Source organism: Myotis yumanensis, unplaced genomic scaffold (assembly GCF_028538775.1).
Source record: "Myotis yumanensis isolate MYYU_CA2020_CCGP unplaced genomic scaffold, mMyoYum1.0.hap1 SCAF_5, whole genome shotgun sequence".
Classification (NCBI taxonomy): Eukaryota; Metazoa; Chordata; class Mammalia; order Chiroptera; family Vespertilionidae; genus Myotis; species Myotis yumanensis.
In genome coordinates, this window is record NW_027223756.1 from 75,579,736 (window position 1) to 75,864,595 (window position 284,860).

A 284,860-nucleotide genomic window follows, 5' to 3' on the forward strand; every position below is an offset into this window, starting at 1 on the left:
CTGCCTGGCTAGAGGCTACTGTGCTGGCCACTCCAGGCCCTGACTGCATGCAGCTCTCACTGGCCAGCAATGCTGGGATGGGAGGGCGGGGTCCTAGCCTGGGAAGCCCAGGGACAGGGCCTGGTCTCAAGTACCCGGATGAGCTGGAGAATCGGGCCATCGCGTGTTGGGCTGCGAGGGACACTCACCTCTCTGATCTCCTCCACGGATGTATGTATATGTAATAAATCTTCATCTGTATGTATATGTGTAAGTCTTTTTTGGTAAATTTTAGTGGGATTTTTTTCTTTTTTGGTAAATTTGTATGCAAATACGTCATTTTCTCCTGTTAATCTATCTCAGATCAATTTGATTTTGAGTCCAGCCAGAAGAATTTAGAAGGGTAGAAGGAGCCCGGCCGGAGTGGCTCAGTGGTTGAGCATCAACCTATGAACCAGGAGGTCATAGTTTGATTCCCGGTCAGGGCACAGGCCCAAGTTGCAGGCTCCATCCCCAATAAGGGGTGTGCAGGAGGCAGCCAATCAATGATTCTCTCTCATCATTGATGTTTCTATCTCTTTCTCCCTCTCCCTTCCTCTCTGAAATCAATAAAAATATATTTAAATAAAATAAAATAAAAGGCACATATGCCATAATTGCCAAAAAAAAAAAGAAAAGAAGGGTAGAAGGAAAATTATTTTTCCTTGGCCCACAACACCAAGCTGCCCACCGCTATAGGGAGACAGAAAAGGATGCTGGTGGCTACAGCACAGAGGCCAAGGGCAAGGGACTCTCTGCCCAGGATGGTCCTCTACCAGAGGTCTCCCCTCCCCAGTCAGTCTTCAGGGCAGATGGACAGGGGCTCCTCATCCATGCTCTGCTGATTAACTCCGTGACCCTGTCGACAGAAGAAATATCCGAACCTGCAGAGAATTTTTGTGAGTTGATTAGAGCCAAGCTGACAACATCCCAGGGAGCGAGGTCTCAAATGCTCCCAGTAACAGTTCTGCAGTTCATTCTCTGCATTTGAAATGAGGAGGGACTGCAAGGGGGTTGGGGGGAGCAAGGTAGGAATGGGATTACAGGATAGTTAACATTCTGTGCTCTCGTGAGGGTGGTTATTGCAAAGGTGCACGGAGCAATGGGCAGGGCTTGCTTCAGGCAACGGTAAACCTTTCACTAAAGAAGTTATATGCCTGGGGCGTAGCTGCCCACCATGACCTGCCCTGTTGGGAATTTATGATCACATCACCCTGTGAGGCTGCTTTCCACATGTGAGAAATGCTCACCTGTCCGAATTCAAATAACGGACTTGGAGGCAGAAGTGTGGCAAAAAATGAGACTTTTACTACGTTCTTGCAAGAGCGGGTGTCCAGTTGAACAGGCGCACACGGAGCAGCGGTCACAGGCTATGAATCCCTAGGCAGTGAGAGTCCCTCCTCCGGTTCATTGGCTGAGAACTATGGGGTTAATAGTTTCCTCATATGTCGCCTGGGTCTTTTTCTTTTGTTTTTAATGGCCCAACTGTCTCTTATTGGGCCATTTAAGAAAAGGAGGGCAGGCCCAACCGGTTTGGCTCAGTGGATGGAGCGTTGGCCTGCAGACTGAAGGGTCCCAGGTTTGATTCCGTCAAGGGCACATCCCCAGTGGGGAGTGTGCAGGAGGCGGCTGATTGATGTTTCTAACTCTCTATCCCTCTCCCTTTCTCTCTGTGAAAAATCAATAAAATATATTTTAAAAGAAAAGGGGGGGGGGGCGCTGAGGCCTTTTCTAGTTGTCTCCACCTCCCCCTGTCTAGTTGAGGCAGGTGCGAGGTGTTTTGTCCTGGGCACCTGGGGGTTTCCCCTGTGATGCTGGCTCATGTACACAGTTCTTTGTTCTTATACCCTCTCCCCTCCCCCCTGCATGCTGTTTGCCCTGGGGAAATTCAGTAACGTTTCCGTTAAAAGTTGACTATGCTGAAGATCGATCACAGAGGCCTATTTCCTACACATAGAACCCCCCTTTTTGGGTCCACAAACCCGAGTTTCCTCCTCAGTAGGGTGAGGGCACTTTTGCCTAATTCTCCGGGTTAGAAGCATGAGCCTCACAGGAACACAATTAGAGCCTGAAGGGGCGGCGGGCTCTTCCATCTGCCCTGCTGCGAGCTTGCCTGGCAGGAGCCGCGGGACACTATTGCCTGCAGCGCCATCCCTCAGCTCAGTGCCTGGCACGGAGCCCCTGCCCGATGTAGTTTGTGTGACAAATTAATAAGCCGCTGGGCATCGGGGCTTATCAGACCCCTGAAGCCAAGACCAGGTGTCCAGTGGGAACGGGAGCAGCAGCTCTGGAGTTTCGGAGGAAGAGAGGCCAGGCTGGAGGCGTGGCTCTGGGGTCGGATACGCACATGTGAGGTCCTGGAACAGGGTGGGGGAAGGGGGTCAGAGTCACACCTGTCCCCAAACCAGGCTTTCCACTGAGCTGCCAAGTGTATGTGTTCATGTGAGCACAGAAATGCATCCTCCAACGCAAATGCACTAGGAGTGAAGCAGAGCAGGAGTGAGGCGGGAGCCGGGGTGGGGGTGGGGTGGTGACCACGAGCTCCCCACAGGGAACCCCAGCTAGTGGACAGCAGTGCTCAGAGGCAGCTCAGTCCCAGAGAGGGGCGTCCCAGAGTCGGCTGAGGGATCTGTGGAGCTCCAGGCCAGAGAGCAGAGCCGACTTTGGGGAAGGGTTGCGTTATGAGCCGAATTGGGTGCCGCCCAAGTTCATCAGAAGGCGACTGCCTTTGGCAATAGGGCCTTTGGAGAGGCAATAAGTCAAAATGAGGGCGTTGGGTGGGTCCTAATCCACTGTGACTGGTGTCCCAGTAAGAGATCAGGACACAGACCTGTGAGGGCACAGGAGGAAGGCAGCCACCGGCACGCCAAGGACAGGCCTCAGGAGAAACCGGCCCTGCGAGCACTTGATGCCGGACCTCCAGCCTCCAGACTGTGAGAAAATAGATCTGTGTTGTTGAAGCCCCCTGGTCTGTGGCAGCCCCAGCTGACAATACACCATGTCTGTCAGCCCCTGGGGGGAGGGGGACCTCCACCAGAGCCTTTGGGAGAGAGAAGAGCAAGGCTGGGCCTCCTTCCTCTGGGCCTGTCTCCCTTGGGCTAAGGCAGGAGGCAGGGCCTGTGCAGCCGCTCCATCGCCCCGCCCGAAGGAAGAGAGCTCAGAGCCCCCTTCCCTCCTCCCCGCAGAACTGGACTTTCTGCCTATGAAAGGCCGGGCTTGGTGGGGGAGGCCTTGGGGCTGAGGGAGGAGAAATCACCTGTCAGGCTGACCACTGTCCCTTCCCTGAAGCCCTGGAAGGGGGTCCTGGGGCTGTGGCCAGGAGGTGGGAGAGCATCAAACCTGGGGGCGTTGGGGGGCGGGGGCGGGACAGGAAGGGAAGGGAGTCCCGAGGGACAGCCTAGTGTCATCCCAAATAACTTGTTTTCCACCCACCTGCAAGCCCTGTCCCTACCACCTCAGGCAAAGTGTGTCCTGCTCGCATCCACAAATGCCCCTTTGGACCACAGTCAGACCCAAGTTTTCTCCTTTTGCTGAACGCAGTCTGCCCTGGGGCATCACAGAAGCCGGTGCCATGGCGTGGGTGGGCCTGGGAAGGGACCCTCCTCCCTCCTCTGCTGAGAGCCCCGGAGCCTGGAGCCGGACCAGGTTCTCCTTCTTGACCCTGAACATTTGCCCTTTGAGGGGACGCTTCCTCGCCTGCCCCGAGCCAATCACATCAATTTTATAAATTGCCTTTATTGAAGAAAATAAAATTACACGGAAATATACAAATCAGCAAAAGCGATGTGTATCCGTTCATTCAATCTCCGTTGCCATCAGCCGTGGTCGAGGGCGATGGTTTATTGCTTATTTCTTCTTGTCTGAAGGGCTCAGCTTGTCCAATAATTGCTGAGTCTTAACTTTTTTTCTGCACAGTTGTTGGCAAGGGAAATTAATGCTACTATTTCGATGGTCACTGAAGCTTGTGTTTTGATCTCTTCCCTGCCCGCACTTGCGAATCAGTGAGAATGAACTCCAAGTACAATTTGTACGTGGTAACTCAACCCATCTTTGAAACAAGAGGAATCTAATGATTTCTGACCTGCAGATCTTACTTCCTTGTCCCACTCAGCCAGCTCATTCTCTTTAAAATATGACGAGGGCAGCCGGGTAGCTCAATGGGTTAGAGCGCCGACCCCATAAGCCAAGGTTGTGGGTTTGATCTCCCAGTCAGGGTCAGGGCACATACAAGAAGCAACCAATCGCCCTAGCTGGTTTGGCTCACTGGATAGAGCGCTGGCCTGGGGACTGAAGAGTCCCAGGATCGGTTCCGGTCAAGGGCATGTACCTTGGTTGCAGGCACATCCCCAGTGGGGGGTGTGCAGGAGGCAGCTGATCGATGCTTCTCTCTCATCGATGTTTCTGACTCTCTGTCCCTCTCCCTTCCTCTCTGTAAAAAATCAATAAAATATATTAAAAAAAAAAAAAGAAGCAACCAATGAATGCATAGCTAAGTAGAACAACAAATGAATGTTCCTCTCTCTAAGATAAAATAAATAAAAGGAAATCTGACATAGGGCATAAAGTTCATTCAACATAGGACACAAAGTGGGAGGGCACTGTGGGGGTTCAGGATGAGTTACCCCAAGATGTGCCTGAGTGGTGTGTGGATTGTTCTGAGCTCTTTGGGCTCAAAAGAAACTTCTGCCCCTCCCCCTTACCTACCTAGAACTTGAATTAGGGGCTTTGCCTAGAGTTAGAGATGATCAGAGATAACGTTTTATGACCTATCTGTACAGCAGAGCAAACCTCTAATTACTGATCATCTGCTCTTCTAATCGTCCTTCAGTGACCTTCCTCCCCTCTGAAGCCCCAAGGTCAATGTTAGCTTGGGATGTCTTACAGGAGAAGAAACATCATCGGTGTTCTTTCAAAAACAGGTAATAGCCTCAAAACCCTTGTATGGTAAATATGACATGTATTTACGTAAACTGACAAAATGATTCCACTCAGACCTTAGAAACATGAAAGCTTGAACATCTACAGTGATTGTAAATACTCCAGCTGTGTTATTAAAGTAACTATTGCATTTGTGTTTCGTGCAGCAGAAACCCATTGATGTACATTGCAGTTTATCCCGTGAATCCCAACGAAGATTCATAGATGTGTGGGACCTGTTTACCATCTCTTTCTGAGTGCACATCAGCAGATACGCCCAAGGTCTTAATGGGAGACCCACCAATGCTCGGAACAGTGAAAAAGTCACACAGTTGGCCATCCATCTCCCCCAGCACGACATCAAAGTCAAGACTAGGAACTAACTCATTTTCCCATCTATTCGTTTATGCTTTCATTTTCTCATTTATTCAAACATTTAATGAGCATCTCCAAAATGCCAGGCTGTGCTGGGTTAGGATCAAGGATGAACCACCTCAACAGGTAGTCCCTGGTCCCGAGGGCCCTACAGTCTAAAAGGGGAGGCAATGAGCAATTGGGTGCAGCAGCCAGCACTGGGGAGAAACGTCCACAATCGCTGAGATCAGAAAATATTTGGTCACGTGTGGCAGGAACAGCAAAGTGTATTTCCCAGCCAAGTTTTGTTGCAAAAACCTTTGAGCTTCTGACCTACATATTTCACCACTGTTTGCTTTTCATTTGTGTTCCTGGTATTATTGGTGTGAACAAAGTAAACACTGGCTTGGAGTCGCTTCAAGGCCTGAAACTGTGGGTTCATTACACCCAAGAGGGACACACATAGCTTCCGGTCCCATCTATTCTAACAGACTCACTTTTAGAAGACGTTTCTCCTGGAAACCTTGGGCACTGCTAATTGGCAGCCACTATGTGTGGGGGAACCTGTAAGAGATCTGGGCTCCCTCTGGGGAGCTCCGTGACCCCACTGGTGTGTGGGTATAAGAGAGAATATGGCTCTGCCATTCCCCTCAGCAGAGGTGAATACATTTGTTACTTATGCCTTTTGTAGTCATGACATAAAAGTAGCACTTTATAACTACGTCAATTGGAACGCACTCTCAGCAAGCTGTACTTAAAATGGCATCTGAAAATCGTCCCTGTCCCCTTTCCCGCACAATTGCAGCGGTGGCATGTGTCCGGGGGCCCCAAAGCAGGGGAAACACAACTCCGACATTCCTAGTGTTCTCTTGAATAACCTACAGACTTTCTCCAGTCTAGCATCCTATTTATGGCCTCAGTGTTGTATGGCTGGTGATGTTTTTGTTGCAATGCTATGGGCTTGACTCACTTGATCCTGATCTGTCCGAAGAGTAGCATCTCTGGGGCATTTTTGATGGTTTACGGGGATTGCTGGGTCGAATATTTGGAACTGAGATAATCGGGGCCAACAAGTTTGCTTATTGGTGCTTCTTGTAATGAAGGATGTTCTGAGATTCCACTCTCCTCTCTTCCAACTGCTCCCTTACAATTAAGTCTGGACACATTATTTTAAACAATGTCAGTAAAATAATGTTACCTGGCTTGTGCAGTCATTCCCCAGGTCACGTATTTGCCTTTTAAACGAGCACTTTCATTCTCCGATACAAAAGGAACGAGGTGGTGGTGGTGTAGCTGGAAATGTAAAGCCCTCACAGGCCTTGTCCTAACGTAGAGACCTTAGCGCTCATACTTCTGTAGCACCTCCTCGGGGCCAGGCACCATTCCAGGGCCTTGCATATAGTAACTCATTTAGTACTCACAGCCACCTGTGAGCTTGGTACAGTTAGTGTCCCCTTTCATAGGTGAGGGAATTGAGGTACAGGAAACCTTTCTCGAGGTCACACAGTGGTAGGAGGCAGACCAGGAGCCTGATCTAGATCATCTGACTCCAGACTTAGAAAGCAGATTTTGTTGTTGTTAATCCTCACCCAAGGCTATTTTTTCCATTGACTTTTTTTTTTTTTTTTTTTTTTTTTTTTTTTTTTTTTTTTTTTAGAGAGTGGAAGGGAAGGAGGGAGGGGAAGAGCATGCCATCGATGTGAGAGAGACACATTGATTGGTTGCCTCCTGCACACGGGGTGGGTATCGAGCCTGCAACCCAGGTACGTGCCCTTGAGTGGGAATTGAACCCATGACCCTTCAGTTCATGGGCCCATGCTCTAACCACTGCCAGGGCCAGAAAGGAGATTTTTGACAGAAGGAGCTCAGCCTTTGGAACCAGACAGCGTGCGTCTGAATCTAGGCTCTGCCTCTAACTAGCCAAGGGACCTTGGGCAAGTTATTCGAACCTTAATTTCCCACTCTGTGAGATGGGAAGCACAGAGGTGGTGTATGCAAGGCTCCAGGCACACAGGTACTTAATGACAGCTGAGACCACTCCTGACCTTCCCCTTGCTTTCTATACACACAAGGACACACATATCCTTTTGGCCTGGTTACTTTATACTCAGCATGATTCATAATTCAGCTTAGGGAGACCACCACCCCAGCTTTCCCTGCAGAAAGCGCAGCCAGGGCGGTGTGCAGCCCCCTGGGAGCACGCCATGCTGGGGGCAGGGAGAAAGGGCTCATGGCCCAGCTGGGGCCTCGGCGGGGGAGATGCAGGTGGGGACACTGCAGGCTAAAGGACCCATTCGCTCAGGTGGTGGTCGAGGAGAGTCAGTGTGGTGTGTGCAGGGACTCCGTTCGGGGGTGCTGGGGGGCCCTTAGGAATAGGGGAGTGAATGGTGGGGTCTGATGGGGGGGGGGAGAACGGCCAAGCAGGGCATGAGCTTTCTGTGGGAGCAGCGGGGAGGCCCTGCAACGTTCAGATCAGATCCTGTATGGAGACCAGTCAGGAGGCTGCCGTGGCAGGACTGGGCGGGAGACGGGGCTTGAAGCAGGGTGGGCAGGCGACGTGGCTTCCAGATGAGGCCAGTGGGACATTCTTAGAGCAACTCCTCCTCCTCCTTCCAAACGCAGCGGAATCAAAGTTGTTTAGCTTTATTGAGCAAAAGAGTTCCAATCTCTGTGGAAAGGCTTCAGAATTACCTGCTGATTTTGCTGCAAAACTATGGATTAGTCAAAGAGAAATCACCCCCTGGCCACCACCTTTGTCCCCTCACAGAACACAAATCATCCTTAGAGATCAAGTGATGCATTTGTGCCCAGAGAATTAATAGCCTTTCCCTGTGTCTAAAATTACGTCTAATTTTACTCACTTCCCTTAAAGAAAATCACCCTTCAGAACCAGGCTGCTGGTTCTGAGAGACGTGGGTAAGGCCCATCTTGGTGCCAAGAGCAGCAGCCCAGCAGAGGAGGGGCTGGCACAGGTCACCCCCTAAAGCTTCGAGACCACTGGCGGGTCCCTGGCATCAGTTTCCAGCCACTGCACGAGGATCCGATTCAACTCGGCGGGCCTGGGAAGGGAATGAAGGACGATTCGTACCCATCTGGACCCGCTCACCTCACACGAGGTGAACAGCTAGCCCAGGAAGGCCTTTACTAAAGGTGAATAGGAAGTCCCGATGTCCCCCGTCCTGGGACCCCCAACTCCTTACTTCTCCATCTGTGTCCAGTGTCCACAATCCTTAATGTGTCCCCTTTTGAGGTGGGGGATCTGGAAGAAAACACCAGCCAGAAAAGTAAATGGCAGAGTGCCCGTGGGTCTGGTTTCAGGTTAGTGCAACGTGTAAGGGGGCCCCTGTGAGGAGGCACCTTCCCCTCTGCTCCCCTTAGGCCAGCCCCGCCCTGAAAAACTGCGTGTTTAGGAAGGAATAATTATTGAGCAACTACGGTGTCCTGGGTGCTCTACATACATTGTCTTATTAAAGCATACCCACAATCCTGTGCGGTAATGGGAAAGCTCAGAGAGGTTAGGGAACCTGCCCAAGGCCACACAGCGTGGCTGAGCTGATATTCAAATCCAGGGCTGACTTGTTCTCATCACAACTGTCTCCCTTCAGAACCATTCGTTCTCAGCCCTTTCACTGCCTACAAGATGCTTGCTTGTTGCTGGCTCTCGCCATGCAGACGCAACTGCAGCCACTTCCCGGCTGTCTCGCTGGAGGTCTGCACGCAGGGCTGTTTGGCTTCCCCTCTGGAACCTGGGCTCCCACAGTGGGTCACTGCAGCCAGCACCCGGGACCGAGAGGGGGCAGCAGGCAGCAGCTGGGACACGGGTTTCTTCCTGACACAGCCTTGAACCCTGACCTCGTGTGGGAAAGGCTGGGGAAAATGCCCTTTTCCTCTCAGAAGCGTAATACACCCCAGCGAGGTTAGAGTCCGTTACAGGGGGCTTTAAAGGACCAGCTGAAGATCTTGAATTTCTACAGAAACCTTCGAGGGTTAGGACCCGTGGGCTCACAGCTTTCCGCAGCACCTTGGCCCGATCCATAGCCCACACGGCGGCCGCATCCCACGCGCACCCTCCCCGCTGGGCCTGATGCTGCTGACAAAGCCACAGGCAACTGGGGATGGGCCGCTCTCAGCTGGCCAGCCCCCGGCCACCCCACTGCAGGCCTCCCCAGTCACTACCAGCCTCCACACTAACAGAGGGAGCTTTCGATCCCATCACTCCCCTCCGGTGGCTCTCAGGCCCGTGGCCCACACAGCTCAGCCGGGCCCAGAGGGCTCAGCAAGATCCTCCGGCCTCATGGAGCTCCTGCCGTTCTCCGAGCAAGCACGCTCCTCGCCTCAACACGCTGTCTCGCCCGGGTTCTCTCTCTCTGCCTGGGCTGAGTTCGGGATTAACCACAGGACAGCGACTGCCTATAGGGCAGGGTTCGTATCTTACTCATCTTAACCTTCTCAGCATCTAACACGGTCCCAACACATTTAAGGGCACAGCACAGGTCCATGAAATGAATGAGTGAATGAATGAGAGACTGAATCCGTGCAAGGAAAAGGAAGCATAAGGCACGGATGTTGCTCCCAAGAGGTGACAGTGAGGCTCCTGAGGAAGCCCCCGTCCAGCAAGTGGTTCAGGAGAATGTCCCCCTCTGCCCTCAGCCGCCTCTTTCCTTGGGGACACCTGCCCTCTCCCTCCAGGAAGCACCGAGGGCCCAGGCAGCACCGCCCTCACCCAGTCCTCCATATGCTTGGACATCTCAGGAACAAGCACTAGGTCCTTCTCTGCAGTTACCATCAGGGCCGGAATCAGGATCTGGGGAGAGATGACAGGAGGTGGCGACAGCCAGAAAAGGAAAAGATGTCCCCTTCTTGCACCTTCCAGGTTAGGTCTTCCCTCCTCTGCTTCATTTTCATGCTCTGCGGCTTCCCCACTATTAACATCCGCCGGGAGGCCCAGCAGCTGCCGTGGCCCTGGCTCTGTCTCACGCGCTTGACCTGAAGGAGGCATCATTCCTACTGGAGATCTAGGAGAGGGATGTGAGACGGTAGAAAATATATACACTGGTCTCTGCCTCCGGGTTCCGGCACAGAGCTCCTGAAACACCTGGACATTTTTTATTATTATTGATTTCAGAGAGGAAGGGAGAGGGAGAGGCAGAAAGAAACATCAATGGTGAGAGAATCATTGATCGGCTGCCTCCTGCACACCCCACTCTGGGAATTGAGCCCACAACCCGGGCCTGTGCCCTGACCGGGAATCGAACCGTGACCTCCTGGGTCATAGGTCAATTCTCAACCACGGAGCCACGCTGGCCGGGCTTCTCTGGACATTTCTAAGTGACAGGAGCACTAGGAGCATCTAATACTTGTCTCTGACCCCGTCCCTGACACGGGGCTCCTAAAACCCTTATAAATTCCCAAGTGCTAAGACCTCGAGGAGCATCTTTTGTTCTAAAGAGGCAACTCTGGGTGTTTCCTGGATGGGGGCTGGTCACCAGAAACCAAGCCATGATTAGAAGTTTTATGTTTTCAGCCCCCCTTCCCCCGTGTCTGTCTGTCAGTCTGTCTGTCTGTCTCTCTCTCTCCCTCCCTCCCTCCTCTAGAGGGGGGAGAGGGACTGGAATGGGGTGAACAATTGATCATTCCCACACGAGGAAGCTCCATAAAAATCGCAGTAGCATGGAGTTTGGAGCATGTCCACACGGGGGAACTCACCCATGGACCCGGGAGGGTGGCACTCGGCTCCCCGGGCACAGAGGCTCCAGCGCTCACACCCTCCCAGGCCTCGCCCTTGTATTTCTCCAGGCGGCTGCGCACCTGTGTCCTGTCTCTCCTCCTTTACTGAGCGTGTAGGGGCAAGTAAGAGGCTCCCCGAGTTCTGTGAGCCACTCTAGCAGACAGTGGTCGAACCGAGGAGGGGTGGTGGGAGCCTCAGGTCTATAGCTGGTCAGAAGCACAGGTGACAACTGGACTTACAATTGGTGTCTGAAGTATGTGTGTGTGTGGGGGGGGGCAGTATTGGAGGCCTGAACCCTTAACCTGTGGGAGCTGACACTACCTCAGGTAGGTAGTGCTAGAATTTAGTAGTTAAAGTGTAGGACACAGAGATACTGCAGAGAATTGCCTGCTGGGGGACAAACCCTCACACATTTCATGACCAGAAGTGAAATGTTTTGTGTGAATGTAAAGGTTCAGGAGAAGACTGAGTTTTCTAATACAGATGAACTTAACAGTGCAGTGACCAACACGGGCTTGTGTGTGTGTGCACGTGTGTGCGTGCGTGTGTGTGTGTGTGTGTGTGTGTAAGAATGTGTGGACTGGCCCACTCTGTGGGATGGGACAAGAAAGGAAGAAATGCCCTTGCATGGAGATCGATATTCCTTTTCTTTGAGCTAAATGGATGCTTCAAAGGGGCAGCCAAGACTCTAGAGCAGTGGTTCTCAACCTTCCTAATGCCATGACCCTTTAATACAGTTCCTCATGTTGTGGTGACCCTCAATTTCATTGTTACAAACTGAACATAATTAAAGCATAGTGATTAATCACAAAAACATTATGTAATTATATATGTGTTTTCCGATGGTCTTAGGCGACCCCTGTGAAAGGGGCGTTTGACCCCCAATGGCGTCACGACCCACAGGTCGAGAACCGCTGCTCTGGAGAGTGAACGGGCCAGACACAACTGTTACCAACAAGACATTAGAGGCAGCAAGATGACTTCTCTTTTATCCACTGATAAATGGGGCCTGGAGAGGCCATGAAAGCCTCCATTTATTCTCTTTGTTCTCACTCTGCCATAATCATGTTCAAACAGCTCCAGTTTGTCCCTGATTAAGAAATCTGCACTATTTTTTTTACCCACCGCACCCCGTCCTCCAAATGAGAGCATGAACAGGAGACACGCAAACACGCTTTTGGTGCTGAAAGTCATCCGGGAGGCCGCGGTGGGCTGGGCAAGCTCTAGAATGCTCCAAGTCAAAATGTACACTGGTGGTGGGGGCACGGAGGAGGTGGGAGAGGAGGGAGATCTGAAAGGTGGCTGCAGAAGAAGGGAATTCCCAACTGAAGCACCATCAGGGTTCGCCTTCCAGAATCTTTGACATTATGTCCATCCACACTTGGAGAGATTTTGCCCATCAAACTGCGGCTTTATAATTTCTGTCAATCACAGAGTAGAGTGATGACAAGGAGCATTAATTGAACTACTGCTATGTGCTAGGCACTGTTCTAAGCATTTTATGTGCATTAGCCCATGTTATCGTTACATGTTAGCGCCGTTGTTGTCATTCCCAGATTACAGACGCGTCAACGAAGAACACACTGGTTAAGAGTGTGGCCAAGGCCACACGGGGATCAGATCCCAGGCCAAATTTCTGTCCAGCCCACTCTTAACCACTGCCTTCTATGCTGTGCTGCCTCCAGACCAACCCGTGTCGTCGAGACCTCGTCTGTTTTATCCGTTTGGTAAATCCGCGGCCTAGCACAGTGCCTGACACATAGAGGGCGTTCACAGTCGAGAGAGTCAACAAGACAACCGGGCTCCCAAGTGAGCGAGGACCTTGAAAACGCAATCACCCTTAGGTTTTGAATGTTTTGAATGTAACCTGGGGGCCCCATTACTCCCATCTCAGACCCAGAGATTGGGAACCATCTTCTGCTGGACAAACGAGGAAACAGAGCCACAGACTGACTTGGTCACATGATAAGGCCGAGATGAAGCCCTGCCTCTCTGAGAACACCTAGTGCTCTGTCAGCGAACCCTTTGGGAGTCACCCTGGACCATCTGCTGCCCTGAGCTGGGGCACCACCAGGAGACCTGGGCCTCCCAGACTGAAGCTGCAGTCAGCCAGCCAGACCCCTGCTCTGTCCCTAACACCACCCATTCCAAGAGAAGCGTCAGCAGAAGAGGCCCCAAGGGAAAACCTGGAGGAGGCACTTCCGAAGCCCAGAGGAAAAGGACAGAAAGGAGGAAGCCCGCAGGTCCCTCGGTCCACCCCCAGCTCTGACCCAGGGCAATGGGAAGCTGGAAGCCGGGGTGGGGGTGGGCGCATGGGGGAGGGAGCCACACTAACCCAGCACTCACCTTCCGTCCTGTGCCTTTGCAGCCCCACTTCCAGTTCCTGTCTATGTTTCGATACCAGTTTAGGGAACCCCTGGGGGGCAGATCAGGGAATAAAGAGAGGAAAGCGTTTAGTCCATGACTGTGCTGCGGACCCACCAGGCACCAGTCTCCCAGGGAGAGCCAAGCTTCTGGGGGAAAGAGGACCGAGCCCAGCACAACGGTGCCTGAGTGCCAGGCCTGGGGACACGTGGGGTTCGCGGAGAGGGTCTGTGGAGAGGGCTGTCACACGGAGCCGGCCCCACAGGACTCCCCATGTCATTCCAAGGCTGTCACGTAAGAGGTGGGAGCTTGTTTAGCACCCTCACCATCCAGAGGCCACTCCCCTGCCCTGGGGAACCCCTGGAGAAGGGACTTCAGGGGGTGCTGCAGAGGTGTCTCCTCGGGGACAGGCAGGGCGGCTCTGGGGCTGGACCTAGAACCCTCTGCCAGTCCTCGGGCCTAGTCAGGGTTGGTGCTCTCGGGTCTCACAGCTCCAGGCCCTGGGAATACCTTGGACACGCCACATACCCTTTTGGGACTTTTCATTTTCCCTCCCGAACAAGGAGGGGGTGAGGCCACATTATCTCTCTGCTCCCTTCCAGAGCAAATCTGTCCTCAAATCTGAGACTCTTAAATGGTCTCAGCCTCAAAAGAAGAAGAAAAAAAAAAGCTTAGGGAAGAGTTGTGGGTTGTGGTGGTGCAAGAGATTCTGAGGCTAAAGGGTGGGGGCCACAGGCGTTCCCAGCCACGGCTACAGTATAGAGGACTCCTGGGCAGGGCTGGCCAAGGCAGTGTCCATGGCTTGGCTCTTTCTGAGTCCTCGGGTTGGAGTAAAGGATGGAAGTGTAGAGAGAGGCACGAGGGAGAGAAGAAGGATGGACATGTGGTGAACTGCAACATCCTTGAAGAAACCAGGAGCTTCAAAGATTTACAACGTGTAAATATTGAGAGGGCTATGCAGGAAAGGGGCCGTTGGAGCAATGCCTTGTGGTTCCAGAGCAGAGGCCCAGACCATCAATGTGAATGCAGGTCTGAGCCAAGGGAATGAGGTTGGACACCTGCTACAACGTAGAGACCCCTGAGAGCACCAGCCGAGCGAGAGAAGCCAGGCACAGAGGCACACGCACAGAGGTACTGCATTTATGTGAAATGCTCGAAGTAGGCAAATCCATGGAGATGGAGGGCAGATAGGGATGGCCTAGGACTAGGGGGTCGAGGGGAAGTGGGGGAGAGCTGACTGCTCAAGGAAATGGCGTTTCTTTTTGGAGCGATGTGGTGATGACCGCGAATGTGCTAAAACCACTACAGAGGGTGGATTCTATATGGTATGTGAGCCAGCGCTCAACAAAGCTGTTTAAAAAGAGAGAGAGGTCTCCAGTCCCCCTAAAAATGTATGCAGTTTTTGAGTGTCGGTGTTTTTCTGAAGAAAGAAGTCAGAGCTGTCATTTGATTCTCACAGGGGTCGTGACTGAAAAAAAGGTTAAAAGCATCTGCTCTGAGGGGGCCCAGAAGGTAGAGGGAGGTGAGCCATCCCAAACCAGAGCCGGCGGTGAGCCTCCCACCACTGGAGGCAGGGAAGCAGGGGCAGCCAGGTCTCCACGGGCCGTGGGGCCGGAACCGGGCCTGTCCTGCACCCTGAGCACAGCAGCCCCGCGTGCTGACCAGCCTCTCCTGTGTTCTGGGCAACACTCCGTGTACCTGAAACCGGACTTCTTGAACTGCTGCACGTAGAAGCAGATGTCCTCCTCGGTCACAATCCTGCTGAGGCTGGGCTCTTTCGGGGCTTTCACAAAGAGTCCTCCTGCAAAAAGCCACTTGTTCCCGATCCCACGCCCTCGGCCAGGGGTCCCAGCAGCGAGTGCCGGCCTTCGCAATGGAGGCTGACCTCCTAACTGCCTCCCGCCTCTCTTGGCGCCCCTTCATTCATCCTCTCTTATCCACAGGAAGCCCCTTTCCTCTCCGTCAGAGAAGTCATTGTTGCCTCTGTCATTCTAGAACCCAAGAGTGTCACACCCAGGCCTCCGCTTCTGGGACACACACGAGGACTGACCACCCCCCTCCTGTCCTCCCAAAACTACACCTCTGTCCCAGGATGACACCTGTCTTCGGCCCTGCCAGCCCTCCAGCTCTCCCTCTCCCCTAGACGAAGCCTTTCCTCCCTAGCTTAACGAATCCCATCCCTCTTCAGATAACTCCACGGAGAGTCTTGGAATGTTCACCAGTGCCTGCTCTGATTGTCCTCGGAGCCTGGAAAACCGTCGGCCAGGGCACAGGCGTGCTGTTGCCCTCGGCACACTCATGCCCGCCCCCCCCGCCCCAGTGTCCTCGGTGTGGAATCTCATTTGTTTTCAGGGGTGTACACTGTGTCCTGGCAGTTCCCCGCCCTGGGGGTGGGGGGTGGGGTCAACCCCGTGATGCTGACGGACAGCCCAGGGACCACCGCCGTTTCACGGGGGACAGCCCCGGGGGGCTCCCCAGGCTCAGCTGGGAGTTTTGGAGGCACAGGAGCTGGGGGATGGATGCAGCCTTCTGTGAGCTCCATCGCAGGGCTATGTGAGCAGGTGCCTCTGTGATGAAGCACTTGAGCCTCCCTGGAGGCCGGAGCTCCTAGCTCCCTGCTGTCTCGGGGCTGGGGTGAGAGCCCCTCCTGCCCCCCTCCCTGCGTTCCTGCCGTCCGTCTGCCTCCCCTTGGACTCCCCGACTCTGCTGCCTGTGTTTGGATTTCTGTCCCTGCCTCACCAAGTGTGAGCTCAAACCGTCTGCAGAGCAAAGGAATGCAGAGTGACAGAGTGACCGAGAAAAGGAATGGAGGGGGGAGGCGAGAGGGAAGGGAGACGTGGTCTTGACCAGTGAGAGGCGTATGGCCTTTAGGGTCAGAGGAGTTTAAGCCCAGCCTGGCCACTTGGACAAGTGCCTGAGCTTCATTGTCCTCATGTGTAGAATACAGATAATAATGGGATTTTTAAGGGTGTCATGAGGATTATAAATAATGTATCTAAAGAGGGCCAGGCCAGCATTTGCTGCACATAGTAGGTGCACAAACAAGTAGTAGTGTCCTCATTATCAATAAAAATACAAGTGAATAATGGTAAGGCCAGAGTGTTGGGGCAAAGGTAAGGTCTGTGGGTACAGTGCTGGATCTCGGAGCCATGGATGAACTCCAGTCTGTTCTTCACTCTGACTCCTCACTTGTTTCCAACCCAGGAGGGAGGACAAGGGTGGAAATGTGGCAGAACTGGAATGACAGGACTCGGGGCTGGGATGGAGGAGAGGACAGTGGACTATGACAGGCGAGACCTGGCTTGGGATCTAGCCCGACTCTCCCTCTGCCTGCACCAGGTGACCCTGCAGATGTCAGTTCCTATCTAGGGTCTCGGTCCTTGTCAGTAGAGGCTGGGATTGCCCCGACAAGCTCTAAGAGTCCTCCAAGCTCTTACTGTTTAAGATCTTGAATCCAAAGGTCCCTGAAGGAAAGGAACCTGAGGTCCCGTGATCAGCCCAGGGCTAAGGGGAGTGTTAGTCACCTGTGGGAACCCTATGTTAAGCCAGTCCTAGTTCAGAGCTGGCAGGTGGCTGTTTCTGCTCATAGAGTCAGATGGAGAAATGCTCATTCAATGCTCAGCTGGCTTCTGCCATGGCCCTCCTGATTCCCTTCCCTTCTAAGAACACTTCTTACCTCTTTCACAGACGCCGTACAGATTGTACAGAGCCTGTAAGAAGAAAAGTTGGAGATTATGTCATGGGTAAAGTAAAGAAAATATGCTGGAACAGTCACTTACTGTGCCATCAGACTAGTACAAACATGCTAAACTCCCGAGAGGTAGGCAAGTCCTCAGGGGTCACAGCAGAAATAGCTAACAATCAAAGCTCTGGGCCCAGGCTGCCCGCCCTCCCCCCCCCCCCCCCCCCCCCCCCGCCACTTGCAGGTCTTGGTGATATTATAAGAACTTGATTATATCAACCAATGGGAATAGAGATGAGACCTTAGGTCTATGGCAGATGGGAAGTTAACGATAAGACCCTCCACAGTAAATCTGTGGTCCCACCCATCATAACAGAGAGATGTCAAAGGAGTTGGTCCATTCAGTTTGGAACTAAGAGGAAACCAAAAAATGTTCACCCAGAAATTCATAGCTACGAGCCTGCCTTCACAAGTGCTTGGGTTTGAATTTACACTCTCTCCATGATCTGGAAATCCCCAAGATGCAAAATCAACAGCAACCACAACAAAGTGAGGCTGGGCTAGTAATACCACCAGGATGTCTGACAGAAGCAGCCAGTGCTAAAACACAAGAGGGCCATTTCCTCAATCCCAGCTGAAGCCTACTGGCACAGATTCAGTGCTGCTTGAAGATGAGCTCACAAACCAAAATTACAAAACTCCCTCTCTTCTCTATCCCACCCCCCTCCTGAAAATCCCATTGCAAGAGACAGTAAACATAGCAAATAGTGAATCTACATTAATAAAAGAAAAAGATGCAAATTGACCATCACTTTGCTAAGCCCACCAGCCAATCAGGAGTGAGTATGCAAATTAACCCGACAAAGATGGCAGGTTAATCTGCATACGCAGGCACCGAGCGGCCAGGGGCGGGGCAGGAACATCCCCGGGACCCAGGTGCTCTGAGCCAGTGTGCGCACAAGCGGCCAGAGGCAGGGTGGGAACGTCCCCCGCAGCGAGCGAGCAGACAGCAGAGCCCTGCTTGCCCCTGGCCGTGACAGCAAGGGGCAAGCAGTCCCCTGCAGGGCCCTCACAGTGAGCAGACACTAAGGCCCTGCTTGCCCCTGTGGCAGCGAGCCAGAAGGGCAAGCAAGCTCCCACCGAGAGCAGCAAAGGGCAAGCAGGCCCCCACAGAGAGCAGACACCAGAGCCTGTGGTGGCATCAAGCAGGCGGGTCCGCAGAGAGCAGAGAACCACGGGGAGCAGGCCTAAGCCATCAGTATGACATCCCCTGAGGGCTTCCAGATTGGAGAGGGTGCAGGTCGGGCTGAGGGACCCACCCCCCATGCACGAATTTCATGCACTGGGCCCCTAGTATCAACTAATAGAACTTGCGAGAGAGAGGGAGAGAATGAAAATGAGTATGCTTAAAATTATTAAAAACATGCCGAAGCCGGTTTGGCTCAGTGGATAGAGCGTCGGCCTGTGGACTGAAGGGTCCCAGGTTCGATTCCGGTCAAGGGCATGTACCTGGGTTGCGGGCACATCCCCAGTAGCGGGTGTGCAGGAGGCAGCTGATCGATGTTTCTCGCTCATCGATGTTTCTAACTCTCTATCTCTCTCCCTTCCTCTCTGTAAAAAAATCAATAAAAATATATATATAAAAAAATTATTAAAAACATAAAAGAAACTGAAAAACAAGAACAGAACAATAGATCAGAGTGATTTGAAAAGGAGCCAAATAAAACTTTCATAAATTTCAAAAAATGATCATTGAAAGAAAAAGCAAAAAACACACAAAACTTCAAAGATGGGTTAACCTGCAGATTAAACACCACGAAAAAAAAACAATAATAGGGTAGATCAGAGGCATGTTTCGCATAAACAATGACAGGAGCCTCTAAAAGAAAAAAAAATTGTCAACCTAGAATTCCATATTCAAACTATTCTTCAAGATTGAAAGCAAAAAAGACATTTTCTGGCCAAAAACATTATGAGTTTACTACTAACAGACTGGAAAGAACTAACTACAAAAGAAAGTCCTTCAGAAAGAAGCAATTGAACTCAATATAAAAGAGTGAGATGCTAGAAGTGGTCAGCACAGAAAGTGGCAAACATGGGAAAGGCTAAGCAGGCACTGACTCTATGAGGGTAGGTGGAGGGTATGGAAATAAACCATTATAAGCAACTGTGGTTGTTCATGAAAAGCGTTGAAACAGCAATTAATTTGGGGCTTTGATAAACAATTATGCATGTTGATAAAAATGGTATAATTTCTCCATAGTCACTATTATAATCATTCTTTGATTTCAGTTTCAAAGCTTTACTGGTGTGTGGCAGTGCGGATGTGACCTTCCCCCATTAGTGTGACCGGTAGAGTGAGGATCCCACTCACCCTGACTACAGAAATCAAAGGGAAGAAGGCCAGCTTGCTCATTCCCACGCTCCAGTCCCCACCCCATCTTCCAAGGGAGGCCATCCAGAGACCTTTGCACCTCTGCAGCTCCCCCTTCTGGCTACCTATCCCCCTTCTACCCTCCCACCCCTGTACCCCTCACCTCATCATGTGCTCTGAAAATGAGTTTGAAAGTCCGACACAGGTCCTCTTCCAGTTCAGCCTCAGCCACTCCCTAAGACAAAGTGTAAAGGAAGTCAGCTGTCTCTGAGGCATGAATCCACCAGGGCCACCGGTCAGAAATAATAGAGCTCCTTCCTCCACACAGTCGCTGGGGGACCAGTGTTATGGGAAGAAACTAAGGCAGAGCATGGCAGTGCGTCTTAGTCCATTCCAGCTGCTATAACAGAACCACAAATTGTGTAGTTTACAAACACAGATACTTATTTAGTCTGGAGGCTGGGACGCCCAAGACCAAGGCCCCAGCAGACTCAGTGTCTGGTGAGAGCCCACTTCCTGGTTCAGAGATGGCATCTTCTCACTGTGTGCTCACGTGGTGGAAGGGGGAGGGGACTATCTGGGGTTTCTTTTTATATGGGCACTAATCCCTGTATGAGGGCTCTGCCCTCGAGACCCAGTCATCTCCCAAAGGGTCCACCTCCTATTAACATCACATAAGGATTAGGATTTCAAGATAGGAATTTGTGGTGGGGAGAGGGTGGGGAGTGGACACAAACATTCAGTCTATAGCAAAGTGCCAATCTATTTTTATCTCCTCCTTTCCAAATGCTCACCTCAACACACCCAGGCAACAACTAAACCGGGTTGCAGAATGTTTTCTAAACGGGTGCCCTGCTTTCCCACCTCCTTGATTTAAAATATTGTAGCCTCCACCAAGAACACCTACCTCCCTCAGTTTGGCCTTCAAGAAGCCTTCAACATCTGTCCCAAACACTGCCTCCTCCATGAAGTCCTGTCTTCCCCCATCACAATAAAATAACTCTGTCCTTCTCGGTTCCCACAGAGCCTTTGCTGTGTCTCCTCAGAGCCCCCTGAGCGCAGGGAAGCATCCACTCATCTTCTTCCCGGGACCATCTGTGACTGGTCCTGGGTAGAGGCTGACGGTATGTATGTCCCTCTCCTAGGAATGTTCCCAGAGAGGAGGGTCCCATAAGCCAGGCAATAGGCACTGCAGTGGCCAGCACCCTCCGTCCCTGCTCCCTGCAAGAGTTCCTTCTCCACTGCACGGTTTGTTCTGCATATTGCAGATCATGAGGGCTCTGGGTCCACGGGACACCAGCACCACAGCAAAGGACACATTTGTCATCCGGCGGTGCTGGGTCTGCAGTTTATGATTTTATGAGGAAAGTGATGCTGTCGCGTTAATTACAATCCCCTTACATCTGTAAGATTCAATTATGATGGAGAATCAATCTGCTGTGTGATGAATGCCGAGGCAAGAAACAGCCACGGGAGAAAGTACATTTGAAGTGATCGATGAAAGCCCCGGTCAGCCCTGTCGCCACGAGTCATCACTCTTATTTATTGAGAGCAGCCCCATCCCAGAAACCACTGCTGCTCAGGAGCCCAGGGGTGTATGTCAGTGTGTGGAGGCATCGTCACAGGCCAGAGAGGTCTGGGCGGGGCTTTGGCCCTCAAATGGTCCTTCGAGAGCGAACAGATGCCAAAAGGGTCAATAGAAAATCCAGGGAGCTCCCACAAAGCATGTGCGTGGGCAGCCTTTGTGCCTCAGCAGCCAAGATCACAGTCTCTGTCTCCTGGGGGAGATGGGAGCCTCCCTCTAATCAGTGGGCCGGGGCAGCAGCTCTGCTTCATGTTCCGTCTACCTTGATAATAGCTGGAATTTCTGTGAAACCCGGGGCCGAGTTCTCCCAAAGCACGCCAGAAAACAGGGCTGGGGTGGTTGTCTCTGGGGTTAAGGATGCCAGTGGATAGAGGCACCTGATGCCTGGGCAAGAAGAGAAAACTATTCCTTATTCCCTGCAGCCTGGCCAGGCAGACGAGAGAGAGGAGTCAGGCCTCAGAGAGGCCGTAGCACCCCAAGTCACTCTGACGCCACACTCGCTGGTCACACGGCACTGAGGTGGGAAGGCCATCTCGAGGAGGAAGACCCTCAGGTTGAGGTGTGACCTTGTTCGAAGGCGGATTATAAATGGCCAGGCTGGAAGCGAGAACTCCAGACTCTAAGCCCCTCAGTATTTGGTTCTTTTCACTATAACATAACACCACCCATTGAAGAAAACAAAAATGAAATGCCGCAAGTGTCTTCTGTGAATGGCACAAAAACAAAACCATAATAAAGACTGTGAGGAAGGCAGCTCACGGCTCCTCAGTTGAGGACGGGTGAAATGAATCATGGTCCATCTGAAAAGGAATGAGGTAAATCTATAGGTACTGATAGGAAAACCTGTCTAAGATCTATTGAATAAAAAAAGCAGAATGATTCAATTTATACTAAAAATTATGTATGCACTCATGTGCGCGCACACACACACACACACACACACACACACGCTTACTTAAAAGCATATTTTTTTAAATGGGTAACACCAAACCATTCATAGTAGCTAGTTCTAGATGAGTGAAGGGGGATTTGATTTTTTATTTTACACAACTCAGTACTTTTTTTAAAGCTCATTTTTTGTCTTTGCTACCTCCTCATCCATCTTCCTTTTCTTACTAATACAAATGCAAAGCCTATATTATCCCTTCTTTGCCAAGCAAAGAAAAACACACCTTTTAGTATTAGTTTCCACCAGACTTGGCAAATTCTCAGGGCAAGATAGTAAACATGTGGGCTAAGGGTTCAAAGAGCTGGGGGTGGGGCTGGATCTAAACCCAGAGTTTGTCTAAGCCACACCCCGCAGTGCTCAGCAAACTGAAGCGAGGGAGGGGGGGGGCGGGCTTGGGGAGGGGGAGGGCTGGGGGAGGGCGGGGCTGTGTCATATTTAACTTATTGGCCTGAATTCAGCTTACATTTGCAGCTATAACTTGTTTGAAAACCATCCAATGAGACCATCCTTTTTCCGATGAGGAAACCGAGGGCCAGAGATAGGAAGGGACTTGCTCCATCACTGAGTAGGTAGCAGACATGCAGGCAGAACCAGGTGCATGGTTTCTCCTTAAGACCCTGCTCTGTGCTTACCCTGACCATGCCAGCAGGATTCCTGGGCTCCTGGCAGTGGCCAGGTCACTGATTTGAATATCCACCATTTCCCTGACAAGAGGCTTTGTTCTTAAGAATAAAACCATCCCCACACTCTTCCTGCAGAATTTAAACCCAGTTGCTGTAACAGAACAATAGAGGTACTGATTTTTTTTCACAATGACTGTATCAACCTTCGAAACCACACACTCTCCCACTAGGACTGCGATGATTTAGTATCTTTCCCCTGAGGTCACTTTTTCAATGAGGACTTTTCGCCTATCCTGGTTTGCTCCTCCCCGCTCTTCTGGGACACACAGACACAATCAGTCCTAGGTCCCTCCCAGCGTGGCATAAGGGGAGGCACGTGGGCTCTGAAGTCAAGCAAGACCAGGTCAATATCCTGACCCAGTCATGTACCTAGTATCAGCCAGTTAGTAAGCCTGTCAGAGTCTCTGCTTGCTCAGCTGAAAGGCCGGGAAAGATGCCACAGGGTTGCTGTGGGCACAACTAACTGCATCCAGCACTCAAAAAAGCTGTAGCTGCAACCCCACTGTCCATGATGGAAGAATGAAGTAACAAATGTCGCATACAGTAGGCCAGTGATGGCGCACCTTTTGAGCTCAGCGTGTCAGCATTCTGAAAAACCCTACTTAACTCTGGTGCCGTGTCACATATAGAAATTTTTTGATATTTGCAACCATAGTAAAACAAAGACTTATATTTGTGATATTTACTTTATATATTTAAATGCCATTTAACAAAGAAAAATCAACCAAAAAAATGAGTTTGCATGTCACCTCTGACATGTGTCATAGGTGCGCCATCACTGCAGTAGGCTATCATTGTCTTAAAGAGAAAGGAAATTCTGACACGTGCTACAGTGTGAATGAACCCTGAGGACATAATGCTAAGTGAAATAAGCCAGACACAGAAGGACAAACATTGTATGAGTCCACTTAGAGGAGTAAAATTCACAAAGGCAGGAAGCAGAATGGGAGCTGTCAGAGTTTGGGGGGAGGAGTGAGTGGGGAGTTAATGTTTAACGGGGACAGAGTTTCAGTTCTGCAAGATGAAGAGAGTTCTGGAGAGGATGGAGGTGATGGTTGCATAACAATGTGAATGCGCTTAATGCCACTGAACTGTACACTTAAAATGCTAAATTTGATGTTATGTGTATTTTAAACTTAAAAAATAATAAAGATAACTTTAATGAGCTAAATCCCACTGATCAATACTCTAAATGAAGTTTGATCAAAACACAATACACAGTGAAACTACTACTTCCTTTTTTCTATCTCCTGTAATTACACAAATACAGCTTTTTACCAGTATAAAGCAGTATTTCTCAAAGTGTAGTCAGAAGAAACCTTGGGGAACCCTGAAGCCCTTTGAGGGCACATAATAAAAGATGCATAAATATTCGCTAGATGAAATAATGAATATTAATTCTTCACAAGTAATACCAGTTAAGGCATTTCTGACCTTTGAACATGTTTGTAATGCTCAATCCCTCACACACATTACAGGGCACCTTTGTTTCACAGCAGCTAGGAGTCTCCTTACAAATATTCAGTCCAAAGGATGAAAAAGAGAGAAAAAAAAAAAAAAGAGGTAGAAGAGAAAAAAGTAGACACGAAACCCCACACACCCTTTCTCTCCCTCTGGATTCTCCACATGGGGAACCCCACTGGTGGGGCCAGAGTGTTGAGGGCCTGTTGTAACCTATACACAGGCCTTGGGGCCGGGCTAGGGGAGGAGGTGCAAGGGTGAGAAGTGACAAAGGTGCATGGGAGATTCGAGGCGGTGAAGAGACCTGTGGGGTGGGGTGCTCTGGGAGGGGAGCTCTGGGCACACAGAGGGCAGGGGGAGGGGGTTGGGCTCTTGTGGTGGGAGCCAAGCAGAGCCAGAGATTAAAAATGGGTCAAATAAGAAGTGAGAAGGACCCAAACCCAGCTTCCTAATTTAGTGTGGGACTCTGTCCCCTCCTCAATTCCCAGAGGCTAAGGAGCTGCCACTCAAGAACTAAGATCCACCGTTTGCTTCCCTCCCCCTCACCAGATGCTTCCCCGGTGTGAGCTGTATCAGGGGAAGCAAACACCCGGGAAAGGGCGACAAGCAGAACATCACACCTTAGGCTGGCCTCCGATTTCTAGTCCAGCTGAAAGGATTTTCACGGGCCACCTGTGATGGGGTGATGAACCTCCACTACTGCTGACATCAACTACAACTTGGGGCTCCTTTCCAGGCTTTGCACAAGGTACCTACCTTCTTCCAGTCCCACTCATAGATCGCATTCCAAATATGCCCGTTTCTCACAGTCCCCACCCTTCCCCCACACTGTCCCCCTCCTGTTGTTATCTTCCTATTTCTTTCACAAGGGACACTGTCTCTTCTTCCCTTTACCCACCTGTTATGGGCTGAACTGTGTCTCCCCGAAGTTCCTATGAAGTCCTGACCCCTAGTAGCTCAGAATGTAATGGTATTGGGAGATGGGGTCTGAGACAGGTGCCCTTATAAGAGGAAATGTGGACACAGAGACACCCACACAGAGGATATACCATGTGAGGACACATGGAGAAGGGGGCCATCTACAAAGGAGGGGGCTTCAGAAGAAACCAACCATGTAGACACCATGATCTTGGACTTCTGGCCTCCAGAACTGAGTGATAACAAATTTTGTTGTCTAAGCCACCCAGTCCACAGTACGTTGCTATGGCAGCCCTAACTGACTACTATGCCATCTAATCATACCCATCCTTCAAGAGCAAGGCGACTTCAAACTAATTAAGGTCATTTTGACTCCATTCAAACGTATGGAAGCTGGCTCTTCCCACACCCTGGGCTGTGGCTTGGGAGGGCCCTGGCTTCAGTGGAGGATGTGATACTTTGAGCGTCTTTTCATGATGTTGCTGGACGCATCTGGCATCTTGCTGAATGGGTCACGTTAGTGCTCGAATAAAAACTTCTTCTTTCGAGGCACCATCTCTTAGGGAAAAGTTACTCACTGAATCAAAACTGGGATGGTTATTGCCTGGCCAGCATGGTTCAGTGGTTGAGCATCAACCTATGAACCAGGAGGTCACAGTTTGATTCTGGATCAGGGCACATGCCCAGGTTGCAGGCTTGATCCCCAGAGTGGGGTGTGCAGGAGGCAGTCAATCAATGATTCACTCTCATCATTGACATTTCTAACTATCTCTCCTGTCCTCTCAGAAATCAATATATATATATATATATATATATATATATATATATATATATGCATAAGTGACCATTATGACTGAATAATCTGTTGACTAGTCTCTATGACATGCACTGACCACCATGGGGCAGACGCTCAATGCAGGAGCTGCCCACTGATGGTAGCGGGATCACCACTCAGCCAGAAGCTGGGCTCACGGCTGGTGAGAGCAGCAGCAGCAGCGAGAGCCTCTCCTGGGTTAGCAGCAGCGCTACCAAGTGGTGGCACCAGGCAGAGCGGGCCGGGATGAGCTCGGGGCCTGGCCCTGGCTCAGGCTCCTCCCTGGCCACCTGCTGCTTGGCCCACTGCTACATCCCCTGAGGGGTTCCCGATTTCGAGAGGGCACAGGCCAGGCTGGGGCCCCCACACTCTCACCCCCATGCACAAATCCGTGCACCGGGCTGCCGGAGTCCATTCTTCACTAGCTGAGTTTAGACAGAGACCCCCCAAAAGCTAGTAGCCCTTGAAAGTCCTAGCAAAGGTCAGGGCTGTGCACCACCCAGTTAATTAAGACACCACCCAGTTAATCTTGCTAAAGCATCATCCCCACCTTAGTTCACTTAATTCCTTAGATACTTGTGTAGATCCTTGTTGATTATTGTTGATCAGATACTCTGCCTATTCCTGGAAATTATCTGCTGATCTGTGTGTCATTGAAACCTCCTTACCCTAAAGGCTACCCCGACCTCAATAAAAGATCGGAGTGGCCTGAGCTTAGGTGGAAGTCCCTCTCCTTGAGTTGGACTTGCCCGCCTGGTCCCCCGATATTGCAAAATTATCTTGTGTCTTTCTCTCTCATTTGTTGTGCGGCTCCTCTTTCAGATACCGAACCCTACTCCACGCAGAACGTGGAGGGAGTCTTACTCAACACCGGGCCTCTAGTATATTATAAAAACACACACAATAAAACTGGGTTGGTTGTGACCTTTGCTATAAATAGTATGACCTTCAAGTATTAGAAGGTCAAGAGCTGGGTGAGAGATGTGGGGAAACGCTCTGTGCTCTTGATTAATGAATTTGATCCACTCTTCTCTCTTTACAGTGTTAAAGAAAATTCTTTTATCCTTTCTGGAATTACCTGGATGTAGCTGGACATTGGGGTCCAGAATCCACAAATGAATGGCTAGCAGGTGCCCCCACAGCTGAGGTCAGCTGTGGGGTTAGGGAGGCAGATGATGCTGGCTCACGTTGCTGCTCTCAGTGAATCCCCGTGAAATGTGGCCGTGACACCCCATCACACATATCACCCAAGCTCCAAGGGGCATCCTGGGTGTTGTGGCACATGGGGTGACACCTAGCAACCCCTCCACATCTCCCAAAGCACACAAAGGGTCAGTGCAGGGCTTTTAGGCTCTGCTGCTCCCTGTGATCACAAACCTTACTCTTCAAGAAGCCGAGGCCAGGAGCTGTCACCAACATGAAATGGGTTCTACCCCCATCTCAGACAGAGGACTAAGAAGGAACAGCTCCAAACTAGTGCTCAGCTCCCACTCCACAGTTTTGAAGAAGCAGGAGAACCTGGTGTGCTGTCAGCCCCACCACTGTCCCCCTCACCAACCCAAATACACACACACACACACACACACACACACACAAGTGCCATCACCTGGAAAGGACCAGTTGAGCTCTGGAGTCAGTTTCACCTGAGCCCATTTGTACAAAATTTCTGACTAAAGCCACAGAAAATTAAAGGGGACAGAGATACATCAAGCCAATGGGGAGGGGAAAGAAAGGGGAAAGAAGAACAATACCTTGCTGGGGTCATTGATCCCAGGGCCCCAAACTTACCGGTTCTTGGAAATAGAGCTGGTAACTAAAAACAGGTTTGGCTTTGAGTATGTCCATCGGGGACACATTGGGGTTTGCTGGTATGAAGGGAGTATTCAAACTTGCCACTGCCCTGTGGAAAGAAGAGGCACCAAGACGTAGACCCTGTAAGACGATAGTCTGTAAGGACCTTACACATCAAGCCAAAGCTCAAAGCGGGAAAGCGATGTGCACAAGCTCTCACACCGTCAGTGTGTGGGGAAATGGGATCTGCACTCAGATTTCTTGAATCCCAGCCCAGTGTTTCCCCTCCCCACCCCACCCCACCTCACCCCCGTTAAACTGCAGTATTTCTCACTTGCCTTAGATGAAGACAGACAGAGCACACACACAACTACATCTAGTGTATCAACCTTGACCAGAATATGTGAACACTGCAATTTCTCCCTAATTTTTAGCATTTTTTCCCTTCCTTCCTTCCTTCACTCACTGTGTCTCTCCTGTGTTGAGTGTAATTCCATGCTATATACTAGGGGAGAAAAAAATATAAAATCAGTATTCAAGGAGCTTATTATAACTTCATAAGGAAAACTAGACAAATACACCCATGGCTTTATTATGAGATAGACTGTGAGATAAGCGTGAGAACAGCACAAAATGCCGTGGGCTCTCAGGATAAAACATTTCTGGATCTGGGTGTCATGGAAGACCTGGTGCGAATCTGAACTTGGCATCTAACCCAGTAGGTAGAGAAACTTTTTGGTGAGTCCAATGGTTAAGAACTGAGCTCTTATTTTGCCTTTGAATGAGGAAGAGGACAGAGAGAGAAGCTAAAGAGATCAGAAAAGCAAGAGTGTGAACAAATTATAAATATTTTAGGAAATGTTTGCTTTTTCTTAGTCTTTGATCCCACTCTACCATTTGAGCTGGGGTTGAGCTGAACCTAGTTCTCCTGTGTTTCCGTTCTTATAAACTTAGCCAAATAAAAAGGAACTAGATTCGTTAGGGAAACCAGGTGGCCGGTAAGGATAATGTTTATTGAACCTGCTAAGATTCCAGGCTGAAACAGGAGGTCGGACAAATTTTAATTTTGGTTGCCAGCTCAAAAGGAGTGTGGCTGCAAAAAACCACCCGCCTCTCTGGGTTCGAAACCCACCATCTGAAAGCTCCTGCTGCAGCTCTGAAATGCCATTCTAAGGACAATCGGGAATGACATGACGATGATCATGAAATGCCTTTCTAACCTGACATCTGTGCAGCACGTTGCAGGTTGTGTAGTCAGGTTGCCGCTTTGTGGTTGAGGACACAAGGCCTAACGAAGTGACTTGTCACACAGCCAATTCAGGGCAAAACTGGAAGCCACATTTTCTGACTCCCTGTCCAGGACTGACGTCTCTCCTGATGCTTAATTCTATAAGCCCAACACCCCTGCTGCCTTCCCGCTCCCCTCAGGGTCTACCATCCTTCTCCCGCATGCCCACTGAGTACTGTCCCTGAATTATCTGTCCCACCACCAGTAACTGGGACAGGCCTCACTTTCTAAGACATTAGCTCATTAAGCCCTCCTTGTTAATGTGTCAATGGGCATGAAGGAGCTAAGGTGCTACCTTCCCAGATAACCTATTTGTTTTCCAGACATTTTCTGGGGTTTGAGACTCAAGGAAGGATTCTAATGGGAATTCACCCCAGTGTTACCCAAATTCTCATTGCTCATGGCCTAATTACCTCACTCTCTCAGGGTAGAAGAGAGCCATGCTCCACACCAGCATGCCACCCCAGTCGTGGCCAATGAACACCGCTTGGAGGATGCCCTAGCAAAGGATAAAGAAGGGAGGTGAATGTGGGCAGGTTTCCGGGGTGAGGTGCTGAGAGCCCAAGGCCTTGTGCTCTCCCCTGAGCCCAACCCTCAGATGCAATTCTCTCATTCACTTCCTAGGGATCCCTCCACTGATCACGCCATGGAAGGTCATTATAGCATCAGGCCTGGGGCGGCCACACTGGGCCGTGTCCACTGAGATGTCCCAGGCGTACTCAAAAGTTCCAGTGCCAATTCTGTAGGACTGAGAATCTGCAGAGGTCAGGGACCATGACATTTTGGCCTCATTTACTAGTGCCTGGAATCCTGCCTGGGAGTGGTACTGAAACTCATTAGTCATATCAGATTCTTCCCTTGACTCTCACACCGATTAACAAGTGATAAATCCCACTGCGTTGAGGGTCTCTTAGCTGCCCCTCCCGTTTTCATTTCTCACCATGGCGTAACTGAGGATGGCAGGAGGCTGTCACTGAGTTATTATCTCAGGAATAGTACGTGTGCTCTGCAAAAGCATATTTGCAGGTCACCCTTGTTGATTTGTTTTGAGTTTGACATTCCAAATAATGTTAACTGAAGGCATTTGATTTTAGACATTTCAAAAGAAATGTAAGTTTTAAAAAGTTGTGAAACATTAGCCTATAGCAGTGGTTCTCAACCTTCTTAATGCCACGACCCTTTAATATAGTTCCTCATGTTGTGGTGACCCCCAACCATAAAATTATTTTCGTTGCTACTTCATAACTATAATTTTACTACTGTTATGAATCGTAATGTAAATATCTGATATGCAGGATGTATTTTCATTGTTACAAATTGAACATAATTAAAGCATAGTGATTAATCACAAAAACAATATGTAATTATATGTGTTTTCCGATGATCTTAGGCGACCCCTGTGAAAGGGTCGTTTGACCCCCAAAGGGGTCGCGACCCACAGGTTGAGAACCGCTGCCATATTGAGTCACGGAATCTCTCCAGTCTGCTTTTCCAAAGCTGGAGAAGCTTATCAACTGATGAATTCAGTAGTACACAAAGGTTAAAGTCCCTTAGAGCAACCCCCAAACAATAAGGGATGTGAGGCAGTGGATGAATGCCCAATCTTTTCTATCCTCAAGCACGACAACTCTGTGGTGCATTCTACATGCATCTTTAGAGAGTTCTTAGCAAAACTAACTCCCGATTGTTTATAGTGGTAATGAGTTCATTAATACCTCTTGATTGTCTTTCTTTCCTAACTTGCCTCACTTTTCCCATCCCCTCACTTTTGTTTTCTGAAATTGTCTCTCAACAAACTAACTGTACTCAAGTCCTTATCTTAGGTCACCTTTGAGAGAAAAACTAAAATATATGATAAAATAAATTTGGAAAATCTTCATTTAACTGTAGTTAAATATGTTTTCTTTGTTACAGGAATTTAAGAGTTTTAATATGCTAATGGTGATCATGGCTTTTCAAGAGGGGATAAAGAAACTCGGGCTTCCCAAACTTGAACTGTAAACTTGTATCCCAAGGCAACTTGCAGAACTCCCTGAAACTCATGTTAGGGATGCTTGATCTAAAGTTTTTGCAACTTCTCTTATTTTAAAAAACACACAAGATATTTTATTGATTTTTTAGCATGAAAGGGAGAAAGAGAGAGAGAGAGAGAGAGAGAGATTGATTGATTGATTGATGTGGGAGTGAAACATCAATCAACTGCCTCCTGCACACCCCCAACCAGGGATTGAACCCGCAACAGGGGCATGTGCCCTGACAGGGAATTGAACCATCAACCTTTAGGTGCATAGGATGATTCCCAACCAACTGAGCCACACCAGCCAGGGCCAACTTCTCTTATATTTGAATAAGAAAAATATATATTTAAAATATTAAAGGTGCTTAAGAGTAGATAGGGGAGTGAAAAGGATTTTAAAATGTATCAAAATACAAGTACCACATTTTGTACCACCACCAAGAAAAAATGGCTACAGTGCTGATATTTAACCCCAAGATATCCAGTGGCAGGTCGGAAGAGGGGAAATTAAATGGCTTAGACAGTCCATGGGGAACTTCCTGCAACTTCCATTGGAAGATGGAACAATGTGCTCCTTAGTTGAAAAGAGCAAACTCCTCTCACCACACCACCCACCTCTCCCCTCTAATTACTGTGCTGGATGGTGAAATTAAACCCAGCAGGTAGGCAGCTCCTATACAGATTTCTGGAGCTATCTCATGCTCTGGTTAATTGTGTCAGCCTGCAGAGGCTGATTAGCATAGTTAATCTTATCTTGTGATTACCCTGAGGAGGAAGTTCTGAATGCCCAGGTGGGATGTGGTGAATGAGTGTGTCTATCTCCAAGTGACAAAGAAGCACAGGATGGAGAAGTTTGAGAACCAGAGCTAGAGTCATTTGGGGGAGCTTGGAACTAGGCTTCCTGGGATAGGAGAAAAGAGCAGAGGAGGGGCAATTTGCACAGGTCAAGGCTCATGGGCCAGGATGTGCCCACACATCTGTATACAGCTGTGGAGTTCCATATCTCCTCTCTTTGCTAGGGGCTCCCTGAGAACCAGGTCTTTGTCTTCTGTATTTCTCTCATCACTTAGTTCAGTGATGGACCTCCTGTTAGTTTTGGGCAGAGTAAGATATCTACACTAATAAAAGAGAAACATGGTAATTGGCGTACGACCGCTACCCTTCCCATTGGCTAATCAGCGTATCCTTATGCAAATTAACTGTCAGCCAAGATGGCGGCCGGCAGCCAGGCAGCTGGAAGCGAACATGAGGCTTGCTTGCTGCAGTGACGGAGGACTCCAACGTTCCCCACCTGTGCTGCCGGCCTCTGAGCTGGCAGTTTGAAACATTCTAACAAATATAGGCTGGGATCTCAGAGCTGAAGTTATACATTGTTTCGATTATAGAACCGAAACAAACCAGATATGAAGCCTCAGAGCTAGAGCCAGAGCTAAAGCTGGCCCAGAATAAAATAAAAAAAAGGAGCGGTTGGGAGCTTCAATCAACAACCGTCAACCTGAAAGCAGCCCTCAGCCCCTCACCCAGACTGGCCAGGCACCCCAGTGGGGACCCCCACCCTGAAGGGTGTGTGACCAGCTGCAAACAGCCATCATCCCCTCATCCAGACTGGCCAGGCACCCCAGAGGGGACCCCCACCCTGATCCAGGACACCCTTCAGGGCAAACCAGCAGGCCCCCAGGCCTCTATCCTATATAGTAAAAGGGTAATATGCCTCCCAGCACCGGGATCAGCATGACAGGGGGCAGCGCCCAAACCCCCTGATCGCCCTGCGGCTCTGTGTGTGACAGGGGGCGGGGCCACAACCTCCCTATCCGCCCTGCTCTGTTCGTGACAGGGGAAGGCGCCCCAACCCAGCCCCCCCCCCACGGGCCCTGCTCTGTGTGTGACAGTGGCTTCGCCCCAACACCCTGATTGGCCCTGCTCTGTGGGTGATAGAGGGAGGCGCCCCACCCCCACCCCCACGGGCCCTGCTCTGTATGTGACAGGGTAGAGCCATAACCTCCCCATTGGCCCTGCCTTGTGAGTGACAGGGGGGAGCTCCTCAACCCCCTGATTGGCCCTGCTCTGTGCGTGACAGGGTACGGAGCCCCAACCCCCCTGATGGGCCCTGCTCTGTGCGTGACAGGGGGCAGTGCCCCAACCCCCTGATGGTCCCTGCTCTGTGAGTGACAGGGGGGAGCGCCCCAACCCCCTGATTGGCCCTGCTCTGTGCGTGACAGGGGGTGGCGCCGCAACCTTCCCATCGACCCTGCCTTGAGTGTGACAGGGAGCGGTGCCCCAACCCCCCAATCGGCCCTACCCTGAGCGTGACTGAGGGTGGCATCGAAACCTCCCGATCCGCCCTGCTCTGTGCATGACGGGGCGGCACCTCAAACTCCCCAATCAGCCCTGCTCTGAGCCCGACCAGGGGCTGCACCTAGGGATTGGGCCTGCCCTCTGCCACCTGGGAGCAGGCCTAAGCCAGCAGGTCGTTATCTCCCGAGGGGTCCCAGACTGCGAGAGAGCACAGGCCGGGCTGAGGGCCCCCCCCCCTTCCCAACCCCCGAGTGCACAAATTTTTGTGCACTGGGCCTCTAGTCTATAATAATAAAAGGGTAAGATGCTAATTAGACCAGACAGCCGGACAACCTTCTAGATATCCTTCTGGATGACTTTCCAGATGAAGCCGGGGCTGTGAGAGCCAGGGCTGTGAGGGCCGAGCCCCTTGCATGAATTTAGTGCATTGAGCCTCTAGTTTAAGATAAGATGGGAAAAGCAAATAGAAGAGAAGAATAGGATGGAATCAGATGGAGAAATGAAAGTACTATATTAGAAAAGATAGAGGAAGATAGATGGTTAGGGAGACAGATGGTTAAGTAGATGGAAAGATGGACTGGTGTGTGGCACCTACCATGTGCCAGCCTCTGTGCTACAAAATGGCTCCCAAATGCTTTATATAGAGCATCTTGTTCAATCATCACAACCCACGACACCCATTGGCTCTCAGCTTAAAGGTGCATAAGAATCACTAATAATACTTTTTAAAATGAAAATTGCATGTAAAGAGATTTTAGTTTTATAATCTTCTCATAGGAGCTAGGAAACTACATCATTAATAAGTAGCCAGGTGGTTTCCATGAAGTTGGTCCTAGGACCCCACCTTGAGAAATGCCATTTACTGAATAAATGAATGAATGGATGGTTGGATGAATAAATAAACATACCCTTTGAGGCAGTTATTCTAGGAATCATTTGGAAAGGTAGAGACCAAGGAGCAGAGCAAGTGAGTACTTGTTCATCTCTCACTGTTAGTAATTGAGGGCATTTGTATCTGCCCTCCCTACTGTAGGAGACATTTAGAGAAGGTTATACAAGCGACTGTCCATGCTCTTCAACGCATTTTCTTAGAGTAGAAAATGGCAGAGGCTCAAGGTGAATGTATCCAATTTGAAGAATTTCTACCCTTACTCATTCAACCAATATTTTAAGCACACACTCCATGCCAGCCATAGAGGTTGTACTAATGAACAAAAACAACAACAAAAGGACAGCCTTTTTGGAGTTTAAAGTCTAGAACAGATAGACATTAATAATCTCGCAAATACAACCTTATAAACTGCTCCAAATATTTTTTTATAAATGCCCTGTTTATGGTGTTAACAGAAGCTAAGAGTCAGGGAAGGGTTCTTATTTGCATTGTTGTCTTAAGTATGAGTCTGACGGGGAGGGGGGGAGGATGGAGGTACAAAGATAAAGAGGATAATACTGGAAAAAACAACTGTCAATCAGGAATTCTATACCCATTGATAATACCTTTCAGAAATAAAGGTGAAATAAAGGACTTTTCAGACACAGAATCCAAACAATTCAGTAGAGGCAGATTAGTTACTGGAAGACATGTTAAAAGAATTTCTTCAGGCAGAAGAATAATAATTTTAAATGAAAACCCAGGGCTACATGAAAGAAAATGGTAACTACATGGTATATAATGATTTTGTCTTATATTTTATATTTCTTTAAGACATAATTGACTGACTAAAGCAAAAATAATACTCATAAAGATGTGTTATGAGGAAATCATTATGCCCATTTTAGAGACAGAAAACTAAGATTATTACAATCATTGGGGAGCTTGTTAAAATTCAGATTTATATCAAATAGATCTGAGGTGGGTGTCTAAGATTGTGCATTTCTATCAAACTCCCAGGCAATGCCAATGCTGCTGCTCAATGAACTATATTTTGACCAGTATATATCATAACGCAAATTTTGATAAATGTACACTCCTTGTACTAGGCTTGAGGCTAATAGGTCTCATGGGATACTCCCAGCAGGACTATGCTTTATTTGTACAACTCAACTCAAAAGCAAGAAGATCATAACAATTAACAACCTGTGCACCCAACTAGTAAAAGAGATAAATATGTCCAAGTTCTTTACCTTGGATTTCCAGGCCATCCATAAGTTACCTCTACCTTCCTTTATGTTTTTTATACTATGTGGTTCCACCCAGAATGGGGTGAGGGTTGGAAGTGCCATTTACATTTCTTTTTATTTTTAATTTAAATAATTTTTTCAATTACAATTGACATACAATAAAGTTTATATTAGTTTCGAGTGCACAACAGAGTGTAGAATAAACTCTCAAGACATGAATTGCTTGCTTTTTGGAGTACTGGGGGAAATCAACTTTCTTCATCCCTTTTGTCTTTATAGGAGTTGTTCTTTCTCCCTGCATGCTCTTTGTCTTCCACTGAGATGTTCATCTCAGATTTACTCATTCTACAAGGTCCAGTTAGTTCAGGCTCTTTCTCTAAGAAGTCTTCCAAGTACCCCAACCACAATGAACTGTGCTCTCCTCCATTGCATGCCATGGCTACTTATATTAACACTAGAGGCCCAGTGCACAAAATACATGCATGGTAGGGTCCCTAGAGGCTGCCAGCTGCTAGCCAGGGGCCTCCCTTTGTTCTGCGCTGACCCCTGATGGTTAGTGCACATCATAGCGAGAGATTAAACTCCCAGTTAGTCGAACTCCCAAGGGACACTTTGCATATTAGGCATTTATATATAAAGATCATTATCGTACAGCATACTTTATATTGGAGCCATGGGCGTTACATTATCTTTCCCTATTATATGTTGAACTCTTGGAGATAATGACCCTTGTCTTGTCTGTTTTTAAACCCTTTTCCCTATAGTACTTAATACAGAGACATACCCTAATGAATACTTGCTTAATTAGTTAATTATGGAGAAAATGTATTAGTGTCTAGAGAAAAACTTACCATCTCCTTTTGAAAACAAAACTTAAGAAATAATTTGAGAAAAACACAAGACCAAAACTAATAAAAAATAACTGTCATATACTGAGAGATTATTAAATTCCAGGTACTGTGCTAAGCATGTTTCACACATTGTCATTGAATCCTCATAAAAACTCTGAGACTAGACGTTACTTCTATTTGTAGAAGAGCAAACTGAGACTTAAAAAAGACAAATGACTTATCCAAGGTCACTGGTTCTGAAACGTAGATGTACCTCATAGTGCCTGGGGAGTTTTAATAAATATTGATTGATGCCTTAACCCCATCCCCAAATATTATGACTTCATTGGTCTGGGGTGGGGTTTGGATATCAGAGTTTTTAGGATCCCCTGATCCTAAAATGCACCATTTCTATTTCCTGGATTAACTTGATAATCCTCATGAACCCTTATCCCAAGGGATGGCGGGTAAAACCCAAATTCAGTTTAATCACGTTAACTCCAGCTGAGGTGATATTTCAATGCCTTAAGGTCACTCAGCCTTTTTCTCTCCAGTGTTTCCAATGTCTTCCCTCTCTCCTCACAGCCACTGCCCAGGCCCTTCCACCGAATCCTGGATTCTCTGGTCCCTTGCTGCCTGGTTCCTGGAACCTTGCTTGGCAGACAACCTGAAGGCCAGTGACTGGTGAACTTGACATCAGTGTTCTCTCACTCCAGACAGGGCCCGTGGTATGTCTCTCCCTGCTCCTCCACAAGCTACACTTCCCTCTGGGGGTGATCCCTCCCTTTCAGCTTCAGGCCAGGTGGCCCACCCTGCAGCACTCCACCATGCATCACTTTGCCTCCAGAAGAGCAGCCCTTAAGGCAGTGATGGCGAACCTTTTGAGCTCGGAGTGTCAGCATTTTGAAAAACCCTAACTTAACTCTGGTGCCATGTCACATATAGAAATTTTTTGATATTTGCAACCATAGTAAAACAAAGACTTATATTTTTGATATTTATTTTACATATTTAAATGCCATTTAACAAAGAAAAACCAACCAAAAAAATGAGTTCGCGTGTCACCTCTGACACGCGTGTCATAGGTTCGCCATCACTGCTTTAAGGCAAGCTCCCTGGCCATTCTCAGCTAACATCCAGGTCCCTTAAGAATTTTTTTTTAAATCTAGCTTTTTCCAGACCCCACAAGAGCCAATTTACATTTATTTTTATTTTTATATACGATATTATCTCAGAGTAGCTCTTCCCCTAACCACAGCAGGCCTATGACTTGGCTCAGAAGTAGCCACTCCTCTTGGATCCTAAGTAAGAAGCAGGAAAAGAAAAACCCTCTTCTGTTTTCATTTTCCTCCTAAATCTACCTAAAAGCTTTCCTCTTTCTGCACTTTAGCCCAGAGAGGCTGATAAAGATACATGGGTTTTGCCACCTTCGTCATTGAGCTGCTAACTTGTTCTTCCCACCCCACCTGCGACAGCAGGACCGGCCCTCAGAGACCTCTTCCTCTCTCACATTGACATTCCCTACTCTGCACCCTTCTCCTTCCCATGGTGGCATCTTTCTTCCCTCGTACTCTAGGACTTGAGCAGAAGAACATGATTTTCCACAAAAAGAAGAAAAAACATCTCTTTAACATTTTCAAAATATTACCCTCATTACATGAGTAAATCAAGATGGAAGTGGTGAGTATCTAATCTAATAATAGTCAGACAGGGGAATTGACCCTACCTTCGCTACGCCTCCCATTAGCTAATCAACGAGATATGCAAATTAACCGCCAACAAAGATGGCGGTTAGTTTGCATATGTAGGTGCGAAGCGGAGCAGCTAAGGTGCTGAAGGCGGCTCCGGCCAGAGCAAAGGCCTGGGTGCCGGGTGCTGGATGAAAACCGGTGCCAGCAGCCAGGGGAAGGGAAGGCCTATTGCACGAATCTTTTCATGCAACAGGCCTCTAGTTAAGAATAGAATAAATGGGGTAGAAGTGGCAGAAAACAATAAAAAGTTTCTTAAAATAGTGAACACATTCAGGGCATAGTGAACCCTCAATTTTTTAAAAAAAGTATTGTAGTTGCAACATTAATTGTGGCATTGTGATGGGTAATTCCACTGTTAACTGTGGTAATCGACAGGATGTGAGAAGATGGATAAGTCTGTTCACAGCCCAGCTGGCGACGGGGTACGGCTTGACTGGTGTTGACCTCAAGCAGTATTTCCAAATATGAATGTCATTGCCAAAATTCACAGTCCACCTTCCAAATCTGCACCACATACCAAGTGTTCACAAATTGTATGTCTGTGGCCACAGCCGTCTTTGTTTCTATTAGCTGTAATACCCACTCATGGCAATGCTGCAACTTTAAAACCAGCAATATCGCATTTATATCAGCCACTGACATGCCATCAAGGTGAGGGAGACCAGAAATGGCAGGGCCACATGAGCCATGGAGATGGCCACATAAGCAAGCCCCAGAGGGACCTGGAAACCAGGGTTATGCTAGTGGCAGGAGTCACCACGGGATCAACTTAGACAAATGCCACCCAGGTAACTTGGCAAGGTTAGTATGAGGCATTACCACTTCAAGGGGAATGAAAACTTCTGTCCACTGTCAACCTCAATAAACTATGGACCTTGGTCAGCGAGCAGATACAGGTACATCAGTGGTTCTCAATCTTCCTACTGCCATGACCCTTTAATACAGTTCCTCATGTTGTGGTAACCCCCTACCATAAAATTATTTTCATTGCTACTTCATAACTGTAATTTTGCTACTGTTATGAATCGTAATGTAAATATCTGATATGCAGGATGTATTTTCATTGTTACAAATTGAACATAATTAAAGCATAGTGATTAATCACAAAAACAATATGTAATTATATATGAGTTTTCTGATGGTCTTAGGCGACCCCTGTGAAAGGGTCGTTTGACCCCCAAAGGGGTTTTGACCCACAGGTTGAGAACCATTGGCCAATAGGATATTTTCCAAACTTCTTTACTCAAACAAACAGAGATATCCTATTCCCTGGTAGATCCTTTTCATGAAACAAAAAAACAAAATAAACTCATCTCTGCCTTGGTAACTTCTTCTGGTCAGCCACCCACCTCCCACTGTCCCAAAGTGTGCCTTTCCTTACTCTGCTCGAGGGCTCCAAAAGCTAACACCTTGAAAGGCTTACATCTTGTATTAATTGCCCAGACCCAAACAGAATTCTCCAAAGAGATCATTTCAAAATTATTACTTACCAACTTATCTAGGAAGGTTACCATGTCCTAAGAAAGAAAACACAACACAAAATCAGAAATTGTATCCACCCACCTCAGCCACTTCCAGATTAGAATTACTGTGTCAGCCTTTGTTTTGGACTGAATTTTATCTCCCTAAAATTCATAGGTTGAAGCCCTAACCCTTGGTACCTCCGAATGCAACTGTATCTGAAGATGGGGTCATTAAAAAAGGTGATGAAAGTTAAAATGAGGTCATTAGGGTGAGCCCTAATCCGGTGACTGGTGTCCTTATAAGAAGAGGAGAGTTAGCTCTATCAGTGTGGCTCCGTTGGTTGAGCGTCGCCCCATTCAATGAGAGGTCACCAGGTCAATTCCCCATCAGGGCACATCCCTGGGATGCAGGCTCGATCCCCAGTAGGGGTTATGTAGGAGGCAGCCAATAGATGTCTCACTGATGTTTCTCTCTCTCTCCCTCCCTTCCTTTCTCTCAAAAAAACACATTTAAAAAAAAGAAGAGGAGATTTGGACATAGATACACACAGAGGAAAAACCATGTAAAGACACAGGGAGAAGATGGCCATCTTCAAGCCTCATCTAGAAGCCTCAAAAAAACCATGCTGACACCTTGATCTCAGACTTCTAGCCTCCGGAATGGCAAGAGAATAAATTGCTGTTGCTTTAGCCACTCAGTCTGCAGTACTTTGTTATGGCAGCCCGAGCGAACTAACACAACGTTCAATCATTTCACTGGCTTTTGAGTTATCTCCCTTCCCTTTCCAGCATCCTCTCAGAAGTGGCAGAGTGGGGGAGGCAAAGACTTAGAAATTGAGGAAAGAAAAACAACCCTAGCTGGAATTAAGCTTTTACCCATGCTCCCTTATGAGATGCAAAGGCTGCATGAGGGGCTGAATTGGGGGGAGCTCCACAGGAGTAGTGACTCTGAGATGGTGGCTTTTTATAATTTGAGTGTAATCAGCATTATTGCCAGTTTTCTGTTTCTTCCCCTTGACCCCTCCAGCCTTTGCTTTTGTTCTAAGAAGGTCTGCCCCTTTCTCCCCCTGCAAGCTCGGAGGTGAGGGTCCCCCTCCCCCATGGTGCTTCTGGCCATCTTAGAATAGGAATGCCATTACGGTCACCAATCCATATAATAATCCTTAGGTCTGGCCACCAATATCTTTTACCAAAATATAGCGATTTTTAAAATTCCCAGTATGGAAAGACAATCTGGTGGAGTGGCTAAGAGGAAGGATGGGGGAGCTATTGTAGGGTTCAAACCTGGCTCTACTGGCTGTTGACCTCAGGCAATGACTTTCCCTCCCTGTGACTCAGTTTCCTCTTCTATACAGCAAACATTGGCTATCATTTTGAAATGTTATCTCAACTTTCAGTAAGAATTTACACCTAAATTCTGTGAAATGATGTTTCCCTGGGATTTAAATGAGTACCCACATTTCTGTCTTATAACAGTAAAAATTCCAGGATGAAAAAGATATTACAGATATTATCCAAAGACTCTTCTTACCTTGCATAATATTTCCAAGGAATATTCTTCTATTTCTGCAATTAAAAAAAAATACATATATATGTATCTACTCTAATAAAAGAGAAACATGCAAATTGACCGCACCTCCGTTACACCCAAGCCACGCCCACCAGCCAATCAGAGCAACTATATGCAAATTAACCCAACCAAGATGGCAGCCAGTAGCCACAGAGCTAGAGCAAGCAGGAGGCTTGGTTGCCCTGGCGATGGAGGAAGCCAAGCTTCCCGCCTGTCCTGGCCGGCTGTGGCCTCCGCTCAAAGCAACAAAATTTCAATTATAGAAGATAAATAAATCCCAGATACCTGCTTCCAGCCAGCCTCCAATGGGAGCTTGTGTGGCTGGGGGCCGTGGCGAGCCTGCAAACAGCCATCAGCCACTCACCCAGGCTGGCCACACCATCATGGGGTGAGGGTCCCACTGGGGGCTTGGTCAGCCTGAAAACAGCCATCAGACCCTAATCCAGGCTGGCCAGGCACCCCAGTGGGGACCCCCACCCTGAAGGGGCTGTGGCCAGCCTGAAAACAGCCATCAGCCCCTCACCCAGGCTGGACAGGCACCCCAGTGGGGACCCCCACCCTGAAGGGGCTGTGGCCAGCCTGCAAACAGCCATCAGCCCCTCACCCAGGCTGGCCACACCATCATGGGGTGAGGGTCCCTGCTGGGGAGCTTGGACAGCCTGCAAACAGCAATCAGCCACTCACCCAGACTGGCCACACCCTAGTAGGGTGAGGGTCCCCACTGGGGGGCTTGGCCAGCCTGCAAACAGCCATCAGCCCCTCACCAGACTGGCCAGGCACCCCAGCAGGACCCCCCACCCTGAAGGGGCTGTGGGAAACCTGCAAACAGCCATCAGCCCCTCACCCAGGTTGGCTACACCCTCATGGAATGAGGGTCCCCGCTGGGGAACTTGGCCAGCCTGCAAACAGCCATCAGCCCCTCACCCAGGCTGGCCAGGCACCCCAGCAGGACCCCCACCCTTATCTGGGATACCTTCAGGGAAAACCAGCCAGCCCCCACCCATGCACCAGGCCTCTAGCCTATATAATAAAAGGGTAATATGCAAATTGACCCTAACAGCAGAACGACTGGGAATGACTGGTCACTATGACACACACTGACGCTCAATGCAGGAGCTGCCCCCTGGTGGTCAGTGCGCTCCCACAGGGGGAGCTCTGCTCAGCCACAAGCCAGGCTGACGGCTGCCATTACAGCGGTGGTGGTGGGAGCCTCTCCTGCCTCCTCAGCAGAGCTAAGGATGTCCGACTGTAGCTTGCTTAGGCCTGCTCCCCGCTGGTAGGTGGACATTGCCCGAGGGCTCCCGGGCTGCCAGAGGGATGTCTGACTGCCAGCTTAGGCCCAATCCCCCAGGGAGCAGGCCTAAGCCAGCAGGTGGACATCCCCCGAGGGGTACCAGACTGTGAGAGGGCACAGGCGGGGCTGAGGGACCGCCCCCCCATCCCCCAGTGCACAAATTTTTGTACACCAGGCCTCTAGTTTATATATATAATTTGCATGATTAAAAATTACCAACAAACTAAAAGGGCCTGTTTGCCAAAAATAAATAAATAAATAAATAAATCTATCTTATTAAATTCTTAGATTGAAGCAGTCTACTTGCTTACTTTTGTTTTTGTTGCCTGTGCTTTTGGTGTCACATCCATGAAATCATTACCGAGAAGCTTTTCCCCTATCTTTTCTGCTAGAAGGTTTAGTTTCAAGTCTTACTTTTAAATTTTATTCCATTTTGAGTTGAATTTTTAAAATATATATTTTTATTGATTTCAGAGAGGAAGGGAGAAGGAGAGAGATAGAAATATCAATGATGAGAGAGAATCATTGATCAGCTGCCTCCTGCATGCTCCACACTGGGATGTGCCCTGACCAAAATCGAACTGTGACTTCCTGGTTCATAGGTTGATGCTCAACTACTGAGCAATGCTGGCCAGGTGAGTTGATTTTTTTTTGTAAGGTAAGGTGTAAGATAAGAGTCCAACTTCATTATTTTATATGTGAATATTTTGTTTTCCCAACGCTATTTGTTGAGAAGACTATCCTTTCCCTATTGCGTGTTCTTGGCACTCTTGTTGAAGAGCAGTTGGCCGTATATGGGTGGCTTTATTTCTGGGCTCTATATTCTGTTCCATTGGTCTGTGTATCTGTCTTTATGCCAGTACCATATTGTTTTGATTACTGTAGATTTAATATATTTTTAACTCAGGATGTGTGAGTCCCCCAGTTTTGTTCTCTCTGATTGATTTGACTATTGGTCTTTTGTGGAGCCACATGAATTGCAGAATTGTGTTTTCATTTTCTGTAAAAAATGCTATAGAGATTGCATTGAGTCTGTAGATTGTTTTGAGTAGTATGAGTATTTTAACAATATTAGCAATTCCAGAAAGGAAAAAGAAAAAGGAAGAAAAGTTACCAAATAAATGATTCAAAAAATTTCCAAGAACTGAAAGATAAATGTATCCAGCAAAGTATATGAAAAAAAACCTATATCATAGCACAATATCAGACCATTTTAGAATAAACAGATAAAGAAAAGACCATTGCACATTCTACATCCCCACCAACCAGCAGGAGACACCCTCAGGACACAGGCTATTGGGCTTCTCATATTCATCCAGAGTAGGAGGAGCAGGGACATCTTGGACCCGAACCGCATAGACAGAGGACACTGCAGGATGGGGAGGCACAAAGTCAGGCACCCTTAAAGGGCTGCCTGCTCTGACCTGGGACCAGAGGAAGACAGAGCAGTGGAGAGCTTGAACAGTCAGAAGGCATGACCAACAGCTAACCCACCATCAGGAGCAGATGAGTCTCCATAGCCTTTCATGTCCATAGCTAGTACCCGGAAACCCGCCTGGACCAGAGCTGGGATCTAGAAAACAAACAACTCAGGTACATACAGGGTAGTCTTATAGTGTTTGGCTGACACTCCCTCTTTGCTTCCTCTATCCCCATGGTCTTGTAAATGGCTCAATCCAAAGTGCCACCTGACATTACCAGGTATCTCCATGGAGCTGGATAGAGCCCACCTGGATAGGGCTGCCATGGACCACTGGTGGTAGGGTTTGTGCACTGCATCTAATGCTGCATCTAAGGGAGCACCTTTCCTAACAAAGACCTTGTATATTTCTATAATCATTACAAAGACTTCCGGGAGATGGCATAAAGTGTCTTGAAGAAGTCTGCTTTTTCTTCTTTACTCTGCAAAGGTGGCATATGGACTAACACAGCTCCGAGGTCTGGAGCAATCTCCAGCCCCAACATTTCTGCGGTATCACAGCCATACTTGGGCAACAATGCTCCACTGTAAAGTTTCGCTTCTTAATGACATTCGGGCTGGGGCACACCATTAGGCTTTCTCCTTGCCTCACCTGACTGGGGTACCTTTACCCAGTTTTCCTTACCTGGTACCTCCAAGAGAACCAGCTCTCAGGAAATCCATGGCAGAGGCACACAGCAGGGCCAGAGCCCAGCTCCACGAAATGCAGATGCACCCCGGGCTGTGGAAGAGAGAGGTGAGCAGGAAGTCACCACACCACCAGGCCAGCCAGAACCAGACCCCCCTTCTGCAGACTATCCAGGCCATTTCAGCATATATCCAGATCTTGTTTGGACAAGATTTCTAAGCCTAAGATCCCAATGCTGAAAGTTGTCTGAAAAGGGACAACTCGCCAAACTGTGCAATAAAAGCAGGTGGCTTTCACTGTAACTTATATAAGAAGCTTGAAAAGAAGATTATAATGTTGGGGGAGAAAAAAACCCAAAACCAAAAGAACTTTGCATCTTCCTTTAAAGGCCCTTATACTATTGGAGTTTCTGGTGTGGTTTGTCATGTTTTCAATATTTAAAACTGGGGATCAGTTTTGTGCAGAGTGTAATATTCATGCTAACATGCAGAATACCAGGATTATTTGGTTAAAAGCTGTTTGTATCTTGAATATGAATTTTTTTTCAAGTTTCCTACAAACTCCTAGTCCTTTCCGGGCTACATGGGTGTGGCAGCGGCTGCTAGGGCTCAATATCGGTGCCCTTCTCCTGGCACATGGTGGCATTTTCCAGCTCTCCCCCCACTTCTTTGCAGTGGGTATGGCCATGTGACTGAGTTCTGGCCAATGGCATATGAGCGAAAGAAATGTGTGCTACATCCAAGCCCTCCCGTGCTTGGTCCTTCCTCTCTTTTTCTGTCTGAACCTGAATGGATTGGGCCTTGAGGAAGGTGGAACCAGCAGAAGGAAGGGCCTGGGTGCTTGAATAACTGCGTGGAGAGAGCCCACTCCTCACCACACTGGACTGTGCTGTACAAGAAGCAGACCTGGTATTCAGCCACCGAAAGCTGGGTTGTTTGGGACAGTGCTAGGCCTCCTCTGACTAGCACAGTGGGGTCTAACCAACCAAAGCAATTCAAAATATAGTCAAAATATAGCCTATCTTTCCCAAATGTACATATCTCCAACTTATTAATGGAAATGAATGAGAAAAATAATCTTCACATTATAGAAATTCATTCTGGACAATTCCATTTAGCTGCATCCCAGATTTCTCCAAGCCGGTGTTCCAAACTGGAAGTTTGGGTCACGATTTCCAACAAGCTATTTTGCTCAAGAAAACATTAGGCTGACTTTTCATAAACCCTTTCTTGAACTACAATCTTTTATTAAGAATATGTTCCACTGCACTAGACTGGTAGCTCAGTTAGTTAGAGCATTGTCCTGATATACCAAGGTTGTGGGTTGTGGTCAGGGCATGTATAAGAATCAACCAATGAATGCATAAATAAGTGGAACAACAAATCAATGTTTCTCTCTCTCCCTCTCTCAAATCCTATATAATAAAAGGGTAATATGCAAACTGACTGAAGTGGAATGAATACCTACAGCCCCTTGCCCTGGCCAGCCCCGCCCCGGAGCGGGCACCCCCACCCTGATCAGGGGCGGGGCTGGCAGGCAAACCACCCACAACCCCTTACCCCAGCTGGCTTGCCCCCCGATGGCCTCCATCGGGCTGGGCCTGGTGGACCCCACCAGTGCATGAATTTGTGCACCCAGCCTCTAGCCAATAAATAAAAATTAAAAAAAGAATATGTTCCACAGTCTTGCCTTTAGTACTTGGTAAAGGGAGGGAATTTAACTTTAAACTCCATAATCCTTATATTGAAAAATGTTATAGTGCTGATGTCCACTCAAATGATCCTCATCAGCCTCTGTTCTAAATGGATCCTAACTAAAGGCCCATTTTGCTGCTTTGTATTTGATTCTGCTGAGTAGCTCAGCAAAAGTGCTTTCCCATCCTTTAAATGACATGTTAACAAAATTGCCTTAAAGCTGGAAAACGGGAAAGATCTATTACAATCCAGTTTGGGTTGCATTAGCATCCAGGGAGATGCACACAACAGCACCCCCTGCGCCTGGGCTCAGCTGGGGTTCCCCAGTTCTTGAGTCTGGGTGGTGGCAGGGGCAGTAAAGCAATTCTGAACACCCTTCTTCAAGGCAAAATGAGGAATCTATTGCCAGTGGTGGGATATGCATCAAGAGGATGACAAGAATAAGCCTGTCCATGGGGTTGAAGACACAAGGTTACAGCCCAGACCCCAGGCCCAGGCAATGAGCCCCTCACTCTTCATCAATATAGAGATGAGGTCTGAAGGGACCTTATGAAATGTTCATAGGAGGGGCTACACTGACTCTGACCCGTAGCTTCCAGTACTACTTTCTTACACTCAACTCCTACTCATCCTGTAATGCCCACTTTACCATGTCAGCTGCACCCCTCTGCCCGCATTTATGACTGCTGCTTGCATATGGTCCGTGTCTTCTATTGATTTTTGAGAAATTATTCTTGTGGGAGATATGATTTCCCTATAAACAATGGCTAGTCACTACCCTTGATATTGAACAAATGTCTCTGTGAGTCATTTTAGGAGACCCAGTTAGAGTACTCAGCTGACGGAGGGAGAGTGCTCACTTACCTTGATTGGTACATAACCATGGCTCACGTCATTTGGATGGCATGGGATTGGGAGAGGGGCTGCGACTTCTGTTTTGAGAAGCTGAAAGTAGAAGGTACACAGTGAGAGGTACAGTGAGAGAGGTGTCTTCTGCTTCCTTCCATGAGGGGTTCTCAGAGTGAGTTTCCAAAACTCCAGCGAGCTCACCTCCCACAGCCTCCATCAGGGACTGACCAACCCATCCTCCTCTCCTGCGGCACCACCATCTCATTATAAAGCTGTGAACACTGAGATTCAGAGCGATAAGAAATGTACCTAAATTTGCCACCTGAGAAAATGCCAAAGCCAGGATTCAGACAGCCTCTGTTTGATTAGAGCACAACTGGACGTCATTTCTTCTCCTTCCTTTCAGTTCCGTGGAGGCCCCTGGCTGAGTTCTGACCGATGAAATGCAGACAGAAGAGTATGGCCTGTCGGCCTAGCCCATGAAAATCCCCACCTGATCCTCTACGTCCCCTTTTCCTGATTTCCCAGTTGAGTTTCCGATGTGAACTCGGAAACCACAGATGGAAGATGGTGGGTCCTCCATCAACCAGATCCTTGAATAGCTGGGCAAAGCCAAGTCCCTGGCTGCCATCAACTGCTTTTACATAAGCAAGAAATAAATACCACTTGCTCTAAAACACTGAGATGTTGGGCTTTAGTATAATTCTTCTCTAGGGCAGTTCCTCAGGGGGTCACCCAAGCTCATGTTGAATACCGCCAGGAACACAGATTTCCCAGAACACCAGTCGTACCACCATGGTATGGCTCTATGGCTCTGTTGAAGGGTTTCTCCTCCAACTCAGCCAAAACAAAACTCTCTGTGCCTTTGTTGGTCTGCTAGGGTTGCCATAACAATGGACCATAGACTGGGTGACTGAATCAACAGAAATTTATTTTCTCACTATTTTCAAAGCTAGAAATCCTAAATCAAGGTGTTGGCAGGGTTGGTTCCTCCTGAGGCCTCTCTTCTTAGCTTGTAGATGGCTACCTGCTTGCTGTGTCCTCATGGCCTTCCCTCTGTGTGTGTCTGTCCTAATTTCCTCTTCTTATAAGGATAAGAGCCATATTGGATTAGGGTCCATCCTAATGACCTCATTTCACCTTAATTCGTTCTTTAAAGACCCCATCTATGGCTGGTGTGACTCCATTGGTTGAGAATCATCCCATGCACCAAAAGGTTATCGGTTCAATTCCCACACAGGACACATCCCCAGGTTGTGGGCTTGATCCCCAGTGTGGGGCATGCAGGAGGCAGCTGATCGAGATTTCTTTCACATTGATGTCTCTCTCTCTCCCCCCTCCTTTCTTCTCTCTATAAAATAATTAAAAAAAACAATGGAAATAAACATATTTAAAGGCTCCATCTATAAGTACAGTCACATTTTGAGGTTCTGGGGCTTAGGGTTTCAACATATGGATACAATTCAGCTGATAGTCTTCTGCCTGCACACTACTTTCTGTCCTCTGGAGTCCTAGGGGTTCAGATAACCCATCTTTTTACAGTATTCAGGTAAATTCCTGAACAAAGTGTTCTTGGGGTTTCTATAACTTACTGGTGTCAGTTTCCTGGAGACAGATGACAAGGGACGATGAGCACATGTACGTGAATGGAGCAGCATGTTAGTGACTTCTGCTGCTCAATTTCTCATCTTTAGTCCCAAAGGTGCAACCTGAGGAAGAAGCACTCCACGGCCATGCAGTATTCTCACCTCTAAAATGGGGGAAATAAACTGTGGAATCCACCTCCCTTTTAAACATGGGAGAGTCTGCATAGGTGTCCTCAGAGCAGGACACAGGGTGAGCCCTCCACCTCTGTGGTGTCTAGAGAGGACCTGGGGTATGGCAGTGGGGATGGGGCAGGGGGTGGGCAGTGTGGTGCCCTCTGATGGCAATGAGCCTTGTCTGGCCAGAGGAGCCAAGACATGGACCACTGTGGCCCGTGTTCCTTGGGGACCTTCTTTTGATGTGTTCCCAGCTTCCTAGGTCACTCACCAGTGATACCCCACTGCTTCCACGGTGGAAAGGGTGGGGGTTCCTACTCTAATGGTTCTCCCATGTGTTTGTACAATTTACAGGCCTGTTCATGACTGAGTCCCACAGCCTTCCTGAGAGATAAGAGGCATGTCTCTGTTCAGAAGGGACTGATTTCCATTTTTCCTTGTATCTTCCCCACCCCTCTAAGGAGAAAATGGGTGAGACACGCCTTCCTTTCCCAATTTTACAAAACAGGAATCTGTGGCTCAGATGTGATGAGGGGGCAAACCTCGTAAATGGGACAAACAGGTGGATGCTCTGTCCCAAGTCTGGGCGCTTTCTGCTCTGCTGGGTGAGACTTCCAGGCTTGTAGAAGGACTCAATATGCTTGTGCCAGATGTTTTAAAGTTATGAAGTCATTAGCTATACATTTTTATTTATTTGTTAAAGACAAAAAGGCAATTGTTCTGAGCTAAATTGTGTCTCCTTCTGTTGAAATCTTAACCCTCAGGGCCTCAGAATATGACTGTATTTGGGGAGAAGGTCTTTAAAGAGGTGATTAAGGTTAAATGAGGTCCCTGGGTGGACCCAGGGGAGCAAGAATCCCATTTAACTGGTGTCCTTATAAGTAGAGAAGATTAGGACACACACAGGGGAAGACCGTGTGAAGACACAGCAAGAGAGCAGCCATCCACAAGCCCAGGAGAGAGGCCTCAGAAGAAACCAACCTGCCAACACCTCAGTCTTGGACTTGCAGCCTCCTAGCGAGACTGTTTGAGAAACCCAGTCTGTGCTGCTTTGTGGTAGCCCGAGGAAATGACACAATTCCCTTTAAGAAAATGGTTGTGACGCCTTTGAAATCCATCTAGCACAATCAAGTGTATGGGCTCCCTCCTCCCTCCTCTCCCATTACACTGACAACCCTGAGCAAAGCACCGCATTATGCTAAAAGTTTGTGTAACTGTCACTCCTGGACTTGGTGGGATGGTCCTCAGCTTTGGCAGAGCAGGCTAATGGCCAGGTAGCCCCCAGAGGGTGATTAAGGACATCCTGTACTTAGTGTGAGAGACAGATTTTACATAAAAGCCTTCCTTCAGACTGCCATGAGGGCGTAAACCAGGAGGAACCAAACAACTACACCCGAGTGCCAGCGGTATGACCTGGCACACAAGGTAAGGGCTGGGTTCCCTACCCCCACTGGGGCAGACCTAGCAGCTAGATTTTCAATATTTACTCTAAAGAGTAAAACGGAGTGGCTTTGAAAGCCCCACTCTTGTCTTGGTTCCCCTGACTCTGACTAGTACAAATTCTTGCTCTCAGAGCATCGCTTCTCTGTCCATTGACTGCAGAGAAAGCAACAAGGTGTTCTTCAAGGACTCCATGATGCTTGCACAATGGGTAATGAACTTCCACCCAGGAGGGCTACCTGGGAACCATATCTGGAGCAATGAACTGCCACCACAATGGTTCTCCTCTGACTTGTTTTGTCTCATGTAACTAAACAGAGACAAGAAACAGGATATCCCACTCAGCACAGATGTGCAGTTACCTGCACCCCGGTGACTTTCTCCAGCTCTTGCAGGGCCATGTCACTGTTGTGGACGAGGATGGTGACCATTCCTAAATCACAGGCTGGCTTCAGATTGGCCCCGATGTCATCCAAGAAAACAACCTGAATCCAAATAGCATAGACACTAGCATCACTTCAACCAAAGTGAACTTCATGCATGAGAGACAACACCAAAATAAATACATTAATTTGTAAATAATGACTATCCTATATAATAAAGAAGCAATATGCAAATTGACCCTCATGCCATAACGCCGTCACAAGATGGCGGTGCGCACAGCGGGGGCAGGGCTGGCAGCCGCTCCACGCGGCCCAGAGGCAGGGCATTGGGGTGGCACTCCAGGACTCGGGGCCATCCCATGGCGCGCCAGCCACGTGGGGTGGGACTCCGGGACTTGGGCAGTCGCATGGTGCAGGGGGCAGGGGTCTCGCGCAATTTCGCACAACAGGTCACTAGTTTTACAATAATGAGATAAAGAATGATTTTTCTCTCCATGTAACTTTACTCTTAAAATTAAAAACATTTAATTACAGAAGAATCACATAAACACAGAGATATATGTGTTCCCACATACACCTACTGAGTTCAGCCTGAATTCTGAAGCTGTGAGAAGATTAAGGAAGAATATAAACTATCAAAATGACATTAAAATTCATCTAGAAAGATCAACACATATGAATCGACAAAAAAGTATGTCTGGAAAAGAACTGTAATACATGCAGATAAGAAAACAAAGCTATAAAAGGTTAAAAAGTAGAGTTTGATACTAATAAAGAAATGAACCAAAAAATAATAATCAATGAGATAGAAGAGAGTCTAGGAATAGACTCAAATACAAATTACAGTTTAGCATCTAATAAAAGTGTCATGTCTAATCGATGAAGAAAAAGATTATTTAAAGATTATTTAGCTACTAGAGGCCCAGTGCACAACATTTGTGCACTGGGTGGGGTGGGTCCCTTAGCCCAGCCTGCACCCTCTCACAGTCTGGGACCCCTCAGGGGATGTCTTTAGCGCTGCCCTGGAGGCAGAAGCAAGAGAGGCTCCTGCCACTGCCGATGTGCTCGCCAGCCATGGGCCGGGCTTCTGGTTGAACGGCGCTCCCCTGTGAGGGAGCTCCTGCATTGAACATCTGTCCTCTGGTGGTCAGTGCATGTCATAGCGACTCTTTGTTCCTCTGTTTAGTCAATTTGCATAATAGCCTTTTATTATATAGGATTTTACCAGTTTGAGGGGAAAAGTAGATACTCCATATCTTACTTCAAAATAAGTTTTGAATGGATCAAAAGTTTAAATTTTAATAAAAATAAAGGAGTAAGAGGTTCTTAGAACAGTAGAAGAAAGCATGGGTGCATTTATTTATAATCTTGGATTAGAGCAAGCCTGGACTTGTAAGCAGCTCCTTCAACCCCAAAGCCCTAAATGAAAATACATTTACTTATATGCATACAAAAATTTAGAGCATTGTTATAATGCTTAACCCAGGGACTGAGGAAAGCAGAAGCAAAGTTTTAGAGAAAGACCTTCCTGGTTTCATTGAGCCTGATAAGGATTCCCAATGATGGAGCTCAGGGTTTCATTGGATCAGGTGTGGGTGAGGTGGGGCCAATAAGAAAGAGTCAGAAATGTCAGGGAAAGGAATTTAATCTTAGTCCAATCACCTTTTTGAAAATTAGAGTAGGGGAATATAATGCAAAAAGTATTTTAGAATAGGTCAGAATTAAGGGGTGCAGGGGTACTTGGAAGACTGTTGCAATATTGGAGCCCATTCCTGTTCACCCTTTGGTGGGGTGACCCTGACTAGCCTGTGGCTTTGGGAAAATCTCTCAGGGTTGACCTGTTTTTACAGGTAAACTGAGGCAGCTGTTCTAGAAGTTTTCAACAATACTTATTTTGATCAAGGTCCTATAAAAGTCACAGAGAGGGGTCAGATGCTTATCTTTGGTAGAATTTTCTAGAAAAGATGGGTAAAAAAGTCCTTTAGAAGACCTGGCCCGAGAGAAGTGGAACCTGCCACTGGACCTACAACCTTCCTGCCAGGCCCCAGATAACCCCAACCTGCTCACTCCTCCTCCATTTTTCTTTTTGGCAATATCTCTAGAACATTCTTTCTCAGTGAAAGGAAGCATCTACTATGTACCTCATTGGGGCTGGCCTTCAAGGTGTCCAACATAAACTTGTAGATCTGAGGATCAGGCTTGGCCATTCCAATCCGACATGACTCTATCAGGAAGTCAAAGTGTGGTCTCAGTTCATACATCAGCTGGGCCAGGCTGCTCCTCTGGGTGCTGTCATCCAGCCAGTTGTTGGTGAGGATGCAGGTTGTAAACCCTGAGCAAGAAGTCACCAGTGAATGGACCAGCTATAGAACTTTGTTCCAAGAAGCTCTGCCTGGAGCCAAGTAGGGTTCTACTCACTTACATCAATCTTCTGACACTGGGAAAGTATCATCTTCACCCTTAAGCACCTCCTGACACGGGGACACGAGAGTGAACCCACTGTGTATATTAAGGGCTTTCAGAAGCCCAAATGGAGATGCTGCATCTGCCTCTGGACTGTCCCTCCAGTACACCTTCTAGTCTGTGTTACTGCAAACTCTGCTCTACTACATTTCAAAACACCTGCTTTGGCTTTCAGAGACTGATTCCCATTTCAAAATGTAAACAGACAGCAGTGCCCCCGGGCTTTCTCTGCCTAACCAGATGGAGCAAGAACCCCGAGATACTGGAGACGAGACACAGCTGAGTTGATGGTGTGACACTTCCCACATGATATGAGTGAGAAATATGGGGTGGCTTAGCCACAGTCAGGCAAGTCTACTGATAAGTGGGTGGAATGATTTCAAATACGCTCATGAAGATTTGGGCTCTGACATTAAATAAATCACCATTGAATGAACATGATCTCATGTCTTAGACCAGTGGTCGGCAAACTTATTAGTCATCAGAGCCAAATATCAACAGTACAACGATGGAAATTTCTTTTTAGAGCCAAATTTTTTAAACTTAAACTATATAGGTAGGTACATTGTTATTAACTTAATTAGGGTACTCCTAAGGCTCAGGAAGAGCCACACTCAAGGGGCCAAAGAGCCGCGTGTGGCTCTCGAGCCGCAGTTTGCCGACCATGGTCTTAGACCATTTGACACCATCTGAATCCAGGTCACCAACTCATAGCTCATCCTGTGACAACCAGAGGTTGAAAAAAATATCACAGTTGTTTAAAAGGCCTTATATCATCACTGTGATAAGAGGTTGGGCCATTCAGGTCATTACTAATGTCACCAGAGGGAGAGAATTTTGCTCACAAGGCAGTCTCTGGCAAAAGTTGCTTTATTAAATTCAATTCTTTCATTTTCCCAGCCATTCTGATAGTGCTGCTTTTTGCCATTTGGTATAACTTACTTTGGGACTATGTTTTAAGGACAGTTTTCCATCAAGGCCCAGATGATTTGTGACCTCAAAACACATTTAGATGTACCCTCTACCAGGGGTTCTGGTGTGGTTGGGTCAGAAAATGGCCAGTATTAGATCCTTACCCTTCTTTCTGAGAGCGAGAACCGCCTGAAGCATGGGTTGGTTGATCTTCCTTGCTGAAATGGCCTTGCCAAAGATCTGACTAACAGAGAAATTCTCAGGGAGGCTGATTCCAGAATCTTCGGCGTGTTTCTTATAGTCTTCTTCCATGAGTGACACCCACTGTAAAAGTAAATTGTCCAGGGACTGTCAGTTGGTACAATCACTTGGAAAAGCTTTTGGCAGCACTTACTAAATCTGAATATGCATTCCTTGTGATTCAGCAACTTCACTCCTGGACACGTACATTGCAGGAAATGGAAATGTCTACATGTGTTCACTAAAACATGTACAAAAATGTTCGTGGCAGCATTACTCCTAAGAGCCCCACACTGGAAAATACTCAAATGCCCCTCTATGGGCTGAATTGTGCCCCCTCCCCTTTAAATTCTTGTTGAAGTTGTAATCCCCAGGACCTCAGAATGTGACTGTCCTTGGAAACAGGGTCTGTAAAGAGGTGATTAGGGTAAAATGAGGTCATGGTGTGGCTCTAATCCAATCTGACTGGTGTCCTTATAAAAACAGGAGATCAGAAAACAGATACACACAGAGGACGGGCTGTGAGGACACAGGGCACAGATGGCCATCTAATGCCAAGGAGAGAGGCCTCAGAAGAAACGAACCCTGTGGATACCTTGATCTGGGCTACTGGCCTCCAGAGCTATACTATACATAGTCTTCCAACCCTTTCCTCCCATTCTTTCTAGAACATACTCTAATCAAACATTCACCTCCACATTCCAGAAACTTGTCTCATCAAGGTTACCAATGACCTTGTTGTGTTGCTATATCTAATGGGAACTCAATGTTAGATATTTTCATTTTACTTGACCTATTAGCTGCATTTGACACAGTTGATAACACTCTTCATTTAAAACTTGATAACCTGCCATGGATGGGTGGGTCAGTTGGTTAGAGCATCATCCTAATATGCCAAGGTTGTAGGTTCAATTCTTGGTCAGGGCACATACAAGAATCAACCAATGAATGTATAAATAAGTGGTACAACAAATTGATGTTTATCTCTCTTCCTCTCCTCCTCCCTTCCTCGCTCCCTGCAAATCAAATAAAAATTTTAAAAAGTAAATAAACTTGATGACCTCTTGGCTTTTAGGACTCCACACTCTCTTGATTTTCTTCTTTAATGGAGATGCATTATCCATCTCTGATTGCTGGGTCCTTCTCACCAATCTGACCTTTAACATCAGAGTACTCAGGACTCTGTGGCTCCTTCCATTTATGCTCTCTTTCTCCATGATCATATTAAGTCCAATGGTATGGAAAATACCATCTACCCGATGTAAAATACCATCTACCTGATGTACCTGAATATATATATATGTATATATATATATATATATATATATATATATATATATATATATTCATTCAACCTGGACCTCTTCCTTGGACTCTGAGTTTGTATATCCAGCTGCCTATTCCACATCTATTTGGATATCAATGAACATTTAAAATTAAAATATCCCAAATTGAGTACCTGGTTTCCCAACCCCCACAGCCATCATCCCTCTTCCATTTAAGAGCAAACCATACTTCCACTTTGCTTTGGCCAGAAACCTGAGTCATCCTTAACTTCTCTCTCATGCCTCTCATTCAATCCATCAGGAAAACCTGTTGAATCTACCATCAAAATAGTCCCAGAATTTGACCACTTTTTACCACTTCTACCAATATACCTTAGTTTAAGCCACCATTATCTTTCTCTTGGATTTTCTAATAGCTTCCATAAGTAGTCTTTGTACAGTAATCTTGGCCTTCTTGATCTATTCATATAATAGCCAGAGGAGGTTTTAAAAATATACGTCAGCTAACATCACTTTGCTGGTCAAATTCTCTCAATGCCTTTCCATCTCACTCAGGGGAAAAGAAGAAGAAGAAGAAAAAAGAAGCAGAATGGAAAAAGAGATTGAAGTATATTCATACAATGGAATATCATACGGCAAAGAGAATAAAACTATCTACAACTTCATATTTACAGTTTTCATTAATATAATCTTGAGGGAAAAGAGCCAGATAAAAAAGAGTGTGCCTACATGATTCCATTTACATGAAGTACAAAATAAGCAGAAATAATCTATAAGGTTAGAGTCCAGATGGTAGTCTTAGAGGGCTAAGTGTGGTAACTGGTGCTGATAATGCTTTATTTATTTATTTTTAATAGTTTTTATTGATTCTAGAGAGAGAGGGAGAGGGATAGAGAAACATTGGTGAGAGAGAGAGAAACATTGATCGGCTGCCTCTTGCATGCCCCCTACTGGGGATCAAGCTCAAAACCCAGGCATGTGCTCTGACCAGGAATTGAACCATTGACCTCTCATTGCATGGGACAACACTCAACCAACTGAGCCACACCAGCCTGGGGCTAATGTTTTATTTCTTTCCTGGGTGCTGGTGACAAGGGTGTATTAATTTTATGAAAACTCATCAAGCCATATACCTTCTGTACTTTTTATTTGTACAATATACATAAAAGTTAAAAGATGAATTCATTCCTAAGGTATCTCTACTAATAAAAGGATAATATGCTAATTAGACCAGGAGTCCTTCCGGACAAAGCTATGGTGGCGGGGCCAAGGCAGAGGCAGTTAGGGGAAATCAGGCCAGGAGGGGAGGGCAGTTGGGGGCGAGCAGGCCAGCAGGGGGGGACAGTTGGGGGCGAGCAGGCTGGCAGGGGGGGCAGTTGGGGGCAATCAGGCTAGTAGGGCGGGGCAGTTAGGGGTGAGCAGGCAAGCAGGGGGGGGCAGTTGGGGGTGAGCAGGCCAGCAGGGGGGCAGTTGGGGGTGATCAGGCCAGCAAGGGGGGGCAGTTGGGGGCGAGAAGGCTGGCAGGGAGGCAGTTTGAGGCAAGCAGGCTGGCAGGCAGAGTGGTTAGGGGTGATCAGGCAGGCAGACAGGTGAGTGGTTAGGAGCCAGCGGTCCCAGATTTCGAGAGGGATGTCCCAGATTGCAGAGAGTGCAGGCCAGTCTGAGGGACACCCCCCCACACACGAATTTCGTGTACCAGGCCACTAGTCTATATATATATATAAAAGCCTAAGTGACCGTTACGACTGAATGACTGGAACGACAGGTTGACCAGTCACTATGATGCACACTGACCACCAGGGGTCAGACACTCAATGCAGGAGCTGCCCCCGGTGGTCAGTGTGCTCCCATAGGGGGAGCGCTGCTCAGCCAGAAGCCAGGCTCATGGCTGGCCAGCACAGCTGCAGCGGTGGGAGCCTCTCCCGACTCCATAGCCTCTCCCAACTCCGCAGCAGAGCAGCAGGCACAGTGGGTCAGGATGAACGCAAGCAGCATAGTGCCAGCTCAGGCTCCTCCCTGGCCGCCTGCCACTTGGTGCACTGCTACACCCCTTGGGGGATGTCTGACTGCCGGTTTAGGCCCGGCCTGTGAGGATCGAGCCTAAACCGGCAGTTGGACATCCCCAAGGATCCTAGATTAAGAGAGAGCACAGGCGAGGCTGAGGGAACCCCGCCCCAATACACGAATCTGTGCACTGAGCCTCTAGTGACTTTTTAAAAGACAAATGGAACCTAAGTAGCCTTTATCATAGTATAACTGGTTTTTCAGACCACTTCCTCTAACTTATTCAAGTTTCCTAGAAACTACACACAGGCTAAAGAAGACTAAATGGGTGTAGGATTTTCACTACAATTACTAGAAACTCTCTCTAATTTCTATGTTTATTGAAAATATATAATACTTCTTTCTTTCTTTACTTTCCAACAGTATTAACTGCAGCTTTTTTATTGATTCAAGCTTAGTAACATTTATTCCCAATATCATTCCAGTTTTCATTCACTAGTTGCCACAATGTGTGTGTGTGTGTGTGTGTGTGTGTGTGTGTGTGTAAAAGAGAGAGAAAGAGAGAGAGAGAGAGAGACAGAGAGAGAGAGAGAGAGAGAGTTTTAAAGTGCAATTCATTATACTCCACACACTAAGATCACATTTGCCTTCACAGAAAAAGTGGGTTCTTGCTTCCTATTACAGTAAGCTCCAAGTTCTCTGGCTGACCTATAAGTGGCTGTAAGTCATAAAAAAATTTTTAAATATAGATGGTTTTATCTGTGTATTTATAGAGTAGATTCTCAATAGCCTTTCTTCTTTGAGGCACTAATAGAGAATTCAAATGGTTTTCAATCCTGATTACATTGTTAAAAAATAACTGAGGTTGTAATAACAGTCATAACTATTATTTTTTGAGCACTTACTCTGCACCAGGCACTATGCTAAGCACTTTTCAAGCTTAATAACAACCTGTGAAATTGATAGTATTATCACTCTCATCTTATAGGTGGCAAAACTGAGACTGTGAGAGGTTTAAGCAAGTTGCTGAGGTCACTCAGTCTATAAGGGGGAACTATGGTTCAAATCCTGATCTCTGACCCCACAGTCCACACATTATATAGTTATTAGTTAACAACCCTCCCCAGTGGCAACATCTGAAAATAGCTACTCCAATGATCACCACTATAAAAAATAAACAGAAAATAATGTGGGTTGGCAAAGACATGAAAAAATTGGAACCTTTGTGCACTGTTGGGGGAGAATGTAAAATGGTGCAGCAGCTATGGAAAACAGCATGGTGATTCCTCAAAAATTAAAAATGGAACTATCATATGATCCAGCAGTTTCATTTTTGTATATATACCCAGAAAAAAATTGACATCAAGGTCTCAAACAGATATATTAATACACCCATGTTTATAGCAGCATTATTCACAATAACACAAAGGTGGAAGCAACCCAATTGTCCATCAACGGATGAATGAGTAAACTAAATGTGGTATATATATTAAAAGACAAATGGAACCTAATTAGCATTTATCACAGTATAATTCCCTCCTATGAGGTAGCACATCATGTCCCCTGCTATACCACAGATGAACCCTGAAGACATTATGCTAAATGAAATAAACTAGTTACACAAAGACAAATATTGCATGACTCCAAAAACATAAGGCACCTGCAGTAGCTAAATACATAAAAAGAGAAAGTTCAGTAGCAGTTACAGGGTGAGGAGAGAGAAAAAGAAAGCTATTGTTTAATGGGTATAGAATTTCAATTTTGCAAGATAAAGAGTTCTGGAGATGGATGGTATGCAATATGACTACACTAACACCACTGAACTGTATACTTAAATATAATCAAGTTGGTAGATTTTATGGTATGTATATTTTACCACAATTTTTTTTTAAAAAGCTACTTTGGCTATTGTAACTCCCTGGAACAGACCTTGAAAAGTTTGAAAATTCCCCATTCATTGAGGTATGTCTCTCTGCTTGGCCCCAAAAGACAATAACCTAGTCTAAAATGTCCCTTTTGTGTGTCTCTGGGTGTCGGAGTCCATTGTCTTCACTAGCTGAGTTTAGACAGAGACCCCCCAAAAGCTGGTAGCCCTTGAAAGTCCTAGCAAAGGTCAGGGCTGTGTACCACCCAGTTAATTAAGACACCACCCAGTTAATCTAGCTAAAGCATCACCCCCACCTTAGTTCACTTAATTCCTTAGATACTTGTGTAGATCCTTGTTGATTATTGTTGATCAGATACTCTGCCCATTCCTGGAAATCATCTACTGATGAGCTAATCAGATACTTTGTCTATTCCTGGAAATTATCTGCTGATCTGTGTGTCATTGAAACCTCCTTACCCTAAAGACTACCCTGACCTCAATAAAAGATCAGAGTGTCCTGAGCTTAGGTGGAAGTCCCTCTCCTTGAGTTGGACTTGCCCGCCTGATCCCCCGATATTGCAAAATTATCTCGTGTCTTTCTTTCTCATTTGTGTGTGGCCCCTCTTTCAGATACTGAACCCTACTCCATGCAGGACGTGGAAGGAGTCCTACGCGACACTGGGCTTCCAGCCCGTCTTGTGAGTTAAAGGCATAAGGGTTACATGGGTAAAGCAGACACGGCTTTGCCCTCAGAGGGGCATGGTCGATGCGGGAGATGGGCACGTAGGCACTGAATGCCTTCTCAAGGGTGTCCCTTACCTGGGAAAACATGATCTCTCCCCTCATGAGACGGAAACTGGAACTATCCGGGTCTCCTTTCTTGAAAACTTCATTGAGAAAGCCTCTGAAAGACACATGTCATAAATGTCCAAGGACTTCATCACATTGGCAAATGGGAACAGACACTATTTAGATCTGTGGTAGGCAGTTAGACAGACATGAGCAAAGCAAGGATGATGCTGGAGCTGAAATACACCTGATGCCTACATGTATTTACTGAGGGTCAGAACCTCAATGTCCTGGGGGCTTAATGCTTAAGGGCTATTCTCTGGCCCCCCTGTTCATTCCCTCTCTAGGTGGTGGTGGGGGGGGGGGGGGGGGTCCTAACCCACATGACTAGCAACATGCCAGGGGAGGAAAGGTCTAAGGAGGTTCCGAACACGTGACCAGCAATATGAAAGGTCAGGGGGTCTAAACCTCATGACCAGCCATATGCTAGGGGAGGAAAGGCTACCCTGAGGGCAAAGTCCTGATTTTCCCAGTTTTTCCCATTGCTAGGCACCTGGGGCTTTCCACCCTGGTGACCTTCTGTACATGGTTGTTGTCCTTGCTCTGCTCATGTCTGTCTAACTGCCCATCACAATGTAGATGTAATGAACAGTATGGTTAAGAGTTGCTAAAAGAGACAAACCTTAAAACTCCTCATCAAAAGAAAATAGTTATAAATAAAATGCTGATTTTAGTTTTCAATAGAATTGGAAATTTAGCAATCATGTTTTGTTGTAGTAAAACATACATGACATAAAACTGACCATTTTAACCACTTTAAAAAAGTATATATTTTTTTTATTGATTTCAGAGAGGAAGAGAAAGGGAAATATCAATGAGGAGAGAGAATCATTGATCAGCTGCCTCCTGCATGACCCCAGTAGGGTCCAGCCCACAACCCGACCATGTGATGTGACTGGGAATTGAACTTGACATCCTAGTTCATAGGTCGATGCTCAACCACTGAGCCACACTGTCCAGGCACAGTTTAACCACTTTTAAGTGTACAGCTCTGACACTAAGTAATACATCCGCATTGTTGTGCAACCATCACCACCATCCATCTCCAGAACTTTTTCATCTTCACATCTTTGCCAACCTGAAACTCTGTACACATACATTAAACCATAACTCTCCATTCCCTCTCCAGTAATAATTTTAAATCAGATTACATTGCATATATTTCGAAACCTCCTCAGGCTCCCACAAATCATTAACCTATACATGAAATGCAATCTCACACTATTGACTACAATAATCTGTTAGTGACTTTCACACAACTGAACAATTGAAACTTACCATTATATCTAAAACTCATTACCTATCTCCCAAAGGGATTCTTAACATATTGAATCCATACATTCATAGCTGATAATGTACTGGGGAGAGCAGATGAAAGCAGCAGATCTGTCCTATGATAAACTGAAGGCAAAGTAATTTGCCGCCCCTGGGGAGTGTTTTGGTAAGAGTGAGTGGGGGAGGCTGCAAAGAAGGAAGCTAAACAGACCTGGGTGTGGCAGTGTGGGGCAGAAGGCAAGTGTTGTTTCCACCCCAACTGGCCAACAACAGGGGAGTGTACTGCAATTCAATGCCGCCAAGAGTCAGCACAGGCCTGTGGACTAAAAGGGGCCACATACTAAACCTGACAAGCTCAGGGGAGGCCTGGGTCGTGGCCTTACAAACTCAGACACCTAAAATAGCCACAAAGGATGGTCTGAAATTTAAAACTTTTTAACCAAAAGCAGTGCATGGTCTATATGACAAACCTACAGCCAACATCATACTCAATGGGAAAACACTAAAAGCATTTTCCTTAAGGTCAGAAACAAGACAAGGATGTTTGCTTTCACCACTCTTCCCACTGGAAGTCCTAGCCACAGAGATCAGACATGAAGAAGAAATAAAAAGGCATCCAAATTGGAATGGAGGAAGTAAAACTGTAATTATTCACAAATGATCTAATATTATACATAGAAAACCCTAAAGACTCCAAAAAAAAACCCAACAACACCCTGTTATATATAATAAATAAATTCGCAAAGTAGCAGGATACAAAATTAACACCTGGAAATCAATGGCATTTTTATACACCAATAATGAACCCTCAGAAAGAGAAACTAAAAAAAAAATCCCATTTACCATTGCAACAACAACAATAAAAAATATCGAGGAATAAAGTTAACCAAGGAGGTAAAAGACCTGTACTCGGAAAACTATAGAACATTGAAAAGGGAAATAGAGGAAGACACAAAAAAGTGGAAATGTACCATGTTCATAGATAAGAAAAATTAACATAACTAAAATGTCCAAACTACCCAGAACAATCTACAGATTCAACACAAACCCTATTAAAATACCACTGGCATATTTCACAGATCTACAACAAATACTCCAAAAATTTATGTGGAACCAAAAAGAACCTGAATAGCAATCTTGAGAAAGAAGAACAAAGATGGAGGGATCACAATACCAGATAGCAAACTATATTACAAAGCTATTGTAATCAAAACAGCTTGGTATTGGCACAAGAACAGGCATATAGGTCAATGGAACAGAACAGAGACCCCAGAAATCAACCCAAGCCATTATGCTCCATTAATATTTGACAGAGGAGGCAAGAGCATACAATGGAGTAAAGACAGTTTCTTCAATAAATGATGTTGGGAAAATTGGACAGGTACATGCAAAAAAAATGAAACCAGACCCATGGTCGGCAAACCGCAGCTCGCGAGCCACATGCGGCTCTTTGGCCCCTTGAGTGTGGCTCTTCCACAAAATACCACATGCGGGCGCGCACGTACAGTATGATTGAAACTTCGTGGCCCATGTGCAGAAGTCAGTATTTTATGGAAGAGCCGGTATTTTGTGGAAGAGCCACACTCAAGGGGCCAAAGAGCCGCATGTGGCTCGCAAGCCGTGGTTTGCTGAGCCGCAGTTTGCCAACCACTGAACTAGACCATCAACTTAAGCCATATACAAGAATAATCTCAAAATGGATAAAAGACTTTAATGTAAGTTGTGAAGCCATAAAAATCCTAAAAGAAAAGCATAAGCAGTAAAATCTCAAACATCTCATGTAGCAGTATTTACACAGACACAATGCCTAGGCAAGGGAAACAAGTGAAAAAATTAACAAATGGGACTACATCAAACTAAAAAAGCTTCTGCACAGCAAAAGAAACTATCAACAAAATGAAAAGGAAACCTACGGTATGGGAAAACATATTCATCAATGATACATCTGATAAGGGTTTAATTTCCAAACAATACAAAGAACTGATACACATCAACACCAGGAAGACAAACAATCCAATTTAAAAATGGGCAAAGGACCTAACTGGACATTTCTCCAAAGAGGACATACAGATGGCCAATAGACACATAAAAAAAATGCTCAAAGTCAATAATCATCAGAGAGATGCAAATTAAAACTGCAGGTTATCACTTCACAGCTGCCAGAATGGCTACCATCAATAAATCAACAAACAGCAGTGCAGGCAAGGATGTGGAGAAAAGGGAATCCTAATACACTGTTGGTGGAATGAAGATTGGTGCAGCCACTATAGAAAACAGGATGTAGGTTCCTCAAAAATTTTTAAATGGAGCTGCAATTTGACCCAGAGATCCCACTTCTGGGAATATATATTAAGAAACCCCCCAAAAAAACAATCAGAAAGAATATATACACTCCTATGTTCATTGCAGTGTTATTTATAATAGCCAAGATTTGAAAGCAGCCCAAGTGCCCATCAGTAGATGAGTGGATAAAAAACCTGTGGCGCATTCACACATTGGAATACTGTGAAGCTGTAAAAAAAAAAAAAGGATTTCTTACTCTTTGAGACAACATGGATGGACCTGGAGAGTACTATGCTAAGTGAAATAAGCCAGTTAGAGAAAGACAAATATCACATGATCTCATTTATAAGTGGAACCTAAAGAACAAACGAAACTGATGAACAAAATAGGTCCAGAGGTATGGATGCGTGGAACAGAATAACAGATCTGAGTGTGCGTGTGTGTGTGTGTGTGTGTGTGTGTGCACGCGCATGTGGTGTTGGGGGCAGGAAGAGATTAACCAAAAATCATATATGCATATATAAGCATAGCCCATGGACACAGACAATAGCAAGGGGAAGGCCTGGGGAATTGAGGGGGCAAAAAGGGAGAAAATGGGAGACGTCTGTAATAATGTCAACAATAGAAATTTTTTTAAAAAGCAGTTCGTGGCAGGTAGTCATGTCCTAGCTAGAATCTTCCCTAACAGAATCTTCACCTTAATTGAGCCTATTGTCTTTTTACATCACCATAACACACGTTTGGAATGTAGGGTAACTTCCCTTTATCCGGACCACACCCCGCCCAACCACAAATCCTCTCATTGTTATTGTTTTCGTGTTAATTGTTAATTATGTAAGAGAAGTATGTGTCTATCATTTTACTTTTTATCTAATCGCAGCAGCTGCTTTCTTCCTCCCCACCCTCCATCCTCTCCACTTTGCTTTCTCCCGCCTCCCTGATCTCTCACCAATGGATTTCATGTAACCCCCTTACGCCTCCTCTTTGGGTTGTAATATATAAAATAAGGTGCAAAACTGCCATTCTCTGGAGTATTTTCCCAATCCATTGAGATTTTGCTTCCTGGCAATTTTTTATCAGTTTGGCTCAAAAAAAAACTCACAAAAAATTCTTTATAGGTTTGAATGTTTCTTACACTGACATTTACTTGGCGTAAGGTGGCAGGATTCTGAAGACCACCCCGTGGACCCAGACCAGGTGCTGGTATCCAGCAAGGGGTCTATTGTGCCCCCCACAAGCTCATCGTTTTGCATTGAGTGGACTTGGGTGAGTTTCACTTGGAATTCCAGGCCTCCCTATTTTAAGGTAAGCGGCCTTAATTTTATTCCAGCTACATTTTTACTATTTTTTAAATCTACCTTTATTGTTGAAAATATTACAGATGTCCCTTCCTCTCCCTCCCCCCCGCCATTGACCTCTTCCACCCAACTCCCACTCCCCACCCCCACCCCACCCCAACTTCCCTCTGAGATTCCTCAGTTTGTTCCATGCTTCCATGTCTCTGGACCTATTTTGTTTATCAGTTTATTTTGTTCATTAGATTCCACATATTAGTGAGGTCATGTGATATGTGTCTTTCTCTAACTGGCTTATTTTGCTTAGCATAATACTCTTCAAGTCCATCCATGCTGTCTCAGAGTAAGAGATCCTTCTTTTTTACAGCTGCATAGTATTCCATTGTGTGGATACACCACAGCTTTTTTATCCACTCATCTACTGATGGGCTCTTGGGCTGTTTCTAGATCTTAGCTATTATAAATAATGCTGCTATGAACATAAGGGTGCATACATTCTTTCTGATTGGTGTTTCCAGCTTCTTAGGATATATTCCCAGGAGTGGGATCACTGGGTCAAACGGCAGTTCCATTTTAAATTTTTTGAGGAACTGCCATACTGTTTTCTATAGTGGCTGCACCAGTCTGCATTCCCACCAGCAGTGTACGAGGGTTCCCTTTTCTCTGCATCCTCGTTAGAACTTGTTTGTTGACTTATTTTTTTCTTTATTAAGGTATTACAAATGTGTTCTTATCCCTCCATTGTCCCCTCATCCACCCAGTTCTGCCCTCACCCTCACTCCTGTTGTCTGTGTCCATCGCTTAGACTTATTAATAGTAGCCATTCTGGCAGGTATGAGGTGATACCTCATTGCAGTTTTAATTTGCATCCCTCTGATGATTAGTGACTTTGAGCATTTTTTCATATGTCTCTTGGTCATTTGTATGTCCTCTTTGGAGAAGTGTCCATTTAGGTCCTCTGACCATTTTTTAATTGGATTGTTTATCTTTTGTTAAGCTGTATGAGTTATTTATATATTCTGGAAATTAACCTCTTATCAGATGTATCACTGGCAAATATTTTCTCCCATGCAATGGGATCCCTTTCCATTTTGTTGATGGTTTCTTTTACTGTGCAGAAGCTTTTTAGTTTGATGTAGTCCTATTTATTTTCTCCTGTTTCCCTTGCCCTCGGAGATGTACTGGCAAACATATTGCTACAAGAGATGTCTGAGATTTTGCTGCCTATGGTTTCTTCTAAAATTTTTATGGTTTCAGGACTTTTATCCATTTTGAGTTTATTCTTGTGTATGGTCTTTCTTTGTGTTTTTTGTTTTTGTTTTTTTTGCATGTACCTGTCCAATTTTCCTAACACCATTTATTAAAGAGACTGTCTTTACTCCATTGTATGCTCTTGCCTCCTTTGTCAAATATTGAGCATACGACCATTATACTCGATAGCTTGGGTCAGTTTCTGGGGTCTCTGTTCCATTCCATTGGTCTATATGCCTGTTCTTGTGCCAATACCAGGCTGTTTTGATTACAACGGCTTTGTAGCACAATTTTATATTCCGTATTTTGATCCCTCTTACTTGGTTCTTCTTTCTCGAGATTATGGCGGCTATTCGGAGTCTTTTTAGTTCCATATAAATTTTTGAAGTATTTGTTGTAGATATGTGAAATATGCTATTGGTATGTTAATAAGGATTGTGTTGAACCTATAGATTGCTATAGATTTGGGTAGTTTGGACATTTTAATGATGTTAATTCTTCCAACCCATGAACACAGTATATTCTTCCATTTGAATCTTCCTGTATTTATTTTTTCAAGGTCCTGTAGCTTTCCAAGTACCTCCTTGATTAAGTTTATTCCCAGGTATCTTATTATTATTACTTGTAGCCCATTGTGCAATATCGCACAAGCGCAGTAGGTGGCCTGCTGCTTCCATGGGAGCCGGCGCTGCTGGGAGCAGTGCTGCTTCCACAGGAGCGGGGAGGGAGCTGCGCTGCTTCCTGACGTCTCCTCTCTGGCCCTGTGCTCAGCCTTGGAGGCTGTGGGCCGGCCCCCTCTCCCTGTTCCTGTCCGCCCCAAGTTGGGGGTGGGGGGGGTGGGGGGTTGGTCCGAGCTGGGCCGTGGCGGCTTGCCAGCCCCCTGTCTCTGTCTCCACTTCAGGCCTCACCTGCATGGGGAAACCTCCTCCTGTCTGGTCGTGACCCGTTACAGGCGTCTGGGCCTAATTTGCAATATATATATATATAAATTTTTTTGCAATGGTAAATAGCATTATTTTTTACCTTCTCTTTCTGAGGGTTAATTATTGGTGTATAAAAATGCCATCAATTTCTGGGTGTTAATTTTGTATGCTGCTACTTTGCAGAATTCATTTATTAAATCTAGTAGTTTTTTTGTTGGAGTCCACAGAGTTTTCTAAAATCCTCGAGATGGAACTAAGGTTAAGGTTGACAGAACCTAGGCTAATGCCAGACTGGAGGAAGAAATGGGTGGCTAGTTTTTAACTTTGGCTTTTCAATTGCAATTGCTTTCTGAGAGTCTGAAGTACAGACTCTACAAATCTCAAAACAGAACTGAAATTAACAAGGGAAATTGTGCCTTCAAGGCCAGAAACTCCCTAAAACCAGCCCTCATTAATACTTCTGGAGAGGTAGGAAGCCTTTATTTGCAAGTACTTTACAGAAATGGGGAGATTTAACTAGAAATCATATCTTATACATAAAAAGAGTAGGGAACCTTTTTTCTATCAAGGGCCACTTGGATATTTATAACATCATTCACGGGCCATACAAAATTATCAACTTAAAAATGAGCTGCTGGAGAGAATCGAAGATGGCGGCATAGGTAAACACCGGAGACTGCCGCCGTGGACAACCACTTCAAAAATACAACTAAAAGTCGGAACGGACATCAACCAGAACCACGGGAAGGCTGGCTGAGGAGAGTCTCTTCAACTAGAAGCAAAAACAACAGCATTCCGACGCTCAGCGGAGGCGCAGTGTGGAAAATTTAAAGGTACGGCGGGGCGGTGGTGAGGGTGCGCGCGCAAAGCGGGCTGGCGGCTGAGGGCGCGATTGTCGTTTTCAATCAGGAGCGAGTCTCAGACTCTGGGCTACAGATCCGGGCGAGTCTCTAGGGACCCAGACTCAAACGGGAGAAGCGGGACTGTCTGGCTACGGCCCCTCCGAGGTTTGCAGCGATTGCTGGGACAGAGAGGCAGAGCCCCTGGGGACGGACTGAGAGCGGACTGAGAGCGGCCATAGCGGCTCCCTCCCCCCCGCCCTGTTGAGCCCGCCCCGCCCAAACCCTGCGCGCAGCCATTTGCCGATCGCCTCAGGCAAGGGCTGGACTAGCGCCTCCCCTGAGGACTGAAGTTTTCCCACAGCTGATTTCCACAGCCAGTCGGCCTGGTGGTCAAATCCCTCTAGTGTTAACTACAACAATTAAGGCTTGGCTAGAACAAGACTGCGCACGGAGACCACAAGGGGGTGCACCAAGAAAGCATAAAAGATGCGGAGACAAAAAAACATGACAGAAATGGAGGATATGGAGCTAAGAATCGCAATTTTGAGGGCTTGCCATAAATTTGTGCAGAGCCTCACGAAAACTAATGAGACCCTCGATGCTACGATAAAGAAATTAGAAAGTAAGCATACACGGACTGAAATAAAGAATATTATACCCAATAGCAGACCAGAGGAGCACAAGAATCAAACCAAAGATTCGACAAAAAACACCCAATTGGAAAAGCAAAATGAAAAAAGAATCCGAAAGTGTGAAGATAGTGTAAGGAGCCTCTGGGACAGCTTTAAGCGGACTAATATCAGAGTCATTGGAGTGCCAGGAGATGAGAGACAGCAAGATATTGAAAACCTATTTCAAGAAATAATGGCAGAAAACTTCCCCCACCTGGAGAAAGAAATGGACTTACAGGTCCAAGAAGCGCAGAGAACCCCAAACAAAAGGAATCCAAAGAGGACCACACCAAGACACATCATCATTAAAATGCCAAGAGCAAAAGACAAAGAGAAAATCTTAAAAGCAGCAAGAGAAAGAGGCTCAATTACCTACAAGGGAATACCCATACGACTGTCAGCTGATTTCTCAACAGAAACTTTGCAGGCCAGAAGGGAATGGCAAGAAATATTCAAAGTGATGAATACCAAGAACCTACAACCAAGATTACTTTATCCAGCAAAGCTATCATTCAGAATTGAAGGTCAGATAAAGAGCTTCACAGATAAGGAAAAACTAAAGGAGTTCATCACCGCCAAACCAGTATTATATGAAATGCTGAAAGGTATCCTTTAAGAAGAGGAAGAAGAAGAAAAAGGTAAAGATACAAATTATGAACAACAAATATGCATCTATCAACAAATGAATCTAAGAATCAAGTGAATAAATAACCTGATGTACAGAATGAACTGGTGACTATAATGAATCAGGGACATAGAAAGGGAATGGACTGACTATTCTTGGGGGAAAAGGGGTGTGGGAGATGTGGGAAGTGACTGGACAAAAATCATGCACCTATGGATGAACTCAGTGGGTGGGGAGTGAGGGTGGAGGGTGGGGTGGGAGCTGGAAGGAGGGGAGTTATGGGGGGAAAAAAGAGGAACAAATGTAATAATCTGAACAATAAAGATTTAAAAAAAAAAAAAATGAGCTGCTGACCCTAGCTGGTTTTGCTCAGTGGATAGAGCGTCAACATGTGGACTGTGGGATCCCGGGTTCGATTCTGGTCAGGAGCGCATGCCTGGGGTTGCGGGCTCGATCCCCAGTGGGAGGCGTGCAGAAGGCAACCGATCAATGATTCTCTCTCATCATTAATGTTTCTGTCTCTCTCTCCCTCTCCTTTCCTCTCTGAAATCAATACAAAATATATATATATTTTAAAAATAAGCTGCTATATTTGGTCAAACGTTTAATTAACTCACCCCTAATGCCTTGGCAGGGCCAGACCAAATGATTTCACGGGTCTTATACAACCTGTGGGCCAGACATTCCCCACCCCCGAGTTAAAATGACTAAAATGCAGTTTTCTTTGGACACCTAAATTAATTTTCTCACCTGCAAAATTAGAAAAATGCTGGCTCTAAAATTAAACTGAATGGCCCTGGCCAGTTTCCTCAGTGGTTAGAGCTTTGGCCCGTGGACAAAGGGTCACGGGTTTAAATCCTGGTCAAGGGGCAAATATTTCAGTTGCAAGTTCAATCCCCAGCCCTGGTTGGGTCCATTTGGGAGGCAACCAGTCAATGTGTCTCTCTCACAAAGATGTTTCTCTCTCTCTTCCCTCTCCCTCTTTCCTCCCTCCATTCAAATCTCTCTCTAAAGATCAATGAAAAAAATACCCTCAAGTGAGGATTAAAATAATAATAATAGTAATAATAATAATAATAATTAAACGGAGTGAATGGGAAACATATCTTGATTGGGAAATTAGAAACTTCTAGGAGGAGCGTGGATAAATTCTTTTTTTTTCTTTAAAAAAAGGAAGAAAATAAATTAATAAGAAATTTTAGAAACTGTCTCTGAACTAAAAAAGGCTTCTGAAGCTAATACCCCATTATCCCCTTCTACAGCTCCTCCACTATACTTGCTCTCTGAGCTCCCTTGTCCTGACTTGCACTCCCTCTCCCTTTTTCCTTCCCCTTCTCTCTCTATCTCCTCCACTACCACTCCCTATGGACCTAAGGCAGTGGTTCTCAACCTTCTGGCCCTTTAAATACAGTTCCTCATGTTGTGACCCAACCATAAAATTATTTTCGTTGCTACTTCATAACTGTAATGTTGCTACTGTTATGAATCATAATGTGAATATCTGATATGCAGGATGGTCTTAGGCGACCCCTGTGAAAGGGTTGTTCGACCACCAAAGGGGTCACCACCCACAGGTTGAGAACCGCTGAGTCCTAAGGGAACATAAAAATAGGAATTCAGACAAGGATAGCCCAAGGATTCTAGCAGCTCCCTTTGAAGAATAGCTGGTCTCGGGCAGAGAGAAACCAGAAATTGTTCCCCTATTTTCTCCGGGACCCTGATGGGTTCGCAGAGAAATCTGATTAAACTGTTAGAACATGTAACCCTGGCCATTCTAACCTATACTAGTTGATATACCTACTGGTTTCTGGGAGCAAAGGCCACTGAATTACTAAGTAAGGTTCACAGGAAAGCTCCTGCAGAGGTCTGTCCACCTTGAAAACCATAGGAAACTGGCATGGGATTTAGAAAAACACACAAAAACAGAAGCAATCAGAGGGCTCCTCTGAGGACTATGACCAGGCATTTCCCCTTCTCTTTACTAACAGTTTAGGAGAAATTAAAATTACTATAAAAAAAAGAGGAGAAATTACTAAAGCCCTTGAAATACTGGAGCTACTTTATCTGTTCTTGACCACACCTAACTAAGCCAGAGGAAAGCTTCTGTGCACTTTATAGGGAGATCTAATCATACTAACTGGGAAAATAATGATTTCAAAGCAAACCTCCCTTCACAAGAGGAACTGAACGTTCATTACAGGATGTTCCAATGCAACTTCAGGCCTTTTCCAATCACCAATATCCTTTATGCACAAACTGGAATTAAGCCCAGTACAGAAGATTACTTTTTAAAAGTGGCTTATAATTCCATGCACAAGCCCCGGTAGTTCTCCTATCCTTCCAGTAAAGAAACCAAATGGAAAAAGGTGGAGATTCGTATGAGCTCTCAGAGCTAAAAATAAGATAGTTATTCCCAGATATCCTGTGGTTCCAAATCCATATACCTTATTATCAGCCATTTCTGGAGATTGCCAATATTTTTTAGTAACAGATTTATGTAGTGCCTTTTTCAGTATTCCAGTAGAAAAAGACAGTTAACACCTCTTTACTTTCACCTGGGAAGACTACAAGTTTACCTGAATAGTAATGCCCCAGGGATATACAAAGAGTGCTACTGCGGACAAAAGGGGCCACCTGCTAACCTGACAAGCTCATGGCAGTCTTGCAAACTCAGAGACCTAAAGTAGCCACAAAGGATGGTTTGAAATTAAACTTTAACTAAAAGCAGTTATGGTGGGTAGTTACAGTGGTATCTACACTGACAAGGTCAACCTTTACCCTGAGCCTATCTGTCTTTTTTTTTTTTTTTTTTTAATATATTTTACTGATCTTTTACAGAGAGGAAGGGAGAGAGACAGAGAGCCAGAAACATCAACGAGAGAGAAACATCAATCAGCCGCCTCCTGCACATCTACCGGGGATGTGCCCGCAACCCAGGTACATGCCCCTGACCGGAATCGAACCTGGGACCTTTCAGTCCGCAGGCCGACGCTCTATCCACTGAGCCAAACTGGTTTAGGCCTATCTGTCTTTTTCCATCTATAATAACATTAGAGGCCCAATGCATGAATTTGTGCACAGGTGGGGGGTCCCTTGGGGTGGCCTGCGGAGATCGGGCCACAGCTTGTGCCCCCAGCCTCGCAGCCCCACCTGGCATCCCGCCATGGCCTGGCACTGCCCCCTCACCTGCTCCACCAACCTGCCTGCTGGGTGATCTACAACAGCCTTGGCCTGGTTCTACCTGTTCACCTGCTCCACCATCCCACTGCGGTCCCGCTCTCGTTGGGGCCCATCGGGGCTGGCAGCTCCTCCACTGTCACCCACTGCCAGCACTGTGTAGCCAATGCCCGCCATGTTCCACACCGCCCCTGGTGGTCAGTACACGTCATAGCGAGCGGTCAAACTCTTGGTCAAATGACAGCCTGAGGGGACAATTTGCATATTAGGCTTTTATAATATAGGATACCCTTGAAATGTCTGGGTAACTTGTAATTTCCCTTTTTTTGGGTGCCAGGACAGATAACACAAATCATCATGTTAATTGTTCCTGCACCAACCTAAGTATGTGTCTATCATTTTGCTTTTTATCTAATTCCAGGGGTTCCCCCCCACCCCCTACTTTGCTTTCTCCCACTTCTCTAGTCTATCACCAATGGATTTCATGTAACTCACCTACATCCCTTCCTTTGATTGCAATGTATAAATACAGATGTAACCTGCCATTCTCTGGAGCATTATTTCAGTTTTTCGAGGTTCTGCTTCCTGGCAATTGTCAACAGATTGGCTCCAATAAACTCACAAAAATTCTTTACAGGTTTGAATGGTTTTTTTTACGTTAACACTATCTATTGTCTTAGATACTAAAATCTAATTTAAATGATGTTAAATTTCCTAGAGCATCCATTCTCATCCAAAGCGTGGATGATTTAGTTTTATGCTCTAGAAAATTACTAGACTCCCCAAAGGACACAATTTACTTATTACAACAGCTAGCTATAAAGGGACATGGTTCTGACTCAGTCTATCTCAGGCAAAATACTTCAGTTATCTAATATCCAAAAATGGGCTGCTAATTAACCCTGAGGAACCGTATCTTGTCCTCTTCTGCAAACAAGAAAGTAGCTTAGAGGATTCCTGGGTTTGACTAAGTATTGTCATAATTGGGTCCCAAATTTTTCATGAATGGCCCTGCCTCTGTATATCTTATTAAAAACAAACTGACCTGATCTAATTCAGTGGCACCCAGAAAATAAACAAGCTTAATAATCTCTAAAGAATTATCTAAAACTTCCACTCTGGACACCTTAATTATAAACTTTCTAACTTTTTAAGGTATTTCTTTCATTACTACATATAAAAACTATAGCGATCATAGACCTACAGGCTATAATAGTCATCAACTAGACTCAGTAGCCAAAGGGCTCCCTCCCTGCACGACAGCCATTTATGCTGTAGACATATTATGCAAACAAACGCAAAAGATAGTCATGGGCTCTCCTTTATGTTCCCCATTATGTTAAATCTCCACTGAATTCTCATCACATTTTACATTTCTGTCAGCCAACTGGCTCTGCCTTCTGCACCTAATCATTTCAACTTCATGTAACAGTCTTAACCCAGCAACATTGCTACTTTCTTTACAGGATAAAGACATCCGCAATGGCATTTTGCTTACCAACCACCTTATTTCTAGCAATGGTTTATAGGAAACTCCTTAATAATGCTGACTTAATTTGGTTTCCAGATGGAAAAGATAAGCAGGAATGTTACCAGGCTGGATATGCAATAACTTCCATGGTGGACATCATTAAAGGTTCTTATTTACCTGAATAAAATCTGTCCAAAAGCCTAATTGTTCTAACTCAGGCTTATCCAGTGGCCAAAGATCAAATAGTCAATGTTTACACTGACAGTAGCTATGGAAAACAGGTTGCAAAATTGTTAGAGGCCATAGAGAAATTAAAATAGTTGGCAATTATCAAAATTCCAGGACTTCTAAAGCTGCCACCATGAAAGCAAAAGGAAATTATTTAGCTGATGCTGCAGCTAGATTTGTTTTACCATTACAAAGGGAAATGGACAGATTCCATATAACCAAGCTTTTATGGCTCTCAGAGGCAACCCTAAGCTTGTACTGTCTATAAACCAGAAAAACGTACACAGATGATGGAAAGAAACATTCCAATAATGGGTGAATGGATTTGCCTGTCCGTCGCCAACATTTGGGTGGCAGGCAGCCTAATTGTTGAGGTAAAAAACAAACAGAAACAACGTTAGCCATATCTGAGCAAATCCATTTAATTTATTTCAACTATTCCTTCCTAAATTAGTAAGTTTGATAAAAGTTATTGAATATCTAGGTATTTTGAAATAACATGAAAAACTGAGACGCTGACTGTTAGACAAGTCTTAAGTTCGCCTGCTTTGGTTTTTATTGAAGAAAGGCTGTAGAGTGGAATTGGTGCTGTTGATGAATGTCTTGTGCTTTATTGGAGGTGTGTTTCTTGAAAGTGAGTGTAATTGCCAACAGAGGAACCCATTTCTAAAGGTTATGCAATATGTTCATAAAAGTCAATCTAGGAAATACTGACTGCTTACTTCGTGGTTATCATTGGAAACTGAGGTTTCTAATAGTTAAAAACTCAAGTAAGTTGGAAAGAAATTACCAGTATATCCTATATAATAAAAGCCTAATATTCAAATTGTCCCCTCAATCAGGAGTTTGACGGGGTTTGACTGCTCCCTATGATATGCACTGATCACCAGGGGGCGGTGCGGAACATGGCGGGCAACCAGGACACATGCTGCAACCTCTCCCCAGCTACCTGGGGGCGGGGATGATGGGGATGGAGGTGTGGTGAGAATGCAGAGTGTCCGCTGAGCTCGCTCTCACTCTCCCTGTTACCCTCCCCCCGGGACACGAGGGCTCACACACCGGGGAAGCCCCCCCACCCCAACCCCCCCACGCTCAGGTGCCAGGCGCCCACCAGAAGCCCACCCTGTACCCATGCACGGCCTCTTCCGGGTGAGCCTGGCCGCAGCCGCCAAGAGTACAGGGGCTGGTTGGGCTCCCCATGGGTTCGCACAGGAGCCAGTCTGTGAGGCTGGCCGGCTGGGAGAGAGCGTGCTGCCCGCCCAGCTTCCGTGTGGCACCGCTGGGCAGCCCAGAGGCCCACACTGAGCCCCAGCCTGTGACGTCCAGTCACACTCACCGCATCTCTACGTGGGGACTCGGGTGCCATGACTCAGGTGGAGGGGGGTGGGTGAGAGTCTGGGGGCCCAGGTACTGCCCAGGGCCCAGAGGTCAGCTGGGACCCGCCCTTCCACGCCAGACGCTCACACTTAGATCGAGCCAGGCCTAGGGACCGCACCCATGGACGAATTTCGTGTACCAGGCCCCTAGTAATTTTAATAATAGAAGATATAAAGTATAGAAATGCATTTTCAAGGGAAAAGGAAGAAAGTGAGTTATCCTTGTATTACATGTATAGGATTTATGTGATATGAGTGGTGCATTTTCTGCTTCCAAATGGTATAACTAGGAGGTAATATTTTATTAGCCTAAAAAGATTAAAATACTTATATAAATTAAGCAGGATTCTGTGGGCTGAACAAAGTACTTAATATTAAAACCAGTTTAAATTTAATGAATGTCTTTTAAAGTTATTACCACAAAACATGTGTTTGTTTTACTCAGGTTTTCAAAAAAGGCTTATGTTATGGTCTTTTGGTGAAGTCTGACAGCCTTTCAAATTTAAATTTTAAGAGACTTTTTAAACCAAGAGATGACTTTGGGGTATTCCAATGGGGCCTGGAATACCTCAAGGATTTATTCTCTCTCCTTATAAAAGAAAAGTTTTCAAACTAATTAGGCATACTTAATATGCTTGAAATTACATGGGAAGTTTTGCCAAATAGTAACTATGCTCTATATGTACACATCCATTTTTTATTACAACAGATGTTCTAGAAATTTCAACCTGCCCTAGGGAGGAACTTGCAAAAATTCAGAACCAAATTCAAACAGGGAGCTCTCAGGTGTAGCAAGAGTCAGGCAAGCCAAGAGTAATGGTTCCTTGTGGGGGCATCCCACAGTAGTACTCTGGGTGTTTGGGGTCCACACATTGGGAATTTATGAATTGCTTCCAATGTTCAAGGCACACTTCTGATAAGCCAGGAATAGCGTTTTTAAAGTCTTGCATATTATTTGTTCTCTACATATTGAAATTGTGCATTGAATCTAAACAATATGGGCTTTATATTGTTCTTTTTGTTTTTTGTTAATCCTCACCTGAAAATATTTTTCCATTAATTTTTAGAGAGAGTAGAAGGGGGAGAGACAGAAACAGAGAAACATCCATATGAGAGAGACACATCAATTGGTTGCCTCCTGCATGTGAGTTTGCAACCAAAGTACATGCCCTTGACCGAAATAGAACCCAGGACCCTTCCGTCTGCAGCCAAAGGTCTATATCCACTGAGCCAAACCAGCGAGGGCTTTCTAACATTCTTTTATGTCATTTTACAGTGATTATTATTTACCAAGAGACTGTCTTGGAATGTTATATCTTACAGAAAAGCAAAGTTGTTGTTTTTTTAATCAACTGTAATATATAAGCATTGTGTGATCAAGTTCACCTCTTTGGTAAGCCTGTTTCCACATCTGCGAAAGTGAGGGTTGCTCCAGATTTCCCAACATAATTTGGCTTGGTGTGTTTGCAGACACTAGTCTTTTAGAAATCTTTATAAGAATAGCAGGTTAGCCCTACATGGTTTGGCTCAGTGGAAAGAGCGTTGGCCTGCGGACTGAAGGGTCCCGGGTTCGATTCCGGTCAAGGGCACATGCCCGGGTTTCGGGCTCGATACCCAGTGCGGGGAGGGGGGGGGGGGCGTGCAGGAGGCAGCCGATCAATGATTCTCTCTCATCATTGATGTTTCTGTCTCTCTCTTCCTCTCCATTCCTCTCTGAAATCAATAAAAAAAATATATTTTTTAAAAAAAAGAATAGCAGGTTAAAAGGCCCTGTTGGTCTTTGGCATCACAAGAATCAAGAATTCCTTAGATGGAGCAGAACTCTCAAAGTTTCTACCCTACTCCTTGTTCTTGCCAGTAGTTTAGAATTTACTCTTCTTTGGGTGTTGCCAAGGTGATCTTTCTTTTTTACCTTTTAAAATAAATATGCTTTCCTTTCCTCTGGCTGTAGGAGCAACCTATGTTCATAAGTAGGAAAACTGGAAAATACAAAGAAAGTAGACAAATGAAGGAAATCATTCATAATCCCACCTGGGATTAATAAACCCAAAGATATTTGGGGATATGTCTTCCAAACATTTTTCTACATGTAGCTTTTTCCCCATAGTTGAGACCACATTGCATAAGTAGTTTGACATTTCGGTGGGTCTGTCCTTTTCACTTATTACACCTAACACGTATTTTCCAATGTCACTGAAATATTATTCTGAAAGACAGGGTTAGTGGTGCTGCGTACTAGTTTGCCATTTCCCGAGGATTAGGTTTTGAAGCTGTTTCTCTAGTTTGCTATTATCGGTAAAACTGCAGGGCACGGAACCTTTTTCTCTTGGAAACCTCAGGGCAGTTTCTAAGATCCACTCCATCGCACAGAATCAGGCGGACAGCAGGCAGCTCCGCGAGTAATTCCTCTCTCTTCAGGAACAGCTTTCTGCCTCTAGCGGGCAATTCTGGAGTCCTTGGAGAGGTTTAATTTCTTAACATTGGGAAGACACTGTATCTACTTACACGTACTGGTTTAGAGCTGAGTAATTGTTTTAACCTCCTTTCGCGGGGCTCTCAATCGACAGCGCTCTGAACGGAGGGCTGGAAATCCCGAACGGCAACTTCTAAGCCGGATTCCCGCCCCCCACGGCGCCCGGTGCCCTTACCTGGGCAATGCCAACTCCTCCTCGGCGCGGCTGAGGCCGCTCGCGACCGATGGCAGCGCCAGGACCCCGTCCAAGTCGAACACGACCGCATGCAACGCCATGGCACCCGAGCCTCAGCCTCCCCTGGGACACTCAGCGCTGCAGAAAGTGTGGACGCGTCTGGGCTGCAGACCGCGGGTTACTCCCAGATCCAGTCCCCCCTGGTCCTCTGCCCCAGCCCCGCCCAGCGCCCTCCGCCCCACCTCTGCCCTGGGATTGGCCAGGCCCTCTCATCCTGCGCCCCGCCCCCTGCCCCAGCCCCGTCCAGGCGCCCACCTCTGCCCCACCTCTGCCCTGGGATTGGCCAGGCCCTCTCATCCTGCGCCCCGCCCCCTGCCCCAGCCCCGTCCAGGCGCCCACCTCTGCCCCACCTCTGCCCTGGGATTGGCCAGGCCCTCTCATCCTGCGCCCCGCCCCCCTGCCCCAGCCCCGCCCAGGCACCCGTCTCCGCCCGCCCCTGCCCTGGGATTGGCCAGACCCTCTCATCCTGCGTCCCTCCCCCTGCTCCAGCCCCGTCCAGGCGCCCACCTCTGCCCTGGGATTGGTCAGCCCCTCGCCCCGCCGCCCGATGGCTCCGGGCTCGCTCCCTGACCGGGTCCCGCCGGGGTCGCGTCCCACTGAGGGCTCCTTGCAGTACCCACGCCCTCACGGACTCGGTTTCCACCGCTTCCAGGCACCCGGAGCCGGGGCTAGAATTGCACTTCCGGATGAAACACCTGTCGCCTAAAATTAAAGCCCAAAATACCCCCGCGCTCCCACAGTAACTCCTTGAAAAGGGGGACTCAGACTCTGGAACGTGCGGACCGCTTAATGCGAACTTGGCAGAGTCTCACCATCTGGGCAGCGCTAGAGAGAAGGGAGGCCTGAGGAAGAGCCTGGGCCACGCCCAGACGGTGTGTGTGTGTGTGTGTGTGTGTGTGTGCGCGCGCGCGCGCGCGCGCGCGCGCCCTTATAGGCCCAGGGACCATCCCTCCTCCCCTGTCACCATTATCTCTTCTACTGAATCGCATTCCCGTACCAACCGGACTGAATGTTTGTGCCCGCCCCGCCCCCCCCCCCCCCCCCCCCCCCCCCGCTTTCTATGTTGGAGCCCTAATCCCAGTTGGGCTGATATTTGGAGACGGGCCATTTATTTATTACATTTACTACATTTCTTTCTCACAGTTCTGGAGTCTGGGAAGTCCGAGATCCAGGTGCTGGCCAGAAAGGTTTCGTTCTGGGGCCTCTTCTCTTCGCATGGACCAGGTAAGTGGCCACCATTTCACTGTGGGCTCATATGACCTCTTGGTGAACCAACAGGCAAGACAGCAAGTTCTCTGGTGACTCTTCTTGTAAGAACACCAGTTCCCTCTGGAGGAATCTACCCTTAAGCCCTCACTTTACACTACTTGCAAACACCCTCGCCTGAAGGTAAGCCAACTCCCTTCATTAGCACACACCAGGTAAGCCAACTCCCTTCATTGCCCATCCCAACCATCCTCCGTGCAGGGTTAGGTCCCCATGTGCCCAGAAAGTAGGTTCCAGGGACAAACTTGGGAGGAGACACAAAAACACCCCAAAGTCCTCATTTATGTCCATGATCTGATAAACATGCATGGATTCTTAAGGTGTGGCCCAAGGGAAGAAAGTTGAAATGAGATCTGGTGAGTGATGGGGATGTGCTTCTGAGAGATTTTGGTTTAGTCCACAAGTTTGAACAGCTGTGGGGGGCGGGAGGGGGGAAGGTGTATTAGTCAGGATCCTCCAGGAGATAGATATATATATGATGATGAGGTTTCTTTTAGGAATTGGCTCACAGGGCTATAGAGGTTGAGAAGTTCCCTGATCTGCTGTCTACAAGCTCGGGAGCCAGGAAAGACAGTAGAACCAGGAAAGACTTGCTCAGAGCCAAAGGCCTGAGAATTTGGGGTGGGAGTCAATGCCGTAAGCCTTGGTCTGAGACCAAAAGCCTGGGAAGCAGGAGCACAGGTGTCCAAAGGCAGAGAAAATGGAGGTTCCAGCCCAAGCAGAAGGAGTGAATTCATCCTGCCTACACCATTTTGCTTGCTCTATTCAGGCCCCCCCACCCCCCAAATTGGATGGTGCCCACCTCACTGGCAAGGAAGTTCTTCTTTACTCAGTCTACTGATTCAAATGGTAACCTCTTCCAGAGTCACTCCCACAGACTCACCTAGAAAGAATGTGGTTTTTGTTTTTTCCCCAGCTATCTGGGCATCCTTAAAACCAGTCAAGTTGACATGTAAAATGAACCATCACAGGGTGGTACTAACAGTCTGTTCCATTTGTGGTCTGTGCAAAATTGACAATAAGTATAGCACAATGGAAGACTTGGGGAAGTAAAGGTGTTTTAAATGTATGACCTGCTACTTTCATCCTCATATGAGAGAACTCATGAGATACTCCCTCCTCCAAGGCCTTGGAAAATACAGCGGTGTGGGAAGACTATCATCTTGATTACTTATGGGGGGGGGGGGGGGTGCGTGGTATGGGAAGGGGTTTGGACTGAGATTTGAGTTAAGGAAACTTCTCAGTACACGATACATCTTCATCAGTCTTGGGAGGAAGAGCCAAGTGGGAGCCTCTATGATAAAATAATAAATAAAATCAATACCATGTTTTTGGGGAGTCACAAGGATTAGGAACACCCTCATATGCTGGAGGCCAATTCCAGCAGATCATAAATGCAAGAAGTTCATCAAAAGGTTGGTAGACCTTGAGCCTTCAGCAAGGGCTGAAGATACATATTATTGCCTACTGGAATGGCCGAAAGCAATTCCCCCAAACCTGGATTTACATAAATGATTGCTTGCTGCCAGACAGCTGAGGGCATTTTAATCTACATGTTGTTGCCTCCTGCTGGCCAAACAGCTGAACAGCTGAAGGCAGGCCCACAAACTGACAATGCCTACTGTATACTAAACCTTACCTTTGGTATGTATATCTACTTTGCTATAGGGCAAAATGTGGGAATAAAAAGAGCCCTGGGTCCGGAGATAAAGAGAAATTAGCTACTATAGCTAAGCTTCCTCTGGCTCCCCCATGGATTACAAATTTATATTATATTTCTAGTCTATTAATTTACACGTAGCACCCTATCCAGATTCCTGAACCCTTCCAGATGCTGGGAAAGACCCCTGGCATTACTCATAGACCAGAACGATGCAGAGATGGCAATTTTGGTTACCACCACTCTACCTAAGATGGAAGGGTCTTTGTAGAATGTCAGTGGATTGTTGTAAACTGAAGTCAGTGACTCCAATGACAGATGCTGATCCCAATGTGATCCCTATTGCTGCCATCACCAAATGCCCACCTCCCCAGCAGCAGTGACAAACCCTGAGCTCCAGATAAGGTCCCTGAGGCTCAAATTATTCCTCTGGTGGCAAGCTGATTACATGGAACTCCTTCCATGATAGAGGGGGTAGCAACTTGTCTTACCTAATAATAGACAAACATGCAAATTGACCATACCTTCGCTATGCCCAAGCCACACTCACCAGCCATGCCCACCAACCGATCCAGAGATATGCACATCAACCCAACAAAGATGGCGGAGGATAGAGCCAGGATACTTATGTTGCAGCCACAGCTACCATGCAAGCATCCCGGCTCTGGCAGCTCCAGGCCTATTGGAGACATCGAAGTCAGGGGAGACAGAGAAGTCCGGCTCCAGCGCCTGAGGCTGGCTGCGGCCTGAGAGACGAAGAAGCCACCTACCCCATGATCCCAGTCTTCAGCCAGGAAGTCCGGAGAAGCTGCCTGCCCCATGTCCTCAGGAAGACTGAGAAGCCGGGCCCCAGCGCCTGAGGCTGGCTGCAGCCTAGGAGACAAAGAAGCCGCCTGCCCTGTGATCCCAGGCTGCAGCTGACCAGAGAAGCTGCCCACACTGCATCACAGGGAACACGGAGAAGCCGCCCACCTGCGGTCCAGGTGCCAGCGCCTGCGGCTGGCTGCGGCCCAGGAGACGGACAAGCCACCTGCCCGGAGGTCCCAGGCTGCAGCCACCCGGAGAAGCTGCCAGCCCTGTGATCCAGGGCACCAGCACCTGTGGCCCGGGAAATAGGTTCCCTCTTCTCCTACTGCAGTCATTACTTCAATATTCCCCTTCTGAATTTCTCTCCTGTGCCGCAACCCAACTCCACTTTTCATCGGAAGGATACAGAACAGAGCAGTGTTGAAAGCTTACATTTCTAAGCCGGTAAGATTGGTACTTAAACATATAAATGGAAAACTAGAGTCCTTAAGGTAACAAAGGCTACAAAGGACAGGGACAGCGCATGACCTATTATATCCAGCAATCCATATGGGGACTGAAAACTTTGCAATGATGACAATTAGTGAAGATATGAATCAACTAACATAGTTGATAGGGACAATTCTTCCATCTTTGAAAATATCTACATCAAATCTGTTTAAATAGATTTTCATCTGCATAATCTAACACATTCTGACAAGACTACCACCACCAATGTGGTCAGTGTTGTGCTGATAAATGTTTAACAACTGGCTCTCAATCAAAAAAACAAAACCCTGATTTATACTGTCGGCCAATTTCTGTGGCATAAATTCTCCATCCAAGGCTGATTTCAGCTGCTAATGTGATGCCACTAAATGCAGAGCTGAGGAGAAACATGCAGTAATACACTATTATATTCCACCAGAAAGACCCAAAAGATATAAATAATGTCAAGAGTCAGAACAGTAAAGTGTAGTAAATAATAGAGGAGTGATGAATTTAGAGTATATATTTTCTTTGGTTTTAAAGCAATTTATTCACTTTTAAGATTATATGATTTAATTTTTAATAATGAACATGTTTAACAACCAGCTTACAAAATTCCTGAAAATTTGTGAGCCAGTAAGAGCAGGCTCTAGCACAATACTGAGTGGAGTGTAATGGTTAAATGCCAAGGCTCATGGATTTGAAATGAGACTCAGCCACTTTTGGGTTTTACTGGTCAAGTTACCTGATCTCTCTATACCTCAGTGTTCTCATCTGTGTCATTATAGTACCTACTGTATAGAGTTGTTGCAAAGATAAAATGAAATCTGTGTATGACATAGCACAGTACCTGAAACAATAATTCACTCAATTTGTTATAAACTGTTACTGCCTCAAAAGGTTGTTGACAAAATTACTCATGCTGAAAGAATGAAATTTTATTGATGAGAAAAATGCCTTATTTTGCGATATACATGGAGACAGTCAATTTTACTTCCTAGGCAGTAGATGGTAATCTACTACTAGAAACTGCAAAGGGAAAAATGACCTCAATCAACATGACTGATGCAATGTATTATTAGCTGGATCATAAAGCAGAGAGGATGCCATACATTCTGGGATACATCTGCAGTAAGAGGCTTCACCTCAGGTATTAATTCTGATCAACTGAGCATCAGACTTAAGATGAATGGTGAGAAGGATTCTGAGGCTGCTTCTAGACTTAGCAGGAATGGAACTGTAATACATAAGCAACAGTTACTATGGTTAATGATGGCAAGAAAAAACACACCATGATCTAATCTAATAAAAGAGAAACATGCAAATCCCCCGAGGGCTCCCAGGCTGCCAGAGGGATGTCTGACTGCCGGGGAGTGGGCCTAAACCAGCAGGTGGTCATCCCCTGAGGGGTCCCAGACTGCAAGAGGGCACAGGCCGTGCTGAGGGACCCTCCCCGAGTGCACAAATTTTTGTGCACCGGGCCTCTAGTATACAGTGGGGCCTTGACTTATGAGTGTCCCGACTAACGAGTTTTTTGAGACACGAGCCATCTCTCGGCTGATTTTTTGCTTTGAGTTTCGAGCTAAAATTTGGGTTACGAGCCAGCTTCAGATACCCCACTGCTAGTTGGCACAGCGAACGTCACAGTGAAAGCCACAACATCAGCCCAGCATCACGTGTCTCACTCGTTCACTGTAAGCGGTTAGCTCTTAGTTGAAGCATCAGTGTTGTGCTCACATTTGTGCTTGCAGTTATTTTGCAAAACTTCGTTTTTTCAACCATGAATCTTAAGAAAGTAAGTGCGAAGGACAGTGCTGAGAAGAAGAAGCAGATGATGTGCATTGAATTAAAGAAAGAAATTGTCGAAAAACATGATCAAGGTGTGTGTGTAATTGACTTGGCGAAGCAGTACGAGCGTAGCACTTCTACGATCTGCACCATACTGAAGCAGAAGGAGTCGATACAGGCTACAACTCCAGCCAAGGGCATTAAAATAATTTCTAAACAGCGGACATCTATCCATGAAAATATGGAGAAGCTGCTAATGGTGTGGTTAACGGAGAAGCAGCTCGCAGGAGATACCGTGACGAAGGCTATAATCTGCGAGAAGGCACGAGCTATTTACGCTGATTTGCTGCAGCAGACCCCAGGCACTTCAATGGATGAGGCATCGGGCCAGCCGTTTAAAGCCAGTCGGGGCTGGTTCGAAAATTTTAAAAAGAGGACTGGCATTCACTCCATTGTCAGACATGGTGAGGCAGCGAGCGTGGATATAAAGGAAGGTGACATCAACGACCTCATCGAGGAGCACTCCGAGGAACTGACAACGCAGGAGCTAAAGGAGCTACAGATGCAGCAGCACACGGAGGTTTTGCAGGAAATAGATGACACGGAGGAGGAGGAGGAGGTTATCTCTATAAGTGAGATAAAGGAAATGTTGGGAATGTGGGAGAAACTTTCAAACTTTATTCAAAAGAAACACCCAGAAAAAATTGCAACTGGGCGTGCGATGGAGCTATTTAATGACACTTGCCTAACTCATTTCAGAAATATTCTGAAAGGGAGGATGAAACAGATCTTATTGGACAGGTTTTTATCGAAAACTCCTGTAGATGAAAGTGATGAAAGCGTGGCGAAAAGGGCAAAAATCAGCAAATAAGATTCAGTTATTCAGTTATTCAGTTCAGCCTTTCTCCTCCAACTCCATCAGCATCTTTAAGTCGTTTGATCTCCAAGGTAAATGCTGTACATTAAACTTAATAAAACAAGTTTATTGCACTACATTCTATTGTTCAGTATTGTGTTTTTATACAATATTCATTATTTTTAAATACATTTTTCTTATTTAAAAACATTTAACAAAACAATTGCGGTGTTTTTTGGGTGTCTGGAACGGATTAATGGCATTTCAATTCATTGTAATGGTGAAAATTGATTTGACATACGAGTGATTTAAGTTACGAGCTCCGTCACGGAACTAATTAAACTCATAAGTCAAGGCCCCACTGTATATATATATACTGAGTAGCCAGATTATTATGACCTCCCCATCAGTACTTCGTTGGGCCACCTTTTGCCTTCAGTACTGTGGTGATTCTTCTTGGCATTGACTCCACAAGATGCTGAAAGATGATGCGAGGAACCTGACACCATGCCTGATGAATAGCACTGTCCAGTTCTGTGAGATTTGATGGTTGTGGAACGAGCTGCCTGATGGCCTTTTTAACTTCATCCCACAAATGCTCAATTGGATTGAGATCTGGTGATAGTGGGGGCCACCTAAGCAAGGTAAAGTCTCCCTCATGTCCTTGAAACCACTCCTGCACAATACAAGCACCATGGCATGGCGCATTGTCTTGTTGGAAGAAGCCAACTCCATTGGGATATGCCATCAACATGATAGGATGAACTTGATCAGCAACGATACTTAGGTATGTTGTGCTATTCAGATGTTGTTCCACACAAATTAAAGGGCCCAAATCATGCCAGGAAAACATGCCCCAAACCATAACACTGCCCCCACCAGCTTGAATGGTTGTACTCAAGCATGTGGGGTGCGTGCTTTCATGCTGTTTCCGCCAAATTCTCACTCTGCCATCTGCATGATGCAACTGGAAACGTGGTTCATTGGACCATATGACTATTTTCCAATGCTCGACTGTCCAATCCTTGTGTCCCTGTGTGAATTGGAGATGTTTTATCTTGGTAACGGCAGACAGCAAAGGTGTTCGAACAGGCCTTTGGCTTCCATATCCCATACGATGCATTGTACGGCTAATTTGCCTACAAACGTCAGGTGGTCATAATAATCTGGCCACTCAGTGTATATGCTACATCTTCATTCAGTCATCTGCCGGTTGACACTTGGGCTGCTTCCACCTTTTGGCCGTTGTGAATAATGCTGCTATGAATATGGGTATGCAAATACCTCTCTGAGTCTCTGCTTTTAGTTCTTCTGAGGATATGCCCCAAAATGGAATTGCTAGGTCATGTGCTAATCCCATTTTTAATTTTTTGAGGAACCACCATACTGTTTTTCATAGTAGCTGTACCAATTTATATCCCCACCCACAATGCAGAGGGTTTCAATCTCTCTGCATCGTCACCCACACTTGTGATTTTGTGTGGGTGCTTTGTAACAGTCACCCTAACGGGTATCTGGGCATCTCACTGTGGTTTTGTTTTCATTTCCCTGATACTTTGTGGCGTTGAGCATCTTTTCGTGTGCCTATTGGCCATTGTATATCTTCTTTGGAGAAATGTCTATTCAAGTTCCTTGCCCATTTCTGAATCAGGTTGTTTGGTTTTTGGTTGTTGAGTTGTAGGACTTCTTTATACATTGTGGCTATTAATCCCTTATAAGATAGATGATTTGCAAATATTTTCTCCCACACTTTTTAATCAATGAAAACTAGCTTCCTTTAGGACCGAGCCTCTGCTTTTCATGCAGTTCCTCACTGTGTTCCATGACATTAGTGCCAAGACGGAAGGGCAGGATGTGTCCACTCGCATTGGGGACCCCTTGGGACTATTTGGTTTGTGTCACAATTTGGAAGACAGAAACAATTCTTGGTTTATGCAACTCAATGTAGGAAAATTCCAGAGAAAGCCCAACACAGTGCTCCTAGTTGGCCTTTGAATGGATGAAGGCGTGGCATGGGGTCACTGCCTCCGTCACTTCTCCTGGATGCAGAGGGAGAGAGTGGAGAGCTGTGAGGCAGGGGCGAGCTTAGACGGAGCTGTGGGGGAGGAAGGAACGTTGCTCTGCTCTCTAGGCTCTCTCGGCTGGTCCAATAGTCAAATAGACATGAGACAGGTTAGCAAGAGAAAATAACCAAGTTTAACATATGCACACGTAAGGGAACTCTGCACACATGAGACAGAGACCCCACACGCATGAGAGGTTCCAAGACAGAAAGGGAACATGGGTGTATAAGACATCCCAAGCTAACGATGACCTTGGGGCTTCAGAGGGGAGGAAGGTCACTGGAGGACGATTAGAAGAGCAGATGATCAGTAACTAGAGGTTTGCTCTGCCATACAGATAGATCATAAAACATTATCTCTGATCATCTCTAACTCTAGGCAAAGCCCCTAATTCAAGTTCTAGGTAGGTAAGGGGGAGGGGCAGAAGTTTCTTTTGAGCCCAAAGAGCTCAGAACAATCCACACACCACTCAGGCACATCTTGGGGTAACTTGTCCTGAATCCCCCACAGTGCCCTCCCACTTTGTGTCCTATGTTGAATGAACTTTATGCCCTATGTCAGATTTCCTTTTATTTATTTTATCTTAGAGGGAAAGAGGAACATTGATTTGTTGTTCTACTTAGTTATACATTCATTGGTTGCTTCCTGTATGTACCCTGACCCTGACTGGGAGATCAAATCCACAACCTTGGCTTATGGGGACGACGCTCTAACCCACTGAGCTACCCAGCCAGGGCTGCCCTCGTCTTTTATAGAATAGGTGCTGCTTCTGGAGAATGGGTGGAGGGAGAAGCTGTAAAGACTACCTCTAACTTAATGATCTTTTACAACAATGAGAGCTGTTTCTGCCTCTATTTCTTTCTTTACTTTGTTAATTGGTGTTATTTCCTCCCCTCCCCATGCCCTTATAGGCAGCATGCTCTTGATAAACCTCACAATTTACTCCGTAGGAAACACACTTTCAAGGTGACAATGTGCCAGGAGTGGAGCAAGAATGGGCATTGCCCAGAGAGGCTAGAACGAAGCTGGCGGAGTCACTGATGAGGCTGACGGGTTAGGATGGGCACTTTTATTTCTGTGAGGCCCGGTTGCCTTGTGTTGGTGTTCTGACTGCGTTTTCTTAGATCCCGTATTTGCCTGTTTGGCATCCATTGCTCACAGAGCCAAGCGAACGGCGAAGGTTGTTTATGTCTCCCCTGTGACGCGGCTTTTATGGGCATACAAAAATTACATTACAAATCCTCCAACCAATCCTGATCAACATCCCCAGCCACCTCCTTTGTCTCTCTCATACACACACACACACACACACACACACACACACCAAACCAATATTTGCTCTGTACTAAATCACCCCAGGACCAGGGAGCGATCATCTTAATGCGCACAGCTTGCCAACATTATTTAAACTATCCATTCCTAAGCAGCTTACCCTGTTCTCCGTGTCTCTCCTACAGAAACTCTGATAAATGCTCTGGGCCCTGCTTTCTTCTTTGCCCTTTCTGCCCTTGGCTGGCCCTGGTGCTTCCCCATGTGAGCCTGGAGAGTGTACCATGACTCCTGCTTCTAGGGACCGGTGACAATAATTTTTTCATGGCAATCATTCTGCCGTCTGCATGTCTCACCACACTTGATTAAACCAATTCTGGGCCCAGATTTTAGAACAGTAAAGTGTCAGCATTTTTTTCGAAGTGTAATGATGAAAACTTGGGTATGCCTGGATTTTAGGAACCACAGTGTTAGGTTTGGAGGCGCTTCCCGGCATTTAAATTCTTTTAAATATCTTGGGAATGTCCCCACCATGAAGGTTCCACATAGAAGCTCAAAACACCAGATCCTGCTTCCTCCGCCTTCCTTCCATCTAACTCATGGGCACATGACTAACCAGATGCGTCTGTCCTGGCCTTTGCACAGGGAACCAGTGACACGAGAAAGTAGGAAGAGAGGGGAATTAGTCTGGCAGCAGTGTAGCAGTGGCAGCAGGAATGGCTGGTTCCCAGGCACAGCAGCGACAGCAGCACCAGCGACAGTACAGGCTTTGCATCCGGGTCTGCGGCCGCAGGGTCCCCCGGGCAGGTGGTGGTCGTGATTTTGGTTCCAGTCTGGCTGATGTTTCCCTACTCTCACCTGTGCCCCAAGCAGGTTCTCCAGATTTCTGTTTCGGTGAACTGCCCATTATCCTTGGATAAAGTCATTTGCTGCTTAAAAGTAAATCACTAGGCTTTTATTGCTCATAATCAAGAACCCTGCTTGATACAATCTATGATTATTTTCCTTCTTTCCTCATTTCTGTCTCTTTTCCTTATTTCCTTCCTTCCTTCCTCCTGTCTTCCTGCCTTTCTCTCTGGAGAATGTATGTATTAAATACTTATATAATTTTAAATATATATATACACACACACACACTATATGTATATCTATCTATCTATCTATCTATCTATATCTCTCTATCTATATAGATATAGATATAGATATAGATATAGATATAGATAGATATGTTGATATATATATCAAGATGAAAGTAAACATGATGAAATACTAACATTTGCTAATTATGGGTCATGGGAATATGGGTATTTTTATCATTATTTTTATTTTAAGTACTTAAATTTTCTCAAAAGATAATATTAGCAATCACATACACATGTGTAAATGTATGCAGAGAGGGTGCTATTCCACTATTCTAAGCCTTTTATTCATACTAACCCATTGACTCCTCATAACAAACATCCTCCTGTTACATATGAGGGAAATGGGGCACCGAAAGCTTAAGAGACCTGCCCCAAATCACAGAGCTTTGAAGGAGCAGAGCCGGAAACCAATCCCTGGCTGTCATGTCCGAGGCTGCCCTTTGCTTTAACAAATTAAGGGATGAAATAGCAAGTAGCTTAGGGGGAGGCAGAAGTCAAAGAGTGTTTTCAGGATGGAAGATGAACTTACTCATGGGCTGAGGGGGCGGAAGAAGCAGGAGGGGGAGGTGAAGACCTGAGGACACCTGGGGACAGTTAATAGATGGGGCACTATCAAGACCGCAGGTGCTAGCTTTGCCTGCACGGGAGGAGGAGCAGACCCCTGGTTTGATGCTAGAAGGAAGGTTGCCAGAGGTCTGTTGGCGGTTCGGAGGAGGATGACCTTGCTTCTCTGAGAAATGGAAGGCAAGGTCACCAGCCAGGAGGCTGAGAGGTGGCAGGCCAACTGGGTAGTAGCAGGAGAGACCTGGTGTTCCCACAGGAGGCCAGCTGGGGGAGACGGGGCTCCAGGGGAGAAGGGCAAGGAGAGAACTGTAGGCTGGCTGTCCAGCAACTCTATCCTCTTTTACTCAAAACTATACTGCTCTGTGGACCCACAGACCCAGGACTCAGGAGATTCCCCACCCGAGGGTGGGTCAGGGCCCAGGCAGTGATCCAGGAGCATGGGGTCCTTCGGAGCAAAGAGCAAAGCATCCTAGTAACTGGACAAGGGAAAGCAAATCTGTTGTCTGTCCCCACTGGACACAGACTGAATAGTCACAGGCTCCGCCTCCTCCCCTCCAGAGAGGGTGTGTGTGTGTGTGTGTGTGAGAGAGAGAGAGAGAGAGAGAGAGAGAGAGAGAGAGAAAGGGGATGAGAGCATGAGTGTGTGTGCTTGCCAAGCCAGCATCCCTCCTGCGGACGGGTTTGCCTTTTACCTGCAGAAGCCTTTGTGTGGAGCTCTCCACGCCCTCTCAGTAGCACCTGCCTGAGGCTTCCCTGGCTGCCAGGGCTGGGAGCCCCGGGCAGACCGACCTGTCTGCAGAACTTGTCCTGCCCTCCCCGGGAGGCCAGCCGCACTCTCAGAGTCAGGTCTTCCTCGTCAGCCTCTGAGTGACCACGAAATGAAGGCACCCAGCTCTGCTCTGCACCTGCCTCTCTGCTTTGGGGGACTTTTGTCAGCTGACCAGGATCTCCAAGCCAGGCCGGTTCTCTGCATTCTTTGAATGGCCGGTCTTCTTCTGTGGCCACAGGTAAGAAAGGTGCCCCCATGGCTTGTGTTGGGAACGTTGTGGGTGTGGGGACCTTGTGGGGGTGAGGTCAAAGGGATATTACCAGATTAACAGCTTCTGGGTACTTAGGAGGGGGCATGTCAGAATGCTGGAAGTGACCTGCTCCTAGAAAAATTGTAGTCTTCTGGTTGTCCCCACCGGGGCTGTTCAGAGCGTAGTGACAGTCAGCCCCTCCCACTGGGAAGGGGAGCTAGCTTCAGGAGTTATCGCTTTACTATATACTATATTCAATCTGCTTCGATGTCATTATTACTCCTATTCCTTCTTTTGTCGTGTATTGATTCATTCAGTAACTACTCTGTGTCCTTTAATAATGAGTATTCACTGACTTGGAAGGTAACAAGTTCTTCATTGCTGGAATTTTTCTGAGGCTAGAATTAGGAGCGCATTTCTAGGTCAGCTGGTGTGGTGATCCAGATGACCTCTAAGATTCACTCAACCTTGAGATGTTAAGCTTCTGCGATTGCTCAGTTTCTTGAGCAGAGCAATCATACAAACTACCAATATGCCCCCCCTCACCCCCACCCTCACCCCCACCCCCAAGCACCTTTGGTGAAATTACTTGGGGAAAAAACATTATCATTTTCTTTAATTAAGGGGCTTTCTTCAAAGTATTGCTGGTTGCGGGGAATTGAGACTCCCGTGCTAGAGTGGGTGGGGTGCTAATGGCAGGGAGGGGCTGATGGGATCTGAGCAGGCTTTCTGGGGAAGTTGGTGCTTGTGAAAAGAATAGAACGTGGCCTGGTGGGTGAGAGGTTGTAAACCAGCTGCAGTAGGAAGATAGACAAAGAAGCAAGCCCAAGACACCTTGACTTCAGTGGGTCCAGGATTCAAGAGGTGGGTGAGAGAGGCTGCGATGAGTTGGGGTGGTTGTGAGGGTGGTCTCTACACCCTCTTACATCAGCAGCAATACAAGCTCAGTGGGGATGTTAGTGCCTGAGCCCTTTATGCAATGTTTTTGTGTTGATTTCTCTGCGCACTCCATTCACCCAGACCCACTTTACAAACAGGGACATCACCCCACAGCCACCTCTCCCGTAAGCCTGCCAATCCCGCCACTTCCAGGATCAAAGGGTTTAGGGCTCCTTCTCTTTTAATATCTTTCTAATAGGAGGTAGAAGGTCACTCTAATTACAGTCAATTACCTGGAACAATTTCTCCTTTGGTTTCCAGTGACAAATTAATGAAATTATCATAGTGTGCTAATTACAAGGGATGCAAATTTGAGTCATCTTGCAGGGATAGGTCTTCTAGAGTCTATTGAATCTCATTTGCACATTCTTCCAGTGGGTCCTGGATACCTCTCTTTGGATCTTGATATGATGCAATTTTAGCATGCCTGGATTTCTGTTTTTCCTTCCTACTCTCACTAATGAGGTGGGGAGGAAACAGTTGTTTTATTTAGTGCATTTGATTGGAAGGAGGAGTGAGTGAAGTTGCACATAGAAGGACCTCCTACAACCTTGGATTTAGGTGAGTCTGGCTTTGGAGTGGGGTACCTTTCCCTTCTCACCACCTGCCCACTGCAGACTTCTGTTCTGATAGTGGTTTAGCAATGACAGTCCTAGTGCCTGACCTGTAGAAAACATGCAAGTACTGGCCCAGGTGCTCACACGATTGCCCTCCTGGTTGGTGTCACTGCGTAGTGCTTTACTGCATTATACTTTAGACGCAAATCAGTCAATACTTCTGAACATCAGTATTTTTAAAATTTATATAAAAGGAATAATAATATATCTTCCCCATGCCCTCTCGGGGTGATGTGATGCCTAAGAAAGGGCACAAAAGTGCCTTGCACACCTTGAAGTTGCACAAATGCAAAGAGTTCTTAGGAAGATCTTCTAGGAGTTGCCAGCCAAGGGGACCCTAGAATCTTCTCTCCTTGTGCTCGCCCAGCCCTGTTTTCTTACAACTAACCGAAAGCAAAGCAGGGACTCTTCGAGCATGTGTGACTGTAGCGCTGAACGACTGAATTTTAAAACTCCTCTTTATTTTAACAGCAAATAAAACTTCTAGATGGTGGTGCTAGTAGAGGTCAGGTGGTCAGGTAGTCACTGATGTCCCCAGGTAAGTTCAGAGGGGATGGGATACATCCTCTGGGACAGAGGATGGTGGAGAGAGAGGGAACCGGAAAGGGAGCTCTGTGGTTGTCAGGTTCGAACTGAGTGAGGAGAGCGGAGGAGAAAACTTCCCTTGCTCTGAAGTTTTCCCTGGGTGTTGATGAGATTTAGTCTTTGGTGGCGACACTAGAAACTTTTTAAAAATCTTTTTTATTGCCCTAACCGGTTTGGCTCCATGGATAGAGCGTCGGCCTGTGGACTCAAAGGTCCCAGGTTCGATTCCAGTCAAGGGCATGTACCTTGGTTGCAGGCACATCCCCAGTGGGGAGTGTGCAGGAGGCGGCTGATCGATGTTTCTCTCTCATCGATGTTTCTAACTCTCTATCCCTCTCCCTTCCTCTCTGTAAAAAAAATCAATAAAATATATATTTTTTAAAAATCTTTTTTATTATTATTATTGATTTCAGAGAAGAAGAGAGAGGGAGAGAGAGATAGAAACATCAATGATGAGAGAGAATCATTGATCGGCTGCCTCCTGCACACCCCACACTGGGGATTGAGCTGCAACCGGGGCAAGTGCCCTGACTGGGAATTGAACTGTGACCTCCTGGTTGATAGGTCGATGCTCAACCACTGAACCATGCTGGCTGGGCTGACACCAGAATCTTTAAATTCAACTCAACTCACTCAACTCAAGCATCTCTCAGATGCTTACACAGAATCAGAATCAGACTCAGGGAAGAACTTCCCAATAGGAGGAGATGTAAAAAGCCAGGAAGGAAGGCCTCTGGGAACGTGGGCCTCTCAGCATGGCTGTGAAACCAGTGGGACTAACTGAACAAAGTCATGCCTCAAAGCAGGTGTGGGTGAGCAGATGAGGTTCTAGAATTTTCCTGCTTTCTACTCTTCTCTGCAGTGTTCTCATCAGGACCACCCACGCTCAGTTCTCTGTCCCCAATGCCTGGAACATTGTTGGTCCCGTAACAGTAGCAGGAGTGGAAAGATGAATGATTGAAGAAAAGAATGAGTCATTGGATTATCGGAACAAGTGTTCCATCGTCTTGTTCTCTAAACTAAGCCCTAAGTCTTGGCCTCCTTCAGACTCTCCAGTCTTTATCCAGCTGGCACACATGGTCAACAGACGGTGCCATGGGGTTTTTTGTGCCCTGATAACCATGGAGCACTGGGTCCCTGACCCAACCCTCTGCAGCTGCCAGGAGCTTTGTGGGCACGATCCCACCTGCTCGCTGCCCCCATCTGGAGAGGTGGTCAGGGCAGAGAGTGTGCCATCCTTCTCTTCTAGATCAGACAAAATGCCAGCGGGTCGAGCGCCCTGCACAAGGCTGCTCAGCAGGTGGTGGGGCCAAGACTTACAAACTCCTCTCCTGCAGGGAGGGCAGGAGGGTGGGGTGACAGGTTGAGGAGAAATGAAGCACCAGTGATGGGACCCCTACTCCAAGAGTTGGGACTAAATGGCCTGGGGGCATGAGAATGAGCCAGATGGAACGGGTTTTATGACTCCATTAATAAGAATTCTGATCCCCACCTGAACTCGGTGGTGACACTATTAAAGGACCTCCAGCCGTATCCTTTTTTTTTTTTCTTTTTAAATTGCAGTAAAATATAGATAATATAAAATTTACCATTAGTGACATTTGGTACATTCACAATGTTGTACAAGTTGTCACCCCTATCTAGTTCCAGAACATTCTCATCATCCTAAAAGGAAACCCTGGTGCCCACTATTTGTATTGAGAGTCAGATGATATACTGAGGACCTGGCCAGAGCCTAACACATCGATATGAACAAGATATGCCTGAATGTAAGACAACCCCAGCCTCCCAATGAGGAAAGTTTTGTTTTTTTTAAAACACTAACTTGAATATGTAAACTTTTTAGGGTAATATTCATATATTTTCCAGTGACACATGTTTTCATTCACACACTATATAAAATAATACATTCACTTATAAACACGGCTCTCCCCCAACTCTCCACATTCGCTCACATCTTTGACATCAGTGTCCTCCTTATAACCAGAAGCACTTTTTGAACCAGCTGCCTGCAACCTGGTTTATAGTATCGTCTCCACAGTGCAAACAGAGTTGGCTATTTCTTATCATTCCAGAAGATGTTTAAGCATTTTTTTTAAATAACAGCTTCTTTGAGACATAACTCACGTACCATAAAATTCATGTTTAAAATGTACAATTTGGTGAATTTTAGTATATTCACCGAGTTGTGCAATCATCATCTCTATGTAATTGCAGAACATTTTCATTTCCCCAAAAGAAACCTGCACCATTTGCAATCACTCCCTTTTCTCCCTTTCCCCCAAACCTGGCAATCACTAATCTGCTTTCTGTCCCCATAGATTTAGTATTCTGGATATTTCATATACATGTATCATATAATATATAGCTTTTATAGTATCATATAATATATGGTGTCTTTCACTTTGCATAATGTTTTCAAGGTTCATTCATGCTGTAGCATGTGTCAGCAACTCATCCTTTTTATGACTGCATAGTATTCCATCTTGTGGATGTACCATGTTTTGTTGATCCAGCCCTCAGCTGATTGGCATTTGGGTACTTCCACCATTTGACTAGCATAAATAGCACCAAAATTCTTCTTTTGGCCTCCCTTTTCAGTATGTTTATCTTCATTTTATTTTATTTTCTAAATATATTTTTATTGATTTCAGAAAAGAAGGGAGAGGGAGAGAGAGATAGAAACATCAGTGATAAGAGAGAATCATTGATTGGCTGCCTCCTGCACAGCCCCCATTGGGGATCGAGCCTGCAACCCTGGGCATGTGCTCTGACTGGGAACGGAACCTTGACCTCCTGGTTCAAGGTCGACACTCAACCATGAGGTACACTGCCTGGGCTGTTTATCCTCATTTTACACATGCAACACTGGGACCAGAAAAATGGGGACTTTGGGGTCATCTTGTGGCCTCCTCTGTCCAGTGAGTCCAGGCTTAACTTAGGGCAGAATAGCTGGTTGACCCTGAGAAAGGGAAAGATGCTGGTCCTCAAACCAAGGAGAGCCTGAGAGCCGTGGTCGGCAAACTGCGGCTCGCGAGCCACATGCGGCTCTTTGGCCCCTTGAGTGTGGCTCTTCCACAAAATACCATGTGCGGGCGTGCACGTACAGTGCGATTGAAACTTCATGGCCCATGTGCAGAAGTTGATATTTTGTGGAAGAGCCACACTCAAGGGGCCAAAGAGCTGCATGTGGCTCATGAGCCGCAGTTTGCCAAGCCGAAGTTTGCCGACCACTGCCTGAGAGCCCTCCCCTCCTGTGAGGCCTGGTCCTTACCTTTCACATCTGTGTGGAGTGTGAGGAGCAAAGGCACATCTGTATCAAGGATGCGTGTCCCTAAGACCCTCTCTTGTGCTTGCTCAGGTTTGGTGGTGAGAGAGCCGCGTGGAATCCAGCGGGCGCTCCACCAAGTCAGCAACTTGAGGCCCTGCTGGGGAAGCAGTCGAGGTTCAAGCCACAGCAGAGACCTGGCCTGCCCTCCTCCTGAGGTCCAGGGGCAGCCAGACCTCTCCTCTGAAGCCATGGGCCCCTCCCATCCTGCACTCCCACCCCTGGCCAAGCTTGGCCTGTGGTGGCTCCTTCTGACCCCAGCAGGTGAGTAAGTGTCATCACTGAAACATCATGTCACACCTGCAAGCTCACAGGCTGTGGAGGAAACTCCTGAGTGGGCTCATGGCAAGTCTGCAGGGGACTTCAAGTAGCTCGGTCCACAGTGAGGGGCAGGGCGAGCACAGGTCAGACACTGGCAGCTGCGGCACCCGGGACCTCCCCGGCTCCAGTGTCCCTCATCTGTAAGTGCCAATCGCGCTGTGAACCTCCCAGGTCGACTGTAAGGATCCTGTGAAATGAGAGATTGTGACTAGCACCTGGAACACAGTCACGCTCAATGCATGGCGACTGCTGCTATTGATGCGCTTCTCTGGGTTTTAGCCTCCACTTGCTCAGGCAGCAGAACCCTAAGAGGTGAAGCTGTTCGCAGAACAGACACGGAGAGTCCCATCAGACAAGTTTGGGACACTTTTCCCCAGCTCCTCAGTTCTGGGCTGAATCTCTTCTCTGGGTCTGACTTCTTCCTCACTCCTCCGCTTTGACACCCCTCCTCAACACTCATTCCCATGCCTTCGTGGAGAACAGTCAAAGAGCAACTGACACTTCTTGAGTTCCAACCATGTGCTGGTTGTTAAGTTCAAACGCACATGACCCTATTCAATCCTCAATAGTGTTGTGAGATAGGTTCTGGAGAGCCTCCCCACTTTACAGATGAGGAAACTGAGGCTCAGTGAGGCTGAGTGGCTCTGATTTGGTGGGAGAGGGAGTTGGGCACCCACCACCTTGGACTCCTGGAGACCCCACTCTTCCTTCCTGTCCCACAGCGTCGGCGCCGCGAGCCCCCCACACCCAAGCCGAGGATCGCCTGTTCAAACACCTCTTCAGGGCTTACAACCGCTGGGCACGGCCAGTGCCCCACACCTCGGACGTGGTCATCGTGCGTTTCGGGCTGTCCATAGCCCAGCTCATCGATGTGGTATGCCTGTCCCACCGCCCTGTGAGCCCTAGGGATCAGCCCCCAGAGCACAGGCCCCTTTGCTGGGGTCGTCCCTCCCTCCTCAGCTCCAGCGCCTGTCCCTCTGCACCCCCAGCCCACCTCATCAGAGCTCCCCTTCCTCCCAGCCCTGGGGCCCCTCCTGGGAGGACACTGAGTCAGCAGTGGGTTTTTATTTTTATTTTTTTAAATATATTTTATTGATTTTTTACAGAGAAGAAGGGAAAGGGATAGAGAGTTAGAAACATCGATGAGAGAGAAGCATTGATCAGCTGCCTCCTGCACACCTCCTACTGGGGATGTGCCCGCAACCAAGGTACATGCCCTTAACCGGAATTGAACCTGGGACCCTTCAGTCCACAGGCCGACGCTCTATCCACTGAGCCAAACTGGTTAGGGCTAGCAGTGGGTTTCTAGATGCTTGGCTCATTCCGCTGGACACAAGCCCAGAGGACCCAAGTGGCCTGTGTGGTCCTGAAGAGTCTGCGTAAGGGGTACAGTGTCAGGAGGGGTGTTGGCCCTGCGGGGCTTGCTGTATCATGTAAGACGGCCTTCTGGAGAGGGAGGGGCTGGAGTCAGCCCGCCCCAGGCCCCCCTGTCTTCTGGGGCTGGTTCTGCCGCTCTAACTTCTCTCCTCCTCTCTCCCGCTGCCTCCCGGCCAGGATGAGAAGAACCAGATGATGACCACCAACGTCTGGCTTAAGCAGGTGAGGGCCTCTCCGGGGGGAGGCAGGAGCAGGGGCCATGCTCTTCCTCTGCCGGCCAGCTTCCTCTCCTCCCCGGGTCCCTCCCCAGGGTCATGCATTTGTGTGCACGTTACAGGACTATTCCTGGAGGGAAAACGGCATCATGCAGGGGGCCTTTTTCAACACGGCGCTGTTCTAGTGCAAATGCACGAAAGCAAAAGGGCCCGTGGACCGGGAGGCAGGGGGCAAGCCCCGGTGCTGCCAGCAAAGTTGCCTTTCTAGATGGTAGTGGTTATTGTTTTGATTATGATAAGCCCCCGTGAGGCGAAGGACAGGCTTGCGTGTCCATGCCAGTCATTCTCTGTTGGGAGTGGTTGTTCCTTTTAGGTCCAGAAGGGACACGGGAAACCCTCCGGGAAGTAGGACCCTACCACTTGGGAGTGTTTTCATTGCTGGGATAGTCATTGATTGAGCATCTACCAGGGGCCGGGTGTTAGCAATGCAGGTGTTGTCCTTGGCTTCCTGGACCTTCCAGGGGCATTACACCAATAAACACGCACAGCCGCCTGTAATTAGCATGTGTGACGGGGCCATAGAGGAGACTTCAGAGAGTAAATAATACTCACCTGGTTTGGGGGAGAAAAACAGGTTCACTTGGACCGGCTGGTGTAAGGCCTGCTGGGACTCCTAGGGGGCGCTCTGGCGCACAGTTTGAACTCCCCTCTCCTAGCTGTATATTCTGGCAGGTTTTTACCTCTCTGCTCCTCAGTTGCCTTATCTGTGAAATGGAGAAACACTCCCACCTTTTGGCATTCCCTGCCCGGGTGCAAAAAACTGTAAATTGTGATGCATTAACAAATGTTACTGCAAATGAGTGAGGTCCTCCCCACCCCCTCCACTAAGTCGTCCCGCTAGGGCGTAGCAGAACGAAGACGCCTAGAAGCGGGACTAGGGTGCCTTGTGTGCCCCGGACTCTGGACATGAGAGCTGGGGCAAAGCGAGAGATTGGCCATGTCCGACCAGACTCCTGACTCCCAGCCCCGAGCCCTGCCTGCTCCGTGCGGCTGGGTGACGAGCTCTGGTCAGAGCTCCTGAATCCGGCTGCTGGGGTGTCCCCGGGCTGCCCCGGGTTTGCCCCGAGACCCCCTCCCCGGCAGCACCAGGCGCCCTGACTCCCCTCCCCACGCACAGGAGTGGAGCGACCACAAGCTGCGCTGGAACCCGGCCGAGTTCGGCAACATCACATCCCTCCGAGTCCCTTCGGAGATGATCTGGATCCCGGACATTGTCCTCTACAACAAGTAGGAAGCCGCTGGGGTCTCGGGAGGGCCCCTGGGAGCCCCCCACCCCCCTCACCCCACCCCCGGGAGGAGTGTCTGGGTTGGACTTGGGCAGCGCGCCCCCTTGTGTCTCACCTCTATGTCTTTCTCTGAAGTCCTGTTCTGCTATTACTACCTCCTACTCCCACCTTTTCTCTTGATGCCTTTTATTTCTTTCATTTTGTTCTCTTCCCCATACACCCGAGTTTATTGAGCACCTGTTATGTATCAGTGCTTGGTGCTGTGCGAGTGGGATACAGATTTTCCAACACTATTATTTGAAAAACATGGCTGGTGCGGGCTGTGAAAACAATGCCTAAGGCTGGGATTTTGCAGGATGGCAGTGTTGCTAGAACAGGTAAGCAGCGGCTGGGGTACCACCCTCAAAGGCAGCAAGCTCACTTGGCATGGGTATTTTTAAAAATCGTATCACTTATATAGTTGCCTTGTATTCAAGACCAAAAAGGACCAGTCTTTGAGCATAATGACTAGAAGCCAATAAAAGGCAGGATGGTCTCTAGAGAGCCAGGCAACAGAGGAGGGGAAGGAGAAATGGTGTTTGCTCGCAGGTAGTTCTTCATTTAGAAGTCTAGCGTTTAAAATTAAAAGGTCTTTGGCATTATGTTCATCTGAAATGTTGTCTAAAGTGGGGCTCTAAGGAAATCCTGGGGATATGAGTAGACATGAAAAATGGTCCTGTGGTCAAATAATTCTGGATAACACTGCAGCCGTTGACCCTCCCGGTCCTCTGGGAAATGTCACTACACAATAGCATTTCAATGTTAGAAGCTGTGCAGCCAAAAAACCAATTCAGCCCAGCATCTCCCAATTCATTTGACCCAAATTTGGAAAAGCCATTTTTAAAACAACAAGACAAAGGGAAAAGATAGACTTTCGGAGTTTGGGTGCCTCCGGCTGGGTCAGAGGGGGAGCCACAAGGGTTCCCTCTCAGTGGAGCCATTTCTGTAAACTGTCAGCATGGGTTACTGGGAGGTCAACACCGCAGGTGCCCAGGGCCTGCTGCTGCCACCAGAATCACGGGCACCTCACCCCATTTCTCTGTGTCCTGAAGCCAAGATCCACCTACTTTCAGCTTCCTTTGTTTCTGGCACAAGTCAGAAGCAAAGTCCTTAGCATCCCAGATGCCCTGGAGTTGTAGGATGGCCAGTCAGGCTTTGGCCAGTGTTACTTGAATGTAACAGGTGATTCTTACGACAGGACAAAACTGCAAACCAAATTCTTATATTTGAAGAAGGTTGTCCTCCACCCTATCACCCCATTCCAGGTTTACAGGAAGATCAAAGACATCGCCCTCTCCTTCCTCAAAACAGGGCGCATGCGGCCATCTAGTGGTGATTATGTGTGATGACACAATGCCTTTAAAAAAATTTTTTTTTTAACTTTTGCCCGATCTGGGATTCTCTTTCAACGTTTCCAGCGTTTTCTTTAAAAATATATTTTTTATTGATTTCAGACAGGAAGGGAAAGAGAGATAGAAATATCAATGATGAGAGAGAATAATTGATCAGCTGTCTCCTGCATGCCCCACACTATTGGCTCAAGCCTGCAATCCCGGTATGTGCCCTGACAGGGAATCGGACTGCGACCTCCTGGTTCATAGGCAACATTCAGCCACTGAGCCACGCCACTAGCTGGGCCAGCGTTTTCTTTAAAAGGTTCCCGTTTTCTAATCTCTAGCTTGGAATGACTCCATGGGAAAGAAGTCTCTTCCTGCATGTTCTGGTTCTCCTGCCTTTAGGATTGACCTTGAGAATTATTAAAGACTAAAGGCCCAGTGCACAAAATTCATGTATTGGTAGGGTACCTAGTGGCTGCTGGCTGCTAGCAGGGTACTCCCTCCCTTCTACCTGCCCCCTGGTCGAACTCCCGGTGGAGGGAATAATTTGCATACTACGCTTTTATTATGGAGGACTAGGGAGCAGAACACTGCGTCATCTCCTAGAGGGAATCAGGGGTTCAGGCACCCACACCCAGTGTGCCCAGAACCCCTGTTGCCCTTAGATGCCTAGCTCCATGACACAGCAGGCCCTGCCCCTCTAATCCAGGCACACCCCATGAATTTTGTGCTTCCTCTCCTGTTCCTTGTTCTGGAGGATGCTCTGCTGGGACCTTCTCCACCTCATCTCCCCACCAAGTCCTATCATCAGTCAAGGCCTTGCTCAAGAGGCAATTTTCATGGTGACCCTGCTCGCTCCAGCCAGAAGTGCTCGCTCCAGCCAGAAGCGAGTCCCCCCCAACAGTTCTCGAGGAGAGCTCAGACAGCCCTCAGAGCGCTGCTGTCAGACTGCCTCCCTTGGGTGGTGGGTGTTTGGGGCTGTGTCCTATTTCCTCCTGCTTCCTTCAGGGCAGGCTGAGTCTCACACTGTGTCCCCCTAGTGGATGAGGCTGGCTCAGAAATGCACAGTAAATGGATGGCATCAAGGCATTACCTTCCTTTACTAGCAAAGATGTTGGTCCTCTTCTCAGCAAGGTACTAAGGATCCCAGGTGGACAAGACGTGACCCCCAGTGGAGGGCCTTACCATTTGCTGGGGGGGAGAAAATGCACTCATAAATAATCACTTTAAACTAGTAAATAAATACAAACAGAAAAATCAAGCTACACTACCCCATAAACACATAATATATATATATGATCTATAGGACAATCAAATATTATATATATATATATATATATATATATATATATATATATATATATTAGAGGCCCGATGCACAAAATTCATGCAAGAGTAGGCCCTCGCAGCCCCTCGCAGCCCCGGCTTCGTCTGGACAGTCATTCTGCTGTTCAGTCTAATTAGCATACTAGCTCTTTATTATATAGGATCTAACATCAGAATGTGAATAGTGGCTGTTTTTGACATTCTTGGAATTTCATATTCTTCAATATTTCTGCTTTGTAATGTAAAAAAATGGTGCTTGAAAAGACAACTGCAGTAGCTATAAATGGCCGTGTGCTTGGGGAGTCTCACACACTGGCTTAAAACCCAATAACTTGGTCAAGTCTGGCTTTGTGGTCGAGGTCCCCCTGCTGCAGCCTGGTTTGGCAGGTGGGGTGTGCCAGGCCCTCCAACTCCTCTCTCCTCCTCAGTGCAGATGGGGAGTTTGTGGTGAACCACATGACCAAGGCCCACCTCTTCTCCACGGGCACCGTGCACTGGGTGCCCCCGGCCATCTACAAGAGCTCCTGCAGCATCGACGTCACCTTCTTCCCCTTCGACCAGCAGAACTGCAAGATGAAGTTCGGCTCCTGGTCGTACGACAAGGCCAAGATCGACCTGCAGCCGATGGAGCAGACGGTGGACCTGAAGGACTACTGGGAGAGTGGCGAGTGGGCCATCGTCAACGCCACGGGCACCTACAACACCAAGAAGTACGACTGCTGCGCCGAGATCTACCCCGACGTCACCTACTACTTCGTCATCCGGCGCCTGCCCCTCTTCTACACCATCAACCTCATCATCCCCTGCCTGCTCATCTCCTTCCTGACCGTGCTGGTCTTCTACCTGCCCTCCGACTGCGGGGAAAAGATCACCCTGTGCATTTCCGTGCTGCTCTCGCTCACTGTCTTCCTCCTGCTCATCACCGAGATCATCCCCTCCACCTCCCTGGTCATCCCGCTCATCGGCGAATACCTGCTCTTCACCATGATCTTCGTCACCCTGTCCATCGTCATCACGGTCTTCGTCCTCAATGTCCACCACCGCTCCCCCCGCACCCACAATATGCCCCACTGGGTGCGGGGGGCCTTTCTCAGCCGTGTGTCCCGGTGGCTACTGATGAAACGGCCTCTGCCACCCTTGGAGCTCCATGGCTCCCCAGATCTGAAGCTCGACCCCCCCTATTACTGGCTGGAGACCAACCTGGATGTGCAGGAGAGGGAGGAGGAGGAGGAAGAGGAGGAGGAGGAGGAGGAGGAGGAGGAGGAGGAGGAGGAGGAGGAGAGATGGGTGCCACCCCCCTCCACGGGTGTCCTCTACAGCCATGGTGGTCTGCACCAAAGGCTCTCCGGTCCCAAGGCGAAGGCTCCCTTGCAGAAGGGCGGGCTCCTGCTGTCACTTCGCATGCAGAAGGCACTGGAAGGCGTGCACTATATTGCTGAGCACCTGCGGTCTGAGGACGCTGACTCTTCGGTGAGTTGGGGCTGGGCCCCTCCCCTGGGTGACGCTATCAGCCTAGAAGGGCATCGCCTCACCCCAGGGTGTTGGGTGGGCAAACCAGTCTCCTTCATGGGAGGACCCATCTCCTGCAGTCATGGCCTCGGGAGTAGAAATAGTGATGGAGAATGTCTAGTTGGCAGCTCTTAAGACATGAATTGGCAGGCGGCAGACCAAGCCTGACTGGGAGACAGCGAGATGGAGGGAGGGATCGCAGGTGCAGAGCTTCTCACGCCACTGCGGCATTTCTCACCATTACCCCGTGGGGGTGGGGGGTGGGGGGCAGAGGGAGTACCATCCAGAGAGACCATACATCAGGCTGCTGCCTTCCTCCTTTGTCCCGATGTCTCCCTCCTCCTCCTCGTTTGCGGGCCCTGGGCATTTTGTAAGCTTCACTGTTCACCAGGTGGGCTCCCCCACTGGCCTCTGCCATGTCCGGCATTATCAGGTGAGCCAGCCACTGCCCAGGATCACAGAATTCTTAACAACCCAGGGAAGGGTGAAAGGCCGGGAGGCTATCATTGGGTGGCCTTGTGGAGTCAATAAGAAACATTCATCATGATCTAATCTGGGAGCAGCTAGGAGTTCAGACCCACTCACCTGCCCTGTGAGCCCAAATTCCACAAAGCCCCCCACTCCTCCACCCCCTACTCCCCCAACCTTCCCTGGGCGGCACCTCCCCTCCCTTCCCCCTCTCCACCTCCTGGGTGGGTGGGTGAGTGGGGGCCGGGGGAGCAAAGTGGGGCAGCGAGTCTTCCCCACTTTTGTAAGTACCGGGTGGTGTGTTTAAACCACTGTCAGCCCCTGGGTGGGCCCAGAACCTGCTTGTCCCCTCCAGCCTCTCTCACCTGGGCCTTGGGAGCCTCGGGAGAGCTCTGGGCTATGTCAAGGGCAGGACAGGGCAGGAATCACTTAGGGAAATATTGCTTGAGTCTTGAGACAACCCTACTCCACACTCCCCCCCATTTTAGCTTCTCAAGGACTCAGTGAGGGCCCCTGGCCCCGGTGCCATTTTTTTGACAGGGGCTGGGCCTGAGAGGGACCCACCCCTTTCCAAGGCCGGGGCCTGTCACTGAGTGCGCCCCCCCTGCAGGTGAAGGAAGACTGGAAGTACGTGGCCATGGTCATTGACAGGATCTTCCTCTGGCTGTTCGTCATCGTCTGCATCCTGGGGACCGTGGGACTCTTTCTCCCCCCGCTCCTGGCTGGAATGATCTGACTTCACATCCCTGGCTTCCGCCCAAAGGTGGCCCTGCTGCCGGTGTTTGCTGCTGCCTCTAGAGTCCACCTTTGGAGTCCACACCCCGTGACTGCCGGTGCCTCTCCGTGGAGTCCGGACGCTGGCCCCGCCATCGAAGACTTCCTGGCCCCACTCACCCGGCAGATACACTCTGTGCTGAGAAGCTCCTGGGCCCAGAGCCCTGGTGGGATGCAGAGGGGCAGGAATGGAGGCAGCTGCTCTGCAGAAGGTGATGCCGAGGTGCTGACCATGTGACGCGCAGGAGAGTCCCCGAAGGAGCTCTACAGACACTGAGTGACAGGAGGGCCGAGCAGGGGGAGCCGATGGCAGGGGTGGGGGCGGGGCCAGGCGAAGAGGAACAGAACACAGACCTCAAAGGAGGCGTCATTGGGAAGGGGGGGGGGGAGAAGGCGCCGCGGGGGGCACACGGGCTGTGAGCAGCGTTTTGGATTCTGGAATGAGCCTGAAGTGTCGGGGCAGCCGGGCTGCGGTTGGTTCCAGTATGGGGAGAGTGGCTGGCGGTTGGGAAGGTGGGTTGGGGTGTCTGAACCAGGTAGAGAAAGGGGTTCAGAGTCTGAGACTGCAGACCTGACAGTAGAGCAGCGAAGGCTTTCCGGAAGGGAGGAGGGGAGGCAGGGCAGGGGAGTGGAAATGCAGGGCAACCCTTGGCAGAGGGAGGAGGGCGCATGGTTGGATGCGGTACTGGGCCAGCCCACCCAGCTCCGGTGAGCCCTGAGACATGCCCTCGCCTTTAGCCTTCCCCTCCACCCCATCCCCTGAAAACCGGCTCAGCACCAGCTGCCCCAGGAGGTTGAGAGGCCCTCTGTACAGGGGCACCATCTGCCACTCGAGTGGACAAACCACAAGGCCATCCCAAGCCATTCCAGCCACATCAAGCCTACAGCTTGCTCCCTCCCTCCCTCCCTCCCTCCACAGGGCAAGCAGTGGTTGGTCGGCACTGAGAAGGGGCTGAGGGGAGTGAGTGGGTTACTTCGAACCTGAGACTGCTGTGTAAATGCAAACACGTGGGACCAGGATCCCTTCCCTGCCCAGCATGCCCTCCCCGTCCTTCCCAAAGCCCCACGGCGTGTCTGACCGGCTCTGAGCTGCCCTGTGCAGTCTGTTCTTGAACTTGGAATCCAGCAGTCCATGGCCTGGCTGCGGTGACCAGGCCCCACCCCTGCCCCATCCAGACCCACTTCCCCAGCAGCAAAAAGATGTGGGCACTGGGTTCTTGGGTCGGTGTGGGGACCCCAGGTGGAGAGCCGAGCAGAGGGAGCCTCCACTTTCCCTTCGGCCTTTGGGGTCCTCTCCTTCCGAAGTCTCCCCTTGCCTCCCCCTGACAGACCACGTGGGAACCCAAGACACCTCAGGCCCAGCCTCTGCCCCTCAGTTCTCACCCAAGACCCCCACTCGGTGGCCCATTTTGATTTCTGACACCCCCCCCCCCCCTTCAATGCACACAGCCCCGCCTCCCCTCCCTCCTGGCTCTCCCAGCCTGGATCTCCTGGTGCCCTGATGTTCCCTTACATTAATCCATCTCTCATCCATCTTGCATGTGAATAAAGCGATCAAATAAAATGAAAGCCCCTGTTCATTGAGCTGTGGGACCCTGTGTCAGCATCCCCAGGACCCCCAGAACCTCCCCCAGAGCCCTGGTTGTGGGGATGCCCGCTGCGAGAGTGCCATTCCTCACGTGCCTGTGTGGGGGCTGCCCTGGGTCCCCCCTGGGAAATGTCCCTTTGGTCAGGTGCAGGGGCACAGGGGCTGGGGCTCATGTCTGACCCTCCTGCCTGGGTGTCACCGGGCGCCCCTCGGTTGAGCCCAGGCATCAGCCCTTGATCTCTGCCCAACTGAGCACAATCCGTGTCTTCGAGGGAGGGCTGTGGTTTGAGGTCTGTGTTTCCCCACTGAGAGCAGGTCAAACCAACAAAGCAATCAAACCACAAAGCAAATAGTACAATTTAATTCATCCACAAGTCAAATAGAAAGAACGGAAAGGGTGTTCTGCACAAACACGAGGGAGGAGGAGGGAGGAAGCTGGTGAGGAAGAGGAAAGAGAGGGGGGAATAAGAAAAGAGGAAGGAAGGAGGAGGAGGCAAAATAAGGAAAGAAAGAGAAAAGTGGGCGTGAGGAAGAGAGTGGCTTGTGGTCCAAGTCCTGTTTGGCTCCACTCCCCTTCTCCTCGACACTTGGCGTGTTGGCCACACAGCGTCCTGTGCCCAGCCTCCCACTAGCTTGTTGCTGGACTGTGTCCCAGGCCCCCCTCCAGGGGTGCATGGCTGTCCGTCCAGACCAGACTCACATTAAATAAATTCCAATATACACTGTACAAGAAAGCCAGGTCCATCCCTCATCTCACCGACCATCCACTCGGCCAAAGAAAGCCCCTCTCGGGCCCCTCTGCAGCGGGGGGCGGGGGGGGGGGGGACTTCCGTGGGCAGAAGAGGAAGCAGGAATAGCTTGGTTTCCCACATGGCCTGCTATGTCCATGCATAAAGCCATCATGGCCACTAGGGGCATCAGTGGGACCCCCAGCAGGCCCGGCAGGTAGGAGAAGGGAGTGGCCAGTGGCAGCCGTGCTCCCTCTGAGCCCTCGTAGTCACCCCCTGGCTTCTACAGCCCTGAGTCCCCTCTGTCCAGCTGCAGCCTGAGCAGCACAGTCTGGGTGTCGGGTGGGGAGAGGGGGTCGTGCAGAGTGGCAAGGGAAGGACTCCTCTCGGCCTTCCCCCTGAGAAGACCCACGTGGCCGAAGGCAGGGCAGGGCCGGGGGCAAGGGAGGTACACGACAGGCGGGGCGAAGACGCAGGCGGGCGGCCCACCCTCCGTCACTCTGCGGGCGGGTGAGCCAGGTTGGCCAGAATCTTGGCCTGGTCCACGGCATCGAGCAGGTTCTTGGCGTCCACGGCCAGGGTGTGGGAGGCTGTGAGCATCTGCCGCTTGCACTCCTCGCTCAGGGAGGTCACGGCGTTTTGCTGGGCCAGTCGCATCTTATTGATGAGCTCCGCCAGGTCCTTGTTGAGCAGTTTCTGGGTCCCTTCAATCTGTGGGAGGAGTGCACAGGAGAGGCTGGGAGCCTAAGCCATGCACGTGTGCACCTGGGTGTTGCCAGCTTCCCCCCGAGGCCTACGTGATGGTGGTGAAGGTGAGCGCCAGGGGCAGAACTGGGACCAGGACGGTGGAGGCTGCTCAACCAAGTCAGACCCAGGCCAGGGCCGAGCAAGGCCCTGTACGGGCCGGAGCCCAGTCACCAAGGACTGACATTGTAGACACCCTAGACCCCAGCCCACCCCATGCCAGCCCCGTCTGAACCAACCCCACAGGCCCTCCTCTTATCACAGCATCCTCTCGTGCTGGCCCAACGTTCGAGCCGATGGTTGAGGTCAAGTGCATTCATCCATTTGTGAGCTGCCTGTCATCAAATCAAGAGCTCTGGGCCTGTGGATGGAGCTGTAGGGTTTGTTTACGGGCATGTGCCCGGTGCTTAGCACAGTTCTGAGCACAAGCTCGGCACTCAAGTGTTTATCGGGTGAGATGAGTGACTGGGTCATCATGCCCAGGGTAAGATGCTCTCCTGTCAGACCGCACAGCCCGGCCTGCTCCTCTGTGGGCTGCTGCAGCCACCCAGAGGGAGGCTGGGAACCCCCGCCCCCACCGTGCTGTCTTGAGCAGCACAGACTGGGGGCTCCGGTGGTCACCTGTGCCACGTCACTGACCACAGGGAGAGACCACATCAAACCGCAGCCCGGCAGGGGCCGTGGGCTTCCTCAGGGTCTACATCTGGTTTCCAGGCAGTCAAATGTCAGAGCACTGACTGTGCTTCCTATGGCTGCGATGATGGAGTACCGCAACCCTGGTGGCTTAAAGCCACACAGACTAGACTATCCTCCACCGTTCCGGAGGGCGGGAATCTGGACCAGGTCAAAGCTGAGGTGATGGCTGGGCCGCGGGCCGCGCTCCTGCAGGCTCCGGGGAGACTCTGCCCCTGCCTGTCCCGCTTGGCCTGTGCCTCCTTCCAGCCAAATCTGAAATCACTTCCACCTCGGTTCTGTCATCCCCCCTCCTTCCCTGACTCTCACAAGAACTCTGTGCCCAGCTCCCTCATAAATGGACCCTGTGACTACGTTGTAATCAGTGCAATCTCCCCACCTCAAGGTCCTTAACTTATCCCATCTGCGAAGTCCCCTTTGCCATGGAAGGTAACCGGGTCCCGGGTTCTGGGGACCAGGACAGGGAGCGATTTGAGGAGCCATTATTCTGCCCACACAGGCCCCATCTCCACGAAGAGCACCAAACCTCCTATGTCAGTTTTCGGTGATTGTTTCTCACTTAAATAGAGAAAATTAGATTCAATGTCCAACAAAAGCACCCTTCACTGCTATTTCCATAACACGCTCACCTTCACTCTAGTAGGCAGGGGACTAGATCAAGGACCGCAGGAGGGGCAAAAGGGAAGGTGTGTCCTCCTTCGTGTCCTCACACTTTAAGATGTCACTGCAGCTACCTGAGACCTAAACTGGGAAACCGGCCCCAGGAAGCCGTCCAGGGCCCCGGGTGCCCACTCAGCGCCCCCGTGGAACAGGCTCAGACACGCTGTGCAGGGCCCCGGCTGCAGGGGAGGCAGGCAGAAGTGAGGCTGCCCAGGTGGCCTGTGTGCCCCCCGGTGTGAACCACAGCTGGGGAAGGGGGAGACAACGGGGAGCCGGAGGCACTGTCCGAGACAAGGACACTCACCTCCGTCCGTGACGATGCCGGCAAGGAAGGCAGGATACTGTCCACGCTCCCGATCAGCTTCCGCAGGGTCAAGCCCACGTTCTGGGAGAGAAAGGGCAGGGCGGCTGTCACCTTCCTCGTGTTGAGAACGCCATGCTTCCCTTGGGAGAGCACTCCTGATCGGCAGCTGCCTTCTCAGGCTTCCTGGGACTAAGTGGGCTCTGACCACCTTGAGCTAATGGGGCTCTTCCCGGGTAAAGACACCTGCGGGGCAGACCAGGGAGCTCCGCCCTTGCCCCTCCCCCAGGGCTGGGATGAGCAGCCTCCACGGCCCTGGTCCCTGGTCCCGGTCCCGGTTCTGCCCCTGGCGCTCACCTTCACCACCATCACGTAGGCCTCGGGGGGCAGCTGGCAGAGCTTATTCTTGAGGTCCAGCACAGCCTGCACCAGATCCATGACATTGTCGTACACCATGTCGTCGGTCCGATCCAGGTTGGCTGTGGGCTGGATAGACTGTGGGGGTGTCTCGAGTCAGGGGGATGCTACCATTCTTTCCTGGGCAGGCACTCGAGGTGCCGGCTCAGCCACCCGCCCGGTTTGAGAAGACTCTTCCCCCAAATAGCAGTGCCCTGTCCTGGGAGTGCACCCCTCCCTTCTGCTTCCAGACAGTGGTTCTCACATTAGACTCGGCCGGGAGCCTTACAGAATCCTGGTGGCCAGCTCCACACCAGGCCAACTGAGCATCACCGGCATGGAGGCCGGTGGGGCGGGCAGGTAGGTGGGTTCAAAAGCCCCTCGGTGATTCTAATGGACAGACACGGCTGAGAACCACTGCTCCCGAGTGAGGAAGGCAGCGCCCAGCCCAGGCTGCTGCAAGAACATGGGGGTGCTGAACGCCAAGGGGGCGTGGACCAGGGAGGAAGGGGTCCCCACCTCCTGCTCCCAGGGCAGGACCCATGAGCTGTCCTTCGGGTTGGGGAGGAGACACGGGAGAAAGGAGAGTGGTTTTCCCCTTGCTTTTCCATGGATTAGCTGTGTGGCCTTAGGCAAGGCGCTTCCCTTCCCTGGGCCTCAGCTAGATCAGGAGGACACTGGACTAGAGTATTTCCGGGGGCCTCTGAAATCTTTGCAGTCTTAAGTCTTGGGGAGCCCTGATTCAAAATCATTACCAGCATTGACAGAGCCAACACATACCTGTGCACCCAGCCTCGGTGGCTTCTGTGGGGGGCCCGTGAACTCCGCTGCAAAAGGAGGGAGAGTTCTCAGCACCCTGGCCCTTCCCTTTGTACCTGAGGAGGGGGCCATTCCCCTCTCCTCTACCACCAGGGGATCTGGAGAAATGAAACTCTAGTTCCAGAGGATGGCCCTCCTGGAGTCCGGGACAAGTACAGTTGTCCACTTACAGAGAGAAAAAGCCAAGTCGCAGCAGAGATGGCGTGACTGAGGATGCGCCAGCCCCTGCGAGCCTGTGCGGCGGCCCTGAGAACAGCACACACTCTGGCCTCGACAACCACGAGGAACAAGCTTCGCTCTGTGAAGGCAGCAGGTGGCTGCGGAGTCCCCCGCCTGGTGCCGCAGCAGCTAACGGGGTTGGTGTGTGCGAATTCCCGGTGCTCCGCTTTGAGCATTTGTGGAGTCAGGGCAGTGAAACAGCAGAAGAGCCACACTCTTTATGCCCCGTGGTGAGAAGCAAAGACACACTGAGCCCGGCGGAGCTGCTGGGAGAGCCAGCCGCCGAGCGGAAGTCACGAGACCTGGCTGTGTGACCCGGGGCAGCTCACTTACACCCTCTGGGCCTTAATTTTCATCTGTCAAATAAGGGGGTTGCTCAGAAGGGTTTTTGGAGCCAGACTGCCCGGGCTCATGTCTGCGCTGTGCTAATCACTAGGTGTGCGACTTTGGTAAGTTCCTTAACCTGCCTGTGCCTTGGTTTCGTGGCCTTTGTACAACGGGCGTAATAATAACTTGTCTTATCTCAGCGCTGCTGTGAGATGAAACAAGTTGACATCTGTCAGCGACTCTGGCCTGTGTTTGGATGGTATGTAGTTCTCTGTGACTGTTGTCATCGTCGTAACTGTCACTGTCGTCCTCACCACCAGCCCCACCTGTCTAGGATGATGAAGATGAGCCTGTCCTGCTGCTGGCTCCTCCCCCTGCCCCCACTTCAGCAGAGGCCTTTGGGGAGACCCGAGGGCTCGGCCACCCTCGTCCTCCCTTTCATCCCGCAGGCCCAGGGAAGGTGAGCATCATCGGAGAGAGCCAGCGGAACTGCCTCCTTTTCCTAACGAGGAGCCTCCTACAGAATGACTGACTGCGGGGCAGGAAGAGAGAACCATCACCTCCTCCAAATAACTGTGAGGAGATGAACTGGAAAGAGGACGAAGGACCCAGGGTCAGAGAGAGACCCACTGGGCAGGGGGACATGGGTGACAGACGGAATGGGAGGGTAGATATCAACTCTAAGACCCAAGCTCTCTGACACTCTGAGTAAAAGCAAGGCAGACATTTCTTAAAACTGCAAGTACACTCTGCTGCTCTCTACAGGGGCAACGAGCAAGGACGGCGGCTCAACACGAGATGTCAAGTGGGAACTCCCACCAAGAGGAAGGGCACCAATACTCACTGTAGCCGGCCTCCTTCTCTGGGGTCTGGAAGGAAGGAGAGCGAACACGTCACTAACATGGCTCTGGGGACCACCCACTTCCCGCCTTGACCTGCTCCCCGCCCCCCTCCGCTGTATTTAGAGCAACGGTTCTCAACCTGTGGGTCGTGAACAATGAAAATACATCCTGTGTATCAGATATTTACATTACGATTCATAACAGTAGCAAAATTACAGTTATGAAGTAGCAACGAAAATAATTTTATGGTTGGGGGTCACCACAACACGAGGAACTGTATGAAAGGGTCTCGGCATTAGGAAGGTTGAGAACCACTGATTTAGAGGTTTAGAGATCATAGCCATGGGCGGGGCAAGCTCCGGGGAGCTAATGACCAAAAGTGACCTGGAGGTGTGTCCCTCCTTCCTAAGAGGCTGGGGGGACTGTGGATGTAGATCCAGTGAGAGTTCAGGAAGGGGTCCTCGTGGAGGCCAGAGGAGGGAGAAGAGACTCGCTCCCAAGGCGAGAGGCAGAAGGGAAGCGATGAGTGGGCCCCGGGCCTGGAGCTGGGGCCCTGCTGCCCATGAGCACCTCCCAGGCCTTCACTCTAAGCAGAGGCCTCTCCCGGTGACTTACCAACGGGGACTTGTCGTTCATGTGAACCATGGGGTCCTGCAGAGGAAGAAACCAAAGCAAAGCACTTAGAATTCCAGAACTAGAAACCCCGGGGGTGCAGGGGGGCACTCACTCCGGTCAGCTGGGGCGGCAGAGGAGACACAAAAGGACATGATGGCATGGACGCCGCTCCCATGCAAGCGCTGTTCCCACACTGTCTCCAGCAGCACTGCCCCCCGACGGCCCGGCCCGCGGCTGCTCACCAAGGACTTCTCCTCCCGCCTCAGCCACTGGTAATCTTCCACCATCTGCTTCTGCTGCTTGTCCAGGATCTGCCGCATCTTGGCCCGCTCAGCCTCCCACAGCTGCTGGGCCTCTTCTCGGCTGCTGGGGCGGATGAAGTCCTCCTCCTGGGAGGACAGCGGGGGGAGAGGAGAGGACACAATGAGCCTAGTACCCAGACCTAGAGGAGGGACAGTCCTCTGATGAACCTTGTGCAGCCACAGACTTAGCCTCACCACTGCTCTTTTTTTTGTAAGGTTACTTTTAAATTCACAGTCATATAGGCAGGCTGTTATTATTGGGTCACAGTCAGTCCCAGCCACACACATGCCTGTGTTGCAATGGAATGCCAAACCCGGAACACGCGTTAACATGCATTGTATTCAAATGATTACATGATCTGTGAAGGCAATTTTATTTTCGAATTACTGCCCTCGTGTTATTCTTCTCAGCTGGTATTTTTCAGGGTCGCTGTCACTTAGTAAATTTAGAAGTGAAAGCCAGCCCCCTGGAAAGCCCTGGGCACTTCTCTCCACCCAAGCACCCCTGAGGCAGGTCTGGAAGCTCCCAGGAGCACTGGGCTGCCTTTAGCCCCACCGTGGGGCGGGGCCTGAGGGAAGGAGCTCCTGACCAGGCACCCGTTGATCAAGTCTTTCTGTAAAAACATACTTTTTATCAAGATAATAGTTTGGATTGTTTAACCAAAGGTTAAAGGAAATGCATAAGCTAAGAGATAATGTGAAGAACAAAATTTAAAGAAACAGAAATGTAGAGATATGCAATCCATACCTCCTAGCTTTATTAATTCAACCCTTGTTTTAACTCGTTTAGGAGACTTTGGACCTGTTCATAGTTTTACCTATTTTCCCAAAAAGAAGGTGTTGCGTGTTTTCTTTTTACTTGCTTTACTCTCAATCTTCCCCAGGGTTCATTTATATAATCATCTGCCCAGTCCCTTCAAAGTATTTTGGTGTTACTTATTTTCTGCTGCACGTCTTACACCTGGGTCCCTGAGTGCTATTGCATCAAGCCCAGGATGGCTTTGCCAGGGGCAGAACCTCCCTATGACATCCAGGCCAGCAGGCCCCTCAGCTCCTTTCCTTTGAAGGGTCCAGTTTACATACAAGTCACTTGCATAAAATGCTAAAAATCGTTCTCTATCTACTCTAGCAAGCCATAGACTCTGCCAAATCTCTAGAAATATTTTCCTCACTGAACTCTCTAAAACACACTTGAATATAATAAGACAGTTATATTGGAACGTTTTTCCTAGTGCTCCTTCAGCTCCAATTACTGCTCTCAATTTCTAACAATATTTCTTCCCGCAACTTTGATTTCTTGGTAAAATATTCTCTGTTCATTTTTCTATTCAACAACTATTTATTAAGAAACTTCTATGTGGCAGGCATAGGGATGGGTGCTGGGAGGGCAGCAATGGTATAATGCTAAGTAACAATAGCTAGACCATTTTTCCCAACTTCAGCACTATTGACATTTGGGCCAGATAGTTCTTTACTAGGGGAAGACTTCCGGTACGTTGTAGGACGCCTAGCCACAACTCCATCCGATAGCACCTCCCCAGTTGTAACAAAAATGCCCCCGGGCACCACCAACTGTGGCAAAATCAGCCTCAGCTGAGAGCTACTGGGTTAGACTTTAAGAAAACAAATTTCAGAACATGGGAGCATTTTATAATCATAGAATTAATAAAAATCAATAAGATTTATTTCTCAGAGGACACTGCTCCAAAGGAGAGAATTTTAAGGTTATAAATATTCCCAGTTAAATATTAACACCTGCTAACACAATGTATAGTTACCCAGGCTACTGACAAAGAGCGACAAGCAAGGAGACAAGTGTCAAACATTTGAATATAGTTAGGAACCCCCAGGTATAAGAAAAATGTGAAGACTGCGGATTGAATTTGTCCCTAGAGATAATACTGGTAGGAGGAGTTAGCAGAGTCAAGTAAACACCCTATAATCTGTAAGAAAGTGCCTACCACTCTAATGTCTCGCATGCCGCAGGCCTGATTGGTGTCTTACAAAACATTTTTTTTAAATATATTTCATTGATTTTTTACAGAGAGGAAGGGAGAGAGATAGAGAGTTAGAAACATCGATGAGAGAGAAACATTGATCAGCTGCCTCCTGCACACCTCCTACTGGGGATGTGCCCACAACCCAGGTACATGCCCTTGATCGGAATCGAACCTGGGACCCTTCAGTCCGCAGGCTGACGCTCTATCCACTGAGCCAAACCGGTTTTGGCAGTCTTACAAAACATTTTAAGGTACATTCCAAGATTTGTCCCTATGTCTTCCCATTTCATAATCAAATTCAAGGAGAAAATAAGATTATTTAAAAAATTGAATCTCTTTGGGGCTTACTTGTCTGAAATGTACTTCAGAGATTCTTTTCAGGCACTAAATACATACATTGTTGGTCACTCTTAAAAGGAATCAGGTCCTTGTGGTGTTTTAAAATGTCTCCACAGGCTGTGAACATTCCAGAATTTGCCCCCCCCCCCCCCCCCCGCCCCTTATTTCTACCCCTACATGCATTCTTCCTCCAGTCTAGCCAAACAGCTCCTGTACTTCCCCTATGGTTTCCCATCTCTCAGTCTTGGCTCCTACTGATACCTCTGCCTCTCTCATGCCCCCTCATCCCAGTTTCTTCCTGTCCAAATCTCACCCACCCTTCCAGGCCCAGCAACACAAAGAAGCTTCACAGAGCCGTTCTCCTCTCTGAACTCTCACTGCACCTTTTGCTGTGTCTCTGTGTGCCACTCGCAGCTCTCTGGCTGGCAGTACAGGTAGGTGCGCACCTGGCCTGCTTCTTCAGGCCAACTGTCAGCTCACTGAAGGCAGAACCGCCTGGACCTCCCTTCAGCACCTAGGGCAGCTCCCTGCAAAGCATTCCTGCACAAGGTATGGTTTATTGAACTGTATTGTTATTTTAAACTTCAACCGAGAGACTGCTGCCATTCTGCTGTGGCACCCCACAGATTCCCAGATAAGCCGGGCAATAGTAGAAAAATTGTTTTTTATGCGAAAACCATCTCCGATTTCTGTTAAATGCTTGCAAATGCTTTGCAGGGAGCCGATTATACCTTTTCAGCAGTCCACCAGGATGAGGCTTTATCCGTGTTTCCGTTGTAACCCATAAAATGGAGTTTATATTTTTAACCTCTTTTGGTTTATTTTAAGAGACGTTCATTATGTTCTTTTAGGCAGACTTTCCTTATGGAGAGTCCTTCTAAACCCCTGACACAAAAGGTCTTTTTTTCCTGCTGCACAGCCTGTCTTTATGGAAGTGAACAAAGCCCTCATGGGGACGCAGGGGTTGGACAAAGGCAATGCCGCCCCTCACGCGCGCAGAACAGCTTCTTTCTAAAAGGTCACATTGTAAAGCAGAACTCACTAAAACTCAATTAATTACGAATAAAGAGTCGAGGGCAGGAGGGTGGAGGAACTGCACACTGCTTAAATTATAGAGCACACCGCAGAACGCAGTTTTATTGTCGTTAAGTATGTGCTAAGACACAAATTGTTTAAATTATAAATGGGGAAATGTATTCCACAATAGATCTAGATGCCTAGCGTTCTAAGTTATATTACTCATATGAAAAAATTTTACTAAAGTAAAAATAATGGCACAGAACATATTGACATACGTACTTTCCTACATTTTCTAAATCGATTGGAACAATCATGTAATTTTTCTAAAAAAAAAATTTAGAGTCACGTCTACTGAACGTGAAATGTCATGCATATATAAACAGAGTTAGAGCTAAAATAATAAGGGCTTCGATCTGTTTGGTCACAGAGCAGGACCCAGTTTAGTAAAATATAGTAAATGTGGATGGCAGCCACTGGGGCTATTCGTATTGAAGGAAAAATGGGCGGTGATAAGCAACAAGTGGGCAAGCGAAGGTGCCTTTATTTATTTATTTTTGGACAAGCCTTGACAATCAGGCGCTAACCCATGAGGTACTCAGGGCCTCATGGTGGCAGTTACAACAAAGAAGTGACTGGAGCGGGAGTCGTAGCCCCTCACCAGCTCCCAAGCTCCTTCCCAAACACCAGCAACTTTTGCAAAAGCAACAGGAATGGAAGCCACAAGGAAGCCTTTCCTTTGCCTGAAGAGAGACTGACAACCAAGGCCACCAGGCAGGAAGGGCCGAGCCGAACAGAACCTCCAGGACCTCTTATCCTTTGGCACCAACGGGCTTGGTTGTCCTCTACCCACAAGACTCCTCACTACACCCAGGGCTCAGGAGGGGGCGGGAGCTTTTGCATCATTTGCCACAACCCCAGAGCATGGACGGGGCAGGTCCAGGTCCAGCTGGTGTCCTCGGGGCAGAGCCTGGCCTGGCCCCCAGCCTCCGATGTGTTTGCAACGGAGAGAGAGAGAGAGAGCCACCGAGCCCCTCCTTTGGTGTCCTGACCGGTGCATGGAAGCATGGAGGGCACCTCCTGAGCTGAGGTTCTGGGGTTCCCAGTGTCCCAGGCACCTCCCCTCCATCAGCCTCCTCCGTCCGGGCTGGGACCCAGCATGCAGAGCCCTCTTACCCGCATGCTGTGGCGCTTGAAGACATTGTGCCGGTGGAGAGGTGGGGTGTGCAGCGAGTTTACGGGAGATGGGTACTCCATAGGGCTGGTGAGCGTAGGTGAGCTGGCACACAGACCCTCGGGGACCTATTCAGGAGAAGCAGAGAAGCACGGGCACGAGGACAAGGCAAGAGGGGAAACAATTAGCGGCTACACACTCAGCACAAAGAAACGACACATGAGCACCATGGGAGAGGCGGGGCCTGCTCTCCGGGAGCCCATAAAAAGTGTGACATGGGCGATTCCTCGGCCCCGTTTGGAAGACATGGTGGAGCGACAGACACAGCTCTTGGCTGGGAGTCAGCACTGGCACTGGGACCTCCCATTCATCTCACAGCCCTCCGTCAGGCTCTGCACGTGATGGGTCCTCACGTGCTACTGACCGATGGAGTACATGTCTCCTCCTTCAGGGTTCTTGAGAGAAGAGCTATATTTCATAGTCACGTGACATACTGACACGGAATTAGCCCACCGGTGTGTATTTAATCACTACTTTAAACATCACTACAGGTAACTTTCTTTTTAGCGACATTGCTTCTATCTTTTGCATCGAGAATTTTCTTCAAATGAACAGGATTTATGTTGGCTCTCGGTTGGGCTTGCTCTGGCACTAGGCAGTGACTGAGCTGAGGGATGTGAGAGAGGAAAAGAGAGGGGCCCGGGCTCCTGTGACCGACATTCGAGAGAGAGACACACACAGGACAGAGACACTGAGACGGGGACCTGCAGCTTGGGAAGCTTCCGTGGTTGGTCATGACAGAAGTGGCAGGGAAGCCAGGAAGGAACCCTTCTCTCTCTTCAATGGCCACCTTGGTTCTGGCCAGAACCTCTACGGGGAGCCCCAGGGAGCAACTCTATTTTGGGGGGAACATCAACGGCCCCCAACTGCCTGAGACTCCTTCTCAGAAGGCTGTGCTCAGGGTAGGAGGGCAGGGAGGCTTCGGGCATGAAGAATAGTTGTAGGCAGGATAAGCAGCAGCAGCAAACACTGTGGACAGGTGCCCTGGGCTTCAGGCACGGCTTGGCTGAGGACAGCCTGGAGGAATTGCATTTTGATTCCTTTGATCTCTGGGTGCTATTCCTTTCTGGTACTGAAGCTGGCCTCCTCCGTTACCTGAGCAGTTGGTTACTGCTCCTCAAAAGCACATGAAGAGACTTTCAGGAAGGACCAAGATGAGACATGGCCCCGAGCTTTCCCGGGCCTCTGGTCATGTTTACCTGGAATTGCAGGTTGGGTGCCAGCAGGTTGGTCTGTGGAGGGGGCCTGTACTTGGGCCGGCTGGGCTGGAGAGAGAACGCAGAGAGAAGTCAGTCCCCGTCTCTCCCTGGGTGAGCACCGCTCACTAAGGGGAGCGTCGGTCAGAGACAGGTCGGGCTTGTTCGGAATGAAAAGGATGAGGGACAACGTTCTCCCTTATGGAGCGCCCATTGCATGCTGAGTGGGCGGGTACAGAGAGGCGAGCCTCTCTGTCCTCCTGGGGGCACCGCTAACTGGAGGGGTTACTGGTCTCTGTGCGTGTAGCTTCTCTGGGTGTGGGAGCACCTCCCGAACAGCAGTGGAGGCCACAGACATCAGGGGTAGGAGGCCACAGGGGCTCAGGCACTCACAGCAGCTTCATGGAGGAGACAGAAACTGAGCTGAGCCCTGACTCAGGGAAGGGGAAAGGCATACCAGGCAACGGGCTCTGCTATGGACTGAACATTGGTGTCCCCACCAAATCCCTATGTTGCAGCCCTACTCCCCCCTCCCCCCCCCCCCCCCCCCCCCCCAGTGTGATAGTATTTGAAGACAGAACCTTTGGGAAGAAAGGGTTAGATGAGGTCATGAGGTAGGGCCCTGGGGTGGGATTCGTGTCCTTATACTACTAAGAAGAGACACCAGCATTCTCGCTCTGTCTGCCCTGTGAGGACCCAGCGAGAAGTTGGCTGTCTGCCAGTCTGGAAGACTCCTCAACAGACACTGGATCTGCCGGCACCTGGATCTTGGACTTCCCAGCCTCCACAAATGCCTGCTGTTTAAGTCACCTGGCCTACGGAGTTCTGTTACGGCAGCTCGAGCTGCCTAACACAGGCACCATCCTTCACCCAATGGTGTGGCGGCAGGGCACTGGCTCCTGCGCCCACAGATGTCACGGAGGGTATGGACATGAAGGCTGCACCTACGGGGCCCAGGGATACCCCTCATCCATGTGCCCTCACGGGGATCTAATTTGTCCCTAAAAAATGCTAGAAATAAAAGTGCTCGAGCCTCTCAAGGGAAGTGTTTCCAGGGTGACTCCCTGCCCCAGTTGCCCGCAGGCTTGGCTAACTTGCTGTCTCAGATCCCACCTGCCAGGGCACCGATGGGGCAGGGGCCAAGTTCAGTGCTGAGGGACGGTTGGGTTGAGGGGCTGGGAGAATTGCAGGGGCACCTCCTCTCTGTGCTGTGACAGAGGGGTGATATGGTCAGGCCAGGAGTGGCTAGATGAGGACCCAACTCTGCTGAGATTCAGGGGCCCGAGGAGACCAGGCCTTGGCTTACCTTGGGCGGGGGGTCCTGGAAGACTATGGGCTCCAAGATTTTGGGAGGTCGGTAACGAGCGTTCCTCTCCTGCTCTATAGCAAGGTCCTTCTCCATCTGATAAACGTCACTGCCAAGGGGTCAGGTCAGATAGGAGAGAGAAACAAGGTCAAAGGTGCTCCTGGGGCTCCTGTCTGCACCCCACCAAAGCCTGGAGGGCCCAGAGGATGACACCGGGTCCCATTTCCAACTCCTCTGCAGCGTGGGCTAGGGAGGCCCCTCTGAGACAGGCTGGAAGATGGGTCCTGAGCTTGCGTCCACACTGAGGCTGGGAGGATGGCAGGGACAGGTCCGCGGTGGGAAAAGTCCTTGGAGAGACAGTCCCAGCCCAACGGGACAGTGGAAGTGTGTCTCCAGCCCACCTCCCTGGGCCTCTTGCCCTCCTGTGCCTGCTATGGGCACGGATCCCCTAGGCAGATTTCTGATGTCCCAGCCAATGTCAGGACCAAGGCCTGGTTCTACATCTCCCTTTTTCCATGAAACGTTCCATCAGCACATTCCTGGTGTGTGCTGATGGGAAAGGGCTGTGGGTCACTCCCATCTTGGCTACATGCGTGCTTCCTGCCTTTCTCACCCCGTCCAGTGGTTTCCAACCTGGGAATCACAGACCCCAGAGGATTCTGGGATAGTTGCAGGATCCATGAATCCACATGCTCACGTGTGTACCTCACACACATTGTCTGCAGACCGAGTATTATATGTGATTGAAGTAAATGTCTAGGCCCAAGACAGAGTCGCTCTGGAGTGCCACACCAGGAGACCACAACTCAGATCGATTTTGTGTCCCTCTAAGTGCTCTGTGAGACCAGAAATGCAGCATAGCTAGTCAGCCAGTCCCCACACACTCAGACAGCTCTGGGCTCTATACTTCCTTCCTTGTTCCCTACTCATGTTCTGCTTTTCTCTTCCTCGCTCCTTATTCCTTATCCTGTTAAAGTTTCCTGTTTTCTGCCCCATTTCGCAATTCTCTGACCCTTGGGAATGGAGACTGCCTGCTTCATGGAGTATTAAGTAACCTGTAAATTTGTGCCACCTAAATTGTCTTCTTTAATCATTTTAACAGCACTACTGAATAGACAATAGTTGATATTGTGTTTTCAGATTTATATGTGTTACATTGTGTGTAATAAAAAATTAATCATACAGTTCGCTGCATTTTGTCAATCAACAGATTGTTTTAACAGTCTAAAAGTGTAACTGACATTGTATGGAGGAATTCTCAAAAGGGTCCTTCTTACTCCAGAAGATTGGGAAATGCTCATTAAATCCTTTCTTAACTCTAATGGCCGACTGCCAGCTGGGGTTTGGGGGAGGTATCCTGGGGTCACTGGGGTCTTTGGGTATCCTTCAGACCACACCAGAAAAGTCATCTCCTCGCTCCATCCATGATGGGGGGCTGACCCAGTGCCTGAGGGGCATGCTTCAGGGCCCAGGGAGAGGCACCCCGTCACAGCTCCCCCTGGTTCGTAAGACCCAGAATGAAGAGCCCCCCACCAACTCAGCACCCCAGAGCTCCTGTTTTCTCAAGTTACATCTTTCAAATACTTTTCTCTTGGAATCCTTTGGTTTCCCAAATCTCTCTTATAAGGGGACAAGAGATGAGTCTAGAATGAATGGGAGAGTCAATAAAGGGACAGACAGGATCAGAACGGCCTTTTAAGCTGAGGTCTTGCCATTGGTTGCTGCCCCTGCCCCTACAAACAGTCATTCCCAGTGCCCCTGCCTGGGCCTTCCCAGCGTCCCACCCAGGGTGCCTCCCAAAGGCAGTTTCCAGGGGCTATTCTTGCCCTAAAAATAAGCCAGCATCTTAACTACAGGATCTGAAGTTGCATTATTCACATCAACTAAGAACTAGATTCCCTAAAGCAGGAGTCAGCAAACACCACCCGCAGGCCAGTCTGGCCACCACCTATTTTCGTAAGGCCCCAAACTAAGAACGGTTTATATGTGTTTTAATGATTGAAAAAAGAAAAAATATTTCATGTCACCGGAAAATTATATGAAACTCACATTTCAGCGTCCACACATAAAGTCTCATTGAAACCCAGCTACATGCATTCATCACATACTGCCCACGGCTGTTTTAAGCTGCAAGGGCAGAGCTGAGCAGTCCCAGCAGAGACTGCATGGCCTAAAAAGCCCCAAATATTTACCATCTGGCCCCTTACAGGAAAAGTCTGCCTTGAAAGATGCCAAAGTCAGATCACCCGAGGAGGAGGCTGTCAGGCCGGCCACCAAGGAAACAGGGGACCTTCTAAAATGGACTCCAGTAGCACCCCTCACCAGGGACCCCCCAGTCCCGGGGAATGATGGCATCTGAGAAGGATCAGACCCTTAGACCACTGATGCTCCATTCAGAAGGGAGAGGTGACCCCTGGGTCACTGTCTTCACAGTCAAAACTGACTCTCCTGCCTGGCCAGTGTAGCTCAGTGGGTGAGCATCAACTCATGAACCAAGAGGTCCCTGGTTCAATTCCCAGTCAGAGCACATGCCTGGGCTGCAGACTCCATCCCCAGTAGGGGGCGTGCAGGAGGCAGCTGATGGATGTTTCTCATTGATGTTTCCATCTCTCTATCCCTCTCCCTTCCTCTCTCTCTAAAAAATCAATAAGAACATATTTTAAACACACACACACACACTCCCTGCAATCTGGGAGGAACAAAGGTTCTGAGCTTCTGCAGGGTGGATCAGCTAATTCCACTTGGACACGTGGCTCTGTGTAGGCCAGAGGGGCGGCCCCCGAGCTAGTCCCAGCCCCACCTGTCACTGCCTGGGAGAGTCACCAGCTCTGAGCCTGATCCTCTCATGCCCAGGGTGGGAACAAGGACACCTCCTGTTCAGGGAAGTACATTATAAACCTCTAAGTGCTGCTGCAGGGAAGCCCGGCTCCCTCGGGGCCCCGTGCCCATGGCCCCCACCCCTGCTCCATGCTCACCTGAGGCTGCACACCAGCTCGTTGAAGCGGGGCCGCTCACTGGGGTCGTAGTCCCAGCAGCGGGTCATGAGGGTGTAGAGGACAGGGGGGCAGAGGTCGGGCTTGGGCAGCCGGTCGCCCTTCTCAAGCACCCCGATGACATCCTTGTTCTCCAGCCAGAAGAAGGGCTGCTTGCCAAAGCTCAGGATCTCCCACATGCACACGGCTGTGAGCAGGAGGACAGGGGTCAGGGCCCATGCGGAGTGTGAGGGGGGCCTCACCCTTGGAGAGGTCAGTCCAGCCACTCCAGGAACAACCAGAGGAATCTGCTCTGGGTCCCTGCAGGGAGGAGCTCCCGTGTTCCCTCGCCTCCCCCTTGAGCATCCCTGGAGTTTTGTTCACCATGGTGGTCGCCGAGGGACCAGCCACCTGCATCTGTAAGTGAACTAAGGTCCCCTCTCTAGGTCCCCTCCACATGCAGCTATGGGGTTCTGTGGGGTAGGGTGGGGAAGTCCAAGGCAGGTTGGGGGACCACTGGTGCCTTCTCTCAGGAAGGAGGGAAGCCTCCACCACAAAGCTGGGGGTTGAAACCCAAACTTGCTGCCTATGTGATCGAGGGGAAGGCCCGGACCTTCCGGGCCTCAGCTTCCTTCTGCGGAAACTGGGAGGAAGAATAATGAGATCGTGGGGAACCAAGAGGGGTCACCTACGAGGCTGTGTGCTCTGCAGGGGGCTGTCTGTCACTGGCCTTTGTCCTCGCCTCTCCCTGCACCTCCTTCTCAGAACAAACTCAGAGTTTGCCTTTGAGGATCCCCCCATGGTGTCCCCACACATGTCCTGGGGCTGGTTGGTGCAGGACACGCTCGGCCCAGGAACCTCCTCCAGGAAGATTAGCCAACACTCCCTGGCCGGTCCTCCGCCCATATCCCCCCCCCCCCCCCCCCCCTGACCCACCACTGCCTCTCACTTCTCACACTTCCCAGGGGCCGCAGCCAAACAGAACCCTGCAGCCCAGCAGTGGGGGCCCAGCCCCTGCTCTAGGCACCTCCTCTTGGCCTGGTCACAGAGGCGAGAATCGAAACCCGTTTCCACATCCTCCTTGAAACTCAACTCACCAAACATCCAGACATCACTGGCCGTGGTGAAGCGGCGAAAGTTAATGGACTCAGGCGACATCCACTTGATGGGTAGACGAGTCACAGAGGCTGGGGGTGGGCGTGGAGGTTTCAGGAGATATTTAGGGAAGAAAGATCCAGAATTATCCAAAAACATAGCCTATTCTCTGGAGACCCAAGGACCTACAGACCCTGGACCAAGCTGTGTTTTCTGGGGCTGGGGCTTCAGCGACCCCTCAGGGCAAAGCAGAGGCGGGGCCGCGCTCACCTTTGTAGTAGTCCTCCTCCTCTATGTACCGCGACAGGCCGAAGTCCCCCAGCTTCACACACTCCGCGGAGGCCACCAGGATGTTCCGGACGGCGATGTCCCTGGAGGAAGGATATGAAGACAAGGTGGTTCAGAATGCCCCAGACAGACAGACAGACAGACAGACGCAGATGAACAGAGAGACAAAGGACAGTGCTGGCCAAGGATCACAGTCGGGCAGCTTGTGTCGTCAGCCCTTCCCTGACCCACCTTGTTGCAGCCCAGCCCAGGTGGGAGCTGGGGTGGCCCTCCAACCCCCATCATGCACCCGGCCCTCTGCCACCTCCTTTCATCTCACCGCTGAGCTTCAACCCCCATCATCCTTTCTCACGTGTCTCCAATGTGAGGCCTGTTTCAGGTTCCCAGAACTTGCTCCCTCCCTATGTTCTCCTGCCCTGGTGACTCTATTGTCCCCTCTGCCAGCGATGCTGTCACCTGCTGATTCTCCCAGAAGGAACCCTGACAACTTTCCTGGTCCCAGTTATGCTCTCCTCCTTCTGCGGGACTGTGTGGGCTTTCGCTGTGGCTCAGAGCAGCAGCAGCTCGTGGCTAACTTCCTCGGAGCTCGGAGAGGCAGGACAGCCCAGGGCCGCATGCACGGAGCCCGGTATAGAGACCCTCGGAGCCCCCGGCTCGGCCCAGGGAGCGGGGGGAACTGCCCAGCAGGTAACCGGTAGGGAAGGAGTCGGCCTCACTCCAGAGCTGGGCTCTCACCTCCCTGCATCACTTCGAACCCCAGACTGGCCTGTCTGCTTGCTGCTCACAGGCAGGCTCTCTGCCTGTCATTGGCCTTTATCCCTGAAAAGGTGTCACACAAAGGAAACAGATCTGTCCTCCCTCCACCTTCCCCCCACAACTGTTTCTGTCTCACGTTTTACCCTAATGCCGGGAGGTAAGCTCCACAAGAAAGGGATTTTTGTCTGTTTGTTTGTTTGTTTTTTGTCATATATTTTTATTGATTTCAGAGAGGAAGGGAGAAGGAGAGAGAGAAACATCAATGATGAAAGAGGATCATTGATTGGCTGCCTTCTGCACGCTCCACACTGGGGATGGAGCTGGCAACCCGGGCATGTGTCCTGACTGGGAATTGAACCGTGACCTCCTGGTTCATAGGTCAACACTCAACCACTGAGCCATGCCAACCAGGCTGTCTTGATTATGATTTTATCCCAGGGCCTAGGACAGCGCCTGGAAGCACAGGGTGAGAATTCCATAATATTTGTTGAATGACTGGATGCGTGAATGAATGACTGAATGTTTATATCCCCCAGCACTGCTTTGCCTAATATCACTCCCAAGGCCACATCGCTGACCTCAGTGGTGCTGGATGGAAGAATTCACCCTTATACCTTGTGCTCTGAGAGCACCCCTTCTGTTTCCTCGAGGGGATCAGGAAAGGTGGTAGGGACCTCCTTTCAGGGAGTCAGGAGGAGAAGGGGCCGGCTTCACAGACAGAGAGAGGACTGGACATGGCAGGCTGGAGTTGCCAGGCAGCATCAGCCACTCTGGCTGGAAGGGCCCAGACCACAGGATCTTCCGAGCGCTGCCCTAGCTCAGTGCCTCCTGGCAGGGCCCTGTGCCACCGAATGGGCCCGAGGGAGGAGAGTGAGCAGGAAGAGATTTCCCGGAACCCACAGGGAAGCAGGCTGAACGCACTGAGTCACAATCAGACATCTAGGGCTTCAGATTCACCCGGAAGAACATCCTGTGAGGTACACATGCCCGTTTCCACTCCTCAGGTGAGGAAACAGGTTCACAGCAGGTGCTCACGTTGTCCCATTAGATGGGACCGGAGCTGGGGCTTCCACTCTGGTCTGTGTGACACCCAGACCTGCTTTACCCAGGATCGGATGGAGGGGCCCGGCTTCCCCCAGCCGCACCTGTGGACACAGTTGATGCTCTCCAGGTAGGCCATGGCCTTGCAAATCTGCAGCGAGTACAGGACGAGAGTGAGCACCTTCAGGGAGTTCTTGTGTCGCTCCAGGTAGTGGCCCAGCTGTCGGAAGGAGGAAGGTGCCATCAAGACTTGGGCATGGCCTCAACATGAGCCAGGGAGCCCCACCGCAGGCAGGGGGAGCGGGGAGGGGAAGGCCAACCCAGGCTGGCAAGAGGGTCCAGGAATTCCCCCTACAAATGGTACAAATGGTCCCTGGGTTGTTTCAGCTGAAGACAGACACTGGGAGTCAAGGGCCCCTCCTAAACGCACGCCGCCCTGCTCAGCTGTGGCCCAGCCCCCACCACAAGGTCCCCCACAGCCACCTCCAGCTCACCTCCCCGTGGGGATACAATTCCATCACGATCCAGGTGGGCTCCTCTTCGATGATGCCTATCAGCTTCACAATGTGCGGGTGGTCCAGGTTCTTCATGATCACTGCAATGGGGGTGAGAGGGGCGGGCCGGAGGGATCTGAAGTCCGGGGTGAGAACCGTGCTTTCTGCCCCAGCTGGGAGAGACGGGGAGGGACAGCCGTCCTCCCGTGTGGGCCCCAGCACTGCTCACACCACCCCTCCCCGCATTCCAGGCCCCTCTCCTGTCTTGGAGGTCTGTGTCACCTCGGGGGTGTTCTCCAGCCCATGGGGGTTGTGTCCCTCCTCGGGGGACACCTACCTGCCTCACTCATGAACTTCTCCTTGTTGTCCTGCGTGCAGTCTTTCTTGCAGGTCTTCACGGCGACATTGATTTTCTCCCCTTTCTGCAGTGAGAGCGAGCTCAGGGCCCCTCGGTCCAGCCGAGTGCCCCAAGGTAAGTGTCCCTTCCCGGTGTCACCATCGTCTTCCCAGCCAAGGGATGGCAGGGGACGTCTGGCCTCTGTGTCTCTGCATAGCACATCCCCCTCCCCCCGCCCCCTTTCTTCCTCTTCTCGCCCCTTCTCCTCTCTTCTCTGCCCGTCCTCTCCTCCCCCCTCCCCTCTCTTTCTTCTTGACCAGGACGTGTTGGGACTGGAAAGACTTTCTAGACCAGGTAGCTCAAGCCCCTGGCTGTGCAGAGGAGGAAACTGAGGCTAAGGGGGCAGAGATCTGCCTGAGTTTGGAAGGCGTTTGTGGAGCACCTGTAAGGCCATCATCAGACACGGCATCCGGGTCTCTTTCCCTCTTTATTGTTAGTTTTCACATTTTTCCTGCCCCTTGCCTTCAGCTCTGCCTTTTCCCCAGGCCTAACACAACCACCCACCTTGTCCCGCCCCGTCCGTGGCCTCCCCACCGACTCCTGCCTCAGATCCGCCTTCCTTCTCTCAGAACTGCGTGTTGTCATGCCTCCGGGTTTGTCTTCTCCCACCCAGAGCCAGTGGCCCCGCTCCTGGTGCTGCCTCTATTTGGATCCCTGGCATCGCTCTCCTGCTTGGCAATGGCTCTTGTTTCCCTTACTCCCTGGGTATTTCATAAATACTGTAAATGCCAAGTGCATGAGGACCTACACATCGTGACCGCCACCTCCAGCCCCGGACGATTCGCCCTCCTCATCCTCCTCCTACAGAACATGGAACGAGAGTGTCAGGGATGAGTCGGAACTCACGTGATTCGTGTAGGCACCTTCGTAGACCTCCCCAAAAAAGCCTTCCCCGAGGATACGGTTCAGAACCACATTTTCCCGGGCGATGCCATACTGTGAGCCTGCACGTGTGGAGGGAGAAAGCAGAGACCCAGGATTCAGAAACCACGGACACCCGGGAATCTGAGTGTCCACAGGCCGCAATGCCAGGCCCTGCTCAGGTGTAACCAGACCCCTGGTCACACCTCAGCCAAGAACCAGGGGCTGGGCTGGGCTGGCCTGGGGAAGGGGCTCTAGTATGTTCTATTGGTTCAGACCCAGGGAAGAGCCATCACTCTATCCGCTCTGAAAGCTGGTCCCATGTCACACTCTTGGGCTCTCCACAGGCACATGAAGGGCAATAATGTGGGGATAAAAGAATGATCTTGGTTTTTAAATCAAAGGTGCCTCGCTCAGGGTGTCCCTGTCTGAGTCATACAGGGGAGAGGACAAAGAAAGAAGTCCCCCCAGGGTGTCACATGTGTCCCCATAATGTCACTTCACAGGGCCCTGGCTGCGGCCAAGGTGGTGGGTCAAGGGCCTACCTCCTGTCCTTCGCAGAGTCTCGTCAGGAATCTCGGAGTAAATGTCTGATTCTGCAATGACAGGAGAAGAATATCCCATGGGCAAGATGCCCTCCGAGGGCACCACCGGGAACCAGGTGTGTGGCTCCCACGTCAGGCCACAAGAAACCAAGGGTGACGTCGGTGGGAGGGACAAGAGGAGAAGCCGGGTGAGAACCACGCACTGGTGGTTGGTTAGAATGGCCAGGAGCCCAGGGTACCTCGCTGGAGTCCCTGCTTGCTACTGCCCCGTTGCATTATTCAGAACAAGTTGGTTAGCCTCCCTTAATCTCAGTTTCCTTTTTTGTAAACCGAATCTTTCTGGGGAATGTCCTAAAGATCAAATGAAAGAATATCGGCTATGTATTTAACACTGTTATGGATTGAATGTTTGTGATCATCGCTCCCCCAACCTCCTATGTTGAAGCCCTGAACCACCCAGTGTGATGGTAGTTGGAGGTGGGGCCTTTGGGTGATTCGGTTTCGATGAGGTCATGAGGGTGGAGCCCGATGATGGGAATAGCGCCCTGCTGAGAAGAGGAAGAGACCAGAGCTCTCTAGGTGAGGACACAGAGAGAAGGCGGCCGTCTGCAAACCAGGAAGAGAGTGCTCACAGGGCGTGACCCTGCCGGCACCGTGACCTTGGACTGAGCTGACCCAGACAGGCATGGTGCCACATACTATCTATTCAAAACATGTCAGCTAGTGTGACTGATGATATTTAGGACATCATAGGGGAAGTTCATTTTACTGTAAGTTTGAGGGAATCCTTGACAATGTCACAAGAGCAGGCAGAAGAGAGGCTCTGGGTGCAGGAATGAGCACACAGGCAGGCTTACCTATGCTGCAGCTTTCGGAGAGGCGGGGCCGCTGCGCCTCCAGGCTTCTGTAGGAGGAGAGGAGAGGGCAGGAGCCAAGTGAGCTCAGAGCCTGGCAGTGGTCCCCTGGGCGGCCCACCCTCTCCCACCTTCCGCCTGGAGGGCCCGCTGCACTGTGCCCACTGCCTGCCTGGGGAACCAGCCTGGCTCTGATGGCAATAACCCGGGAGCATGGCCCAGGCTGCCAGGGGGCAGGAGGGAAGGGGCAGCAGCAATAGCCCCTAGGATTAGATGCCAGGTGGCATTAGAACATAGAAATATCCCTGCAAGAATTTACTGGGAGAAATTTACTGGCAAAAAAAAAAATAATGATCGCCACTGTGAAATGCTGGGGTCCCAGCGTTCTCCGCTGGGGCCCAGACACCACGGGCTGTTCTGCCTTCTCCCGGGAAGACAGGCTGAGTGCAGGGCCTGTTCCCTGCCATCTGCTTGTACTCACAGCACGGGGATCTGGGGCAGGCTGGTCCGCTTCTCACCATCTGGGAAGAGGGAGGAAGAAAGGAGCTGGAGTCAGGGACACAGGGCCCTGGGTGACGGCTGACCTCACTGCTCCTGTGAGCCCACACGAGGGAGACCCCTCTCCCCAACTCTGTGCTCTCTGACAGTCGGAGTGGAAGATGGATAGCCTTTGGCCTGAATTGGAATCCTCTCTGTTGAAATTATTAGGCTTCCTCCTACTACCATCCACAAGCTCCAGCCCAGACCCCTGCTTCCTGATCCCATTCCAAAGCAGAGACGCAAGAGGGACCAGCCAGGTTCTAGCAACAGCTTCCATCTTCCTGGGGCTACCAGCGCCTTCCTCCCGAAGCTGGGCTCCAGGCCGCCACTGTCCAGTGGGCCAGGGCCTGAAGCTTGGGACCCAGAATGGGACAACAGGCAACATCCCGCGGGGCTGGGTGAGCACTTCCACACACTATCCAAGCCACTCAGTCACATATTGGTCAGTGGCTTAGCTTCCCCTGCTGGGGGGGTGGGGGGGGTGGGGTTGGGAGAGACGCAGCCTGGCTCAGCCGTGCGGTCATCTGCCCACGGGGCCAGTTTGCCTCTAAGTGGAAACGCACCTTTCTTGGGATGAATGATGAGAGAGGCTTTGTGCTCCCCCTGCAGCCGGCAGTAACCGTCTATGAGGTCAGCCATGTTCTCGGCTTCTGCCAGAGAGGAGGTTTTGATGGACAAGGACTGCAGAGAAGAGACCAGCTAAGCATGAGACCCCAGAGCCTTGGCTGGAGTCTATCTCACAGGGAAAGAGAAGAAACTGCATACTCCTGCCATCCATTCCCTGCCGGAACCCATCCGTGCCTCTCCTGGGGCTGGGCTTGCATTCCCTAGAGCCACCAGGGGGCGCTCTTGTCATCCCTCCCAACTGATTGCCTTAACTCTAGGAAGGCCAGTTCCAGGTCTGCCTTATTTTGGTCTCACCTTGTGCCTGGTCAGTACAAAATATGCAAGAGCATAAACAGAATGGGGAGCAGCGGGGAGTGGGGCAGGGGATAGATGAATGAGAGGAGAGATAGAAATCTGTTTTCGGTCTGAGGTCTCTCTGATTCTCCCACCCACAAAAACCCTGGGTCCTTGAGGTCTTGATTCTGCATCATTGTTCACTTGTTCAAAGTTAGGCCACTGATTAGTGCCTTGATTTCTGGTCACCTTTACCCCTCACCCTTCACCCCCCAAAATAAACTCAGCTTTATCTTGACACTTTTTTAAACAGCTTTGTTTCTTGAGATATCTTCCTTCTAAAGTGTCATCATCCCGGTACCTTATCCAAGAACTAGGTGCAGTTTTCTTAACAAGATCTCAGGAGCCAGAGAATCCCCGGCTTTCTGACACCTGCACAGGAATACCCAACTCGCAGTTGTACCCCCTTGTTTCAGAGCTTCCAGGTTCCCAGAGATGCTCACCTGGGGGGCGCCTTCGATGTCCAACTGCAATACTGCCTCGCCCTCCTCCAGCAGGAGGCACCTGATGGACTTGATCTGCTTGAACTCAGCTAGGCAGGTGGGCTGTGGGAAAGGATTAGGGGCTGGGGTTGGGGGCTTCAGACCATCTCACTCCTGGGATCAGGCCATGGAAATTGGTTAGTATGGTGGGGGAGGGGAAGGGGCACAAGGAAAAGTGGGAGCTGGGAGTATATCTCAGGAGGATGAAGAGAGAATCAAAGACTATTGAGCCTGTAAGGATCATCTAGTCTAAGCCCCATGGTTTGCAGACGAGAACATGGGTTTGGAGAGAGCCAGGACTTGCCCGCGGTCAAATGCCAAATTGGTGGTAGAGCCAGGACTGAACCCAGGTCTTCTGATTCTCAAGGGAGTGATGGCCCCATCTTTCCATTGAAAGAACAACACTTGTATCTGAGCCAGAAAAGCAGTAAGAGTTTCCTTCCCTCTGCTCTGCATCCCCAAGCCATCCTGCTCTCCCAGTCTCTATGCAGGAGACAATCTCAGGGGGGAAAAGAACCGGCAGCCCCATGCTGTTATGCCAAACACTCTCCCTGCAGCTGCTCATACCAAGGACCTCTGCTCTCAGCAGAGGGGCAGGAAGAATGGACGGGGCAGGCCAGGGTAGGAGGCAGCAGACAGGGCAGACAGCACAGCCTGGGGCTGGGTGGGGCGTGGCCCCAGTCTCTCTCTACCTTTGCATCTTGACTTGTCATCTGGCGGATGCCTTTAGGGCCGATGACCAGGTCCACAGTGATGTTCCATCCTTGCTGGAATAAAAGGAGAGAGGGACTTGCTGCTCAAACCCTGCCCTGCTCCTATTTGAGAACTTTGAAAAGGCCCACTAAACTGGGTTCAGACTACCACCTCCTGGGCTCTCCACTCCAAACCCCCGCCATACTGATTATCCTCCTCCCAAAACCCTGCCCACCTCCCAGGGCGGGAGCCAAGATTTCCCTTTCCTGGTGCAAGTCGATTAATGGTAGTTGCATTTTAGGGCAGGTCAGTACAAGCAAAGCAAAGCCCCTTCCCAGCCCCCCTGGATGGCCTCCTGGCTCCCTTTCCCGAGAGGCCTGGAATTCAGGTGGAGGAGAGAATTACAATGAGTTCACAGCGATAGGTCTCCTGGTCGATGTGGGCAAAGCCGGCCAGGGTGTTGAAGAACTTCATGACGCACTCCTCCTCCCTGAGCGAGGCGTACTGCTGGAAAGTCTGCTGGATCATCTTCCGGAACTGCTTGGGCTGGGGGAGATGGCAGGGGTGAGCAGGCTCCTCCAGGCTCTGATTCCTTCCCTAGGGATCTCACTGCTGAGAGCCTGCCTGCTGCGGTAAGACAGTCCCCAGGCCTCTGCCAGGAGAGCAGTGGCGATCTCTTACCTAGAGCACAGGCCTGTTGTCTCAAGGGAGGCTCACCACAGCCCTGGGAGGGAGGCAGGGGAAGCAGTGACCCAGTGATCAGGCCACACAGCTAACTGGCCTCTGATGTGGAATTAGAGCCAGGAGTCCTGAGCACCAGCCATGGAAAGAGCCCACTGGATGCATTTGTGGTCTTATGTCCAAATGGCCCAAGATGGCACAGACACCCTGGCTGTATCCCCAAGTATCCCAGCCCGATGCCTTTAGCTCTAGTCCTGGGGACCAGCACAAAGTGGGTCTTTCTGGGCTTCTTGCCCACTTACCTTTAAACTCTCCTGCATCTGCTTTGGGAAAAACAGGTCGAGCCCTACTTCCTTCCTAAAAGAAGAAGAAACGCATCATTTGACACCCCTCTCCTTCAACCAGGATTCTGGCCAATCAGGAGAGGTGAGAGGGCTCAAGGGCTGGGGAGATGGGTCCTGCCTGGCTCTGGTCTGGGGGTGAGTGAAGTAGGGGTGAGTAGGAAAAGTAGGGCAGCAAGAAAGGAGGAGAGGCAGGGGCCAGTCTCCAGACTTACTCCAGGAGCTCGAAGTTGGACTTTTTGTCAAGTGCATTGTGCGGCATGTCCTTGAAGAACCGCCTGGAGAAAGAGAGAAGTCATGGAGAAGCTGATGGCTGGAGAACAAAGCCACCAGAGCCTGGTTGCCCAGTCCCCTTCCCCTGCCGCATGTGAGAACCACTGGGAGGGAGAAGATTAGGAGAGTAAAAAAACTGATACTTAGAAAACCATGAAGAAAAGGGAAAAAAACCACAAACCTCATTCCTAGAAAACACATTTATTCATTTTTTAATATATATTCTTTCCCATTAAGTGTATGTCTTGATGGAGATTTCAATGTATTATTGAGTTTAGCAATTGTTTAAGTAGAGACCAAATAGCCAATGTCCCCACTTGAGTCTCCTTCATTCTCTGCCTGGATCACCATGTCTAGTAATTTTTACTGCTGCAGACATTGTCACACTTTTAATCCCACATTAGAGTGACTCAGTGTTCCTTGAGCCAGCTGTCTTTGTACACATCTGAGAACAGTTTGTGCTGATACTATAAGCAGAGAGAGAGGCAAGTAACGACATTCAAAAGATATGAATTTAGACAATTCACTATGATTGGAAAATAGTAATTATGTCCTCATCTCACACTTTATTTAAACATTTATTCTAGATGGATTAAAGGGATAGATATAACAATAAAATCGTTTTAAAACTACAAGAAAATCTAGGAAAATATTCCCAAATCATGGAATTGGGAAGAACATCTAAATCATGAAATCATAAAAGATATCCCCAATTAAAACACATGAGCTGGCTTTGCAGGAAGAGCCTATGGCCACCATATTGCTTATTAGTGACACTTCACAGGTGTGCTCTGAGGTTTTCTATGAATGCAGCAGGCAAGCAGGCAACACTATTTTGGTACATTTTCTAAAGCTTCCAGTATAAAGAACAGTTTACCAGGCTGAACAAAGGCATGAGGAGAGTAAGCCAGACAGAGGGGATGTATTACTCACTAAGGGGGTGAGAGCTGCTTCCAAGTCCCAGACACAGTGGCCTCTCAGTGTCATTCCTGGCTTATAATAATTGTTGAATGAATGAGTGAATGAGCATTGATACTGGGGGTGGATAACAAAATTTTGAGGACTAGAATATTATTTACTAAGCCTTAGTAAAACAAAAGTTGGGGTTGGCTAAATGCAAGGGTAAACAAACTTTGAAATGAACACTGAGGAATTAAAACATATGAAAGTAATAGCAATTTTAGAATGATTAAGGAGGTGGCAAATGGAAAAATGTTTCATTAGGAAAAAGGTAACTCGGGTTTTTACCGAGGTCATCCCAATCTCTTAAAATCCAACTCACTCCCTATATCATTGATTGCCTTTCTCTCTTGCCCTGAAGATCAGTTGTGTTATTTTTGACAAAGGAACCCAATCACTCAAGTGTGCCATATTCTGTGTGTCTCTAACATTTGAAAACCACTGGGATGTCGGGGGGAACCAGTCACCACTGCTAATCAGATGTACTGCTTTTCCAGAGATTGAGCTTCACAATATTCTGGGTTGAACCCCATCTCAGCTGCTGCCAGTGAGCACCCACTTATCCCCAACCTGCCCAACTGCCATCACTGAATGAGGACGCACCTGCTAGGAGGGCCCTCCAGTGCCTGGCTGGTTCTCCCCAACCCAGGTCTGCCATTTTAACTGGCTAACACACCAGGTGGACAGAGCGCCTATGGCCAGGCACAGGTCCGTAACCCAGCTAATGAGAGCAGCCAAGAGTAAGGCCAATTTCTTAGAGTGTCATTCAAAGTCGTCACCAATCATCCCCAACTTACCTCCCACACTCATCTCCCATTATCCTCCAGTCTGTTCTTTTCCTTCCATTGGTCCCTGAGCCCGGAATGCACACTCCCCTGCTTAAAACGCCCCCTTATCTACTGATGGGAATCTCTCTCCTCCTTCCTGGAGCAGTTCAGATTCCCTCTTCCTGATGCCCTACGGCAGGATTCATGGCTCCTATAGGCACATCTGTTTGACACATATTTCATCCTGCCTTCTATTATGACCAATTGTAGACACATCTATCACCTCCAAAACACTGTAAATTTGAGGACCTCTTAGATAATTCACTAATTTCATACATATTTATTGGTACCTACATGAGGTGGGGACATAGTGGTGAACACAGATTAGAAAACCCAACATTTGAATATTTCCCAGAATCTCACCTAAGGCTCAAAGAAACATTACCGAGTCACAGAGAGATGGAAGAAGCAGGCACCCTGGAGGCAAAAGCAGTGGCAGCCAAAGGAAGGTGGGGACTCCAGCCAGAGAGGACCAGCCGGGCAGGCAAGCAGGGCAGGCAAGCACCTCAGGGCCTGACCCTTTGTCAGCCACCACTGCCCCCTCCCAGTTCTCACATATCCACTCTTACTTCCCACCCTGGAGGAAAGTCAGCTGGCCAGGAGCCCAGCACAGGACAGAAGGCATGGGCCCCCTCCACGGAGAGGCCTAGAGGCCACATACCTGAGCTCCAGACAGCCCAGCTGCAGGGCCATGCCCTCGCTGACCTTGCTGGCGTAGCGTTGCATGTAGTCATTCCGGAGCTGGCGGGGAGAGAAGACGAGGCTGAGACTCCCACCCTCATTCCCTGTGTCCCTAAGCCAGTGATGGCGAACCTTTTGAGCTCGGCGTGTCAGCATTTTGAAAACCCAAACTTAACTCTGGTGCCGTGTCACATACAGAAATTTTTTGATATTTGCAACCATAGTAAAACAAAGACTTATATTTTTTATATTTATTTTATATATTTAAATGCCATTTAACAAAGAAAAATCAACCAAAAAATGAGTTCGCGTGTCACCTCTGACACGCGTGTCATAGGTTCGCCATCACTGCCCTAAGCAGAGGCCCCAGGATGCCTTAAACACAACCCTGCCTGTCTCTCTCACATGCCCGCCAGGCACAAATGCATAGCAGGAGATCAAGAGCAGAAGGGGGACGCTCACCCTTCGCTCTGCCCCTGCCTCCCTCCAGAACCCTGAGCAGTGCTGACCAAGCCTCCACAGGCTGAGGTCTTCGGGGGTTTTTTGAAGTGTTTTAGACATGTTCCCATTGGCTCCGTGAGGCAGGAAGTTCCAATTCCCCTCCCCCACTCCTCACTTTGGAGATATGAAAACTGGGATTTGGGGGAGGAGTCAGTAATTTTTCCAAAGCCTTGTTGGTAAGAAGTGACAGGTGTCGTCCACGGTACAAGAAAAGTCTGGCGTGGTCTCCAGCAAACCAGGAGAGAGATATAGGAGGGAGCTAAGATCAGGCAGAATATAACAATGGCAACTGACGTTTACTTGGCATTCACTCTGCGTTAGGTCTTGTGTTAGGAACTTTACATGCACCATAGTTGGTGTGTTGGAAAGCCAGTTATTAAATGTTTTGAAATTTTGCAAGCTGATATCACATCGGTAGCTTGAAACAGGCATATTTACACCATGGAAATCGGCAAGTTCTATGTTTTGTTTTGTTTTGTTTTTCTTCAGAGAACTGGTTTACCAGCCCATTGTTAATAATATCATTTGGTCCTCAATGAGGGGGGGGGCGGGGGGAGAGGGGTACCAGCTTAGAAAATGGCAGAGCTGGATGAGGAACCAGGTGTGTCAGATGGCAGACCTGCTCTGCCTGCTTCACCAGCCAGGTCTCCCGGGCAGTAATTAGCCATTAGGAAAGCCCAAGAGGAGCCGTGAGTGTCTGGGGTGGGGTTAGCTGGCACTTAATTAGCTGTGGGAGACGCCGAATGAGACAGCTGACCAGGGGCCAAGGAATGCCCCCAAGAGAAATTTCCTGGACTGGGACCTCCAAGGCTGTGTCCTCCCATCTCCTAGGAGAGCCTGGCTAATACTTGGCATTTAAGGTGTAATAGGACCCTGGGCACAGGAGTTATTTTTTACCTGTTGGTAAAAATAAAGCAGCGTGGTCTTGTCTTCCTTCAGGCTCTCCATGAAGTCCTCTGGTAAGTAGCGGATTTGAAGGTCATACCTGGGACAGGACATTAAGACCCCCTTGTATTTAAAGGAGGAGTAGGGCTGGCCAAAGCAGATGCAACTTCACCCACCACATGTGGTTCCTGGCCACCCATGTAGGACTTTCGTTGGGTAGAGGACCACAGAGGACAGACGGGTGGCCAATAGGTGCTGACTCCCCACACTTCATCTTTATGGCCACCAATTTCCTTGGACCAGCCATTGGCCTGGCTCACCCTTCTCCCAGAACTCTCTTCCTCCTTCTCCACAGCACCAACGGCATCCTGCCTGGGGGTGTTTCTAGGTACCTGCCTTGAATGGGGATGTGTTGAGTCCATGCTAAGCTTTGGCAAGGACATGCATTGGACGCTGCAGGGGGACTAAGCCTAAAACGTCACTCAGATGCTCTAGAAGACTCTCAGAGGTTGGGAAATGCTCCAAGGAAGCACCTCCAGGGCCTCCCCACTCCACACTCATCTCCCCCCATTCGAGAGCCTAGGGGTCCTCTCCTACCTCCACTCGGCTTCCACGTGTAGATACTCATACTTGTCCTGCACCTCACCCACTGTCATCTGCGGGTGCAGCCAATGGATCTCGTCTGACTTCATGTGCTTCAGCCTCAGCCCATAGCACTCAGCCAGCTGGATGTTGGGCCCGATCCGCCCGCTCAGCAGGATGGAGGCAATGACCTCCTGCGGAGGAGAAGACAGGGGCATGACTCAGAGGTGCCTCCTTCCAGGCTCCCACAGTCCTCATGCAGCCCCGGAGGCATGTTTCTCTAGGGTGAGGTTCCGGCTTAATGTTTTATCCATCTGTGATTCTCTAGCACTTAGTGTAAGGCCTGGTCCACAGTGAGCTCTATGTGATGAATGAACAAACTGGCAAAATGAGGCAGAGACGGAGGAACTAAGAGGAGAGAGCAGAAGCGAAGGAGAAATTGCAGCGAGGCAAAGAGCACGAATTCTGTGCTTCTGCATTTCACTCCAACCAAACAATAATGACCAAGCAACCACCATGTAAAAAGCACGCTTTGAGTGGTTTCCAATCTAGTCGGCATTGCTCGGGGTCTGCAGTAGGCACTTCTAGGCACTTTGCATACATTGCTTCATTAAATCCATACAATACAGGAAAGTGGGTGTTACATCCCCCATGTGGCTGATGAGGAAACTGATGAGGCCACACAGCCCATGGAATTAAGCTGGGATTTTTAACCCTGGTCCACTGGACTCTAAGGATTTCAACTAGACCAAGCTGCTCTGTGGGATGGTGGGCTGGACAAGAGAGAAGGACAGGACTCACGTTAAGGGATTACGTGGCACAGTCCCCACACAAGAAGCATGGCCACAAGAAATGGAGTGTTGATAAGAAACGAGGTGCCCTCCTTATTCCTACTTTCTTGACCAGAAGTCAGGCTGCCCGACATCCTGATGCCATAGCTTCCTGGCCTAGAGCCAGAGCTGGACTAAGAGGAGGACAATTAGGCAGCTGCCTGGAAGCCCATCTACAAGGCTGTGCCTAGTTCTGAATCACATGGGCTCCAGTTTAACTCAAGTTCCTCATGTGGTTCCATACATAACTGGAGAACCCAGCCTACTCCTGGTGGAGCAGAGAGGACCCCCAAAGGCAACGTTTAAAACTCTCTGGCAATGATTTATCTCTGTTGAATATCTTTGCAATGTGTATGCCACCAAGCCTACATACAACCATTTATAACACAGAGAAAATAATAGCACCTATTTTGAATGGTTTTTTAAGGATTAAATTAGATAAAAGTCCTTAGGACAGAATCTGACATGAGGTAAACACTAAGAAAAATGCTAGCACTATTTCTATATAGCAATCCAGTATAGATTCGGATGCTTTTGTAAAAACAAAGAAAGATTGGGAAAACAAAAGAAAACTCTGGTTTCTTCTCCTTCACCTTTTTTATCTCTTTCTTTTTCCTTCTCTTGGAGGTGGTGGGATGGCCAAAGGTCAAAGCAGTGAGACTGAGGGGTTGGTAGTGGCTGCAAAGTCAGAATCAGAGCAAAGGAGGGGGTGGAGCAGGGTGGAGATGGATGGAGTGGTTAGGTGATTGGTTACATACAGGAGGATTGAGCAAAGGACTAAATATATTGAGGATAATGGGAGATGGGTTTCTTTCTGTTGGAGAAAGTACTTGAAATATGGAGAGGGGAAGGTGAGAGAGAACCATTGGGGAAAGAAAGAGAGAGAGAGAGAGAGAGAGAGAGAGAGAGAACATGAGTGCTTTACTTTTGAAAGAACCTAAGATCAATGATGTCCTGATTGTCATTTGTATACCAAACACTGCATCTTAGTTTCCAAATATCCTTCTCCACTAAAAAGATCCAGGGCTCCTGGAAGAAATGGCTGATTCCAGGGCTAGGGCAAATAAAGTACCTGATGATCCTGGAATATCTTTTTGTGCTAGAAAAAAAGGGAAGAGATTGGAGAATGCTGGGGCTGTATAACAAGGAAACAGAATCTAAAGCTTAAAGGGGCTGGCACTGGCCAAATCTGGGACAACCTACGCTTTAGAATATTCAAGATAGGAAGGAATAGATTACACCCCACTGAATAAAACGGAATCTGAGATAGATAGATAGATAGATAGATAGATAGATAGATAGATAAACAAACAAATAAATAAATGAAAAGGAAATGTTTTCCTTACAGTAGAATGCCAACTAGTAAATGTAGAAGGGATGGAAATAGAAAATCGCCATTTGGCAATAAATAGTGTTGGTTGGTTTGGGCATGATTCATCAATGGATGATACAGTTGGAGAGTTGAGGTCTGATGATAAATAGGATAGTGACATGATCTTAGCGTATCTTCCTTCAGACACTAATCATATACCAAGGAAAACCTGGCTGACACAAAAGCTCATCAACGCTAACATCATCATCAGTAGACAGGTAAACAGAACGTCTCTCCCCTTGATCCAAGAACACTTAACTATTTCTGAGATATTTCTGCCCAAAGTTCATGTCTGAGCCTAGTCATGACACCCAGGGTGAGGGGGTCTTCTCAGAGGTAAATAGAATAAAAGGCCTGTACTCTTTCAGACTTAGGAACTCTTTCAGATTGGAGAAGACCAAAGAGGTTGGACAACTAAATGCATTGTATATTCCTGGACCCGAGGGGCTAGCTGGAACCCTTAAGTTTGTATCAAATTTGTCAGAAGTGTGGGTGGCCTGGGAACCCTGGGATCTGAGACTGGGGTCTGACAAGGGGTGTCTTCTAGGGGACTGTGCCCTCAACCTGTGAAGTCGGTGCTAGCTCCAGAATTGCACTGTGAAGTGCACCAATCCTTCAGGTGCACCTGGACAGCAACCAGGTTAACCATCACAGGTGACAGAAAGAGAACTCACTTACGAGTCACACAAATCCTGTCTAACCCCAGTTCTGACACTTTCTTCTAACAGGATGACAAACTCCCTGAGCCACAGCCCCCTTCCTGCTGTCTCTACCCTTGTCTTGTGACGTTGCAGAATGATTCCTTCATGCAAACCATCAGCGATGATCTATGACATTCTCACTCTGCAAAGCATTGTTAGGAGCCCAGTGCCCACACAGAGCCCTCCCCTCAGGAGCTTCTGTTTAGTGGTGAGGCAAGAGAAAGTAGCTTAAATTGAGGACGTCCCAGAGTGAGGTAGGGAATCAGTTTTTTAAAAAATATTGTAATTGATTTTAGTGAGAGAGGAAGGGAGAGGGTGAGAGAAAGAAACATCGATGTGAGAAACAGAAATTGGTTGCCTACCCTAAGCACCCTGACTGAAGATCGAACCCACAACCCAGGCATGTGTCCGACCTGGAATGGAACCGGCAACCCTTCAGTGCATGGGACAACGCTCAACAAACTGAGCCACACTGGCCAGGGCGGGAATCAGTTTAAATGAAGAAAAATTTGAGGTCTGACATGATCTCATTGTGGAGGCTTTTAGATCAGTCCTTCTTCCCTCATCCTTTACTGCCAATTCCCAAATATTCACACAGCTCCTCAAGCAAATGGTGGGAGCACCAAAATCAGCCCTCTACCCACAGCTCAGATTGCCGTTAATGAGTTAATATTTCCTTCTCTACTAGAGGCCTGGTGCACAAAAATTCATGCACTGGAGTGGGGGGGGTCCCCTCAGCCCAGCCTCTGCCCTCTCGCAGTCTGGGAGCCCTCAGGGGATGTCCAACTGACTGCTTAGGCCCACTCGCCCTACCCCCACCGCTGCTGCCGGCCTCCTCTGTGGGAGGCAACCAGGCAGGCTGATCAGGGGATGGCACCAGCACTGGCCAGTGGCCGGCCCTGCCCCACCATCACCCCTCTGCTGCCACCGCCCCTGTTGCCATCCCCTCCCTCTGCCCACTGGCACGTGCCTTGGCTGGCCTGGTGCCACCTGCTTGCCAGCCCTGCCCCCAGCCAACCGGTAGTTCTGCCATTCAGTCAATTTGCATATTATGCTTTTATTACATAGGATTAATAAATCACTTTAAAAAACAACAGTATAAGATGTCTACCTATTTACTAAATTGCCATATGTAACATGATAGGGAAAAATAAAAAGCTGTCTTACTTTTATCAGTTGCCACTTAGATAAAACCAGGATTCTTTTTTGCTACAGGAAAACCTTTACTTCTGCTCATAAGAGAGCTATTGAAAAGCAGGCCCTCAGTTTGCCTGTGGCTCACAGCGACTGGTGCTTTATTGCAAACAGTGGGATTTCTATGGCTTTCCTTCCTGCTTGGTTAACATTGATTTATTGTCTTTATCAAGTAGTGTGAAGACCCCAAACTGCCTTTGCCTCTCTCCCTCTTCTCTGGCATTTCCTCTTTTAGGTCAGAAACAAAGAAGGATTGTATGCTTATCCCCATACCCATGGTAATTTCTCCCCTACCCTCCAAAAAAGGTCACCCAAGCAATTAGTTACTCAATCTACTTTCTCTTCCTTTATTGGTACTTAGCCACATTTTCCCTGGTCAGAAATTAATTTTTGTATATAGCATGAGGAATGGATTAAAATTAATTTGTTTTTATAAAGATGTCTAACATTAGGTGACTATATGCGTGGGGCTGTTTCTCACCTCTTTTTCTGTTCCTTTAACCTAATAGTCTATCCTTATAGCTCAGCCACATTTTATAACTTCTTTAGTAATCGCTATAGTCTCATTATTTTCTTAGGTCCACCCTTTTATTTAAACAAAATACCATCCAGGCTATGTGGCTCAGTGGTTGAGTGTCGACCCATGAACCAAGAGGTCAGGGTTCGATTCCCTGTCAAGGCACATGGTCAGGTTGTGGGCTCAATCCCCAGTGCGGGGTGTGCAGGAATAGCTGGTCGATGATGTTTCTCTCTCATCAATGTTTCTATCTCTCCTCTCCCTTCCTCTCTCTCTCTCTCTAAAAATCAATAAAATAAAAAACCTAATTTTTTTTTATTCTTGAGCTTATAAAATATATTTCATGTTAGTGGCTGAGTTTTTAGAAATATCATAACTGAGACCCCCTCCTCCCACCTTCCATTAGAATTGACCTCACCTTTACTAATGTCACACCTCTTACTGGGGGCAGCCTGCATCCAGTGCCTGGTCACCAATTCAGGGGTGTAAAGGCCCTGTCCGTTCATCCCAATTTAGGACAGCTCTGCTGGGCCATCCCAGCTTCAGAGCATCACAGCCCAACTTCTCCCTCTGCCCATCCTGCGTGCCTCACTCCCCCAGGTGAGTTTCACCAGAGTATTCATAACACGCTTCATACATGCAAACAGGTCTGCTTTCCTGGGACCCCATCTGAGGCACAGGCCTTCAAATGGCTTTCAGGCTTAATTTAACTCCTTACTTTTTGCTATGAAGTCAAAATGCTCCTCTTTTTAGAAATGATTGAATTTAAAATTTTAATAAATCAAAGCCTTCATTTCAAAAAGCCTTGCCTGAATTCTATTTTAAAAGGTGTCACATTGAGATTGAGGGCATTTTCGAACAGGTGACTTTTTGTCAAAAATCCTCATTGGCTCCTCATTTTCTCCATGCTAGGGTAAGATCCAAACTCTTTAGCATGAGGCATAAAAGGCCCTTTGGAAGTTTCCTCCATGTGCTCTTTCCAGTCTCAGCTCCCACTCCCATCCACGCTGTGTTCGAAGTTCCAGCCTCCCAGAATTCCTCTCTTTCTCATCCAAGCACAGCGTGCTCTTCAGGCCTGGAGGACCCCTGGCTCCCTGCTCCCTCCCGTCCTCTCGTCCAGGTGGGCTTCCAGTTATCCTTTAAACCCCAACCAGCACTGTGAGGTCCTCTGGGAAGCCCTCCCTGACTCAGCTTAAAGGGTTTGTTTCCTCCTCAGAATACCCAAAGACCTTTGCACACACATCTAGTAAGATACCATTTTTTAAACTGATTTTTAGAGAGAGAGAAAGGGAGAGGGATAGAGAGATAGAAACACCTATGAGAGAGAAACATCATTGATCAGCTGCCTTCTTCACGCCCCACATCGGGGATCGAGCCTGCAACCCAAGCATGTGCCCTGACTGGGAATAGAACCATGACCTCTTGGTTCCTGGGCCGATGCTCAACCAATGAGCCACACCAGCCAGGCTAGTAGAAAAAAAGACATGTTGAAGTCCTAATAGCCAGGATCTTACAATGTGACCATATTTGGAAATACAGTCTTTACAGACTAATCAAATTACAATGAGGTCATTGGGGTAGTTCCAATCCAATATGACTGATGTCCTTATAAAAAGGGGACAATTGAGCATAGAGGGAGACATGCACAGAGGAGAATGTCAGGGGAAGATGGAGGACTTGAGTACTGTGTCTACAAACCAGGACTGCTGAAGATTGCCAGCAAGCCACCAGCAGCTCGTAAGAGGTAAGGAAGTATCCCTCTCTTAAGGCAGCGGTTCTCAACCTGTGGGCCGCGACCCCTTTGGCGGTCGAACGACCCTTTCACAGGGGTTGCCTAAGACCATCCTGCATATCAGATATTTACATTACGATTCATAACAGTAGCAACATTACAGTTATGAAGTAGCAACGAAAATAATTTTATGGTTGGGGGTCACAACATGAGGAACTGTATTTAAAGGGCCAGAAGGTTGAGAACCACTGTAGGGTTTCAGAGGGAGCATGGCCTTGCTGATGCCTTGATCTTGGACTTCTAGTCTCCAGCTTCAGAGCATCCCAGCCCAACTTCTGTTGTTTCGAGTCACCTCATTTGTGGTACTTTGTTATGGCAGCCCTAAGAAACTAATATAGACATTAACCAATTAGAACTAAGACTATTGGCCATATTTGTCTTCCTAACCTTTCAAATCAAGGTCAGAAGCCAAGCCTTACATACGATATCATGCCCAATTCCAAGCCTAGGCCTGGCACAAGGAAAGCCCTCAACTATTTGAGGAAATGAATAGTGGCCAGCTCCCTGCATCACAAACTGGGGTTTTGAAGGATAGTGAGCTACCATCCAAAATGTTCAAGAGATCAGGAGTATGGTGATTGACACCGCCACAGGCTTTGGAGTCTACAGAACCTGGGCACCTGACCTCCATTTCCCCATCTGTAAAATGGGGAAAACACCCTTTCAGTCATGGGAGTATGGGTGGGATTAGATCACATGTGGTATAAATAAAAAGAGCAGATATTAAATTATAAGCATGTGACACTGGCCCCCTCCACCTTCTAAGGCGATTTCTGTGCACCACTCAACTCTTGGACATCTTGTTTGTATTATAATAAACGGGATCTATAGGATATGAAATCATATACAAAGTATGGCAGTGATAGAAGCAGAAACAAACTATTCCAGAATGAAATATATCAAAATGTGAACAGTGTTGTCTTGGGTTAGTGCAATTATGTACATGTAGATTTTTATTCTCCCAGGTTTCCTGTGTTTGAACTTTTGTATATAATGTAATAGGAGAATGGCCTCAGAGTCCGAAACTGTTTCATCTCTGATGTGCTTTGTGACTTTGGGCAAATTAACTTCTCTGATTGGTCATTTGTAAAATGTAAAAATATTCCTCTTTCATAGGGTTCTTTTGATGATTAAATGAGATGATGATACCAGTTAGGAACTTAGCATAGGGCTCTGCACAGAGTAGTGCTAAAGAAAATGTATTATTATTATCGAATGAGCATGTATTCACTTTATATATTGTTGGATTTGATTTGCTCATATTTTATTAAGGATTTTTGCACATATGTTCATGAGCAATATTGGTCTGTAGTATACTGTGCATATATTCATTTTATAATTGTAAAAAATCTCTTCAAAAATAAATGTTTAAGTTTAGCTATGATAAGCTTGGTTTCACAGATTAGGCATGAAAAATTCATAGTGAAATAATAGGAGCAGACGTCATCTTCCAACGTGAGACAAATGCCATAGCTTATGCCTACGTGCTTGGCTCATGTGCTAGCAAGTGGGGACCTCACATCCTACTGATAAGCTCAGTTTTTAAAAGGTGAATAAATTCCCTGAAAAATATACAACTCTAAAATAAAAATGCTGACTAGACAGTAAATGTCACAGGGCCAGAGAGCAAAAGAATAGCCAAAATTCACCCAGGTCTTAATGAAAGCTAAGCTGAACAGATATTTTGCCTTCTAGAGACTACAAGATCAGATGTAAAAGCAGACCTTACTGGCATAGCCCAAAAATAAAATCTAGCCCTGGCTGGTGTTTGTCAATGGTTAGAGTGTCAGCCCATGCACCAAAGGGTTGCAGGTTCAATTTCAGGTCAAGGGCACAAACCTGGGTTGCAGGTTCAGTCCCCAGCCCTGGGCATGGCACATGTGGGAGGCAACCAATCAATGTGTCTTTCTCACAACAATGTTTCTCTCTCCCCCTCTTCCCTTCCACTCTCTCTAAAGATCAATGGAAAAAATATCCATTAGTGAGGATTAACAAAAATAATAATATTAATTAAAAATAAAATCTACAACTATATAGATACTCAAATGTTCAAATGTTTATTAAGCTCATAAAACTTAAACTGGGCCCTAACTGGTTTGATTCAATGGATAGAGCATCAGACTGTGGACTGAAGGGTCCCAGGTTCGATTCTGGTCAAGGGCATGTACCTTGGTTGTGGGCACATCCTCAGTAGGGTGTGTGCAGGAGGCAGCTGAATCAGTGTTTCTCTCTCATCAATGTTTCTAACTTTCTATCCCTCTCTATCCCTTCCTCTCTGTAAAATATCAATAAAATATATTTTAAAAACAAAAACAAACTTAGACTGGAATTTTAGAGCCTTAAGTAAATTTAGAGATCACTTAAATTGACTGTTTTTAAACAAAGAAACTGAGACCTAAGGAGGTCAGATGACTTACTCAAGGACATACAAGGAATTCTATTTTAAACCAGCTGAAATTTTATTAACCCTCCTATACTTTATCACTTATGATTGCTAATCTTCCCTCTGGTTAACTTCCTACTTGGTCTTTATATCAAGTGATGTAGGAGATTACTGGTCTCATTTGAGTACTCTCTAGGCATCACTTCATTCATTCATTCTACAAATATCTCCTGCATATCTCCTGGGTTAGGCTCTATGTAGGCACTGGGGATACAGTGGTGAATAAGACAGGAGGCCACTTCTGCTTTGAGACAGACAAGTGCTAGAATGATGACAATGGGAGTGCTATGGCACCACCTCCAACCACGCAATGCCCATCTACAGACTTTCTCTTCCCTTCGGCCCATCCAGCCCTCTTCTGTCACCATTTCATAGATCCTTCCAGACTCACTGCCTTGTGAGTTCTCAGACTCTAAAACAATGACCTTATACTCTAGAGCTCTCCACCATCCAGGATTGCTGATAATCCTTTCCCAGAGAGCGTGAGCTAGTGGGTGTCCTGCAGGCAGAGGTGGAGCAGCAATGGGTCCCAGCACCCCTGAGATTCTGATTCAGTGAATTTGGGATGGGATTGCCAAGTAACTGGTATTTTAAAAACTCTTCCATGACCCAGATCATCTGCCTCATCTGGGAACCCTGATGTAACAGTTACAGAAACCCACCTGCCTGCCCTACTCACAGCATCTCTTGGGCATTTGCTGCCACAGACCCAAGCTACCACCCCCAGAACATACCAGGTCATTCAGAAATTCTTTCTTCTCCACTGGAATTTGGACTTGAGATATGGAATTCTAGCCAGCCTCGTTTGGCTTTATAACTAGAATCCATCCACCGATTCATTCATGCAGCATTAAATAATTATCCATTAATGAATTCCAGATTAGGGGATCAAAGGCAAAGTCCTTCTCTTATGGTGCTTATTTTCTATCAGGGGATGGGTTAAACAGTAAAAAAAATAGCATAATAATATCTCAGGTTCAGATAAGTGCTAACAAGACACACAAAGAAGGTCAAGGCACCAGAAAGACAGGGGGCTGCTATTTTACATGAGGTGGCCAGCAAAGACCTCTCTGAGAAGGTGGCATTTGTATAGATCCCCAGAGGAAGTAAGGAGAAGAGAAGTGGCCTTGTAGGGAAAGAGTCGTCCAGGCAAAGGGATCAGACAACATAGAAGCCCCAAGGTAGGCATTTAGGAGGCCCCAGTGTGCTTGGTGTTTTTAAGCAGCTGTGAAGAGGCCAGTGGGGCTGGGGAGGAGAGGGCATGGAGGGAAGTGAGGGGAGAAAGCTAGGCCAGGCTTGTTTTCTGTAAAGGGCCAGGTAGAAATACTTTAGGCGTTGTGGGCCATATGGCTATGTCACAACTACCCAGCTCTGCTGTTGTAGCTTAATAGCAGGCCTAGACAATATGTAAACAAGTGAGTAATTTATCCCTTAGGTGTGTTGAGAACCCAGAACTTGTCTAGCTATTGTACTTGGTTCCTAGGGCTGAGGTAACAATAAAACTTTTAATTTTTCCAATAAAACTTTATTGGCAACAACAGGTGGTGGGCCATATTTAGCCTGCAGGCCATTGCTTGCTGACCTCTGTTGTAGACCACAGTGAGGACTTTGGATTTTATTTTGAGTGAGACGGGACCATTGGAGAGTTTAAAGTAAAGCAGTGATGTGATCTAAGCTATACCTCAAATATATCCCTCTAACTGACCTGTGTTTTGAAAATCACCATAGCTGCTACCTGTAGAATGAACCACAGGGGGATAAGGGGAGAAGCAGTTGGGAAGCGATAGGTAAGAGATGCTAATGGCCTGGACCAGGGTAGAGGCCATGGAGATGGTGAGAAGAAAGTGGTTAGAATCCAGATATGTTTTGATGGCAGGGTTGACAGGATTTCCTGATGGATTGAATACAGAATGTGAGAGGAAAAAGAATCCAAGAATGACTCTGAGGTCTGTACCCCGAGACACAATTCACTGAGAGAACAGAGATGGTAAGAATGGCCTGGCAACTGAGAATCCCGAGCAGCAGTGGGGAAAAGAGACTTTCATCAGCCTGTGCTCTGTGGTCATTTCCCAGTACAATCTTGAGCTTCAGTGAGGGTGTACAGAGGTGTGCAAATTGCTTGCTCACCTGCATACTGTATACACAGGTCTGTCTACAGCTGAATGGGGGTACCAGCGACACACACTGTGATCCTGATGGCTGAGGTGGGCTGCATGGTGGAACCTAAAAGATATGCCCATGCCCTAACCCAGGGGTGGGGAACTTTTTTGGATATTTGGATATATATGACATCATTCACGGGCCATACAAAATTACCAACTTAAAAATTAGCCTGCTATATTTAGTCAAATATTTAATTAATCCAAACCTAATACCTTGACAGGGCCAGACCAAGTGATTTTGCAGGCCTTAGATGGCCCACGGGCCAGACGTTCCCACCACTGCCTTAACCCATGGAACCTGTGATGTGAACTCATTAGGAAAAAGAGTCTTTGCAAATATAATTAAGTTAAAGATCTCAAGATGAGATCATTCTGGACTGTCTGGGTGGCTCCTAAATCCAATGACGTGTCCTTATGAAAGACACACAGAGAGAAGAGGAGGCGATGTGAAGACAGAGGCAGCCATAAACCAAGGAAGCAGGAGCCACTGGGAGCTGGAGGAGGCAAAGGGGATTCCTCCCATGGAGCCTTGGAGGTGGCATAGTCCTGCCAACCTCTCAAGATTGGGCTTCCAGCCTCCAGAACTGTGAGAGAATGTGTTCCTGTTATTTTAGGCCACCTGTTTGTTGGTCATTTGTTACCTAAGCCCTAGGAACCAAGTACAATAGCTAGACAAGTTCTGGGTTCTCAACACACCTAAGGAATAATTTTTTAAAAAGTGATGGATGAACAAAATAGTAAAAGTTAGCATCACTAATCCCACGCTGAAAGCATTCATGTTGATGTGATAAAAGACTCTATCTAACCAGAACATTCAGCAAGGCAACTGCCAGACTAAAAATATAAATGTAAGCACGGGCACCTGACTGCTAATTTGTCGATGTAATGAATGCGGTCATGCAGAAAAAGAGAGGCCCGGAACTCTGCGTGTGCCTCGGGCTCCCATCTGCAGACGTCTGTGGGTAAGTGCGCTGGCCTGTGAGCACACTCAGGAAACGGGGAGGGGGTGCAGCAAGGAGAGGGTCCTTGTGAATGCACCTCTTTTTGTATCACTGTGAGTGTCTCTGTGGTATCAGTTTGTGGTTTCCTGGCTGAACCCTTTCTTCTCAGGTTTTCAGAGACTATTCTGACATATGGGGGGCTGGCCTGGGCTGGCTTCATTTATTCTCTTTAGGGTGACCTTTCTTTTAGAAACGATAACTTCCCAGGACAGGGAATCATGCCTTCCTCCCCTCTGGCACCTCAACCTAGTGGTCTTACTCCTAGTGGCATCTGAAGGAGGGCAGCAGGTTTGTTCTGGAAACACAGAACCTGAGCGGATGCACTGTGGGCTGGAGGCTGCTCTTCTGACCACATGGGGCGGTTGGCTGGGTGTCTTAGCTCCAGCTGCTACAACACAATACCAGAGACTGGGTGGCCTAAATGACAAGCATTTATTTCTCATCGTCCTAGAGGCTGTGAGGTCCCACCTCAAGGTGCTGGCAGATTTGGTTTTTGGTGAGGGCTCTCTTCTCATTTGTAGATGGCAGCCTTCTTGCTGTGTCCTCACATGGCGGGGAGAGCGCTCTCATCTCTTCACCTTCTTTCAAGGACACTAATCCCATCATGGGAGCCCTCAAGACCTCATCCAAACCTAATCACCTCCCACAGGCCCCACCTCCTAATACCATCACATTGGGGCTTCCACATAGGAATTGGGGGTGGGAGACACAAACATCCAGCCCATCACACCCCGTGTCTGGTTAAGGGATAGATTTAAACAATAAACTAAATGGGATGATTTTCTAATGAGTATAGGGCAGAATGGGCCACAATATCTGAAATCTGCTTCTCTGGGAATGATCTGGAATGTGCTGTGTGACCTGGATTTACTAGGGAGGGCAGTGAGTACAAGTGTGTGCAGAACAGGCTACATTTGGGACTGGACTCTGCCCTCCTTACACATCAGGCAAGTGACACCCACCAGACACCCCTGGACACCCCTGTAGCCTGGGGTCCTTGTTTTGAGGGGAGGGGACACAACTGGACCTGGCGGGAAGGGCACGGGATGTCTCAGTCATCCCCTCCCGGGAATGTAAATGGATTCTGAGTGGGGTGATGCTTCAAGACAAAATGAGGGTGAATGTGGCTTTCCAGCATGAAAGAGGCTGGCTGAGGAACAGGGTCTAGGATGTGGGGGTCCTGCCTGCACCCTGGGAACCACACCATATCACAGACAAGTGCCTGCTTTTCTGCTTAAGATCCTCCTTGTGCGACACAGATGATCCGATGATGGACAGAGATGGGCCCATGCAGAGAATGGGTCAGCTGGGGTTAGCCAGAGAGAGAAAGCACCATGAGCCAGCAAGTCAGTGTGAGGCAGAGAAAGGAGCAAATATGGCACTTAGAAGTAGGTGACCATATAATTTATCCCCAGAATCATGAAGCTCTTGAGATTGGCAGGGGCACTGTTAACAGTCATCCCTAGACAGTGCATGTAAACTAAGACTGTCCAAGACAAACCAGGACACATGGTCAACCTACCCAACACACCCTAGAATAGAGTAAGTGAAGAGGAAAGAGAAAGGAGAAGAGTGTGGGTAGAGAGCATGGGGGCAGAGAGAGAGAGAATATGAAAGAGAGGCTGTAAGAGTCAGAGAGATGCCCTGTGTGGGCACGTCTGGGTGGCACTCCGCTGGTTGTTTACAAAGTGTTATCTTAAACCCTTTCCCAGACAAGCAAATTAGCATGTGAGAGAAATATATAGTGCTAGAGCCTCCACTTGCTACAGAGATTCTGAGCTCCCAAACAAACACAGTTTCCAATGAATATCAAACAAAAGGGGAAATGAAAAATCAAGAAGAGACAGATTTAGCACGTTGCTTAATTCTCTTCAACACCTGTCCTAAGGACAAGGGCCAGCGCTTATTCACCCAGCTTTTTAACAACACAGAGAAAGCATCATGAGGCTATTGTATTTGCATAGAAAAAAGTGGAGAATAAAAGAAACACATGAATTCAGCAAGTATGCACGGAGTGACTATGATTTGGAAATGTGCTACCAATGGACCATGCCAAGGTGGTTCTTGATTGCTTCTATTTCATCAGACACAGCGAGGTGGGATTGCCGGAACTTCAAGAGTGTTCATATGGAAGGACTTGGCAAGCTTGAAAGGGCTGGCAGCGTTTTGAGCATGAGGAGATGGTAAAAGAAGATATGTAGCTGAAAGTAGAAAGTTCCGTCAAAGAACAAAGCCCGGCTAGGGAAGGAAAGCGCAAGAAGAGGGCAGGAAGCAGGGGTGGGAGGGGCCCCTCTAGGAGGAGAGCCTCAGGCGGGGAAGCTGGGTATGGACCTATAGGCCTGTGGCAGCGTCCACAATTAGCCCTTGAATAGCAAAGCTGTTCCTCGACTTTGGGCTGAGCTCTTCTGTACTCTCTCCTCTCACAGAACCTCTTTCTTCCTGTCAGAGTACTTGCCTCCACTTGTTGTAAAGGTTCATTCATCAGTGTGAGTCACTGTCAGGCTCACCTTTGGCCTGGACGCTCCATGAAAGCAACGAGTGCATCTGTGTTTGGGGGTATGTCATAACAAGCATGGTGCCGGTACACGGGGCACTCAACACATACTTGTGAAATGAATGATGATATTATTCAGGACTCTTTCATAAATGATCTCACCCACAGCCATGGCTTCAACCACTCTGCCGAGGCTGACAACACTCAAATGCCTATCTCTAGCCCAGTTCTTTCCTCGAGAATCATGGATCAAAGAGTCTACTCAGCATTTTCACATGAAAATGTTAGAGCATCTCAATGGCACTGACAGGTCCGAAACTGAACTTGTGAACGCCACACTCCCCCGTTAGTTTCTCCTCAAGTGTTCTTCATTTTAGGAAGTGGGGCCCTGTCCACCTGTACCAGGGCTTCCAGGCTTGACACCTCCTTCTTCGTCATTCCTGTATCTCTTGTCCATCAGCAAAACCTTTCATTCCCACCTCCTGAATTATCTGCATTACAATCACTTCTCTCCATACACCATGGTGGCTAAGAGTGCACACTCTGGAGGTGGGTTAACTGGCTTTGAAAATAGGTCCCTCCACTTAACTAGCAACTTGCTTAACTCCTCTGGACCTTATTTCCTTGTATACAAAATGGAGATAATAATAACAGTATGTGCTTCATAGGGGTTTTTTGAGAAGTCAGTAGGATAATGCATAAGCTGTGCTTTCAAAAGTGCTAGCTGCTATCATCACCACCATCACCTTGACCTTTGGCATCAGCATTACCATCACCACCATCATCATCACCATCATCATCACCATCATCATCATGATGATGGTGACCTTTTGAGTGTCTGACACTACTAACTACTCTTTCCTCAAATTTTCTTCTACCTTTATCTCCCCTGCTTGTCACCACCACCACCACCACCACCACCAACAACAACACCATCACAAACATCATTATCACCATCATTATCATCAACATTACCATCACCATAGCTATATCCCAATCTAAGATACCATCATCTGAATTACTGCAATACCACCTAACATCTCCCCACATCCATTCTTGCCTTCTTCCAATCTATTTGCCACTATGTGACCCAAGTTATCTTTTGAAAATGCAATCCGGCATCATTCATATGCTTAAACAATATCAGTGACTTCCCACAAGAGATGGGGTAAAATCCAAAATCGTGAATGTGGTTTAAATAGCCAATCTTGGCCATTCTTTAGCCTCAGACCTGCCCTGTGCCTTACCACTTCAGGACCTTCTGCTGGTAAAACTCTGAAATGTTGCTTATACTCCTTATCTCTCTGACTGCACAATGCCTTCTGCCCCCATCTCTCCACTGAAGATGTCTAGCAAAAAGTCATTATTGAACTTGTTACTGAGTCGAATAAACTTATTTTTAGCCTTATCTGATTTGACCTTTTGAGTGTCTGACACTACTAAGCACTCTTTCCTCAAATTTTCTTCTACCTTTGTCTCCCCTGTCCGTTCTTTTGTTTATTTTTATCTTTCTCTGGATGATTTATCTTTTTCCTTCACCTGTTCCTCCTTCTCTACCAGCCTCTAAGAAGTGATTTCCCAAGGTTTCCTCATTGAAACTCTTTTTCTCTTGCTCTACTCATTCTCTGTGGGTGATTCTATCCATTCACATGGTATCCGTTGCTTAATGACTCTTGAATCTTCAACTGTAGGTCCTTCCTCCATCCTAAGCTCCAGGTCCACTTTCCTCCATGAGGGTGTTTTTAATAAACACAACACATGTTAAAGCTGAAATCTCAGAACACCCTTTCTCTGTTAGCTCAATGAATGGTACCATCACCCATTCAGTTGCCTAAGCAAAAGCTTGAGTCACCCAGTCTCCTATCTTTATCTCCCTCCCTACATCTAGTTAATCATCAAATTCTGTTGATTCTGCCTCCTTGGATGTACTCAGATGTATTGACTTGTCTCTGTTCCCAATACCACTCCCGTAGTTCAAGCCCTCCTCATTTCCCACCAGCACTGTGGCCACAGCTTCCTAGCCCAATTCCCTTTCCTCTCTCCTGCCTTTTTTGTACTGCTATCAAAGTTTAGGGAAAAGAGCTTCCTAAATGATTTTTTCCAGAGAACTAGTGGCCCAACTTTTAACAGAAGGGGTTCTTAGGCCATTAAGAAATGGCTTAAGAAAACAGCCCCTCTGTGGTCCTTTCTTAGTGATCCACTATGCATATCAGCATATTTAATGCTCTGATAAGTCTTCTTGCAAAGAAATCTGTTCAGAATTGTTTAATCAAGCATCTCTCAAACTTCTTTGACCATAAAACTCCTTTTCCAGGACACATTTCCTAATATCTTGCAGGATACTATGGATTATTCAAAGCACAAATCTGATCATCTTACTTCTCTATTTGAAAATATGACAGGTAAGTGGATAAACACCAAAAGAAACTCTTGGAGATTCCTGAGCAGGGTAACGACCTAATAGCCACACAATCAATAACTTCCAATGATCGAGCTCACTTATCATCTCTAATCCTTACAACAAGATTACCTGTGGGCACAATCCCCAATGCGGAAACCGAAGCCAGATTGGTTAGGTGTTGGGTCTAAGGCCATAAAAACAATAAATAGAAAGCAGTATTTGGCTCAAGGTCTAGGTGGCTTTAAAACCATGGCTACTTGTAATAAATAGGTGATATTTTGCCTGCAGGATTGGAAACAGGAAAAACAAGAAGGCTTGGACATAAATTCCTAGAAGGCCCACATCTTTCTTTGTTTTCCATCTCTTTTCTCATAACCCTTGATAGTGCCTCGGGTGCTAGCCATTCTGCTTAAACTTGGGTCTCATTGCCCAGCAAGACATCAGGCAGCTCCAGGAAAGCCTCTCTCCTGCTTAAAAACTGTGTGTTTCTTCCTGGTGCCTGAACAAGTCCACATTCCTCAGCCTGATATCCCACACCCTTTCTTATCTGCCGTCAACATTTCATTTCTGATCCTGACTTTATACACTTTTCTGAATATAAGCCATGCTCCAGCCAAACAGAACTACTCACTGTTTAGCAGCCTCTCTGCCTTTGTTCTTGCTGTTCCCGCCTCGTGGAAAGCCTTCTGCTCTCCACAGAGCTGGCTTCCAATCTGCCTATCCTTCCGGTCTCTTTGCACTAACTCCACAGAACACATTCTGGTCTGGACCATCCAGATGCTCTCTGGTTTTCAGTAGAAAGTCAGGAATGTGCCCCCAGATTTGGAGGTCAGGTTAACTTCTGGAAATTACACCAGCAGAACCCACAGTGGATGGCATAAGCTATCTATAAAGACGACACACCCAAAGGGAGGCTCAAGAAGGAGAGAGTTAAGGAGATACGAAAACACCCTTCTGGAAGAAGGTGTCCAGGGCTTACTTGAAGGATACAGTTGTACCTACGTATCCGGAACCATGAGATGAGCAAATAAGGCCCTAATCCAATCGGTTACAGGAAACAGAGGGAGTAACCAAACCATAATCAATTGTAATAACTGGCCAAGGCAGTGACCTAATCAATTACATTCTGCTCTGGTGTGTTGAAGCATAGCGTGTGCTGTAATAGATGGAAGGCAGCCAAACAGACAGATGTGCAGAGGTTCTGTGCTGCCAGCACCAATCCGAAGAGACACTCACTGAGTTTGGGGGATGCTGACTTTTAGGACAGGAGAAGGATTGGTAAGGAGAGGATTGGAGAGGATTCATCCAGACCTGGTTAGTTTTCCCAAAAGTCCCCTGCTGCCTTTGTTCAAGGAAACAACCTTTTGAGAACCAATTCAGCTTTCTTTCGCAATCGTCAGAAAGGAATATTCTGGGCAGTAAAAAGGGATGTCCTCATTGTATCTACCTCATGAGGTCATTGGGAAGATTCAGTGAGATGATGCTTGTAGAGGAATTGATCCAGGCCGTACATGGTAATTGTCCAATAAATGTAGGCATTTCAATCAATCACTGTATTGTAACTCTGTTTCTGATGACAAGTTCTTATACGTGTGGCTGAGCTGAACTGGTTTCCTGGTGCCCAGGTGTCCTCATGACGGTGGGCACCTGGACTTGCAAAACAGATTCCGTGGCCCAGGATGAGAATGAGCCAATCATTGGAAGTATTGCCTCAGAAAGGGTCTGCCACCACTCACCTGTTCTAGGGCATCTCTAGTTCATTAACATCCTCTAAATGCCCCCACCAGCTCCTGATCTGAGCACCCAGCACATGTCTTGTACCATTTTTGTTCTATTTTCAATTCTATCACTTGTGTATCTCTCTGATTCCAACTCCATCAGAGTGTAAACTTTGGGAGGGTGGGGGCTCTTATATCTCTTGCAGAAACTCAAATATCATATACACTGAGTGGCCAGATTATTATGACCGGCCAGATTATTATGACCACCCCATCAGTATTTCATTGACACTTCCAAAAATACTGAATATTGAAAATTTCCTAAGCAAATATTCTCAAGGTTTTTTTTATTATTATTATTTGCATAACTAATTCACTTCCTTGTACTGATGGGGTGGTCATAATAATCTGGCTGGTCATAATAATCTGGCCACTCAGTGTATATTTAATGAGTTGAATCAAAGACCAAGCAAATGATCTGGGGTTCTAACGAAAGCTATAAAACCCGTTCCCCAGGCTACTAGTGAGGTAGGTTGCAGACCCCTGGAGAGGAGCCTGGCTCTGCAGGCTGAGAACTTCTCCCTTGGTGCCCCCAGCCCAGGGTGGCTACCGGGGACCCTGCTAGGCTGAAGGAGGGCCACTCAGCTGCTCTGAAGGACAGGGAGAGACAGACAAATGGACGGAGCAGGCACCGCCGGCCACACTCACCCGGATCTCGGTCTGCACAGTGCATTTAACCAGTTTGAAGTTCTTCCCAGGGTTGAAGCTGTTGCTATAGAAGCAGACCTTGAGGATCCGCACGTCTTCCTTTTCCACATCTACTGGCATCACCACCATGGGCTCTGGGGGGCCTTCCGGCCGACATAGCGTGCCCACCTTCACTCGGCTCAGGGGCTGGGACACCCCAGACATCCTCTCAGACAGCAGCTAGGACCAGCACATCGCAATCCTGCGGAGACAGCAGAGAGACAGCCCTGAAGCGAGTCGTGTAGGTCCACATGCCTCACCCCCCAGGGACAGCACCCGAGGAGCTGAGACCCACGCAAACAACACCTTTTCCCAGTCCCAGAAACCTCCCTTAAAGGCACTGGGGGAAGCTGAAACACAAAGCATCCGTTTGCATAAACATCCGGGTACCATTTAAAACCCAGACCTGGAACTCCCAGGCCGTGTGCACTCTCTTCTAGAAGTCCCCTCTCCCCACTCCTTTTCTCTTCCCACACTGGATCCTAGACAAGGGGCCCACACGTTGCAAACGAAGCTGTGAGAGGAGGCGGCCACCGCATGGTTCCAAGGCACAGCTGAGCAGAAAAAGCAAAGAGGACAGTGGAAAATAGCAGGAGAGAGGCAGGGACACGGGGGGGGGGGGGGGGGGGGGGGGGGATGAGAAGAAACAGTATTGGAGAATGGGTGGCCTGGAGGGCACTGGAACGGAGAAGGCAGGAAAGGACCCAGGTGGGTGGCCAGGCTGTCAGCTGATGGCTTTGTCTGCCTCCATCCGAAGCCACCACCAGCCCGAACTTTCTGGGCAGGAGGCCTCAGTCCCACAGGAACTCACATACAGCACATTGTTCACTGCAGGCAGGAGAACTCAAGGGGAACAGCACTCCAGCAGCCCAATCTGGGAGGGAGCTGGGCTGGGCCCCTAGAGGACCTGCCCAGTTCTGATGACAGTGGGGTTGACACTTAAATAGACAATAAGAATCCTAGGGACCTTTAGTTCACCCTGAATCTCAGCAAAAGTGGTCCTTTGGAGCCAGCACAGCACTGTTGGGTTGACCCCCCACTGGTCCGAAGCAAGAGTGCCCGAAGGAAACAATGGAAGTTCCAGCTGCAGATCAGTGGTATCAACCTTAGCTCTGCCTTAGGATCCCCCGCAAAGGTTGTAAGAAAGCCTAAAGCCAGGCCCTATGCTCAGAGATGGCCACTGAGCTGGTGGGTGGGGAGGCCCGGAATTGGTATTTTTAAGTTTCCAAGGATTTTTCTAACATTCAGCCTGGGTTGGGAACCACTGTTCTAAACGAAGCTTTGGTCTCTTTCTGAGCCCATACTTACAGAGAGATATCTCCCTTCTAACAAAAGACTGGGGGTGGGGGGGAACACTTAGGGGGACATTCCTAGACCAGAAGAAGTTGGGAATTGGCAATGTTAAAATACAAATGCGTGTCCAGCCGGTGTGGCTCAGTGGTTGTGGCTCTATGAACCAGGAGGTCATGGTTCGATTCCCAGTCAGGGCACATGCCCTGGTTTGCAGGCTCGGTCCCCAGTGGAGGGTGTGCAGGAGGCAGCCGGTCAATGATCCTCTCTCATCATTGATGTTTCTATCTCTCTCTCCCTCTCCCTTCCTCTCTGAAATCACTAAAAATATTTTTTTAAAGAGATGAGTACATTTGAAAATGTTACTTGAAACCTATATGATCTTATTTTTAAAAAATACAAATGCGGAATCAAATATATTGGAAGCGGAAGTAAAATCTGTGTTCATTCATTTACACTGTACTGGGCACTAGCAAGGAAGATGCACACACACACACACACACACACACACAGTCATTCGCTTCAGAGAGTCATTCTTCTGAAAAAACCCACTGTGTCTTGGGAGACAGAAACAGATGAGGGAAGGGGCAGGCAGACAATGGGCAGAGCGCCAGCCTGAGTCCACAGGGCAACCAGAATTTGAGACAAGACAGATGGAGAAAAGAATCTTCAGTCTGTTTTATTTTAGAGACTAATATGAATGTGCTAGAAGTATCCATGCATTTTTCAACAAATATCTTCTAAGCATACCCTGTGAGCCAATACTCTGCTGGGTAAGTGGCCTGTGCCTAAGCTTCCCCAGACCCTCAGTAAGGACTCCAGAGGAAGTGCCTTGAGAGGAAACCCACTAGGAGTGGCGAGTGTGTGACAGGGAGGGGAAGAGAGCCAAGGGAGGGTTATCGATTGAGCTACCATCACTTGGGCAACCACAGAGTAATTCCACAGAGCTAGCTCCTCCTCCTGCCAGGAAGGGAAGGATCTGGGCATTTACACACCACTTTTTTTTTTTCCTATTTATTGGGGTGATATTGGTTAATAAGAGGAAATGGGTTTCAGGTGTGCAATTCTATAATACATCATCTGTACATTGTATTGTGTGTTCACCACCCCAGGTCAAGTCCTCTTCTATCATCACCAATCCCCTCTATACCCTCTTCAACCTCCCCCCGCCTCCTTTCTCTCTTGTAATCACCATGCTGTTGTCTGTGTCTGTGAGTTGTAAGGGGGTTTGGGGGAGGGAGGTTTGTTGTTGTTTTTGCTTAATCCTCTCACCCTTCTCACCCAGCTCCCAATCCCCCTCCCCGCTGACAGCTGTCAATCCGTTCTCTGTCTATGAGCCTGTTTCCATTTTGTTTGTTAGTGTGTTTTGTTCATTAGATTCCACATATGAGTGAAGTCATATGATATTTGTCTTTCTCTGACTGGCTTATTTTGCTTAGCATAATGCTCTCCAGGTCCATCCATGCTGTTACAAAAGGTAAGATTTCCTTCTTTTTTACAGCCGAGTAGTATTCTATGGTATAAATGTACCACAGCTTTTTTTATCCACTCATCTACTGATGGGCACTTGAGATCCTTCCAAATCTTGACTATTGTAAATAATGCTGCAATGAACATAGGGGCATCAGAATGGCTGTCATCAACAAATCAACAAACAACAGTGTTGGTGAGGATGTGGCGAAAAGGGCACCCTCATGTACTGCTGGTGGGCATGCAAATTGGTGCAGCCGCTGTGGAAAGCAGTATGGAGTTACCTCCAAAAATTAAAAATGGAACTGCTTTATGACCCAGTGATTCCACTTCTGGGAAGTGATCCAAAGAAACTGAAAACACTCATTTGAAAGAATATGCACATACCACTCCTTAGTCATCATTCCCAGTATTTCAGCCCGTTCTGCACAAGGTCAGTGGGCTCCGGAGACAAAGGAAGCCCTCAGGCATAAAGATGCAGACACTGGCGCAGAGAAGTAAGCAGGAGAATGCAGCAGTGACAAGGCCCAAGGGGCTCTCAGAGGGAATAATGACAGATCTGCTAGAGGATGTGAAATTGACTCAAAAATGTGTTGTCCCTGAAGAGCATACACTCCAGACATAGAGGTAAACAGACACAATAAACACACAGGTAAGTAAATAACCCACAGAGATTCGGGATCTGCTGTGTCACCTGAGCCAGGGGCCCCAAGACCCCTGGCTTCTGTTTGTTTAAATTAATTTTCAGGCGGGGGCTTCATGAAGCAGTTTTGTGACGCAGGTATCTGGGGCAGGAAGAAAATGGAATGGCGTATGGTCTCTGTCCCCAGGGACTAGATCCTACTCATGGCAGCCAGAGGGCCTGCGTCCCAAAGGTCACGTGGAAACCAGGGGCATAATCGGTGCTGTCACGTTGGCTGGTGGGACATGGACTTCGAGCTGGAGAGAACGGTATATTAGTATCCATGCCTGCAGGTTATACCACGCGGCTTCTGGGCATCCACCGTGAAGAGGATGGAGGAAGTGCCTTTCGGGACACGTCCCCCTGGCCCAGGCAGCATTTTCAACCAACTGGTGCTAGTGCCAGTGAGCCAATGAGAAGACCCTCCAGGGGTTCCCTGAAACACTGGAGAAGAGTACGAGAGAGAACAGTTGAGTAAAATTAATGAGATCTGGCCGGTGTGATCTAAGAAACTCCATTTGCACACATTATGTGCGTCGTTTTCTGAAGAGAAGAGTGAAGGAGATGAGCCCTCTGAGAGGCAGAGCACAGGAGCAGGGACAGAGCAGGGGAGTAGAAACCGGGGCCTGGGACAGAGGCCAGGGCGAAGTCTGGGTGGAGAGGGGGTAGACAGGAATAAGACCACGCCCACCCCCAGGGCTTTTAACCCTGTGCAGCTACAGCCAACGGTACAATGAAATGTGGCCCTTATAAACGTGAGGAACCAAGACGAGGTAAACATGTAAAAAGGATGTGGAGCAACAGGAACTCTCATTCATGGCTGGTGCAAACTCTGGAAGAGAATTGTGCGGTTTCTTACAAAACTAAGTATACTCTTACCATACCATCCAGCGACCATGCTCCTTGGTATTGACCCAAAGGAGCTGGAAACTTATGTCCACACAAAATCTGCACATGGCTTTATTCATAGTAATTGCCAAAACTTAGAAGCAACCAAGATGTCCTTCCGCAGGTGAAGGGATTAATAAACTGTGGTACAACCAGACAAGGGAATATAATTCAGTGCTTAAAAATATGCTCTATGAAGCCATAAAAAAGGCATGAAGAACAGTAAATGTACATTACTAAGTAAAAGAAGCCAATCTGAAAAGGCGACATACTGTATGATGCTAACTGTATGACATTCTGGAAAAGGCAAATCTACAGAGACAATAAAAACATCAGTGGTTGCCAGGGTTTGGGGGAAGGAGGGATAAATAAGGAAAGCACAGAATTTTCTAGGCACCGAAAACACTCTGTATGATACTAGAACGTTGGATACGTGTCATTACACATTCGCCCAACTCAGAATATACAGCATCAAGAGTACAATCCTAATGTAAACTATGGACTTTGGCTGACTATGCTGTGTCAATATAGGTAGGTTCATATTGTAACAAAAGCACCACTCTGGTGGAGGACGTTAAAGGTCGGGGAGGCTGTGCGGGTATGGGGGCAAGGGCTATGGAGGAAATCTCTGTACCTTCCTTTCAATTTTGCTGTGACCCTAAAACTATTCTTTCAAAGAGTTTATTAAGAAAAAATTAAAGCTGAGAAACCACAACCTGACTGGGCAGTGTCTAGCCCACGCAGGAGTCAACCCCCACCCCAGCCCTGACCAAAGAGAAATGCCCATATTGTATACCTTTTTTTAAAATATGTATGTGTGTTTTATTTATTTAAGAGAGATTGGGGTCAGGGATTAAGCTTGCAACCCAAGCATATGCCCTGACCAGGAGTCAATCTGATAACCTCTTCGTTCATGGGTTGATGCTCAACAACTGAGCCACACCGGCTGGGTGCTCATATTGTGTATCTGGCCGAGCGCAGCCTGCTGTGTTGGCCATCACCACCATGCCTGCAGGACATTGGTATCTCATCCTCATCAGTTTCCTCTGACCCTTGGTTCAGGAGCCATCATTCACAGTGGTCAACATGGCTCCAGTTTAAATATTTTAGCCAAGTCATTTCAGTCGCCCAGGATCTACCTATACCTTCAGCCCAATGTGGGCTCCAGTCTGCCTTTAGTCCTGTGCAGTAGTAACCTGTCTATTTCCAAAATAATTACAATTTTAAAACTTTAAAAGAAACGTAAGTGCTTTGCACAATAATCCTGGGAGATGGGCAGAGAGGATCATGCCCTCTTACAGATGAAAAAACATACTCAAGAAAGTTTAACCCATCTGGCCCAGGATTCACACTTCTTGAATAGCACACTTGGATCCCAAAGCAGATTAAAATCCAAGTTCAAAGTTTTCCCCTCTTTCCTATCTGTCTTTGAAGAAAGTAGTATCTCTTGATACTACTGAGGCTGGCACAAACTTTAGCAAGAAGAAATTGATCATCCTGGCACTAAATATCCCCAGTCCATGACGAATCCCTTCTTGGCTTAGAGAGCATTACCCCTTCTCAAGTTAGGCCTTAGTTGTGTGATCACAAAATCCTCTGACTCTCAACTTGTGACCCAAAAGCCTTGCCCCTCTCCCCAGCCTGGCAACCCCTGCTCCCTGCATCCTGGCCGGCCCCAGGCCCTGTGAGCAGTGTGGGAGAGAATGTCCTGCCACACTAGCGAAAGAAAACCCTGGCTCTGAGCCATCGTGGGCTCCAACTCGCCTCCCAACCACCAGATCTGCCTAAGTCAAAGTCAAAGAATAACAAACACAAGGAAATGGGCTCAAATTAAAACAGGAAAAGTTTTGATTGGCTATAAGAACGCCTTGGCCCAAACCTGCAAAGGGTGCTAAGAAAGGTTGTAAAATCTCTGAAGTCCTCAGGAAGAAAATTAATGACACTCTTCCTGAATGGCAAGACATTCACCTGTCTGAGCGAGGGGGGACGAGAGCAGAATTTCATTCCCTTCAGACTCTCTGGTTTGTATCCAGGGCTGTGTTCCCGGCATGGGAAGATGTCAGGGTTACAGGGGTCAGTATCCCAAAAAAGTACAACCTTGCACTTGAAGACATTGATGGGTCATGTTACACCTTACTGAACACATTCTGTGTGCCAGGGGTGTATGTAAGTCATCTCCAGTCTCTAGAAAAGATCTGTAGGGTTAGTAATGTTAGCCTCAGACCTTAAGAGAGACAACTGAGGCCTCACAAGGTGACTGTCCAGATCGCACCTCTAGTAAGTGGCAGAGACTTAAGGCCACTAAGTTGCCTAACTCTGAAGTCCTTCACGAGTAATGTCCCAGACTGGTGTGGCGCTGCAGCCCTGAGGACACGAGTTTTAAACCCAGGTTTGACGAGTCAGATGACATCATGCCACCCATGACATCATGCCACCTTTCTAACTAACTGTCCCCTTTTCATGCCCCCTTAAAGCTGGACAATGCATTTTACCCTCAGGACTCTCAGCATCTGCTCTCACATCTGGTCTCCCAAGAGGCCAAGCTTCAATGTCAATTGCCAAAGACCAGAGGGCTGGTGTCATGGCTCTCCTGCCATCATGCTTTGGAGTTAGTACCCAGCTCTGCCACTGATTGGTTCTGATGGGTCAGAGTTCCCAAACAGCAGTAGTAGGTAGATGGTATTTGCCTTTAATGATATTTTCCATGTCCATGGAAAAATGGAAAAAGTAAGGACACTGTAGAAAATTCATCATAAAGTTCAATGTATTCCATTTGAAGAGAAGTCTTTTATTCTAATACTAGAGGCCCAGTGCATGAAATTCGTGCACAGGTAAGATCCCTAGGCCTGGCTGGCAATCAGGGCCAATTGGGGCCTTCCAGCTGCCGGCCAGAGGCTTTCTTCATTCTGCGCTGCCCCCTGGTGGTCAGCACACATCATAGCAAGCGCTTGAACTCCCCAGTCTCTGGTCGAACTCCTGAGTAGACACTTTGCATATTAGCCTTTTATATAGAGAGATGTCTTCCCACCTTGTTTGGGGTTTCCAATGCTCATTCAATTATGAAATGATGATAGTCTTTGGAAATTGACAGGGAAGCTTGGCCTTTCAGGGAACCAGACATGAGAAGAGATACTGGGCGCTTGAGGCTAAAATGCTTTATTTCCAGGATTGAAAGTTCTCCCACTTCTCAGTTAGTTATGTGACCTGGACAAGGTCACCTTGCAAGGCCTCAGTTTCTTCTCTTGAGGAATGAGGCTACTAATACCCATCCTACAGAATTTTCTGGAGAATCAGAGATTACTGATGTCAACTCCCTGGCACATGTATTTTTTAAATGCCTGTGACTTGGCAAAAAAATAAAAATAAATAAAATAATCAGAAACCCAAAACTAGTCCCCACTTGTAAAAAATTGAGCTGGCCTGGTAAGTGCAGAACAGGTGGCTGTGGCAGCCCCTTTTGTCCCCAGTGCTCTGAGGCTGCTTTCCATCAGCACCCGCTTCCTCCATCCACCTGCCCACCTAAAAAGATCACCCCTACCTCCTACTCTTTACCCACACACAGTGCCACCGTCTGTCCTGAGAACACCACAGAAGTGTAGAAGGAAGCCTCACAGCAACTTCAAAACACCAGCCCTTTGAGTCTCACAGAAGCCAGAATGTCACAAGACACACTTTATTTCCACTCCGTCTCTGAGTCACTTCCTCTTGCCATTTCCACATCAACAAAATGGGGAACACATACAGGCCTTTCCTCTGCAAAGGCCTGCTGAGAACAGCCACTTAACTACTTGGCAGGGACCTTGCAGCTGGGCAAGCTGGGCCCGCCTAGCTCCTTGCAGCGCCCCCCTCCCCAGCTCAAGCCCTTTCAGCCCCCAGTTCCCAGGGGTCAGCATCCTGCTTGTTCCAGGGCTGTGCAAGTCATCATTTGGCTAATCCCTTCTCCTCCTCTCCAAGCATCCCTCCCCATTACCTTACAAAGGAAGGAACCACAAAGGTTGTGATTATTGTCAGCTATAATTCAATGTCATTCAAAAACATTTATTGAGACTCGCACACTCCCAGCCCGCCACCTCCGCACACATTACCCACTCAGGATCATTCTCTTGCCAGTACCTGCCGACCCGGAGGCCAGCTGACCTGGGGCTGGCTTTCACGGGGCAGGAGGGGAGACACCGGGATGCATTACTTGTTTTTCCTTGTTAATGGCACCTCTGTTCTCCTCACTAGTTCAAGGATTGTGATCCCTGTTGCTGAGTAGAGTTTTCTTACTTCCTATGTGACCTGTGGCCTCCACTGCTTCTCCAACCCTTCAAAAAACCACTCACCTTACTCCTCATTTGCCAGTTGATGAGTGATTTTGGCTGGCCTGTTTTTCTCCCTCCTTTCTTCTTTCTCCCTTCCTCAGTCATCCCCCGTCTCTTCTCTCCCTCCTCCTTCCTTCCTTCTCTCCTGCCTTCTTTCTGTTCTTGCTTTTCTTCTTCTCCCCTCCCCCTCTTTCCACCTTCCTCCTTTCCTCCATACCACCCCTGCCCCTGCCTTCCATGGCCAAAGTGGGGGGTGGGAGGGAAGGCATGCCAGCCGCTGAACATACAAAGATAAACAGAAGAGGGTCCCTGTCTACCAGAGACTCATAGTCCAGTGAAGAGGAAAAAGATGAAAATAAAACAGCCAGAGCAGGATATGGGCTGGTAGGGGTCTAAGCTCGGTGCCAGAAGAGAGCTTGCAGGGGCCCTAGGAACTCAGGAAAAGTTGACCCAGCAAGGTGCGGAAACCAAATGACCTGATGCAGGACTGCCCAGGACGGTGATAAGGGGCTGTTGGGAAATGAGATGAGAGGATGGCAACATGCTAAAGAATTTAAACTTTACCTTGTGGAGAAGCAGATTTTCATTTAAAAAATATAATTCTGGCCATAGGCGAAAGCACAGCCATGAGCTAGGAGGCAGCAGAGCAATTGGAGTGAGGCCATGGTATGTTTCACAACTGACAACCCAGGGGAATTATGACTTGAGTTGTAGCTTTTGCCAATTTCTCTGGTGCAAATGCTTCCATTATTGCTAATTTCAAGATGGACTCATTGAAAGAGACTTGGGGAGAAATGGGTGCTGCCAGTATGTGAGAGCTATGCACACCACTACCTGAACAGTGAGAGACCCGGGAGGCCAGATTTCAGAATCACTTGCCTCAGGCCTGCCTCTGGCCCTATGTCACCTGGTCCCTGCAGTGGCATCACCACCACACTTCAAAACAGCAAGATACAAGGTGCACGGAAGCATGGAATTTAAGATGTGTTCCTCCCTCCAAGGATCTTCTGTGACTACCCAATCTCCTAAAAGTGGTAATTTTTAAAAACACACTCCTTGTCATCTTTGACCCCAAACTAAGTTTTTCTCCAACTTCTCCACCTCAAGTCATGGTCTCAAACATTTCCTTTGCTCCCAGCCTTCAACTCCAGTGAATCTCATGCCCTCCCTGCGTGCATTCCAGTGTTGACTGTTGAGCAGGGAAATTTGATATCATGATGAGTCAACACTTCAGTTGGGTATTGACGGAGTTCTTCCCCATCTTCCCAAGCGGTCAATGAAGAGGCCAGATGACGAAGAGGTGTATTCTTAACTGGTCAAATGATTCCTCTCCACCACTGCTAATCAAGTGCCCGTAGTAAGCTGAGGACTGACTGCTGTTTTAATTGGCCTTGTTCACACCTTTCAATTTGGCATTAAGGAGTTTGTGGTTATAGGACTTGAAGCACCAAGTTGAGCACAGGATTAGGAGAGATGGTGACTTTCAGACAAACCACAAAGAATTCCCTAGAGGAGAGAAACCAAGATGACGGCATAGGTAAACACCTGAGATTGCTGCCTCGCACAACCACTTCAAAAATACAACTAAAAGACAAAATGGACAGCATCCAAAACCACAGGAAGGCTGGCGAGTGGAAATTCTACAACTAGAAGGAAAGAGAAAAGCACAGTGAGACTCAGAGGAGGTGCAGAAGTAAAGTGCAGAGGTACAGAGGCGTGCGGAAAGGGCTGGCAACAGAGGACACGGTTGTCTTTTTCAAATGGGAGGGAGACCCAAGCTCCCGACGGCCCTGACTCCAGTTCCGGGCGAGTCTCTGGGGACCCAGACTCATACAGGGAGAAACTGCACTGTCTGGCAGCGGGCAGAACTCGAGGGCGGCTTTCTCTCAGAGGTGCTTGCAGTGATTACCCCTGGCCACTGAGACCTGGGACCTTTTAGGGCAGGGCTGAGGATCAGCCATAGCTGTTTGCTCCACCCTGTTGATTCCCTGAGACCCCGCCCCACCCAAACTGTGCACAGAGGCTTTTGCATATGAATGACCTGGCCCTTGGCAATCTAAAATTACCTAACAAACTGCAGCTGGGTCAGAGAGACCCAGATCATCCAAAAGAAGGCTCAAGGCCCCACAGCAGACTGCATTGCTTCACAGCTGGGCCTCATCTGGGCACCTCCAAACCCCAAACAAAGAAGAGGAATCTGCAGATCTCTTCATAGCTCCTGCTAGGTAGCCTCAGGCAGAGGCTAAATTAGCACCTCCTTAGAGATCCAAGAGCCAGTGTACCCAGTGGTCAGAGTGGGACCATCCAGATTACAACTCCTCAGATCCATAAGGGACACTCTCAGGGGGCAGACTCAGTGAGCACCAAAGCCTCACTGAAGCAAGTCTTGCCCCATAAGGGTGTCTCCAGCACAGAAGTTCTCCCACCATAGACACAGCTGAATCTCACAGCCAATTGGCCTGGAGTTTAATTCCTCCCAGTGATACCAACTACAATCAAGGCTTAACTACAACAAGACTGTGCACACAGCCCACAAAGGGGTGCACCAAGAGTGTCCACCTCAGGCAATTGGGGAGGCTGAGCCACTGGGCCCTATAGGACACCTAGCACAGAAAACCACTTTATCAACACAGGAAAGCAGCCAAAATGCTGAGACAAAGAAACAGGACACAAATGACAGAAATGGAGGAAAGCAAACTACTAGATATAGAGTTCAAAACCACAGTTTTAAGGTTTTTCAAGAATTTTTTAGAAACCACTGATAAATTTAGTAAGACCCTCAATAAGTCTAGTGAGACCGCCAATAAATTTAGTAAGACCCTCAATAAGTCTAGTGAGACCCTCGAGGATATGAAAAAGGACCAACTAGAAATTAAGCATACACTGACTGAAATAAAGAATATTATACAGAGATCCAACAGCAGACTAAAGGATCACAAGAATCAAGTCAAAGATTTGAAGTACGAAGAAGTAAAAAACACCCAACTGGAAAAGCAAAAAGAAAAAATAATCCAAAAATATGAAGCTAGTGTAAGGACACTCTGGGACAACTTCAAGCATACCAACATCCGAATTATGGGGGTGCCAGAAGAAGGGAGAGAGCAAGATATTGAAAACCTATTTGGAGAAATAATGACAGAAAACTTCCCCTACCTGGTGAAAGAAATAGACTTACAAGTCCAGGAAGCACAAAGAACCCCAAACAAAAAAAAAAAAATCCAAAGAGGACCACACCAAGACACATCATAATTGAAATGCCAAGAGCAAAAGACAAAGAGAGAATCTTAAAAGCAGCAAGAGAAAAACAGCTAGTTACCTACAAGGGAGTACCCATACGATTGTCAGCTGATTTCTCAACAGAAACTATGCAAGCCAGAAGGGAGTGGCAAGAAATATTCAAAGTGATGAATAGCAAGAACCTACAACCAAGATTACTCTACCCAGCAAAACTATCATTCAGAATTGAAGGTCAGATAAAGAGCTTCACAGATAAGACAAAGCTAAAGGAGTTCATCACCACCAAACCAGTATTATACAAAATGCTGAAAGGTATTCTTTAAGAAGAGGAAGAAGAAGAAAAAGGTAAAGATAAAAATTATGAACAACAAATACGTATCTATCAAGTGAATCTAAAAATCAAGTGAATAAAAAATACAATGAACAGAATAAACTGGTGAATATAATAGAATCAGGGGCATAGAAAGGGAGTTGACTGACAATTCTCTGAGGGAAAGGGGTGTGGGTGTTCGGGAAGAGACTGGACAAAAATCGTACACCTATGAATGAGGACAGTGGGGATGGGGGGCAAGGGCAGAGGGTGGGGTGGGAACTGGGTGGAGGGGAACTATGGGAAGAAAAAAAGAGGAACAACTGTAATAATCTGAACAATAAAGATTTTTTTTTTTTAAAGAATTCCCTAAATCTACACAGGCTGGCAACACAGGTCAAGTGTTACAAAATGCAATTTGCAAAGTGGGATAAATGTGAAGTTCCTCATGCAGATTTAAAAACAAAATCTTCCCCAGTCTGGGACAAGGAAGATGTGGTTTAGCAATGACATGGATTTTAAAAATGGGGCTTAAGCTAACTGTGAACTCATGGTTAGTCACTGTGATGTGGCTGCCAAAGAAGCCCATGCAGTGTTGGGGTTCCCAGCATGTCTTCAAAATAAGGGCGGTGATTTCCCCCAAGGCTCTGCATGGACATGACCACAGCTGCGCACTGCCCGTCCGGGGCCCCGCAGATGGAGAGACTGTGTTCTAGGGTGAGGACATTCAGAGCCCTCTGTGGCTGGAGACTTTGTCACATGATGCAGATCCTAAAAACTAAAGGGAAAGGGAAGTGATGACGGGATTGCTGGTCTTAAACAGCGGTAGGGCTGCCATGCAAAAGATAGACACAACTTCTTCATCCACGTCAAAGTTAAAGAAAGAAAGAAAGTACAACAGATAGGAGGGAAGCGGGTCTCTGTGTTTGCAAACCACACGCTGTCACTTTCCAGAGTGCTGGCCCCCTGGCAACCTTGCTGATGTCTTCCAAGGCAGAAGTCACTGCCGTTGGGAGGATGAGGAAAGGTGCCTGAGCCGCTTGCCTAGGGTCACCTTGGTGAAGTGGCGAAGGCAGGACCAGGACTCAGATTTCCCATCGGAGCCCAACAGCCCAGGTCCCATCAGGAAGCCCGCCGCTCTGGGCTTCATGTTCACACATCAAGGCTATTCCTGTGCCAAACGGGATGGCTCAGAACCCTGCTTTCCTGATGTGGCCCCAGGAATTCTGCTCAAACAGAATCTAACACATAGGCGCATCAGTTTCTAGCCATGCAGCACTAAAAGGAATACCAGCTTTTTGATATAGTAATACATAGAACAATGATGGCGACATAGAATTTTTTAAGTCATATTTTATGATACATTTAATAAACAGAAAAAAGTGACAATAAAAAATACGCTCAAGTCGTGTGTTTGTTTGTTTTTTTCAACCAAAATGTACAAACCCACGTCTAACGGTGCAGGTGCTGTCCCCTCATCGGTTCCCACCCGGAAAACAGCTAAACCGTCCTCTGAGCAAGCTTCTCCACCTGCCAAGCCCCAATCTGCTCCTCTCTGCAAAGCCGGGAAACGCTACAAATCTGCTTTGTGTAAACAGATATCAAAACCATTAAACACGACGATGTCCCCCATCTGTACACTGCGGCACTCAGCTTTCATTTTCATGCGAATTGGATAAAACAGCAATTTAGATGCCCCATCAAACAAACAGGATGCCACCTGTGTGTGAAAAGACTTGGAAAAATTAAAAATAGATGGAAAACTCCTCAGCAGTTAAAAATGCTAAGGAAAACAACTTTGAGGCACCAGTACAAGACTACCAAACAAGCCAAGTTACAGAGAAAAACAAGATCTTATGGTTACGGGCTTGAAGTGGTACAATGGCCAGTGGACTCAGAACTGGCTTTCTGAAGAGCAAGCTAGTTAAGTCTATAACAACTCACATGTGTTGATCTGGTCGCCCAACTTTGGGAAAGGCCCCCACACATATGCAAAGGGGTGGGCATGGATCATTTGCACAGAGATGTTCCTAGCTGTACTATTTTTGTTATTGTTGTTCATCCTCACCTGAGGATATTTTTTCCATTGATTTTTTTTTCTTTTTTAGAGAGAGTGGAAAGAGTGGGAAGGGAGGAGGTAGAGAGAGGGAGAAATATCGATGTGAGAGAGACACATCGATTGGTTGCCTCCTGAACATGCTCCTGGTGGGGCCAAGGACTGAACCTGTATCCCAGGTACATGCCCTTGACCAAGAATTGAACCCTCGACCCTTCAGTGTGCAGGCCAATGCTTTGACCACTTAGCAACACTGGCTAGGGCATAGCTGTACTATTTATGATAAGTCCCATGGCTTCTTCACCCTAACAGCCGCCATGTGTCCATATAGATATTGACAAAGATCCTCTCACCCACATACATACTATTTATGAAATCAGAACAAAATGCTCAGGAGCCATTCTCGCAATCTTAATAATAAAAGGCTAATATGCAAATGGTCGTTAAGTTAAGCTCGATCAGCAGGAGGCTTCGTCCCCTGCCTGGCGGGGCCTGACTGGGACCTGAGGCTGCATCCCCTGCCCAGCAGGGCTTGACAAGGGTGGGGCCGGCCAGGTCTAGGTCTTGCCCAATGGGGGTGGGGCCAGCCGGGTCTGGGTCTCATGCGATTTCGAGGCACACGTGGGTGGGCGGGGACTTGACTCTGGGTCCCATGGCACGCCCGAGACTCTAACAGGAGGGAGATTTTCATATACATTTTACTAATTTTCTTTCATCTCTGACACTTCTATTATAGAGAAAGGGCAAATAGCAATATTAAAATATTTCCTCTAATTAATTCCCTTTTAATGTGCACGAATTTTGTGTACCAGGCCATTAGTATTGAATAATAAACTCTATGATAACAATATGAGCTGTGGTAACACATAAAAATATTTATATAAAAAATGCTCAATGACAGGATAGGGAGTTAACATATTGATTATAACTACAGATACATAAAAATTCATCTATATTTAAAATTACATACAGTTAAAAATCTTAAGTTCTTTTACTGTTCTATTGACTAAATATATATTTTTTAAAAAATAAGTGCTTCCACGAGGATAGCAGTGAGCCCTCTTTCTGTCATCTGCCTCTAGCTCTTCCGCAGACACAGTCTTACTTTCTGGATTCTCCATGTAGCCCAGAGACTAGCCAGTCCTCTTACCCCAAAGCTAGACTAGAGAGAAGATATGATCCTAAAATCTAGATTTCTGAATTCTCCCCAAAATCAAGATTAGAGTGAATAGGATAGAATGATATTGAAATAAAGTCTGCCAAGAGAACCCTGGAACTACAGAAAGTTACCCTCAACTCTGGGCCATCTTCCAAGAGAACAGTGACTGGCAACACCTCTGGTGGGGGGAGAAGGGGGGTTTTGCCCCACTGTCACTTGATTCCCCCTCATCTCTGAGCACCTGTCCTCCTCCTGCCTCCCTCCCCTCCTGTGTGCCTGTCAAAGGGCTCACAGCAGCTAACACATAGCACTTCCCTAGACCAACCCTGGGCCAGCCCTTCACATGCACGATGAGCCCATTCGATCCCAATAACAAATCTGCAGGTAGGAACTGTTATCACCCTGAGGCAACCGAGGCTGAGCAAAGAGACTTCCCATAGCACGTAAAGAGCAGACCCGTGATTCCAGCAAAGTCTGAGGGGGCTACTGGTGTGGTCTTGACCTCTATACACTGTTATAATCTAGAGCCCGGGACTACCCGTGAAAAGAGGACTTGGCCCATAGACACTCCAGGGTAATGTCCCCTGGGCTCTGGAGGCTCATGGAGAGAAGAGAAGAGTGGACTGTTGGACCTGAAGCATCACCCCAAACAGCACTCGGTCCTTGACAGCCGCCATGTGTCCATATAGATATTGACAAAGATCCTCTCCTCGACCAAACTGCAATCAGACTTCTCTGAATCCTTTGCTGGACTAGACCCAAACCTCAGCTTGTCTCTGTCCTTTAGTAAGAATCCTGCTCAGTGGGTTCCGCCGGGATTCTCCCACTTGCCATAGCGAAGTACACTCCTATCTGATCAAATGTCTCACCCACACACATACCGGCCCAGCCCCTGGGGGATAATTGATCACTGTTGCCTGTCCTCAGCAAGAATCTGGTTAGGTCAATTTAGAAAAGGTTAGCCAACTGTCTTAGTAAGTCTTCATCCACTCACCCCACCCTGCTCCTGGGCTATAATCCTCACTTTCCCTTGTTTTATTTCAACTCTCCCGTGCTGCAAAGCCCACGGTAGTCCCCCGCATGAAGTCTGCTTTACTGTTTTTTAACAAGTGTCTGAGTAAATTTTCTTTAACAGTATCTACATATGTATATGCACATATCTCAAGCTGTAGTCCCACACTAGTGAAAGGAGACCTCTGGAGCTGGGGCCCAGCCATCTGGATTTTTAAATATCCTCCAGGTATTTCTAATACACACCCAGGGTGGGGGGAGAACAGCTGGGTTAGCCCTCGTCTCACTGGGCACTGAGTTTCAGAGAGACACTGTAATGTGAGGACTCTCAGCTGGAACTAGGCTTCCCCCTCTCCACCCCTTTGCCCCTCCCCCTTGCCCCCTCCCCCCTCCCCCCCTCCCCCCCATCACTCCCCCCCACCCCCTTAGTGGTGATCAGCAAATACTGGGTGTAGTGACCCCTCTCAGTGAGTTTCCGTTTTTAAATGCAGGACCTTCCTGGGTATTTCCGAGGCTCTGATTTCAGAGCACAGTAGTGGTTTCTGTTTTAATTTTTTGTTATTACCCAAGCCCATTATGGGGAACTAGAAAGAACAGAAACAGGTGGTTTCAGTTACTCACAGCTCAGAAAATTGGAAAATTGGGGGGAACTCTGGTTGTTTACACCTCCAGCCATGGTAGTTCCAAGGTAGGGTAACCCTAAGTACAGTGGCAAGGAATTCCCCAGCTCCGTGCTCTTCTCACAATCTTCCCAACCATAACTCGAGCTGCTATAGGATTTTTTTTTTCTTCCCTGGTTAGAAAAACAGAATAAAATACAAAGGGAAAACCCAACCCAAAATTTCCTGAGCCTGAAAGGTAGCAAAATTAGTTATTCTTTGAAAAGAGCTTTGGAAGAGAAAGAGCTCATGGACCCAACGTCGGGCAGACAAACTCAGAGTCAGGCGGCCAGGCGAGGCCAGGGCAGAGCTGACCCCTAGGGTCCCCGGGGAGTCACAACTTGAGTAGGAGGCCCTGAGAATAGGAGTTTATGGGCAGATAGCTCAGCAATGTGTCATGGAAAGAAAGAAAGAAAAGGAAGGAAGGAAGGAAGGAAGGAAGGAAGGAAGGAAGGAAGGAAGGAAAGAAGGGTGTGTAATTCTGTCTTTCTCACCCAGATACAGAATTTCCATCATAAATTAATTCCTGTTTGTCCTAAAGGTAATTGAGCCCAGCCATCATGGCTCAGGAGGTCATGGTTCAATTCCTGATCAGGGCACATGTCTAGGTTGCAGGCTCAATCCCCAGTAGGGGGCATGCAGGAGGCAGCCGATCAATGATTCTCATCATCGATGTTTCTATTTCTCCCTCTCTCTCTAAAATCAATAAAAATAAAAAAACAATATTTTTTAAAGGTAATTGATCAGGAGACTACTTAAGCACGTGCAATTAAAGTATTATGAAAACTCCAAGGATTATATGCATATTTGCTATACAAATATGCTCCCATGGTTACAACTGGGTTGTATGCAAAAAAAGGAAACACAAAATTCAGACAATTGTAGTAGAGGTAAAGTTTTCCTTTTTTTTTTTTGAATTTTGATAAGTTTATTTTTAGCTATTTAACATTCAAAATGATAAAGCTTGGTCAGCCACAATGATTTATTTTTTTTAATTTCTTTATTGGTTAAGGTATTACAAATGTGTCCTCATCCCCCCATTAACCCCCAACACCCCCTCCCCCACTCATGTTTAAAGTTTTCCTTTTGATGGGTCTGGTTTCCATGATAAATACTTCTCAAGAGTCACTTTAGCCACCTCGATAAATACATTTGACCCAAGACTGAGAAGCCAGGACCCCACTACCTACTTCCAGCCCCCAGCAGCCAAGTAGGGAAGGAAGAGGCGAATCAGAGTCCTGGGCTTTAGTTCTATAAAAATCATGAATGCAGCTCCCCCATGTCGGATATAAGGCTATGTTTAACCTAACGGTCTTTGGCCCCTTTTTCCTTTACCTCTTCTCTCATTGAGGTTTCTGAAGACACAGGAAGTCTGAAAAGAACTAAGAGCAACCCACTTCTCCACAGCTTCACCGCAGACAGGCTGGGGGGAGAGAGAGCGTGGCAGAGCCCAGAAAGGGCCCGGCGACAGTGGAGAGGCTGAGGGGACCTGTGCTGGTGGGCCCTCCCTGCACAGTGGGGTGAGCCAGGAGGGCCCAGCAGAAATGGGTGAGAAGGCAGTGTGGGGGGATGTCCATGTCCAGGTCTTCACGGGCCCCCAGAGAAGCAGTTCTAGCTGTGACTCCTCCTTCTGTGGACCGAGAATGTTCTCGTTACCTCATGTGCGCAAACTAAAGCTAGAGCATTTACATTCTTCTGAATCACATCCAACTTCAAAGCCAGGAAGGGGCTTAGATAACTTGGCCAAGTCACCTCACCTGTCCAGACCCCAGTTTCCTCATCTAAAACATGAGGGGATCAAGTGAGAGGAACATGTTTCTAACAAAGTCTTTAGCATGAATATCTCAAATTTAAAAGTGATAGCCTGGATCCTGAGGTGGCTTAATTCAGTGTTTGGCTGAAAATGCTTCCAAGGTTTGCAGAACTCCCCCCGACAATTTAAAAAAAACAAACAAACAACAACAACAACAAAAAACACCTTTCAGTGGCTCTCAATTTCAGGTTAAAGCCACTGGACCAGATTAGATTCTCCCCAAAGTGCTCTCTTAGATTTGAAATTCTGGGAGCTAAAATCATTAGCCACCAGGAGAGACCCTGGGTTCTTGAGGGAGAAATGAGGGTTCTGAGGTGGGGAAAGGTGAGAGATGGAGACGTAGTTAGGAAGGAAAGAGAAAGGATATAGGATACTGATAAGGCAGACAACATAACTACTAAGATAGAAAGTCACAGGTGATGAGAACCAGAGCTGAAGGGACTTAGAAATGATCTGTTTTTACCTCCTTTGTTTTACAGATGAAAACACTGAGGTCAGAGACATAAGGTGGAAATCTTCACTATGGGGAGCCGAGCAGGACCTGCGATGGCCCCCAACCACAGAACTAAGGACCTGGGTCCCTGTCAGGAGGCCCGTCTCCCCCAACGCAAATCCCCTGGTACCTGCTGGAGTCCATGGACTAACTGTGATGCCAGCCAGCTACAGAGTCAAACAGAGGAGGAAGCCTCTGTCTTCTAGAACCTTCCATGCCTGCATCCAACACTCCCTGGTCTTTACCGCCCCCTGCCCCCCGTGGACTGGCCTATTGGGAGAGGCTTCTTCCGGCCTGAGCCAGTGTGCCCGCCTTCCCCTGAGAGAGCGTCTACATGTTCATGGCGCTCTAAAGCAGATACACTTTCCCATTCCACACGCAGTCACAAGTGACAGATTCACAAAGCTGGCCCTTCTCCTGCCTCCGCTCTCTGGAGGTGGTGCTGGCCCCTTTAGAAGGGAGAGGACATGGGCTCAGAAAGGCACAGAACATCCCATACCAGGACCACCAGCCGCTCATACACATTTTAATGTCAACTTCACGAAGCCCTTAGAAATTATTACAGACAAGCTATGCTGACACCAGTGATGACACCAGAGGCCACGCAGCCTCCCAGCAGTGGCACTGGGAGGGCAGTCTAGACTTGTCTGCCCAGAGCCTGCCCTGAAACTCCCAGCTCTCTGGGTCTAGACTTAGGGTCGTAGGATTTTAGAGTTTCGTGGGCCTTGAAGGTCATACACCCCTGGACCTTCTCCCACCGCCTTGCAGGCACAGCTGTGGCTCCTGCTCAGGGCTCAGTCCGAACTCTGGCCCCTGCTCAGCCTTGAGCTGAGGTGGCAACCACACCCGCCTTGGTCCCCGCAGCACTGGCTGCGCAGATTAACCTCCCACTCTCGGGTTCTATTCTGGGCTGTCGACATCGCCATCACGTCGCCATCATTTGTCAAGCGCCTGATTGAACATGGCTGTGGGCCAGGTGAGCGGAATAAAGAACCCAGAACATGGGCTTCCCTGCTTTCTGCTGCGGCCCACGGCCCTTTTGGGAACAAACAGGTCATGTGAACAGAATACTGAACCAGACGTGGATGGGCACAGTACACTCAGTAGATACACAGCTGGGCTCACAACAGCGGGGAGCAGGGCTCAGTGCATAACTGGGGGGTAGAGAGGCCACCGTGGGAGACGCGTGCAGAACAGAGGGAAGGACACAGCCCAGGAGGTCGGGTTAGTGGCTTCCTATGTTGAAGCCCTCTCCCCGGGACCTCAGCATGAGACTGGGTTTGGAGATGGGGCCTTTAAAGCAGCGATTGAGGTAAAATGAGGCCGTTCGGGTGGACCCTAAGCCAATCTGGCTGGTGTCCTTAGAAGAAGAGAAATTTGGACAGACAGAGAGATACCAGCTGCATGAAGAGAAAAGATCATGTGAGGACACAGCAAGAAGGCAGCCATCTGTGAACAAAAAGAGGCCTCAGAAGAAACCAACCCTCCCCACGCCTTGATCTTCGACTTCCAGCCTCGAGAACTGTGAGGAACACAGTGGGGCCTTGACTTACGAGTGTCCCGACTAACGAGTTTTTTGAGATACCAGCTGTCTCTCGGCAGATTTTTTGCATTGAGTTGATAGAGTAATTTGAGTTAACGAGCTCCTTAACGAGGTCGGTCTCAGAACGAATTAAACTCGTAAGTCAAGGCCCCACTGTACATGTCCGCTGTCTGAGGCTCCCGGGCTGCGGCATTTTGTTTCGGTAGCTCGGGCAGACTGTCACAGGCAGGAGAGCTGGGTTCTCTGGTTTCCACCCCTTCCCTGCCTAGTAGCTGTGGCCTTAAGAACTCATTTTTGCTCCCTAGTCCTTCCCCCACTGCTTCTGTGGTGAGGTGCTAATGAATCACCCACGTGGACCGGCCCAAATGACCAGAACATTGTACGCTGTAGCGCTGGAGTGGGTCCCTGGGATGCCACAGTCTGGTGGTTTTCAGTCTGGTGAGTACCCTTCAGGGGAAGAGTATTACAAATACAGGGGGCCTGCCCTGAGATTCTCAATCAGAACGAGCAGGTGGGGCAAAGGGGACAGAAATCTTTATTTTGACAAGAAAGGTGATACACAGCAGGTTGGGAATGACTGGATCACAGTGGGTCAGGCTGATCCCAGGGAGAGAAATAAGCCAGACCCATGGTGCAGGGCAAAGCTGGGACCTGCGTAAGGTCTTCTTCTCCCGGCTGCATCCAGCTCTAAGACCTGGGTTCTACGTTTTCCTTGTGTGTCCAGGGCAGAGGAGGGAAAGTCAGGAGAGATGTCCAGGCAGGGTCTGCACGTCTGACCCCCTACCTACTGCCCCGGGAACCCTGGAGGCTGCAGGTAGAGGCCTCCTAGGTCGTGTCATCCTATTATAAACTCTAATGGCTGAAGACCCCATGCCTGCTACCTCCAGTCCCTTCTAACTACATGAATGACCAAGAGAGCACCGGGTTCCAGGCCCTGCTCTGCAACTTACCCTGAGCTTTTGACCAATTCGGTTTCGCTCTCTGGTGCCACCATCCTCTCTGTAGAAAGAGGAAGGAAGTCTGGACCCTGGGTCACCTCTGGCTTGAATGTGCTATCTGATCACAGCAGCTCAGGGCCAGAAAGATAACAGAGAGCACCCTGTCCTGTGCTCTCCCCCTGGCGAATGTGGAGAAACCATCAGGTATGTGGTCAGGTCTTGTAATAACCATGTTTTCTAGTTTCTGTGTTTGCTGCTTTGACCTCTGGGCCTTGCTGACTCTGGACTGTTCCTCCCAGTTCGCACCCAGTTGTCGAGAGGATGCCTTTCATATGCACACCCGCCAGCCCAGGGCTGCCCCACCGTCTCCTCCTTTATCTGCCTTCACATTCTAGACCACCATTCTCCTGCCCTGATCACCCCAGGGCCACCAGATACCAGACAACTAGGAACAGGCTCTGTACTGCCCCCACTTCTCCCATCCTCCCCCCACCGCCCCCACCCATTAAAATGATCCAAACTAGCCTATCTTCACTTAAGCCTGTTTACCCTGTCTCACCTGTTCCTTCCCAAGAAAACCACATTAAAGTCTCTTCCCCACATTTCTCCCTCACTCCCTCACTCCCTCCGCCTCCTGATTACCTGGTGCTCCCCCATGTGGCCCTGCATAGTGTCCCATGCCTCCTGTTTCTAGGGACCTGTGAGTGTCAACTACTTCCTTCATGACAGCCATCTCCGAGTCTGCATGGCTTACCATACCTGCTTAAAATAAATTCTAGGTCCCCTCGAACAGACCTGCCATGGCCCGAACCGCTGGGCCTGCGTGCAACCCCTCCGCTCTACCTGTATTTTCACTGTGTACCACACATGTAACAGGTTTGGAACTCCTGATCCTGTCTACCTTTAGTCTAATAATCAAATTCCCGCTCTATCCCCTGCTGCCTCCTCAGCCGTGGGGCCTTACTGCCTTATGCCCCAGGCCTCTGCTCCTAAGGCACTGTCATTGCTGGGAAAGTCTGCATGATGCTCACCGCAGACCTGCCTTCTCACAGCTGTCTCCCTGGTTGGACGCCTGCCCTCTGGGGACATTCAGAATTGGTTCAATCCCACTTCAATATGACATCCCTTCAGCTTTTTAAAAGCAGCTCTTGGTAACCTAAGAGTCATTTCTTCTCCGTCTAAGCACCCCCAGTTCCTTCATTGTGCCTCATAAGTCAAGAGTCATGTTTTTCATGAGTCTGTGGCTAGAGGTTTTCATCCAAAGACCCATGCCTGAGGGTCAAGCTTGAAGGAGAAGAAAAGACACTCTGACCTGCAAAGATGCCTGGTCTCCGTGCAGCCACTTCTAAGATTTCATGAGATTTTGAATGTGAAATCTCTAATATTTAATATATTTTCATTGATTTCAGAGAGGAAGGAAGAGAGAGAGAGAGAAACATCAATGATGAGAGAGAATCATCTATCGGCTACCTCCTGCATGCCCCACACTGGGGATCAAGCCCACAACCCGGACGTGTGCCCTGACCGGGAATTGAACCAGGACCTACTGGTTCATAGGTTGATGCTGAACCCCTGAGCCACACTAGCTGGGCTGAACGCTTTCATTTTTAAGTGTTGGCACAAACCTACAAAGCATAGTGTAAACTAACAAAAACAAATCTTTGGGTTGGACTGAGCCCCAGGACAACTACTTTGCATCCTGTCCTGGCCTCAGCCAGGGTTACCCTCCTCATCAGGACAGGGTAGTCACCCCAAGGGCTTTCTCAGCTACAGCATCCTCCAACCATGATACCCTGTGCTGGTTAATTTTATATGTCAACCTGACTAGGCCAGGGGTGCCCAGATATTAGGTCAGAGATTATGCTGGGTGTCTCTGTAAGGGTGTTTTGGGGTGAGCTTAACATTTGAATCAGTAGACTGAGTAAAGCAGATTGCCCTTCCCAGTGTGGAAGGGCCTCATCCAATCAGGTGAAGACCTAATAGAACAAAAAGGCAGACCTTCTCTGGAACAAGGAAGAATCCTTCCTGACTGATGGCCTTTGAAGTAGGACATTGACTTTTTCCTGCCTTTCAAACTCAAACTCAAGTCTCAAACCTGCCAGCCTTCATGCTAGAGCTATGCCTTTGCTTCTTCTGGTCTCCAGCTTGCCTACTACAGATCTTGGGAACTGTCAGCCTCCCTAAACATGTAAGCCAATTCCTTATAATAAATTCCCTTATACATATACACACATATATGTATCATATATTTAGCATATATGTGCATATATATGTGACATATGCATACATATCCTATTGGTTCTGTTTCTTTAGAAAACCTTGCTTAATGTGCTCTCCTTAACCAAAGGAGAACTATAAATCTGAAGAAGAGGCTAAACATTTTATAGAGTAGAAACACCTTTTCTGGTTCTCTGCTCTGGTTCTCTCCTTTATCATAACACACAAGTATCACCAAGACAGGTGTCATGTAAGTCCTTCCCACAACAGTATGCTCGTGCCTGGACTAGGGCATGGCTAGGAGGAAACGCTCAATACATTATATGTTGAATTACTGCAGGGGTCCTCAGACTTTTTAAACAGGGGGCCCAGTTCACTGTCCCTCAGACAGTTGGAGGGCCGGACTATAGTTTAAAAAAAAAACTATGAACAAATTCCTATGCACACTGCACATATCTTATTTTGAAGTAAAAAAACAAATGTTTTCAGCGGGCCTCATGTGGCCCGCGGGCCGTAGTTTGAGGACCCCTGAATTAAGGAATAGATACTGTTAATTCAAAATAGATACTGTTAATATCCCCATATTACAAATGAGGAAATTGACTCTCAGAGACATTTCAATAACCTGCCCAAGGTCACAGGGCTAAGAAATGGTGGAACTGAGACACAACTTCAAGTGCCCTTGAATTCAGAAGCCACATTCCTGATCCTCTGTCCTCTCCCAGGGTGCCTGGAAGAGCCAGGCTGTCTCCAGTGCCTGACCTTGACATTCACACCTTCAACTCTCAGCCATGCAGGTGCTCAGAGTCTGGGTCCTTCACAGCTCAGTGCCCCGCCCCCACCCCCCACCCCCCCAGCAACAGCTCTGCTACTGGTTGGCCCACTGAGGTTTCTAAAGACTAATTTCAGAGTCTAATCACAGTTTCGTCCTTAAAAATAAAACTAAAGCAAGAAAGGAAACCCAGGGCAGTGGCCTTGTCTTGTCCCCTTTTCTCAGAGCTGCTTCAAGCAACGGAGGAGACTGGCCGGTCCAATGCCCAGGCTGAGACCAGACCATAGAGCCGTTGAGGTGAGGCTGACCACGTTGGCCCTGCGTAGGAAGAAGGTTTTGAGGAAATGCAACACAATTTCTAGAAACGACCATTTCCTTCTCTCTGCCTCTGTAACCCCATGTGGGTCAAGCCGCACAGCAGCCTGCAGATGCAGGCCTGGTGGCGGGTGTTAGGTAGAGCTCACAAGAGGAGACTGCAGCCAGCACTTGAAAGAGCCAGGAGATGGGAAAGGACAAAGGAGTAAGGGAAGGGGTCCCCATAGACCAGAAAGAGGCTGCACAACCACTGATGCGCTGTCAGACCCACTTCAGGTAGAAGGCACAACAAGGGATGATGGGTAACTAGGTCTTAAATGTGGCCACATACACAAGTCTCTTCATTCTCTCCTTACTGACTAGACCCTCCAACCTCCAGGTAACCAGAAAGTGTCCCCGATCGCCTTCAGTCCATAAATACACCGGGTACCCCACATCTGCTGTGTCCCAAACAACAGTCTGATTTTTCTTCCTGTCCCTGCAGGGGCAAGCTCCCATTTCAATGATTTCAGAACAACACAGACATTCGGATAATGACATAGAAAGGTATGAGGAAAACTTCACGGTCAAGATGTCACAGCTCCCACCTTAACCCGCAGGAGCACCGCCTATCCCCAGTGGGGACCTCAGTTGCTTCATCTAAGCATGAAGGGCTGGACCAGCTCTTACATTCTTTAGTTTACGTCGTGAATATATGAACTCCTGTGTAACTTGACATTGCGTTCTTTGCAGGCCCTGGTGTCCCCATGCCTAGCAAGGGCCTGGCCGTAGCAGGGCCCATACAAGCCTGGGAGGGGAGCCTGTAATTGTAAGAGGGGTAGAAGGAGAGCTCCAGGGCAGGGAGCGAGGTGGAAGGGGTCTGAGGGCAAAGAGACCTTTAAGAAGAGGGAAGTAGAGATTGGAAAACATTGGGGAGAGGGAAGGCATTAAGAGGAGATGCTATGCCTTTCTGCTTTTATCCCAATATCACAGCTCTGTTTATTCTGAGAAGCAACCAGCTGCAGCTCCAAAATAGATATGCTGAGAAACGCCTCTAATGACAGAGAAATCTGTGGAAGCCAAGGTTAGAACAGCCCTTTTCAAGGGACGGGAGCAGGCAAGAGCCTGGAAGGGAGCCACTCCTGGGTGCTCTTTCCACTCTCGCCCTGCTGGCCCCTTCTTCCTCCCAGCCTAAGGCAGTAGTACTTCTTTCTGGAGTCTCCAGGGCCCAGTGCTGAGCATCTACAGAGCAGAGCATGGCCAAGCGGTCACTCGCAGGCCCTAGTGAGAGTGGTCAGCTCTTCCCTGACAGGGGATCCCATGGCCAGGCGTGACAAATGTCTTTCTTCTTCCTATACCTGAATATCCTTCCCCACAAGCTTTTCTACGTGCAGGAGAGAGAATGAGACAACCCAAGAGGGGTTAAGCATGCTGTATTACGAGTTTGTGTGCCTACATGCAGGCACAAAGAAACATTGCACGAGATGGAGTCAAATGGGCAAGAAAGACCTTATCCAAGACTATTGCAACCCTGCAGCACCCCCTCCTCTCCGCACACACAGACCCACACACACAAACACCCCAGAGCCGAAGCCCCTGACCTGGCAGGATCCTCTCCCAGCCTCTGTGCTATGTGCTCAGAAGTTTCAAACGGGACTTCTTGCCTCCCTCAGGGATACAGACTTGGTCACAAGCAATTTGCATATTGCAAAGGGGACCTTGCACAGGAACCCTGCTCAGGAACTTCCTCCCCGAGTGGGAGGTTAGATAGTGAGGGGGAAATGCAGGTTAGAAGTCTCCCCGCCCAGACGCCTGCTCTGATCCTGGCCTCGAATGGACTCTGCAGGACTTTCGGCAGACCCTGGCCTGGCCAGCTGACAGGCTTCCTCAACCTGACTAAGCTGAGGCTGGCCTAGCACCACAAGACCCTGGGCGCACAAATCTAGAAGCTGGATGTTGCCTGGAGAGACCGTGAGGTTTACGTATGAAACCGACTAGGTCAGCATAAAACCTATGGAGCTGGGAAGGAGGACAGGGGGGAATTAGGCCAAAGCCTTGAAAGAAGTAGACAGCCTCCCCTGGGGGAAGGTGACCCGCACCAGCAGAACACCTGGAATGGCGCCTCAGTCCGTTTGGGCGGCTATAAGGAAATACCACAGACTGGGGGGCTTATAAATAACAGAAATGTGTTTCTCACAGCTTGAGTCGGAAGTTAGAGAGCAGGGTGATCACCGAGATCACCGACCTAGTCAGGGGAGGGCCCCGTCCTAGGTGAGAAGTTCCTCAGTGTGTCCTCACTCGGTGAAAGGGGAGAGGGAGCTCCCTAAAGTCTCTCTCCTAAGGACACGGATCCCACTCATGAGGGCTCCACCCTCACAACCTAATCACCTCCCAAGGGCCCCACCTCCTAATACCATCACCTTGGGGGTTCAGTTTCAACTTGCATTTGTGGGGAGACACATTCAGACCGTAGCAGACGGTGGCGAGACGGAGGATGGGAGATTTGGTAGAATGTCACCCTGAGACTCAAGGTCCTAGCCAGGATTTGCTTCTCCGGGCTTCACATTTCCTGTCAAGCACAGGAAGTGGAATACCAGGTGGGTCATCGTCCTGTTTGAACTAGAAGCTGAGAAGCTTCCTTGGAACCTGAGAGTAAAGAAGAGATGTGGGGAGGGGGTGTGGCCAGGGACGACGGCCAGAGGTCTCATATATCTGTGGCGGTGTCCATGGGAAACACTAGAAAACAATAAGGGATCACTGGTATTGTTTGAAGTCCTCTTCTCAGGACTAAGTCTGAGGTCCCTCATTGCCTTAGCTCACACCTGAACCCTCCAAGGGCCCCTTCTTCGGCCTTTGACAGGAAGGTAAATGCCTAGCCACTAGCCCATAGTCACCAGGGGCCTCTCGGCCTCCCTGGTTTTCAGATGTGTGCTCTTGCCTTCTAGGTGGAGCACAGATTCTGAGTAACAATAACTTCAAAATAATAAGCATATACTGGGTAATTTTTTTAATATATCTTGTTGATTTTTTTACAGAGAGGAAGAGAGAGGGATAGAGATTTAGAAACATTGATGAGAAAGAAACATCGATCAGCTGCCTCCTGCACACCTCCTACTGGGGATGTGCCCGCAACCAAGGTACATGCCCTTGACCAGAATCAAACCTGGGACCATCCACAGGCCAATGCTCTATCCACTCAGCCAAACCCGTTAGGGTTCTACTGGGTATTTTTATGTGCCGGTTAGACATACAGATATGCCCCACTTTTCAAAAGTCTGTGTTATGCCACTTGGCTTTCACAAAAGACCCACATTAGTACCTGCTCTCACTCACCGGAAGAAATCCCAGGAGGATGTTCACGTTTGCGAAAACAGCACTCAGCATTGGTTTTGCCGTGAGCCATTAAGGAGGCAGCAGGCACCCCAAACATCCAGAGGGGCCCTGCCCAGCTTTCTACAGGCTGCGTATTTATCCCCTCATTCCTGCCTGTAATATAGGTGAGAGTTATTTTCCCTTTTATGTGTTATTTGGTATGAATTGGTAGGTTATTTTGGGGGGACTGGGAATGCTCAAGATTTTTCTTCATATAAATTAATGGCAATTGCTTCTTCATTTACACCACTTCTGTTTACAAAGGGTTTCGATAGGCATGCTCTACTTTCGGATAAGCCGAGGAAACCTGCATTAACGTGCTTCTCAAAACAAAGCAAAGAGGTGGGTGCTATTATTCTCCTGCCATGCTACACTGGGGAAACAGAGGCAATGGGCAGTTAAAGTAACTTTCCCCGTGTCATGGAGCTAGGAAATGGCAGATCTGTCTTCTCTTTCCTGACAGGACACCACACCATGTCTCCAGGACACACACGGGACTTTGTCCCCGTGCGGAGGAAAGCAGCCGGGACTTCGGCAGGTCCCTGTTCCTGCTAAATCGTTTCTTTTCCCATGGAAAGCAAGTGCTGCTTTGTGCCAAGGTTAAGTTTTGTGCTTGTGCAGCCGTTTTCCTGGGGCCCCCTCTGCCCTCCCTCAGCCTGGGGCTGTGATGACAATCAACTCCACAACATCGCAGAGTCCACACCAAGTGGGCGGACAGGAGAGAGAATACAAAGGAAGCAAACTGTGATGCAGTAACTTATAACCAAGTTGGGCAGACAGACGTGTCCACAGACTAATTCCATGGCTAAGTGTGGTGCTACCAGAGAGGCACAAATCAAATTATACCCGGGGGGCAACCAAAGAGAAAGGGGTTAACTTCACTTGACTGTGAAGGGCAGCCTCCAAGCTGGGCCTTCAGGGATGGGTAAGTTTGTAAACAAAGGAGGTGGGCATGGAAGGTTGTCAGCAAAACTTAGAATGAATGTGGGAAAGACAGCAGAAAAGTGAAGGCTGGGTAAGGATTCAATCAAAGCGCCACGGGTAAGACAGATGTGCAAGGAAAAACCCTGGGGCAGCAATCTGGTGGCTGACGCAATGATTTAGGCAAGAATTACAGTCTCACCCAGAATGGGGGGCAACAATAAGGCCTGGATAAAGGAAGATTTCTAGAACCCACAGGAATTGGTAGCCAATTGGAGGAGGAGCCCAAGTCATCTACAATCTTCGACAGAACGTGGGACCACGGTCAGGCTATTCACCAAGCCAGAGGTTGAGAAGGTTGGGCTGGAAAGTTCTGTCTGGGACTGGAGCCATCCATAGGTGGGTAGAAAAAATGGGAGGGCTGATCATGCTTTCGTAATAATAGCTCAAGAATTCAGGGGCCCACTGAGACGGCCCCTATGAGGCTGAGACGGCCCCTGTGAGGCTGGGACGGCCCCTGTGAGGCTGAGATGGCCCCTGTGAGACTGAGACGACCCCTGGGAAGCTGAGAAAAATACCACATGAACTCACTCATTTATGGATAATAAGGACCATTATAGACTGATGAACAAAAATGGATACAGAGGCAGAGCAGCATTGAGCAGACTGTCAAACTACAGTGGGAACCCTGGGGAGGGTTGTGGGGGTGGGAGGGTGGGTAGGCGATCAACCAAAGGACTTGTATGCATGCATATGAGAATAACCAATGGACACAAGACACTGGGGGGTGGGGGAAGCCGGAGGAATGTCAAGAGGGGGAAAAAGGAGACATGTGTAATACTCTTTGTAATACTTTAAGAAATAAAAAAAAAGAAGTACAACTTGGTAGTTGTAGAATGTAAAGTGCAGCATAGGGAATATAGTCAATAATAATGTAATAACTTTGGTGTCAGATGGGTAATAGATTTATTAGGCTGATAACTTAATAAGTTATATAATGTCTAATCACTTGGTTGTACACCTGAAACTAATATAATATTGTGTGTCAACTGTAATTCAAAATAAATTCTTTAAAGTAAAAAAAAAAAGAAAAAGAAAAAGAATTCAGGGGCCCAATTCTGTTTGGTCCCTGTGACACGGAACACAATGTCTCCCATCCCCATACCCTAAGGTCTGCCTATCTCTGGCTACTTTATGCAGAACCCACATCCAGTTTCATCTCTGTCAAAGCTTTCCTTCCCATCCTTCAATAAGATGAACGCTTGCTCTGTATCAGGCACATCTTGCTTATTGTAAATATGTTAGGCTCACCGCTTTGGACCACAGGATTCTCGAAAGCTGGAATAGTAGCTTATACATTTCCTCCCAGTTGCATTTAGCACAGGAACTGGGATATATGAAGCAGGCCCTCATTCATCTAGGAGTACGGAATGGAATGGCCCCAGCCAGTTCCCTGGGGTACATGTTCTGCAGCTGCATGGGGCCCCCTCCTTGCACGCCCGTGGTTGTCCCTCACAGCTCCTGGTGAAGGAGCTAACAGCATAGCTCTGTCCCTTACTAGTTGTGTCCCAGACACAGTTCCAACTATTCTGAGCCTCGGTTTCCTCCTCTGGGCAATGGGACAATAATGCAGCTATTTCAAAGCTGCCACAAGGATTCCACTCGAGGCTGCACGCAGGATGCCTGGACATGCACACAGGCACTCCACAAACGGCATCGGGAACAGGAGGGTAGAGTCCAGGTCTAATCTTAGCCCTGCAGTGGCCTGAGTATTTCCTTACTTCCTCATCGGCAGCACAAGGCAGAATAATCTTGGCCCACAGGACCGGGGGGTGGGTGAGATGACCAGTAGGAATTCACAGAAACAGGCAACAGAAATGCTTAGTGACTGTACCAGCTCTGCACGTGGCAGACATTTCTGGGGTTTCTGCTAAGAGTCGGCACACAGCCCACCCCAGGCTCAGCCACAGGCCAGACCAGCATCTCCATCTTGCTCAAGGAAGGAGGCCTGTGATGAGAAAGGTAGAGATGGGTTCCAAGAACCTTGTAGAGTTGGAGGAAAGGGCAGAGCTAAACCTGAATCAGAGACACGGAGGCTTATAGCGGGAAGAGCTGTCAGAGATCATGCAGTCCAAACTTCAGGCTGCTGCAGGAGTTCCCTCCTGGCTACCTGCTGCTGGAATTCTTCTAGTGATAAGGAACCCACTATCCCAAAATTCTAGCAGCCTGTTCCGTTGCTCAGCCCTCTGACGATAAGAAGGCCTTCTTCTATATTTAACCCAATTACACTTTTCTGTAAACTCCCAGATCTGGACATACACAGAGCAGAACTCATTTCACTTCCCCTAACCTCCTTTCAGTATTAGAAAACAGCTCACCTGCTCCTCCAGGCTTCTCCAGTCTACACTGCTTCAAGTCCTTCAAAGAGTCTCGCGATCTTCAGCTCCTTCACCTCCCCAGATAGATACTCCCAGGAAACTCCTTCCTAGCGCAAGATGAGGCCCTCAGCGCTGGGTCCCAGACCGCACAAGTCCCATGGCCGATAGAAGGCGCTGGCCCTTCTCCGGGTCCCTACCCCAGCAAGGGGATTTTCCCAGGCCCAGTGGCATAGCTGCACTTTTTCCCATTTTCTATACCATGAGGGGGGCAGGAGTGGCTTCTGTCCTTGGAAGACCTGACTCAGGAACCAATGTCACAAGAATTCCCAGCCGACTCTGGCCACGTGGGTTCAGTAGGTCTCTCTTGACACAAAGCAGTGAGACAATGCTGGCAGAGCAGTTCTGACCATGCCAACACTTACTCAGGGAAGCTTATTTCCACGCAGTGGTTTTGAATTTCCCGTGGAGAATGGCTCTGTGCCTGCACGCTGACTCCCTCGTCCTGGTCTAAGAGAGAAGCACTCACCAGGTGCGCCAGAGATGGACCTGTGAGGCTAGGTCCCTCCTGCACAATCACGGGCTCTGCATCACCCCGCTAGCCTCCCTAGGGGGGGTCAGGATGCTCCCCAGGGGCTTCCCGCAAAGCCAAAGGGTCCCAGAGAAGTAGGGAGGGGACAGGTGAGGGGAGAGTGGAGCAGTTCTGGGGACGGCAGTGGGGTGGGGGACAGGGGTGCAGGTGGCAGAAAACAAGATGAAACAGACTGTCCCTGCTTGTCCCAAACATCTCTCAGTGAAAACACAGAAAGTCTCCTGCAGGTGAGCAGTTCACCCAAACAATAAGCCCTTATCAGGACTTAGTATGCCATGGCCTCGAGGGCCAACCCTTTCAGCCCTTTCTATCAGCCTAGACCCGTCCTAGCAGGGACACTGAGAGTCTGGGTCTCCCCAGCAGAAGGAAATGACACATACCTGCCAAGCTGAGAGGGAGCCTCTGGGAGAGACACGCCCAGGAAGTGAAGAGAAGAGAACAGGTTGTCCCAGAGGAGTGGGGAAAGGGGCGGAGGGAAGGACCCGGCCCTAGGCAGTGCAGGCTCCTGGCAGTGCAGGCTCCTGGCAGTGCCACCAGCGCAAACTTTTCAACTCTGCGGGCCCTGCCTCTGGGGTTACAAACTGGGTCAGCAAATGACAGGAGGCTCCGGCCAGACCTGGTTTCGAACAGGCCTGCCAGGGACCGGTCAGCGATCTGTGTCCATAAAAGGAAATTCCAGAGGGAGGCCAGGGCCGTCCCTTCCCACCACCCGACCCAGGCAGGTTAATAAACACCCAGTGGGTGCACACTCAGCTCCTCGCTTCATGACGCAGAGATTGAATTCTCTTGGCACAACTGGGCAGAGCTGACTGCACAGATGGATTTGAGGATGAGAAACATTCCTGAGGGAACATGTTGGATCATCCGGGTTATCAGTGACAGGAAGTGGGGGCGGACAGGTGGGCAGGGAGGCTGCTCCAAAGCCCGGAGCATCGACAGGCCCAGGGGACTGTTGCTCATTGGGAACCCCGGAAAGGCAGGGCAGCTGGGGCCTCAGCAGCACCCCATCTCCCCTGGAGGCTATGTTGGATGCCAGAGATAGAAGGGACCCTCCCATCCTAACCGGTTTGGCTCAGTGGATAGAGCGTCGGTCTGTAGACTCAAGGGTCCCAGGTTCGATTCCAGTCAAGGGCATGTACCTTGGTTGCGGGCACATCCCCAGGAGTGGGTGTGCAGGAGGCAGCTGATCCATGTTTCTCTCATCGATGTTTCTAACTCTATCCCTCTCCCTTCCTCTCTCTAAAAAATCAATAACATATATTTTTTTAAAAAAAGAAGGGTTCCTCCAGCTCCCTTAGCGTAACTTCCACATTTTACATAGAAGGGGCCTGGCTCCCATGCGCTCTGACCCGTGTCCCAGCAGGAAGCTGGAGGGAGAGCTGGACCATGGCTCTCCCAGCCCAGGGCTCTTTCCTTTAAGAAACTGACTCTTCCCCATCCTTCCCTTCATCCCCCCATTGGCTATTTGAATGACCAAAATGTTTTAGTTAGAGAATAATCAAGGGTCCCTTTTCCTGGTTGTCATCTGGAAGGAGAATAAATCCCCAACTCTAGGCCCAGAGGGCAAAGGAAATACAGTTCTGACTTTTCTTCTCCATCCTGCTAGTCAAAATACACCAGGGCCATGTTTTGTAGACAAGTTTTTCACATCCCTTTTTTTTTTTTTTCTTTTTTTTAGTTTACAGCATAAATGGCATTATTTGGGGGTAGTGCACAACATTTTAGGGCATCGTGCCAGGGGAAGTCCCGCCCCTGCCACCCACCCCCACCCCTGTTGTGTTTAATCACCCAGGGCTCCTGCTACCTGACTGGGGAGAAAGTTAGCAGCCAAATCAGACAGACCTTGCACAGTGAAGGGGAGGGAGAGAAGGAGGAGGGCCCTGGCGACAGCCCCGCCCTTGCAGTTAAAGCCCCCTGAGGCTATCCTCTGGCCTCCACGACATCTGGGCGTCTCCTTTCCTGACCGCTGGCCAGGTCAGGCCCCTCTTAGAGCATCCATGCCCTAGAATGGGTGCCTTTCGTTAGCTGGCTTTGCCGGAGTTACACATTCACATTACTCCTTACACTCCTTCATTCAAGCCTGTCTCCCTCCTTGGGTGTTCAGTGCTGGGACATTTGCTGACTGAAAGAATGAAAGTGAGCTTCCACCTGTGTAAGAATGTGACAGTCATTGTGAGAGGTTGACCCTAACATAGACCAGGCCCATTCCACGCCTGCGTAGCAATGCCGGATAAACTGAATCCCAAAAGTGTCAGCCACACTCAAGACAAAGGAAAATGTTTTCAGGTATCAGAAACAGAGGGGACTCACATTCAGATCGGTGAGTGGAGCCAAAGCTATGAGGTGTGGGAGCCGGTTATATTTATGCAGGTGGTGTCATCGGCTTCAGATCCTTGGGAGTCAGGGGCTGAGCACAGAATAGATAGCACACTGCTCACCAGGCCACCGAGGTGAGGAAGCTTGACCTCTGCCTGTGGCCCAGTTAAAAAAGAAAGAAAGAAAGAAGAAAGAAAGGAAGGAAGGAAGGAAGGAAGGAAGGAAGGAAGGAAGGAAGGAAGTTAAAAGAAAGTCTGGGCCATTCTACATATGTGCAGTGGAAATTTAGTCCAGTAATTAAATAAAAACAAATCCAGAAATGGTGACAAGTGATTCAAACAGAGGAAAAGCAAAACTTGAGGATGTTTTCACAATCAAATCCATGGGAACCCCCACCCTTCACAGATATACACACATAATTCAAAATTACAAACCACACCGACAATCAATATTGGAGAAAGCTCCAATGTTGATGCCATTCATAGATTAGAAAATCAAGAACTGGATTTTATAGAATGATTCGAGGCTATGTAATGTATATCTGAAGTACATTTAGTTTAATAAAATAAAAATATTTTTGACACATTTAATCAAATGTAAATATATTCAAATTATATTTAATTTAATCAAATATAAATATATTTCAACTAGGGTGGAGAGAGGTATGAGAAGTCGAAGATAATTCTAAGAGCCAAACTGGGGAGGGAAGTATTGAAAAGCTGGTAACACTAACACAGGAGTGGACAATCCCTTAGGAGATGGAAGGAGAAAGATTTGAGTCAAAGTGTCATAAAGTCCTTCCACTTTGGGAAGGAGGAGGAGGATATTGACTAAACTGAGATTTTCAAGCAATGTGTTAAAAATAAGCAGAACCATTAAAATAATAGAACTGTGCCTGACTGACATGTCTCAGTGGTTGAGCATCAACCTATGAACCAGGAGGTCACGGTTGGATTCCTGGTCAGGGTACATGCCCAGGTTGAGGGCTTGATCCCCAGCATAGGGTGTGCAGGAGATAGCCAAGCAATGATTCTCTCTCATCATTGATGTTTTTGTCTCTCTCTCCATCTCCCTCCCTCTGAAATCAACACAAATACATTTTTAAAAATAATAGAATTGTAATACGTAAGTTCTAAATCAAGAGGGTGAATAAGGAAGAAATAAAAGAAACACAACCAACCCAATGAAAGGCAATGAGGTGGGAGAAAGACGAGGTAAATCATGAAAAATATAAAATAATATCATAGAAATGTACTAACTATATGACATCTTAATAAATGGTTTAAAGCTTAAATTGCCAGTTAAAGGACAAAGACCTTTAGATTCAATTTTTTTAAAAAAATTCAACTATTTATAGTTTATAAGAAACAAATCTAAAACATTAAGACATAGGAAAGTTGAAAATAGGGGGTAGAAACATATAAATATAAACCAGACAATTACTAAATGACAGTTGATATAGATACATAAACTAACAAACAAGCTAGATTTGCAGAAATGGAGTTTAAAATGTGATTGAGGAACAGAGATTTTAACAAGGCAAATTTCACCAAGAAGATACCATAATAAACACACCAAACACAGAGAATTGAAAATAGAAAGGAAAAATGAACAGAAATACAAAAAGAAATTGTTCTGACCCAACTTCATTTGGCCTGTGCTCTACAGAACTGTGCGGACGCCCCTGCATTTAATTTACCTGAACCCACAACGCTGAGCTTTGTCTACAGCCCAGGGCTGCCCCAGTGGTGTCCCGAGTCCACCCCTTATAAGCGATCGGCATAGAAGGTGAGCGGAGAGGGAGAACAGTGAGAACTAATGTGAAAAACGGAACACCTGCGCAGCTTAAGACACTGTGCTCAACACTTACGCAACCTCACAGAAATCCAAAAAGTTGGATTAATAACCCCAATTTACAGAGAAGAAACCAAAATTCAAAGATATCAAGTGACTTTTCAGAGGTCACAAGACTGGTGAGCAAGAGAGCTTAAATTCAGACTTGATAACGCTTGCTGCTCTAGACGGAATGTGTGTAACCCCCCAAAATTCCTATGTGAAGTCTTAACCCAAAGGTGATGGTTTTAGGAGGCAAAATCTTTGGCAGGTGATTAAGTCAGGAAGGTGGAGCCCTCACGAATGGGCTAATGCCCCGGAGAGATCCCTTGCCCCTTTCATCACCAAGTGAGGACACAGAAAACAAACCAAAACAAAAACAAAAAAAACTGTCTGTGAACCAGAAAGCAAGTCCTCATCAGACACCGAACCTGCCAGTGCCTTGATCTTGGACTTCCCAGGGTCCAGAACTGTTGTTTAAGACACCCAGTCTGTGGTATCCATTCTGCTGTAGCAGCCTGAACAAAGACACCTGCTCGAATAAATGAATGAATTCAGAGAGTGCCTCGATGCCTTTTCCATTATGCCAGAGCACCTACTCGCTATAGCTCCCACTCTTAGCTCTCTGTCTCTTCACTTCACCAACATCTCCCCTCCAGCAAAGGTTTCTCCTCCCTCTTGTCTGTGTACAGGCCGTTTCTACTTCCTCGTCTAGAGTGGGTGAAGGAGAGAGAGAAGAAAGCCAGGCTCTTACAGCATGTCCAGGGTGACTCACAAACACAGCCAATCTCCTTCCAGGCTGGTGGTTGGGAAACAATGCTCCTGACAGTTGTTAAGGAAGAGGGCAAGCACAGGAGATTTAGGAGGAAATCAATTGCTGGTATCACCCCCCTGTCCTATGTGACCGTGAGCAGACATCTAAGAAGTGATGGGGGAGCCGTGGGGTATGTAAACACCCACTGAAATGGACCTAGAACTATTAGAGTGGTGAAAAATTTCTGGGCACAGAAGTGCCATCAGGCAGAGGAATTTTAGTCTGTGGCTATTTTTTTTTAATTTTATTTTGAAATAATTATAGACTCACAGGAAGTTGCAAAAATAGCACAGAGTCTCGTGTACCCTGACCCATCTTCCCCTAATGGTGACATCTTGTAGTGTAATAGCAAAACCAGGAAACTGACATTGGTATAGTGCTGTGGTGAGACAAGAAACCTAATTCCATTTTCAGCATATTTTTTTATGGATATGTGGGGGGCGGCGGGGGCGGGGGTTCTATGCAATCTTGTCCCATGTATATGATCGTGTAAGTACTCTACAGATGAGATACAGAGCTGTTCTATCTCCTTATAGTCATACCTGCCTCCTCATTTCTGCAACTATAGTCATGCGCCACATAACAATATTTTAGTCAATGACAGACCACATATATGACGGTGATCCCATAAGATTACAATAAGCTAAAAAAAACTTCTATTGCCTAGAGATGTCATAGCTTTAATGGCATGTAGTGCAATGCATTCCTCATGTTTGTGGTGGCACTGGTGCAAACAAACCTACTACTCTGCCAGTCATATAAAAGTATAGCACATGTGCCCTAACCGGTTTGGCTCAGTGGATAGAGCATCACCCTGCAAACTGAAGGGTCCCAGGTTCGATTCCGGTCAAGGGCATGTACCTTGGTTGCGGGCACATCCCCAGTAGGAGGTATGAAGGAGGCAGCTGATCGATGTTTCTCTCTCTATCCCTCTCCCTTCCTCTCTGTAAAAAATCAATAAAATATATTTTTTTAAAAGTATAGCACATGCAATTATGTACAGTACATAATACTTGATAATGATAATTAAGGACTATATTACAGGTTTATGTGTCTACTATGCTATTTCCATTTTTTCAGAGTGTACTCTTTCTACTTATAAAAACTATGCTGCATATTGCCTGCAGCAGCCTCAAACGTCTCATGTTTACCGTGTCTCTTGGTTGCATCATTTTCTCTTGTGCTTGATTTAATTTCATGTTTTGTAAAGTATCATGCTGCACAGGCTTGTAGCCCAGGAGCAATAGGCTATCCCGTACAGCCTGGGTGTGCGGTAGGTTTTACCATCTAGAGTTGGGTAAGTGCACCCTACGGTGTTCACACAATGATGAAATCACCTAACAACGCACTTCTCAGAATGTATTCCCATCATGACTATACTAATTTGTCCCCTACTCTATAGTTTTGTCCCTTTAAGAATGGAATCATCCAGTCAATGGATGATTGCCAGACCTTTTGAGACAGACTCGTTTTCATAACACATAATGCCCTCAAGATCTATCCAGGTTATTGCATGTGTCAATAGTCCATTCCTTTCCATTGCTGAGTAGTACTTTATGGCATGGCTACACCAGTCACCCACTGAAGGATACCTAGGATGTTTCCAGTTTTTGTTCTGTAGCTCTTTAACAAGAGGGCTGCTAGTCCTGCTTCAGGCTGCAGAGCCTTCTGCATTGCTGGTGAGCAGCCAGCATCTACCTTCACTTTCAGGACTATGCATGCACAGCCAGGGAAATGACTGCACTCCATGGACTGGCTTTTCAGTTGCAGCTCATTCCTGATGATCCTTCAAGTTTTAAGTGGAACATCACCTTTTCTGAAGTCTTTGTGTTGATAACCATCTCTCTGGCCAGGCTCCTGCAGCTCCCATAACCCCATGTGTTCTTGGTCTCTATATCCTCGGCTCAGGTCCCAGCATGCTCAACATTTTTTGTGGAGGCAGTAGATTGACAACATTTTCTAACACAGGCGATCTCCACCTGTGATTTAACACATTCTAGAAGCAACATCTTGAAGGGAGATGGTCATCTTCCAGCGGGCCATGTTTTCTTACTTGAACAATATGTTGTGACCGAAGTAAAGATGAGACCACCAGTAGAGGCCTCCAAGGCTTTGCTATTATAGATAATAGTGTAATGAATATCTGAATAGATAAGTACATCTCTGTGTATCTGATTGTTTCATTGGGCAAGTCCTAGAAGGGGAACGACTGAGTCAGAAGCATAAACTCTTGAATCTCTTAGTACATGTTGCCAAGTTGCTTTCCAGAAAAGTAGTTATTATATTAGTTTTCTGCTGTTGCTGTACCAAATTAGCACAAACTTCGTGGCTTAAAATGACACAAGCTTGTCTTACTGATTGAGAGGTCAGAAGTCCCAAAATTAAGGTGCCTTCAGGGTCATCTTCTCTCTGGAGTCTCTAAGGAAGAATCCTTTTCTTTGTTTTTTTACAGCTTCCAGAACCTGTGCACTCCTTGGCTCATGGTCCCTTCTTCCATCTTCAAAGACACCAGAGAAGCATCTTCAACTCTCTCTCTAACTTCTGCTTCTGTTGTTACATTTCCTTCTGTCCTCGCCTTCACTGACCCTCCTATCTCACGCTTACAAGGACTCTTGTGCTAACATTAGGTCCATCCCCATAATCCAGGACAATCTCCCCACCGCAAGATTCTTGATCTTATCGCACCTGCAGTCTCTTCTGCAATGTAAAGTAACATCCTCCCGGGTTGTTGGATTAGGATGTGGACATCTCCGGAAGGCCATTATTAGGTATTCACTCAGATTGAAACATTAAGACTCCCTTTGAAAAAGGGCAAAGTATAGTCTGAAGAGTTAAAAGGCAGAATCAAAAATACACCCTGGCCGGTTTTGCTCAGTGATTAGAGCACAGGCCAGGGACTGAAGGGTCTCGGGTTCGATTCCCGGGCAAGGGCACGTGCCTTGGTTGCAGGTTTCCCAGCCCCAGTAGGAGTGCATGCGGGAGCCAACCAATGGATGTGTCTCTCTCACATAAATGTTTCTCTCTCTCTACCCATTCCCTCCCTCCCTTCTATCTCTCCTCCCTACCTACCACTCTCTCTAGAAATCAATGGAAAAAATATCCTCGGGTAAGGATTAAAAAAAATAACACACACACAAAAAAACACCATTCACTCAAGATGGAAGAGCAAGGTTGTTTTTCAGTTTCAGACAGATGCAGTATAATAACAAACCAGGGACAATTCTGTGGGAAGACTGTCACTAATACTGACATTGCATTCAAGCTCAGGAAAGATAGAACACCCTGTAATCATGTGGCTTGGTCTTTTCAATCTTATAAGCAGGTCAACACGACCAGGAAGACAAGCTCAGTTATCTCTTTTCTATAATAACAACTAGAGGCCCGGTACATGAAAATCGTGCACTCAGGGGTTGGGGGGTCCCTCAGCCCGGCCTGCACTCTTTCATAGTCTGGGAGCCCTCAGGCAATGTCTGACTGAATGCCTAGCACTGCCGTGGAGGCGGGAGAGGCTCCTGCCACTGCCACTGGGCTCGCCAGCAGTGAGCCTGGCTCAGGGCTTCTGGCTGAGCTGCTCTCCCCCTGTGGGAGCGCAGTGACCACCACGGGGTACCTCCTGCATTGAGCATCTGCCCCTGGTGGTCAGTGCGTGTCATAGCAACCGGTCGTTCCGCTGTTCGATTGATTTGCATATTAGCCTTTTATTATATACTAGAGGCCCGGTGCACAAAAATTTGTGCACTGGCGGGGAAGGGGGTGTCCCTCAGCCCCACTTGTGCCCTCTCACAGTCTGGGACCCCTCAGGAGATAACCACCTGCTGGCTCAGGCCCGCTCCCCGGGTGGCAGGTGGCAGGCCTGCCCCACCTTCCCAGGTCATGTACAGGGCAGGGCCAATCAGGGGGTTGGGGCGCCGCCCCCAGTCGAGCACAGGGCAGGGCCAATCAGAGGGTTGGGGCCCCACCCCAGGTCGCACACGGGACGCCCAGATGGGCCGGCGGATTGCTGCTGCCCCACCTGGCCGCCCCGGGTCCAGTTGCACACAGGACCCCCCCTCCCACCCAGGATCACAGATAGTAGGCCCGGATGGCAGCAGGGCAGGCGGAATGGTGCTGTCCTGCCCTGCCTGCAGTATGCAAATTAGCCCCCATCTTTGTTGGCAGTTAGTTTGCATATCATGCTGATTAGCCTATGGGAGGTGTAGCGAAGGTATGGTCAATTACCATGTTTGTCTATTATTAGATAGGAAGATTGTCAAACAACCTAGCAGTATAGAAATGATTTATTGATGTATGATTCATGACCTTGCTGCCTGTTCTTTCTGCGAAGTTTTATATAGTTCTTAGCGATAACATAATTATACACTGCCAATTCCCAAGCACTTTAGATGTCACCATTTCTCTTCCTTTCTCAAATTTAACAGCCCTCTCAACAGATATACATACCTGCTAGCCACAGATCACAAACTGCTACATGATCATAGCTTACACATTCATTGCAGGGGACCACAATTGTCTTGTGTGCTTGTAACACCTCCTCCCCTTTCAGAGAAATTTCACTCACAGTCTTTGCTGAGAAGTAGTCCTCCTCCCATGGCAACTGGCTAGTTCTAGTGGAAGCCGCCATTGTGAGACCATCTCTGTTACCTCCTCCTTGTGGTCTGGGCCAGAGGTGGTGATGCATTACTCAAACTGGGGCAAACATGGCTCCCACTGTCCTGGCTGGGTGACTGGTCCAGAACACATGATCTTAGCTAAACCAATCAGAGTTCTTCTTTGGCATTTTAAAAACTTCAGCTTAGGGAAAGAAGCTTTGCCTTGGATGCCATTAGCAGCTATGTCCTCTGCCTTTTACAGAAGTTGTCCTGAAAGAAGCTGACATGCAGAGAGAGGCAGAGGGGTAGACACAGAGACACCCGGCCATGTCTGAGGTCCTAAAGGCAGTCATCCCTGAGGTCAGCTGCTTCCCAAATCTTCCCTTAGTTTGGGTTTATAGCCATCAAATCCCTTTTCTGGGGTGCCTGTCATCTGCAGCTATAGGAGTACTGACCAGGACACTGACAGGTGTGTGGCACGTTCCTTTTCTCACTTCATCCTCAAGGATAGGCTTGTGTCTGCTGGCGCTGCATTCCTCCTCCTCTTGGGAAATGACTTCCAAAGCTACCCTTGGTCAGGTTCAGTGACTGATAGAGCCAAATGGGTTGGCACTCCCAGCCTATTCCTCCTCAAGCAGCTGGACCGTGGGAAATCAAACCCTGAACGCAGCATCCCCTTAGAACAACCCAAACACTAAAGTGTCTCATTGGTTTCAGGACTGGTCTTAGTCTGATCTACCATTACAGGTAGAATGAGGATGTATTGTGGTGACCAAAGAGAGTGTGTGTGTGTATGTGTATATGTATATGTATGTGTATGTGTATGTGTATGTGTATGTGAGAGAGAGAGAGAGAGAGAGAGAGAATTCAAATGTGAACAAATGCATTAGGGACTTTGCTTCCTCATACTCAGAAGTCAACAGGTACAATTAGGCCAAGATGGGCCCTTCCTAGCCCATGAGAAGGAAGGAAAAGGAGGAAGAAAAATCCTACAGCAGATGGGCAAGCAGCAGGCACTCCATCCCAAATGTCCTGGCAAACAACACTACCTTCTTAGACAGGGCATGGCATCCCCCAAACTAAAGGTGACTCACTGGCTTCATGTGGTAGCCCCATTGCCTTTATCTTGGGCATCTGACAGGATGCAGCCTCCAACATTAACAGCCCCACTGATGCATAGCTCATGGCAAATTTGTGCTGTAGATCTCTGGGCCTCTTGCATGGTGGGTGCTACAGAAATAGTCTTGGCATGAAATCCCCTTTGCTCCTGAGCCTGGATCAGCAGCCCCATGTCCTCATCTCTCTATCCCCTTGCGGTGGCTGTGGCTTCGGTGGCTTAGGGCAAGGAGACCCCATGCTTCTTGTTTAATGCTGTTTGTTATTCTGTTAGAGAAAGTGCTGGGACATTTTACTGTTGCCTTGAGTTCAAAATAAAGTGCCTCCAAATAAACTGAAGCTCCTACCTTGACTCTTGCAGTCAAAACAAGTTCACAAGTGTGGGCTGGCCCCGATGACCGGCCTCCATGCACATTAAGAATATAATGTTCTTGCTCTAACAAGCATTTACCAGAGGAGAGGTGATTGGGAGGTTTTCCTGTCTTTTGTTTTCATTGCTCGCAGGAACACATTTTGACCTTGACTTGGCCTTTTGGGTATCACGCATATGCTGGAGACTACAAATTTTATAGATGAGTAGGTGGGTGGAAAAAACACTTGGCAGTTTCTCAAGGTAAGTGAACAGCACTTTTTTTTTTAATGGGGAGGTGGGGAGACACCATCCGTATTAATTGATGTTTTGAAAGCTGGGAAGGGTGGAAGATCTCGGTGCTCAGACGAGCAGAAGGGAGCTTGGTCAGCTGGGGAGATGAGAGGCAGCGGGACCTGCGAGGCCCCTGAGCGCGCCCCCTGAGTCAGGCATGCCGGGCACAGCAGAGCGTAGGGGAAGTGGAGCCCAAACAGCAGGCTGAGTCATATTTACTGAAGAGACCATGGAACAAAAGCTGAAGACAGGAGCCTGTGCGGGGGATGGCATTCACAGTGCTCTTCCCGCCCATTAGCTGTGTTCCTCTTCCCTAAATTGATGGGCTACGTGGGATGTGGGTTCAGGAAACCAAACACAGGTTCCATTTTCCCGTCATCTTTCCGAGGGCGGTTTTAACCCTGTAGAACCAGGTGTGCGTGGAGGGATTTGCTTTCAACCGACATTTAATTTTTAACATTTCCCCGTAGAAAAAGCCTATGTTTTATTCAGAGGGAAATGTGTATCAAATTATCCTGGAAATTGTAAGCCCAGTTCTAGTCTCAGATGGACCCTCCACCCCTCCGCCCGCACCCTTGAGACAAGCAGAGGAATGAAAGTCAACAGATTTGGGGGCGAGGCAAGTTCTGCAACCAGGTTGCTACAGGACCTTAGGCAAGTCATTTTCCCATGTTGTTTTTTGTTGTTTTTTCTTTGTATTTGTATTTGAAAAGTAAAAGAAACAACCTAGAAACTAACAATCACCCACATTTCCACAATCCCCAACTGACCACTGTTAACATGTTGGAGACTATTTTCTTATTTGTTAGTAAAAGGGTTGTACTGGGTGATTGTCAACATTTAACATCCTCTGATTCTATAATTATTCCATGGGTCCAGTCAAAACGTAAATACATCTGCCTCCCACTGCTCCCCGACCCTCTACCCCCCCACCCCCCACCCCCGCCGCCAAGTAACTGTATTCTTAGTGGTTCTGTGGTTAACCATTGACACTTGTACCTGACCTTTCGCAACTTTATTATAAAGCAGGAGCTCCCAACTTTTTAACAGAAGGCCCTAGTCATCTTTCCCCTGAAGCCATGGGATTAGAGGGAAGTTGGCACCAAGTCCCTGAGTGAAGTTGCACCCTCCTTCTAAGTCAAGCCAGAGCTTTGAGAGCGGCTGGCAGCACCCATCTTTCCTGTTGGGATCCTCTTTATAAAAAGAGACGCTATAATTGCCTGGAGGGAAATCTCACCAAAGAGAATGCAAATGTCTCGGAATGTTTGTTCGTCCTTGGCCAGACTCCCAATCTTCAAGATTTCAATAACATCCAAATTCTATTTGTTGGTCATGCTTTTATGTAAATGACTGATATCACATACTTTGAGATCTCTTGTCTCAAGTATCCTCCATTTGCAAATTCAGCTCTTTTTTCAGGCCACTACTAAACACATAACCACCACGGACGTACTGGTGACATGAACGTCACACACCTACACCAGTGACTGCTCCCCTGGTACTTCTATCACCCTGAGGGCATGATCTGACTCATTTGTTTTCCTTATTGAAAGGACTGAGCTCTATACATTCCTAAGCCAGAACTAGAAGAAGCCTCTAAAATATTTCTGGGTAAGGTTTTGTTGAGGTGATAACCAGCCATCTTGGTCATGGGACCCCAGGGAGTAGAGAGTGGAAATATTGATGCAAATTATTCTCATAGACAAACACCGTGTGTGAAGAAGGCCTCCTTTTGTCCTTTGAGGCCTTCGGAGGGCAACTGTCATCTCGCAGTGTGCTTACAATGTTAGAACTTGAGGGGGCTTGAGACATGCTGGAATCTAATCCCTTCATTTTACAAGGTGGAGAGAATGGGGCCCAGTTTGTCCAAGAAAACTTGTATCTCTAAATTTGTAAAACACCTTGATGTGTGTAAAGGATACTGACACACATTATTATCTCCTTAGAGCTTGACAGCAACTCTGTGCATTAGACCAGTCAGGTGTTCTTAGCTACATTTCACAGGTGCACTAAAGGAACCTCAGGGCTGGTAAGTGCAGGACCCAAGGTCAGAGGTACTGAGTGGTAGACCTCGAGCTCCCCCTCTGCCTCCCTGCCCAGTCATGACATGCACTGCCTCCGAGAATCCAACCAGAAGTCTAGATTTTGCTTGAGGAAGAGCAGGTGCCAAAGGAAGAATAAAGAGGTAGAGATGGAAGAAGAGGATGGGACTGGAGTTTTCCAACTGTATGCTGTGAATTTTGTTGGGTCCCTTCTATTTGTGAGTTTAGATATTTGTCATAATAGCCTAGTGAGGCAAATAGTCCAATCCCCTTGTAAAACAAAGACTTAGAGAAGTTAGAGAAACTTGACCTTAGTCACATCGTCAAGACAACGAAAAAGAGGATCTGGAATTGAAATATATGTTTTCAGACTCCAGACCCTCTCGCCTTCTCTACTGTTGCATGCTAGACACACCTAGGAATTCTGAGTCACAACGATCCGGTTTCTAATCAGGACACCAACAGAGAACAGGAGGGGGGCTTCAGATGCCACGTGTGTGGCATTCGGCCCAGGGGTCTGAGACTGGGATGTGAGGAATGTAAGGGACAGAGACAGGGGAGAGACATGGACGATCGGAGCAGCTAGTGGCTGTCCAGCAGCATGGAGAAGCATCTGAAAGGCAGAGGAACCAGGGGCTGGAAGCACAGAGGGCTGCAGTAAGGAGGAGTGGGGCAGGGCAGTGCCAGATCGTTGCGGAACAACCTCCAAATGGAAAAGACTGCAGGAAACGCGGTGGCTGGGGGTAGGGCTGGGGGGATGTTGGCTTGGTGCAGGGCAGGGCTGCGTGGGAGCAGAGAGGATTCTGCAAGCGGCCCTTTTCCATCACAGGCATCCTGAGAACAAGTGCAAGCAGAGAGATCCGGCCCTTCAAGAACCACCTACCCAGCCGCCCCCACAAAGACATTACCCAATGCCAAGTAAAAGCAAAGCAACAACCAATTTGGGCCCGTGGGGGATGAGCCACTCTCTCTGGAGCATAATGCTGGCCACCTCTGACAGCTACCTTCCTCTAGCGGCAGAGAGGAGCCAGGGAACTGTTTGTATTGTCTGCTGTGTTCCAGGGACAGTGCTAGGAGGTGCTATCACACTTCCCTTACTGGTTGCTAAGCAACTGCATTAAGATGATCTACAAGGCTGAGGCGCTGGGAGGTGTGTGTGTGTGTTGGAGTGTGTGCATGCTGGGGAGGAACTGCAGAGCCGAGTGGAAAGAAAAGTGGGCTCTGTTGATGTTGCTTTGACTGAGGGGGCTTGGCAGGTGACGTTGAGGAGGGAACATGGATGGCAATATTCCTGAATCGTGGGGAACCAATTAAGAAATGCTTGAGTGTTCACAGCATAGAAAGAGCACCACATTCTATGTAAACTGCCCCCCCAAGAATAGTATCTCAGAGTAGAAGGAGAAGCACCTGTGGTGGGTGAAACTTGAGGTCTTTCTAGGCCCAGGTTGCCGGAGCGGGATGCTGTGGAAGCAGCAGAATGGGCTGGTTCGGGAGGGAGGGAATTCTCCATCTTTGTGGGTCTAAACAGACTGGACAATCAGTTGGCGTGAGAGCTTCTTGGGAGACTGGCCTGGAAGGAGAAGTAGGGGAGGCAGGGCAAGAGGCAGGGGAACAAAGGCATCAGAAGTAAAAATAAAGGAAATGTTCTAAGAAGACAAGGTAAAACCAGCCTAACTGGACAAAGGTAAGGTAGAATGTTAGGAGCAGAATCGTATCTCCCCAAATTCCTGTGTGGAAGTACGGAGCCCCAGTACGGCAGAATGTGACTGTTTGGAGATAGGGACGTTAGTGAGGTAATGGAGGTAAAATACGGCCATTAGGGTGGGCCCTAATCCGATCTGACTGATGTCCCTATAAGATGAGAAAATTAGGACAAGGACATAAGCAGAGGGAAGGCCCTGTGAGGGCACAGGAAGAAGACAGGCATCTACAAACCAAGGAGAGAGGCCTCAGAAGAAACCAACTTTGCTGACATTTTAATCTTGGCCTTCCAGCCTCCAGAATTGTGAGGAAATAGATGTCTTTTGTTTAAGCCACCCAGCCGATGGCATTTGTCATGCAGCCTGGGCTGGCTAATGCAAGCACGATTAGTAGTAAGAAGTAAGGCTGGGAGAGCAGACCAGACAGGAACTGCAGAAGAGTCCTGGGACCATGAAAGCCAGGCTGAGGAACTCAAACATAAAAGGAGCTGCAGATGGACTTTTACTCCGTAAGTTTAATTAACAGAAAATTTCCAAACAAAAGGCGCATTTGGAGAGGGGAAAGATAGGAGCCCACAGTGACAAAGGCTGGGCACCATCAGCTAAGAGGTCTTGTTTCTTGTGGAGTTACGTGTGCTGCTGGCCATGACATTTTAAGATGGTGACAAAATCATATATGCAGAATTGGAGAGCCAGAAAGGGAGGCATCTGAAACCCATGTCATGCAAGGAAGGGGTGGGGGCAACTCTGTCTGTTAAGCCTGGGTCAGAGAATAATGGGTAGGTGGTCCCTATCTTTGAGTGCTGTCATATTGAGAAATAGTCATTATTCTGGGCTGTTGCTGGGGGCAGCTGCAACAGATGTGTTTTAGAGAGTTCAGTTCTGTGAAAGTAAGAACCTTCTAGCAATAGGAACCTTCCAATAAGGATGAGTTCTCTGGAGAGACATTCTCCACAGGTGCTGCTCAAGGGAAAGACCTTTCTCCAAGAGATGATTAGACTAGATGACTCTGCAGTCTACCACTCCTTCCCCCAAATAATTCTTGTTCAATGGGGGCGTTTCTGGTCCATTACGATTCTCCACTTTTCTGTGATCAAAGAAAACTCTCCATCACTTTGCCCGTTACTCACAGCAACATGCGAGCAGAAAGCAAGTAGTTCTATGAGAACAGAGTAAAGATTAGAATTCACAGAATCCCTTTCTTGAGCTCTTTCTTCCTCGTCCATAAATGGGAAATGGAAACTCCAAGAGGGCAAAATGCCTATAACAAACACCATGGTCTTGAGTGACCAGACCGGTAGCTGAATGAGGTTCTCCATAACTTCACAACCACAGTGAATGGGTGTTTTTTTTAAAGATACATGGAGAATTTACTGTAGGCCAGACACTGCCTAAGCCACCAGATAGGGCTGAGAGTGGATTTAAAAATGGGTAAGATGGCCCTAGCCGGTGTTGCTCAGTAGTTAGAAGATCAGCCTGTGCACCAAAGGGTCCTGGGTTTGATTCTCAGTCAAGGGTTTGTACCTGAGTTGCAGGTCTCATCCCCGGCCCTAGTCAATGTGCATGCCAGAGGCAACCAATCAATGTCTGCCTGTCTCTCTGTCTGTCTCTCTCTCTTTCTCTCACTTCCTTCCTTCCACTCTCTCTAAAGAGCAATGGGAAAAAATGTCCTCAGGTGGTGAGGATTAACCAAAAAAAAAAAAAATTAGGCAAGATGGTCTTACAGGACTCACTGAGAGTCCGAAGGAGGACGTGCCCATTGTCACCAAGGCCGTGTGCTGGAAGCGCAGTGAGAACAGGGCCAGCCATTCTGACTACAGGCAAGAGGCTATCAGGAAGGCCCCACAGAGGTGGTGCAGCAAAAGCTGGGGAGGATTTCAAAGGGTAAATAAAAAGAGAGAGGAAGTATTAGGCATTGTGGGGCATTTGGGTAGAAGAAATAGCTCTCCTGGCAAAGGTATGAGACATGAATACCACTTTGGGGAATGAGGCGTGTGGACACCTTTGGGACCGCGTGTCAAAAGGCCAGTCACTTTGTAGCCAGAGGCCTGAGCCTCTCCTGCTTCTCACAGTTCCCAGGACAGCCCAGAGCCCTCCGGGTGACCTCCGGCGCCATGAGATCCTGGTCTCCTTCATGGCTGAGGTATGTACATTTTTGCCTGACTCATCTTCCCGTGTGTCAGCCCTGTCACAGGTTTTGTTTATTTTGCACACCTGAATCAACCATGTGTAATTTGTCTACTTCTCAAACTTTCTGATGGGTCACAAAGTCCCATTGCCAGAAAGCCAGGTCTGCAGTCTGGGGAAAGCAACCGCTCCCTTCACAAGCAGTAAAACCCAGCCCTGGCTCAGTTTGCCTTTGCTCAGGAATGGGCATCTGTTCCCACAGACCCTTCTCCAAGCCCCTAAAACCCTCAGGCAGAGCAGCAGCTCCCACCTCCACCACGCCGCCCACCACTCGGGCTCACGCCGATGTCACCATGCGCAGTCCTGCCCTGAGGATGGAGCATTTTTGTTTGAGCATGAGTAAAGGTGATGAGGTTCTATTCCCTTGGGAGAGGGTTACAGAATTCCTCCAGGAAGAATTTGTTTAGAAATATTAGAAGGTGTATTTGTTTAGAAATATTCAAGCTATTTATTGAATAGTTGTATTCCTCCCAAATTCATGTGGACACCCTCAGCCTCAAAGTGATGGTATTAGGAGGTGAGGCCTTTGGGAGGTGACTAGGTCATGAGGGATTTGTGTCCTTATAAAAGAGGCCCCAGAGAGACCCCTGGCCCCTCCCACCATGTGAGGACCCAGGGAAAAGCTGTCTATGAACCAGGAAGCAGGTCCCCACCAGACAATGAATCTGTCAGGGCCTTGACCTTGGACTTCCAGCCTACAGGACTGAGAAATGAATGTTGTTTATAAGCCACCCAGTCCACGGTATTTTGTTATAGCAGCCCAAACAGACAAAGGTAATTCTCCACCAAATCAATGCAGTTCGATGAGGTTCAGGGAGCCTGGGCTGGTGTCATTTGCTCTGGAAAAGGAAAGGAAGGAGGAGGGGAAGGAGAGCAGAAAAAGAGGCAAATGCTGCAGGGCCTGACCCTCTCCAGAACACTCTTCCTCCTCCCTCCAATTCTTCAGTAAAACCACAAAATCAAACGTCCTGTGTGTTTGGGTTTCTTGGGGTAACTGGTGAATGCACTGAGCTCTAATGCCCTGGGGTGATAAGACTGAACAAGATCTGGCAGCAGAGAGGTGGCCGGAAGCACAAGGAAGTGTCTAGATCGGGCAGAGATCCTGGGGCAGGACCTTGGGTTGCCACAGGCTATGGAGCTGGAGTGTCTGCCAAGTGTGATAGACAAGGGGGCAGAGGCCCAGGTGGCATTTCAGTTACACACAGATTTCTGTGTTCTAATAGTGTGCACCATTGATAAAAACTATTGTTAAACGTATTGAGTACTTACGTGAAATGCACCAATGCTAAGTGCTTTATACACATAAATAGGTTATCAATTTTTAATCTTTGCACTATCTCTTTAAGGAAAGCGCCACCGTTATCACCATTAGGCACGCAGGGAAGCGGGAAGCAGAGGACTGGAGGGGTTAAGAATGTGCTTGAGGCCACATCTCCAGGAAATAAGGAGCCACACCTTGAGGCTGAGGGCTTGCTCCTAACCATTATGAGCACTGCAGGCTGATGGAGCGTGAGTTGTTTGTGTGAAGGCGGATGTTCCCTTGCCTCCACTGGGAGACTGGATTGCTCCATATTTAAAGGAGCAATAATATCAGGCCCAAGCTTGTGCTGAGAGGGGAGGGGACGGAGTGGGGCGATGGTACACAAAGAAATGAGCTCACAGGCTCGCCATTTTCCTAAAAAGTGAAAGATGGGCTCAAGAGCTGAGTCTAGGAATCCTTTTTCCAAACTTAGGGCATGTTTCTCTTTTTTCTTCCTTTAACCAGGAGACTCAGAGGAACAGGGAAGAAAAGAAAAAAATAGGAAAAAGCCCTGAGTCAGGGGACAAGTTTCATGAATAAGGTAGAGGTGGATGGAGAAGATAAGCACATTCTGTGGGTCCTCCCCGCAACCCCCAACCCCGTGACCTTGGCATTAAGCAGCTGTAAATAGACAGCAAAGGGCAGTAGTTCCCAGAAATGTGTCTGGGTCACTCAGGCTTCTGTGATTCGTGTGGGTCCTCAAGCCAGGGGACACCAGGGGCTTCACGTGAAAGGAATGAGGTAAGAACTAAAGGACAAGTCTTGGGGAGAGGAACCATGTTTGGAAGTTGAAGTGTTGAAGAGGGCAGAACGAGGGCTTGGCTATTTGTCATCTGAGAACCGGAAGGTGCAGATCTGGAGGAAGTGCGGGAATGAGCAAAAAAAAGAGAGAAGGCTCCATCACGTAATGAGATTCCTGAGGCGGACATGGATGCCAAAGGCAGCACAGGGGGTTTTTTTTGCCCGAGGAAAACATTCTTAATTTGGCTCTGGGGGTGGTAGTTCCCTGAGTGATTACAGATTAGAAACCACATTATTTTCAAGGCCGATGAGCCCATTGACAACTCTGGCACCCAGCCACGCCATCTCATGGACGGGTGCAGCCAACACCTTCTCTTCTCCGCCTCCTTGGCCTTTGCGGGTACATTTCAAGGACTCGGGGCCAGTAAGGGCCAAAGTAAACAAATAGGTCTTGGCTTGTTTTGGTTTGATTTTCAAACCTTCGCGGTGATTAGGTGGACACTGATGGAACACCTCCCTCAATAGCCACTGAGGCCAGACACAGGCACCGTGACTGGGACCTCCGAGAGGGATAGTCTAACTGGAAGAGACAGTGTTATGGACTGAATGTTGGTTTCCCTCCAAAATCCAAATGTTGAAGCGCTGACCACTGTGACTATATCTAGAGATGGGGCCTTTATGGAAGCAATTAAGGTTAAATGACGTCATCAGGGTGGGCCCTGATCTGATAGATTTAGTGTCCTTATAAGAAAAGGAGCCCTAACCGGTTTGGCTCAGTGGATAGAGCATCAGCCTGCGAACTGAAGGGTCCCAGGTTCGATTCCGGTCAAGGGCATGTACCTTGGTTGTGGGCACATCCCCAGTAGGGGGTGTGCAGGAGGCAACTGATCGATGTTTCTCTCGCATCGATGTTTCTAACTCTCTAGCCCTCTCCCTTCCTCTCTGTAAAAAAATCAATAAAATATATTTAAAAAGAAAATCAGTTTTTAAAAGAATAGAAAAGGAAGAATGACTAGAGCATGCACCCCTGCCCCCCGCCCCGTCTTGTGCACACGCACCAAGGCAAGGCCATGAGAGGACACGGCATGCAGACAAGGCCAAGGTCCACAAGCCATGCAGACAGCCCTCACCAGAAACTGACATGCTGACCCTGCTCTCAGACTTGCAGCCTCCAGAGCTGCGAGAAAATAAGCCTGCTGCTTCCTCTGCACGCTCCATGGCATTTTGTTACGGTGGCAGTGCTAAGACAGAGGGCACCGTAACCAGCAGTAACATTAGGCAGAAGGGAAGTCCTGCCAGAGTCAGGAAGAGGGTTGAAGGAGCAGACAGGATGGGAGATGAAAGCAGACTGAGGTGCTGGGGGAAGGGCAGCTGGAGTTGCCATTAGGGTTCAGGCCTAGAGGGGTCTGAGAGGTAGGGATGTAGGAAGCCTGGGAGAGGCCGTCCTGATGGAGGGAAGACCATGGACAAAGACCAGAAGCAGGGAAAGTCCACCAGGCCCTCCAGGGGCCTTGGGCAGATGAAAGGTGGGGCTCATGGCAGAGCCCATGGAGACATGGTAGGTGTTTCAACCAGGGTGGGCATCAAAGCCATGTGTGGAGTATTAGGAACAAAACAAAGCAAAACCAGAAAAGGACGACATGGCTGCCTGGGTCTGACTGCAGACTCACCCCTAAGAACCGAACCGGCTCTGCAGCAGTGGTTCTCAAAGTGTGGCTCCTGGGCCAGCAGAATTCACATCACCTGCAAAACTGTCCGAAATGCAGATTCTCGGGCTGCTCCCTAGAGGGAACTTTGGAGCCAGAGCCGGTAACCTGTGTGCCGGTGGCCCTGGCCTTCGAGGAGCTACACGGAGGGTCCAGGCTGCTTCCGCTCAGAATGTTCTCCAAAGTGTGTCCCCCCTGGGATCAGGGAGTCCTCTGCCCACGGGTGTCTTTTAGCAGCTGATCAAATGTTGTGTCTCTTGTTCTCATGTAAACCCTTCTGGTGCGCCTCATTTCCACAGCTGTCGGAGACCATGTCTAAATTCGTACTTTTTCCTCAGATCCTTTCCCTAAAACCTCAGATCTGAACGAGTGTTGGCTGAGCGCAAGGTTCACATCCTGACTTGTGTGAGAACATGATTGGGAGGCAAAGGGGCACAAGACAAGGTCCCCGCCTCCCACCATCCTGTTCAGCAAGGCACGTACTTGTGAAAAATAATTTTATCTCAAGATAACATGAGCCTGGCAGAAACGGCTGGGGCGGCCAAGAGCTCCGGGGCGGGGGGGGGGGGGGGGGGGGGCGGGGGGGGGGGGGGAGGCGGGCGGGTGCCAGGAAGGAGGAATGTGAGCTTCCATCCATCCGTCCCATGTCCGGTCTCTTTGCCTCCACCAGAGTCCTCCAGGCCCGAATACCCTATCCGCTCCGTAACTCCAGGGGACACCCTATTCCTGCTGTGGGGGTGAAAATCGATGCCTGTCTGGGCCCTTGTTTTCCAGGTGGGTGTCTTCTTCATGGATTCCTGATTCCTGTACCCAAAGCACCATCTCACCCTCTGCGCTTCCCCGCCGGAGGTCGGTTCTTGCTCATCGGGACAAGCCCCCTCTGTTCCCTCTGTGTCATTACCCTCTGCACACAGATGTGAAGGGGCAGACAGCAGGAAGTGGGCTCCTCCTCCAGGCCAGCCCTTGCCACCACCCTCTTGCCAGCCAGCAGTGTGGGTCGCTGACACCCACGTTCCAGACCATAGGCATGGCCCTGCTGGCAGCCTGTGCCCAAGTCTGGGGGTCTCTGATCCAAAGCCTGCTCTGTGTTTGGCATAAGAGCTGCTCTGACCCAGGGCCAGAGGCCTCTTTTCCATAACAAAAATCTGACTCCCCTCCCTGCTTAAAAGGTCCTATAGCAACATCTCCTACCCGTACGCTTAGCCTATGTATCCTATAGCTTCCTGTTGTTAGAGAATGACGCCCAATGCCAAGAGGCCAGGACAAAGGGCGACACCTCGGTCCTGCTGGATTCAGCCGTCCTGAGCTGTTCACAGCTTCCCAAACAGGCTATCCTCTTCGGTGCCTTCTTACCTTTCAATATGCTGTGCTCTCCACCTGGAAGAGCATCTCCCCGCCCATTCTCGGCCTGGCGCACTCCTATCGGTTCTTCACAACCCTTCCCAGAATCACCTCATTTGTGAAGCCTTTTTGGCCGCCCCTTGGTAAGGTTGGTAGATCTGGCCTTCGTGCCTCTGGTATTTGACCATCCTCTTGCAACACATCTGGTTTTATTGTGACTGCTCATCCTGCTCCGTCACCTCAAGGATGGTCCATCTTGTTCACATGTGTACCTCAGAGCCTAGCACAGCACCTGGCCCGGAGTAGGTGCTACATAATGCAGAGCTGGGCCTCCGGTTCACCACATCAGAGCCACTGATCCCATATCCTCAGAATAAGGAACAGGACTTCGAGGAGGAAGACTGTCAACTGTCCTTCCTCACAGAGGGTTATAAACCAAGGGAAACACCCACCTGGGGGACAGTTTAGACTCAGTGTGGCCATGGCACAGAAGGAAAGACTAGCAATCGCTGAGATCCCATCTAGGAATGGACTAAAATGCTATGGAAGGGACCCTAACCCTAACCCTAACCCTGATACACACAGACCTGCAGCCCTAACTTTCTTTACCAACCACCATTGGTAACAGAAGGAGTTAGGCCTTGTCCACATGTCCTTCCTCTGTCCCTTCCTCCCTCACCTCAACCCTAGCCACACACATTCCAGAGTAAATGTCACAGGAGCCTGGCCTATGGCTGCCATGAAGGTCTTTCTAAAGAGCGGTGTCATCTGTCACTAATCCCCCTCCAGGGTCTGTGCCTGAAAAGCCACCTCTAGCCCTAACCGGTTTGGCTCAGTGGATAGAGCGTCGGCCTGCAGACTGGAGGGTCCCAGGTTCGATTCCGGTCAGGGGCATGTACCTTGGTTGCGGGCACATCCCCAGTAGGAGGTGTGCAGGAGGCAGCTGATCGATGTTTCTCTCTCATCGATGTTTCTGACTCTCTATCCCTCTCCCTTCCTCTTTGTAAAAAATCAATAAAATATATATATTTTTAAAAAGCCACCTCTACAACTTTCACCAAGTCTCTGTCACCTCATGTGTCTGGCCACAGCTTCCATTTTTGTTCCTCTGCCTGCCATTCTTTCTCTTTTCTTTCCTCGCTCTACCCCAATATCCAGAACCCTATTCTCCAGTTCACGTGTGTCTTCTTAAGAGAAGACCAGAGGGGAAGACGGGGAGGGGCAGTGTCTGTGTGGAATCTGTTGGTGAATCACTAGTGAGTGTTGTTTGTGAGATGGATGTGGCTGTCTCACCGCAGAAGGGAGAAGGGGAAGGCGCCAGGCCCCAGGCCCCAGGCCATGCATGAGGCACCAGCAACCCTGTCTTCACGCTGGTGGAAAGGCAGCAGTGGACTCAGGGCCCGAACAAGGCAAACCCTAAGAGAATCCTGTGTCATCTCACACCCTAAAGGTCCTGCTCCAGCAACCATAACCCTGAAGCAAATCCCACAGTCATGTCACTTGGTCTTTGGGTTTCTCAATCACCTGCAGGAAACTGAGCAGACTCAGGTGGTCCCATTTTAAAGGAAGATGATAAAGATATTCCAGACAACAGAAAGTACGGTGTCTTGTTTCCAACGTATAACTGCAAATCTGCTTTTTAAACAATTTTATAGATGATCCTGTACAGTATAAAATATAGACCAATGCTGGTTTTCTGGGTGGGAATTCAGAGAGAAGAAAGAGAATTAGATTGGTGTAGTTGTTTGGTTGACTGGCTTAGTAGTTTGCATTCCTTCTTTTGTCCATTTGTTCATTCCTAAAGTCATTTGTCTATCTGTTCATGCACCCACTCATTTTTTAATATTATACATCTTTAAGTATAAGTAAAGCTCTCCCCCTCCCCAAATGATCTGTCAAAAAAGAGGAAGCTTATATTCTAGCCCTGACAGAATCTTGCATATTATGCCATTCTTTTTCAATTACCCTGTTTTAAACAAAAATATACTGTTTGGGGAAAATATTAGCCTGACACCACTTCAGTCAATGCAAGTCTTGGATGCTTATGGAGGTCACTGGATAGAATTATTGGGGGTTTTTCCAAACATGATACCATAATGTAGATTTAGATACTTTTCTTGGGGGTATAGCTTCACAATACAAGCCCTGAATTTTGTTGTGAGAAGACATTTAAAAGATCATTTTTAAAAGCAATATACTAAGTGATACATTGTGGATATCTAAAAGAAATACCTTCTATACAATTTGATTAGACATTTCTCCAAAAAAAGACATACAAGTGGCCAATGAAAAGATGCTCCATCATTAGCCATAAGGGAAACACGAGTTAAAACCACAAGATACCACTCCAAGCCCACTAGAATAGCCATAATCAAAATTGCAGACAATAACAAAGTATTGGTGAAGATAGGGAGAAATTGGAACCATCATGCATTGCTAATGGGCATGTAAAATGGTGCCGCTACTGTAGAAAGCAGTTCAGCTATTACTCAAAATGTTAAACACAGAGTTGTCACATGGTCCAGCAATTCCACTCCTGGGTATATAAGTAAAAGAAATGAAAACATATGTCCACACCAAAACTTGCTCACAGATGTTCACAGCAACACTGTTTAAAATGATCAAAAAGTGGAAACAACTCAAATCTTCATCAACAAATAAATCGATTAACAAAATGTGCTATATCCATATAATGGAATATTATTTGACCAAAAGGAATGAAAAACTGATTCATGCTACATGAATGAACCTTGAAAAACATCATGCTAAGGGAAAGAAGCTAGTCATAAAAGGTCACAATGTTGCACAATTCCATTAATATGAAATGTCCAGAATAGGCAAATCCTATTTAAAGTAGATTAGTGATTGCCAGGGGCTGGGGAGGGTGGGGAGAATAAGGAGTAGCTGCTAAGGGTACAGGTTTCTTTGTGGGGTGATGAAAATGTTCTGCAATGACGCAGCAGCGATTGTTGCACAACTCTGTGAATTCACCAAACTGCACATTTTTAAATGTTTTCATTGATTTCAGAGAGAGGACGAGAGAGGGATAGAAACATTAATGATTAGGATTTGAACCATGACCTCCTGGTTCATAGATTGAAGCTCAACCACTGAGCCACGCTGGTCAGACCAAACTTTACATTTTTAAAGGATAAATTTTATGGTATGTGAGTTATATCTCAAAATAACTGTTATTAATAAAATAAAATGAGTGGGGTGATCACATTGTAAGGTATAAAAATGCCGAATGTACAGCTGAAATTAACATAACTGATATAAGATTGTACAGTAACTACACTTAAATAAATAAATAAATAAATAAAATAAACACTTCTGGCCTAATAGGAAATAGCCAACTCTCCTTCGACTGTCGGGACAGTGATATAGGTCAGAACACAGACAGTAGATTCAAAGAGTGGTTCTGTGATGAGAAGGACACTGATGTCAAAGATGTAAGTGAAGTGTTTCAATGTTTTATAAACAGAGAGCATTGGGGGGGGCGTATTTTTCGTTTAATGTATTATTTTATATAGTATGTGATTTAAAACATGTCACCAAGATGATATATTAAATATACCCTCAGACATTTACATATTCATTATTTTTAACATCCCTGCTTATTGGAAGGCACACATATGTTCAGGCACACATTGTATTCATCAAATGCCAATCATGTCCTCGATTATGACATTGACTCTCGGTACAGAGTGAGTCTGACCTCAACGGAGCTTGCCGCCTAGTTCATCTGAATTAAAATGGGGCTCAAGTTTGAGGTGACCACTATGAAACGTTTGTAAAGGTGATTACAAAACCTTGTGGGCTGTTCTTAATATTTAGGAGGCCGTAAGTGGCTTGGAGCTCAGATGAAAGCTCTGGGCTTTCCTCCCACCAACACGTGCATTTTATTTGCTCAGAGGTGAAGACAGTGCACCTTCTCCCAGGACCAGCACGTACACAACACCCCGCCCCCAACACAGGCCCCCACCGTGGCCAGGTTGGATTCCTTCCCCTGAGATGATTCTTTGCTGAACTCACTTGAATCAGGAGCCATTCCCCAGCCCCTACCACATACAAGCAATGAGAACCTCAAGACCTGGAGACCTGGAAAAGATCCAAGATGATCTGGCTCAGGGACCACTGCAGAAGGGGTCAAGGGTCCGGCAGACCTCCTCGCACCGACCCTGAAGGGCCTCTGTAACCTCGTTTATTTACTGGGCTCTCTCCTAAGATCCATTTTGGGAAAAAAAAACCCTCCACTTGTCAACAAGTCCATGCCCATTCCCCTTGCTGTATGTACAAATGCAAACCCTGAGGCTGGAACAGGCTTACCCAGGTGACTCACTCAAGGTCATGTGGAGGGACAGTGGCAGAGCCGCCAGGGACCAGACCCAGGGCTCCCCCAGGACGCCCTGTCCCAGGGCAGCGCCCTCTCTGTCCTTCACACCTCTCGCTGGGAGTGAACACAGGTGGGCAGCTCAGTGCTCACAGGTGCAGGAAGGATTTTTGGACACAGAGGTAAACAAAGAGGGAGCAGGCTCAGAGGCACTCTGCGGGCAACAGAGGGCTACCCTCTGGAGATAAAGGAGCTGTCATGGATTAAGTATTTCCAGATCTTGGGGATGCAAGACCCAGAAAGCTCCAAGTGCAATTACCAGGGCCAGCCCTGTGCCTGCGCACAGATAGGTGGGGCTCCAGGTCACTAAAACTACCAACTTCTGTCTTGAAAGTCTCTCTCTGGTATTCCTCAAGCGACTCCACCCTCTACAAAGGCGTCCTGCCTGTTTTCCTACTCCCTGTCTTTGTTCTGTCATTCAGCCTGACCTAGACGGGCTCAATAAACTGGAGGATGAGGGAAAGGGAAAGGGAAAGGCAAGGATCTGATGGATTAGAGAGACACAGAAATTTAGTAGAGGGATTACCGAGCTCCAGCTCTAAACACTGACTCCCTCTCTCGGGGCTCTAGAAAACCTCCACATGCCGGAGAGGCAAGGAGTGCGTCCTGACCGCTAGGGAGAATGTGGTCCCGGTGCTGCTGCAACTGGCTGTTCTGTGGCCCGGCACAGGGAACCAGGAAGATGACAGCTGGCGCGGGTGAGCCAGGAGTGCGAGGAATGCGCGCGCAGAGGAGGGAAATGGAACTCCTACTCTTGGAGGGAGTTTGGAAGGAAAATCAAGGTGAAAGCAACTTCCTGCCTCGTAGGAATGTCACATCCCAATGCCCAATCCCAGCAGCTGCAGGAGAGAGCACAGGTTTCCCAGGGCGGGAACGGAGCCAGAGGGAGTCAGCCCGGGGAAGGTGGAAGAGGCGAGCGGTCCAGGAGGGATGCAGGACTTGAGCAAAGGCTTGATGGGGACCGTGAGCCGATAACGAAAGTATGGGGGAATTGGGTGAGCAGGGCAAAGGTCAGATTATGGAGGGCGATGAGTAGTGAATTTGAGGATCTGGATTTGCCTAGAGCAGGGGTCCTCAAACTTTTTAAACAGGGCGCCAGTTCACTGTCCCTCAGACCATTGGAGGACCGGACTATAGTTTAAAAAAAAAAACTATGAACAAATTCCTATGCACACTGCACATATCTTATTTTGAAGTAAAAAAACAAAACGGGAACAAATACAATATTTGTATTTGCATGTGGCCCGCGGGGCCGTAGTTTGAGGACCCCTGGCCTAGAGGCCCTGTGGGAGCTAGAGCTAGGTAGGGGAGAGGCTCATGTAATGGTGGATGATAGTAGGTGGTAGGCTCGGCTGGAGCAGGGCCGGCAGGGAACAAAGAAGGAATTAGAGGCACATAGAAAAAATGTAGGGCTCATTAGTGAGGAGGAAAAGATTCGAGTGGAGGAAAGTAGAGGAGAAACGGAAGGTAACTCCAAGGTGTTTTACCTGAGTACCTAAGAGAAGGACAAAGGCATGAACAGACGGAAGGATGCCAGAAGGGAGAGATGGTTTGATGTGAGCAAATTATGAGTTTAGTTTCCAGCATGTTGCGTTTCAGATGCGTAACTTGAGTACCAATGTCTTATAGACTTGCAAGTGGAGGGTTGAAGCAAGGGAGGAGGGTCAGGCTGGAGGTGGAGCCCAGGAGTCCTCTGAACTGATGGGGGGGGTGGGGGCAGATCTAAACACATGTTCCTCTTTGATTCTAGAGGAGGCTGCCACACAGGTGCTGCCATTAGACTTCTAGACAGGCTGACATTTAGTGCCTGCCTAGCTAGCCGATAGGAGGCCCTGGGAAAGGAGTTATCTGCTAATCAAGAACACAAAAGCAGCCCTGGCTGGTGTGGCTCAGTCGTTAAAGCGTCCGTCTGCACACTGAAGGGTTGCAGGTTCAATCCTCGCCCTGGTAGGGGTGGGGGTGGGAGTGGGGGCGGGAGGTAACCAATCGATGTGTCTCTCATAAATGTTTCTCTCTCTCTCTCTCTCCTCTTCCCTCCCTCCCTTCTTCCACTCTCTAAAAAAGCAATGGAAAATAATATCCTTGGGTGATGATTAACAACAACAAAAGATTCAAAAGAAGGAAAGGATTAAGGAGAAAGACAGATTACATATATAACCTAAGTGTGTGATACTTCCATAAACCCTACACCTTTTACATTTATCTAATGACGGATTTCAACTCAGAGGATGTAGAAGCTCCAAGTGACTAGCAGGACCCCCAAATCATCCTGAATTACACAACGCATGCAGACTCCAAAGACCTAAACTATGCATGATACTCTCCTAGCTGCTCCTCCTGCAAGCTCTCTTCTCTCCCATCTACTTTACACGCTGCTGCCCAAATCTGGTCATGGACCCTTCACCCAAGACAAAGCTCAACAGCCTTGAGAGTGAAGCCCAGCAGCTCCCCCACAGCCTTCAGAATAATGTCCAAACTCTTCAGCTGCCATGTTCAACCTTTATCTCACTTTCTGCCCTCGTACCTTATCTTCATTGCCCTTTGATACACTTGGCTCCACCCAAAATGAGTCATAGGAGCCATGTCTTCCCACTCACCTGCTTTTATTTACATTCTTCTTTGATCACAACCACCCAAGTTTCTTCAGCCATACCCTACTCATCCTTTCAGGGCTTGTCCAAATGCCACTTCCTCCAGGAAGCATTCCTGGACTCGCCAGACAGAAGTAATCTCTCCATCTTCTGACCTCATAGCACTTTACCCGTACCTCTTCTATGGCACCATAAGGCCCCGTCTTGTCTAAGAGTTATTTATCTTTATGTCGTAACTCCCTTACCAGACTGTAAACTTGTTGAGGACAGATACAGTCCTTCCAAAAGGGAAATAAAAATATGCCCTGAGGGTGAGAAGGGGTGAAGAGGTGAAGACATATTAAACAAATGCCTAGAACAAGTACAAATGAGAAAATTAAGGCTCAGAGGGATTACATGACTTGCAGTGTCACACAGGTAGAAAGTGACAGAGTCGAAATTCAAACCCACCTTTTTCTGCCCACAAACTCTTTCTCTTTCCAGGGAGAGTGCCTGGAGCCATTTTACAGGGCATTTTCACGCAAGTCAGATATTTCCAATGCCCCTTTGAGGGACGCAGTACCATTTCTTCATTTTCAAAGGAGAAAAGCGAGGCTTGGAAGAGTGAAGTGACTCACACGAAGGTGCACAGGCAGCCAGTGAAGCATCTGAACCAGAGCCATGGCTTCTGACTCCAGACAGCCTTTCCACTTACCCAGGATGACAAACTGCTGAGTGAGGGACCCTGCCTGCCTTGAGCTGGGGTGGGGAACGTAACTGGATGCTGGTAGGAGCGCTTTCAAAGGCGGTGAGGATCAGATCACCTATAACCTGCCTGGAGCAGGAACTGAGGGCGGGGAGAGTGTAAACCTGAGCTGAAGGGAGAGGAGCCAGGCTCTCACTCCAAATGCTCCTGGGGAAGGAAGAGACATGCTTGGGGTTAGAACCCCCCCAGAAGAGGAAAGCCCAAACTCAGGGCAGAATTCCCAGCCCTGAGGAGCCTCCGGGCCCGGGTGGGGCACAGTGGGATCAATCGCATCAGCTGGTTAGAACTAAGTCTCAGAGTCTAAGAGACAGGTGGGGGACCCTCCGAGAGAGAAGGGGCACAAGAGAGGGGGAGGGGCTGTGGTCCCGGTGCTCTCCGACTTGTTAGGAGGATTGCCTGGATTGAAAGGGAGGCTAGTCCACGAGACAAGAGTTAAAGCCATAAATGAGTGAGATCTCATTTATGGATAATAAAGACCATTATAAACTGATGAACAAAAATAGATACAGAGGCAGAGCAGCATCGAACAGACTGTCAAACTACAGCAGGAAGGCCGGGGAGGGTTGGGGTGGGGGGTGGAGGGGGTTTAAGAGATCAACCGAAGGACTTGTATGCATGCATATAAGCATAACCAATGGACACAAGACATTGGGGGGTAGGGGAGGCCGGGGAAAGGTCGGGGGGTTGGGGGGGGGGGGAAGGAGACATATGTAATACTCTTTGTAATACCTTAAGCAATAAAACAAAACTAACTAAGAGTTAAAGCCAGCCCCGAGTTCTAAATACTGGGCGAAGTGCAGTCCTTCATGTCCCCCTCTCTGGTGAGTGAAGTTGTCAGATTCTGTGTAGGTGGATTTCAGAACATAAAAGGGAAGCAGGGGACTGGGGAGGAGGAAAATGTTAGTGAACTGCAGCCAAGATGGAAAAGGGGAAGGCTCACCCTTCCGTGGGTATTGGCAGGCAGTCGTTGGCCTTAGCTCTTTTTTTATTTTTTTAACATAGTTTATTGATTTTTTTTACAGAGAGGAAGGGAGAGGAATAGAGAGTTAGAAACATCGATGAGAGAGAATCAATCAGCTGCCTCCTGAACACCCCCACCTGGGATGTGCCCACAACCAAGGTGGAATCGAACCTGGGACCCTTCGGTCCGCAGGCCAACACTCTATCCACTGAGCCAAACCAGTTAGGGCTGTTGGCCTTAGTTCTAACCACACTGACTGGCTGCCTTATAAGAGCAGCAGGAGCCTGAGTGCTGGGGAAAGTAAGAGCTGGGGGGGACCCGGAAATCCAGGAGCATGGGCTCCTGCAGCTGGCCCACAGCAGGCCTGAGGCGGCCTTGGAGACAACTCCTGCAATCCTCTCTCTCCAACGTGCATCTAGGTGAAAAGTGCATGTGAATATGCAGTCTCCAGGCTGCTGTCTTAATCAAACTGTCATCGTGAGTAATAATCAGACCTTGGGAAACAGCAGTGACTCAAAAGCCTGCCCCTCCCCCGCCGCCACCCCCTCGCACAGCTCAGAGCGCTGCTGGGAACCCCAGAAAGTGCAGCCACCACCTTCTCCTACCTGTCAGCATTTTCTCCTGCCCCTCAGCTCTCTCAGCACCTTCAATGAGCATGCGGGCTCCCGTGTCTGCCGGGCAGCCGAGAAGTCTCTTTGCTGGTTAAAGAACTAATTAGGCCTGGCTGTTCATCAAACACAGGGAGTTGGGAGTGGGGAGGGGGGCAAGAAGCAAATACTGTTGTCTATGCGATACGTGTCCATAAGACACCCTCATGAGAAGCCTGCCCCTCAGAAGATGGCCTTTTTCCTCGGGAAAGAAAAAAAAAGTGTTTCCCATCAGCTCAGATTGACCATAAGTATAAAAATGTAGCCCGGCTGGTGTGGCTCAGTGATTGAGCCTCAACCCATGAACAAGAGGTCACCAGTTCAATTCCCACCACAGCACATGCCCAGGTTGCGGCTGGATCCCCAGTAGGGAGCGCACAGGGGGCAGCCAATCGATGTTTCTCTCTCATTGATGTTTCTGTCTCTCCCTCTCCCTTCCTTTCTCTCTCTCTCTCTCTCTCTCTCTCTCTCAAAAAATAATAAATAATAAATTTTTAAAATCCATACAAAAATACATTTTTTTAAAATTAAAAAAAAAATATATATATATATATATATGTATATATATATAATGAATGCCTACTATGCGTTGCCTGTTAAAGGACTGAATACTTTATGTACAGCCAAGGCTATTTTTAAGCTGTGGCATATGGCCAGCTAGGATGTTACAATACTGACATAGTCTGTAGGAGTTGGCCAGTGTCTGGCACACCAGCCTCTGACTTCCTGGCTCCTCCTCCCCCAGATGTCCCCACCCCAGGGGTTTTCACTGATCCCGCTCAGGACAGTGGCTACTGTCAGTTCTGTTAGACCCTGCCCATGCTTTCGTGGCCGTTCACATTTTGAACTTGACTATCCCACTGCATCCTCATGCAAAACCCTGTTAGCATCTCTGTCTCACAGATGAGGAAGACGGGTTCAGTGACACAACGAGTCTGGAGCTGGAGCTGGAACCCAGAGGACTGACCCAGTGTGGGCACTGGACCACCGGACCACCAGCCATGCTCCTGATGCAGAGATGGTGGCCACTCTCCTTGCTCCTCCCCCTTTGCTATAGCCCTGAAGCCGAGTCTAAGAGAAACTGGATCACCACGCCAACAACTTCTCTTAATTACCATACCTCCAGCCCTGCCTGTGTGACCACCTCAGAGCTCCATTCTTCTGGAGCCCATAACTCCTGGGCAGGAGGAACTAGGAGCTGGGAGGCCGATGATTTGGGGTCCACCCCAGCTATGCCCTTTCTCCTCCCTGCCTCCCCATCAACTGTGCTTGTTTAGCAGTATTCAGGGCACATGGAGCTGCTGCCATCAGCGTGGAGGACTACAGGCTAAGAGACATGCTTTTCCCAGGGTCTTCTGAACAATGGGAAGGGACATGAGCTGCAGGAGGAAGATTAAGGCTGACGGGGGTAGGTGTTGGTGTTCGTGGAGTATGTATGAGGCTGGGACAGTGGCACTCAAGCGCTCAGTCTCTGAGCATCTCCTGTAAATTGGACACTGCTGAGCCCAGGTCCATCCTGGGCAGCGTTTGGGGATGAATCATGTCCCCTGAAAGGCCCACTTGGTCCCAGAACTGGACCCACATCAACAGTCACTAGATGTGGAATGATACTGGCCTTCATGCCCTAACGGTGTCCCCTCCCCCCATGCCCCTGCAAGGGTTGTATAATCTAATCTAAGGAATGCTAGCAAGCCCAGTGATATAGGCATCTTCTCTGCAGGACTTATCATAATCTTGATGGTGCAAATAAGGATGATAAGTCACCGAGAGGGCTCACTGGGAATGTTTCACCCATGGAACACTTATAACATCTCCATGGCATAGAGTTCCTCTGAACACTGTTTGGCAAATGCTGCTCTAAAGACAAAATACTTATCACTGAGCTGAGGGTGGAGAGATTTAGAAAGAGGGACCATTTTTAACCCACAAGGGAAACACATTTTCCATTTCCTTTTTCTCTTAAAAAATTCTTTTTTAAAAAATATATTTTTATTGATTTCAGAGAGGAAGGAAGAGGGAGAGAGAGATAGAAACATCAATGATGAGAGAGAATCATTGATTGTCTGTCTCCTGAGCGTATGTCCCTGACCGGAATCGAACCTGGGACCCCCCAGTCCACAGGCTGATGCTCTATTCACTGAGCCAAACCGGCCAGGGCTCTTACCAAATTCTTAACTCCTTCTGGGCTCTTTTAGGAGGCCCCTAATTTGCGTTTACAAATGCTCCCATTAAAGTCAAAAAGTGGTTCACAAAAGGACTCTTACTTCATCCAACCCTGAGCTCTATTTCCTAAGGTACTCAGTATAAAAGTGAAAATTATGACAGCCAAATTTTATGACTCATTTGTCCATGTCAGGCACTGTCCTAGGTGTATTATGTTGGTTTTTTCTTTCAATTCATTCATTCACATTTCCCTTCAGTTAATTCTACTTTGAGCTGCTTCCTCTCCTCACCGCCAACCCCCTCACTGCCCTTCAACAGGAGGGGCTGGATATCTCTTCCCCATGGAGCCGACGTTGTGGGAAGGGAATAGCAGGGCTGAAAAAGTGGCTCAGGTTCTCCCTGTCCGCACAGGAGCTAACCCACTCTCTCACTGGAATCAGGGCCCCCACCACGTATTCCCCCGGGGACCTCTGAGTGCCTGATAAATATAAATGGAAATAAATGAGCCCCACACACTTAGAGGATGGACCTTTGGCGACCGTGAGAAGGTGTTACAGAAATTAATATCTACCACTTTTTCTTGTGCACTTACTAGGCAATCTATAGACGGAGCCTCCCAACAACCCAGACAAACAAGATAGATATTCTTGTGCTCATTTCAGAAAAGAGGTTCTGGGCTCAGAGAAGCTGAGTGGTTCTATGAGGCCTCACAGCAGGCACGTTGGCCAGGCTGGGATCTGAGCCTGGGTCCGATCCAAAGCCCAATGTCTTTCTGAGGTGCCATCACCCTTCAGCTGTGGAGATGAACAAACTGACCAAGGAATTAATAGTATTTTTTTTTGTTTATTTTTAAGAAATAACATTGTCAGTCCGTGGAGAAGCCCCAGACTGGAATCCAGGAGGATTGGTTAAAGCTAAGTCTGTCCTGAGACTGTTCCCTGGCCCCTGGGCAATTCTCATCCTTCGCTTCCCAACATAGTAGCGCCCTCAGCTTTCTCCTAGGGAAGAGTTGCCCAGTTAAATATCAGTCGCCTGGTTCAACTTGAGTTTCAGATAAACAACCAATGATCTCTAAGTATAAGTACATCCCAAATATTGCATGGGACAGACTTATAGCTGAATAATATCCGTTGCTTATCTGAAATGCAAATCTGAGTGTCCTGTATTTTTACTGGTATTCATTAAATCTGGCCACCCCACCCGGAAGGCATGCTGAGAAGTCTCACGCCTGGCTTCAGGTCCCTAGTGTTGCTCCAACACCAGGAGTTGCCATGGCAGCCTGAGCAGCCTTTCTGGAGCTGTCTCCACTTACCTCTCCTGCTTCACCTCGCCCCTGCACTCTCCACGCGCTGAACGCTCTGAGCTACTTTCAGTTTCCTTGGATGCGTCATGCTGCTTCTGGCCTACGGCCTCAGCACTTGCTGTGCTCTGTGCCTGTTCTTCCCCCTCTTCCTCTCCCTGGCTCATTCTTATTGATCCTTGAGGTCTACACTTAGTGTCACTTCTGCCAGGAAGCCTTCCTGGGGTGCACCCCTTACCACCTCCTTCCTTAACCCTCCAGCACTGGGTTAGTTAGCACCCTGCCCCGTCCCATCCAGGCCCCCACCATTCCCCACACTGCTCTGGGGAGCAGGAGCTGGGTCATACGTACTTTTGTCTCCCCACACCCAACCTAGACTCAGGTAGAAAGTCAGTAAATGCTTATCAAATGAATGAATGAATGAATGAATGAATGCAAAATATCTTGCCCGAGCCGAGTCTCTTGAATTTGACTATTTCCTTCCTCCCTTCCATTTTGGCTGACTTATTCATCTCTGCCTCCTCTTCTCCCTGCCCCTGGAGGAGTTGTGAAAGGCTGGGCTTAAGTCCACAACAGAATTTCTTGGCCTGGACTAAGGTGAGGAGAGAGTAGCCATGGCCATGCCACGGAGAGGCCTCCTCCTGACCCTAGCCGATCATGCCATACCAACCACCCCGGTCGGCTCACATCCCGTCCCACGGCAGCTCAGTGGCAAGCTCTTCCTCCTCTGAATGACAACCCTCCTTCGAATGCCCCCTCCGTGTCCACACTCCTGCCCTCCTTCTCCCCTGACCCTTGAAAGGAGTCTAAGTGGATCGAGCTCCAAGGTTGGGGTGTGGGGAGGTGCCAGTGTCAGATGGCTGAGGGTTAGGGCAGGTGGTGCGGCTCGGTGGGCTCAGAACATCACCCATATGGTCCCTGTTCACCCACCCAAGGCTTTGCCCACGCACAGCCTGACAGGGGAAGGCAGCACAGAATTTAACCCTTCCGCGGCATTCGGAAGGTAGTTTCACAAAGAACCCGTGTGGCGGCTGGTGTTAACTTCAGTCTCCAGCACACACACACACACACACACACACACACACACACCACAGCTCTGCCTCTCCCCCCACGCAGACCCCTGCTGGCTTCCAGTCAGGGCTTGTTCAGAAGATGGTCTCTCAAGGGGGCAAGAAGTGGATGCAGGCACAATGGGGTGCCTGGGAGCCTGACCAGGGTGGGGGGTGCAGGGCATGGGGCGAGGGGTGAGCGCAGGGCACAGGGAGCAGCTCAGAGGCGGGATGGGATTCTGAAAAGCCCTGCTTGTTGCTCTCTGATCTGACCTTTAGAGGCAGGTGGCCCCTCTGTGCCCCCTGGGCATGGCCCCCAGCCTGCCCTGCTTGAGGACAAACAGGGAGAAACACCCTTTAGTCTCAGATTAACTGCAAACGTGGACTCCCTCCCCCTGGCGGAAGGCCAGCGAGCCCGGAGGACACCGCACCCCGCCTCCGCCTGCTGGGTCCCAGGCTGCTTCACCAGGACCGCGGTCCCGTTCAGGTTCCCACAATCTCCGGAGCACCCCCTCCATCCCTTCTACCTCGTCCAGCCGCCAACTTCTGGCTGGTGCTCAGCCCGGATCGCGGGAGGGGACTCACGCGGACGGAAGCGCCGATTCCGGGTGGCGGGTGGCGGCGCGGCTCTCAGCTCGGCCAGGTGAGGCGGGGGGCTGCGCAGGTACAGGTGAGTCCGGGCCGTGGCAGGTGGGGGACTCGCCGCCACGCCGGAGGCCTCCGCAGAGTAAGAGGGCTGACAGGTTTGTGTTTTCCCCTCTCCTCCTCCTAGTTAACCACACCCCTGCTGCTCTCCTCCCCACTTCCTTAAAGGGTGGGGTGTGTTGTCTGTGGCGCTGTGTGCCTGCTCCAGCCTCTTACCATAAACTCTGAAGTAGATGCCGCCTGCGATCCCCTATGCGGAGGGGGGTGGGGGGGGACGGTTTTGTCACCCCTGGACCTCAGATGGGGTCTTCTGCTGTTAGGTCCCCGCTGGGAGCGTTTGCCCCCCAATTCCTACCACTACCCCTCCTCCTTCCACTCCACCTGCAGACTTTTGGAGGCCACATTTAGAAGTTGCTGTTTCCATCCAGAGAGATTCCAAAGCTGGAAACCGTACCTGCCCCCCAAACTCTCAGTACCTGTGTCCTTCCCCCATTCCTCCACCTCCTGAAGTGCCCAGCCCCTTTTCAGGGCACCAGATGTCTGGTGACTGTGCAGCCTTTCTGGACCAGTGCTGATCCAGGCATGTGGAGGTGCCAGTGCTGTGACAGGGAGGGCAGGACCAAGGGGTGGCACAAGAATAGTCCTGGAAGCTAAGCAGCTTGTCCCGCCCTGCCCGCCCAACTCCGCGTTGTCCCATTTCACTGCCCAAATAGAGAGGGGCCTCACTCGTTACTCAGGCCAGCGGGGCAGTGAGATTCAAGGCAGTCCCTCCAGGGCACTTAGAACCCTTCCCCCATCACTACAAAGATCCCAGCCTTTCTCCTGAGTAGAAAGAGGTGAACTGGACTTAGCATAAGGTCAAAAGTTGGTGTGTGCCGAGCGCCCCCCACTTCCTTAAAGTCCCCCTCCAGGGTCCCCACCCCAGACGTGTTCATTCTGCGTCCTGTGAGGGATTGGGATCTCGCGCTTTCTGGAGGATGCTCTTCACAGGTCGGCTCTGAGGATGGCAGACATGCGGTGCAGCCCGGCATACACAGCCACCCCCATGACACTTCCTGACCTCCATCCCCAAACTCAGCGGAGCAGCCACCCCCGGGCAACAACAGGAAACGCAGCATTTGTGAGCATGTGGTTGCCAACCACTGGGCTACAGAAACTCCCAGTTTACATGACTTATCTCATTCTCCCCATTTGCTGCAAAAATGGAGGCTTAGTTAACACATCCATGGCCACAAAGCCAGAAAGTCAGTGTTCTCAAAATATGATCAGTGGAATGCCTGTAGCTTTTAAAATACAGAAACAAAAAATAAATAAAAAATAAAATACAGTTACAGCCAAGTGGGTGTCCAGGGAGATCTTGGCTAGGGCTTGGGGAGACAAGGCAAGTCAAACAGTAAACTGGGGTGAGCAGGAAAGTGTGGGAGAGGCAGGTGGCTAACTGACCACACTGGGAGGAAATTGGCAGATGGCTTCAGAAAATGGGTGCCCCTCCGTGTTCTTGTGCGTGGAATGAGGTGATGAAGGTATAGAGGTGTGAAGGTTAGACCCTGCGTGAATTGCTCAGGGTCTGTGCTAGGGTGGTGACAGTGGGAACTGAATGCACAAGGAACCCGCTGGGTTTGAGAAAAGGGGTGTGTGTGTGTGTTGCCCCCGTGTGGCCAAATCTATGAACTACAACCTCATTGGGCCCTGATTCCAGAAAGAAAAGTTTTCAGGTATTCAAAACTGTCAGAGGTTGTGAAAATCTTCAGCGACCTTTTTTAAGCTCCAAAACCTGGCTCCTAGAATCACACAATCACAGGTTTTATCTGTGAAAGTCGCCTTGAGAAACTCCCGGGGAAAGCCAATTCCGCCTTCAGGTCTCCTTATGTTTTGTCCGTATAGAAGCTAAAGAAATAGTATCACATATGTCTGCTTGTTACCTGCCTTTAAGAAACAACCTGTCAGGCCGAACCGGTTTTGCTCAGTGGATAGAGCGTCGGCCTGCGGACTCAAGGGTCCCAGGTTCGATTCCGGTCAAGGGCATGTACCTTGGTTGCCAGCACATCCCCACTGGGGGGTGTGCAGGAGGCAGCTGATCGATGTTTCTAACTCTCTATCCTCTCCCTTCTTCTCTGTACAAAATCAATAAAATATATTTAAAAAAAAAAAAAAAAAAAAAGAACAACCTGTCAGAACCTGGCTGGAGTGGCTCAGTCGGTTGAGTGTCGTTCTATACACTGAAAGTTGCCGGTTCAATTCCTGGTCAGGACACATATCTGAGTTGCAGATTGATAGATGCTTCTCTCTCTCTCTCTCTCTCTCTCTCTCATGTTCTCGGGTGAGGATTTTAAAAATAAGAGGGAGTAGAGACCTTAAGGTCAGGCTCTTGCCAGAAGCAAATCTAGTGAAGAAGCAAAAGTCAAATGGGATGAGTTGATGAGTAAATTGGAAGTGAAGACATGGAGGCAGCGTGTGCCAATAACTTTCGAAAAGCTTGGCTGAAAGGGGTGGGGATGGGAGGGGTGGAGGGAGTTGGAGGTTGAAAGAAATGACGGGAATTAAATAGGATAGGATTATCTATGTGGAGATACTACACATATATCTGTTACATAGATACAATTTGTCGGGCGTTCGCTGTATACCTTGAACTTTCATTCACCATCTAGTTAATCTTCATAACAACTGAGGTTGATAGTTTTCCTGTTTTGCAGAAAATAAAAGGAGGCTTGAAGAAGGCAATTTGTCTACAGTCACCCAAGTGTTAAAGAGGAGAGCTGAATCCCAAACCATCATTGGCAGAGCTGTTATGGTCTACAATTGGGGCCTTTCCATTCTGGACAATGGGATTAAATCACATAATGTAAATGCACTATTAAAATAAAATTTCATTTTAAAAGAATAGTATGGTTATAAGTGTTCTAAACCAAAAAAAGGAACAACAATAACAACAAAAAACAACCTCGTGGGCACAGGGCTAAATAACCGAAGTCCTTCATCACCAAAGAACATCTATCTGTAATTTGATCAGGTGCCTCTAGGTTTACTAAATGGACACAGTTGAAACCAAAAGAACTGAAGAACTCAAAACCATGCCCTTGACTCCAAAAGAACCCTTTCGTCCATCCATGAAGGCATTCCTGATTGTCCCCTTTTCCCCCCTTATAATAGAATACCTGATTTTTAGTTGGTCGTGGGCTGCCCAAAATAAAGATTACATTTCCTAGTGTCCCTTACAGGTGTAACCATGTGATTAAGTTCTGGGCAATGGTTGGTGAGAAGTTACCTGTGCAACTTCAGGACGTGGCCCTTCAGGGGCATGGGCACGCCCTCCACTATTCCCTTTTCCATTCTTCCTGCTGATGGAAACCAGAGCAGCCCTCTTGAGCTGTGGTGAGAAGAATAGCTGAACACCACGAGAGATGAAGGCTGGGTTTCTATTGCCATCAAGCTGCCATGCTAGTCCTAGAAATAGCCTGGACCTAGCTGAACTTTTATATGAGAGAGAAAACCACTTTATTCAGGTTATTGCATTTTGGGCTTTTCTGTTACCATAGCCTAGACTGCAGTCTAACTAAAGTACCACCACTTAGCCTGTTTTCTTTTGTATACAAATTAAAGCAGAACCTCAATTTCTTTACTTTTAAAATGGGAATAATTTACCTTACAGGGTTATTGGGAGGACTAAAAATAATACTTATAAATTCCCATGCTAGTGCTATGGCTCATGGCTGATGATAAATGGAAGGTATGATATCCTTATTGTAATTTTATTGTAAAAAAAAAAATGTGTCCCTGAAATAAATATAATCATTGTTTTAAAATACTCCATGAGGGGAGAACTGAAATAAAAATGGCAACGTTGATAACTAATGTAAGCTAAATGATAGGCATATGGGGGTTCGTTATCCTGTCCTCTCTCATATTGTCCTTGAAAATGTTCATAGTGAAAAAAGCTACAAGAAACAAAATCTTTCAACAGAGAGAAAAATAATAATTCCTGGACATAATCCAAAGAGAATTTTCTTGGGAAAAATAAAACTGTATCAAGTCCTTTGAGAAATTAAGTTGGGTGCTCACAAGAGAGGGCAGATGGAGAAGGCAGACGAATGTTTTTATTTTTCCATTAAAGAACAGGCAAAGCCTCGGAGCCACTGAAGCCAGGCAGTTTCCACAGCCCTGGGCACTCCGAGTCAGCTCCATGACTCTTGTGACTATGGGCTTCTCAATCCCTTACTCCCACCTCTGAGTGAGCTCACCAGGTTCCCCACAGCCAACAGCTGAGCTCTAAAGCAATGGAGTAACTGTATGGACTTTTTCTTGCCATTGTTGACCTCTGCAATCCTCACATATGTGGCAATCTGCTCCCAGATCACACTATGTTAGAAGCATCAACTCGAAATGCCACAGGCAGATTTATTGTTAGTAGCAAGAAGATCCTCTTAAAAAGAAACAAAAAATGCCTAGCTAATGCAAGAACCCTCAAATCAGAGGAGACAAACAACCCTCCACACTTCATTACCTTCTGAAGGTAACCCTGTATTACTCAGAGCAGCACAGTAATTATTGTCTATTAGAGGCCCGATGCACGAAATTCATGCAAGAGTAGGCTTTCCTTCCTCTGGCTGCCGGCACCGGCTTCCCTCTGGCACCTGGGATCCGGGCTTCCCTCCCAGCCCCAGCTTCGTCCAGAAGGACATCCGATCTAATTAGCATATTGAGCTTTTATTATTATAGATTTTGGACATCATGAAGAAAAGTTTAAATTATGTTCTTCGTCTTATATTTTAGAGAAAAAACACACACTATATTTCAGAAAAGCTTATTCAAATGTTTGGAATAAAGAATTGGGTGCTTGTAGATAAATTTCAGGAACAGGGGAAATCAACTTAGATTTGCTCTTTTTCGAGTTGCTAAGTTACCTGTCTGTACCAGAGTATTTCCACTCTTCTAACTCCTTCGCAGTGAGTCAAAGCAGTGTGTCATCTTCACTGGGGACATCCAAACAAGGGGTCAGGTGAGGGTTTTTAAAAAAACACAAAATCATATCAATAGATGCAAAAAGCATTTTGACAAAATCCAGCACCCATTTAAGACCAAAAACTCTCAGCAAAGTGGGAATAGAGGGGATATACTTCAAATGTAATAAAGGCATAGGTGACAAATCCAGAGCCAATATCATATTCAATGAACATAAACTATAATTGTTTCCCTTAAGCTCTGGAACAAGACAGGGAAGTCCACTTTTACCACTCTTACTCAACATACTACTGGAAATCCCAGCCACAGCAATCAGACTACATGAAGTAATAAAAGTCATCCAAATTGGAAAGGAAGAAGTAAAACTGTCATTATTTGCAGATGAAATGATACTTTATATAGAGAATCCTAAATATTCCACCAAAAAACTACTAGAACTGATAAATGAATTCACTAACATAGTAGGATACAAAATAAATATCTAGAAATCAGAAACATTTTTATACACCAACTAGAGGCCCGGTGCACAAAAATTTGTGCACTCAGGGGGGTCCCTCATCCCGGCCTGTGCCTTCTCGCAGTCTGGGACCCCTCGGGGGAAGTCCACCTGCTGGTTTAGGCCCACTCCCCAGGAGATCAGGCCTAAGCTGGAAGCCCAGGACCCTTGGGGGATGTCCATTTGTCAGCAGGGAGCAGGCCTAAGCTGCAATCAGACATCCTTAGCGCTGCTGAGGAGGCGGGAGAGGCTCCCACCACCACCGCTGTACTGGCAGCCATCAGCCTGGCTTGTGGCTGAGCAGAGCTCCCAATGTGGGAGTGCACTGACCACCAAGGGCAGCTCCTGCATTGAGCATCTGCCCCCTGGTGGTCAGTGTGTGTCATAGTGACCAGTCATTCCCAGTCGTTCTGCTGTTAGGGTCAATTTGCATATTACCCTTTTATTATATTGGATAGAGGCCTGGTGCATGGGTGGGGGCCGGCTGGTTTGCCCTGAAGGGTGTCCCGGATCAGGGTGGGAGTCCCCCTGGGGTGCCTGGCCAGCCTAGGTGAGGGGCTGAGGGCCGTTTTCAGGCTGGCCACACTCCCTTTGGGAAGGGGGTCCCCGCTGGGGTGCCTTGCCAGCCTGGGTGAGGGGCTGATGGCTGTTTGCAGGCTGGACACAGCCCCTTCCAGGTGAGGGTCCCCACTGGGGTGCCTGGCCAGCCTGGGTGAGGGGCTGATGGCTGTTTGCAGGTTGGCCACAGCCCCTTCAGGGTGGGTGGCCCCACTGGGGTGCCTGGCCAGCCTGGGTGAGGGGCTGATGGCTGTTTGCAGGCTGGCCACAGCCCCTTCAGGGTGGAGGTCCCCACTGGGGTTCCTGGCCAGCCTGGGTGAGGGGCTGAGGGCTGTTTTCAGGCTGGCCACACCCCCTTCAGGGTAGGGGGTCCTGCTGGGGTGCCTGGCCAGTCTGAGTGAGGGGCTGATGGCTGTTTGCAGGCTGGCCATAGCCCCCAGCCACCCAAGCTCCCAGTGGAGGCTGACTGGAAGCAGATATCTGGGATTTATTTATCTTCTATAATTGAAACTGTGTTGCCTTGAGTGGAGGCACAGCTGGCCAGGCGGGAAGCTTGGCTTCCTCCACCACCGGGGCAACCAAGCCTCCTGCTTGCTCCAGCTCCGTGGCTGCCAGCCGCCATCTTGGTTGGGTTAATTTGCATATGGTTGCTCTGATTGGCTGGTGGGCGTGGCTTGGGCATAGCAGAGGTGTGGTCAATTTGCATGTTTCTCTTTTATTAGATTAGATGAACTATCAGAAAGGAAAACTAAGAAAACAATCCCATTTACAATTTCTTCAAAGAGAATAAAATACCCAGGAATAAGTTCAACCAAGAATGTAAAAAACCTGTACTCAGTAAATTATAAGAAACTGAAGAAATAAATTTAAGACGACACAGTCCAGCTGGTGTGGCTCAGTGGCTGAGCGTCAACCTATGAACCAGGAGGTCATGGTTCGATTCCCAGTCAGGGCACATACCCAGGTGGCAGGCTCAATCCCCAGTGTAGGGTGTGCAGGAGGCAGTCAATTGATGATTCTCTCTCATCATTGATATTTCTCTCTCTCCCTCTCCCTTCCTCTCTGAAATCATTAAAAATATATTTTTTTAAAAAGAAGAAGACACAAATAAGTGGAAGCATACACCATGTTTGGTGATGGGAAGAAGTAACATCATTAAAATGTCCATACTACCCAAAGCAATCTATAGATGCAATTCCTATCAAGAAACTAGTGGTTGCCAAAACCTGTTTGGCCTAGTGGATAGAGCGTCAGCCTGCGGACTGAAAGGTCCCAAGTTCGATTCCGGTCAAGGGCATGTACCTTGGTTGTGGGCACATCCCCAGTAGGAGGTGTGCAGGAGGCAGCTGATCGATGTTTCTCTCTCATCAATGTTTCTAACTCTCTATCTCTCTCCCTTCCTCTCTGTAAAAAATCAATAAAATATATTTTAGAAAAAGAAACTAGTGGCATATTTCACAGAACTATAAGAAATATTCCAAAAATGGATATGGAACCACAAAAGACCCCAAATTGCAATAGCAATTTTGAGAAAGAACAACAAAGTTGGAGGGATCACCCTACATGATATCATAGTAATCAAAATAGCATGGCACCAGCATAAAAACAAACATAGATCAATGGAACAGAATAGAGAGACAAGAAATCAACCCATGTCTTAACAGTCAATTAATATTTGACAAAGGAGGCAAAAACATACAATGAGGTAAAGATAGTCTATTCAATAAGTGGTGTTGAGAAAATTGGATGGATACTGCCAAAAAATGAAACTACACTAGCTTTTTACACCATACACAAGAATAAACTCAAAATGGAATAAAGTCTTATATATGTTTATCAAAACCATAAAATTCCAAGAAGAAAACAAAGGCAGTAAAAACATGACATAGCAATATTTTTTTCTGATATATCTCCTGGGGCAAGGGAAACAAAAGAAAAAATTAACAAATGAGACTACATCAAACTAAAAAGTTCTTGCACAGCAAAGGAAACATCAACAAAATGAAAAGATAACCCAGTGAATGGAAGAACATATTTGCCAATGATCTCTGATAGGGGGTTAATATCCAAAATTTATAAAGAACTTACACAACGCAACACTGGAAAACAGCCCTCCCTGGGTAGCTTGCTTGGTTAGTGCTTCATCCCAATACACCGAGGTTGCAGATGTGATTCCCAGTCAGGGCACATACCAGAAACCAACCAATGAAAGCATAAATAAGTGGAAGAGCAAATAGATCTGCTTCTCTCTCTTTCTCTCTCTCTCTCTCTCAAGTTTTTTTAAACATTTTAGAAACCTATCCAATTAAAAAAAAATGGGCAAAGGGCCTAAATAGACACTTCTCCAAAGAGAACATACAGATGGCCAATAGATATGTGAAAAGATGCTTAACAACACTAATCATCAGAGAAATGCAAATTAAAACCACAATGAGATGTCCTCTTACACCTGTCAGAATAGCTAACACCAATGAATCAACAAACAACAAATGCTGGCAAGGATGTGGAGGAAAGGGAACCCTCATGCACTGTTGGAGGGAATGCAAATTGGTGCAGCCACTGTGGAAAGCAGTATGGAGTTACCTCAAAGAATTAAAAATGCAAATGCCATATGACCCTGCAATTCCACTTCTGGGAATTTATCTAAAGAAACCTGAAACACTAATTCGAAAGAATATATGCACCCCAAGTTCACTGTAGCGTTATTTACAATAGCCAAGATTTGACAGCATCTCAAGTGTCTATCAGTAGAGTGGACAAAAAAGCTGTGGTACATTTACACAATGGATTAGTACTCAGCTGTTAAAAAGAAGGAAAGCTTACCCTTTGCGACAGCATGGATGGACCTGGAGAGTCTTATGCTAAGTGAAATAAGCCAGTCTGAGAAAGACAAGTAGCATATGATTTCACTACTATAAATAGAAAATAACAAGTGCTGGTCAGGGTGTGAAGAAACTGTAACCCTTGCACATTGTGGGTGGGAATGTAAAATGGTGCAACTACTATGCAAAATAGTAGGATAGTTTCTCAAAAAAGTAAAAATAGAATTACCATATGAACCAAAGATTTCACTTCTGGGTATATATGCAAAAGAATTGAAAATAGTCTCTCCAAGAGATTGTCGTTCCAGTATGCCCATGTTCATAGCAGCATTATTCACAATAGCCAAGAGGTGGGAGCAGCCCATTGACAGATGAATGGATAAACAAAAATGTGGTTTATACATACAAATGTTTATTATTCAGCTTTAAAAAGGGAAGGAAAGCCCTGGCCAGCATGGCTCAGTGGTTAGAGTGTCAGCCTGTGCAGTAGGAGGGTCTCGGGTTCGATCCCCAAACCCGACTGGGCGAGTGTAGGAGGTAACCAATGGATGTGTCTCTCTCACATCAGTGTTTTTCTCTCTCTCCCCCACTCCCTTCCACTCTCTCTAAAAATCAGTGGAAAAAATGTCCTCACTCCTCGCGTAAAGATTTTTTTTAAAAAGTGGGGGGGGAGGGAAGGAAATTCTAACACATGCTACTACATGGATAAACTTTTTGAAGACATTCTGTTAAGTGAAATAAGACAGTCATAAAAGGGCAAATACTGTAAGATTCCACTTATGTGAAGCATACAAAGTGGTCAGACTCATAGAAACAAAAAAATAGACTGATGGGTGCCAGGAGATGGGGGAAGGAGGGAGAAGGGATTTGTGTAATGGGTAGAGTTTCAGTTTTGCAAGATGAAACGTTCAAAGGATTGGTTGCACAACAATGGAAATATAGTTAACACTACTGAACTGTACACTTAAAAATGTTCCGAATGGTAAATTTTATAATCTATTTATTTTAGCACAATTGAAAGCTTTTAAGAAAAAAAAGCAAAGGTGGAAATCAGACTTTTTATGTGAAATCTCCCAATTTGCAACTGTCCTCAAGCTGTAGTTGCCTACCTGATGGGATTGAACCCTTTCCTAATAGCCAAGCCCCAAGTGTATCTCAGTACCATCTCCCCACCATGTGACTTGGGTAAATCCTAATTGGCTCAAGTCAATCATAATGGTCTCATTCCTTTTGCCAGGAATGAACTTAGAGGTGGGCACGTGACCCAGTTCTGACCAATAAGGTGAGGGAAAGTCTTCTGGAGGTTTTCAAAAAAGGTTTCTTGGCTCCAAAATGAGATATACTAGAGAGAAATAGCCCTGTTCCATTTCTGGACATTGGTTCATGTCAGGTTAAGATGCCTGGAGCTGCTGCAATAATTTTCCAACCAAAAGGCAGCCATAGGCAGATCAGAAAGATGGAAAGAATCTGGGGTCTCAGCATCATCGGTTGGACATAGCCTTCTTGCCTCCAGACTTTCTGTTATGCGAGACAATTCATCCCATTATTGGTTAATCATTTTTAATTGCATTTTAAAAGTTTCAGCTTAGAGGCCTCCAGTGGCACCAGGTGCCCTCCTACACACAGACTTGACTGAATCATCTTGATGAAGAAGTCAGTATCTGAATCACAACCATCACAGGGTCCTGTGGCCTCGTGCCATCAGTATTGGTAATGCACTTCCGGAGGAGGCCCAGGATCATCCAGGCAGGCCGACTCACAGGAGAGACATTTATCTCCTGGTACCTGTGCTTATGCCCTCAGGTGGTGAGCACACTCCTATTCCGGGCATCAGCCCTTAGAGCACATTTTTCACCACTCGATCATTAAATTTGTGGTATACTGTGCCATACAAAAAAAAAAAAAGAGCCCTAGCCGGCTTGGCTCAGTGGATAGAGCGTCAGTCTATGGACTGAAGGGTCCCGGGTTCAATTCTGGTCAAGGGCAAGTACCTCGGTTGCAGACTCCTCCCTGGCCTAGGCCCTGTTCATGCAGGAGGCAACCAATCAATGTGTTTCTCTCACATCGATGTTTCTCTCTGTCTTTCCCTCTCTCTTCCACTCTCTCTAAAAGATCAATGGAAAAATATCCTCGGATGAGGATTTAAAAATAAATAAATAAATAAATAAATAAATAAATAAATAAATAAAGTGTAATTTAAAAAAAGAAAAAAGTTGTGCTTAGAAGGTCAAAAGTGATGCACAGCCGGGGTGAGTATGTGGATCAAATAAGTCTGCTGCCAAATCTTACCCAGCAGCAGGCTATTTCCTACCCAAGTGTTTCTCCAGTCTCTTGCATTAGCACTATTTGTGTGTGTGTGTGTGTGTGTGTGTGTGTGTGTGTGAATTTATCTGTTTATTTAGAGCGTTTGGTGCTTAAAATTTCAAATAAAATGATCTGTTTAATTGCTGTAGTTTTAAAAAATTAAACATTTTTCCATTCTCATCTGGGAAAAACTGCAGCACAAATCAACACAGTAGACTAGTGAAAACAGAATTACATTTGAAAACATATGTCCTTCTTTTAAATTAGTATGTAGAAAATGTAATTGTTGATAGTAAAAGCCAACAAGAATGAAATACAGACATTTGTATCTTATTATGTTTGCATGCATCATAAAGGCAACAAAAACAGTAAGTTTTAAATTTTTACTAAACATTAATATCCTATCTAATAAAAGACAAAAAGGGTAATTAACCGTACATCCGCTACTCTTCCCATTGGCTAATCAGCGAGATATGCAAATTAACTGCCAACAAAGATGGCAGCCGGCAACCACGCAGCTGAAGGGAGCAGGAGGTCTGCTTGCTCCAGTGATGGAGGAAGCCAAGGTTACCCGCCTGCCACGGCCAGGCTCTGAGCTCCGAAAGCAACAGCTCCAAAAGCAACAAAGTTTCAATTATAGAAGCTAAACAAACCCCAGATACCTGCTTTCAGCCAGCCTTGGCCTCAGAGCTGGAAGCGCCAGTGAAGGCAACAGAGTTTCAATTATAGAAGGTAAATAAATCCCAGAATAAAAGAGAAAAAAAGGAGAGGCTGGGAGCTTCAGTCGCAGGCCAGCCTGAAAAGGGCCCTCAGCCCCTCACCCAGACTGGCCAGGCACCCCAGTGGGGACCCCCACCCTGAAGGGGGTGTGGCCAGCCTGAAAACAGCCATCAGCCCCTCATTCAGGCTGGCCAGGTACCCCAGTGGGGACCCCCACCCTGAAGGGGGTGTGACCAGCTGCAAACAGCCATCAGCCCCTCACCAAGGCTGGCGAGGCACCCCAGCGGGGACCCCCACCCTGAAGGGGCTGTGGCCAGCCTGCAAACAGCCATCAGCCCTTCACCCACGCTGGCCAGGCACCCACGCGGGACCCCCACCCTGATCCGGGACACCCTTCAGGGCAAACCAGCCGGCCCCCACCCATGCACCAGACCTCTATCCTATATAGTAAACGGGTAATATGCAAACTGACCCTAGCAGCAGAAAGACTGGGAATGACTGAATGTGTGTCACTATAACACACACTGACCACCAGGGGGCAGACGCTCAATGCAGGAGCTGCCCTCTGGTGGTCAGTGCACTCCCACATTGGGAGCTCTGCTCAGCCACAAGCCAGGCTGATGGCTGCCAGTACAGCAGTGGTGGTGGGAGCCTCTCCTGCCTCCTCAGCAGTGCTAAGGATGTCCGACTGCAGCTTAGGTCTGCTCCCCACTGGCAAGTAGACATCCCCCAAGGGCTGCCGGGCTGCCAGAGGGATATCTGATTGCCAGCTTAGGCCCAATCCCCCGGGGAGCAGGCCTAAGCCAGCAGGTGGTCATCCCCCGAGGGGTCCCAGACTGCAAGAGGGCACAGGCCGGGCTGAGGGACCCCTCCCATAGGTGCACAAATTTTTGTACTAGAGTTATAGCTGGGGAACCTCTTCCAGTGCCTGATCCAGCTACAGAAACCTGAGCTAAATTAGGGATTGAATTTTGACCAGTCTGGGCCTGCATATTTGCAGTTTCTCTCTCTGTCACAGAATCTGTTACACTTCCATCCTGTTAAGATTCGATTGTTTCCATGGTCATTTGTCCACCGCGAAGGGATTTATATAGCGGCCCCGTCACTGCTTACACATGCGAGGAGGTGGGGACTGCAAACCAGAAATGCAGGTGCCAGCGGTGGCCTCACGATGTCATCAGCTCTCATGTGGCAGCCCCCGCGTCCCCACCGATCCCGACCTAAAGTAGCGCGGCAGCCGCAGGAACTGCCAGCACTATTTCTTACAGAAGATCTCCCTGCATTATTCAAACCAACTCAGAGCCCCCAGCCTCCTATGTCCATCATTTAGGCCTCAGAGAAGGCCCAAGCCATCTCTGTGTCCCACATCCAGCAACAGACTACAGTGATTTCCTCGATCACTTTACTAAACAAACTCAATTATGACTGCACTGTGGTTGCCTATTTCTAGAAACGGGTCTTGCTACTGCCAGCTCTGCAGCAGTTGCATTCAGCAGCCATCCTCCTTATCTCTACAAGATTATTTGATACGAAGTTGGCTTTGCCTGATATTAACACATCCACCCAAGCTTGCTTTGACTCCTATTAGCTTGGTATGTCTTTATCTCTCTTTTATTTTTAACTTCTGTGCTTATATTTAAAGTGGGTTCCTTTTATGCAGCATATAGTTGGGGCTTGCTTTTATCTAATCTAACAATCTCTGCCTTTTATTTGCAGTAGCCACTTTGCAGTCAACTGCTTTAAGGGGAAGTGGGGGGCATTCTTTCTGCACCTAGGAACTTTTTTTTTTTTTCTGGCACAACATTTAAAAAATAGTTGTCATTCCTTATATAAATTTACATGGTGATGACAGGGAGGTTGGAAATGTGGTAGTGCCCAGCAAGGATGCCTGGGGTATGAGGTGGGACAAATTAGAGACAGTGAAAACTGCCACTAGACTTTTGCAATAGTTTAGCTGAACTTCGGGGTCCTCTAATGAAGATCCATTCTACTGAAGGAAGAAACAGAGGTTGGTGACAAATTGGTTATAGTCACCAAGATTTCTCCTTCCCAGGCTCTGGGTATGCCTTAGTTGCCCTCGTTACTGAAATTATGCAGAGGATAAAAAAAGTTCAGAGTGTCTGAGATGGGAGCATTTAGTTCAATCTTTTGTTTTATAGTTGAAGGAAGTCAGAAAAGTGGAATACTATGCTCAGGTCATGTCCCTAGCTCAGCAATTTTCAATACTGGTATGCTGCAAGAGGCACACTGGTATGCTGCAAGAATTTTTAAAACACGCAATACCTGACTATTTTAGTCAAGGACACCGACCTCTTTTCCCTTAGACCCGTGGTCGGCAAACTGTGGCTCGCGAGCCACATGCGGCTCTTTGGCCCCTTGAGTGTGGCTCTTCCTAAGCCTTAGGAGTACCCTAATTAAATTAATAACAATGTACCTACCTATATAGTTTAAGTTTAAAAATTTTGACTCTCAAAAGAAATTTCAATCGTTGTACTGTTGATATTTGGCTCTGTTGACTAATGAGTTTGCCAACCACTGCCTTAGACTATCAAATTAAAAACTTCTAACAGCCAACACAACAATTGCTGTTCAGTGTGAACAAATCAAAATTATACCTATTTATGTATCAGATCAGCAAAAATAATATATTTTCTGGCGTGCCACAGAATTTTAGTAATTAGTTTATGTGTGCCATGAGATGGAAAAGGTTGAAAATCGCTTCCCTAGCTAGTGGTGGAGCTTGGACTAGAACCAAGTCCTTTCCAGATTCCCAGAAAGACTGAAGAACCTTACTGGTTTAATGTCAACCTTCGTATTCTACTTTTTTAAAAAGATACAATTAATTTCTACTCTTTACCCACTCAAAGTTTAAAGGGGAAAAACAACAAGACAAACAATGAAGATCCTTTAAGAACAGAATGAAACACAGATAGCAAAACAGACAAATTCACAGAGCAACTGGGACACACAGATAAGAGAACACAATGAAAGAAAGAGACAAGAAAAGTCAAGTTTTTCCAGGGAGTTGTTAGCCTCAACTTGTAGCCTTTTTGGAGATTGCCATTAAGGTTAGCATTTGAACCAGGAACTATAACTTGCCCAGGGTTGCCGGCTCAATCCCCACTGGGGGGCGTGCAGGAGACAGCTGATGAATGATTCTCTCTCATCATTGTTTCTCTCTTCCTCTCCCTTCCTCTCTGAAATCAATAAAAACAAAAAAATAAAAAAAGATATGTAGGAACTGTCTTCCAACAGAAACCAGGAATGGGTGTGTCAAGGGAAAGGAATCCTATGTGTTAAAGCAGGAAACGTTCTAACCTGTAAAGAATTTTTGTGAGTTTATTTGAGCCAAACTGTCAACAATTGCTGGGAAGCAGAACCTCAACATATTGAGATAATGCTCCAGAGAATGGCGGTTTTTCACCTAGTTTTATAAATTACCATCAAAGGAGGAGACATTAGTGGGTTTACATGAAATCCATTGGTGATAGATTAGGGAGGTGGGAGAAAGCAAAGTGGGGAAGCCTCTGGAACTGGATAAAAAGTGAAATGGTAGAAACATGCTTCTTTTACTTAGGTGGGTACAGGATAGTTAACAGTCAACCATTAACACCTAAACAGTAACAATGTGGGAATTTGTGGTCTCTCCCCTGGCACACTGGTTGTGCCCCGAGGAGTCCGGAAAAATGGAAGCTATAGTTGCCCTGACATCCCGAAGGTCTGTTATCATAGATGTAAAAATAGGCTCAGTTAAGATCAAAGTTGATCTTTGTCAGGGAAGATACCAGCCCGGGACATGACTACCCACTATAAACTGCTTTTTATTTTTTTTTTTTATTTTTTAAATGGATGATTCTTTAATTATTTAATTCTTTAATATATATATAATTTTTTTTTTTTTTTTTTACAGAGGGAGCGGGATAGAAACATTGATGACAGAGAAACACTGATCAGCTGCCTTCTGCACACCCCCTACTGGGGATCAAGCCTGAAACCAAGGTACATGCCCTTGCCCTTGACTGGAACCCGGGGACCTTTCATTCCTCAAGCTAACGGTGTATCCACTGAGCTGAACCAGTTAGGGCTAAACTGCTTTCTAATTTCAAGACCATCCTTTGTGGTTACTTTAGGTCTCTGAGTTTGCAAGGCTGCCACGCAGGCCTTCCCTGAGTTGGTCAGGTTAGCATGCGGCCCCTTTACGTCCACATATGTCTGAAGGCTGTGAAGTGATCCAACAGAGGCAGGAATGGGAGGTGGAAAGACCCAGGCATGCTGTACCAGGCTGGATACTAGGTCCCAGAGCTAACTTTGCAGAAGTCCCTGCTTGTTGGGGTCCAACCCCAGCAGGTCCAGGGGTTCCCAAAGGTGTGGACGGAGTCGGCGAAGAAGGAATGACAACAGCATTCAGGTGATCATCATAGCCAGGTTCTCTAGCTGGGTTCTCCAGCCAAGTTCTGTGTTTATTGTCTTGTTACATCTGTATTTATACCGGTTGATTTTAACCCTATCAATTCTATTCCAAAAGTTAGGGCGTTTCTTATCTCCATTCCAAGGTTACTCTATTGTTCTATTAAGCTATAAGGAAGTAACTGAAGGAGATTATCCTAAGTAAAGATTAGGTAGCCTAAGCGTGATTGTTCATAGTTAAAGTGATTAATTGCCCGCCTGGCACTTAGTTAAGGGGTTTTATTTCCTCCCTAACTCCAGGGAAAAATCCTCACCTGAGGAAACAACCTTTCTCGGGGAGGAGGTCCTGTTTAAAACACATAGCGCTAAGAGGGGGAGCAAACATATGCCATATACTCCTTGAAACATAAGCTGTGCAGATGTTTCTTCCCTGCAGCAACTGTGTCAAGCAGCAAGGGTGGACCAGCTTCCGGCACCTGCTCTCTGTTTAAAGGGTACCTGCCTGATGTCATGAGCACTTTCCATACTTATTCCACTTTAATCCTAACATCTCAAGGAGAGAAGAGAGATTTTACCCAGGGGTGGGGGTAATATTAAGTAAACAACTAATGCAAGAGTGGGCACAGATCTATAAATCCTAAATGGTGCAAACACTAGCCACGCTGTGAAGACCAGACTCACCCTAGCCGGGTTGGCTCAGTGTCTGCCTGCAGGTTGAAGGGTTCAGTTCCCATCATGGGCATGTACCCGGGTTGCAGGCTCAATGCCCAGGCCCTGGTCGGGTGTGTGCGAGAAGCAACCAATCACACACACATGGATGTTTCTCTCTTGTCTCACCCCTTCCCTTCCACACACTCTAAAAAAAATAAAAATAAAAAATAAAAAAAGCCTGGCCTCCTGGCTCAGTGATTGAATGTGGAACCCTGAACCGGGAGATCACAGCTGGATTCCGGGTCTGGGCACATGCCCAGGTTGGGGCTCATCCCCAGTAGGGGGCGTGCAGGAGGCAGCCGATCAAAGACTCCCATCACTGATGTTTCCATCTCTCTCCCCCCCTCCCTTCCTCTCTCTGAAATCAATAAAAACATTTTTTTCAATCAATGGGGAAAAATATCCTCGTGTGAGGATTAACTGCGGGGGGGCGGGGGGAGGCTCTACCTCGGATCTAGGAAGGGGGAGCTCTGGCTTTTCCTACCTCACGGGCCTCACGGGCCTGACTGACCTTCGGGGATTGGTTAAGGAAGGGGCTTGTAGATTTCATTCCCATTTCAAATCGGAAGTAGGTTTCCAGTGACACGGAAAACCTACAGCGCCGCTGGGGAGTTTACTCCTCGCTAAATCCCGGTACCTCTCGGGGTACTGGCAGCGTCATCGGAACAGATCAGCCCCTCCGCGCTACTCCATGGTTTTCCGCCCCGACCGGAAGTGGGGCGGAGCCTCTGAGCATGCCCCGCAGGATTGGCCTGCGCGGCTGTCATTCAGCGCTTGGAGGGAAAGGGCTGGGCCGCGCTCACCAGAAGTCCCCGGAGCAGCGACGGGGCTGAGAAGGAGCGGCAGCGGAAGCTGCGGGCACCCAGCAGACAGTGGGTGCCATGGAGTCGGAACCCTCGCTGTCCCCCACGCTTTCCCGCTCCATCAAAGAGGAGCTGCTCTGCGCCGTCTGCTACGACCCCTTCCGGGATGCCGTGACGCTGCGCTGCGGCCACAACTTCTGCCGCGAGTGCGTGACCCGCTGCTGGGAGGTGCAGACGACGCCCACCTGCCCAGTGTGCAAGGACCGGGTGGCGCCCGCCGACCTGCGCACCAACCACACCCTCAACAACCTGGTGGAGAAACTGCTGCGCGAGGACACCGAGGGCGGGCGCTATGCCGGCCACCGCTCCCCGCGCTTCTGCCGCGCGCACCGCGGCCAGCTCAGCCTCTTCTGCATCGAGGACAAGGAGCTGCTGTGCTGCTCGTGCCAGGCCGACCCCCGGCACCTGGGGCACCGCGTGCAGGCGGTGAAGGACACTGCCCACGACTTTCGGGTAAGCGCGGCCGGGTGAGGGAGGCGGCCCAGCTCGCAGACGCGGCCCAGGCAGGGCTGGGACCCAGCACCCCTGACCCCGCTGCTCCCGCCGCCACCGCCGCCGGCCAGAGCTGAGGGTGCCCAGCCCGCCCCTCTCCCTGCAGCCAGCTGGCTGCTGGTGTCGCCGCAGGACCCACTCCTGGATGACTCCGGGAACCTATGGAGGCGCCATTTTTAAAAAATATATTTTTACTGATTTCTGAGAGGAAGGGGGAGGGAGAGCCAGAAACATCAATGATGAGAATCGTGGCTAGGCGGCCTCCTGCACGCCCCCTACTGGGGATCAAGCCCACAACCCGGGCCTGTGCCCTGAGGGGGAGTCTGACGTTGACCTCCTGGTTCCTAGGTCTGGGCTCAACCACTGAGCCACACCGGCGGGGCTACAGGCTGCCTTTTTTTTCTTCTTTTTTTTCTTTTTTGTCCTTATCAAAGCCGGTCCAAGGGGGCCTGAGATGGGAGAAGAGAGGCAAACAGGAAGTGTGTGGACTGGGGTTACATGAAGTTCTCAAGGCAGCCCCCACCCACGTATTAGGCGATGGATGCACCCTTTCTGCCAGCGGGGTGTGGCCCGTGCCTCTTTGAGAAGCACAGGTGTGGATAAAGCTCAGGAAACCTGGAGCTGGGCACCCGCAGGTGAGAGGTGCGGGAGCCCACGGCCTGGCGGTGGATGTGGAGCTTTGAGATCCTCAGGATTGGTCACCTGCTTCCCCAGCTGGCCCATCCATTGTGTAGCTGTGGGGAGGCCTCTGGCCCTGGCCAGCTGGCTTATTCTGGATCAGCATCCCAATGCCTAGAGTGCCAGGGGCTATAAATACAGGAGCCACTTACAGGGCCAAACTAACACGGGGAGTATTTTGGTGTCCAGAGGGAAAACGATCAGAAAATAAGGATTAGCCAACTCAGGAGTTTTCACATTTTTTTTTACCATAGCCCATAGTGAGAAATAGTTTCTCCATTATGACCCAGAACACTCATGTACTAATCATTAGTAACTAATGTATCAGTTGAAACAAAAGTTCTGTGAAAATGATTGTTGTACTCTGGCATTTTATGTTGCATTTTTGTTTTTTTGTTGTTTTTTTAAATTGTGCAGGGTGCGAAACACTAATTTATTTTGTCATCTATAATACGTTGGTTAGACCCACAGTTTAGCCAGAACACCGGTTAGGTGGTAGGAAGCTGAATGTATTGAAAAGGAGGTGCTGCAAGAACCCCCTACTGCCTGGTTTACAGACACTGTCTTAATTAGTTGGTTTTAGTGACTTTCTTAAGAAATATCAAAAGTTGATTATTAAACATTGAAATATGTAAAGTTTCATACACATTTTGACAAAGTTCAAGTGAAGGGGAATGTCATCAGTATGCATTGAACACTGATGTGGCTGGGGGCTACCTTACTTGTTTAACAACAGTGCTTTTTCCCATTTCCACGGGCATAGGTGCCAGGTCCTGATTTGGGGCAGCTAAAGTAAGTGCTGAGCAGTCTGGGGACTGGGGTGAAGGTAGAGGATCAAGTCATGAGTAATCACTATGGGGCTGGCAGAGGTACAGCTCAGGAAGAAGGTCAGGGGTCAAGGCCAAGGGTACCAAGGTAAAACCCCCAGGTCTGGACTAAGCCAGATTCAAGATCAGTGAGCCAGACACCGGGAAGTATATATGATCTAACGACAACTTTCTATTTATTCAGCAGATGCCTGGTATTGCTGGGCCCTGGGGACAATACAGGACACGAGATAAATAATTTGTATCTTCTAGGAGCTTCAAGCAGAGACCAGAGGAATAAGGAAGTGTTAGCCAGGTGAAGAGGGTAAGGGAGAGGCAGCAGCAATGTGTAAGGGTCCAGAGCAGGGAGGCCTGCCTCTCCAAGGACCGGCAGCATTACAGAGTAATTAGAATGAGGATGGAGATACAAAAAGAACCAGGAGGCCCGGAGCCTTGGCATTTATCCTAAAGACTATAGGAAGCAGTCTGAGGGTTTTAAGCAGAGGAAGGATGCTGTCAGGTCCATGGGCACTGGGGCAATGTCGGAGGGGGTCGGGAGTCTAGACCTGAAAGATCTGAGGAGCGTGCAAGCTACGTGTGCTCAGCCTAACGCAGGGTGGAGCTCATTCGTGTCTTAGACAACTGTGTATCAAGGGCCTGTTGTGTTCCGGGGCCTCTTCTGGGTGTTGATGCTGCGGAGTTCACTAAGGCAGAGATCTCACCCCATGGAGTCTCTTTGCAGTGGGGGAAGACAGACAGTAAACAGACAGATTGTAGTTCTGCATGATTGAAGTGGGTAGTGGTTGTCGGGGAGCAGTATGGGAAGGCTGGAGAGGTCTGGCCCTGAGGGGGTCTTTCCATTGTGTGCTATGGGCACCTGAAAGCTTTTACCTAGGGGTTTTGTGATGACATGTGTGCTTTAGAAAGATCACTTTGACACCCATATGAAGAATTCAGCAAAAATAATCATGTCAGCCAACATTTTGAGCATTTACTCTGTGCCAGGTGCTCTTAAGTGTTTACCTGTCAACAATTTTAATCCTCACAAAAACCCTGTGAGGTTGTGTATTAATACCCTGCTGCTGCTGTAATAAATTGCCGCACAAACGTTGTGTTTAACACAGCGCAGATGTATTATCTTACAAGTCTGGAGGTCAGAAGTGCTAAAGTCAAGGTGTTGGCAGGACGACATGCCTTGTGGAGGCTAGGAGAGGATTTATTGCCCTGCCTTGTCCAGCTTTTAGAGGCCCCTCCTCCATCTTTAAAGCACATCATTCCAACTCCTGATTCTTGTTCCACTACCTTTCTAACTAACTCTGCTACCTCCATCTTACAAGGACCCCTGTAATTATCTGGGGCCCACGCAGACAGTCCAGGATAATTACCCCATCTTAAAATCTGTAATTTAATCACACCTACAGGGTCCTTTTTGCCATATAAGGTAACATACTCACAGGGTCAGGGATTAGGATTGGCAACTCTGGGGAAACCATTCTTCAGCTTGCTACAGGTAGGTGCTATCTCGTTTTAGAGGCAGAGACGCTGAGCCTCAGACAAGTTAAGAAGCCTGTCCAAAGTCACAGAGCAGATACTGTGGAGTCTCCTCGGCCTTGTTCAGCCCTTACTCTGGTCATGGGCTTTCAGAGAAGCTTCTCTGGTCTCAGGGTAAAACTTTCCCCTCTGGTCCTCTGTTCCAGGAGCTGTGAAGGCAGTTGACTATGTGTGTGGGAACATAGAGTCTTGAGGGGAGAACAACAACTCTCAGCGGGCTGATGGAGTGCCTACTATGTGCCAGGCAGGGTATGTGCACTAGAGGACAGGGCAGGCAGTCCTAACCCCTGCCTTCCTGTAGTCTGATAAGCATGACTGAATAATCACAATAACAGTTACATGGTTTCAGACTGTGACATTCCTATCGCTTCTTCTAGGCCATTTGGCTAAGATCAAGTATAGTATCAGACTGTGACATTCCTGTGCAGGACAATAGGATGTGTGGGCCGTTGTTCCAAGGAGGCCTGCTCTTGTCTGATGGGCATGGGGAAAAGTTTCTGAGGAAATGATTTCACAGCAACCCAAGGACATGCTGGATGAGGACTGAGGGCACGTGAGGGCTGGGATTTTGTCCTACGTGCCATGGGGTACGAAGGAAAGGACTGATGAGCTTTCAGAATGTGACATTGTTTAAACCAGAGCTTTGAAGTGTGTGTTGGATCTTTAGGGGACCTTACAAAATCCTCTAGTATTTGTACACGTTATATATATATATTTTTTTATTGACTCAGAGGGGAAGGGAGAAGAAGAGAGATAGAAACATCAATGATGAGAGAGAATCATTGATTGGCTGCCTCAACCAGCTAGAGCTGTACACGTTCTTCTCAAAGGAACAAATATTCCGCCGAACCGTTTTGGCTCAGTGGATAGAGCGTCGGCCTGCGGACTGAAGGGTCCCAGGTTCGATTCTGGTCAAGGGCATGTACCTTGGTTGCGGGCACATCCCCAGTAGGAGATGTGCAGGAGGCAGCTGATCAATCTCTCTCATCGATGTTTCTGGCTCTCTATCCCTCTCCCTTCTTCTCTGTAAAAAATCAATAAAATATTTAAAAAAGAAAAAAAAAAGGAACAAATATTCCAATAGTATGTCTTAAATTATCATTCCTTACATACAAGCACAAAACTAGTGTGAATTCCTCTTGCTTATACCACATAGACATAATAAAACCAAAATAAATGTACAGATTAAGTACAAATAAAACTAAAGTCAATACAATCCTAGTTAAAATATTAATTACAGGGCTTTATTTTGTTGGAGCTAAAATGCTGTTTCTGGGTGGCTGTAAAGCCCCTTTTCCCTGACTTGATTCACCAGCCAAAACTTCCCTGTTTGCTGAACTGAAACTTTCCTGGGATATAACTGGCCTAGTTTGGGTCTAATATATCCTTCATCTGAAAAGTGTATTTCTGCTTTTTATTAGGCCAAGACATTGTAAGAGTATAGCCTGGTGTCAAGGAAGTTGTTAAGAAAATACAAACACTGGCACTGAAGTTAATAGGAACCTAAAGTGTGCGTCAGCACAGTTTATAAAGTGATTCACAATAGGCTTATCTTAGGGGTTTTTTTTAGGTTGTCACTAAGTGAAACACTAATTTAAAACACTCATGGAAAACTTGCAAATCCCCCAAATACTTAGACCCAGAGCCACAGGGACTGTGAGGAGATGATTACATTTGACTAATGAGAAAACGGAAACTTGGAGAAATACAGTGACTCATGCCAGTCACGGGGATTGAACGTAGAACACCTAGGATTAGAACTCAGGCTTCCTGAGTCCCCAGTGTAGCCTTCACGCTGGTGTGCATCTCCAAAGCAAACCTGCCCTGAGCCTGCACCAAGTCCCAGGCCTCTGAACTGCCTTGTCAAGACCCCTTTCGTATCCATCCCATGGACTGACCTGATGGCCATCCTCTACCCTCCAGCCTCTTTCTCCCCCCACCCCTTTCCCTTTCAAGGTTACCTTCTTAGAATCAATCTGACCTGGGAGTATTCCAGGCACTCCTTTTTTTTTTTTTTTAAGATTTTTTTAAAATATATTTTTATTGATTTTAAAGAGGGGGGATAGAGAGATAGAAACATTGCTGAGAGAGAAACATCAATTGGCTGCCTCCTGTATGCCCCCTATCTGGGATTGAGCCTGAAATCCGGGTATATGCCCTGACTGGGAATCAATCCTGTGACCTCTTGGTTCATGGGTCCTCGCTCAACCACTGAGCAACACCAGCCAGGCCAAGCACTTCTTAAGTCGTACCCTTACAATTCTTTCCCCTTGTTTCCTAACTGTTCACCTCCATCCCACATCCTCTCCAACCCTCATGGGCCAGGCCCTCCCAGATCCAAGTGACACTGCAGGATGTTCATTTCCTACTGGCGAGGCATGTGCCGGGGGACAGAATGGGGTCTTACTGAACACTGCTCATGGGGGTACAGGGCCCCCAGCACTAGGTGCTTAGTAGACACCTGCTTCTTAGGGCTGAACTCCACGGGAGAGGAAGAATGGGGAGACTAGGTTGGAGTTGGATAAGAAAGGGATCTGTTATCTCAGGTGCATTTGTGTTACCCATTTAGGATAAGAAGCCTGGAGGGGGGAGGGGTAAGCGAAATGGGTGAAGGTGGCCCAGAGGTACAAACTTCATGTACATAAGTCACAGGATGTAATGTACATCATGGTAACTATTATTCATAATACTGAACTGCGTATTTGAAGTTGCTAAGAGAGTAAATCTTAAAAGTTTTCATCACAAGAAAATGTTATAACTATGGTGATGGATGTTAACTATTGTGGAGATCATTTTGTAATATATTCAGATATCAAGTCATTATGTTGTATAACTGAAACTAATATAATTTTATATGTGAATTATATCTCAATTAATAAATGAAGAAACCTGGAAAATAACCAGTAAGAGAGGTAAGTTACCTGGCAATAAGTGGTACTTGATAGTAGTAAGAACTAACACGTGCCTAGGGCACTCTTGTAAGCACTTGCATGGACTGACTTGTTGGATCTTCACAGCCATTCTATGAGCTAGAGAGTATTCTCACCCCAGAGATGCAGAGAAGTTAACCCTTTGCACTCCGCTGTCCCCTCTCAGGGGACATCGGAATTCTAGCATATCACTTGGATGTCCCCTCTCAGGGGACATTGCAGTTTATTAGTGATTACGGGGAATTGAGTTATTTCAACGCAACTTTTTGAGACATGCATGTTTCCCTGAAGTTTTATCTTGAAATGGCACAAGAAATTAAATCAAAATATCGTAAAATTACTAAGATATATACAAGAAATGTCAGCGGGTTTTGTGTCGGACGAGAACGTGAGATGCGTGCTCACGACGGTCCGAGCACTTCGCGACGCCACTTGAAAAGAGCGATAAGGGGAGTTTGTAGAAGAAAGGTCGGTTTTCGAACATAGCGCGCACTGTATAGTGAGATATATAATTACAAATAAACAAGTCTACATCTGGAGGAAAAGATTTTCAAAGCTGAGCTCATTTTGGTTTGAAGCTTCGAGCAGTGCACATAGATCTAATGAGGAGAAAATCGGAAAAGTGATTCTTTTCTTAGTGAATAAATTGGTGAAAGCTATTTTGGTAAATATCATCTTGTCAGTTAGTAATAACAATTAGAAATTTTCAACCCATGCATTTATTCATATTTTTTATTAGAACAATGGCAAAGCGTCCAACCACGAATGAGTCTCATGACACAAGTAGTAGTGAAGATGAGCTCCAGATAGACCTCTATACAGACACGTTAGAAAGACTAACTGTAGAACAAAACAACAGCAGTGATAGTGATATCGTTCAACCTAGAAGGCGACGAATTGTTCGCATAGATAGCGAAAGCGATAATAGTAGTACGGAAGAAAACACACAGCAACATGACAACGTATCGTCAAGTGAAGAGTGGGAAGATGTTACCGAATCGGACGTTCCTCCAGCCACGATAAATTTTGATTTACACGAAGAAATAGCCGGACCACAAGTCCCGAGTAACATAAAAGAGCCCATAGACTATTTCACATTATATTTTACTGAAGAATTAGTAGACAGCATAATAAAAGAGACAAACAATTATGCCAAAGAAGAAATTGGAAAGAAACAGTTGCATACAGAAAGAATAATACTACGCTTCTTGCATGGAAAGATAAAAGAATTATTACCATGCTCACCAATTATTATAACACAAACCTACAATCTACCCAGAGAACATTACGCGGTGGACATATCGTAACAGTCAGTAAGCCTGAAATGGTGTTAGAATATACGGCAAATATGTGTGGTGCGGATCGTGCAGATCAATACGCTTCGACGTATTGTTTCCTCCGTAAATCGCTCAAATGGTGGAGGAAGTTATTTTTTGGGGGGTTGGAAATGTGTGTGATAAACTCATACATAATGTATCGCATCGAAAAACAAACAAGTAATGAAACGCCAATGACACACCACAAGTTTGTCAAGACACTCGTTGACCAATTAAAGGGCGATTTTCGTGTACCGAGAACGCGTCCATCCACATCTTCTGCGGACAATAGATTAAACAATAAACTACATATTCCCGATGTGGGACAAAGAAAACGGGACTGCATTGTGTGTTCTAACAGGAAAACACCTGGTGGCAGGCGTCAAACCATTTATTACTGTCAAACATGCACTAATCAGCCTGCAATGCATATTGGGGAGTGTTACAAAACTTATCATACTGTACAAAATTATAAACAATAAAATATTGGTTTTTTTGCAAATATACATTCCTCGATGTCACCCAATTCATATAAGTCCAATATCATTATAATACGTTACTTGGTTCCAAAATTATACTAAATAATACGAGGGTCTGTAAATGCACGTTTCCGCCGCAAAGTAGCATCGAGTAGCTGGTAGCCAATGTCCAGAATGGTTCGGAGTGCAAAGGGTTAAGAAACTTGCTCAAGATCACTCACTAATAAGTGGAGGAGCTGGGATTTGAATCTGGGTGGCCAGGTGCCATGCCAGAGCTCTTAGCTACTACAGCAATCTGCCTGAAATCAAATGTTTGAAATAGATAGGAAAAAAGACATGAACTAGAGGCAGATGGTAGGAAACCCTGGTGATAGACCAGTAAACATAAACAGAGGAAACTACACTCATCATTTTCATGGGAAAATTTGAGAGACCATAGAAACTTGCATGCCTTCATCTTGAAGTTGAGGAGCCTAACAGCCACAGAGAGAGAAGTTCTCACCAGTGATTAGTGACAAAAACAAGGGTGCGAATCAGTTTTTCTAGCTTCCAGTCCAAGAGGTGATGTGTCATAGTAGAGAGAACATGGGTGTTCAGTGCACTGATTGACTAGGCAAGTAGTTAGTTGAGCATCTACTTTGTGCTAAGACCTGGGGATATGCAGTAGGCTAAACAGTCTCTACCCCTGCAGAGCAAGCCTTCACTCCTGCAAACGTGTATTGAGCACCATTCTGGTAGGTTGAGAGGACGTGGTGTTAGGACTTGCCCCAGGAAGCCTGCAGTCTTTCCAAGAGCATGAGGTGATTATCCTGAGTAGTGGGTGGGGTGATAGAGGTGTACCCGGGAGCTGTGAGAGCCCACAGAGATACATCTGAACTGTCCTGAGAGATCAAGCTGGCTTCCTGGAGGAAATGAAGAGGCCTGAGTTGTTTTCAAGGCTACGATGTGATAGTTGAGTGAAACAGGTAGGGATAAGTCAGAAGCATATATAGGACCTCAGAGGACAGAAAACGTGGGTTGGGCCTGACAGCCCTAGCTTCAGACACGGCCCTAGCACTTTCATAAGTACTTGCAAGGGTCCTGTGACAATCTTGGGAAATCATAGTTATTCTTTCTCTTACCAGCACCTTCACCGTTCCCACTTTCTGTTATAGCACCTGAGTTAACAGATACTTGGGTAAAACCATTTTGTAAAATCCTTGATGTATTAAATATGCTATTGAAATTTGCTGCATAAGGAATCAAATTGTAATTTCTAAAATATCCATATAGGCTATCTAATCACATTCTGAATCCTGTAGTGTAAATAAAAACTTCATATTTTTCTGTGTATTGATAACTAAATAATATTGAATGTTATAATTTGATGCCAAAATCAGAGCTCATTTGTTCTTTGGGGTTTGGGGCCTGGGTGACATTCCAGATGTGTCATGGGCCACTCAGCCACCCAGGGCAGTGATAACTATTAGTCCAGATGGGCTTCACACTAGAGCCCTCATTAGTGACCCTGCAGTTTCTGCTCATTCAGGCATTTCGTGGGCTACAAGCAGGTAATTGGGTCCCTGAATGGTGGGTCCAGTTGTGATACAAGTATGTTAAAACTAGAATATCAAAAGCAAACATGAAAAGTATATGGTTTAGATTCATTTGAATTCATACTTTTAATGTATTTTCTAGATTAACCACTAAATGCAGAGAAGGGGAAAAAGTGAAATAAAAATGCATAGTAAATTTTTCAAAAAGGCAAAAAGAAACAGAAAAAGAAATATCGAACAAGCAGGGCAAATAGCACAGAACAAGAATGTAAGTTTAAATGCAGATATATCAGTAATTATGTTAAATATTCCAGTTCAGTGACAAAAGTTATTAGACTAAATAGGAAACCAAAATCCAATTCTGTGCCACTTAAATATGATATAACAATTGATTAAAAATGTATTTGACAAAATTCAATATCCTTTTGGAATTAAAAGGAAAAAAAAAACACCGGTGAACAAGGAATGGAAGGAAGTTCCTTAATCTTGATTAAGGGTATCTAACAAAAAGTGTATAACAAAAAATACGATATTTAATGGTGAAACATTAAAAGCTTTCTTATTGAGATTTTTTTTTTAAAAAAAGACAGGAATGCCCATTTTAACCAATTCAATTCAATTTTGTAATGGAGATCCTAGCTAATAAAGTAAATCAGGAATTATAAATAAGTTATAAGGTTTGAAAAGAGTAAAACAATACTGAAATAGGGTGTGTGGTGTTGTGGTTAAGAATGTGGCCTGTAGAATTGGACAGTTCTGAGTACAATTCCTGGTTCTGCTACATACAGTCTGTGTAATTTTGATAAGTTGCTTAGCTCCCCTGGGCCTTATCTCCTCCTCTGCATAATAGGAATACAGGGCCTACCTTGTAGGAATGTAACAGGCTCAATAATAACTGCTTGCTGATAATAATAACATTTTTTGTTGATCTCACCAGCTGCATTAAACCAGAAATCTCCAGGTGATTGAAAAGTGTGGGAAGGACAAGGGACTGCCACCCCCTCTTATCTATCTTCATTGTCCTACAACTCCCTAACTGTCAAGGTTGAAGGCCAGAGGGTCGGGCTGTGTTTGGGGGCAGCACAACACTAGGTAATGTGTGTGGGCAGTTGCTTCACTTCTATCATTCATACTTATTTGGACAATCATAGAATTGTCCTCTTGAACTTTATCGCATGATTTTGTAACAATATAATAAAATAGGATGGATGATATTTCAGTGGCTGTGTGGGACACTCATACTAATGTTATTTTGCTATTGAGGACACACACCACCTTAGTGTGTCAAACTACATTAAGTGGTGATAGACTATAAAAAAAAAACACAGTACTTTTAAAAATCTATTAAATATTCCCAAGAAGAACATAAAAATATCCAGAAAGAAAAGAAAGCAAAACCTGCAGAAAATGAAATCAGTCATTATTTTGTTTTCTGTAGCATAGCAGTTAAAAGAATGGGCTGTGGAGTAGGACAGATAGGCAAGTAGTTATCTGTTGCTGTGTAACAAATTACTGCAAAACATAACCGCTTAAAACAAAAAAAATATCTATTATCTCATGGTTTCTGTGCGTCAGAAATGTGAGCATGACTTATCTGCGTGCCTCTGCCTCAGGGTCTCATGCTGCTGCTATCAAGGTGTTGCCGAGGCCGCGTCTCAGCGGAAGGCTCAAGCAGGCCAAGACCCCCGTTTAGGCTCGCTGGCGGGGGGGTGCGGGGAGTGGCTGGCGGTTTCAGGTCCTCGAGGGCTTGCCCCATGGGCTGCTCCATAGGCCAGATCAAGTAAGAGAGGGAGAGAAGGTGTGCACAGCCTTTTTGTCATCTCATCTCAGAAGTGACATCCCATCACTTTTGCCATATTTGATTGGTTAGAAGCAAATCACTAGCTCTAGTCCACAGGGGAGGGGTTTTTACTAGGGCATGAATACCAGGAGGTGGGGGAATCATTGGAGCCATTTTATAGGCTGCCTCCTTCATTCTGTCCTCTGGCCCCCACTGATTCATATCCCTCCCACATGCAGAATACATTCACCCCCTCTTAAGATCCCCATATGACTCACCTCATCATAGTATCAGCTCAAAATCCAGAATCATCTCATCCAAGTCAGGTCCAGGTGGGGATGAGGCTTTTGAAGACAAATCTCTATTATCTATTGGTGTATAACATATCACCCCCAGATTTGATAGCTTAAAACAACAAACATCTCACAGGAGTGAGGGATCACTGGGGCCATCTTAGGGGCTGCCTACCACCACTGTCTAGGTCAGTGATGGCGAACCTATGACACGCGTGTCAGAGGTGACACGCGAACTCATTTTTTTGGTTGATTTTTCTTTGTTAAATGGCATTTAAATATATAAAATAAATATCAAAATATAAATCTTTGTTTTACTATGGTTGCAAATATCAAAAAATTTCTATATGTGACACGGCACCAGAGTTAAGTTAGGGTTTTCAAAATGCTGACACGCCGAGCTCAAAAGGTTCGCCATCACTGGTCTAGGTTCACATTCTTACTCTGCCACATACTAGCTGTGTACGCTTGGGCTAATCACTTCCCCTTTCTTGTGCTTCACTTATTTTCATCTTTAAAATGGGGCTAATAATAATACTTACCTAATAGGGATATGATGATTAAGTGACATAATTTGTAAAGTAATTAGCATAGTCCCTGGCAAATAGTAAATGTTCAATAAATGGTAGTCATTTATAATTAATGTTATTAGAATTGTTATTTTTTAAAATATATTTCTTTATTGATTTCAGAGAGGAAGGGAGAAGGAGAGAGAGATGGAAACATCAATGATGAGAGAGAATCATTGATCCGCTGCCTTCTGCACGCCCCCTACTGGGGATCAAGCCCACAACCCAGGCGTGTGCCCTTGGCCAGAATCGAACCCGGGACCCCTCAGTCCGCAGGATGATGCTCTATCCACTGAGCCAAGTCGGCTAGGGCTAGAATTGTTATTTTTTATTTTTTATTTTTTTCAAAGAAAAAAACTTGAGCCCTGGCCAGGTGGCTCAGTTGGTTGGAACATGATCCTATACACCAAAAGGTTGTGTGTTCAATCCCCAGTCTGGGTGCGTATGGGAGGCAACTGATCGGTGTTTCTCACATCGATGTTTCTCTCCCTCCTCCCGCTCCCCGCCCCCTGAAATCTGGAAACATCCTCAGGTGAGGATTCAAAACAAAACAAAACAAATAAAAAACTTGAAAAGCTTTCTTAGGATGTAGAGAGAAAGAGATATAGAGAGAAGACGCTAGGCTCTGGATACAAAGGGTGAGAATTCAACCTAAAACTAGTCCCAGTGCTTCAAAGAGTCCAAGGAAATCAGAGCAGTGGTTAAAGTTTAAAAAACAAAAACTATTAAACAAAAAGGTGTTTGAATCTGCTAATTAAAGTATTTCACATGGTTAAAGCACAATTAGAATATTGGGATAAGGTTGGGATCTGTGAGACAGTTTAGATAAGGACCTGTGGGAATAACTGGATGAACCCTGTAATTGGACCTGCTGATTAGTGACTGCAGGCCAGTCCGGTTTAGAAAGTCACAAAGGGAGGCTGTGGGCACATGGTCTTTACAGTTAAACACGCAGCTCCAGATTCACGGCTGAGTCTGGACCAGCTTTAGGCCTGAGCAGGATGCATCCCCTCTCTGCTGTACTGTGACCAACTTGAGGGGGAATAGGTCCCTTTATTTTCTCAGCCCTGTCTCTGTACCTGTAGCAGGAATAAAGCAACGGTCAAGTTAGAGGCTATCTGAGAGCCTCTATGCTGTAAACATGGTTCAAGGTCAGGGCCGTCCTTCCTGCTGTTCCCTACAGTGTGTGGACGGAGTAGGTTCAGTAATTATGGTTGAGCTGTACCCTTGTGGAAGTGGAACTCGAGTTGTAAATGTGTCGTCCTCCCAGTCTGGCCTCCACCCCTAACCTACCTCCTTGCCTCTCTGTCATTCTTCCCATCAGGCTAAGTGCAGGAACATGGAGCACTCGCTGCGGGAGAAAGCCAAGGCCTTCTGGGCCATGCGGCGCTCTTATGAGGCCATTGCCAAGCACAATCAGGTAAGTGAGTGCTCCGGCTGTGTGGAACAGTGGGGCCACCTAAGGCCATCTTGGGGGTAGGTGAGGGGGGCTGGCCCTGGTCATGGCTGTTGACACAGAGTCGGCCTTCCCCAGCCATGCTCTCAGACTCTGATTATGGCTGTGCTGCCAGGCCCTCTTTAAATACCTGTGCATGCCATGCCAGTAGCCACAGGAGTGGCTTAAAAGCCACCTGCACTCTGGTTTCAGACTAACTTAAGCATGTGGCACACTTTTCCAGTGATGACCTGGGCTCATTAGTTATTACTCTTTCCCGCTCACTCTCTGTGTCCACTCCATCAGCGGTTCTGTCCCCTCTATCTCCAAAATACATCACGATCACATCCATCCTACACTCCGTATCCACTGCCACCATCCCAGTCCAGGTCACTGTCTTTTCTCACTTGCCTTCCTACCTGAGCCCCATGCTTCCTTCACTCTTTTATGTTGTTGTTAATCCTCACCTGAGTATATTTTTTTCATTGATTTTCAGAGAGAGTGGAAGAGAGGGGGAGAAACAGAGAGAGAATCATCAATCGATTGGTTGCCTCCCGCACGTGCCCCACCCGGGGCCAGGGATCGAGTCTGCATCTAAGGTATGTGCCCTTGACCAGAATTGAACCCAAGACCCTTCAGTCTGTGAGCCAATGTTCTAACCACAGAGCAAGCCAGCTAGGGCACTTCCTTCCACTCTTCTTCTGCAGTCCACTCTGCAGAGTGACCTGCTCTTTTAGAAAATGCATCGATCTTGTCACTCCTCTCTTTATAATTGTCCAATGGCTTCCATGACCCACAATATAATCCAGACTCCTCACCATGGCCTCCAAGGCCCTCATCCAACACCTTCCTGCTCCTCAACTTCATCTCCTCTCAGGCTGGCCTGTGCCCTCAGTTCCAGGCACATTGGCCTTCTTCCTGTTCCTTAAATGAGCTAAGTCTTCTGGCTGTTTTTTTTCCTGCCTGCTCTGTTTTTATCTTCCTGTGTGATAAGAATCATCCCAGATTTCACTCTCTCTTCCACTGTACATTATCAGACTTTTTAGCTTGATATTTCAATAGCGCTGTCTCACTTCCTTTGCATTTCTTGGATTTTTAGTAAGTTTGTACATCCTTTCACAAGTATAATAGCCATTTGCATTTCTTGGAATATTTATATTTTCTCCTTGTGGATGCATAAGAGCACTTTGTATATTAAGAATAATATGTTTTTATATATATTTATATATGGGAAAATATTTTTCCTACTTTATCTTTTCTTTTTCAATGAAATATTTTCACTTTTTTTGGTCATTTTCACTTTTTCAGTGAACCATTTTATCATCAGATTGTCAGAGCCATAAACATATATTGAATTTTCAATCCAAAGATATGGATTACTGCCCTAACTGGTTTGGCTCAATGGATAGAGCGTCGGCCTGGGGACTGAAGGGTCCCAGGTTCGATTCCGGTCAAGGACATGTACCTTGGTTGCAGGCACATACCCAATAGGGAGTGTGCAGGAGGCAGCTGGTCGATGTTTCTCTCTCATCGATGTTTCTGACTCTCTGTCTCTCTCCCTTCCTCTCTGTAAAAAATCAATAAAATATATTTTTTAAAATAAATAAATAAATTTTTAAAAAGATACGGATTACTAACCTTCCATTGTTAGAGCACACATTTTGAGGTGTTTTTCCGATAATCATCATGAACTATACAATTTGTATATTTTAATAAATAAGTATTTACTTTTATGAGTATTTACCTTTATTACCTTTTTAAAGCTTTTTGTGGTTATGATTAAGTATGCATATTATTGATTCCAGTTTTTGTTTGTTTGTTGATTTAAGAGAGGGGGAGAGAGAAACATTGATTTGTTGTTCCACTTATTTATGTATTCATTGGTTGATTCTTGTATGTGCCCTGACTGGTGATTGATCCTGCAACCTTGGCATATCGGGATGACGCTCTAACCAACTGAATTACCCAGCCAGGGCAATGATTCTATTTTTAAATAAATATTTCCTGCTGCTCTTTTGGTAAGCCTCTTGATCAAACAAATTTGAAATCCTAAGATTGGAAAGCAATTAATTGTTTTTAAATAGTTGCTATTTGCATCAGTTCTTTTCTGTGACTCAGGATTTCTTTTGCTGTTGTGCAGCTTAAACAAAATACAGAATATTATATATTGAGGAAGTTACAAGACCACAGTTATCATATATAAGCAACAATTTCAGCTTTTAAAAAATTAATCAAGCCCTAGGTGGTTTGGCTCAGTGGATAGAGCGTCGGCCTGCGGACTGAAGGGTCCCAGGTTCGATTCCAGCCAGGGGCACATGCCTGGGTTGCAGGCTCGATCCCCAGTGGGGGGCGTGCAGGAGGCAGCTGATCAATGATTCTCTCCCATCATTGATGTTTCTATTTCTATATTCCTCTCCCTTCCTCTCTAAAATCAATAAAAATATATATATTAAAAAAAAATTAATCAAGAACAACTTCATTATGCTGTTTGACTTATTTCAAATTTAAACTTGTAAATTTGTGGTAAGAAAACTTCATCTATATTTTATCCATTTGGGTTCTGCATAGGTTTCTTTTGAAAGTCGAGTTCCTTTGCTAAAAATCTGAGTCCCTGGGCTAGGTGACAGCTTAGGTTCCCTCCACAGTCTGATCCTCTGTGCCTCCTTCCCGCTCTCTGCTGCAGGTGGAGGCTACCTGGCTGGAAAGGAGAATCCGGCAGGAGTTTGAAAAGCTTCGAGAGTTCTTAAGAGGGGAGGAGCAGGCCATCCTGGATGTCATGGCCGAGGAGGCGAGGCAGAAGCAGCATTTGGTGGAGGAGAAGATGAAGCAGCTCAAGAAAGACACAGAGACTCTAGCCCATGAGATTGAGCGGCTGCAGATGGAGATGAAGGAAGATGATATTTCTTTTCTCATGGTGAGGAGCTCATCATCTCAGTGACAGGGACCAGATGTTCAGGGACCAGAGGGAGCCTGAGACCAGCAGCCCCGGGCAGCCCAATGTGTTTTTATTGGAGAGAGAGAGAGAGAGAGAGAGAGAGAGAGAGAGAGAAACATCCATGTGAGATTGGCTGCCTCTTGGATACCCCCTACTGTGCCCTGACCGGGAATCAAACCAGCGACCTTTGGGTGCATGGGACAATGTTCAACCAACTGAGCCACACCGGCCAGGGCTCCCATACGATTTTGATTCGCATTTCCCTGATGGCTAGTGACACTGAGCATCTTTTCATGTAGTTGTTGGCCATTTGTGTGTATCTTCTTTGGAGAAATGTACATTCAAGTCCTTTAGCCATTTTAAAAATTGGGCTGTTTGTCTTTTTGTTGTTGAATTGTAAGATTTTTTTAATATATATTATGGCTACGAGACCTTTATCAGCTATATAATGTATAAATATTTTCTTCCATTCTGTGAGTTATTTTTTCACTTTCTTGATGACATCCTTTGAAGCACAGAGACTTTTCATTTTGATGAAGTGCTCCTTAACTGTTTTCTTTTGCTGCTGCTTTGTGCTATTGGTGTCATATCTAAGAAGCCATAGCCTAAGCCAAGTTCATGATTTTTCTAGTTTTATCTCTACGTTTAAGTCTTTGACCCATTTTGAGTTAATTTTTTAATACGGTTTAAGGGAATCCAACTTTATTCTTTTGCATGTGGATATCCAGTTGTCCCAGCACCATTTGTTTAGACCATTCTTTCCCCATTGAATGTTCTTGGCACCCTGTAGGTAACCAATTGCCGGTAAATGTGACGGTTTATTTGTAGACTTTCGATGTCCACTGGTCCATATGTCTGTCCTTATGTTAATACCACACTAACTTGTTTACTATTGCTTTTTATTAAGTTTTTAGTAGGGAAGTGTGAGCCACCAGCTTTGTTCTTTTCCAAGATTGTTTTGGCTATTTTGGGTCCCTTGAATTTTCATATGAATTTTAGAACAGCTCATCAGTTTGTGAAATTTTGATAGAAATTACATTGAATCTTTAGATCAGTTTGGGGATTATAGCCATCTTAATGCTATTAAGTCTTCTGATCCATGAACATTGGGTGTATGGCTCCTTTTGAGGTCAGAAACTTACATGTTTTCTCTGTGTCTATGTTTGTGTCTGATTTTTTCTCTTTCAGAAACACAAGAGCCGAAAACGCCGGTAAGTTGCCAGGGTTGATGGAGGGGAGGGAAAGAGAAGGCAGAAATACCTGGGGTGCAAACTCCAGTGGCTCCAGAGCCAGGCATGTAATAAAGCCAACTGGTTGTAAGACAGAGGGCGTGATGGGGACTGGCCAGGTGTACAGAGCCCTCTTTCAAGGCATCCCACTGGTGCAGTGTTGTTATCCACGGGGTAGGGAGAGAGAGTGCCTTCCTGCGCGTGGCTCGCAGTTCTCAGTAGGTCATCCCAACATTTAAGCTTGTTTCTTGGTCAGCACCCTCCCTCCGAGAGCCTCTGGACATATACTGGCTGATGTTGGTGGTTGAACACAGGGATGAGTAAGGAAGAACTGTGTCTCAGACAGAGCTGTACGAAGATGGAAGAGAGTGCTTTGGGCAGTAGTGAGTTCCCTGTCACTGTAGGTGTTTAAGCAATGGCCAGTGACACCTCATACTGTTGGACTAGAGGGCCTTTATGATCCCTTTTGACTCAGACATCCTTTGAGCAGATGTGTGAGTGTAATTTCTGCCCACAAGGAAGGCAACCATGTCTGAGTACCTCCTATTTATATTTATCTCAGCTGGGGCAGGATGAGCCCTAATACTGAATCTTGAAGCGGTATGAGCTGCCCAGATGGTTCCTGGCTCATCCTCTCATCAGAGCCCAGTTTGGGTTTGTCCTGGGTGAGGTGGTGGGGAATTTAGGCCTGTGACAAGGGAAGAAGTCCTATTGTTTGTTAAATCCAGCTGACCCAGTTAGGCCCAGATGCATGACCCTGGCCCTGCCCACCAGACCCAATTCTCCTTCCCCAGCCTCTTCTGCACCATGGAGCCAGAGCCTGTGCAGCCTGGCATGCTGATCAACGTTTGCAAGTACCTGGACTCCCTGCAGTACCGTGTCTGGAAGAAGATGGTTATGTCTGTTGAAACTGGTGAGTGGGAGCGCGGGCAGGTGGTACAGGCATGGGAGGCACTTCACACAAGGCAGAGAGCTCACTAAACTCCAGCCTCGTTCAGACAAGGCCCCAGTGCTGCCGCGTTCAGATAGGGCCCCAGCACCCAACTCCTCCTCCGCTCTTTGCCCCACTGCTCTTAGCAGGACGCCTTCCTCTTTGGGTCCTGACACTTGGCCTCCTCTTCAGAAAAAGAAACTGACTTCCCTCTATTCAGAACTGGATTGTGGATACAAATCTTCCTCTGTTCAGAATTGCCTCTTTCAAGGTGATTCCAGCCCACACAATCACTAGGTCATGTGCTGTGGCTGAATGTTTGTATGCCCTCCTCCCCACCCAGATCATATGTTGAAGCCCTAACCTTCTATGTGATGGTGTTTGGAAGCAGGGCCTCTGGGAGGTGATTAGGATCGGATGAGGTCATAAGGGTGGTGCCCTATGGCGGGATCCGTGCCCTTATAAAAAGAGACACGAGAGAGCTGACTACTTCTCTCTCGTTCCGTCTTGTGAGGACACAGCAGGAAAATGGCCATCTGTAAACCAAAAAGAGGGCCCTCACCATAACTTGGCCATGGGAGCACCCTGATCTCGGACTTCCAGCCTCTAGAACCATGAGAAATAAAGTTCTGTTGTTTGAGCCACCCAGTCTACCGTGCTTTTGTTGTGGCCGCCCAAACTGACTGACTCTTATAGGGAGAAATGTCGGTGACCCAGGGGATGTTCCGTGCTTTTCTAAGGCGGCATGGGAGTTGTGTGAGCATCAGGATCCCTGCCTGTATTGCTCCCGGTGGCTGACATAATCAGACTGCAAACTGGATGCCTTAAAATGGCAGAAATTCATTCTCACACGGTCAGAGGCTAAGAAGTCCAAAATCCAGGTGTCAGCAGGGTCCTGCACCCTCTCAACCCTGTGGGGGAAGATCTTTGTCTCTTCTTAACTTGCAGGCAATCTGGGGTTGGGGCCACAGCACTTTTATCTCCACCTTTGTGGTCACATGACCTTCTCCCCTCACTGTGTTGCTTCTCTTTTTCTAAGGTCAACAATCATTGTATTAAGGCCCCACTATATTCCGGTCTAATTATGTCTGAAACAAATAAGGTCACCTTCTGAGGTACTAGGGGTTAGGACTTCCACATATCTTTCTTAGTGGGGCACGTTTCAACTCATAACCCTGTCCCTCAGCCCAGGGCAGCTCCCTCCCTGCACTGGGCCAGGTGGGACACCGTTGGTCAGTCTGGGGGGCCGGGACATCAGCTGGCATGGCAGAAGGGCAGGATGTGAGGTTCGCCGATTTACCCCACTCTCTCCCTCTGCTCTCAGTACCCTTCAGCTTTGATCCCAACACCGCGGCGGGCTGGCTGGCTGTGTCTGAGGACCTCACCAGTGTCACCAACCACGGCTACCGAGTGCAGGTGGAGAACCCGGAGCGCTTCTCCTCGGCGCCCTGCCTGCTGGGCTCCCGCTCCTTCTCCCACGGCTCCCACGCCTGGGAGGTGGACCTGGGGGGGCTGCCCAGCTGGCGGGTGGGCGTGGTGCGCATGTGCCTAGAAACTGGCCCCGAGGGCTACTCCCACAGCTGCTACCAGGACACTCGCTCTGGTTTCTGGTACCTGTGCCGCACGCAGGGAGTGGAGGGCGACCACTGCGTGACCTCAGACCCGGCTACATCACCACTGGTCCCCTCCATCCCACGCCGCCTGCGTGTGGAGCTGGAATGTGAGGAGGGCGAGCTGTCCTTCTACGATGCGGAGCGCCAGTGCCACCTCTACACCTTCCATGCCCGCTTTGGGGAGGTGCGGCCCTACTTCTACCTGGGGGGCACCCGGGGGAACGGGCCCCCCGAGCCTCTGCGCATCTGTCCCCTGCGCATCACTGTCAAGAAGGAGCTGGATACCTGAGGCCGGCGGGGAGCCTGCCAGGTGCTGCCCAGGTGTTCTGCCATGGTCCTGCTTTCTTTCTGTCCCTCTTTCTCAAGCCCACACTCACCTGGACACCTCTAGGTCCTGCTTTCTTGCCAGGATCTGGCTACTAACTGTCTAACCCTTTTCCGTGGCTCCAGGCCCCAAGCCCCCCTCTTCATTTTTGGTCTTGTCTGTACCCACAGTTGAACGTCATCCAGGAGATAGCTTACTACTGGCCAGGCTCTCCCCAGAGTCCTGGCATCTTCGGGATGTGAATTTCCTTCCTTCTAACTCCAGGATTTCTGGGGACAAAGTTTGCCTCTAGAGTAAGACCTGTTTTAAAAATGTTTTTAATGTAGGTTTTATTATTCAGGTATGATGAGGCCAACAGACCAAGAGTCAGCTGCCACTGAGAAGAGTTTGTTACTTATTGTTCCTAAGAGGAAGGGCCATGCTATGGTGTGGGGGACGCAGAGGGAAGTACCAGGTCCCCCTAGGACAGTGGTCGGCAAACTGCGGCTCGCGAGCCACATGCGGCTCTTTGGCACCTTCAGTGTGGCTCTTCCACAAAATACCACGTGCGGGCGCGCATGTACAGCGTGATTTAAACTTCGTGGCCCATGCACAGAAGTCGGCATTTTGTGGAAGAGCCACACTCAAGGGGCCAAAGAGCCGCATATGGCTCGCGAGCCACAGTTGCCAAACACTGCCCTAGGAGGCAGAGGGAGTGACGGGGGTGCATAGGCAGGAGACTGTAGTGTTTTCACAGGAAGGAACAGATGAGGCAGGTTTAGGATTGGTTAGTTTAGCTAACCCAGTTCCCATAGTGAGCTCCAGATTTCAGAGTATCAAGAATGTAGAAATATATATATATATATATATATATATATATATATATATATATATATATATATAAATACAGGACCATGGCTGTGGCTTTGGGGCAGGACCAGGACTCGGCTCACCTATCACTTTAAACCAGTATTTTAACACTGCCTCACAGAGACTCCCTCGGGCCCGGGGCCCGAGGCCCGAGGCGAGGATGCCCATCAGATCAACTCTGATTTAACTCTTTATATTTCTTGGATGATTTCCTCTGAACAGAGGGTTCCAGAGCACTTAAAAAACACAATCTTAGAACCATGGTTTAGGCCCGTTCCCTCTCTGGTCCTGGGTTTCCCCGTCTGTAAATGAGGCAGCAGGACTGGAGGATGATGTGCTTCCGTAATTGCTGTGGAGGAAACTCCTCGTCGCTGTTACAAAGGTAGGAGAAGGGGAGGAGAGAGGGTGCAGTCCGGGTGCGCAGGGAGTGAGAAGGGAAGGAGATACTCGTTCTTGTTGTGCTGCCTTTTGTGTTTTTATCCCGATTTCTTCTCCCTCTGCCATGCCTGCCGGATATGTACCTCCATCTTTTTTTCCTCGTGCATGCCTACAGGTAATTTTAATGGTCAAATCACCATGTCCTGGGGACAGCATTGTAAAAGGAAAATAATTTTTTATAGTAGCGATGTTCTCACTGGGGGAGCGCGTTCCTGACCGAGGATTGACAGTCTTTCTCCTGCCTGCGCCCCCGGTTCACAGGAACGGATATTTTATACAGACATGATGACTCAAAACTATAAATTGGTTATAAATGTGGTGAGTACTTTGGCAGGGGCCACGGGAAGGATGTGATAGGAAATACCGCTGAGTAAAGGCAAGCAGGTTGGGAGTGGGGATGCTGACACACTCGTGAGCGGCCCCTCCAGAGGACTCAGACCTGGAAAAGCTCAAAGCACTTTGATACTAAACACGTGAGGCCAGTGCGCACTCTACAACAAAGTATTTATCAAGCCCTTCTAATATAATTTCCATGTAATTATCTTGACTGGAAGTTTTGTTAGTTATAGTAAACTTTTAAAAATGTTTTTTATTTCCATCTTACATGTTGGAAAAGTTGTGTGTTTTTACAGCTTGATTTGGATAGGCTAGGTCCCTTTTATGAAAATAAAAATATTTGAGCTAAAACCCACTTGTTTTGACATTTTCCTTTTAGTGTTCTCGTAAGCAAAAGTTCATCCATGTTGTAGCATGTATTCAACTTTATTCCTTTTTATTATTGGACTGAGTGACCCCCCACTCCTCCCTCAGCCCAGTCTGTGCCCTCTCGCAGTCCAGGAGCCCTTGGGGGATGTCTGACTGCTGGCTTAGGCTCCCTCCCTGAGTGGGCCTAAGCCGGCAGTCAGACATCTTTAGCACTGCCGCCACTGCTGCTGCATTCCCCAGCCGTGGGTCCGGCTTCTGGCTGAGCAGCACTCCCCCTGTGGGAGCACACTGACCACCAGGGGGCAGCTCCTGAGTTGAGCATCTGCCCCCTGATGGTCAGTGCACGTCATAGCGACCAGTCATTCCATCATTCAGTCGATTTGCATATTAGCCTTTTATTGTATAGGATAATATCCTGTCATATGCATAGACTACATTTTAGCCATTTATCTTCCCTTGAACCCTCTCCTATCCTCATCTTCCCCTCTCACTTGTCCCTGGTTCACTCTCCTGCTCATCACTGCATTCTGACTGAAGATGCAGCCTCTGCTTCTCCCAACTTCAGCTCATCCCATGTGCTGCTGCCAGACATTAGCTTCAGTCTCACCTGTCATCTGAGTGACTCCCACTCCTCCCTGCCCAGGTACAGTTAGTCCTCCAGGGCAGTGTTTGGAGCTCATCTTTCTCCAGCTCTGCCTTTGGACCCACACTTCCCTGCCTTCCATCACACACACTCCCCCTTTCGGCCGGGCTTCTCCTGACCCTTCAGGCCCAGCCGCCTGGCTTCCTGCATACAGCTGGTTGTTTGAGTTGGAATGTCCTGACATCGGTTCTTCTGTCCATTCTCATTATATTGGCTCCACCACTTACATGCTGTGTCTCCTTGGGCACACGCTTTACTTTCCTGAGTTCATGTCCCCATCTGTAAAAGTGGGGCAACCCCCACCTTGTAAAGGTCTGATGCAGCTGCCTGCACGGTGCTGTCCCACGTGAGCACTTCACAGTGGCAGCCATTGGAAGCGGACAAAGGAGATCATGTATGTTTCCCTCATTGACCACCCCCCCGCCTAACTCCCCATCATGCCCACATCAACCACCAGTTACGTTTTGGGTCAGAATTAAGTGTACAGTGGGCATCTTCCTGGCTTCCTCCCGTGTGTGGTGGGTGAAATTTCTCTCAAGAATCTGTTGATGGCCCTGACTGGTTTGGCTCAGTGGATAGAGTATCAGCCTGCGGACTCAAGGGTCCCAGGTTCGATTCCGGTCAAGGGCATGTACCTTGGTTGCGGGCACATCCCCAGTGGGGGGTGTGCAGGAGGCAGCTGATCGATGTTTCTCTCTCATCGATGTTTCTAACTATCCCTCTCCTTCCTCTCTGTAAAAAAATCAATAAAATATATTTTTTTTAAAAAAAAGAATCTGTTGATGAGAATACTGGGAATCTCTCATGACCCCCGTAGTTTGTGAAGTGGCAGTACCAGGATCTTCAGCACGGAGTGACTGCCATCCTGGAGTTTACCCTTAAAGTGACATTCAGAGCCCTCCCCTGCAGCTCCTACCCACCTTTGCCACCATTCTCTGCACAGACTCTGCCCAGCCTCCCAGAGCCCCAGGCACATGTGCATCCCTGGGAGCTGCTTTGTAGTTTTGCCCACAGGGCCTGTGCCCTCCCAAATCTGCATTCAGTTGTCCTTGAAGTGGTGCCTTCTGAGACCTCCCTGGGCTGCCACTGCACATTGTCCGTTCTGCTGAAAGGTTCCTTGGTGGCAGAGCTGCTTTTGCTGTCCTCCCCCATGGAAACGAGTGCAGGAAGCAATCCTCTTCATCTCCTGCCAGTTCCAGATACGCTGCCGGGCGTAGCAAATGCTTACTGAGTTGTGTAGCCGAGGTCAGGGAGGCTGTCCCTGAAAACTCCACAGGACCGGCAGCGTCTTCAGTAAGGAGAACATGGCCCAGAACCTAAAACTCCGTTTCCTGGTTCCAGATAACAACTGTATCAGGAGCTGCCTGGACCTTTGGAACCTCTGCTCCCATCTAAGGTGAGGATTATGATTTCACCTCAGGTTGTTGTGAGGATTAAATCGGGCAGTTCTTTTGGTACAAATGCCATGTGTGCTATCTTAAATAGTATAGACTTAATGATACGTGTTGGCTAATCCTTCGGAAAGTGGGAGGTTCTGAATGTTGATGTTGTGATTCACATTAATAAAGAATCCCAACGGAAATTGAGACATGTAAGTTATCTGTATTAGGAGTGCCCCAACTTCTTGAGATTTTTAACAAGGATGTGTACATAAAACTTACGTTTATGAAAAATTTCAATAACAGGGGAAATGGTTATGTTGTAATAACCAAGAGAAACAGGATTCAGAGTTATGCCTACAGACATTCAACACACAAAAAAAGACAAGCGGGCTCTGGCCAGTGTGGCTCAGTTGGTTAGAGCATCATCCTGTGCATCGAAGGGTCACAGGTTTGATTCCCAGTCAGGGAAATACCCAGGTTGTGGGTTCGATCCCTGTTCTGGGCATGTACAGGAGGCAACTGATGGATGTTTCTCTCTCTTTCCCTTCCTCTCTAAAAGCAATAAAAGCACATCCTTGGGTGAAGATTTTTTTTGAAAGACAAGTGGGACTTGTCTCTAATTTTTGTGTACTATTTGATTAGATCATTCATTTATGTGGCTGTAAATTCCAAAAGTACAGAAAGTACTAGAACAGTCTCGCACTTTTTCCCATTCAGCTCCCCTCCTTGTGGACAATCATACTACTATTTTAACACTCCGGTGTGGGGTGAATTTCCCGCCAAAATATAAGATGGCGCGGGCAATTATTTAGGTTTCCCGCGCAAAATCAGGGATTTTTATGATACCTATTACCCCAATGGGTATGAAACGGTTCGCATACGCAGGTAGGTATCTTTGTGAACGGCAAACAAACAAATATTTGGTAATACGCAGTTACAATCGGCCCGAGTTTACACGTTTCCCGCACTCCACCGCAAATCTATATGAACTTAGTTAAGACGGCTCCCGCGGAGTACGCGCAATTCACGCGAGCCGACTTAACTCGTTTCCCCCACTCCAAGTGTTAAAAAATCCTTCCAGATAGATTCTGTGCACAGTAATATTGTTTATGAGTATATCTGGTTCTCCCAAAACACTGTAATTTAAAAGCAGATATTCTAGATCTGTATCTCTAAGCAACCCAACAAGAGGAGAAAAATAAGGGATATTAAAATAATTTCATCATGGGTATCTTCATGTAGTAAGTTCCACTGGTGGATTGGGCTTTTTGTTCTTGTTTTAACTATTTCACCTTAGGGTTGTTGTTGTTTTTAAATATATTTTTATTGATTTCAGAGAGAAGGGAAATGGAGAGAGAGGTAGAAACATCAATGATGAGAGAGAATCACTGATTGGCTGCCTCCTGCATGTTCCACCCTGATGACCAAGCCTGCAACCCAGGCATGTACCCTGACTGGGAATCGAACCGTGACCTCCTGGTTCATAGGTTGATGCTCAACCTCTGAGCCATGCCAACTGGACACACAGTAGGGTTTTAAAACGGGGGAAAACTAAGTGGAATCTAGTTGCTCCTGACATTAGAAGATAAACCTTAAACCTGAGACCTCAATTTACATTTAGAAAAGCTCAGTCCTCACAAAAATATCTAGTGACCTAAATAGGCTAGTGGTAGGGAGGTTGGGATATGGGATTGGACAAGCTGGGTTCACTCACTCAACCACTGTGTGACCTTGGGAGAGTTACTTAACCTCTCAGTGCCTTAGTTTCCTCACGTGAAAGATGGAGATAATGTGATACCTTAAGATTCATGGAGACAACCTACCTCCTAAGGTGGTTATGAAATTAAATGGGCAGATGTGTGAAACACTTAGAATAGGGTCTGGTTCATGCTTGGCCGTTGTGAAGTCTCCTATTGTGTGACCTGGCCCTGCTACTAAAGAGCTGTGAGACTTTAGATAAACTTCGGTAAGCAGGGAAACTAGGCCACTTGCATATTGTTTTCGAGGTCTTTTCCAATTCTCAAGTCCTGTGTATTGTTTCACTAGCAAAAGCCTAGTTTCTTGCATGCGGCAGGGACTGCCGCTGACCAGTATTCGGTAACCGCGGTGTGGTGCCAGGAGCTTTGCCTCCAGTTTTGAGTCTAGAGAAAAAGCAGCCTACGGAGTCTTAGCGTCTGAAGTATAGAAAAGGTTCTTCTAGAGAGGAGCAGGTCTCGGGAAATCGTTCCTTAAATTAGTAATCAGTCATGCACAATAACATTGTATTGTCACGTCCCAGCGATGGCTCATGTGTTATATGTGCCAGACTGTGGATGTCAGATACTGACTCACATCTACCGTGAATATGATCTCAGCGGCAGCAGAGCTATTTGGATCGGGCCAAACGATGACTGTTTGTGGTGGGGGTTGTAGCATCTCCCTTCAAGCTTTCAAAAAGAAAACGCAGCGTCTTACACTGACCTGTGTCTCCCATTCCTTCCCCCGGCGACGATTGGAGGACCAGGCAAGACAGAGTCAATGACCCTTAGCCCGATGCCTTCAGGCGGGAGGAAGCCCTCCTGCGCTGGATGCTCTTTGTCCTTGGTGGTGGGTGTCACTTGGGTGGGTTTCTTTTGCTAGGGAACAGGCTGGGGAAGATGGGAGGCTTTGGTTTCTATGGATACTGGACTAGCTTGGATTTGCATAATGTATTTCAGAGAACAGACAATCTGGGAACAATGTGGACCCAGGAGGAACATACCGGCGCATGGAAACGAGTTGGAGGGTCTGGGTGGTCAGGCTCCATTGCAGCCCTCCTCCAGGGACAGTCTGGGATCCAACCCTCTTTCTTTGGAGAGGTGGCAACGTGGAGCCCTGAGGATCAAGGGAGGCAGTGGATGAACAGCGTCCCCCACAGGGCACAGCACACACTTGGGGCTCAACAAATGCTCAGGCTCTTGCCTCCCCCTTTATGTCAGCCCTGGGCTAAGGGGGTCCTTGATGAACTCTACTAGCCTGTGAAATTTCCTTGTTTTCTTAGAAACATTCCACATGTGCCCTCTCATATTAATCTCCTCTGCCACCTAATAAGTATGTGAGATAGGCTCAGGAGGCTGGGAGACAAGTCCAAGGTCACATGAGTAATTGATAGCAGAGCCAGACCTCAATCCCAGGTCTGGGGTGACATCCACAAATCCCAAAACATCTAGGTTTTACAGCAATAAATGTGACATGATTGTGGCAGTTCAGCTGGTATGGGAAGGGGAGTGTGGATAAAAAGAAATGGGAGCTAGAGATACTGGAGGTAAGATGGCCAGGAAGCATTGTGAAGAATGGACCAGGTGAAGGAAGTCAGGAGAGTCATGGTGACCTGGTTTCTGGCTTTCGTGGTGTGTTAGTCAGAGACTGGAGGAAGCAGGCGGGTTTAGTGTTCTGTGTGGGAACATTGTGGTGGAAGAGAAGACCGTTAGATACAGCTCTGTAGCTCTGCATCTGTACGGAAGGTGCAGAGTGAGGAGTTGGCAGGGTTGTCTTGTTGAAGCTACTGGAGTCTGCGTTCTCACATGGCGGTTGTCTAGAACAGCGGTCGCCAACCGGTGGTCTGTGAGGTCCGAAAGGTTGGCGACCGTTGGTTTAGAGCAAAAGGAGCGGGACAGGTCTTGGGAGCACTGATACATTTAGAGGTGGGCTGGGATCTCTGGGTTAAAGACTCAAGAAGTGAATAGAGAAGCAGAAGCAGAGAAGGTGATGGGAAAGAAAAAAAAAACACACACCATGTTGAAGGTAGAAGCGAGTGAACATCATTGTCAAAAGACCCAGAAAGTCTGGTCAAATGAAGGTGGAAAATAATTCACCTGCTCTGATTTAATTGCAACGCCTGGCACAGCTTCTCCCAGTATCAGTGAAGACAAGAAAAGTTGAAAACTCACATCAATGAAAAGTGATGGGTGACCAACCTGTTGGCAGAAATTAGGAGGAATGCCCTCTACGTATAAAGCCAGGGGAGCACCCTCCCAGACTTTGCCTCTTTTTTTTTTGTCTGAGAGAAGCTGGGCACCTGAAGAACTGCCCTCAGTTGTACACATGATCACCTCACTGGATCTTGTGTGGGGCTGATGGAATCCATGTGTCTAGTTAGGTATCACTTCCTTTGAGGACGAGCCCATTAGTTTAAAAAACAACATGGGGCATGACAAAATACCATAGAACAAAGGAGAAGAATCATCCAAAGACCCAGTGGGAGCATATATCCCTTTAAAAGGCCATCTGCGCCCAGCCGGTGTGGCTCAGTGGCTGAGTGTCGACCTGTGAACCAGGAAGTCATGGTTCGATTCCCAGTCAGGCACATGCCTGGGTTGCAGGCTCGATCCCCAGTGGCAGCCAATCAATGATTCTCTCTAATCATTAATGTTTCTATTTCTCATTCTTTCTCTCCCTCTCTGAAATTAATTATATATATAATTGATATAATATATATATATAAGAAATTGACTAGAATAAGCAGTCATAAACCAAAATTCCTCGCTGTTTGGTTTTGAAATTAGACAAAGTGATTTTTAATTTCATTTGGGATAACAGAGGGTTAAACAAAAAATTTCTTTGTGTGTGTGTGGGGGGGATGATCATATCCCTCAGATTGCAACTTGAGGAAATATTTAGATATATGGGGCAATTTATGTTCATCACAGAATTATTTAGAAGCGGGAATAGTTGGAAATAATCTAATATATAAGAGAAGGGGAACAGTAAATAAATTATTCCATATGCAATCATACGATGAAGCCACTAAATAAATAAAGAATATTTAAAGACATGAAATATCTGACCAAAGCCAAATTAAGGAAACAAAGTATATTCAGACCAATTCCAATTTTATAAACCTACTGTATTTTAGAAACAAACACCCAGCATTGCTAACCATGGCTATCTTTGGATGAGGTGGTTACACTGTGACTTTTGTTTTTTTTCCTCCTCCTCCTTTGTTTTCTAAAGAAAGCAAGCATTATACCCAAAAAGGTAACATTAAGAGGAGGAGTGTTGGATGTGGCTATTGAGCGGTTACTGGTGCCTTGTGGCAGGGTTCTGTTTTCAGAACTGTGAGGTTAGGAGGGGGAAGCCTGAACAGAGGCCTGGGAGAGAGGGCGTCCCCGCTGGGCTGAGTCCCCAGAGAGAGGATGGGTGACGACATGGGGACAAACAGAAACATTTGCATTGACTCATTGTGAATCCTCGAGTTTTTTTCAGCAGGATGCTAGCAGCAGAGTGTCCGAAGAGGAAGTGGTGAAGCTCTGGGACAGAGGGGCTGGGAGAGGGAGTCAGAACCCGCTTGGAGAAGCCCCCAGGGTGGCGCCTGTCTGGAGAGCCGGGACAAGGTCCAGATCTGCAGGTAGAGGTGTCTGTGGAGCTGGTCCAGATGCCTCACTGGTCCAGATGCCTCACTGGTCCAGATGCCTCACTAAGGCATCCGGGTCTTAAGGAAACTTCCTAAGCATCTTTGCTACTATTGGCCTCTGCTACTGGCATGATGTCACCATCATCCAATCTGAAGTCGGTTGCTCCTCCCAGATTAGGAGCTAGTTAGGAGTTAACTCTTCCTGAGCCTTAGGAACTAGCAAAAAATGGTGCCCCTCATCTTTTTTTACTCTATTCTCCGGGGTAGGGAAGTGAGGAGGGGGCGATGGAAACAAACTGAATTAGAGAAAACAGTGCCAGGTTTGTATAATAGGTATAGATAGAATTTTTATGGTGTGAAAGTAATGCATGTTCATTCAGAAAATTGTAAAAAGAATCACACCACCCAAACTTAATAATATTAAGCTTTTTGATGCAGTTTCTTTCTATATGTTTAAACTAAGAAGTATGAGATTTTAACAGAAATTAACTCACTATATTTTTGCAGCCTTTTAAAAAATTCACTTATGCCGAAACAGTTTGGCTCAGTGGATAGAGCGTCGGCCTGTGGACTGAAGGGTCCCAGGTTCGATTCCAGTCAAGGGCATGTACCTGGGTTGCGGGCACATCCGCAGTGGGAGATGTGCAGGAGGCAGCTGATCGATGTTTCTCTCTCATCGATGTTTCTAACTCTCTATCTCTCTCCCTTCCTCTCTGTAAAAAATCAATAAAGTATATTTAAGGAAAAAAAATTCACTTACTGTGAATTTGTAATTAAATAAATAAATAAACAATCTTCAAATGCATAGTATTTGACTGCAAAACTTTTCAACTAAATGGCCACTTCATAACTGCATCATTTCCCAGGATATACACCTATACTCTCATTTTTACTAGATAAGGAATTGTATTGTATGAATATAATTTATTTTCAAAGTGCCCAGGTCACTGCTGCAATGAACGCTATCGAACATACATTGTACTGTAAGACTCTTGACCAATTCATTCCTTAGGATAAATTCTTAGGAGCAAAATGCCTGTGGCAAAGATTAAAATACATGTTGCCAGATTGTTGTCCAGAAACGTTGTAGACAGTCCATGAGTGTGTCCAGTTCTTCACAGCCTAAGCAGACTTGGGTGTTTTTAATCTTTTACGTCTTTGATAATCTAGTACAAAATGATAGCTTATTAATCTTTCCCCCCATTTCCTCATTACTAGTGATGTTGACCACGATTTTATGTATGCAGTGCCTCATACATCTTTATGAATTATCTGTCTTCTCTGCCCATTTTTATACCCGGGAGTTTATTGTTTTCTAACCCATTAGCAAGATCTTTAATTTCAACCTGACAGTATTTTCCTGAATCTTTTTTCATAGGTACATAGTGAATATACAGGGTTTTTAATCATACTGTTTTGTCAGGTTTTTGTTTCAGTGATCTATTATTTTTGTGCTGCACCTAGACAGTTTTCCTACTTTTTCTGTGTGGAATAGTTTATGTAGCATGTTCCTGGGAGCTTTAAGGAACCAGAACCATTATTGGAGGTAATTCTTTGACCACTTTTAAAATATCTTACATACGCCCTGGCCTGTGTGCTCAGTGATTAGAGCATCGCCCCGTGCACCCAAGGGTCCCAGGTTCTATTCCCAGTCAAGGGCATGAACCTGCAACCCAGGTACCATTCCCAGCCCTGGTCAGAGCACATGTGGGAGGCAACCCAGACACATCAATGTTTCTCTTTCTCTCTCATCCTCCCTCCCTCCCTCCCTCTCTCTCAAAAGAAAAATATCCTTGGTTGAGGATTAACAAAAACTAAATAAATAAGAAATAAAATATCTTACATAATTACTAGTCAATTCAATTAGTCTTTTCTTTATTAAATTTTTAATTTTTAATTATTCTTAGTTAAAATAATTAAAGTTTTAATTAAAACCTTATTTAAAATTTTTGCTAAAATGTTTAAATCAGTAATATACGCTTGGGTACAAATACAGAGTTCAAAAGGAAGACGGTACAAGGTTAGTTTCTCTCTCCTCTCTGCCCCGATCATCTACCTTCTCTCTCCATAAAGAACCACTCTTACTGGTTTGTTATGGATTTTTCCAGAGATATACTGAAAATAAGCACATTCTTTCTCTTTTTAAAACCACAACATAATCACAGACTTTAAATATTTTATCTTGCTTTTTTAAAATGATACATTTTGAAGATTGTCTTGTTTAATACATACACAATTACCTCATTCACTTTAAGAGCTGTGTATTGTCCCATTGTATGAAATTTATAATTTACTTAGCCACCTCATTTGTGAGAAAAATTAAGGTTATTTCTAATATTTACTATCCTATATAATAAAAGGCCAGCGACCATAAGCGTAACGACCAGAACAACCGCTCAACCAGTCACCATGAGGTGCATTGACCACCTCTTGGTCCCTCCCCCTATAACCCCCCCCCCCACCGCCACCCCACCCCCCCACCCCCCCCCCCCCACCCCGGCCCGCAGGCTCCAATCGCAGCATGGTGAACAGGGAACCACGGCGAACCAAGGTGAGTGGCAGCTGGGCAGGACTGGTGAGCGGGCAGAATGGCTGACCTCTTGGTTCCTCCCACTGGCCCACAGGCTCCGGGGAACTGGAGCCATGCTGCACCACGGTGAACTGGGAGGTGGTGACGGAGTGGGACTGGGGACTGGCGAGTGGGCAGAAGATGGTCCTGATCGCAGGCTAGGCCTGGGGACCCTATCCACGTACGATTTTGTGCACTGAGCCTCTAGTTATAAATAATGCTGCAATAATTATCCTTACACATAACTATCAAATCTGTGAGCTGTTTTTTTAATTAAGCTAGCTTAGCGTACTTGCAATAATTATCATGACAAATATGCTTAGACTTAATTATGTCTTCAATTTTATGAGTTCTGTTTTTATTTCTTCTGAATTTTAACTACTTTACTATGTGTCTGTCCGTGAGCGTGCATGTGTTGCTTCTGATAATCTGGAAGGTTTTTATTTCTGGTCTGTTGGTTATCCTTATAACATAAACTTTCAGCTGTTTTTATTTATTTATTTTTTTTTATTTTATTTTATTTTTTTTTTTCGCTTAAAGTATTACAAAGGGTATTACATAAGTGTCCTTCCCCCCCCCCCCCCGCCCTTGACAAACCCCTACCCTCCCTTACCCCCCAGTGTCTTATGTCCATTAGTTATGCTTATATGCATGCATACAAGTCCTTCGGTTGATCTCTTACTCCCCTCCCTCCTGCCCCCCAACTCTCTCTGGCCTTCCCACTGCAGTTTGACAATCAGTTTGAGGCAGCTCTGCCTCTGTATCTATTATTGTTCAAAAGTTTGTAATGGTCTTTATTATCCATGAATGAGTGAGATCATGTGGTATTTTTCCTTCATTGACTGGCTTGTTTCACTTAGCATAATGCTCTCCAGTTCCATCCATGATGTTGCAAATGGTAGGAGTTCCTTCTTTTTAACAGCAGCATAGTATTCCATCGTGTAGATGTACCACAGTTTTCTAATCCATTCATCTACTGATGGGCACTTAGGCTGTTTCCAGATCTTAGCTATGGTGAATTGTGCTGCTATGAACATCTGGGTGCATATATCCTTTCTGATTGGTGTTTCTGGTTTCTTGGGATATATTCCTAGAAGTGGGATCACAGGGTCAAATGGGAGTTCCATTTCCAATTTTTTGAGGAACCTCCATACTGCCTTCCATAGTGGCTGCACCAGTCTGCATTCCCACCAACAGCTGTTTTTATTTATTGAAGTCAAAGAATGAAGCTTGTAAAACTTCTGCTGTTTGCGTTGTTGATGCTTCCTTTGGGGTTTTGTATTTAACCATTTTTTAATTTGTTCTGTGCTTCATGTAGTGGTTTAAAAATATGTTCACAAATTCTTTGCTGCTCCTCCTTTGAAGGAAGGGATCTAATTCCTCTCTCCCTAAGTGTGGATTGGACTCAGCAACTCAATTCTGAGGAATAGAATGAAGCAGAAGTGATGGTGTGAAACTTTCTAAAGTAAAGTCACGTAAAGGGACTGCTGCTTCCATCGCAGCTGCTCTTGCCCTCTTGAGTCACTAACTCTGCTGTATCTTGAGAACAGTTTTGGAAGCAGATCCTCCAGCCCCAGTCAAACCTTCAGATGACCACAGCCCTGTGAGAAACCCAGAGCCACCACTGGGTACTGACCATCAGAAACTGTCCGATAGTAAATGTTTGCCATTTAAAGTTTTGAAGTAATGTTTTCACAACAATAGATGACAAATACACTCTGTGTTGCCCCAGAATTTCATTTTATCTGACATAATATTGCTGCTCTCACTATTTTTGTGTCTGTTTGTCTACTATATATTGGTCCATCCTTTTCATTTTAACTTTCTGTGTCATTTTTTTAATGCCTGTAGTAAAATAGATGAGATTTTTCAGACATTGTTTTTCATAGAAAAATCTAAAACTTACTTTTACTGTTACTCTGTTTTTAATATATTTTTATTGATTTAGAGAGAGGAAGGGAGAAAGATAGAGAGAAACATTGATGAGAGAGAAATATAATTGATTGACTGCCTCCTGCACGCCCCCTACTGGGGATTGAGCCCACAACCCGGGCATGTGCCCTGACTGGGATTCAAACCCTGACCTCCTGGTTCATGGGCCAATGCTCAACCACTGAGCCGCACCAGCTGGGCTGTCACTCTGTTTTATACTTCTTTGTTTCTATCCTTCCCCCCCCCCGCCCCCCCCCCCCACACACATTTTACTCTGTAAAGTGTATTTTCTTACATTTTTTCCTCTAGAAATTTGGTAAGTACTTTCATTATTTGTGGTTTTAATAGTTATTATCTTTAGTTTTATGAGAAAACATAATTAAAACTTCCTATTTCATGAAATTAGCATTACAAATCAAAACCTGAGAGAAACATTATAAGAATAACTATAGACCAATTTTATTCAAAACCAAAGATCTTGGAAAAAAATAAGTCCTAAACAAATAGTGAACCAAATCTTAAAGTATTTTAAAATGGTATATAGCCCTAACCGGTTTGGCTTAGTGGATAGAGCGTCAGCCTGCGGACTGAAGGGTCCCAGGTTCAATTCCGGTCAAGGGCATGTACGTTGGTTGCGGGCACATCCCCAGTAGGGGGTGTGCAGGAGGCAGCTGATCAATGTTTCTCTCTCATCGATGTTTCTGACTCTCTATTCCTCTCCCACGCTGTAAAAAATCAATAAAATATATTTTTAAATGGTATATAATCATTTTATTTCAAGGATTTATTTCAGGTTTTGTTTTTAATGTTCAAAATCAATCAACTATTTCATCACATTAAAAGAGAAGAACATATATGATTATTTCAGTAGATGCAGAATAATCATCTGATCAAATTCAACAGCCATTCATTAAAAAATTCTTTGGAAGCTAGGAATAGAAGAAAACTTTCTGAATCTGATAAATGGCTATGTACAAAATGTTAGAGGAAATTATATATATATATATATATATATATATACACACACTGAGTGGCCAGATTATTATGACCACCTGACGTTTATAAGCAAATTAGCCGTACACTGCATCATATGGGATATGGAAGCCAAAGTCCTGTTCGAACACCTTTGCTGTCTGCAGTTACCAAGATAAAACGTCTCCAATTCACACAGGAACAGTTGAGCATTGGTCATCTGGTCCTCAGGACCAAGCTGGGGCTGGTGTGGCTGCTCACCTCTCTCCAGCGTGTGCACAGCTCTCTGCTTGTATGAAGGTACCTGGAAGCTGGAATTATGAACAACTTAATCTTCTAATTTTGTAAATCCACTTTTTAAAAATATATTTTTATTGATTTCAGAGATAGAAACACCAATGATGAGAGAGAATCATTGATCAGCTGCCTTCTGCAGTCCCCACACTGGGGATCGAGCCAAAACCTGAAAGGGTTGAAGAATAAAACGGGGCAGAGAAAGACTTATTGTGCTTAGCAGATATCTTGCAGAAAGCTTGCAGCCTTGAGCACAGCATAGCTCAGATAACCAGAAGACTCATGGCATGGGAGGGACCAAGGACAGACCAGACGGTTATGTCAGCAGAGCGGCTTGCAGCCAGCAAGGATTAATAAAAACCTATCTCTCCCTGCTCTCTTCGCTGATGCCTTTCTTGGTCTCAGCCCACCTGCACTTAGGTGGTCAGAATAAAATCTTTTTTTTTTTAATAAAATCTTTTTTGATACATTATGGCCTCATGTCATAGGTGCATGACCCCAGCCCACTCCGAACCTTTCAAAACCCAGGCATGTGCCCTTGACCGGAATTGAACCCGGGACCCTTCACTCCACACACTGATGCTCTATGCAGTGAGTCAAACCAGCTAGAACATAAATCCACATTTTTAAAAACTTGCTACAATGAATATGGATTGCTTTAAAAATTAGAAAACAAAACTCTAAGCCTTATAACAAAAATCTACAAAACAACTGAGTGGCTGAGCAATGATGTAGAATGAGAACTACAGCAAACCCCTCCCTTGTTGAAAATCTTTTCCACTTTGTACTTTAGCGTCTAAACTTTCACCCTATCCTTCCTATAATTTAAGAATTCCACTTTCCCTTTTAAAATGCTAGATTCATGTTCAGCTCTCTTATTAAGCTATTCTTAATCATTATCTTTATCATGTGCTTTGGGAAACACAGGATAACAACAACTGTTTCCTGAGTCAGGGAAAGCCCCCCAGAGGAGGTGACATGTATGCTGGGACTTAAAAAAATGAGTAGGAGCTGGCCAGACAGAGGTGGTGAGATGTCAGCCCAGCCATGAGGAAGGACAGTGTATTCAAAGGTGGATGATTGGAAATGATGCGGCTTCTTTGAGGAGCCAACTATAGTTTGTTGCAGTTCAAAAAGGAGTTCAGTGTGTAGGGTGGGTCTGTGTGTGTGTGTGGCAGGGGTGGGGCACAGGGGTGGAGGCCTCCAGGACACACAGATTTGGACATTGTCCTGTAGGTGCTAGGGAGCCATTGAAGGTTTTAAAGGAGGATCAAGGTATAATTACAGGGGTGAACCTGAGGAGGGGTAGTGAAGGATTAAAGAAGACAGACAAGAGAATACAATTGAGGCCAGGTAGGATCACTGCGCCTGGATGAGGAAACAGTGACAGCCTATAAGCCAGTGGTTCTCAACCTTCTGGCCCTTTAAATACAGTTCCTCATGTTGTGGTGACCCCCCAACCATAAAATTATTTTCGTTGCTACTTCATAACTGTAATGTTGCTACTGTTATGAATCGTAATGTAAATATCTGATATGCAGGATGGTCTCAGGCGACCCCGGTGAAAGGGCCGTTCGACCGCCAAAGGGGTCGCGACCCACAGGTTGAGAACCGCAGCTTAAGCCAATGCTTTATTTTGTAGTCAGAGCACAGGAAGCAAAACAAGGGCAAGATGTTTACAACGTTCTTGCGAGTTTCCACTCACAACGTTCTTGCGAGTTTCAAGTCCATTTCGTTACTCAAGCCTTGTTTTGGCAGCACTTGCTGCACCTCCCACAGCCCATTAGCTACCTAGGAACAAGGGAGGACTATAAGGTCAAGCTTAATTGCTCCAGGAGGGCTCTGCCCTCCAAGCTGGGACTTGTATGTGGCTCTGCCACAGGTCAGTCCGAGGCTTGACCCTATAGCCGCTCCCTACAATTCTTTGTATGAGGAAAAGGTGCCAATATTTGTCCTCAATTTCACAGCTATGATGCTCATTACTTAAAGAGCTGCAGCCACTTGTGGTCCTTGCAGGGCCTGCTCAGTCCCTGCTCGTCCCTGGGGAGCTGAAGGCATCATTAGAGTCCTCAGAACCTCAGGGACCAGGATGATGTCATGCTCAGTGTAATCTGAGTCCCCTTCCCCCAGGAACAGTATTCACTGTGCCTGTTACCTGTAAGCCTCTCCCCAGGCAGAGATCATTCTCACAAGGCCGGTGAGCTGAGCTGCAGGTGGAGATAAAGGCCAGAGATGGCTTGTGTTGCTTTCTGAACCTCAAGCATGAGGCTGACAGTGGCTTCCATTTTTTCCATTTCTAGATAAGCTCTGTTAGGGAAATGGTGAAGCAACACCAGACCTCTGAGATGGGTCCTATTTCCTTTTGGCCCATTGGAATGCACCCTCTATTCCTGTATAGCCTTCCTCAGAGTCCATGAAGGCAGACCTTAAATTATAATAGGTTGAGTTCTAACAGCTCATCTGGGGGATAGGTGTTCAAAACTTGAAACCCAACCAGTGAAGTAATAACAGTGCTTCTATTTCCTTGGAATGAGTCCATTTGCTAGCCTCTATCCCCAAAAGTTCTCTTCTTTGCTTCCTTCCTCTTGGGGTGTTTCTGGTACACTCTGGGCTCACAGTCTGCTGAGCTAATCCCCAACACCAGCACATATATAGGGTGTCCCAAAATTCACACAAGAAGTAATTTTGATAGAAAACACAGGTTTATAATTAAAAATTGTAAATTTTTTATTGATTCATAAAGTATACAGTATAGGGTTATGTATGGAATAGCACATTGGGTAAATGGCCTCCACGGCTTTGCTGGCATATATGCAAAGCCATGGTCTTCATTGGTCTTCATTGTCCCTGCTCCTGGGCCATAATCGGTACTTGGTAATGCTTATCAAATTGAAGGGATTGAAATCAAAGGGCAACAGATATTAGCATCTGATTCAATAAACCAAGTAAAATTAGGCTTTTATTTTTTGTTGTTGTTGTTGTTAATGCTCACGCAAAATTCAAATCTTGCGTGAATTTTGGGACACCCTATATTTCCTTTGAAATGCACACCCAGCCCAAGGAAAGAAAGGAACAGACAGAGGCAGTGCGTTCTCTTCCTTTTCTTCCCCTGGACTCTTTTAAGAGTCACAGCGATGCCCCAGAAAGGGGCCTTAGATATGACCCAGCTCAACTCTCACTTTACAGGCTGGGAGCCTACATCCTCACTTCCTTTCTTCATCCCAGAGAACTCGTAGGACCGCCCGGCATGAAGTTTTGTGTCCAAATTCTTGTGCAGATTGGGATTTGCAAGGCCAATTCATTCCCTGTCATTTATTTGTTCATGGCTTTTTCATGCCTACCTTAATTCCACAATTTTTGAGGCTCAGCCTGGTGCTAAGATTCTTGCAAAAGTTAACAAGCTAAGTCCATGCTCTCAAGAAATTCATAGTCCAAGGGAGAGAGAGGTCATTAAAATACATTGCGAGCATTGAGTGTCAACAATCTGTCTGAGGCCAGAGAGGAGGAGTGTGATGGGAAGGCAGGGGGTGTCCCATAGGAGGAAGGAAGGATGAACAGGAGAAGGCTGGGGCTGGAAGGCGAGTGGGGCCACACCTGCACTGTCAGGATTGTGAACTCCTCAAAGGCTTCTGAATTCATGAGTTTTGTTTCCATAATATCAACATACGTAGAGTATTTCGTTCTGGGTCCAGCACAGCATAGAACCAGAAAAGCTGGATTCGTCATTGAGCTCCTGTAGGTAGCAATGTGACCTTGGCCAAGTCAGTTAACATCCCTGAGACTCCATTTCTTCATGTGCAAAATGGCAATAGTCATTCCCAACATACAGGTTTATTGTGAAAATTAAGCGAGATCATCTATGTCAAGAGCCCAGCAGAGTACCTGGTCCTTGTAGGAATCAGTATGTAACAGCTGATGTTGGTACTGTATTGGTTCAGGCTGTGACTCCAAGAAAATAGGGCCCACCATTTCCACACCCTAAAGTGAGGGGTGGGACCCAATGCAGGTATGTAAAGGGACTGACAGCCTGTTTTGCAAACCTCAGCTTGTAACTGAATCTGAGGTTCAGCTGC

At 47.7% G+C, this 284,860-nt stretch overlaps 4 protein-coding genes across 8 annotated transcripts; 2 read left to right on the forward strand and 2 right to left on the reverse strand.

The window, feature by feature from the left end:
- Positions 1-7,916: 7,916 nt before the first annotated feature.
- On the reverse strand, positions 7,917-78,381 carry EPHX2 (epoxide hydrolase 2). 3 transcript variants are annotated; one of them, XM_070415570.1, is made up of 19 exons: positions 78,188-78,381; positions 60,093-60,177; positions 54,041-54,200; positions 52,643-52,833; positions 50,481-50,603; positions 46,934-47,014; positions 44,373-44,468; positions 43,762-43,840; positions 40,935-40,969; positions 39,431-39,457; positions 29,340-29,425; positions 27,636-27,747; positions 19,601-19,672; positions 17,058-17,091; positions 15,080-15,182; positions 13,364-13,433; positions 10,013-10,093; positions 8,490-8,548; positions 7,917-7,957 (listed from the first exon to the last, which is right to left on the reverse strand). In XM_070415570.1, the coding sequence occupies exons 1-19, from the start codon at positions 78,286-78,288 to the stop codon at positions 7,933-7,935; spliced, it is 1,620 nt and encodes a 539-aa protein (XP_070271671.1). In that variant the 5' UTR covers positions 78,289-78,381; the 3' UTR covers positions 7,917-7,932. The 3 variants fall into 3 exon arrangements, with proteins under 3 accessions (XP_070271671.1, XP_070271672.1, XP_070271670.1); XM_070415571.1 differs by having other exon boundaries at positions 7,917-7,992; XM_070415569.1 differs by having other exon boundaries at positions 7,917-8,348.
- Positions 78,382-90,952: 12,571 nt separating this feature from the next.
- On the forward strand, positions 90,953-105,542 carry CHRNA2 (cholinergic receptor nicotinic alpha 2 subunit). The gene is made up of 8 exons (XM_070415561.1): positions 90,953-91,137; positions 94,935-95,059; positions 96,652-96,882; positions 97,662-97,813; positions 98,494-98,538; positions 99,709-99,818; positions 102,948-103,989; positions 105,107-105,542. Exons 2-8 carry the CDS (start codon positions 95,050-95,052, stop codon positions 105,230-105,232), a joined length of 1,716 nt encoding a protein of 571 aa, XP_070271662.1. The 5' UTR covers positions 90,953-91,137; positions 94,935-95,049; the 3' UTR covers positions 105,233-105,542.
- A 1,661-nt stretch (positions 105,543-107,203) lies between these two features.
- On the reverse strand, positions 107,204-227,033 carry PTK2B (protein tyrosine kinase 2 beta). 3 transcript variants are annotated; one of them, XM_070415553.1, is made up of 31 exons: positions 226,836-227,033; positions 157,639-157,879; positions 138,321-138,499; positions 137,736-137,823; positions 136,318-136,397; positions 133,812-133,874; positions 133,558-133,612; positions 132,980-133,120; positions 132,574-132,648; positions 131,843-131,944; positions 131,003-131,120; positions 130,381-130,420; positions 129,903-129,949; positions 129,046-129,096; positions 128,486-128,583; positions 127,580-127,664; positions 127,243-127,343; positions 126,853-126,968; positions 124,934-125,034; positions 124,666-124,755; positions 123,572-123,776; positions 120,597-120,705; positions 119,294-119,359; positions 118,037-118,162; positions 113,445-113,591; positions 113,203-113,238; positions 112,590-112,614; positions 111,161-111,207; positions 110,342-110,479; positions 109,988-110,068; positions 107,204-108,297 (listed from the first exon to the last, which is right to left on the reverse strand). In XM_070415553.1, exons 2-31 carry the CDS (start codon positions 157,840-157,842, stop codon positions 108,082-108,084), a joined length of 3,030 nt encoding a protein of 1,009 aa, XP_070271654.1. In that variant the 5' UTR covers positions 157,843-157,879; positions 226,836-227,033; the 3' UTR covers positions 107,204-108,081. The 3 variants fall into 3 exon arrangements, with proteins under 3 accessions (XP_070271654.1, XP_070271653.1, XP_070271655.1); XM_070415552.1 differs by having other exon boundaries at positions 226,778-227,033; XM_070415554.1 differs by lacking the exon at positions 118,037-118,162 and having other exon boundaries at positions 226,778-227,033.
- A 17,647-nt stretch (positions 227,034-244,680) lies between these two features.
- On the forward strand, positions 244,681-267,606 carry TRIM35 (tripartite motif containing 35). Its single transcript, XM_070415573.1, has 6 exons — positions 244,681-245,188; positions 258,489-258,584; positions 261,283-261,513; positions 262,723-262,745; positions 263,558-263,676; positions 265,019-267,606. The coding sequence occupies exons 1-6, from the start codon at positions 244,754-244,756 to the stop codon at positions 265,594-265,596; spliced, it is 1,482 nt and encodes a 493-aa protein (XP_070271674.1). The 5' UTR covers positions 244,681-244,753; the 3' UTR covers positions 265,597-267,606.
- Positions 267,607-284,860: the final 17,254 nt, after the last annotated feature.

Coding starts and splice junctions, on each gene's coding strand:
- TRIM35 (XM_070415573.1), top strand. CDS start 244,754: ATGGAGTCGGAACCCTCGCTGTCCCCCACGCTTTCCCGCTCCATCAAA. Junction 258,585..261,282: donor CCATTGCCAAGCACAATCAG/GTAAGTGAGTGC, acceptor TCTCTGCTGCAG/GTGGAGGCTACCTGGCTGGA. Junction 263,677..265,018: donor GGTTATGTCTGTTGAAACTG/GTGAGTGGGAGC, acceptor CTCTGCTCTCAG/TACCCTTCAGCTTTGATCCC.
- PTK2B (XM_070415553.1), bottom strand. CDS start 157,842: ATGTCTGGGGTGTCCCAGCCCCTGAGCCGAGTGAAGGTGGGCACGCTA. Junction 133,121..133,557: donor AGATGCAGGAGAGTTTAAAG/GTAAGTGGGCAA, acceptor CATCTCCCCCAG/CCCAAGCAGTTCCGGAAGAT. Junction 129,950..130,380: donor CTGCCCCAGATCCCCGTGCT/GTGAGTACAAGC, acceptor CTCCTCCTACAG/AAGCCTGGAGGCGCAGCGGC.
- EPHX2 (XM_070415569.1), bottom strand. CDS start 78,288: ATGGCGTTGCATGCGGTCGTGTTCGACTTGGACGGGGTCCTGGCGCTG. Junction 44,469..46,933: donor ATGGTTATGTACCAATCAAG/GTAAGTGAGCAC, acceptor TCTCTTCCACAG/CCCGGGGTGCATCTGCATTT. Junction 15,183..17,057: donor GTACGGCGTCTGTGAAAGAG/GTAAGAAGTGTT, acceptor GGCTTTTTGCAG/GAGGACTCTTTGTGAAAGCC.
- CHRNA2 (XM_070415561.1), top strand. Junction 97,814..98,493: donor TAGCCCAGCTCATCGATGTG/GTATGCCTGTCC, acceptor CCTCCCGGCCAG/GATGAGAAGAACCAGATGAT. Junction 103,990..105,106: donor CTGAGGACGCTGACTCTTCG/GTGAGTTGGGGC, acceptor CCCCCCCTGCAG/GTGAAGGAAGACTGGAAGTA.